This window comes from Symsagittifera roscoffensis, chromosome 2, assembly GCF_963678635.1.
Source record: "Symsagittifera roscoffensis chromosome 2, txSymRosc1.1, whole genome shotgun sequence".
Taxonomy (NCBI): Eukaryota; Metazoa; Xenacoelomorpha; order Acoela; family Convolutidae; genus Symsagittifera; species Symsagittifera roscoffensis.
Genome location: NC_087063.1, coordinates 74,740,378 through 75,028,735, shown reverse-complemented (window position 1 = coordinate 75,028,735; position 288,358 = coordinate 74,740,378). Strand labels below are relative to the sequence as shown.

At 37.4% G+C, this 288,358-nt stretch overlaps 10 protein-coding genes across 12 annotated transcripts; 4 read left to right on the top strand and 6 right to left on the bottom strand.

Moving 5' to 3' along the window:
* Positions 1-62,482: 62,482 nt before the first annotated feature.
* On the top strand, positions 62,483-71,507 carry LOC134839907 (ankyrin repeat domain-containing protein 27-like). The gene is made up of 4 exons (XM_063855535.1): positions 62,483-62,691; positions 65,078-65,245; positions 68,041-68,169; positions 70,753-71,507. Exons 1-4 carry the CDS (start codon positions 62,580-62,582, stop codon positions 71,388-71,390), a joined length of 1,047 nt encoding a protein of 348 aa, XP_063711605.1. The 5' UTR covers positions 62,483-62,579; the 3' UTR covers positions 71,391-71,507.
* A 2,863-nt stretch (positions 71,508-74,370) lies between these two features.
* On the top strand, positions 74,371-76,273 carry LOC134840509 (tubulin alpha chain-like). Its single transcript, XM_063856357.1, has one exon. It carries the CDS (start codon positions 74,617-74,619, stop codon positions 75,970-75,972), a length of 1,356 nt encoding a protein of 451 aa, XP_063712427.1. The 5' UTR covers positions 74,371-74,616; the 3' UTR covers positions 75,973-76,273.
* Positions 76,274-83,599: 7,326 nt separating this feature from the next.
* Positions 83,600-85,661, bottom strand: LOC134839173 (protein fem-1 homolog B-like). Its single transcript, XM_063854634.1, has one exon. It carries the CDS (start codon positions 85,534-85,536, stop codon positions 83,773-83,775), a length of 1,764 nt encoding a protein of 587 aa, XP_063710704.1. The 5' UTR covers positions 85,537-85,661; the 3' UTR covers positions 83,600-83,772.
* Positions 85,662-89,782: 4,121 nt separating this feature from the next.
* Positions 89,783-113,754, bottom strand: LOC134839971 (uncharacterized). The gene is made up of 18 exons (XM_063855600.1): positions 113,409-113,754; positions 110,944-111,097; positions 110,187-110,338; positions 109,473-109,711; positions 104,690-104,724; positions 104,435-104,586; positions 103,722-103,960; positions 100,419-100,461; positions 98,010-98,163; positions 97,409-97,560; positions 96,664-96,914; positions 95,759-95,918; positions 92,510-92,654; positions 91,977-92,152; positions 91,651-91,761; positions 90,926-91,162; positions 90,488-90,620; positions 89,783-90,332 (listed from the first exon to the last, which is right to left on the bottom strand). The coding sequence occupies exons 1-18, from the start codon at positions 113,506-113,508 to the stop codon at positions 89,783-89,785; spliced, it is 3,183 nt and encodes a 1,060-aa protein (XP_063711670.1). The 5' UTR covers positions 113,509-113,754.
* Positions 113,755-119,728: 5,974 nt separating this feature from the next.
* On the top strand, positions 119,729-196,048 carry LOC134840508 (transient receptor potential cation channel subfamily A member 1-like). 2 transcript variants are annotated; one of them, XM_063856355.1, is made up of 30 exons: positions 119,729-120,040; positions 136,055-136,276; positions 136,720-136,885; positions 137,701-137,876; positions 138,201-138,308; positions 141,902-142,010; positions 144,563-144,660; positions 145,102-145,292; positions 145,615-145,663; positions 145,845-146,042; positions 149,614-149,864; positions 150,310-150,477; positions 151,164-151,278; positions 151,577-151,691; positions 154,308-154,444; positions 154,829-154,888; positions 155,005-155,106; positions 155,413-155,483; positions 155,799-155,973; positions 156,265-156,360; positions 178,212-178,314; positions 179,411-179,552; positions 190,266-190,388; positions 190,859-190,981; positions 191,216-191,306; positions 191,402-191,470; positions 193,260-193,373; positions 193,941-194,038; positions 194,250-194,403; positions 195,774-196,048. In XM_063856355.1, the coding sequence occupies exons 1-30, from the start codon at positions 119,966-119,968 to the stop codon at positions 195,873-195,875; spliced, it is 3,801 nt and encodes a 1,266-aa protein (XP_063712425.1). In that variant the 5' UTR covers positions 119,729-119,965; the 3' UTR covers positions 195,876-196,048. The 2 variants fall into 2 exon arrangements, with proteins under 2 accessions (XP_063712425.1, XP_063712426.1); XM_063856356.1 differs by lacking the exons at positions 119,729-120,040; positions 136,055-136,276; positions 136,720-136,885; ... (1 more) ...; positions 138,201-138,308; positions 141,902-142,010 and adding an exon at positions 143,975-144,297.
* A 2,444-nt stretch (positions 196,049-198,492) lies between these two features.
* LOC134839364 (uncharacterized) lies at positions 198,493-199,984 on the bottom strand. The gene has a single exon (XM_063854889.1). The coding sequence runs from the start codon at positions 199,862-199,864 to the stop codon at positions 198,560-198,562; it is 1,305 nt and encodes a 434-aa protein (XP_063710959.1). The 5' UTR covers positions 199,865-199,984; the 3' UTR covers positions 198,493-198,559.
* A 521-nt stretch (positions 199,985-200,505) lies between these two features.
* On the bottom strand, positions 200,506-236,745 carry LOC134839655 (neuronal calcium sensor 1-like). Of its 2 annotated transcripts, none has more exons than XM_063855278.1 (9): positions 236,567-236,745; positions 214,312-214,611; positions 214,183-214,212; positions 211,605-211,732; positions 211,282-211,351; positions 211,092-211,162; positions 209,075-209,182; positions 207,416-207,526; positions 200,506-200,745 (listed from the first exon to the last, which is right to left on the bottom strand). In XM_063855278.1, exons 1-9 carry the CDS (start codon positions 236,610-236,612, stop codon positions 200,623-200,625), a joined length of 987 nt encoding a protein of 328 aa, XP_063711348.1. In that variant the 5' UTR covers positions 236,613-236,745; the 3' UTR covers positions 200,506-200,622. The 2 variants fall into 2 exon arrangements, with proteins under 2 accessions (XP_063711348.1, XP_063711347.1); XM_063855277.1 differs by lacking the exon at positions 236,567-236,745 and adding an exon at positions 224,054-224,557.
* A 2,139-nt stretch (positions 236,746-238,884) lies between these two features.
* On the bottom strand, positions 238,885-240,993 carry LOC134840507 (hepatocyte nuclear factor 4-gamma-like). Its single transcript, XM_063856354.1, has one exon. The coding sequence runs from the start codon at positions 240,735-240,737 to the stop codon at positions 239,016-239,018; it is 1,722 nt and encodes a 573-aa protein (XP_063712424.1). The 5' UTR covers positions 240,738-240,993; the 3' UTR covers positions 238,885-239,015.
* A 4,328-nt stretch (positions 240,994-245,321) lies between these two features.
* On the top strand, positions 245,322-247,559 carry LOC134839970 (sodium-dependent glucose transporter 1A-like). Its single transcript, XM_063855599.1, has 2 exons — positions 245,322-245,695; positions 245,934-247,559. The coding sequence occupies exons 1-2, from the start codon at positions 245,579-245,581 to the stop codon at positions 247,557-247,559; spliced, it is 1,743 nt and encodes a 580-aa protein (XP_063711669.1). The 5' UTR covers positions 245,322-245,578.
* Positions 247,560-251,623: 4,064 nt separating this feature from the next.
* Positions 251,624-265,479, bottom strand: LOC134840505 (vacuolar protein sorting-associated protein 33B-like). Its single transcript, XM_063856349.1, has 5 exons — positions 265,458-265,479; positions 261,522-261,753; positions 260,922-261,329; positions 260,440-260,742; positions 251,624-252,606 (listed from the first exon to the last, which is right to left on the bottom strand). The coding sequence occupies exons 2-5, from the start codon at positions 261,747-261,749 to the stop codon at positions 251,767-251,769; spliced, it is 1,779 nt and encodes a 592-aa protein (XP_063712419.1). The 5' UTR covers positions 261,750-261,753; positions 265,458-265,479; the 3' UTR covers positions 251,624-251,766.
* Positions 265,480-288,358: the final 22,879 nt, after the last annotated feature.

Below are 288,358 nucleotides of genomic sequence, written 5' to 3'. Positions count from 1 at the left end.
TTAGGTAATTAAAAAGTAATTCCACCAGAGAAAATAACGTCATTACACTTTAACTTTTATAGAACAGTAAAAGTTGTGGAATTTTTCCACCACAGAAGTTGACGTCATTAATCAATACATTCTAGAATCTTCTAATTTTTAGATCTTCAGATGAAATCCTTGAATTTTATAAGAAGTCATTACACATTAACTTCTAGATTTTTCTCAATCTTCTCAATTCTAGAAATTTAACTAAAATCACTAAAATTTAACCATTCAGAATTCCAGAACTAACCCTATGTTGATAAGGTTAATGAAAAAAATTTGTGGATTTTAGTTATTTTGCTAGTTTTTTACATCTAAACAAAGATACGCAACCAAAGTTGTAAATAATAGGAAAAGATTTCAATGAATTGCTCTCCTTTTGAAAAACCTTAGTCAACAAAAAATTCTTATTTTACAAAATCCTTCATAAACAATTCAAGTCAACCAAGTGTTGAAAAATTTTTAGAGTTCAATTTTTTATAAGAAATTCAGCAAAATCTACAGTTGAAAAAAATATACATTTAATTTCATTCGAAAATCTCCTACAGTTCAGTTCATTTAGCCAACATGAGAAGAATTTTTAGAAGAAACGGAAATCTATCTCAAACTTTGAAACCAATCATAATAGAACGGGCGAGTTACTGCATCCAGTTTGAAATTGGTACCGAAACTGTCAACATTCTCAAATTTAAAAAAAATCTCCCAGGCTAGTGAGCAAATTATCATGGATCTTTCAGAATGGAGAGAACTCGAGAGTAAAAGAATTAGAGATCTTTAATCAAATTAAAGAATTAGTCAAACTAAATGTTGATTCTTTTACCAAATTGAAAAAAAACCAATTATGTGCCTTGAAACAAATGAGGTATTCAGCCCCATGATATTCTGATTTGGTTGTAGTAACTTGGTTAAATTCAAGATTTTCAACAGGTAACGTTTGTGCGACTTCAATTTTATGTAGGAAGCCCCTAGCCTTCCCGGCCTCCCGGCCTCCCTAGCCTTCCCTAGCCTTCCCTGCCTCCCCCAAATATGAATAGTTTTCATTTGCTTACAATTGAACATTTACTACAAATGACTATTTTTGAAAAAATGATTGAATTTTACATCTTCTACAGAGATCCGAAGAAGTGTTTCAGTCCCTTAAGAATTTCCCTACATGATTGGCCAAAAATTGAAACAATTCGTGATAGAAGGTACAAGAAAGAAACACTGAAGGTTCAACAGGATAAAACATGGTGTGGCACATGAAGAAGAAAGTGACAAGGAACTCGAAAATTAACTCAATTTTTGTCTTTCTACATCATTTTTCTTTTTTCCCGTTTAACTGTAAATTGTTTTTTTTTCATTTGAATAAAGTGTTCCTGGACCAAAGCTTAGTTTTTAAAGATTTATCAGTGTAAACTTTTAAGAGCACATTTGAAGACAATTGATTATTTTATCACAAAGCTTACATAATCACTATGCACAAAACCATGACAATCAATAAAGCAATCAATTATCTTGAACAAATCAGATTCATATTTTGAGATTTGAATTTTTCGATTTCTATCCAGAAACGCTGAACAAAGAGTTTGTGTGGAAGCCAGTTTCTGGTTGGAACATAAATAATGTCCCTTGAATTTTTTCCAAATTAGTCGTTTCTTTGCAATCTAGGCATCTTTTCGGCTCCTTTCCATCGTAAGTTATGTTGAACTGCTCGACTAAGCTGATTGAACATTTCTCCGCTTGATGTAACAAAACTTGAATAGAATCTGTGTTTGAACAAAGTGTAAAGACAGTCAATTTCTTGTTATATGTATACATATTTATCTAGTCTCTGAAAAATTTTGCTAAGAGATATTCCTAATAAAACCAAATGGAACTTACAACTCACCAAAGAACATAAAAAGTTGTGCGTAGAGACACAATAATCAAATGTTACAATGTATTTTTCGTGAAAATCACTGGAAACGGAAATAAATAGCGACTTTTTTACAATAATCTGAATGAAAGCTGGGAAGAGCTTGACACATAGTAGCCATTGGGAAGAATGATTTTTGCTGAGAATTGCGGATTTATATAGGATAAGTAACGCCTACGCGATTTTGGAATATGGAAATTTCGTACAAAACATTCCATATTTGGCATTACTTCCATCTATAGAAATCAAGTTGAGTCATACTTCTTACTTCCATTTTCATTTAATCTCAAAATCATTTTTCTCATTTCTCTTCATCTGATCAGTTTGTTCTTCAAAAATGTACTCAAGAAAAGACACTAGTTCCAATTATAATGAATTCTCAAAAAATCAAACAAGAATTCGGAGATTTGCTTGGCTCCAAAAATTCCTACAATGGGCTTTTTTTTTTTGAGCCCTGCTTTCAACTATTAAAAATTAACGATTGGGACAATTTGAAAATTTGCAACAAGTCTATCTTAGTGAAAAAGAAGGTGAAGCATTATCGGCAATCCGGAATACTGTTATTCACGATGCTGAAAACATTGGACTCGTACCTATATATGAAGCCAAATCTGGCAAAGAATCAACAATGGATCAGGAGCTGGAGATCTGTAATAGAGTATATGAAATAGCAACATACAACATAAGGAGGGTGTGTGTCACAATCAAGAAGTAAAATGTGAACACGCCACCCTATATTCAGATTCGACTCTTCGCTGCAAAAGAGAACGAAGCAATGAAACAAGTTGCCTATGTCAACTATACTTTGAACGAATTCAAAGAACTCTCCCAAATTTTGGGAGTCTTTATGTTTGTTGATAATTGTAAGCCCCAGTAATGCTTTGAGATGTTTTTTATGTGTAAATTAATTGAAATTTTGTTGGTTCAAAACTATCTCTTGTCACTGAAGTGTACATTTAGAGCTGGGATATCTGAGGAGAAGTCAGACAAAACAAAAAAATTTAATCAAAGTTGACATAAAACTCTATCCAATTATCGATAGATTTTCCAGTATTTGCTTAAGAGATTACAGAAAAATTTATTTAATTACTGCTTTTATCAAATGTTACGTAAAATTTGTCTTATTTGTACAAAATTACAAACAAAATGTATAGTTAGTTGTAACATTATCATTATTTTTCGAATTTCTGAATTTCGTTGGTTGTTTTCAATTGCCTTATTTTGAGGATTTGATTGGCTACATCAATTTACTTAAAACTAATCAGTCTCAAAATTTTATGTTGATAACGAAATAAGTAAAAATGGTACAGCAATTCATATTTTTTCAAAATTCTTTGTAAATTTATAAGAAATATGTTTCTATCAAAAGCGTTTTCAATGTCTGAAATGAACGTTTATCAGATTTTAAGGTTGAACTACTACAAAAAACTACAAGAGTGGTGGGCAGAAGACGTTGATGGAGATTGTATTAGTTTTAACTTGTATAGAAGGACAGAAAATTTAATAATTCTGCTAAGAAGATGGAGAGGAGATGTCAGAAAAGAAGAGTACTGCCAGATTTTTTAATAATGTTTTTATTTAGAAGAACTAGCTCAAACTGACTGGTCGATCAGTAAAAAAACAAAAGAATGGAAAAGGCTATGAAACAAATATTGAAGTAAGGAACATCATTTCGATTACTGTTTTGAACTTGATACAAATGCAAAATCTAGATTTGTCACATTATCTTTTAATCGACTATCCAAATTTAAAAAACTTCCGGTTGTTTATTTTACAATATACCAGAAAGAAAAGATTAAAAACGTATACTTTGGTAATTTCTCTTTTCACTGATTTGAAATAGAACAAATCAAAAAATTTTTGATTGATATTTCAAAATTTGAATTGAGCATCAAAAAAACAATATAAACCAGACAAGAAACCTCATTTATCTCACTTTGGTGTCAATTGTATATGTTAGTTATGTTAGAACAATTCAAATAAATTGGTGCTTGGGAAGTTTCATAAACATAGTCTGGTTCTGATCTACAAAGTATTTTAAAATCTGTGAATACTTCATTTTGACTGGTTATTACCACAAACACTACCTGTGAAGAAATCCTTGATATCTACAAACGATATAAAATTGTTGAAAAACCCATGAGCAGTAGAACACAGTTTTGATTGGTTGACATAAAATTTAATAAAAATTCCATGACCATTGAAGCTCGATTCTGATTGGTTGATATCAGAAAAGATAAAAATTTCCTTATAATGAATGCTCGATTCTGATTGGTTGATAGCAAAACTTTTGAAACTCCATGGTTAGATTGGATGATTTTTATTTCAGCTAGGTTAAATAGCATATCTATTCTGACTTTCTTTCACATTGAAAACAATTGTTTAAGAATTTTGCTGTTTTTATTCACTTTTATTCATTTTTTGAGGCTATTCAACATTTCTTTTCTGAAAGTTTGGGACATTCTAAATCTCCCATTTTTTCTTTTTCTTTTTATTGAGATGCCGCCATTGAATAGAAACGAAAGAATTGGATGTCTTCAATGTGGAAGAGAATACACAAGGAAAGATGCGTCAAGACATCGAAAGCACTGTGACGTTTTAAAGTGTTCCTATTGTAACTTTTATACATATAGCAGCGAGAAACTTACTAATCATATCAAGAAGAAGCATTGTCAACATAATGTTAAATTATGTGCTCAGCAGCCTCAAAACACACTCCAGAAGGTAAAATTGATATATTTTTAATAAAAAAATAGTAGAAAATAATTTGAATAATGGTCTTTCACTGAATCTGAAAAGTCTATACACTAAATTTGAAAAACTTCTAGCAAAAAATGTACAGTTTTATCATCGCTATTCTTGTTTTGTCATATTCAAAGGTTCTGATTGATGATAAAACCAGCAACAGTCGAGTTCAAATTGTTTTGAAACTTTCAATGGAAATCGATCCGAAAATCTTTAATCTACAGTAAAAACTCCATTGGTTGCCAGCTTGCGGGGATTTTGTTGCAATAAATTGGTAACAAAAGTGAATCCCATACGCTAATGAGTGCTTAAGTGTTTGTTGAATTGCTATAAAAAACTGGATATTTATAAAACATCGATTAATTGAAAGGTTTTACCTAGTGAGCATTTTAAAGTTTTCCTTGCTTAGTGCTTGTAAAAGTAATCATAGAGCAGTGCGTAGCAGATATTGGGGATTGATTTACTAAATATTATGGTTTTTTTTTGCTTTTTTCAACGATTCAGAAAAGATATTGATAACTGACCTGGAAAATGTATGTTTCGCTAACTTTTGAAAATTTCAAGACAATAATATACAGCAAAAATTTAATTCAAAACAGAAATTCAGAATTGAAACAGCAACATACAGTTATAGGACGAGAAAATAAATTGAAGTTTTTTTGAAAAGGATTTATGGTATTAATTCTGCTTCGGATTAATGAACGTTCGTTGAAAGGATAAAGTAGTCCTGGACCAAAGCTTAGTTTTTAAAGATTTATCAGTGTAAACTTTAAAGAGCACATTTGAAGACAATTGATTAATTTATCACAAAGCTTACATAATCACTATGCACAAAACCATGACAATCAATAAAGCAATCAATTATCTTGAACAAATCAGATTCATATTTTGAGATTTGAATTTTTCGATTTCTATCCAGAAACGCTGAACAAAGAGTTTGTGTGGAAGCCAGTTTCTGGTTGGAACATAAATAAGGTCCCTTGAATTTTTTCCAAATTAGTCGTTTCTTTGCAATCTAGGCATCTTTTCGGCTCCTTTCCATCGTAAGTTATGTTGAACTGCTCGACTAAGCTGATTGAACATTTCTCCGCTTGATGTAACAAAACTTGAATAGAATCTGTGTTTGAACAAAGTGTAAAGACAGTCAATTTCTTGTTAAATGTATACATATTTATCTAGTCTCTGAAAACTTTTGCTAAGAGATATTCCTATTAAAACCAAATGGAACTTACAACTCACCAAAGAACATAAAAAGTTGTGCGTAGAGACACAATAATCAAATGTTACAATGTATTTTTCGTGAAAATCACTGGAAACGGAAATAAATAGCGACTTTTTTACAATAATCTGAATGAAAGCTGGGAAGAGCTTGACACATAGTAGCCATTGGGAAGAATGATTTTTGCTGAGAATTGCGGATTTATATAGGATAAGTAACGCCTACGCGATTTTGGAATATGGAAATTTCGTACAAAACATTCCATATTTGGCATTACTTCCATCTATAGAAATCAAGTTGAGTCATACTTCTTACTTCCATTTTCATTTAATCTCAAAATCATTTTTCTCATTTCTCTTCATCTGATCAGTTTGTTCTTCAAAAATGTACTCAAGAAAAGACACTAGTTCCAATTATAATGAATTCTCAAAAAATCAAACAAGAATTCGGAGATTTGCTTGGCTCCAAAAATTCCTACAATGGGCTTTTTTTTTTTGAGCCCTGCTTTCAACTATTAAAAATTAACGATTGGGACAATTTGAAAATTTGCAACAAGTCTATCTTAGTGAAAAAGAAGGTGAAGCATTATCGGCAATCCGGAATACTGTTATTCACGATGCTGAAAACATTGGACTCGTACCTATATATGAAGCCAAATCTGGCAAAGAATCAACAATGGATCAGGAGCTGGAGATCTGTAATAGAGTATATGAAATAGCAACATACAACATAAGGAGGGTGTGTGTCACAATCAAGAAGTAAAATGTGAACACGCCACCCTATATTCAGGTTCGACTCTTCGCTGCAAAAGAGAATGAAGCAATGAAACAAGTTGCCTATGTCAACTATACTTTGAACGAATTCAAAGAACTCTCCCAATTTTTGGGAGTCTTTCAGGACAATAATATACAGCAAAAATTTAATTCAAAACAGAAATTCAGAATTGAAACAGCATAGCAACATACAGTTATAGGACGAGAAAATAAATTGAAGTTTTTTTGAAAAGGATTTATGGTATTAATTCTGCTTCGGATTAATGAACGTTCGTTGAAAGGATGCATTTTTCCTTCTAAAACTCAAAGTGTAAAGACAGTCAATTTCTTGTTATATGTATACAAATTTATCTAGTCTCGGAAAACTTTTGCTAAGAGATATTCCTATTAAAACCAAATGGAACCTACAACTCACCAAAGAACATAAAGAGTTGTGCGTAGAGACACATTAATCAAATGTTACAATGTATTGTTCGTGAAAATCACTGGAAACGGAAATAAATAGCGACTTTTTTACAATAATCTGAATGAAAGCTGGGAAGAGCTTGACACATAGTAGCCATTGGGAAGAATGATTTTTGCTGAGAATTGCGGATTTATATAGGATAAGTAACGCCTACGCGATTTTGGAATATGGAAATTTCGTACAAAACATTCCATATTTGGCATTACTTCCATATATAGAAATCATGTTGAGTCATAATTCTTACTTCCATTTTCATTTAATCTCACATACAACATAAGGAGGGTGTGTGTCACGATCAAGAAGTAAAATGTGAACAAGCCAACCTACATTCAGATTCGACTCTTCGCTGCAAAAGAGAATGAAGCAATGAAACAAGTTGCCTATGTCAACTATACTTTGAACGAATTCAAAGAACTCTCCCAAATTTTGGGAGTCTTTCAAGACAATAATATACAACAAAAATTCAATTCAAAACAGAAATTCAGAATTGAAACAGCAACATACAGTTATAGGACGAGAAAGTAAATTGACGTTTTTTTGAAAAGGATTTATGGTATTAATTCTGCTTCGGGTTAATGAACGTTCGTTGAAAGGATGCATTTTTCCTTCTAAAACTCAACTTTCATATGAAACTTTATTCAAATTGGATTAAGTTCGAAGATAGTAGATGAAGCAGAAACTGAGAAAATATCAAAGTGAGATAGAAACTCAATTTAATTCATTAGGAGTTAAGAGATTTTTTTTAAATTTAGCTTATATATTACATCTTGAGAAAAAATCCAACATAAAAGTGTAATGTTTGGAAAATTTTTTATCATTTGATATACTAGGTTAACTTATATGAAAATTCAGATTTTTTGAAAATAATTTGTTGTGAAGTAAACCCAGCTCCAACATGTTTTGGAAGATGATACTTGAAGCATAAATCAAAAATTTGCTTTCAAGATCTGCATTTCATTATTTTGGATGAAAAAATTTGATGTAGAAAGACTTTTAGAGAAAATAATATGGAGCCTGCTAAAAAATTCTAGTTAAACTAATACTTTAGCAGAACCAGATGTATTATATCCTAATTCTATGCATTTTAACAAAAAAAATTTCAATTAGACACACAGTAAAAATTTAGTTCTGTTTAGCTTCAATTTTTTTCAATTAAAAAATTACGTTGAATTATAGAGTTTTTGCTTAAAAAGTTTCGCAAAATTATTCAATTGTTACAGTCTGCACATTGATTTTTTTTCCTTAATCGATATTTTTGAGAACAGATCTTTAGATGTTATAAATGTTGCAGAAAAATGGAACTAAGTTCACTTGCGTATTTCTACTTCCGAAGGTTTTGCAGATTATAAACAACAAAACTGCTCTTAATGTATTCTAAGAAATCAACGTAAAAACACACCTTTATATTCTCAAATTATTCATGTGCTTTCTAATGCTTAAAACAGCACAGATTGTTTCTCATTTCGACTTTTTTATGTAAATTTTCGACAAAAATCAAGAACAAAAAGCAATTTACAAACTATTTTGCAAGAAAAGTGATAGTTATTGATTCCAAAAGTTGGATTTTTGCTGAAATAGTTTGCTGTAGCAACTAAAGAAGGGACACTAAAGGAAAACAAGTACCAACCATTTGGAAATAATTAGACGAAATCAGTTCTAATTTTATCTCTGCCAACAAATTGTTCGTTCAATTGATACTATTTTCTCGTAAATTCCTCAGTTCTGACTAAACTTTCTTGCAAAGTGAGTTCATGAGCGAAAGCATGCAAAAAGCAGAAAGCAAGAAAAAGTCTACGGCATCGAAAATTTCTACGGAAAAACCATGAAAATTGTGTTGTAGAAGCAACAGAGAGATAATCTTCGGTTTTCAAGAAGAATTTGTTGATTATCATACAATCTAATATACTGTTAAGAGAAATGTACCCCATTTTTAATCATTCTTAGCAGTAAAATGTTCAATTTTTATCAATGATCTGAAACTTATTATTATTAACAATGTTAAAAACGTCTCAGAAAGTGTAACTTTTAAACAAGTTTGGGTTATTTTTTGAGAAAAAACTGAGGAAGTGCTGGATCATGGAGTTTGATCTAGAAATTTCAATGAATATTGCTCTTATTGTTCATTTGAAATGAGATTCTAAGGTGAATTCTCCTTGAATTGAACTCAAATTTAGTTAATTACACAAATGAAATGTTAAAACTGGAAAACTTTGGATAGATTTGATTAATTTTTACTTTCTCGAAAATTACGATTAATTAACTTATTTTCCCGAGAAATCGGAAGTATCAATATTGATTCAGCTAATATGAACTATATATGTTTACAGTATTTTATAATCCACCTTTCAGTTAAAAGTAGGGTGAATTTTATCGTTTTTCTTTATTTTGAGAGAAAATTGTGAAAAAATCGATATTTCTATTCAAAATTTTTTATCAGTGTCTCAACATGATGCCAATTGAAATACAATTTGAGCCTAATTTTAAACTCTAAACGTATTTACTTTTTATTCAATTAGATCAGAAGCAACAAAAAACTAGTCAAAACTTTGAGATTTCTGCAGTTCTTTCCAAAAATTTGCAATTTATTCCAAAAAATTTGAAATTTTTGCAATTTTTTCCCAAAAACTTGACATTTTCGAAATGTTTTCCAAAAATTTGACTTTTCTTCGAAGTTTCAGTAGGTTTCACATTAAATTCAGGTAGATAGAAAGTAATATTATCCAATAGTATAGATCGAACTGCAACAAATCTCATCGTGTTATAAAGTTTTTATGAAAAATTTTCAATTTTTATGACAAACACTTCAAGTTTTTGCCCAAAAACTCTTAGCATTTACTTACCATGTACCATAAAACTAAAAACATAACCTTAATTGTACAACCTACACGTAATTAACCAGTAATAATTAACAATTAGATAATGCGCGCCGAGATTTTCGCGACAAAACTTGACACTTCTACACAAAAACCAAAAAAACATTTCTTACATTTATCTTACCATCACACTGAAACCTTACCCTTCCCTATCTTAATACATTGTAGACTCTATACCCAAGGTTATTACATAGTTTTGAGACCGCATGTTATATTCCATATCTTACAACATGGGGGTCTCCCACCACCCTACCCCCCCCCACTCTTGCTCACTCTTCTACTACTCGCCTCATCGTGTCTTGCTACCACGATAAGAGGCTTCGTTTCTCTCTCCTTTTTGTCCGACTGAATTTTGTCTCCTAAATCCGGTTGTGTAATTTTCTAGTTTTCGGTCAAAATGGCCGTTTTTAACATTTCTCAGAAAAAGTCTAGCTGAAATCGAAACTTTGAATTTTGAATATTAGAACATTCTGGGCCTCCTTTTCATTAAAATTATGTTGCTAACGCCTCTAACGTTGTTTCTTGCGTGCATCGGCGGGCTCGACTGTGCCAATCCGGGGGATTGCCATATATTCCCCGGACAGTCCCCTCAATGTCCCCATTGAACGCGTTACTCGGGTTATCTTCAAGTGGTGGTCTAGTGTTGTATAACCTACTTATAAATCGAATCAGAAATTGAAATTTAACCACGTCAATTCAACTCACCGCGTGTCATAAATGGCATTGTACTACAGTCCACCGCCTTCTAACATTTTTGCAATATGCACCATGACGTGTGTCCTAGATAAAATTTCTTTTCCGACTACTTCCGTCATTTCACGATAAAATTAACTCTCGTTCTTGCTGATTTGGAAACGTTTGGTACGTGGCATGGCTACCCACCCGTTAAAACTAACTTATAATTGTTTGCAAAGTACAATAAATCGTTTATGCTGTTAACCTCAATAAAAAAACTAAGAAACTATGTGGCTAGGAAAGGTAATGAGGTACTCACCCTCCTCGAGCGAGCGTACCCAAGCCCTACCAGGTCACCACAAAGTGAAGATGTGTCCTACAGAGGTTAAAAACTTCAGCCAGGTTTAAATAGGTTAATATACTCACCTAAACCTACATAAATGAAAAATATTATAATATAAATTTTCCATTGCAATTCAACAATTGTAAGAACTCTTAGCAGTTTCAAAATCTGGTCTGACCAGACATCAACAAAACAAAAAGTTTAAGAGTTTCATTAATCAATCTTTGTTGATTTGGTCAAGTTTTCACGAACTACAACAATTGAGTTTTTTTTACTTCTCTCCACTCCTGCTCCGTGTCTTGCCTTCAGTTCTTACTCCATCGCTTCTTGTTCCTGCTCGCCCATTTCGCTGTCTTCCAGCGCATTCTGTACCATGTCAACAAAGTTGCGGGCCGTGCCTTAATTTTCTTGTTCCAGTAACTCTGTTTGCAACAGGGCTGTAGATCTACGTTCACCTTCTGCTCCCGATTCCTACAGAAGCTATTGTGCAAGCACAGGCTCACATTCAGTTCCAGGTCAGCTTGCAAGACCTCCTTTTTCTCGTTTTCAGTGGTACAAGTCATTGGAGCTACCCGTTTCACTGATGTGGTTACGGCGTTCCTGTGTGTCAGGAATGCTCTCATAGAGGCTCCCGGTCCTATTTTCAGCTGGGAGTAATGATAGGTTTTGGGACATATGACGCTTCGCGCGTTCATACAACCATTCCGTCATCACCGCACGAAACCAAGGCATCAATCTCTATCTTGCCCATATCCTTTCGATGGCCTTGGGTATCCTCGGGACTTTGCAGGTAGTCATGAACAGACCCAGTTGTTTCTTTCTAACATCTCCTGCTCGCTCGTTCCTGCATTAACCTCATGCCATTTCACCGCTAACATGGCACTGATCACCAAGATCGACACATTCTGGGCCTGATCAGGCAACCCCAATGAAAGTAGATCTTCACTATCTCAAACCAATACTAGGTTTGCTCTCTTGGGATACCAAAACGTCTGCGCCAGGAAGTCACACGGTTACTCCCCATGAGTCAGCAGTATGTTCCTTCAGGTTCGATAAACCGATGCTAATTCAGCAGGGGCTCTTTTTCCATCGTCATCTGATGAATTTCATCCTTCTCGTCTATTGTGGGGAAATCGTTCGCCATCATTCCACTCGCTTTCTTCTTCTGAAAATTACTGACGTTTCCGTCGCCCAATTTCACAAAGTTTTCTCCCACTATCTCTTTTAGTCGATCCCTAGACCTCTCCGGGACTGCCCAAAGGATTTTCGTCAATAGTTCATGGGATGTTTCAGACATCCTCGATACTCGCACGCGCTTAGGCATCGAAAAGAGCTGGTCAATCAACCGATGCTGCATTCTAACATCCACAACCACCAGGTGCGTCGGGTATTTGCTGTTACAGTATGGTTCTGCACTGGATCCCACCAGGTATTTCGAGCCCACTGTCTTGCTGTATCCCTCGCTATGCTTCAGGTTCATTTCATTCTCTTGAGCCTCTCGCCATCTTCCAATTTTCTGCTCAGTTTGCAATGACCATGGAAACAGTTCCACGCTCTCGAGATGCTCCAGTGATTCTATGGAGCTTGTCATACTATAGAGTCCCAAAGCAGTTACTAAATTCACCTCAGTAACCCCGTGGCAGTCGGCAACTAATTCCATTTCGATCCTGTTCGACATGCTTAGCCTCCCAAATAGCCTCGCTAACAGGCAATGTTGTTCGGCCAGAGTTTGCAAGCAGTGATCCGTTCCGCACACGTGCCCTTCCAGTCCACAATTGGCAGCCAGGCAGGTGCCGGTTCCCATCCGATCATTCGGGAGGTTTCCGTGCGATGGTTCCGTGGGTGACTTCTCACTTTGCTCCTTCCCTTTGAAGGCCAGCAAGTGCTGAATCACTGCTAAGTCATGCAGGTTCTCATCTTCGCTCTCTTCTAGCTCAACATCAGCGGTGAGGTCCCATATCAGACACGCGTTCGGATTTGGGCACCACGAAAGTTTTCTGGGTTCTCATATCGTCATTAGGCTGGTCTTCAGTGGGCCGCCCCACGAACCACACTCAAAGCTTACTTGCCCTTCCAACTTGGGAACCGATGGTTCGACCCTTCGTTCCTTCAGAATTATTCCCAAATGTAGCTGTTCAGACGATATCATTCCCAATTCTTGCACTCTCTCCACCCAGAAATCGAAGATTACCGTTTGCTCAAACTCAAAGTGCGAGTCCCTCGCTTCTTCGTTGACGAATGGATGATAGTTCCTTACCGTCACACCTGACACATACTGGAAGGACTTCTACATCCCTAACGTCGCATCTTCTTTCAGGCTCCTGACATTTCCAGCAATTCTCTAGTGACTGTCAATTCCTTGTTGAAGCACGTCGTGACTTACTCTCATCTCCGGTAGCTATCGAGTTTATTCAGCTCATTCGCCGGGATTCGTAATAGCATATCTTGGTAGAATTCCAACAAGATCTCTCCGCGCTTCGCTCCCCTTTGTCTGATAGCCTTCACACATTCCTCTAACACTGGAGTGGGGATTAGATCCACCACGAACTTCACAAAGCAAAGCGCATCTTTCCGTTTCGCCCATGCTATCGCGGAGTCGTCCCTAAGAATCAGCACTTTCAGAGCTCCCATCAGTTCTAACTGTTGATCCCTCGCCTTGAATTCGATGGTGGCTTCATACTCCTGTCTTTTTATCCCGACAAGACACCACACAAGCCTCACTTGTCGATATGCCCTGACACGTGGGCTATTGATATACGCCGTTACTGACGAAGATGTTCGCATTGTCTCGTCGAAAAACTTCTGGGGGGCCGTCCTCCAAGAAATCTTGTTCAGCAGCTCTAGACCATTAATATCTTCATTCACTTGCGATGACATAACGGTGTCATAATCCTTTCTTTTATTGTTCGAACCCACCGTTAACTCCTTCAGGTATTCATGCACGGCTCGCTTGTTATGCCATGCCATCAAATGCCCTCTCGCGGAATTTCTCGCCTTAGCGTTTCCACATGGCCACCAGCAGGATTGCCCATATGAACTGATTCGCGCACCGTGATGAGGCTGTACTCAACCACGTCGAGCTGTCCCTCCAGTTTCATCCTCGCTATATTAGTGCACCATTAACTCCTTCAGGTATTCATGCACGGCTCGCTTGTCATGCCATGCCATCAAATGTCCTCTCGCGGAACTTCTCGCCTCAGCGTTTCCACATGGCCACCAGCAGGATTGCCCATATGAACTGATTCGGGCACAGTGATGCGGCTGTACTCGACCACGTCGAGCTGTCCCTCCAGTTTCATCCTCGCAATATTAGTGCGAGATGGCGTGTAGTCTTCCAGTCCACCGGATCCACACTGACTGATAACCTGCATTTCCAGTCTGGTGTCAGCAAGGGTCCTCTCGGTCTTCCTCGCTTTTCAGGCTGTGGATATCAGTCCTGCCATTAATATCGGTGGCACCTGATTCTCCTTTTCTCTGTCGCCGTGCGTGACACCAGCCCCTTGTCCGTATTGATTCGGCCGGGGCACTTTTGCTAGCGACATAGCTACTGCGGCAGTTTTCGATTTTTCAACCTCGGGGTTCATCGTTTTGTCATTTACTATGCTCTTGAGCTTTCTGAACATGGACTTGTACTTCGTCAGCCCCTTCTTGGTTCTTTAAACAGGCTCGTCCCGCTCAACCGGACTCTCCTCAGCGCGTTCTTTAGTGACTGACTCGGATAGACCGTCAGTTTTAGTGGGCTCCATCATTTTTCCAATACTTCACGCATGATGGGCTGATTCAATCCCACTCTCATCACGGATTGAGTGCCGTATTTCCGGATCACGTTCTAGGTGCCCTCCATTAAAGTTACCCGCGCCCACACTTCTCTAGTTTTCCTCTCAAGCTCGCTCTGAAACCGTTCCAGTTCCTCTTCTGGCACGTAACGTGCTCAGGAATGCAACTCTCATTGATTCATCAACCTTCCGCCTTCGAGGAGATTCGCAGAGCAGCTTGGACGCTTCTCTTCTCTGATGTGCCTCTATTAGGGACATTGACTCCACGGGAGACAAGCATGCTGGGGGTTCTTTGGTGGGGGGCGACATAAATGCGATGGCGTCATCATCATTAGTGTCTCATTCGCTCCACCATCTTCCGCTTCACTTAAGTCATACTCCAAGAGATCTCTCTCCAGGGCTCCCAGGTCGATTTCGCTCACCTTGTCACGTTTGCCCTCCATGGAGTCATCCTCTCCTTGGCTCCCTTATTTTGCGCTGTCATCTTTCCCCTCGTCATCTGGCTTGGGTCCCGACCCAGAGGGGCCTTGGCGCATATCAACTCCTGAGTTCGGCCGAGCCGGTATCTTCATGTCTCTAATTTATTTGGATTCATTCTCATAGCTCCCTCCCTGTGAGGTACCGAACCCTCTTCTATCTCTATCTCATGTTATTCAAAATTGCAACAACCTCTGTCGGCTTTGTGCTTTGAAAAAACTTCTGCATTCCACCGACTCAACGCTGCTCTAAGGTATTCTAGTTCCTCATCTGATGTTTTGCATTTCAGGTGTTCAATCTCAGGTAGGACTGGTTTGTTTGGCGCTAACTCTGTGTCAGTCTCTCAGGGAAATTCGAGCAACTAGACAGCCCATCGATTTCATAGAAAATACTAATTGAAAAGACTTCAATTCATTTATTCGCTTCAATATACATTCTTGGTTGGCATGTGATGGACACTCAGTTATTTTGAATCTCTTCAAGTTCTGCAAACTCTGATACTCTGTGTTTAGAGGCAATGCATATCCAAGCTTCTTTCCACGTTGCATCGTCACCGATGTTGCCTGTGTTTTCAACAAGACACTCACACATAGTCCGTTCTGAGTGAGAAAGAAGCTTCTTCCTTTATTAGCTGAGCTCTTACTGTTTGGGTTGGGGGCCAGAAATACGTGTCTTTGGTTACTAAGTTCATTCAAATTCCTCATTCTAAACGTCGCCACTACAGCTGGATTCGGTTTGAACCTAACTTTTCGATCTCGGAGAATTGGCACCTTTGCTTGATTTATCAAGATCTTATTAACAGTTTTCTTTTCATACTTCCTCACCGGGTCATGGATTCGAATCAACCCGTCGTTGAAGTCGAGCGTGACGTCAAAGTTGTGCAGGAAGTCGCGTCCTAGAATGACCTGGTCGGATTCATCCACTAGAAAGCTCATCCAGAGATGCCTTCCACCCAATTGCAGCGAGATGATGGGAGTCCTTCCGGCCACATAGATTGCGCCCTGATTGGCCGCAGCCAGTCTGGTATTAGTCGGTATCATGTCCAACCCATTGAAGCCCACGCCGGTCCAGGAGCTTATGGGCATGACCATCACACCACCACTGTAGTCCCTTAACGGAGAGTTTTCTGCCCTGCACGTTCAGTACATGTGCTGCTAGATCGTCTTCGCAGCCTATGTGGACTGCATCCTGCTCAAGCATAGCATTGTGCCAATTCGTCGTACCTTGACCTCCTCTTGACCAATGTAGATCCGGCCTACTTGGTCACTTGCATTCGTCGCGTGAGTTTTCGTGTAGATGTTTGTGCCATCGACATTCATCAGAATGGGCCATAGACATCTATATAATGTCCGTCTACTTTCATCAGTCTCGGTCCATCTGTTCTGATTAACGCTCTCACAGCCCTAGAATCCAACTTTTCCCCTCAAGGATTCTGCATAGATATCCAGGTGTACCACGGTGATTTCCGACGGTTCACTCAAGTTCTTCTCCACCTGATGACCCGCGACCTATATGATTGACATTATCTTGCTCCCCTCTCTCGTCATACCGAAGGTCTTCCCTGAGATGACGTTCAGCTTCAAACCCCGTTCCTTGGGTTCCTGGTCTAGGGTATCCAGTTTCTCGCGCAACTCAGTTTTTTCCAGTTCGGACCTCACCCAGTGTTCAACTTCTTTCGTAGCTAACTCTTGTTGAACCTTCTGTAGTGCGGTACGAGCCGCCAGGCCATAATCTAGCTCGAGAGCACTAGCTGGTGAAGCCTCCACGTTCGAGGCAATCGCGTCATCCGGTAATGTCTTCACCTTCGTAGTTGCGAATGTGCCTTGCGTCACTTCTTTCTTCCGCGACTCAGCTTCGTTCATTAGGCGTGCTCGACTAACCTTTACTACTGAAAACGCCTCTTCGTGGCGAGGATGCTTTGCCTCCGCTAAGGTATGCCAAAACTGAATGATGTCCGATATGAAATGTTCTTCCAGATTGCAAGAGAAACATCTTGGTCCATATTTCCTTATGAGCCCTCTCACATATTCTTCGTGTTCCTCGTCAGTTGCGTCAACGTCGTCAAGAACGTATCAATAACGTAACCAATCGCTTTCCTGTTTTGTTTATAAGTGAACACGCTGAGACGTGATGGTCCAGCGAAACACAATTAGCGCATGACCTCCTTTTGTTCATATCATCACGAGGTTTTTACCAACCAGAACTTATGCTGGTGTTCATTCCGCTGTAGTTGCCGTAATTGTCGTACTGATTCTGAGTCCTTGGCTTTATGAGCAGATATTCACGCGATTTCATGCGCAAATTATCGGGCGTGGGAACGGAGTCCGCTGACAAGGTAAAGTGGGTGGCCAACATGGTTTTCAGTTCATCACTCTTTACTGCGTCCATGAACTTCGAGGCTATGGCTAAATTCCTTCCTGAGATTCTCTCGTCAGGATTACTTCTCCTTTTGAGCAGTTCGAGGTCATGCAAGTACTTGTCAATGGACTCATCATCTCTTTGGCGCCTCTTTTCAATATCCACCATCGCCTGATGCCCCTGCACACCCGAGCTGAAACCATTCAGCAGGATGTCAAAGATTTTGTGATATTCTCTCGTTTATTTGTCCTTATCGCCATCACTCTGTTTAGGGCCGTGCCTTCTAAGTTTCTCGGCAATGCGCTGCATTCCATATTCTTCGAGAGGTTTTACAAAGTTTCAAAGTGTAACTTCATCACCTCTATCCAAGTACCAATGCAGCCATCTGACTCATCTTTGTACGACTTCGGTTTCTTGAGTGACCTTTGTGACCTTTCTCCTGTCTCAGTAGATTTTGAGAGTTTAGTAATAAAGGTCTCACGAGACCTGTTTAATGGTTCAAACATTGAAGCGTAAAACGTAAAACCATGCGATACCGTGGTTAAACCTGTAACCGATCTGACATGCGGCACTGTGGGCAAACGTGCCCCCAATGGGTAATTTTCTCGGTTGCTGCTGCTCAAGAGTTCAAGAAGCTTCTGCATCATGAGATCAGCCTCGATCTCTCGACTCATTCTGCTATCTCTTTCTTCAGAATCCTTGGTAGCTCAAGCCAAACTCTCCGCAAGGCACTGATCGGAGTTTTGAATCCACCGGGCCTGGTCGCTTTTCTCTTGAGATTTTGCTTCTACCAGCTCATCTCTTAACCTCTCATGGCTCTTTTAAACCCTTTCCTCCACTCGCTCAACTTTTTGTTGTCATATCTTGCCGCAATTCTTCATGGCCTGTGATTACATTGGCAAACATGCCTCTCACGTCACTTGCCGTGCCCAACACTGGGGTCAGACCTAGAGACGATGACGTTAATTGAGGTTGCAGCCTAGTGCTCAATGACGCACCACCTTTCTGCGTGCCCATCGACATCATTAATCTATCGGAAGTCGAGGACGTTCCTATCGTTATCACATTTGGAATCGGTCATGATATTGAATTAGACATCGCTTTCGAGTTTTTGTCTTGTTTCGGCTAGGAGTGAAATCCGTGTCCGATTGCACTAGTCCCAGATGGCCAAAGCCAGAAGTTAGTCTCTTGGCTTCGAGCGATGTCATACGTTCATTATACAACGTTCTGGCTTTCTGGCTTTCGAACAATTCTTTCTGGCTTTCGAACTCGATTTTTCTTCCCTGGTACTTAAGCTTGACATCATCGCGTTCTTGTTCTGCTTGGTTAGAGAGGGTTGTTCCTTTCTCCAACTACAGCTCTCGGTCTCCGATCTGCACGTCCTTTTGAACAACAGTTTTTCTCCTGTATTGGCCTCGGAATGCTACGAGGTCTACTGAGCTTCTTTGATTCTCTCCCGCTCAGAGTCGTCGCCGGACCCTTCTAGGTCATCATGATGGTGGCGGTCGGGTCAGATCAACGTTTGTTCCCCCTCAGAAGGGATCAGTTGGTGTCACGTAAACTGTCCTGGCCTCAGCATTTCGCCCTTCACCACTATCTAGATTCTTCTTGCTTCTTAGTTTCGCTCACCAAAAGATCACTACGACCTTCACTCGTTGCCCCACTAGCAAAAACGTCGGAGATGCTGCTAACCGAAGAGTGGCTGCGCCGTGACTTAAATCTCCGCGTGCTTCCCGTGATCCGCCTGGGAATCTTAGTCGATTCTCCTAACGAGTCCCTCCTCACTATATTTTGCAATTAGTGAGGTTTATTTATATATATATTTAAAAAAATTTACAACAGTGCTTAAGTTCCACAAAATAAAGAAAACTCACACGTGTCTATGTACTCAATTTTTTCGATATCAAAAACAACTTTTTTGTCTCTTAGAGATTCTATAAATGACTCATCTAAGATTACCACACAGGGTTTGCCCAGGGTTCAGTTATTATCAACTCCGCTCGCACAACTAGTGTATATTAGTATCGCAAAAATCCGTAAGATATAGTAAGTGACACACATAACACAATTAACAATAAAATAACAACAAATCCTATAGCTGACAGCGTTCTCTCGTATCAGTATCATTTTACCGTTGCAGATGTATCAAATCACTCTCTCGTTTAAAATCAAACAATTCTTTGTAAAATAGCTGTGGTAGCTTTAATAATGGACAAAATGAAACCTCTTAAAGAAAAAGACCTCCTACAATTGGAACCTTCCAATCGAACGAAATCCAGGACACTGTCGTCTCAAGTGAGTGTCTGTTTGCTACTGCAAAGTGAGTGTCTTCTATGTGTCCTGCGATTGCCCGAGCTGTCCTACTAAGTAGCTCAAGGCAACCTCTGATCGAAAGTATTCAGAATCTAAGCAAAAGCTCTCCCACACTCGGACAGTTCCAAGTGCACGAGTTTAGGGAACAATTTTTCTTCTCAAGTGAGTTTGTGTAGCCTAATACAATCACCGAGGTCTTCTTCTATATGTCCGCGGATTGTCCGAGCCTTCCTACTAAGTAGCTCCAGGCAACCACACAACCAAAATAATAATAGAAAAATTTGCTCGGGTACTTCTGATAAACCCGATCTAGAATTCAAATTTGATTGAGAATATCCGGGTCAATTGATCTATTCACTCCCAATACACACAACCCGTAGGTATTGACCTCCTATTTCAATTTCGATGAAGTGCCTAAATTATCTAAACCGGATCGGAGGGACCCTTTGATTTTTTTTAATCTGTGGAGGGTTATTATGGGGCTTAGTACATTCCAGAGGGTTCTTTCGGAGAGTACCTTAGGCACCCAAGCTACTTCAGAGGGTTCTCCAATATTCACTAAGGAGGGTTACTTAAGGGCTTAGCGGGCTCTGGAGTGTTACTACGAAGGATACCCTAAGATTTCCGAATTTTCAACTTTTTGCCTCGAAGGAGTCTCCCACCAGTGTCAAAATGAATCACTGAATTTACTCTGGGGTTTGTTTGAACTACTTTGGAGGCTCCCCAAAAACATTTTCACTAAGGAGGGTTGTTAAGGGCGTTAACATCCTCCGGAGGGTTACTTCTGAAGGTTCCCCAAAAATCAAAAAAACAAGTGTTTTCGCCGCGGTAAAGCCTCCGATTGCGGTCTAAGTTACTTAAAACAAGGTTTGTTGAACCGGTCAACCTACCTTGAGGGATAAAAGTGGGGTTTTATAAAAATTTCCGTCGCTCGGAAGGTTCCCTAAAGTTTGGACCCTCAAATTGATAAATTCTAAGAAAGTTATTTTTTCTGAAACTATTCTAACCAAAAAACGGCAAAACACAGAAAAGGTTCAAAAAAGTGATAAAAAACGTCGGCTTATGGTACCACGTTTTTTCCGATTGATTTACTAGTCTTTGAGAAATCAGCAAAAACGCGTTTGCTAAATTGGCCTTTTTTCAAAAGTTATATACGTTCTCAGAGACTTTTTTCACAATTCTTGCTGAAAATGCTTTAAAATACTTGATACGAGCGCAGTAGCCCTGCAAGAAACCGGACCAAAATTGGTTAAGAAACAAAAATTTAGCCAAAGACTATCGGATTTGGACCCTCCGATTCCTTCCTTTTCCGATTTTTAAGTCTTTTGACGAATTTCGTTAAAAAATTATAAAAAAAACTTCATCAAAAAAAATTATTTTTGCCATATTCCTAAGTCTTTTTCCGCGCGGATTTTTTCATATAGGTGGTTTGAACTACGTAGTTGCTCGCTGCGCAGAAGCTTCAGGTTGTTCGTAAAAACTATGGTATCCAAAAATCTGGGGTTGAGCTTGTGGACGAAAATCATGGTGTTTTCGGGTCTAAATGGGAGATAGGTAATATATAATAAAAGTATTAACCCGTTATTAATCGTTAACAAATTTTGTTATACCTTCCTTTACACCAAAATACCCAAATTAAGACCCTTAACTGGGAAGTACGCAATCGAAATGTAGGGTACAATCGGACCGAGCCCCACCACGTAAGCTTATTGAAATAGTACCCGAACGATACTAAAATTGTGCTAACGATACCCAACAGTCGTTGTGCATTTTGTCCCTTTTGTGTCTGCAATACATCTGTCAGTTTGCAATTCTACCCTCTGGTCACCGGCAAAATTACCATTAACGTGCTTAAATACTCAAACAACACTCGAGGGAGGGTACCTAACTAACAACCAAAACACTCGATCTTTCGATCAGTAATGATATAAATCAATCTGAAACAATAACAAATAAGAAATTCAGATCACATCTTTTCCGGAATTAATACATGAACTGTCATTTTTTGTTTTTTTTACTGTTTTTGGTAATTTTTGGATTTCTGACTGTTTTTTTTTGTAATTTTTCGTTTTCAATTAAAATATGTTTTTGCTTTTTTTTGGTTATACACTGTTTTTGTTTAATCTCATGCTTTTTTAAAATTATTTCTGGTCCCAGGGCTCCAGAATGAGCGGGCTCATGACCTCCTTCCTAACCCTCCGACCCCCGGAATTTTTGGTCTAAACTAGGTCAAAAAGCTACATTGTACCAGGTGGAGGGTTCGCAGCTTCCGCCTAGTACAATGTAGGACATTAACGCCTTTGGCTCGGGCACACGCCCGGAGCGGAGGGTTCGTCGCTGAAACGTTTGCTGATCGTGATGGTATATTGCCGTTAACAAGCTCACCCAGGAGCGCCATAAAAACGACTATGTAAAACCCATACATTACACAATGACGGAGCGTAGAAAAACTACTTATCGATTGGGTGTCGTCAATTACTTTAATTCTTTTCGTTTTAAACCTTCTAGACCTAGCCAGTTGTTTTTCTGGTCTGTTAAGGGCTTAGTAGAAAGTTACATTTTTTAAGGCCATCAGCCAAACGACTTTTGATCAGCTTTCGTTTACATGCAAAAATAACCACATAGCTGGGTCTCGGATCCCCAGACTACGTGATTACTATTAAAAACACGGCTAGAAAACCATAATTTACTAAGTTTTTAGTGACAGCTATATAGTAAATCTATTAGATATTGATTGACTCTTTCCTCGACTCTAACTACTCATGCTCTGAAATACTAAACAAAATTGGGGTTAAATAAATCGTTCAGGGCTTAATAGTAGCTTAAATATGTACTCAAAGTCTCTCACAGTCTCTGGGCACCGGGCCTCTAATTCCTTGTTCTCCCGGAGATAAAGTTGCTATCTCTCCGACTTCGTGGCACTGGAGGGTTCGGATACGTTCAGGATGTTCCAACGAACCTTCCTTCCGTTCAATCTTCTTTAAATAAGCGCTCTATCGTGTCTTGCTACCACGATAAGAGGCTTCGTTTCTCTCTTGTTTTCTTCCTTCTGATTTGTGTCTCGTAAATCCGGTTGTGTGTTTTTTTTTCTATATTTTGGTCAAAATGAACTTTTTTAAAATTTCTCAGAAATGTTCTAGCTCGAATCGAAACTTTGAATTTTGTATTCTAGAACATTCTGAGACTTCTTTACATCAGATTTCCGGTGCTAATGCCGTTAACGTTTTTTTTCTGCGTGCATCGGCGGGTTTGACTGAAGCAATCCGGCTGATTGGCACATGATTTATTCATAAATTTTTAACGGTGTATTTATATAGCGTTGGTATGGCCCTATCTAACCTGTGTACAGACCGTCGCATGAAGTAAAAGCCCATTTTAAATGATCACTTTTCCTAAAATGTTTGGTAAAAAACAAAAACTGAGAGAATAAAAGACTAATTTTGTTTTTTAATTATGTTCTCTAGTGAAGTATAATTGACCGAAAATGTAATCTGATTGATTCCGATTGTTTGAATAAAAGCTTTTAAAATTTTTTGTACCCAAGGGTTTTTTGTAACAAACCATTGGGTACATCAATTTTAGCCTAATTGTTGTGATAAACTTAAGAAAAAATTCTGTTATGTTTGATGTTTGTGCCTGTTTGTGGAGCGCCCTCTGAGAGATTTTAGAGATAGGTCTGTCAAGTGGCTCTCTGCGTGGAAGTGGGAAACTGGAACTGATTTGAAGAATCTGGTGGTGCACGGCGGGACCTACTGAGCTCGGGTCAGATTGTTCCTTGTTTTTGATTTTGGGTTAATGGGTTAATCCAGTCCCCTAAAGTCCAGTCAAAGTTTTTCTTTCACCTTTACGCTGCGTCAAGATGAGGAAAAACAACAAAAAAAGTACTAGCAAAGATTGCATAAAACTTACAGGACTGATAAATTAGATTGGATGTGATTGTTGTTCTAGTTGGTATCATATAAGTTGTGTTACTTTTTCTCTTAGTGACTCTAAGAAAACCCAGTGGCTTCAATGTCCTTTATCCTTTGAAGTAAAATTTGTTAATGAAGCAACAATAGGTAATTATTTAGTGCTAGACAATTATGTTAATACAGCCATCTGAATTGTCAAGTACTCAAGAGAGTACCAAAAGACTCGCCTGTTCCCTTGACGGAAAGCATGTCGGACAAAATAAATGACATCTTCTAAAATAAAGAAGATGTTAGAAAATGGCTAATTTTTAAACGTGTTTCTTGTTAATTTTGGAGCAAGCGAAACGAAGTGGACGCAAACAGACCACAAGCATGATAAGAAACGAGCAAATGACGTGTCACTTCCAAACTCCATCCCCAAGCTTCAAGCCCGCCTCTGAGTGAACTTGAGCATAGAATAAGTTAAAAAATAGAAAGCTCGATGAAGCAAATAATAAGTAATAAGCTCGAAGAAGGGAGGGACAAGGCTGCTTTTTTTTCAACAATTAACGATCAAAAGATTTTGTCTAAGCATCCTCAGCGAGCCAAAATTGAGCCTCCAAATCCAAAAAACTTAGATAGTTTTTTCTTAACTGATTTCAACCTATACAAAGTGATATTGTCCTTACCGAACGGATCAGCAGCAGGTCTCGATAAAATAGTTCCGCAAAACTTTGAAGATCTTGTTAGTTAATCGAATGGCAGTGCGGGACTTAATTTTCTTAAATTGCTCACTAATCTGATAAACCTCATTGGAAATGGCAAAATATCCGAACCCCTAAGATCTTTCTTTTTTGGCGCAAAGCTCATCGCCTTTATAACGATAGACGGAGTGTTGAGACCGATTGCCATAGGCAACTCGTTGAGACGTATTGAGTCTAAATGTGCTGGAAACAAGGCCCTCTCTGAGCGACAAATTTTTTTCGGAGATGTACAGGTAGGATGCGGTACCTAAAGATGAGCAGAAATAGCTGCACACTCGTTTCGAAACCTAATTCAACGCAACGATAAATCAAAATTTACTGTTTTTTTTTAACTATTTTTATGAATGCCTTTAACTCTCGATTGAAGTAGAGAAACAATGCTGAATCAGGTTTTTTCAAATCGCCACGAATTGTATAATTACAAACGTTGTGCGTATGGTAAACCTAGTTATTTTTTAACGAAAGCTCTATTATAATGTCAGAAGACGGAATTCAGCAAGGTGATCCTAAAGACCCACCCCTTTTTGCGGAAACATTTCAGACACTAGTCAAACAGATGGAGTCAAAAATATACATCTGGCATTTAGCCGGCGACTATAAAGTAGTACTCCGCGGCCTTAAAAACATTCTGAAATTGGAAAAAATTTACGGCCTGAGCTTGAACACTGATCATTGCGAACTTTGTTTTTTTGGGACCGACTACGATTACACAGTTAAGTTCGATTTTAACACAATTTCGAAAAATATACTCCATAATAAGAAAAAGAAAGGAATAACTCTTCATTTTAGGATCTCCAATCGACGAACTTCGACGAAAAGAGTTGCTCGACGAAAAAATTAAGGAGCTGCAAAAAATCTCGGATTTCATTGACAAACTAGACGCCCATTATTGTTTTTACCTGCCGAATAATTGCTTTAGCATGCCAAAACTCCTATAGTTACGTACGAGCCCTTGGTTTTTGCAAAATGATTTTCTGGAACGCTACGACAATTTTCTAAAAAACGCCTTATGAAGGGTCACTGATGTGAAAATTGATGATAACCAGTTTTTACAAGCAGTTCTCCCGGCAGCCAAAGGTGGCTTCGGCGTTTCTTCCGCTCGTCTACCAGCTATACCCGCAGTCTTAGCCTCCTCAGTAGAAGCAAAAAATGCCTTAAGCAAAATTTTTGGTTTGGAGCATGTGGATGGAACCTATGATGATGCGCATAAACGGTGGTTTGAACTTGGCAAAATTGAAATGGCTCCGGAAAACGAAATCCAAAAAAATGGACAGAGCCAAATTTTGACAGCAAAATTGCAGACTTGATTTTACGACTCGAACCAACGGACGCAAAAAGATTCAACGCGTTCCAAGATAGGTTTGGCTCCCAATGGTTGAACAACATCCTGTGCAGAAATTTAAGGTTAAAACTGTCAAACCAACAGCTCAGAAATAGGACTTCGATTAGGCTCAAAAATTTGGGAACGGCATAAATACGTGTGCGGTAAAGACGTTACTGAAAATGGTTGGCATGGTTTTTCTTGCCTCTAAAGTGCAGGAAGATTCTCCAGACATTCAAACCTGAATACCCTTATAAAGCAGATATTATATTCTACTCCTTTTTCATCTGATTTAGAACCACGACACCTCTACAGGACCAATCAGAAGCGACCAGACGGTTTGGCGCTCGTTCCATGGGCTGTTGGTAAGCAGCTCTTGTGGGATGCAACGGTAGTAGACTCCTTAGCTTCTTTAGGATTAGTGCAGGGTCTGAAATTTTTTATTCCTAACAATTATATTAGTATATTATATTTCCCCCTGTCGAGTTGCGTGTTCTTATTGAAAAAACATAACCCATATCGATTTTAATTGCAAGGATATCAACACTCGTAATCTTCTTTTATCATAATCACTGTAACATTCGCCCGGAAGTACATATCGACGGAAAATAGAATTAAGCTATAAAACGACTGGCCAGCGTCTAAACAAAGCTCTACATGCTTTTCACCGTCTCTGCCAAAGCCAGTTATTTTGGTGGTCTTTCTATCATCGGGTCGACAAAAACGTTACTGCTTTCGGCTGAGTCAAAACACTCAAATTAGCTTGTTTAGATGCAAAATTAGTGAGCTCATTGCTGGGTCTCAGTATACCCAGACCACGAGGTCACTCCTAAAAACAGGGCTACTACTATTTGTTATTTTATTATTTTTTTTGTTCAGTAGATAAAAACCATCATCTCCATCGAAGATGGATCAACCCTTGCCCTTAACTACTAGCTTCTCATCGTCAGAAAATGAATTCAGATGTTAAATAAACTCAATTCAGGACATAATCGAGAAGCTAAAAGTTTGCATAAAATGGTTTAAGTTCAAGTCCCGAGACCCCTCCGGATTCCTGAATCCGGGGAAATAACACCCTTGTGTCATCTCCGGAAGGCTGGTTTCCACCATTCACCGTTGTTGTGAATGGCCTTGCAACGATTGTAGCGACACAACCGTTGCAACTCGGAGCGGTCTCTGCTAACACTCTGTCGTAGTTTCGTTTTTCTCTCAATTATCGTAGTTGTTTTTGCAACGTATCTCGTTGTTCTGTTTTTATTCTCGATTTCTTACAAAATGGCCGTTTTTGACGTTTCTCAGGGGTGTGACATCACAACTCGATTTTTTAAAATTTAAGAATTTCCGAATCCTCCAGCCTTTACGATTTGTCTAATCGTCTGAATAACACTGTTAATCCTCTAAAACTGCTAATTCAGAAGGTTAGCTGCTAGCCCTTCGTAGCTGTCTTTTTGTCAATTCTGGTCGAATGTCACATACTCCCCGGATAGCTCGGTCAATGTCCCCATTGAATCTCGTAGTCTTTCTAAAAATTGTACAGTGCCATCGAACAGAATTTACAAAATGCAATAAATCAATTTTATCCACGTCATGTTGACTCACTGCAGAATATAAATGGCATCATACTACATCGCTGTAGCCTTCCAAATTCTTTCATTTATCTGCACTTTCGAGGATATAACTTAAGATAAAACATTTTTTCTGACTTCCAATGTCAATGCCCTGATTTAAAACTTTTTCTCCTAGGTTTTAACAGGTGTTAGTTTGCAGGACAGTCCTGCCAACCAACAAGCTAAAATTATCCTACTATGCTCCTTTCCTTCGGAAATTTTAGTTGTTATTGGTCCTGAATATTAAAATTAAGGAGCTCTGTGGTTAGAAAGAACAATGAAACAATCTCCTTCTTCAAGAGATTACCCAAACCTTTCATGTCACCACAAAGTGATCAATTGTCCTAGTTGATTAAAAACAATCATGCAGGCTGGAATATTTAAATATACTCTTCACTCAAGCCTCTCTAAATAAATAGTAAGATTCTCTACAGCCACTAACTTAAATCATAATGCAAATTTATAAATGCAACAAATTCTTTAATGTTCAAAACTCAACTAAATGTTTTCTTTCAGTTTCAATTACAACTTGGTTGCTTAGTTTCTCACTTGAGTTTTTTGCCACACATATAAAACAATTCTGAGTTTTATCTTCTTCTCTTTCGTCACTTCTTTGTTTTTTCTTTTTTGTCGTTTAGAAGTTCTAAAACTTCTAAATTCTTCTAATTTCGTTTCTTTTTGCATCTTGTTCTTCGGCCACTTGTCAATGCTCCATCTCCTCCTCCTGCGACATTGACTCTGCACTTTCAGTCTCTGTGTCTTGCAACACATCGGTAGCTATTCTGACGCTGTTGGAAGCATTCCTCCAACACTTCTGCTCTTCTACCCTCTGTTTACAACAAGGTAGGGGGTCAACGTTAGATTCTCGGTTCCTGCAGAAGCTGTTGTGGAGACACAACGTCGCATTTCTCTCCAAATCTTCCTTCAACATCTTTTCTTTCTCCCTTTCATCACGTTCACTCATCCTGGAGATTCTCTTTACGGCGGTGGTCACTGCATTCCGATGAGTTACAAAAGCTCGCTTGAAAGCTCCTGCTCCAATGTCCAGCTGATACGTACTGTACACTCTGCCGTGCTTCGACATATGCTTCTTGGCATATTCGTACAAACATGCAGTCATGTTGGCTCTAAGCCATGGCATCGGTCGTCTTCTTGCCCATATCTTTTTCACTTCCCTCGTCCCTTGAACATTGTCTCAAAAAGATCTAAATCTGTTAGACAATCCAACTTCTGCAATTGTTCTCTCGTTGGTACCTCCTGTCTATTGTTCTCCTTCACATGAGCTTCCAGCCATCGTATCGCCATCATAAATCCCACTATCACTATCGTTATGGACCGTGATGAGTCTGGTAAACCCATGGAGAGCAGCTCTCAGTGTCCCAGATCAACACCAGATTACTACGCCCGGGGTACCACCATCTTTGCAGCAAGCAATTGCAAGGAAACTCGTCATGTGTTAACATGATGCTTCTCCAATTCCGCTTTCCCGAAGCTTCCGGTAGTGGTTCCACTTCCATCATCACTCGGTGGACTTCATCATTCTCATCTACTGTGTTGAAATCCGTAACGGTTGATCATCTGTGTGTTTGTCTTTCAAAGTCACTGAAGTTCCCACTGACGTATCCCATGAACTTCTTTCCCAGCATCGGTTCTAACTCGTCCTTAGTTCTCTCTGGAACTGCTGAGAACATTTTGCGCAGTAACTCATAAGACTTCTCCGATATTCTCACTAGTCTTACACACTTTGGCACTGAGAATGCCTGATCCACGATCGTTCTCGTACTTTTTACATCCACGGCTACGAAATGCACTGGGTATCTGCTCTTGCACATTGGAGCTAATATCGATCCCACCAAATATCGCGCTCCCGATGGTCTGCGATAAGTTTCACTGTGTCGGATGTTCATTTCCGCCTCGATCGCTTCCCTCCATTTTCCTATGTGCTTTTGCTCAGTCTGCAAAACTCCTGGGAACACTTCTACACTGATGGCCGTGACCATCTCATGTTTCTGTTCTAGATTCAATAGTGACTCTAAAGAACCAAACATGCTGTAGAATCCTAGTGCAGTCACTAGATTCACCTCGGTTCCTCCATGGCAATCTGCGATCAGCTCCGTTTTCGTTTTCGCTTTCATCGCAATGTTCCCAAACAATATTGTCAACTGCTTGTGTTGTTTCTCCAGGTTTTCACGCAATCTAGGCCTGCACAAGCGTGACCTTCCAGTCCACAGACTTCTGCAAGACAGCTACCAGGTTTAACCCAGTCCTCTGGTTCCCAGCCAGGCAACTCTACTTTGTCTTATCCGTTGCTCATAGAGGCTGTTGTCATTACGTTATAGATGATATTAAGATCACGCAGATTACAGTCTGAATTTAGTTCCTTCTTTACATCTTGTGTTGCATATAGTATCGAATCAGCATTGAGACTAGGACACCATGAGGGTCTCATCAGTTCCCATACCACCATCAAGCTCGTTCTCAGTAATTCATCTGAGAATCCCAATCCAAACTTTACTCGTTTGTCGGATTCTGGCACAGAAGATGTTTTCCTCCAAGACTAGTCCCAGCCTGGCCTGCCAATTAGCAGCGCTTCTTATCGTCGCAATTCTAGATGTCCAGAATCTTAGCAACACTGCTTGCTCGTAATCAAAGAAGTAATCGCATATGTCTTCATTTAGGAATGGATTAAACGCTATCCCTATGATTCCTGACACGTAACTGTAGGACTTCCTCCTGATCGGTCAACAGTATTCACTGGATTTCGGCATTGCTCCCATAGATTCCTTCGTGAGCCTCAGTTCTTTGTTTGAGAATCTCCTTATTTCTTCTATTTTCCCCATGGGTTCTAGTTCCACAGGTTCTTTCATGTTCACTCGCATTGGTTTGCTCTGATATACATCCAGCAGTGCTAGCAAGAGTAAGGCTTTCGCTCGTTCATCGCCTTCTCCCAGCATCTTGACACAGGTGTTCAAGGCTGGCACTGAAATTTGCTCTATCATGAACCGGATGAAACAGAGAGCGTCTCTCCGCTTCGCGCACGCTACTGCTGCTCCTTCTTGGGTTATCAGATCTCTCATGCTCGTCATCAGGAATACCTTGTCTTCCTTTGATCTTTTCCTTTCCTCTGAATCATATTCCCGCGAGTCAGTCCGATCATGTACCAGGCGAACCGCAGCTGTAATTCAGTTCTCACGTAAGGTACTGCAATCAGAGCGTGTATCTTCGGCGTGGTCCTCATTTCTTCCTCGAAGTACCGTTACACTACTGCTTTCCATGGAAAGCTCACCAACTGCTCAATCGTCTCTGCCTGCATCTCAGACGATGCTAGAGTCCCATATGCCTTCTGCTTGAGGGTGGTGCTTTGCATCATGGTCTCCAGATAACCTTCCATAGCACTTTTGTCTTCCAGAGCCATTAAGTGTCCTCTGGCCGAGTTTCTGTGCTTCAACATCTCCATGTATCCCTCGGCGGGTTTCTCTATTGACACAGTCTCCGACAGTGTCATTTGGTTTTATTCCACTGGGACTAGTTGTCCTACGACACTTTCCTTTCCGCGGTTCATGGGAGACTGTTTGAAGTCTTTCATGGTACTCTCCCCACATTGGCTGAGTATTTCTATTTCCAATGTTGCTCCAGTCAGAGTGCGGTCACTCCGTTTGGATTTATAACCTGTTGATTTTATCCCTGCCATGAGAATGGGTGGCACCATCGCTACATCAGTCAACATTCTGTCTGTGCCAGGCAATCGATCATCAGCTTGTTCCAAATCCATAGCTTCGTCGACTCGTTTTCTTTTCGCTGAGTTGACAGCTTTTATCGAGATTTCAGAATCCAGCTTAGTTTTTCCCGCTTTCCTCAATACCACTTTGCTGCCCAGCTTCATCTTCATTTCATTGATCTTATCGATCACCAATTTCGATCGCATCGTTCCTTTCCTGGTTCTCGACAGATATACCACTTCTCCCTTATCTTCTTGCGTCATCTTGATAGGAGAGTTTGCTTCACTTTCGTCAGTGGCTGAGTCGATCAACAACTCACTCAATCTCCCTTCACACTCGTCGAGCTTGTCAAGAAGTTCCCGCATTAGTGTTCGGTTGAGATCTACTTTCAAAATGGACTAGGTTTCGTAGCTCTGAACTACTGTCCAGACTTCTTCCATAAAGGCTCAGTCCAATCTACATCCCGTCCTATTTTCATGGTCTCGGTGATGCGCCTCCCACTCTTCCTCGGGTAACGTTCCCAAGAAGGTTACTCTGGCAGCGCCTCTATCCTTCTTCTCCTTGGTGATTCCATAAAGAGTCTTTGTTCTCTGTCTTTAGAATTGCCCGGAGAGCTGCTCTCCGGCAAACCCCGGTTCATTTCCACAAAAGCCGACGGAGGTTCCAGTGTCGAAGTACCTTCGTTTGCTGGTTCAGTCGTTTCCAACGCGTCTGCGTTGTTTTCAAAGTCACTGAGGAAATTGAAATCTAGGCTGGATATTCCTCCTGTCGAAGCCTTATCGTCCTCTTTCTCAGCTTGATCGGGATCCTGTTGCATAGGTTCTTCCGATTGACGGCTTCCTCCCTGCCCATGATCTCCTTCTGATCTGTCTTTCCAATTTGAGGGCCCTTGCTCTTCAGTTCCGGCCCCTTCCAGAAATTTCGGTATGATTAGCCTGCCGGCTGACTGATCTTCCTCCTCTCCATAGACTATTTTGATCTCCTCATAGCCGAAGGGTGCTAGGAAGGTTATCGTCCGTAGCGTTCCTCCCAATGTTAACTCTGGTTTCACACCCGTCAAAATCAGAGAGGCCTCAGGTAATTCAGCTCTGCTTCTCATCCTCATAGGCGCCAAATTCAATTCTGCCCATTCCTTGTCAAACGCTCCAGGCTTCGGAGTCGCAGCATTGCTTATTCGCCTTCTCTTCGCTTGATCCGTGTAAGCAAATCGCGTGTACTGTAACACTGCTTCATTCCTGCCCACAAAACACGGATCCGTCGTTTCCGCGAATTTTGCTACCCTCCTTTCATTGGTCTCAAACACTCTCAGCCTAGGAGTTTGCAGAGGGAATTCAGGGATTTCCTCTTGCAGCTTCTTGTAATCACCCCAGCCTTTCGTCTCTTCTCTCACTTTATGGTATGCTGTAGTGAGACGAGAAATTTTTGTTATCTCACCATTTGTCTTATCATAGGGCCTTAGATTCCAGAGCTTCGGAAGTACTTCAATGTGCCCTCTCTCCACTTCTCTCATACGATCACGAAAGTGATAGTCGAAGTTGACGACCGTCATTTCTGGCTCCGATACCTTTCCAAACAACAGATCTTCGCTCATGTGTTCTCGCAATACGTGCTGCTCACACCAGTTCAGCACACTCCCGTCCAATGCTGATATGAGGTTCAGGTGCAGCACCGACCTCCTGTATGCTTCCACCTTAACATCAGGGAACGCAAACGTGACTGCTGGTCCATAGATTACCGTCACAAACTCCAGGGCTCCTCTGATCAACACTAAGGGATCGGTCCTCATAGCCAAGTTTAGATCCGTTAGCAGGGGCATGACCCTGACATGTCGTCTCACGTCTTCCTCCCTCTCAATCGTCTCATCCTCTCCTGTTCCAAAGCGATTCTGCTGCAGGAGATACTGGATAAGAGTATGTCTCAAATATCTTATCTTGTTCCAAGAATCCGTGCCTTTCTTCACGTCGAATTTCCTCACGTTCTCTCTCATCTGCTCTGGATAGCGCGTCAAATTCTTCAGCCCTCCCAAGTTTCCATGCGTTATTGCAATCAACGTTAGAAGTCCATCAAATCGCAGGTTTTGAATACCTTCGGCGAGCAGCACAACCAGTCCTTTTACGAAATTTTCTGCTCCGAATGTCACGAACAAGGCTAGTATTTCCACGATTGATACTTCCACTAATGCTTGGAGGAATTTTTTAAATCAAATGTCGAGAGAGTTTTGGGTAGACTTTCGCCAAGAAGGACGCGGTCCATCCTGCTCCCAGCCCTTCCAGCATGCTATGAGTCCGTTCAAAGCCTTCTTACCCCTTCACCTTCTGAGTCCAGAAGGTTTCCAGGGTAACTTGGCACACTCTGTTTACAAATTCGGCTGCCTTTTCCTCAGCATTTTCGGCCAGGTGCACTTCCTTCACTAGGTAGGCATGGATCTTCCAGATCATCACTGGGCCTTGCTCAAAAGCATCCGCACCCAATGCCACTACTCGAGGAGTTAGGTGTAGCCACAGGTTAGCCTCTGGTCTGGTTCTCAAAACCATCGCTTCCAAGTGAGCTCTGGTATCCTTGGAGTTCTTTCTTCACTCTCTTTCCTCCTTTATGTCCATTCCTCGGAACCATAAATCATTCGACATCGCCACAATTACTCGATGGTCGTCGTTTTTTCCTGGCTTCAACTTGAGCTGTCGACTGAAGTTGGACAGTTCCAGCCCCAGCACTTCGTCCAACACTAGCATGTGTAGTGAATGGTCCTTGAATCCTCTCATCGCATTCGAGATATCCGACCACACCGCAGGTAGCTCAGCCCTGAGTGGTCTCAGATTCTCCATTTCTATCTCGCGATTTGGGGCCGATATGATCACATCATATTTCCCTTCCGAGAGCAAAGCCACAATCGCATACACGAACTTTAGTCTATCCGGGACACGTGCATACCCCGGAGACAGCGCGAATACGGCTCTCGGTGTTATCTTGGTGAAGGAACCTTCTTTCAGGGTATACACTGCTTCACCCATTGGCTCGAGGATATCTTTTATCGCTGGCCATACAGCGGCTTCGGCTGTCGTAGGCTCTCTGAGTCTGCTCAGGAAACCTCTGCTATGTAGATGGTCATTGATGCCAGCGAACTCAATTGTGAACACCTTTCCACTCCGATCGCCATCGACACCGATTGTCTTAGGTCCAGGTCGACCGCTGCCAACATTATTACATCAGGCCAAAACAGAGACTTGGAGGTATGTACGAAGTCTGAGTTCGCGACTATCATGATCATAGCCTTCCTCATTTCTGCCTTGTCATTTGCAGCAAAAATGGTCTCATCTTTCTTTATCGCCTGCAACCCACCGTATCTCTGAACATCACCTTCCTGATTCACTTGTTTCTGGTACGCTCTTTCTTTCACATGGCCTGGGGGTGCTTTCATCTGCCTGAACATTTTCACATGTTGTTCAATTGGCGCCCTCGTTATCAGGAATCTTACAGGTCTCTCTTATCAATTTCCTTCATCGTGATTCAGTTTCACGTCTTTTAACGGTCTTGCATTCACTGGACCCATTGTATTGTTCGAGGGCAGTCCCTCTAGGTCGCAAACCTCCAGGCAGTTGTAGAGCTGAAGTTTATGCCAGCAGCTATCAACCAGTCCACTCCTGTTATCGAGTACAGTCCGCTGACAGATAACCTCGCTCCATTCAGTATCCTCATGGCATCTGCTGTAAAACTCACCGTCTGAAGATTCAGTTTCATCAGATCATCCTTATATATGTGCCAGGGAGAAGGTATGGGCCTCGACCACATCAAAGAGCTCCTGTTTGGGCGTCGCTTCTCTCGACTGGTGCTCGTCGTCTCTGATCTCGTATCCGATCTAGAGGTGCTGGTGGCTTTCGCTGTCGAGTTGACAGGCCCTAGTCTTCGTCTAGGATTGATGGTTCTTCTCATGGGCGCTTCCCCCAATCTATCTTGAACGTCCGTTCTTTGCCCGGGTTCGCTAGAGCTTTGCGGCCTATAGATAGTCACGGCTGGGACCGCTCCCAGACGTGTTTCTAAGTTAGGAGGCACAAATGTTGAAATTGCTGGTTTATTTGATGTCTCTTCCTTCTTCAGCACTCCCGTGTCAAAGAGTTATACTTCCATTTCATCTAGTCGCTCTTGGAAGACTCTGTTCAACCAAGCTTGTCCCTCGATGCTGTCAAAGTGGATGCCGTCAGTAGTCAGTCTGGCCTGATCCATAGCTCTCTGCTCATGCTCAATATCCATAAGGATCATCCTTCCGGCATTCCGACTTGCAAGATTCCTCAGGATGTTGTTCCACCTGATTACTCCTTCATTATGTCTCCTCCCTGCCGCTGTCAACATCTTCGTGCTCATTGGTGCAGTGCAGACGTTCAGTACCGCGCAGATGAACTTCTGCCAGACAGTAGTAAATAGGCACACCATCATCGATTCCCATAGTGCTTCTTCCTCATCTGAGCTTCTCGAGATGTTGTTTGTCCCTACTAGGATCATTACGTGAGGGATCCTCCCTGGGTTCATCAGCTCTACCACCCGAAATAACTGGGCTATCGTTGCGCCTCCAAAAGCCATCACCGTGGTGATCCAGGAAGTCCTCAAATTTTGGAGCACTCTGACCAAGCTGTCTCCCAGTATCAGATGTAATGTCCCAAGTGGCGGTTGCTGCAGGTTTATTGCTGGGTTCTCGGATCCGTATCCGGAACTCCTGTGAAGTTATACTTCAACTGATTGTTCTTCTGTACATCAACCACTCGGGACACTTTCTTCGAGGGCATCCCTCGGATTTTCCTGTCTGAGATCTTAGAGCTCCTTGTTTGTAACGTTGCGTCGCTAACTCCCTCCTTGGTCATCGCGTCTTGGGAGAGTTGTACTCTGCCCGTGTCGTCGATTGTTCCATAGGGTGCAGTCACCCCGACCCTGGCGCATTCCTGTTGGACACTAGTCGTCCAGCTGTCTCTATCAGCTTCCTCATCGTCTGTTCCATGACTGGGTCACCTAAGGTATCACTCGGGTCCGGGATTGTCACTCGACCAGTTGCAGCCGGGAGTCGCCTTTCTGTAGTCTGACTCATTTCTCGAGTCATCAAGAGTTCCATCGGGGACTGCCCAGGAGGAACATCCCTTGTAGGTATCACTTTTTCTACGGCTGCCGTTAACGACAGACGCTCCGATCGCTGCTTGTTTTCTCGCCTCAAGCGCTCTATCTCTTCATCCTGCTTCTTGTTGCAGTCTTCAAACAACTTCCTCCACATATCCCTATCTTCTTCTATAGTGAGCATAGTCTTGGTCATCTCGTCCAGCTCCTTTCTAGTCGTCTCCAGCTCGTCTTTCATCCCATCTAGATCTTGCATGGTTTCGTTCGTTTGAACCTCCTCTTCTACTCTCGCCCTCTTTGGTGGCACAGCTACTCTCAGTGGTGAACTAGACGAGGCAGCCTCGTTGTTCATTTCCTGATGTATTTTTCTCAGTCCAGGCTTAGGCTTGGTGGGCAAGGGCATCTCACCTGGTTGGTAGGTCCTCGAACTTCCCAATCCAGGCTCGTTCGCCAAGTCACTCCCTGAGAGAGCCCCGTTTCTCCACCTCATCACTCTCATGTTCGGGCGGTCTAGCACTCCCCTTTCTCCGTATGCTGTCATCAATAGGACTTCCGTGGGGCGGTCCCCATGGTTGTCGTGCCCCAAGATGTTTATCAAGGCGGTCAGCAACATGACTACCTCTGGGTCCTCCAGAGCGAAGTCTCGAACCATTAGCCGACGATAGATCGCATCTCCCATAGGTCCTACATATGCCTCTGCCAGGTCCATCAATTCATCCAAGTTGAAATTGTCCATTCTTTTTCGGGTTTGATTTGACTATTGATTCAACAATTTGAACTCAAGTGAGTGATTAAATGATCAATCAGGATCTAGAAAAGAGGTCACGAATATCATATTTGTCATTTTTACACTAGTTTTCTATTAAATTTTTTTAAAAACAGTCAGATCAAAAGATTTTGATCTTAAAATGTACTAAAATCAATCAGTTTCTAAAATTTTGGAATTCGACCTAAGATTGGACAGTCCAAACTTTGGATCTATTCCTAAGATCGTCATTCAGTTGTTTGTGGTCACTAACTCCTTCTTACCCTTATGTCTTAATAACATAACACATAACTTAACATAACACATATCACACATTTAGTATGACGTCTTCCTGCATGCAACCTAAACTCAGCCTATGCTTAAATAATATTTCTTATGTAAGTATACTTGTATATTAGTATCAGAAAAGATTACGTGTATCAGCGCGTACAGTTCCCGTGGATGCAGTCGTCCTCTGTTTGTCTCGTACACTGGAAGTGAAAGCTCCTTCACTTCCCTTTCCACGAGGAAGTCCCTCAATCTCGTCAAGGACAAGACTAGATTTTCCGGGTCCATGTGCCGCTTCTCCGTCGCCCTCGTCACCAAGAAGCATAAGTACTTTCCCGGTATCAAAGACGCCGCTGGAGGCAAGGCTGCTACTCCCCCTACTCCTGGTCTTTTCTTCCATAGGAATTCTATGTTTTTATATTCCCTCTTAAAATCTGCTGCTAACGCTGTCTTAAAACTCATGTCTGCTGTGATCGCTATCGCACATGTTCTATTTGTGAGTATAAAATCGCTATCTGTTAGAATTATGCTACTTGAATATTCATTTGATAAGTTAAAATATGACTGAATTACCCTCCCTATGTCCGGTTTCTTAGGGTACTCGCCTGTTTCTGCTTCTAAATCCCCTGTTTCGCTTGCTCTTCTTAAATTTTTTATTAATAAATTTTCAGTGTGGGTAAGTCCTACCCCCACTCCCCGGACAAAAATATCCATCGACGTCCCCGTCCATCGCATACCGGATATCAAGTCGAGGTTGGAAGCCGGAATGAGTAGTCGCCCCTCCTGGGCAGCCCAGAAAGGATCTTCTGGTTCGGTTTTGCTGTATTTCATGCTTTCACGATCTACATCTTGAATCGTGACACTGGTCTCCTTTGGGTCCGACGTCATTTCGTTCAACCACTCCAAGACACGCAGATTCGTCAATTCTTGTTCGTAGGATTACTGTTGCTCGTCGTCGAATTCTATCTCGGGTTTCGACCGGTCCTCGATCCATTCCTCGTCGTGATCATCGACTATGACAATGTCCTGTGACACAGTTATATCTTCTAGACCTACTACTTCTTCCCCTATCTTCTTTAGATCTGTCCTGTCCACTACAAAATCTTCGCCGTAAGGGTTATATTTCTTCTTGGATCTTGTCCTGTCATTCTGTCGAGTCTGTATCGTGAACGGAAGATCCGGTTCCAAGTTCTTGGGAACCTCCCTTTGTTCAGGGTCTTGCCAGTCCTCTTCTGCGTAGGGTAAAGTTTCATCGTCTGCTTCAATCACCTCATTTGGATCCAGGTCCAGTGGTGTACTTGTTCCTTCCTCTACGACTTCGTTTCCATCGTTCTTTTCCCTGGTGCCCTTCTCGTTAGATAATCCCCCTCTTCCATGTCTGTAGGTATACACCAGTCTTCTGTCGATGGATTGTGTGGCTTAATGTTTTCGTAATGAGCGGCTCGGCCAGTACTCAGTCTATAAAAGGGTCCCTCCTGGTACACCTTTGTAATCATGAAGGGTCCCCTCCACTTTTGTAGGAGCTTTTTCGTTCCTTTCGGTGGTATGACGTTCTGAAAAACCCATACGTAGTCCCCTACCGAATAAGCTTTTGCACCAGCTGCTTTCTTGTCAAATCTTTTCCTCTGCCTTGCCTGTGCTTGCTGAGTATTTCGTCCACACAAGTCGTTCAACTCTTGCTGACGTCTAATCACATCCCTCACGTAGACCTGTGGAGACGTTTTCTTTCCCTCATACTCTAGGTAGAAAAAGGTCAAGGGCCAAGATTTCTCGTGTCCGGCTAGCATCATGTATGGACTAACTCCGGTGGTGGAGTGTTGCGGGCTATTATAAGCTCTCATCACCTGTGGAAGGTATCTGTCCCAATCGGTCATGTACCTGGAACAATATACTCTCAGCATCGACACTAGCGTTCGATTCTGCCTTTCCACTAAGCCACTCGTCTGGGGATGGTATGTCGTGGAGTGAGCTTGAGCAACCTGTGAGCGTCTCATAAGCTCTTTCGTGAGTTCTCCTACGAAAGCTGTTCCGTTATCCGACCGATTGAAACGTCATCGGACAACCATGTCTCGCTATCAACGTATTGATCAGGTGGTCGCACGTCTCTTCCGCTGAGGCAATTATGCAGGGCACGGCCTCTGCATACTTCGTGAAGTGATCTATCATGACCAAGACTTGATTATAACCACTGTTTGTCATGCATATCTTCTGGTGATCTATCTGCACTAGCTCGTTGAATTCAGAAGACTCGATCGATTGTAAAGGAAATCGCAATTTTCTTGGATCCTTGACCTGTTGGCATGACAGACACGCTGTTACCCACTTCTCACATGCTTTTTTCATTCCAGGCCACTCAAAGCGCTTCAGGATCTTCTGATATACTTTGTCGATCCCCTGGTGGCCCATCTGATCATGCGACCTGAACAAAAGTTCTGTCTGATAGAGTTGCGGCAACACTATCGCGTTATACTTGTACAGGGCTTTGTCTTCTTCTCTTCTCTTGCAAGCCACGATCCCGTCCTTGCTCAGATATAACCTTCCCTCTTTCTGCATAAAGTACTGTCTCAGAATGCGATAACTGTCTTCCTCCAGATCGCCTTGTTCGCAGCTCCATTTTCAATCCACTTTTTCAGGTTGCTTGTCATGCGATCATTTCTCTGCGCTCTTAGTAGGTCCGAGAGTTTGTATCTTGCCTTCAAGTACGTCTTCATGACCCTCATATGACTATTCAGCTCATTGGGCTGATGAGTGTCTTCTTCCATCTTCACGCACCAAATCTTTGCCAACAGCTGTGTTTCCTGTTCGAACTGCTGAAGATCAGTCCTGACTACCTCTTTTTGTGGCAACAGACTTATCGAACGTTTTGATACCGCTATTGCTTCCAGATCATCCGCTGCGTTATCAAAGACTCTTTCACCTGATATGAGGTAGCGATCACTGTCAGGGTCTTGATATACCTCCCTGTCCAGATTCCTTGCTCGATTCTCCACTAGCAGTGTGTGGATCGCTAGCTCTGACAGTTCCGATCCTGAGCTCGAGTTCCTGTGTGAGTAGGTGTCGATTCCTGAGTTCTGGGAGTTGCCATCCATTGAAGAGTCTGCGATAGAGCACGTCCCCTCGTCCAGATCAGTTCTGTGCCTTCTTCGCATCCATATGAACTCCCCGGACAAAACTTTTTTCTCCAGGTCCTGTTTCTCCTCAGGAACTTTTTCATCTACATCAGACTCCCCGGACAAACTTCCTTGTCTCGGTTGTTGATCTTGAACTCGCCGGTTCTTCTCACCGTTCGTCTCCCCGGACAAACAATCTTGCACCAGGTTTCGTTCAACCTTTTCACCTTCTTTATCCTGGTCCACAAAGGTAACGGTTTTCTTTTGCGTATCGGTCCCCTGTTCTTTCCGACCGTATGAAGTACTGGTTAAAACCTCCTGGGGCCTTGAAGATACTAGTTGCTGAACTATTGTCCTACAATCCCTCTCGTTTTCTTTGTGTTGTTGTTTGGACGGCATGATCTTCACCTTCTCACTGACTGTCAGTGATGCCACTGCTGCTGCCCACTCGGGGTCATATCTGGTCACTTCTCTCTCTAACAATCCACCCAGCATCCGCATTACTTGCGGTGTGACCTGCACCGTTTTATCCAATAATGAGAGGCTGTTAATGTTCAAGCAAGAGAGTTCCTGCTGGACCAAGTTCGAGCGCAGCAACAGGTTCAAGGGCACCGGGTCCTTCTTGGATAGAAGTTTTAGCTCGGCTGCTTTCTCTACAGATAACTCAGGATGTCCTGGTTTTGGATGTCCTGACTTATCCAACCATCTCGTCAAGGGAAGCGCTTCATAAGTTTCGTTACCCAGAAACGAGAATCCTTCCTTGATTTCTGCCTGATTGGCTTGTTTCTGTTCTAACCTTTCTTAGAACTTGGTTTTCTTGCTGAGGCTGTCAGCATTCTGGTGTTTGTCACGCATCCTGTGCTCGATTATCATGTGGTATACATCTAATTTTACTGTCCACCTACCAATATAACTCTGATCCATCGAGTATGTCTTCAACCAGGATAACGCCCTGTTGTCCACGCGTAACTTAAAGGGAGCGCTCCCCAAGTATGCGCGGTACTTTTCCACAAATGTGACTACTGCAAACATTTTTGCTTTTGGTGCACCATATTTCATCTCAGTGTCACTTAACACCTTACTGCCATATGCAACGGGACGGAGAACGGTTCTCCCATTCCATTCCTGCTCCTGATGCAGTATTCCCGAGATGGCTACTACTGATGCGTCTGTGTCAAGAACATACATGCCCTTTTCAGTAGGCATGCCTAGCACTGGCGCTTCGCACAGTTACCGCTTTATGTTCTGAAAGGCCGTTTGAGCTTCATCGCTCCATTTGAACTTCTTTCCTTTGTTGCGCATCAGCTTCTGCATCGGATACACCTTGTCTGCGTATCCTTTTATGAATCTATATCCTTTTAGATAATCCCCCTTGTCTGCATATCCTTTTAGATAATCCCCCTCTTCCATGTCTGTAGGTATACACCAGTCTTCTGTCGATGGATTGTGTGGCTTAATGTTTTCGTAACGAGCGGCTCGGCCAGTACTCAGTCTATAAAAGCGTCCCTCCTGGTGCACCTTCGTAATCATGAAGGGTCCCCTCCACTTCTTTAGGAGCTTTTTCGTTCCTTTCGGTGGTATGACGTTCTGAAAAACCCATACGTAGTCCCCTACCGAATAAGCTTTTGCACCAGCTGCTTTCTTGTCAAATCTTTTCCTCTGCCTTGCCTGTGCTTGCTGAGTATTTCGTCTACACAAGTCGTTCAACTCTTGCTGATGTCTAATCACATCCCTCACGTAGACCTGTGGAGACGTTTTCTTTCCCTCATGTTCTAGGTAGAAAAAGGTCAAGGATCAAGATTTCTCGTGTCCGGCTAGCATCATGTATGGACTAACTCCGGTGGTGGAGTGTTGCGTGCTATTATAAGCTCCCATCACCTGTGGAAGGTATCTGTCCCAATCGGTCATGTACCTGGAAAAATATACTCTCAGCATCGACACTAGCGTTCGATTCTGCCTTTCCACTAAGCCACTTGTCTGGGGATGGTATGTCGTGGAGTGAGCTTGAGCAACCTGTGAGCGTCTCATAAGCTCTTTCGTGAGTTCTCCTACGAAAGCTGTTCCGTTATCCGACCGATTGAAACGTCATCGGACAACCATGTCTCGCTATCCACGTATTGATCAGGTGGTCGCACGTCTCTTCCGCTGAGGCAGTTATGCAGGGCACGGCCTCTGCATACTTCGTGAAGTGATCTATCATGACCAAGACTTGATTATAACCACTGTTTGTCATGCATATCTTCTGGTGATCTATCTGCACCAGCTCGTTGAATTCAGAAGACTCGATCGATTGTAAAGGAAATCGCAATTTTCTTGGATCCTTGACCTGTTGGCATGACAGACACGCTGTTACCCACTTCTCACATGCTTTTTTCATTCCAGGCCACTCAAAGCGCTTCAGGATCTTCTGATATACTTTGTCGATCCCCTGGTGGCCCATCTGATCATGCGACCTGAACAAAAGTTCTGTCTGATAGAGTTGCCGCAACACTATCGCGTTATACTTGTAAAGGGCTTTGTCTTCTTCTCTTCTCTTGCAAGCCACGATCCCGTCCTTGCTCAGATATAACCGTCCCTCTTTCTGCATATAGTACTGTCTCAGAATGTGATAACTGTCTTCCTCCAGATCGCCTTGTCCGGAGCTCCATTTTCAATCCACCTTTTCAGGTTGCTTGTCATCATTTCTCTGCGCTCTTAGTAGGTCCGAGAGTTTGTATCTTGCCTTCAAGTACGTCTTCATGACCCTCATATGACTATTCAGCTCATTGGGCTGATGAGTGTCTTCTTCCATCTTCACGCACCAAATCTTTGCCAACAGCTGTGTTTCCTGTTCGAACGGCTGAAGATCAGTCCTGACTACCTATTTTTGTGGCAACAGACTTATCGAACGTTTTGATACCACTATTGCTTCCAGATCATCCGCTGCGTTATCAAAGACTCTTTCACCTGGTATGAGGTAGCGATCACTGTCAGGGTCTTGATATACCTCCTTGTCCAGATTCCTTGCTCGATTCTCCACTAGCAGTGTGTGGATCGCTAGCTCTGACAGTTCCGATCCTGAGCTCGAGTTCCTGTGTGAGTAGGTGTCGATTCCTGAGTTCTGGGAGTTGCCATCCATTGAAGAGTCTGCGATAGAGCACGTCCCCTCGTCCAGATCAGTTCTGTGCCTTCTTCGCATCCATATGAACTCCCCGGACAAAACTTTTTTCTCCAGGTCCTGTTTCTCCTCAGGAACTTTTTCATCTACATCAGACTCCCCGGACAAACTTCCTTGTCTCGGTTGTTGATCTTGAACTCGCCGGTTCTTCTCACCGTTCGTCTCCCCGGACAAACAATCTTGCACCAGGTTTCGTTCAACCTTTTCACCTTCTTTATCCTGGTCCACAAAGGTAACGGTTTTCTTTTGCGTATCGTTCCCCTGTTCTTTCCGACCGTATGAAGTACTGGTTAAAACCTCCTGGGGCATTGAAGATCCTAGTTGCTGAACTATTGTCCTACAATCCCTATCGTTTTCTTTGTGTTGTTGTTTGGACGGCATGATCTTCACCTGTCAGTGATGCCACTGCTGCTGCCCACTCGGGGTCATATCTGGTCACTTCTCTCTCTAACAATCCACCCAGCATCCGCATTACTTGCGGTGTGACCTGCACCGTTTTATCCAATAATGAGAGGCTGTTAATGTTCAAGCAAGAGAGTTCCTGCTGGACCAGGTTCGAGCGCAGCAACAGGTTCAAGGGCACCGGGTCCTTCTTGGATAGAAGTTTTAGCTCGGCTGCTTTCTCTACAGATAACTCAGGATGTCCTGGTTTTGGATGTCCAGACTTATCCAACCATCTCGTCAAGGGAAGCGCTTCATAAGTTTCGTTACCCAGAAACGAGAATCCTTCCTTGATTTCTGCCTGATTGGCTTGTTTCTGTTCTAACCTTTCTTAGAACTTGGTTTTCTTGCTGAGGCTGTCAGCATTCTGGTGTTTGTCTCGCATCCTGTGCTCGATTATCATGTGGTATACATCTAATTTTACTATCCACCTACCAATATAACTCTGATCCATCGAGTATGTCTTCAACCAGGATAACGCCCTGTTGTCCACGCGTAACTTAAAGGGAGCGCTCCCCAAGTATGCGCGGTACTTTTCCCCAAATGTGACTACTGCAAACATTTTTGCTTTTGGTGCACCATATTTCATCTCAGTGTCACTTAACACCTTACTGTCATATGCAATGGGACGGAGAACGGTTCTTCCATTCCATTCCTGCTCCTGATGCAGTATTCCCGAGATGGCTACTACTGATGCGTCTGTGTCAAGAACATACATGCCCTTTTCAATAGGCATGCCTAGCACTGGCGCTTCGCGCAGTTACCGCTTTATGTTCTGAAAGGCCGTTTGAGCTTCATCGCTCCATTTGAACTTCTTTCCTTTGTTGCGCATCAGCTTCTGCATCGGATACACCTTGTCTGCGTATCCTTTTATGAACTCACTGTAATAGTTGGCAAACCCTAGGAAGCTCATGAGCTGTGTGTCCGTTCTGGGAGCCTTCCATGTCAACACAGCTTCTACTTCTTCCGGGTCCGGCATCACACCATGCCTGTCCACCATTCTTCCTAGGTACTGATCGAATCCCTAAGGATTTCACATTTCAATGGTTTGCATTTCAAGCCTGCTCTTTTCATGCATCCAAATACCTCATCGAGCCGATCAATGTGGTCTTCCAGGGTCGGTGTTGCTATGACTACGTCATCCACGTAACACATCACACGACGAGATTCCCGTACTTCTTTGTCACTCTGGTCAAAGCCTAAGCCATCAGTCTTTGAAAAGTGGCCGTTGCGTTGCACAAGCCGAAGGGCATCCTCTTCCACTGGTACATCCCCAATTCACACGCGAAACTGGTCTTTTCTCTATCCTTCTTACGCAAAGGGACCTGCCAGAAGGCAGAACCCAAGTCCAATGTGGTGAAGAACTTGGCATCACCAAGTTTAGAGAGGCTCTCGTCTATTCGCGGTATCGGGTACGCATCTTTTATTGTCACCGCGTTCAAGCAGTGAAAGTCGCAACAAGACCTGAGCTGCCCCCTTTATTTTTCGCCATTACTACCCCGCAAGCCCATGGCGACTTCGAGGGTTCTATCATGTCGTATTCGAGCAACATTTCTATTTCCGCTCGGCACGCTTCCGATTTATGCAGCGTCATTCGTCTTGCGCCTTCCCTGTGAAGAACGGCGCCTTCCTCAATTTCGATTTCGTGTTTGACGAAGTTACAGCAACTGATATCCGCCTTATGTTTTGAAAATACATCCGCGTTCCGATTTAAAACCTCCCTCAGTAATTCGAAATCTCCCTCGCCTATTTTCCTTTTTAAGTGTTCTATCTCTGGCAAAACCGGTTTGTCAGATTCTAGTTCATATGACGAGGGGCGTTCCGGAAAACTCGAGCAGCTCGATAAGCCGTCGTCTGTTTCAGACTCCATTGAAAACAATTTATGATTAGATTTTATTTCATTAATCCTTATTAAAACTTTATCTTTATTGGCATGATAAGGACAGTCTTTCACAGTATGTTTCTTCAAGTTTTTAGTTTTTTGTCTCTTCATAGTCGGTCCTCATCGGCAAAGCGTAACCAAGTTTCTTTCCACGCTGGATTGAAACCGTGGTGTCCAGTGTGTTCAATAACACACTGACACACAGTCCGTTTCGAATTACCGAGAAGCTCCGGCCTAAAATTACGGAACTTTGACTATTTGGGTTCGGTACCAAACAAACCTGTTTACTATCACTTAACGGAATTAAATTTCTCATTCTAAAAACTGCTACTACTGCTTGTCCCGGCTGTAATTTCACTTTTCTATCTAAAAAAATTGGTACCTTATTTTCGTCTGTTATTATTCTATTAATTGGTTTCTTTACATACTTCTGATCCGGGTTCATAATCCTTATTAAACCGTTGTTCAAGTAAATCATCACGTCGAAGTTCCTGACAAAATCTCTGCCCAAGATGAATTGGTCGGAGTCATCCAGATTCTCTACTACTAGGAAGCTCATCCAAAGATCCGGTCCTCCCATGTGGATGACCGTTATTGGCGTTCTTCCGGCTACGTAAATCGCTCCTCGATTGGCTGCCGCTAGTCGGAGATTCGTCGGAATTAGGTCTTTCCTCGTGAAGCCCATTCTTTCCCAAGTTTTTATCGGCATCACGCTTACTACCGCTACTGTGTCCAGGAGCCCTGTGACTCCGATTTTCTTTCCGTTGGTGTTGAGCAGATGTGCAGTCACATCTACTTCGTATCCAATGTGAACCGCGTCTTGCTCCATCATGGCGTCATGGCCTATCCTGCGGACTTTGAGCTCCTCCTCACCCAAATAGATTTGCCCTATCTGGTCACTGTCTGTTGTCACATATGTCCTAGTGTAGATGCTAATTCCATCCACGTTCAGCATCACTTGATACGGTCCATAGACTTCCACGTAGCGCCCGTGAAGCTTCTTTATGCGAGGGCCACCTGTTGGTAGTAGTGCTCGTGCAGCTCTTGACTCAGTGCGTGGCTCCACCTGCCTCAGATAATCTGCATATGTGTCCAAATGCATCAAAGTGAACTCTGATGGCTCACTCAGATTTCTGATTATCTGGTGTCCCGCTACCGAGATTATTGACTGTATTTTGCTTCCTTGTGGCACCATACCGAACCTCTGCCAGGAGATCACATCAAGTTTCATGCTCAAACTACTTGGTGCTTTTGTTTCTTCGACTTCCGTTGCCTCGAAGGTATTCAGCTTCTCCTGTAGTTTCTCATTTTCCAATTCGAGCTTCACTTTTTGCTCGATCTCTTTCGTTACCAGTTCTTGCTGCACTCTATTTAGATAGAGCATCCCTCGCGGCTGCCCTTTAATCAATCTTGAAGTCGTCCGCCGCAGTCACCGGTTCCGGTTCACATGTCTCTTCTGTTACCGCTTGCATTTTCTTCGTTGCCAGCTCTTGCGGTTTTTCTTTTCTGCGCGCCTCCGCCTCACTCAATAGGCAAGCCTTGCTGGCTTTCACACCCGATAAAGCTTCCTCATGCCTTGGATGCTTGATGTCTGCTACAGCATCCCAGAATTGCGGACAATCCGATTTAAAATGACCTTCCAAAGTGCAAAAGAAACACCTCGGGCCGAATTTTGCAATTACTCCTCTCATGAAATCTTCATGATTGACCTCTGACGCATCTTCGTCCTCGAGGCTAAAGCCTATTGCTTTCATGCCGTGTTTGTAAGTTGGGTATGCTGACACATGATGGTCCGTTGAACTGCAATTGGCACAAGAGCGTCTCTTGTCCATATCATCCCTCGGTTTGTACCAGTTTTTCCCTTGGTTTGCTGGTCCGTTGTTAAAAATGCCATAATTGTTTTTGTAATATCCAGATCTCGATGGAGGCTTCAATAAAAGATATTCTATTGACTTGAGCCTCAACTCCTCTGTTGTTGGCGCATTGGTTGATAGTGGTGTGTAATGTGTTGCTAACATTGTTCGAAGTTCATCATTCTTCACACCATCGATGAATTTTGAGGCTAACTGCCAGGTTCATCCCCTGTTTGACTCGTCCGGTTGGCTGCGCCTTCTCAGCATCTCCAAATCGTCTAGAAACTTGTCTATCGTCTCATCTTCTCGTTGCTTCCGTTTCTCGAAGCGCATCATTGCCTGGTGCCCTGAACCCTTGATCCAAAACGGTATGACACGATTTCGAAGAATTTCTCAGCTGTGTCCCGCTGGTAATGCTTTTTGGCCATCACAGTTTAGGGCTGTTTCAGACTCCATTGAAAACAATTTATGATTAGATTTTATTTCATTAATCCTTATTAAAATTTTATCTTTATTGGCATGATAAGGACAGTCTTTCACAGTATGTTTCTTCAAGTTTTTAGTTTTTTGTCTCTTCATAGTCGGTCCTCATCGGCAAAGCGTAACCAAGTTTCTTTCCACGCTGGATTGAAACCGTGGTGTCCAGTGTGTTCAATAACACACTGACACACAGTCCGTTTCGAATTACCGAGAAGCTCCGGCCTAAAATTACGGAACTTTGACTATTTGGGTTCGGTACCAAACAAACCTGTTTACTATCACTTAACGGAATTAAATTTCTCATTCTAAAAACTGCTACTACTGCTTGTCCCGGCTGTAATTTCACTTTTCTATCTAAAAAAATTGGTACCTTATTTTCGTCTGTTATTATTCTATTAATTGGTTTCTTTACATACTTCCGATCCGGGTTCCTAATCCTTATTAAACCGTTGTTCAAGTAAATCATCACGTCGAAGTTCCTGACAAAATCTCTGCCCAAGATGAATTGGTCGGAGTCATCCAGATTCTCTACTACTAGGAAGCTCATTCAAAGATCCGGTCCTCCCATGTGGATGACCGTTATTGGCGTTCTTCCGGCTACGTAAATCGCTCCTCGATTGGCTGCCGCTAGTCGGAGATTCGTCGGAATTAGGTCTTTCCTCGTGAAGCCCATTCTTTCCCAAGTTTTTATCGGCATCACGCTTACTACCGCTACTGTGTCCAGGAGCCCTGTGACTCCGATTTTCTTTCCGTTGGTGTTGAGCAGATGTGCAGTCACATCTACTTCGTATCCAATGTGAACCGCGTCTTGCTCCATCATGGCGTCATGGCCTATCCTGCGGACTTTGAGCTCCTCCTCACCCAAATAGATTTGCCCTATCTGGTCACTGTCTAATGTCACATATGTCCTAGTGTAGATGCTAATTCCATCCACGTTCAGCATCACTTGATACGGTCCATAGACTTCCACGTAGCGACCGTGAAGCTTCTTTATGCGAGGGCCACCTGTTGGTAGTAGTGCTCGTGCAGCTCTTGACTCAGTGCGTGGCTCCACCTGCCTCAGATAATCTGCATATGTGTCCAAATGCATCAAAGTGAACTCTGATGGCTCACTCAGATTTCTGATTATCTGGTGTCCCGCTACCGAGATTATTGACTGTATTTTGCTTCCTTGTGGCACCATACCGAACCTCTGCCAGGAGATCACATCAAGTTTCATGCTCAAACTACTTGGTGCTTTTGTTTCTTCGACTTCCGTTGCCTCGAAGGTATTCAGCTTCTCCTGTAGTTTCTCATTTTCCAATTCGAGCTTCACTTTTTGCTCGATCTCTTTCGTTACCAGTTCCTGCTGCACTCTATTTAGATAGAGCATCCCTCGCGGCTGCCCTTTAATCAATCTTGAAGTCGTCCGCCGCAGTCACCGGTTCCGGTTCACATGTCTCTTCTGTTACCGCTTGCATTTTCTTCGTTGCCAGCTCTTGCGGTTTTTCTTTTCTGCGCGCCTCCGCCTCACTCAATAGGCAAGCCTTGCTGGCTTTCACACCCGATAAAGCTTCCTCATGCCTTGGATGCTTGATGTCTGCTACAGCATCCCAGAATTGCGGACAATCCGATTTAAAATGACCTTCCAAAGTGCAAAAGAAACACCTCGGGCCGAATTTTGCAATTACTCCTCTCATGAAATCTTCATGATTGACCTCTGACGCATCTTCGTCCTCGAGGCTAAAGCCTATTGCTTTCATGCCGTGTTTGTAAGTTGGGTATGCTGACACATGATGGTCCGTTGAACTGCAATTGGCACAAGAGCGTCTCTTGTCCATATCATCCCTCGGTTTGTACCAGTTTTTCCCTTGGTTTGCTGGTCCGTTGTTAAAATTGCCATAATTGTTTTTGTAATATCCAGATCTCGATGGAGGCTTCAATAAAAGATATTCTATTGACTTGAGCCTCAACTCCTCTGTTGTTGGCGCATTGGTTGATAGTGGTGTGTAATGTGTTGCTAACATTGTTCGAAGTTCATCATTCTTCACACCATCGATGAATTTTGAGGCTAACTGCCAGGTTCATCCCCTGTTTGACTCGTCCGGTTGGCTGCGCCTTCTCAGCATCTCCAAATCGTCTAGAAACTTGTCTATCGTCTCATCTTCTCGTTGCTTCCGTTTCTCGAAGCGCATCATTGCCTGGTGCCCTGAACCCTTGATCCAAAACGGTATGACACGATTTCGAAGAATTTCTCAGCTGTGTCCCGCTGGTAATGCTTTTTGGCCATCACAGTTTAGGGCTGTCCCTTCCAAGTTACTGGTGAGCGCACTGCACTCTTGCCTTTCTGACAGGTCTTCATCCTCAAAATGCACTTTCATCATCTCTATCCAGGTATCAATGCAGCCGTCAGATTCGTCTTTATAGCATCTTGGTTTCTTAAAAACTCTTCTGGACTTTTCACTGCGTCCATTGGTTGTGGATAATCTCGTCAGGAATGTCTCCAAAGACCTTTTTAGAGGTTCAAAGGCTGTGGCCATTGCTGTAGCATCTCTTGAATGCCCCGCCTGAGTATCCTCGCCCCCTGATAAGGGTTCAGAATTTGGAACTTCCCTTCCGTCCGATTCCCTTCCGTCCGACCAAGTGAATCGGATTGACCAAACGAATCGGATTGTTTTCTTCCTTGGCTCGCATGACTCATCCCTGGGCTTGCATGACTCCTGTTCCTGGAACCACCTCTCCCAGTCGCATGGGTGCCTTGGGTCGGTCGTTCGTTCGATGTCTGTCTATTGCCAATTGAACTTCCTCTGATGTTTGGGCCCATGTTCTATTATCCCCTGTGGCATAGCCTGCTGAACTGCCCCTGCCTCTAGTGGATCCATATGTCCTCCTCCTTTGTTGGTCATCAAAGTTCACCCTCGGCTCCCTACTGGGACCTCCCGAGTTCGGTTCCTCTTCTCTTGGTCCACTCCTGCTGCCTAGTAGCCCGTCCAACTTGTCCACGATAGCCTGAGTTCGCCTCTCCATCATCGCACCTATCTTTGTGTCAAGAGTCCCAAGAGTCTGCTCTTGTTGAGTTCTTAACTTCTCCATGTCGTCTCTTAACCGTAACTCCCTTTGTTCCGCTTCTCTTGTCATTCGCGACAATTTTTTCGCCAAGTGTTCATCCGTTCTTTCCTTCAAGCGTTTTTCGCTTCTACCAACTTCATGTCTATTGCGGTTTATTCCTTCCCGCAGACTTTCTCTTTCAACGTGGACTGCTCTCTCTAGTTCACTCATTCTTATGGACATCTGTTCATTTTGCTCTCCCATACTGCCCACTATATTGTTCAAGGCTTCTTCAATTGATGCTCCGTTTTCTACTAATGACGTCACAAGTGGCGGCGTCACCCTGTCAATCCCAGGTAGCTTGGTGCTGGTCGAGATTCGGGCTTTGATTCTCTGCCTCGACGTCTTTTCATTATCCACCTCTGGATCGGCCGATGCGTTGCTTAGCCCTGTGCTTCTATTCTCCCCAAGTCGCATGTCCGAGTTCTTCATACTCACAAAGTCTCTTGACTGGCCTGATGTGTTTGTGGTTTTGCTTTTTGTCCTCACTACACCAAATTGGTCCATGGTACCAGTCCCTCTGTCGATGTATGCTTCATTCTCCTGAGTCGAACTATTGAGGCTGACTTGAGATCCAAAGTCAGCTTGCTCTTCATCGTCCTCTTCTTCTTCCTGGGATTCACCTTCATCGCCTGTACCCACTCCCATGGTGAATGGAAAGATGTTTCCAAAAGTTTTCTTCACTCTTTCTGAAAACGATGAGGATGTTGCCTGTTTCTCCGTCACGCCTGCCATCATGGTGTTGTCTGTGGGAAATTTTCTAGTTGCCACAATTTCAGTAGAGATGTCAGACAGTTCCGACATCTCCTCTCGGTCCCGTGTCCCGGTGGAAGTGGCAAAATCTTGGCCTTGTTCTACCGGAGTAGATTCACTCGCCAGCCTTCTGTTTCCTCTCCCCTCCGGTCCATGTATTTCCTGATTCTCATCCATGGCCTGGTCCGGATGGACCTCCACTTCTAGCATTGCTTTTCGCTCTTCTGAGGACTTTTGACTCCTGGTCTCAACCATTTTGCCTGAAACCGTCTCCCCATTGTCGGTCCGGATTCGTGTGATCCTTTCCACAAAAGGGTCGGTCATTGCTCTTCTCTGTTTCTCAGGTATGAATTTCCTGGAGCTATCACCTAGTTTAGGTATCCTTGAGTTGTCTAGACTCATATTCAATTTACTAACTTCTTACTACCTATACACTCAATTCGATTGCTAGTAACCTTTTGATCTGACTACTGATAATAATAACACAACACAATAAATTCCAAAAGTATCTATTAAATAGTGACCACGAATCCTTGTGTGTTATCACGGTATAGCGTATATACAATTTATTCACAATAATCGATTATTAGTTGTAAGATGTGAAGCTAGCACAGTATGATGATATCAGTCTATTTAAAAGATAGTGTTCTCACTACCCAATCAAGCACAAATATTATTGATTTAAAACCAGAAATAACCAAATAAGAATATTTGTATGAAAAACGTATGTGTTTTGTACTTTTAGTTGGTGGCAGTACAATAGTCGAACTTGTATATAAAGAAAGAGCTTTCCCTGCTTGGTGCTGCACCAAACAGACAAAGCCTGAAGGCAGTAGTTTTCTCAAGTGGGCGTCTATTGCACCCACCGAGTCCTGTGTTACCTATCTGCCTTCGGACTGCCCGAGCTAGACCTACTAAAATCCTCAGGGCAATTTTTTCTCAAAAATGTTTTGAATTTCAGTCCACACTAATGAGTTACACACTCTTGATCAATTTAGACTTAGTGTCGCGAATGTCCGAGTTTAGACCTGCTTTGTTTTGATTCTGTCTTTTACAAAAGGCAAGTTACCAGTGCAGTCACTGGTTCCCAGCCTATCTCTTAATAACCTAATACCTTTAACTAATTTTTATTCTGTTGTCTTCTTAAGTTTTGACAAAATAATACCCCTCCGGATTGACAAAAATCAGACCCCTCCGGATTGGCAAAATTTGGAACTCCTCCGGATTGGCAAAATTGGGAACCCTCCGGATTGACAACAATCGGACCCCTCCGATATGGTAAAATTGCGACCCCTCCGGATTGGGACCCCTCCTGTTTTGTAAAAATTTAGACCCCTCCGGATTGGGACCCCTCCGTATTTGTAAAAATTTAGACCCCTCCGGATTGGGACCCCTCCGGTTTTGTAAAGATAGCTTCTCAGAGGCTTTCTAAATTTTCAACCGATACCCCTCTGGATACGTTCTCCGATTCTATTATGCTGTTTTAATCAACTAGGAAGGGCGTGTCGTCCTTCCCAAGACCCTTCCGGATTGAAGTTAAGCCTCTTATTCGACTATTCACCCTAACGGTGAAGGGTCTTATCGCTAGCCTAATTTCAGCTCGACTAAAGTTTTCTGGCGCCTTTAGCCTCACCTTTTCTTCTAGAACAGCTTAAAATTGCCTTATTTGACCGTCACTACCTTTTGATAGGGGTGTAAGGGCTTTCCAAAATTTTTTTATAAAACGTGAAGGGTCTACCTTCCCGAATTGGTGAGTTTGCTAAAAACAACCCTAAAAAAATTTCACCCCCTATTTTTTTGAATAATTGATTATTTTATTAGTAAGCTCAGCTAATTTCTGATCTAATGGTACCAAGATCAACTGGATCGGTCCAGTAGTTCCAAAGTTATTAATCAAAACGTCTTTTTTCTAAAGTCAAAAAATTTCTCTCTTATAGGTTCCGCCTAACTTTTTCCGCAATTCAGTTCTTTTCGACCTAAAAATTACTGATCCGAGCTCAGAAGGCCTATACTCTTCTAGTTCACTGCAAAAAGAAACCCGATCTAAAACGCTCTAGCTGAAAAAATTTGCGAAAAACTATGCTATTTGGAACTCTCCGGATTGATGAATCCACTAAATCAAACACGTTAAGTTCGATTTTAACACGGAAGGTTATCGGCATACGGGTTTTAAAAACTGTCGATTCACTCGTGGACGTTGTCCGAACAACTATTTTTACTGTCCTAACTCAAAAATTTCATAAAATTTTTTTATTTTATAGTGTTCTGTTTTTCCAAAAATCACGAAAATTCGATTTTTGGTACCAAAATAGTTCCAACCACTTCTGAACTAAACTCAACCGGTTATATCTAATAAACTAGCACAGTTACGATGTAACTCACTAATTTAGCTCTTTTTTTCCGTTTCAAAAAATATCGATATCTCAAAAATCGCGATTTGTGGGGGGATCAAAATATCGCTAATTTGACCTTAAAAACCGGTCTGCTTATCGTGTTTTTCACTGAAAAACGAAATAGGAGTATTAATATAGGCTGTATAAGTAATAATACTAGTAATACTATACCCCTCCGGGTTTGTTCAATATCCGAATTAAGGAGCTTCACTCGAAAATTCGCAGTTCGTTGAAGGGTCACTACAGTGCAGCACTGTCAAGCCCCCCACAGATTACTATCTTTTTTTTATACCAAAAGGGATACAAAACTTGTTAACGATACCCAACAATACTAGTAATACTACTAGTAATACTATACCCCTCCGGGTTTGTTCAATATCCGAATTAAGGAGCTTAACTCGAAAATTCGCAGTTCGTTGAAGGGTCACTACAGTGCAGCACTGTCAAGCCCCCCACAGATTACTATCTTTTTTTTATACCAAAAGGGATACAAAACTTGTTAACGATACCCAACAATACTAGTAATACTACTAGTAATACTATACCCCTCCGGGTTTGTTCAATATCCGAATTAAGGAGCTTAACTCGAAAATTCGCAGTTCGGTGAAGGGTCACTACAGTGCAGCACTGTCAAGCCCCCCACAGATTACTATCTTTTTTTTTATACCAAAAGGGATACAAAACTTGTTAACGATACCCAACAGTCGACTGTTGTTGTCGTTGAGCCCCCTCTTGTCACTCCTTGTACTGCTTGCCGGATCAGTCTTCTTCACTAATCCCGAGACCCCTCCGGATTGAGCGCAAATCAGCAGACCCTTCCGGATTGAGCGCAAATTAGGATTAACGTGCTTAAAATACTCAAATAACCCTACAGATCCTGATTGATATAATTGCCTGTATTAACAATATATCTATCAACAACAAACGGGAGGGTCGCATCACATCTTGTCTGGGGGGATGATTTCTACTGATTTTTTTTTACTTTTTTTACTGTTTTTGGTTTTTTCGGTTATTTTTTATGTTTTTCGTTTTTCTTGGGTACTATACTACTTTTTGTTTGGTTTCTTATATATCTCTAAGTGTTTTTTGTCACAAGCCTCTCAGGAGCGAGGGGACGGCCGATCCCCCCACCCTTCCTGGAACGTGAACTTTTGGTCTTAACTAGGTTAAAAAGCTATTCACGGTAATCCGGAAGGCTTCCGCGTTGCGAACTACCCTTCCACCCAGGCGGTTAGGGCCTATTAAGAGCGTTACTATGAGCATCTTTTCGGTGCGGAGTGCTCGTTAACGGTTCTGCCGGTCATGATGTTAAAAAAGAATAACACCCAGGAGCGCCATAAAAACATCTATGTAACATTCGGCCGGATGTACATATCGACGGAAAACAGAGCTAGGCCAGCGTCTAAACAAAGCTCTACATGCTTTTCACCGTCTCTGCCAAAGCCAGTTCTTTTGGTGGTCTTTCTAACATCGGGTCGACAAAAACGTTACTGCTTTCGGCTTCGGTCAAAACACTCAAATTAACTTGTTTACATGCAAAATTAGTGAGCTCATGGCTGGGTCTCAGTATACCCAGACCACGAGGTCACTCCTAAAAACAGGGCTACTACTATTTGTTATATTATGATTTTTTTTGTTCAATAGATAAAAATCATCATCTCCATCGAAGATGGATCAACCCTTTCCCTTAACTACTAGCTTCTCATCGTCAGAAAATGAATTCAGATGTTAAATAAACTCAATTCAAGACATAATCGGGAAGCTAAAAGTTTGCATGAAATGGTTTAAGTTCAAGTCTCGAGACCCCTCCGGATTCCTGAATCCGGGGAAATAACACCCTTGTTTCCTCTCCGGAAGGCTGGTTTCCACCATTCACCGTTGTTGTGAATGGCCTTGCAACGATTGTAGCGACACAATCGTTGCAACTCGGAGCGATCTCTGCTAACACTCTGTCGTAGTTTCGTTTTTCTCTCAATTATCGTAGTTGTTTTTGCAACGTATCTCGTTGTTCTGTTTTTATTCTGGATTTCTTACAAAATGGCCGTTTTTGACGTTTCTCAGGGGTGTGACGTCACAATTCGAATTTTTAAAATTTAAGAATTTCCGAATCCTTCAGCCTTTACGATTTGTCTAATCGTCTGAATAACACTGTTAATCCTCTAAAACTGCTAATTCGGAAGGTTAGCTGCTAGCCCTTCGTAACTGTCTTTTTGTCAATTCTGGTCGAATGTCACACACTTCCATATCTGAAAATTTCAAGGATTGTGACATTCGACCAGAATGGACCAAATTGCAAATTCAGCAGATTTGGAATTTTAGCAGCGAACCTTCCGAATTGACGGTTTCAAACGATTAACAACGTTATTGGGACGATTAGTGAAGGTCGGGATATTCTGGTATTTTGAAATTTGCGACGACGATAACAACGAGAAAATTGAGAATCAGAATCGGAGAAAAGCAGAAGTAGCAGAGACCGTTCCGAGTTGCAACTATTGTGTCGCTACAATAGTTGCAAGGCCGTTGCGAACAACGGTGAAGGGTGGAAAACCAGCCTTCCGGAAGGAGAATAAGAGTCTTATTTCCCCGGATTCAAGAATCCGGAGGGGTCTCGGGACTGGAACTGTTAGTGTTTTATATAAACTTTTAGCTTCCCTATTATGTCCTGAGTTGAATTTAATTAACATCTGAATTCATTCTGCTAAGATGAGAAGCTAGGAGTTGGGGGAAAGGGTTGATCCATCTTCGATGGAGATGATGATTTTTATCTACTGAACAAAAACAATAATAATTCAATAAATAGTAGTAGCCCTGATTTTAGGAGTGACCTCGTGGTCTGGGGATACTGAGACCCAGCCATGAGCTCACTATTTCTGCATGTAATTAAGTTAATTTGAGTGTTTTGACCGAAGCCGAAAGCAGTAACGTTTTTGTCGACCCGATGTTAGAAAGACCACCGAAAGTACTGGCTTGATAGAGACGGTTAAAAGCATGTAAAGCTCTGTTTAGACGTTAGCCAGTCGTCTTAGGACTTAGTTTTATTTTCCGTCGATATGTATCTTCCGGGCGAATGTTACAGATTTTGACTGGAATACGTGATGAAGGGACTCCTGACTGTAACCTCGGTTACTATGATAGTTTTGAACCCCTGATTACCAATTTTTTTTAAATCTTAGGGAACTAAAGCAGTTGTCTATTAGATTTTTTTTCACAGTTAACTGGTATTTTTGTCTCGCAATGAATGCGAAGCTCCACTTTGCCTTTCTACAGACTAATATCTACATAAAAGTTCAAATAAAGTGCAATCTTTCAGATGGCTTGATCTGGAGGAAAATTATGATTAGTCTCGAGATCTTGGCAAAAGCCGTCAGCCTAAAGGCGGCCACAGATGAGTTAACCCTGACGGAGACGATCAGTAAAGCCGTACTGCTACCTAAGCCGAACTTTCTTGGTCTGCGTTACGACGACCATTCCTACTGCCTTCCCCGGGGTTCATCGGCTACAGATGGCGATGATGTAAATAAAACTGTGAAGCGAAGCACGCCGAGTGTTTCCGATCATTCTTATTCAGAACAGAATTCGAATGTTTCGTTGGATAATTTTTCGTCTTGCTTAGTTTCTTCTCTTAACGATGTGCCCGTGCTTATCGCTGGACGACGTATCGCATGTGGCGACATTCTGATGTTCTGCAAAAAATTTGGCAATTACTGGAAGGAGTTTTTTGGATCGCAAAGCAATCTGCTCCAAACTGAACCCCAAAAGATCAAGTTACCTAAAGGGTTTTTATTAAACGACGATGAACATGCCACAAATGTCGAACAAGATGTGCAATTGGCGGCAAGATCGACAAGCCCGAATGCAGTGATTTACGCTCACCTTGTTGACAATAGTCTGCAAATGTATTTGATTGCCAAGAGAAAAATTAAAAACCATGAGCCAATAACGGTCGCCATGTATAAAGAAAAGTCTATGGAATTGACAAAACCTCAAGTTTCAAACGAAATAAACGACGAAAGCACGATTTCTTCCAGCGCTGATAGCACGCCCAAAAAGTCAACGCCGAAGTCGCGCAAGAGAAAACTCACTTCTAGTTCCGATCAGCGGGCTGACAAGGTTCAATCAGTGTCTCCTGATTCAACCACTAAAGTTTACGGAAACATCAATTGGAACTTGAACAGAATTGATTCGGAACAAGAATTCAAGCCAGAAGTTAAAGAATGCAACCTTGAATCTGGGTCACCAAAAACCAAAAAAAGACGAACATCTATTAAAGAAAAAACTGTGGGAACCTCGAGCAAACCGTCCGCCAAATTGTCACGAGAGGAAAAGAAGATGCAGCATTACATGAAGATGATAGAAAAGATGGAACGGAAAGAGAAGCGAAAAGAAGTTACAGTGAAAGTTGAAGACGAAAATGTTGTTTCATCAACAACAGAAGTTAATGAATGCAATATAGAAACCCAATTTAGTGCAAATAGTTCCAGCGAGGATGACAAATTATTTCATGGAAACGAAACGTCTGTTGTGGTTTCCTCAGTTTCTGAGTTTGTAAATTCCAATGACGGAGTCAAGTTGGAAGATGACAATGAAGCAACATTGAACATCGAGTTTAAGGATCTGCATTTCAAAAAACGAAGAAGTAAAGATTTTTCAATATCAAGTACGGATAACGATGAAAAACCTGTAAAAACGCCAATCGATTTGCAAAAAGACCTCAAAATGACCGAATTTGAAATTGAACAAGGAACCAATGAAATTAAAATGGAAGCAGAGATAGCTGTTAATCAAGTTACCTCGAACGAGATGGATAATTGTGTTGGAAGTGAAATATCTTCGGCATCAGAAACAGTCGTAAAAACAGAGCCCAAACTTGAATTGAAGACCGAAGAAAGTAGCGAGGAATCCGATTCGGATAGCGACAGTAGTAGTTCTTCGAGTTCCGATTCCAGTGAAGAATCAGATGTTGAAACGAATCCGACAACTAAACTTGAAAAGAGTGGTTCGAGCCCAGAAATAAAATCCTTACCAGATAGCAAAACAAATGAACCACAATTGCAAACATCGAAAGAGAATAGAAAAGCAGGCGTAAAGGGGAAAGGCAGAATAACCAACCGACGAAGAGGAAATGCTTGTAAGGGAGCGAATCTAAGAAACATGAAAGTGAAAAGTAGTGGTAAATCCAGCTCGGATCTTGTGCTTGCTAAATATCATCACAGATACGCTGCTGCTCCGAAATCGAAGTACTTGACCAGAGGCAATCTGGTTAAGGAAACTAAAGAGGTTGAGGAGACAATAATTCCTCAATTAAACAAGGTCAAAGAAATCGATCCCAAAATTGAAGAAAAACCAGTGACTGGTGCGTTGAAGTGTATCAAAATGAAGAAAATGTTTCTAAATGAATGGATCAACGAACAAGCACAAGAGAAAGTGGAAACAGCTGCTGCACATGTAGCGAATGACGAAAATGCGAACAATCTTAGGAAAACTAAATCATGTGGTGATGATCAACTGATTACTAAACATGAAGAAATTGTGATCAACGATACTCCAGTGAAGACATCTATCAAAGATTCCTACATAACATCAGCTAAGAAAAGATGGCTTCAAAAGGCTATAAAATCAACAGAGAAGACCGAGTCGATCGCAATAGACCAGCCTTCTAAACCAGCAAACCATATTAAAGTTAGAGCTCATAAAATATCAGAAAGCTATGAAGTAACAGAGAACAACAACATCTCAGACTCATTTGATAACGTCTTTTTTGAGCCTCCTGTTTCGATGAAGAAGAAAATGTCACTTTCCGAGTATAAAAAGCGACGCCATAATGACACTGAAGAGTTTGATAGAGTCGAAGATTTTCGTGATATTAGAACGCCAACTCGAACGCCTTTTATCGAAACCAAAACCCCAGAAGCAAAAGTACAAGAAGATAGCAATGATAAGGTCCTTCTCATGCCGCTTGAAGCAATAAAAAACAAAAACAATGTTAAACCAGGTCACAGAGAACCGCAATCTTTACAGGAGCGAAAGAAAATAATCCATGAAAATCTTAAACGAGAATTAGAAAAGCTGAAGTTCCGGAATACAGGAGTAGACGGAATCGAAAATCTGAGACGAGAACTAGCAGAAGAGCAAGAATCAGTGGGAAAAAGTGGGAGTTGCAGTGACCTCGAAAGAAGTCCAATTATAGCAGGAGTGATGAGAGCCTACAAGGCATCAACTCCGAAACATTATTCATCGAACATTGAAAATCACCACATAGCAGAACTGAACCAACTAGTTGAATCATTTACAGAGAATTCAAATGCAGATCAGGTTGATCTAGAAACATTGAATGTAGAGGTTTCAGAGAAAGAAAGTAAATTCGACGAATTGGATAGTTTGATTCCAGACGAGAATTTAGAAGGAAGTTTGAACGAATCGGCATTTGTAGACGCGACTCAGATAGCCTCTTTGACTGTAAAAAAGAAAAGGAAGAAACGTCACCGCGTAGAGTCGCCACCCCCTCCCCCACCACCACCGATGCCCGCTCCGCAGATGAACTCGAACCCTATTCCAAATGACGGAACTCCGAGAACTGGGTTACCGGATGCTAACTCGATTGTTACGCGGTTCCATCCTGCGCATCAACAGTTAACAGAACAAGTGTTGGCAACTCCAGCAGGTCATCCTGGTCAATTGCCTTGCTCGGGTGCAGTCTTATTACCCAATGGAAGTTGCGCGGTTACCCCTGCAGGCCAGTTTGCAATGCAACAACAGCCGACTACTAGTAATGCAATGTTGCAACAGCAGTCTTTACTACCCATTCCAGTGATTATACACAGCGGAACCTTACCAGCCCAGCCTACATTCATTTTTCAGCAAATTCACGAAAATAAACCGTAATTTCGAGAAGTGAAAAATAAGCTCTGATTTTTGAGTGAAACTTCTGATGTAATATGTGAACTGTTAAATAAAAAAACTGATTTATAAATCAAAACTTTATTTCTGCCTTCTGTTGAGTTCAAAACAAGTATTTAATTTGTGCAAAAGTAAAAGTGAAAATTTGAAAGGAAATATTAAGATTAATCTAGGAGACCGAGGGTAACATTGAATTATTTGCCGTTTTAGTACTGTTCATATTCATCTGATGATATTTGATTTGTAGTAGTTGTACTGCTCTTTAACCTCTGACTTGACGATGAATGGTCGAAAGAAGATATTAAAAGGAAATGAATGGTTTAAGTTTTAGTCAAAAGCGGTTATCCATATTTGATGTTTTTATTTTTATTCTATTTAAACTTAGTACACCTGTGTAGTAGATGAAGTAGTATAAAGCCTATAAAATTATTTCGTTCCTTATAAATTGTGTTCAAATATACTGATATTACTGATAATTAAATAAACCAGTAGTAATAATTCGGTACGAATCTTAATCAATTTGCAATTACACCCTTACCTAATATGTGCAGACTATAAATTATACGGTCTCCGCCTTAACCCAAAAACGATAAAATTTCAGAGGATTTATTCAGTTTTTGTTCAGTTTTTGTTTATTTGTTTGTTTCTTCAATTGTTGATTTAAAGGAACTGCTGTTATTGTATATGTACTACTGTCTTCTTTTGCAAGCCAATGGCACAAATTGTTTGAGATTTTATTATGATAGTTTAGAACAAATTTTTATTTACGCCATTTCTTTTCACACCTTGAAACCTTGTCGGAAAGTTAAGTAGAGTTCAATTAAGAGTTGAGTACAAAAATGGTTCGTTGGCCCAACTAAACTATAACAAGTAGCGCTACAAAAATGCCTGAAAAGTAAAAATAAAAGTTTTGCTTTTTCAACTGGTGAATTCTAGTAGCATTTTTATTGTGAAATTAAATTGAAAAAAAAAAATGTTCTAATCTACAAATTTTTTCTTGGCCTCATTATTTTTTGTGTTCCCGGCGCTTTTTTGCTTTGAATTAAATTTTATTTCAGATGACTTCAAAAATGACAAATCGGACTATAGATGATCAATAGCAATTTAGCGCCGCTGTTTCAACAGAATCGGACTAGACTGGTTAATTAACTAATTAGAGATGACAGCTTCCACTTCTGATGCACAGACACCACAGCCTAGTGCGTCCACATCAGGAGTGCAGCAGCAGTCGATTAGGAACCCATTCATTCCTTCCGACCGACTCTTTCTAGGTACTCTTTACCTCTCCACAAGTGTCTGTCTGTGTAATCCAATCTTAAAGAGCAAATTCGTTACCAACTGCCAAGTTTTTTTATATGCTTAGTTTGAAACATACGCTGATAATCAACAAACCGCCATAACTTGGAGTGGAAATTGCATCAGAATTACGTAACAATTGCATAACAACAATGACATTCTGTTGTTATGCTGCACAATATTAGTTTTTGGCTTGTTGACCCTTCGGCTTGTTGGACTACCACCAAAAAATAGATTATGCTACAGTGCTGATTTAAATTAACCAGACCAAACTAATTTAAACACTTTTTTCTCAAATTGGGGATAAAATTAGACAAAAAATGAAGAGAGCAAAAGTTGCTTATAATTTCATTAGAATTATTATGATGCAGTTCACTTTTCGAAATTGGCAACCAAAATTTTACCCCAAAATTGGGTGCTTGTGACTTTTTTAAATATGTTTAGTTAATCAAGAGGCGCTGAAACTACCACATACCGAACTAATATCGAGAGAAGCCTCTTATACAGCCCAACGAAGTGCTAGAAGGATAAATTTTCCAAAAATCCGTACAAAACGTTCGGAGATTTTGCTCGTAAAGAGCTTTGTTGAGATGTATAAGAGGATTCTTTTGAACCCAATTGTTCGTCAATTAATGTGGGACTTTCAGCGTAATTGTTGAAAGCTAAAAGAGCCAAAATGATCCATTCTTGGGTAAAATATTGGTTGTGAATTTTGAAATTGAATTGCACCATAATAGTTCTGTTGAAATTCTAAGCAAGCTTTATTATCTTCTCTTTTTGTCGTACCTCAACCCAAGTTTCAAATGTTCGTTTTGTCTGGATAATTTAAATCAGCACTGTATCATTTTTCAAATTCCTATGTGATTTTTTTTCGTACCTCGAACGTAAAATGCAGCATTTCAATGACGAATTTTTGGATTGCATCTCTCACTCTTCGTTGTGTAATTTTGAAAAAGGTACAACATTGGGCCAAATTAAACGCAAATTTAGGTTTTTAATGTAAAAATGCTTTTTTTAAAGGAGCGTTAGGTTATTATGCACTAAATGGTCCAAAGTAAATATTTTTATATCTTGAGCTGAAATTTCTGCAATTGAATCTGATTGGCTAGTTTTAGCGAATCAATTTCAAGCAACGCGGCTTTTCAATTGACATTTCTAGGAGATTAGCCGAAGGTACCGAAAATGTGGAAATACGTCAAATGATCAAATTAATCTCACGTGAAACTTTGCCCAGACAAGGAAGTACAGTGAAGTATTCTTAAACGGAACAAAAGATCCATATGTATGGTCATTTTGTCGAATACTTTTGTCTGCTTGAAATTTTTAAAATGATTGAAATATCGGACCAGGTTGTGGATTTGACTGGATAAAAAGCCAATCAGATTCACCACAATAATTTCAGATCAAGACGTAGCAATAGTGAATTTGGGCCGTTTAATGCATAAGACTCCAATTTTGGACATTTTTTACTTAGTAGCTTAGCAAAATTTTAGTATCGATAATTGGGGCAGTACAACAGTGCCGAAAACTGATGATTTTCGGCACTGTTGAACTATAATTTTATTTTCGGCACTCTTGTACTTCGGCACTGTTGAACGCCCATCTAAGGGCAGCACAGCAGTGCCGAAGTACAAGAGTGCCGAAAATAATTTTATTGTTCAACAGTGCCGAAAATCATCAATTTTCGGCACTGTTGAACACTTTTTCATTTTCGGCACTGTTCTACTTCGGCACTGTTGAACGCCCCCCGATAATTATGATCTGAACTGCCCTCTCTGAAAGTCTCAAATTTTGATTTGAAGCCCTCTCCTGTTTATGCCGGGTCTGAAAATGCCAGTTTTTACCCCCTTATAATGGTTTTATTCAACGCTGTGAAGCTATCAGACCACCAATTTGAAGAAAGTTGTTACACTGAACATCGCATAATCAATTTTTTCTACTCGTTGATTCAAAAAAATGTTCACTCCCATAGAAAACCTATTACAATAGTGACAACTGGCATTTTCAGACCCCGAATAAACTGGTAAGTGCAAATCAAGTATTGAGACTTTCAGAGAGAGGAGAGAGAGTAGTTTAGATCCTTTGCTCTCGGTCGATCGAAATATTTGATAAAATTTGACGTAAAAATTTTCCATTGAGAAATATTGAGATTTTTAGAGAGAGTAGTTTAGATCCTTTGCTCTCGGTCGATTGAAGTTTTTGCTAAAATTCGACAAACATTTTCAAAATTTTTTTGAAATGAGACTTTTTGGAGAGTAAAAATCTGAGTTTTTGTTCAATTTTGTCCATTGGTGTATACAAAAGGCGTCTGGTTGAATGAGGTGGATCCATCTAACTTACCTCTGCTTTTCCTCTTTCTAGACTTCTGCGGCACTGGTGAATCGGCAGACATATGTTCTCCTCTGCTAGCTCAACTGACCATCAAAGAAATGCCTTCTTGCGTGTTTCCGTCATCGCCTTGTGCAGATATTCCCGAGTTCGGAAGCTATCCTCAACATCAAGCGCAGATTGGGATGGACTACCAAAATAGTTAGTTTTTATTTGTACATCCTTTTACAGCACGGTTGATATGAAGAAAGATAATTAGTGACGCTGTTCATTTTAATGCTTTTGCCCTTTTTGACCCATCCGACCAGGTAGCGGGAATGCACTTAGTATTCGGATGGTGTTTCATTTTTACAGATAGCGATCAGCGTAGTGCATTATTACGAACCTTCTTTTTTTTCTAACCTAAATCGCAAATAAAAGTGTTTATTAAAAGTGTTCGCTTATTTGAAATTTCACTGTAGCATTGAAAATTGCATAGCATCTGTTCTCTGCTTTATTTTTGGCTAGTATTTGGTAGCTATTAAGCGTCCGTGGCTGAGTTGTTAGTGTGTGAGACTAAATCTCTTGATCGCAGGTTTGAATCTCAGACGTAGCCGAATTTTCACTAATTCGAGGCTTATTTCTAATTTTTCCTATTGCAGAGCTGCTTTTTGTCGTGTCTCGATAGTGTTTGTGAAGCGAAGCATCGCCTCTGTGTCAAAATCAGCTACGAATTTTGACGATTTCCCAATTTAACTCCACTGTTTTTCTACATAAATTTAGATATTAATACCTCACACTCGTGTAGTTCAAAACAAAAATAACTTTCAGTATTAAAAGTTCATCACTTCATTTTAAGGAATAAATTTTGAATAAAAATTTGGCAATTTTAAAAAAAATCTGTTTTTGAAAAAAATGTCGGATTAGTCCGTGCTTCTTGCACAGCAATCAAGTATTCTTTTTTGCTGAACTTTTTTAATCTATTCAGGATAATATACTGCATGATCATTTATTAAAAACAGCAATTGAGATCTGGAACTTTTATTATCTGTCATGTTCCTCGTGTTGAATCAAGTCTTACAGCTAGTGAGGTGAACTTCTGAGGAGCTGTGTATCATAACCGATTTTGTAGAATCGATAACAAGGTTTTTCACGGACCTTGTTTTGAAAATATGAAGCTGCAAAAATAAATCACTGGCAAGCAAAAACCGGTGTTTTCTGAAGTTCTTACGGAACCAATCAAAACAAACCATCGGTTCTCCAAAATTGACATAAGGCAAGCAAGCTGTAGAATATGAATGGTATTGGACTTTTAGACTATGTACGACTTATACCTTTTCTAAAATTTGAGTGTTTTGAATTATTTTGCACGTTATAGTTATTTCAGTTTTTTTTTATTTTTCTTTTTTAGTTCATGTTATTCCAATTAATTAGGCGGATTTTCCAGCTTTGCATGTAAACAGCTTGCTTCTAAATCAACCGTTGCAATTGCCACATTATAGCCGGTCTCATTTTGCAGTTGTAAACTTAAAAAAATAAACAAGGGGTTGTGTGATTCCTAAACATAAAACTTAGATGCGGGCGGTTCTTAAAAATAGTTCTGCTGATATCGGTTGTGACTGTCTCAGAGATTTGTCCGCTATGCTGATTTCGTCGTGGGTTCATATTGTTGATGCTGGTTGTTTGTTGATGCTGATGTGTCTACTGATCTTGCTTATAGTTTTTATGGGTTGATATGTTGCTGCTGCTGTTAGTTGTTGCTGAAATTTCATGCGTCTGCTGATCTTGCTAAAAGTTGTTGTTGGTTAATGGTTTTTGGGTGAACAACATGTTTAACAGAATCACTTGGTATCTTAGCTCATAATGAATTCAAATTTCTCAAGCGTCTGCGGCACTCTTATTTTAGAGGTAACGAATACGCCTGTGACGGCGAAGGTCCTTGGTTCAAACTTGACCAGGACTGGTGTTTTTTCAAGCGAGAAATATTCCGTTTCAAATTGTCGGCTTATAATTTGTCCGCTTATTTTCGGTCGGCTTAGTTGTCACATCTAAGGATGTTTTTGCCGTATGCAGTTATCATTGTTGTTGTTTTTTATGTTTCCATTTACTCCTGCTATTGGTAATTCTACTAGCCTTGACTTCGTATATTTTATTTTATTTTATTTTTCGCTTTAAAATGTTTCGGCCCAGATGGTTTGGGCCTATTTTTCATCGTCTATCTAAGCTAATACTGGTTTGTTCGCAGGAACCCTATTTTGTAAGCTTCACTCCGGATCGTACAAAACGTTCGAAATCTCTGAATACATTTTTTAGTTCTAAGGTTTTCATGCAACAATTTTATTTTCGCTTGATACATGATTTTGAATTTTCATTAAACGCAGGCGAATATATTTCTTCATATGTTTTTTAACTAGAAAATTGTTCCAGACAACATTTCGAAGATTTTAATTGTGGTTTTTTTTGGAAGTTTTCTGTTTTCTTTGGACTTGGTGGCTCTCTTTTCCTGTGTGGTAGCTTGCAATGCTATTTTTTTGGTCTATGTGTCCGAAGTTCTGCGTGATGTTGTCCAGGTTTTTTGCCGTATCGTTTTTTTATAGTTAGAATGTGCAATTAGGTGCGAAGCATGTGTTTCTTGCGTTTTGTCCTGAAGTATTGTCCTGATGGCTTCTGTTTGATTTTTGTACGTTGCGTGCTGTGTGATTGGTTATTGAACTCAATGTATCCTGGAATCTTGAGTTTCCTGCGGCGATTCCAAATGCGTTGTTGTGTTTGAATCCGGTCTCGAATTGGGTCTAAGTCAACTGTTGCAATCTGCATGTTACACACGCAATAACTACTGTGATTTAAAAAGTGTTCTGTCAATTTCTGCTCGAAAAATCAATCAAAGCGGAAATAACATCCATTATTGAAAAGAGGCTGAATTATTCCACAGATTTTTCTTGTTTGACTATATTAAGCACTTTCCTTTCTTTCATCAATCTGAAACGATCCTGTTGAACTGTTGTGTTTGCGTTTAGATCATGGCAAGCAAGCGAAGAAAAAGTTCCGAGTGGGTAGGCTAGAAGGACTCAAAGCAGCTCACATTTGGTGTCAAGACTACAAAGGACGTCTTCTACGCAAAGCTGTACAGAACGAAGACATAGCAGGTAGTCAGTTGTACAAATTGAGATTTTTTACATAGTTTTAATTTTTTTAAAAAATATTTGTGTTATTTGACGTGTGTTTAATCAAATGATGTTTTAAATATTTCATAACAGTCATTGATTGTTAAATATTTCTAGCCTGGACAACTTAATGTATACTTCTCTCGATACTGTTTGAGCGAATTTTCATTTTTTTTAAAACAAATTACTGTAGACTCCATGTGGTAATAAAATTGTTCTGTTAAATAACGTAGATTTGATCAATAATTTGAAAATATATCACTTGAGAAAAAACTTTTGGAAAAGTTCTGGTTGTTTTTTTGTAAAACATTCATAGAACAATTAGAAAAAGAAATAGAAAAACAATTTCTTGACAACCTGCCTGCAGTCTTAAATTAATTTTGAAAGGAGAAGTGACACGGTTCACATCTAAGACGTATCGCCCTCGTGTTCTTTCTTAAAGGTGTTTATGCAAAATGTTGAGAGCGAAACGTGCGAAATAAGGTGCTAAAATCAACAGGGGCAAAGGTAATGTAGACATTAAATAGTATCCAGAATTTGTTTATATTCAATTAATGGTTGGGCTCATTTTACCTGTTTTTTGTCCCGCAATCTGGTTTTCAAAATAAGAAAGATTATGTTAGGGGGTCAGTTGAGATAATTACACTTCCGATTAGCAAGCCTTACCGATTCGGAGTTTTCAGATGTATTCTTTTTGGTTCACATATAGGTTAACAGCTAATTGGGTTCGAATGCGGGGACGAAATTTTTTTTGAAAAAACAGGCCAAAAAAGGCGTTTTTAGGCACTTGTTGAAAAAATTTGACCAAAAAATTGCATTTTTTGGCGCGCGCTCCAACTCAAAATTAGTATATTTAGTAGCTTTTAGAAAAATTTACGATCCGTCAGCGAAAATTGGATATCTCAAGGTAGTGCAAAGGGGGTACCCTTTGAGTCGGCAAAGGGTCGAATCCCTGAAGGGGTACATTCCCCGCCCCCTAAATCCGCTGGTGATTAGGATCCAAGAAAATTGATGAAATTATTGATATTTGATTCAACTAATTTTCGTTCACGATTTAAGATTTTTCACTTTTTTGGTTTTCGATTTATTCTCTATTCAGAAGAAATTAATGATCGGTATGAAGTAATGAAAAGTAACTTTTGAATATTGTTGTTCCGATCATTGAAAATGGGGAAGAATTTTGTATTCGGGTGTGTTTTATTTTTTTTCCTTTTTGTTTTCCACGCAAAATCAGCTACCATAAATAATCATCAAACAGGATTGAGTGATGTTTCATATTAAAGCCCTTTTGGTCATGATTTGAACCACATTTATAAATTTCCAAAAATTTATCCCCGTGTCGAGAAAAACCGGCTTGAAATTTTTTGTCTTACTTCGAGCGATTAAAGCAAGCGAGCAGTCCTTTTTTGTTTTCCTCGCAAAATCAGGTACAACAAATAATAATTGGACTGGGTTGAGTAATAAATTATATTAAAGCCCTTTCAGTCTTGATTCGAACGACATAAAAAATTTTGAAAAAGTTTTCTTGGTGATTTTTTGTCTAATTTTGAGCATGTGAGCAAGCTTACAAGTGCTATATTTTGGCATATGTTCTTGTTTTGCAAAAGGTGCGAAGCTCCGCTCGCCTCTGTGTAAAATATAGATCTTGCAGTTCTGAGTCAATTTGCGTAAAGAAGTATTGAATCGCCTGTCAATTGTCAAGAATGGAAAAACCCGCAAGGTTTGAATAGTTGCAACTATATTTGCCGTTGGAACACTATGAAAGAAAGAAGGAATTTATTTCTCACGAGTTAAAGTAAATTCAACATGTATTTACACAGAATTATTTTTAATTTAATCCCGAGAGGACAGCAAACGTGCCCCTTTACGGTCTCAAAATGCTGCCGCAAGTTAGCATAATAATACATTTTTTAATCATCAAGGTTTATAACAATTAAGCACATCATAAACAGAAACAAAAAAAAACAAAAGTTAGGATTTCAAAATATGTCTCTTAATTGAACATTTCTCACAATTGGTGGATTAGTGAATCAACCTCGATTGAGTAAAAAGAAATAGGAAACCAATGCGGAAGGAAATGTTCCATTTGATTTCGATAATTTTGCTTTTGATCGGGTTAAAATTAGTTTTTTTAATTAAATTTGGGTCCGAAAACTCGCTAGTCGTAGGCACCTTAATCCGTTTTTGATAAATTTCTTGAATTTGTTCAATTTTACATTGCTGCTTCTGCTAACTGTGACATGTTCTTATGTACTGCTTGTACAGCAATCTTCTGTTCTTGTTTCTAATTTAACCCCAAGCGCTATCGCTTATTCTAGTGGATGAGGTGGGTTAATCAGACTTCAAGATAGATAAACGTCCCTTTGCGAAAGTCCTTTTTCTCAAATTGATACCATTTCTCGAAATGCGCTAAATCCCAGGTACTGTTAGGAAAATGTAATTATGAAAATTTAGTTTATGGCTTTAATCAAGTTATATAACATGATTTATAGTCGTTCTCCAATCAAAGTTCTGGTATAATAAAGTGTTTGTGAAGCTGAAATCTTAAGTCTTTTTTTTCTTCAGGTATTCAGGACCTGATAAACGAAGGTGTGCATGTAGACAACTGTGATGAAAAGCAGAGAACGGCCTTACATTTAGCTTGTGTGAAAGGCAACAATACAATAGTGTCATTTCTCCTCAGCCATGGTGCTAACCCCAACTGCAAAGATGTTAACCTCAATACACCTCTAATGCTAGCTTGCCTATCCAGAAATATTCCTACAATCACACTGCTGCTGAAGAAAGGAGCGAACCCTAATTTATGTGACTCGAAGGGCAACAACGCTCTAAATATAGCCCAAAACAGACTTACCCATTTGCAGCAATGCCAAGTTGCTTGTGAGTATTTGCGTGACGAATTGATGCACATTATTACAATGATTCGAGAGTTCATCCATCGAAGTGAACAAATTCAAAATTCCAGTAATTCTCAAGTATCGAGAGTGCATGATCTAAGTGCAGCTCCTTCACGTGGAAATAATGAACCAAGGTCAACTAATTCCTCCTCCTTAGAAGAGTTGCATATTGAAACTCTAATTAGCAAACTGTCTTTTTCGTCGGACAGTAAATCTTCAGATGAAAGCCAGAATATAACGAGGCAAGTTGCAGATGAATTTCAGGAGCTGTTGGTGAAATTCAGTTCACATGTTAAGGTGTCCTAATTTGTAAATTTCTGTTTTCTAGTTAATTTAATTAGTAAGGGGTGGGAATTAAGTGTTTTCGAGTTTGTACAAGGGATAATTAAAACAATTCCAATAAGTTTGCAAATTGCAATTAGTTACAACCATATGAAAATTACAATTTTTGGCGTCGACTGCAGACAGATGCGTTTACTTATGATTGGATTTGAACGTGTGTTATCCCTTGTGTAATAAAAGACATCTATAAATTGTATTCTGATATCTAGGTAGACTCTTGTTAGTTGTCAGGTTGTTTGTAGAAATCTATTTTAATTCAATTGTTTCTAAACCATCTTTTCATTTTTAACTTTCAATGAACGTGGTGAAAACAGTTGTTTAAGTCGCGTCGATGTTTTTGGATCTACGTAACAATCCCCGTCGTTTGCATTTTCCAAAGCTGAATTTTTAATAACATAAAAGAATCGTAATCGTGATAGAAAATTAAATGTGGCAAGTAAAATTACTGCATTCATTTTCAAAAAAAAATACTGAAAACAGATGTAGTACAAATTATTGAAATGCAAAATTGAAACGTGGCCCCCAGAGGGGGGGGGGGGGCTGCGGTTCTTCCATAGGTCCTAAAGAGAGGGGTGATTGTTAAGTAGTTACATTTTTTTCAGGATAAAAGTCGCGTTCAATTTTGATCTTTTACAGTTTGACTTTTGACTTCTCTTCAGCTCAAAGTAATTTGCTAAAAAAAAGGCAATTCCGCTCTTCATTTTTGAAAGCAGAGATGGCGCGATAAGAGCTGAAAGCCTTTCAGTTTCGAAAGTGAATTTAATTTCTTAGATTTCGCGGCACTTTGAACAGGCTGGATAGCCTTCAGTGTCCGCCCAAGCTGGCGCTCTTCAAATGTTAAGCTATGTTTTATGCATTTGTGTAGCGCATATAGCTTGAAAACAATTTTATTTTTATTTCCCAGCGGAGTAATAAAATTACCTATTGACCCAGTTTTCTCGAACTGAGTCAATTTTATGACATAAGTTCCGAGCATAAAAGATTCTCGCGATTCCATTTTGTCTGCTTAAGTAACCTGCAATAGTTATATATTTTTTGAGTTTAATCAATTGTTAAATAATCCAATTTTATCTTTACTTTTATGAAACAGCTTGATACATTTTTTGGTTACTTAGAAAAAAAAGTGAGCCGTTGAATCTTGTTTGGTTCCTGTTAAAATAAAGGTTCAAATAATTTCTCAGATATTTAACTCTGTAGCAGGCTAATTCATATCCAGTTTTTGATTCCAAATTATCTTGACTAAAACCGATTTCAAGTTGAAATTTTTCATCGTTTTATGCTATTAATTATGAAAGGGAATGCGGACTCGAAATAAGATGACTTGTGCAATAATGATTGGATCTACTTAATAATTGCCTCCCCCTTTTAAGAAAGGGGGGCAATTGTAAAGTAGATTAAAATAACGCATTTTCGACCAATCAGAATGCAGCAAAATTCTAATTCTCAATAGAAAGCTCAGTGCTAATTTACTGCTTTCATTAATAGGGGTGGCAATTCTTAAGTAGATACCAAGGGGGGGGGGGCAATTGTTAAGTAGATCCTAATGAGTTAAGTTGAATATAAATATTCGATTTGATTTCATATTTTAAAAAAGCCACGATTGCAATGTACGGCTTTTTCAGACCTCTTGGAAGCAATAAATGTTAGATTGCCAAGCAAATTATTTTCTTGAAGCTAATGATTTGTCTTATCAATATTAAAAACAGTTTTTTGTTCTTTATTTTGGCATCTTGTCTGACTGTTTCATTAATTTGCTTTTTTTTTTTAGTTTGAGCTGGGAAATATCAGTATTTCTGTAAACATCGTAAGTAATATTTATCAGACACATTTTAAAATTAATGACTAGTTTTCTTGAATATCCCACGTTTCGCCCCTCTTAAATCTAGTGGCATTTTGCCCGTCTTAAATCTAAAGGCACATTTCACTCCTCACGCATTGCGCCCCTAATATTTTCACATTTCGTCTTCACATGTTTCGCACGTAACTTATTACACAGTTAATTGACCGCCGCTTTCCTAATGTACAATTCGAGGGAGGAAATGTGCCAGTAATTTAATGACGAGCGAATTTAATAACTCTGTACGGGTGCAAAAACTGGGGCCTAGGAAATTAGACGACAAGCAAATTAGACGACCGTAAAGAAACGAAATTTACGGACAACCAGGATTTACTCAGACAAAAGTTAATTCAAGTCTGTACACAAAATTCACGCAAGTTGCATGCAAATTGTCTAAATTGGACACCCAATATTTTCTTAGCCAAAAGATAATTCAAGTGTGTAAATAAGTTTCACGCAATTTGCACGCAAGTTATTGTCTTCCGTTATTTTCTGATCGTCTAATTTCCTGTCGTCTAAGTTCCTAAACCCCGCAAAAACTATTGCAGTGTTTTAAGCGAGTTAATGTATCCAAAAAGAGCGCTCTCCGGTAGCCGAGTATGTTAGCTAATGTTAAGTGGGTTAATTTTTAGTAATCGAGAGATACTAATGTTCGTATTCATGTTCCTTTCGCTATGCTATGTTTTACCCTTTTTTCAGTCGTATTTTTTTGTTTAGCTATGTCAGACTTGTAAATTGACATTTTTGCCCCAATCAGCCCTTAATGCTTTTATTGAATTTTTACTTTGGTTGCTCAAAAAGTTAAATAGTTTTGAGTGGATAAGTTAGTTTAAAGGATTACCTTTTCATATATAGTTTAGGATAATTTCAAGTTCTATAAATTCTGTAAAATTCAGTCAGTTTGCCTCTTTCCAGAAATGTTCATCTTCGACAGTACATCAAAATTGACCTATTCAGGGAAGTATTTCAAAACTGTTCTTTTTTTTGATGAAAGCACTTCTAATCAAGTATCTGAAGGTCGTCTGAAAGATGAAATTAAATTAAACCGGTCAATTGTAAGCTGAATGAAATCTTTTTAATTAAATTTTGTCTTCTGAGTGAGCGGTAGTCGACAGTTTTCATTGTTGAAGTTTGGACTGCATTATTCATCAAAGCAGAAAGCAGATTAACTCTAAGCCCAAATTTATAGTATCTTTAGTCCCTTAAATAGCTTTTATTGTGTTTTTTTATCATCAGAGTCACAAATTTTTTGTTCTGTTTTTCAGATCTTTCTGTCAGAGTCGTGCAGACTTTCTTTCTACCAACTAATCTATCTTTGTCATCAACCTGTTCTTTCTTTAACCAACCTTCATCATGCGTGAATGTATCTCTATCCATGTCGGCCAAGCTGGAGTTCAAATGGGAAATGCTTGTTGGGAGTTGTACTGTCTGGAACACGGAATCCAACCAGATGGACAGATGCCAAGCGACAAGACAGTCGGAGGAGGCGATGATTCCTTCAACACCTTTTTCAGCGAGACAGGTGCTGGGAAACATGTCCCAAGAGCTGTTTTTGTGGACTTGGAACCAACAGTTGTTGACGAGGTTCGGACTGGAACCTACAGGCAACTGTTTCATCCAGAGCAATTGATTACTGGAAAAGAGGATGCGGCTAACAACTATGCGAGAGGTCACTACACTGTCGGCAAAGAGATGATTGATATCGTTCTAGACCGACTACGAAAGCTTGCTGACAACTGCACTGGGCTTCAAGGCTTTCTCGTCTTCCACTCGTTCGGAGGAGGTACGGGATCTGGGTTCACTTCCCTGCTGATGGAACGTTTATCAGTGGATTACGGAAAGAAGTCTAAGCTGGAGTTCGCGGTTTATCCAGCCCCTCAGATCGCATCTGCTGTCGTAGAACCCTATAACTCAATTTTGACAACGCATACTACTCTGGAACACTCCGACTGCGCGTTCATGGTTGACAACGAGGCCATCTACGATATTTGCCGAAGAAACTTGGACGTAGACCGACCTACGTACACCAACTTGAACCGATTGATTGGCCAAATTGTCTCTTCGATTACCGCTTCGCTCAGATTTGACGGTGCTTTGAACGTCGACTTGACCGAGTTTCAGACGAACCTGGTGCCCTACCCTCGAATCCACTTTCCATTGGCAACGTATGCCCCTGTGATCTCAGCTGAGAAGGCTTACCACGAGCAATTGACGGTATCTGAGATAACCAACTCTTGCTTCGAACCAGCGAACCAGATGGTAAAATGCGACCCTCGGCACGGAAAGTACATGGCTTGCTGTCTGCTCTTCCGAGGAGATGTTGTGCCGAAGGACGTCAATGCCGCGATTGCGACAATCAAGACTAAGAGGTCCATCCAGTTTGTCGACTGGTGTCCTACTGGATTCAAGGTTGGCATCAACTACCAGCCCCCGACTGTTGTTCCCGGAGGTGACTTGGCCAAGGTGCAGAGAGCGGTTTGCATGTTGAGCAACACCACCGCCATCGCCGAGGCGTGGGCTCGACTGGACCACAAGTTTGACCTGATGTATGCGAAGAGAGCGTTCGTCCACTGGTACGTCGGTGAGGGAATGGAGGAAGGGGAGTTTTCTGAGGCCAGGGAGGATCTGGCTGCTCTGGAGAAGGACTACGAAGAAGTCGGAGTGGATTCGGTCGAAGAGGGTGGAGAGGAAGACGGTGAAGAGTTCTAAAAAAATAGGACTACAAAGGAACCAAGTAGATGATTTGCGGCGGAATATAACTAATCCATGAATTGTCGAAAGTTCTGTATTTGAACTGCTAGTTAAAGTAAACAAATGTGTCAAAATTGAAAATGACTTCTACCTTTTGAAATGATTACTGATATGCGGCTAAGATTACTATAATTATGCATGTCTATGATTGATTTGGATCTGATTTGATTTGGATTTTGTAACTGTTGGGCTTTTAAGTTGCTGCAATGTAAGAAGCTGTGCTTTTGATACTGTGCAATACAAAGAAACTAAAATATTATGTGCGTTTTTGCTTTTAAGTTGAAAGGAAGGTACTGATTTGCAAAAAAGGAAAGAGTAGAATAACCGATAATCAAACTTAATTAGCGTGTCTATAAGATGTATGATTTTTGCACTTTAAGCATCTTTCGAATGGTGAAAAAACGAATTGCGGAAGTACCTAGGAGTTTGAACCTAGAAGTCTGGTAAAATGGCTTTTCATTTAACTCTGTGAAAGCATGAACAAATTAGCATGAGCGAATATTACCATCTGAAAGTAGAGCAGCCGTGGCCGAGTGGTTTAGGCTCACGTCACACAACCTGACTCTTAGGCACGCGTCGCCTAGGCACATTTCATCTCCCTCCCCCGAGGTTAGTCCTGCACTGAGCAGGACCGGTGGCTAATAAAACATCTGAAAGCAGACTTTGCTCGAAAGTAAAGAGAAGATCATGTAAACTTGAGCTAAGCAAGTTTATGGTAAGATCTGAACAAAACCTAGAACCCGGATTGACCAAGAATGCTACTCATTCAATTTTTATGTATGTAAAAATGCTTACCATACACACTTGTTGCGACTCAAGTACTACAAAAAATTGAAGATAACAAATGCAAAATCCTTTTTTTGGATCACGGAAAAATGCTTATCAAACAATTTCCAAATTTAAAAAATCACTAATCAATGTTAATGCAATTTTCTGTAGGTATGGAATCGCATTTTTTCATACATGATTTTGGAGGGGCAACTGGTGCTGTCGCCTTAAATACGTGCGATGTTTCATTCATCGTTATCGGGGTACAAACTGCAGGAGTCGGCGTTGCGGTCTATAGAACTGGTTGAAGTAAATATGATGACCTGCAGGAGGCGCTGTCGAAAAATGGGCGCTGTGATTTAAACTCATAAGACTCACTCGCTCGCCTTTCTTGCTTTTGACACAAAAGCTAAAAAAAACATTCTCAACACGGAATACTTTTTGGATTTTTTTGATTTTCGTTCGAATCACTACTGAAAAAACTTCAATTTGATATTTCAATCAGCTTTTTCTGATGATTGTTTGTGGCAAGTTATTTTGCCTGGAACACAAACGGAAAAAAAACCAAAACACATCCAAATACAAAGTTCTTCCCATTTTCAATTGTCGGAACAATAAACTATACTGGAGATATGGGTTGCCTTTTTCTAGACCGATCAAAAAGTTGAAGTAACACGAGGCCTTTTAACAAACTCATACTACAGAAAGTTCTTAAACTGAGACGCTTAATCATTTAAGTACGAACAGAAAACATTTTGTTAATGCCTATTCGTTAGCAAATATGCTGAAATAGGCGATAATTTTGCAAGAAATTTTGCAATCAGTAATATAAATTGAGCGAATTTATTAGGGGTTCTACTGTATGACATGTATTCCATGAAGCGTCACTCGTACGATCTATCGACGCGTTTTTACCTGTTTGAAAACCAATTCAAACCATGACGGTGTTTTTCAAGGGCTATAACTCAAATGCACTTCATACTAGATACAGTGGAAGGGATCTTGTTAACTTTAACTACTCCCATCCCCTTTCCAAGGGGATATTTGTTACAAGGTACAAAACTCAGATAAGCTTAACTATTCAAACCTTCTAAATATGGGATGGTGGATTCGTTCCAAGGCACTATAGGAAAATGCGAGGGGAGATAGCGAACAAGATCCCAGTTCAAATTGTGTGTCGCTTACTGGATTATAGCAAAGGTACTAACGTGGCGGAGTGAAATTGTAAATTGACCCACAGCTATTGTACGGGAATGTAACAGATTTTGATGGGGCAACTGGTGATACCGCCTTAAATACGTGCGATGTTTCATTCATCGTTAACGGGCTACAAACTGCAGTTGCAGGTTCGGTTTATAGAACTGGTTGAATTAAGTGGGATGACCTGCAGGGGACGCTGTCGAAAAATATCCAGTAGGAGGAAGTAAATTCAAATACGTTGACGGAAATTTTTCGAATTTAACAGACATGGTGGGATAAACATTAATCCACTGGTTTGCAACCAAAAACCGATGGGGTTATATCTCATTTTTATTTTTATTTGACCCATTTTCGCCGAATTTCTGCTGAGTATTAGGGCCGGCAGCAATCTGCGTACGGGATTTAGGAGTAATTGGCATGCCTCAAGCCCCATGCATCATTGTTGAAGACAAACCACCTAATTGGGCGTTACATGCAGGAACGACATCCACCAGGTCGTAATACTGAACTGGATCTAATCCAGAAGTGTATGCGGTCGGTTCGGTTACGGTAAATGCTATATTCAAGTTTGGCGCATTTTCCACCAAAGTTTCTGTGCGTTTTTCTGCTGTTTCTCTATGAGAGCTTGCCAAGATCTCATGCATCAATGTTGAAGACAAACCACCTAATTGGGCGTTACATGCAGGAACGACATCCACCAGGGCGTAATACTGAACTGTATCTAATCCAGAAGTGTATGCGGTCGGTTCGGTTACGGTAAATGCTATATTCAAGTTTGGCGCATTTTTCACCAAAGTTTCTGTGCGTTTTTCTGCTTGGCAACAATGACGCCAAGACTATGAAGCAAGACACCATAGTCGGAGTCTTCTCCCTCGACTTCTTCTGTTCTCAACATAGCTACGTTAATTCTTTTTCCGTTGCCTGGAAGTGATTGAGACTCGTTTACTCTGATCTGTTACCCTAGATCGATGTCAACCTTAAGCTTTTTCGGAAATTTTCAATGAAGCCCTTTCCCCGCTCGCCATAAAACGGAGCTTGCTTGTTTCTCAGATCGTATATCATTCTTAGCTTTCTGTCTTACTTCATCGTGTCGTTTCGTCATCAGGTCAAGCCACTGTTCCAATTTATCACAAATCTTATCTCTATTAGTAGCTTTTTCGACCATTTGACTAATCTGATCATTCATTAAAGAAAAGCCTTGTTCAGGAAATTATTCGCATTTTTGATGCAGTTTTCAAGAATAACCTTACGTTTTTTTTATATTCTATGGCTTTTTGAATGTATTTATGAATATTGAAGAGCTTAATTCCCAATTTACGCCGAGACTCAAAAAGCTTCTGTACCTTGCAGTTTAAATCCTGGTTCATTATAGCAAACTTATAAATACACTTTTCATTTCAAGAGAGGGACAGTTTAAATCTTAATTCAATGCAAAAAAAAACAAAAAGACATGAACGCACTGTAACACGAATGCAACAATCAATACGACCTTTACAAGACCAAACTGCCCAGCTAAACACCTATATGTTTCCGCTAGATGCTTCTGCAATTTGACCAAAATGAGTTTATTGCTTGAAAATCGCGCGTTGCTTTTTATGCATTTTCTCCCCCCCCCCCCCCCCTTAGCTCTTGCCGTACCCGCGAAGGATCGGGAATGTTTTACTTCTAATTTATCGGGCTGGTGTAAAGGTAAGTACTTTTGTCGTAACCGCTTGTCCTTAGCTTTACGTTTTGATATCAAATAATTGACTATACTGGTGGTTAGAATACCTGAGTTATTTACTTTCTCAAGTATTTCCTCAGTTCCCGTGCGTTGACAGTTCACAATGGCACTAATTTTACCTCGGTAATTTTTCACGGTGGCTGCAAATTTATCTTCGGACAAACACTTTAAGTTATTGCAGCGATGCCTTCTAACTGAATTAATAATGACGCCGTGCCAAATCACGATGTTCGAGTGATTGTATAAAAGTAACTTAAAACTTATAATAGTGTTGTACAGCCCTACGGAGGCCGACAGCGTTTGGATTAAAACCTAGTTTAGTTATGGTTAGATAAGTATCAGCAAATTAATCAGCGAGTGACGCGGGTAACTTTTTTAGCGCGTGATACACAGAAATTTCAACGAAAATAAAAATCACTCTTGGTTTTACACCAAATAACGGACGCTGCGGATTTATATATTTCAAGAATTTCTTCTACTTATCTTAAGGGGCGTTGTATAAATTAATTCGAAGTCCTTTTAACGACTCTGAGGTCACTGGAGCTTAATCTAATTTTTATGACCGTTTTTTTCTATAATTGATATAGGTCAGACTGAAGTTTTCAAGCGTTCCGTTCGAGGGCGTTACTTTTTCTAAAAAAAAGTCCATTTTCAGCTCATTTTTTAATTGATTTTTGACGTTTTTTGGGGGTAACAAATTTGTTTCAAAATATAGGCCCAAAATCTTACAAAAAGTCATAACACTTGCTATTATATAGGGGTCCAAGTTTTTGGCCAATCCTTTTCAGCAAACATTTGAGTCACTTGCTTTTTGAGTTAGGGTATTTTATCGAAAAAAGTGTCTAGTACCCGTTGCCGTGTTTTGCCATTGTGCACTTTAGTCTTTATAAACAGCCTCAATATTTAGCACTCATAAATCAGCAACAAAGTTCTAGAAATGAAATAAATTTCAAGCTTTGAGTTTCAAATTCATTGTCTAATTTCTCGACTTTTTCGACAAGATAGAAAAAGTGGGTTGGGTTTTTCTTACGGTTTTTAGCGTTTTGAGACAATCAGCCGATACTCAATTTCTGAGCATCTGGTCACTTGCGCTGCTCGCCGCTATTTGTGCATTCCATCCTCTGTCGAAGCACTGGTCACAGTGACACTCCAGTGTTCTTACCCCTCACTCGATATCCGTTGACTAAGCTGCAAATTCTTCGATTACTGCTTAAAAGTGATATTTAGTGGCTCTTCAGTGGGGAATTGACGCGCGGTCTCCAATGTGACTGGCTGAGATGCTATTACTACACAGCCAAGCAATGTTTGCCTCCAATTACTGCTTTAACTTTGTCAAACTGCTTCAATTTTGATAAGTGCTGCTTGAATTCTGCCAAATTGCTCCAAATGTTTCTAGAAAATGGCCCAACCGCGTACATCATATGCCGATATACCAATCTCTTCTAAAGGACGTGCAGGAATTTCCCGGTTACTAGCACTAAAAATGTGCTGATGAAATACTTCAGATGCTTTAAACTGTATTTTGAAAAAACGGACAATCGAATAGTTTTTGGCAGAATTGGCTTTTTATTAGGCTCAAAACAGCATAATTTTTTTATGTTCATGTTTTTCAATCATAAAAAAGACACGTTGAATCAACACCAATTTTAAGCGTGTGATCAAGTCCACAATTTTAGTAAAACACGGTTTTGTGAGACAAAAACCTGTCAATCAAGGTTGGCCAAAGCCGTTTTATGAACTAAATTGATGAGTTTTACTTAAAAAACAAAAAGGATTTTAGCGGGGGGTTTCGAACCGAGTTAGGAAGGTGCGGAAGTGTTTGAGGTCAATAATGTAAGTTTTTTGAGGTCAATAAGTAGTTGACTGCTTTATAGTTCATTTTTTGTGCTGTAAAAACAAGGTACTAAAAAACTATACAAGGGGGATAGTTAACAAGATCCCAGTTCAAGTTGTGTGTAGTTTGCTGGATTATTACCCTTGCCATAAGCTAGGTGTTGCAATCGGGTACTAGAATTTTCCCCCTTAAACAACTTTATTCACAAGATTTCGCAGAAGTTTCACCTTGCTTCATGTTATATCCAAAATCAATCAACCACTCAGCGATTCGATTTATAGGCTTGTGATTCTAGTCCGGCCGGGACCTCTTTGTTGAAGCTAGAAATTCACTGCTTTTTTGGTCTCGTCCGTTTGTTTGTTTTTCTGGTTTAGTTTGGTTCAGCTTTCTTCTACATTCCTGAATGTCATTTTCGAAAACTCATTGATGGAGGCAATTGAGATTCCATTTTTTATGCGGACTTTTAGTTTTATTTTTTGATTCATTTTCAATAAAAAAAATTCTTGTGCCGTTTATTTACGCAAGCAAAGCTTGTGTTATAGTATGATTATCTTTTTTTCCAAGCCAAGTCGAAAATATTGTTGCGATAAAAAAGTGTTCATTTTGATCAATAACTAGCTGTAAAGTATAGCCAATGTCAGGGATATTAAAACAGACTATTATTGTTCCGACTTTCGTAACAAAATTAACGGAATATTTGTGCTCGGGTGTTTTTTTTTTCTTCAGACAAATTTCGACTTTTTAACTAGCCATTTTTGACGAAATTTTTTATATCATTCAAAAAGTATTGTTAACCTGAGCTTAAGGCAAGCTTATTTGACATAATTGATTTGTTGCTAGGAGCGAAATTTATCACTTTGTACTTAATATGGCGTGTGGCGGGATGATTTTCACAAAAAATCTCAAATTAAAAAAAAAAGTCGTTTTATTTTTGTTACATTTTTTCATGTTATTACTGCTTCATACACTACTCTATAAATCGAGGCATGTTAGTTGGTAATTTTTTTTCAAATTGACTGGTACTGCTAATGCGTCATAATTAGCGTGCGTCACTTCAGAAATTCAGTTTTTCCCCAGTAGCGTTATCGGTCATGTTTTTGATTGTGTATGCGTAGTGCAACTTTGCCTCTGTGTCAATTTTTCTTCACATAACAGACTTTTTATAAGCTCGCTTGAATTACAAATCCATTCGAATCCATATTTGTGTTTTATGTTTAATTTAAATTTACCAACTCAGGTTCGGTTTATTTTCATTTTGTTTGCGTTTTTTGTTCGCTAGGCTTAATGTATTTTTTAAGCATTATTGTTGTTTTTACGATTCGCAGAGGACCTATGAAAAGCTATCCAGCCTGTCCAAGTCCGTTTCTCTTATTTCTCTACATTCCAGACCGAGTTTATTTGTTAAGCGAAGCTCTTTTTATGCGACTTAAGGTCGTTTTTTTTGCGTCTAGAACGTTTACGTGTTCCAATTTTGCATCCGAAATTGGCAAAGGCTGAGGTAGACCTGAAGCTAGAAGTCAATTGAGCGCTGGTCATCACTAAATATCTTTGCTATGGCAGGGGATCGATTACACGATCTGACGAAGAACAAAGTGAACGCCTTAACACTATGCTAAGTGCCTCTTAATTTTTTTGTTTCATACTTAATCGGCTTAGTGGCACCATATTGCATTGTTAGATGAGCTAAACAAATTTTTGCATCGTTGAATGAGCTAAGCAGATGAGCTAAACAAGTCCGGGTGAGTCTTCTGTTTTATATCTTTGAAGTTTCTATGAAAACATTTTTTTATTTTTTGGCTCAACGGGTGTGTGCGCAAAAATTGTCGGTTTTAATACCGCTTTGTTTTGATGCAAATTGTAACTTTCAATTTTCTTATTTGTCATATTTTTCAATGAACTTTATTCAAGGTAAAGATATGGAAACGTTGGTAGATCTAGCTTTTCTCGACGTTTTTAAACCTTATTTTCGACTTTCGTCTCAATTTTTAGCTGCTAGTTTGTCATGCTATGTTTGTGTTGTATCGCAGGGGGTGCGAAACTTTGCTTCGCCTCCGTGTATTTTTTTATTTTTACGGCTTTATTACAATTTTTTTATAACTAGTCAAGTTCCGAGATTATTGCATTTTTTTCTCATTATTAGAATTTAATTTGTGTTTATATTTTTAATAGTTGGCGCTGTTAAAAATTTTCTGGAAGTAGTTGTGAAAAGTTTTTTGTTCATTATTGTTCTGCTTCATTCCTCGTGATTTCCTACTAATGCAGCTGGTTCCCCGCCCAGTATTTTGTATATAGCCGCTCTTTGCTTAGAAGTGCACAATTTTTCGAAACTGTCCGAAAACTGCTTGAGAGCAGCTTCATGTGAGTCTGTTTTCGAGGCATTCACGACCAATTGGATCGCAGTTTGACTTGGGTAATCGGCTATTCGTTTTCCCATTCGGACTTTGTAGCTTGATGGATCCAAAATAAGGCGCAACAAAGACTCTCGGAAAGGCTCGGCCGTTTTTAAGAGACTGAATATTTCTTCGACAACTATCGGAACGCTTTGAATATCTTGATTACACTGATCGCTGCTCAAGAACGCCAGTACGAAACGACACACAGAAGTAAGAAGCGCTTCGAAACTTTTTTCCGTTATATTCATTTCACCATAGCTGTTTTCTGTTTGGTACACGTAAAATTTGACTAAATCTCGACAGGCGTTCAGAGATGTCAAAATTTCGTTGATTGTGAATTTTTTAACAGTACCGCAAAAGGTTGCATGGTCGTCCACTAGATCTTTTACATACGAGCATGTCGTATTGTTGATTTCTGGAATCAGAATGTCAATTGCATAGATATAGATATCGGAGAACCTTGAGCTATCATTAACATGACGCAGATAGTTTCGCAAGGCATGAATTGTGAATTTGTTATTCAGTCCTAGAATCCGTTTCAGCATTAGAAAAACTTGTAGTTGAACAAAATCGTGATTCAAATCTTGGAAAGCTTTTTCCATTTCAGAGATGTTTTCGAACTCGCTTTGTTCTCCAAATTCGAAAAGAGGCGTTTCGATCGTTTTGGGAATTTCTAGATTCACTCTTAGCTCCGAAGCCCGTTTTAGAAGAGCTAGTGCTTCTTCGGAAAAAGTCTTCTTCAGAAGTTTGGAACAAGCAACAAGATCGAGAAATTCGATCTTATCTGCTCCTGTAACAAACTTGGACTGTTCGGACTCGGCTACGTAATTTTGCATGATATAATCAATTACGCAATCCGAACCGTTCATGGCTGCATAATTCAATAAATTCTCGCCTGACTCCGTTTTGTAGCATAAAATTTCCGGGTTTTGTTTCAGCAGGAAGTCGATTACATCGCTCGATTTGTTGGTTACGCAATAATATGCAGCCGAATATTCTTTTACGTCATAGAAACTATGGAAGTCGGCTCCGTATTCGACCAATAGTTTCACGACATCCGCATGCTCATTTTCACAGGCAACCATTAAGGGAGAAACATTTCCTTTTTTGGCAAGATCAATTGAAGCCCCAGATTCGATGAGAAATTGTACCATGTCTAGGTTCCCAGTTTTGCACGCCGAAATGAGTGCCGTTTCTCCGACGTTCAAATTTGTCGAACAGTTGATTTCCGCTCCATTTTTAATAAGATGGGCAACCACGCTTAGATATCCCATTGCTGTCGCAACATAAAGAGGCGTGACATTTTTCATCTCCAAGTCCTCTAGTTCAAAATCAGCATTGTCACCGATCGGAAAATTAAACTCATCTGTCAAGGTTTTGACAACCGAGAGGTTTCCGGTTCCGCAAGCATGATGTAACAAACCTCGTTGACCAATTGAAAAGTTTTCTGGTTTCCAGTCCGAATGCGATCCTTGGTAACGTGTTATGTAATCTCTGGAGGTCTTGTTTTGCCGATTTTTCACTGAATCGAAGAGTTGCAGCAGCGATTTGTCGGCTGCGCCTGTCTTAGTTTTCTTGATCCAAGAGTTGAAGTTGGTGAACATTTTTGTGTGTTATTCAATGTTATTAAGAGCTAAGTGAAAAATTGAATCTGATTTACCTGTTAAACGTGCACGTTGGTAAATTTTATGTTTAATCAATAATGCAACTTGATTTATATGTTAACCGATATTCGTAAATTATCAAAGATCTATAAACCGCTGTGAAAAGAGAGTAAGCTTAAGCTATCTTTAATATCGGTTACACTTCAAACGATGAAGGCTTTGATATCTTTCCTTCTGAACGAATTTAGTACATTTTGAGATGGGTCCTATTTGGAGTAATTCTAGATACAATACACCGTCTTTTTGTCGCACTATCTATTTTCGATCGAATAGGCTCGTGCAACTACTTAGTCCAATATTGATCCTACCTATAATTGTTCCGACTTTCGTAACGAAAGTAACGGAATATTTGTGCGCGGGGTGGGTTTTTTTCTTCGGACAAATTTCGACTTTTTAATTAGCCTTTTTTGACGGATTTTCTTATGTCATTCAAAAAGTATTGTTGTCCTAAGCTTGTTTGGAAAATTTTTTCACCTGTGATCGTTTTTCGTAAAGTTATGGGGTTTAAATATTGCCATTTTGTCCGTAACGCGCGATATATTTCGCACTATTAACGCGTAAGCGGAGTCTTAATCCTTTTTAGAAATGGTTCCAAATTGGTTCAAGGAAGCTTATATGCTACAATTGATTTGTAAATAGAAGCGAAATTTATCACTTTGTATTTAATATGGCGTGTGGGGGGATGTTTATTGCAGAAAATCTCAATGCAGAAAAGAGCAGTTTTGTTACTTTTATTTTCTAGGTCTTACAAAATCCTAAACATTTGTAAAACGGTTCATTTTTGAGATCAACTTAAACAAATCTTTCTAAAAACGGTGTGTTTTGTAAAAGTTAGTTATGGAATATGATTTATGACTATTATAAAATTATATTCAGTACAAAAGATAAAAAGCGCGAAGCGACAAAAGTAAACGAAACTCCGAACGGGTCTCAAAATGTACTTCAAAAGTTTATGAAAATATTTTGCGTGTGGGGGGATGTTTATTGCAGAAAATCTCAATGCAGAAAAGAGCAGTTTTGTTACTTTTATTTTCTAGGTCTTACAAAATCCTAAACATTTGTAAAACGGTTCATTTTTGAGATCAACTTAATCAAATCTTTCTAAAAACGGTGTGTTTTGTAAAAGTTAGTTATGGAATATGATTTATGACTATTATAAAATTATATTCAGTACAAAAGATAAAAAGCGCGAAGCGACAAAAGTAAACGAAACTCCGAACGGGTCTCAAAATGTACTTCAAAAGTTTATGAAAATATTTTGCGAGGTATCAGCTGCAGGATGTGACACAAATAGTTGCTTTATGCAATTAGGGCAAAACTTTCAGATCAAAAGAATGTTAACGTGGAAAATTTGAAACAAATTGCAGCAATAGTCAACGTTCAAATGTAGTAGAATTGTTGGGGTAATTGTCTGGTAAAAAAGGCGTTGAACTGAGCTTCTTAATAGGTCAGCTGGTAGCTATATGTAGATCTGCTGTAAAGATTGAAAAGTTCAAATTTTGTAACAAGGCGCATTGCCGGAAAATTAATTTAAGCTCAAGAGTTTTGGTTTAAGGTCGCCGGTTGACCTGCCCTATGCTGGCGAGCTCACAGCACGTTGGCGCGACTGCGGCCGTGAGTATTGCCAGTTAACTTTTTTTTTGCAATTTCTCTATGATTGCGAGTTGTCTTTGTAGCGAGTTGTTGGGCGCAGATGCGGAATGGGCGCAGATCATTGTTGTAACAATAGTTTAAAGCTCTGATTATAGTTGTTCTGAATTTTTCAAAATAAAAGAAGCACAATGTTTTACCCGAAAAAAGATATTTTTTCTTCTTCATAGTAAGTAAGAAAAGGTTAAGCGAGAGAAAACTGGTATACCGTATGTTTATCGCAAGTAATTGCTTTTGGCTTTATTTCATGTTGTCAATAATACAAGCCCAAATCAATGTACATTAGAAGAAAAAAAAACGCTTTTGTCGGCAGTTTTTCTACTTTTGTAATGTTAACTCCTACCAAAACTGTCATGTTTCAACTTTCCAATCTGCTGTAGCTGCAAAAGGTTATAAAAAAATCTACTTTAGCCCAAATTCATGGTAAACATTTTAATAAACTGCTGGTTTCAAAGCGAAATTCTGAGTGCCTCAGCTATCACCCAAGGTTTGAAAGTTTGTTTTTGGTAAGAACAAAAAAAAAGAAAAAATTCGAATTCAAAAAAACAATAAGCTTTTTACAGTTTTTTAGAAACATTTCTCAACCGTATGATGGTTTCAAAAATTAAAAAAAATCAGTTGATTACCCAAGCACCAAATTAAAGCAAGGTTTATTTCGCTACTGAGGAAACTTTCATTGATTCAAATTAGCAGTATAATTCAATTGAAACCAACTTGTCCATAAATTACAAAAAAAAATTAATTTCAAACGATTTGCGTTTTAAATTATTACGCAGCCTTGAAAGACTACTTTTAGCAGTTTTTACTCTTTTGTGAGATAATAAAAAAAACATTTAAGGGAGTCATTTATTAATTTGCTCATCAACAACCCGTTTCTTTGATTTCTTTTGAGTAAGATCACATATGTCAGCAGCTATCCAAATCTCTGCCAGCACCCTTACTCCAATTATGAAAACTAATAGCTTATTTTTACCTCCTTGGATTTTGTTCTGATTTCATCTTAAAAAAACTGTAGTAATACACCTAATTTAGACTAAAACAGGAAAGCTTTTTGCAAGCTCTCCGTTTTTTCTTTTTTTTTCCTTATTTTGTTTTTTTTCAGGAAGAAAGAGTAAATTAAAATGAAAAACTAAAAGCGAGAACGTTTTCAAACTTTCTTTAGCTATCGCTTCAAATAGAATAAAATTGAGACTTTAGTCTCTCATCGAATTATTTATAAAAATGGTGTCATTTACTCTGATGAACTAAAAAAAATCACATTTTATTATAATTTATCATAATTTATTTTTTAGTGGCAATGTTTTGAAATTGTTTAAGGAATTCGATTCACGACCAATAGCGTTTTGATATGATACCCGGCTTGAGCGTCTTCGAGCTTTCTTTGAAGTAGTCAAAATTCAGAACAAAACATACGTAGCACATAATTTTTCCATATTTTGCTAAGTAATCAGCTCAAAATTTGTAGCCGGTTGCTCTCCTATTACTAAAGAATGATCCCATGGCACTGACTTGAGAAAACTATTTCAAAAATACAAAATTTAAAAAAAACTGTCAAAATAGCTTGAGTGATATCTCGAGTTAGAGTTTTTTGAGCCGTGATTCCATAAACAAATAATAATTTTTTTAGTGTAGAGAAAAAGTTCTTTTGAAAATTCTCAGAGCAGAGAAACTGCGGTTCGAAATTTTTGGTTTTAGTCATATCGAACAAATGAAATGAGCTAGTAGATGTGATAACAAAGCAATCTTTTGTTTTGTGCTCGGTCAGTAAACCGATGTATCAGCAACTTGCAAACGGGCAGACTAGATCAGTAAACGGAAGTTGAAATTTTCTGGTCAGCAAATCGAAAATTAAGAAAAAGTTGTTCAGTAAACCGAAAATGTATTTTTCAAAGAGCGAACGTTTTCAAACTAACAAAGGTTACGATTGGTTGACCATTAAATTTGCTAAGAGGTATGCGCAACATAGATTTAAATTAATTTCTTGAGCGAAAGATTGATATATTGCAGTCAATAATGGTTAAAAATATTTCCATTTAATTCGTTGAACCGTTTTTTATGCCAGTTCGTATTTAATATGAAAATAATACGTCAATCAGTTATGTAATTGTTTCATAATTCGATTTACTGATAAGGTAATTTAATGATACAGCCCTTTTATTTTAATCTAAAAAATTTAGTTTTAATCCAGAAAAACTAGCATTTGAAGTTTCGTATATCACTTCGCGCAAATCTTCTTTGTAAAAAATCTAAAACTAATCTGTTAAAAATATATGAAGTAAAAAAAAATCGTAATTTGTTTTGTTTTTGTTATTAATTTCAAGACAAGTGTAGTCTACTTTGCCTAATATTCGATTGTTCTAAATTTTCGTTTTGTTCGAAATTTGTTTTTTAGATTTTTTAAATGTTTGTTGTCTCGTTCTTTCTGTGATTCTTGCACAGCATCCGGTTACTATTTTTAAATTATGGACATAAATACATCTGTAAGATCTGCTATTGGTCATTTTGGAAGCAACAGCCAACATTCTTCAAAAAAATGTCAAAATAGAATTTTATTCAGTTGAGAAACATCGTCAATTCCAAATTCAGAATCTGCATCTGAAGTAATTAAGTTCCGGTTTAAAACAGTCGGTCGAATCGATTCATGATTAGATCTGATTCTGTCCAACGAGTTTGATCTCTTTCTTAATTGGTTAGAGAGTTCATTTTTGCTACGTAGCCCATTTCGAAAAGAACCATTCCGTGATAACATTTGTTGATTTTTCCCACTACTTTCAGGATTCGATTTTCTACCCCTTGAGATCGAATTTTCCGCAGAATCATTTGAATCTTTTTGACCTAAAAGTTTCCCGGACGAGGGTCCCAACGCAAAATCCGATAAGTTTGTCGAGTCGTGGGTTGTATTTGATAACTGAGCTAGTTTTCCTTTAGGCGGTTTCGACGTTGTCGGTTTAGTTGTATGTCGGCTTACTGAGACACTTGTTTTTTCTCGTGAGTTGGTAGCTGATGCCGAGTTTACAGCCGAAACAGTGAATGATGTTTCGAATTGGGGCTGAGCAGCAAGTTGGGATGCCATTTCAGGCAGACCTCTAAAATCAAAACAAATAAGCGAAGTTAGCGACCAGAATTTTTGTGAAAATATTCAATTTTCTAATTTGCCAGAAGTTTCAAATTTGCCAAAAATTTTCTATTTTTCGTTATCAACTCAGTTTCAAAATTTATATACTCTGGTTTTTTCATTTACCTGTTATTTCTAGCCGGATATTTCACCCGTCGCTCCGGATTTCGTTGCAGTGGAGCAACTGAGGCTGCGTCACTCTGGCCGAATATCGTGAGCACCTCATCTAGCCGATCATCGTTCCCACCGTACCTCTCAACTAAACCAATATCTTCAGTTTTTCAGTTCACGTTGAGAAAAAAGAAATTCACGTCCAAATTAAAAGTTTCGACCACCCACTCTCGGAATGTGGTCATAACCAAAAGTGATTTATTTACAGAATTGATAACCAATTATTGCTACAGTGGGAAATTTATGCGCCCTGTTACTTGAACAGCGGCAAGTCACTCTTGTTAATCATGGAGACTTGAATTTTTTCAAATTTGAAAAAATCTTGCCGAAATTGGATCGACTCAGAAAAATGCGCACGTTCATTCTTTTTTTTCCTGCCGGAGAAGTGTTTACCTTTGATGCGGGATCCAGTCGGCGCCGTTTGTACTATTTTACTTCTAATTGTCTGCTTATTGGCAGTCTTAGTGGTCAATTGGGACAAGTTTGACTGATTATCGGACTGTTCGACTCTTATTGGCTCAGCACAAAGTGGACAGCGATCTGATTGGTGCAGAAGGTGGCCATCGATGCATGATTGGTGGAATTTATGTCGGCATGGAAGACGGCGTATCGCTTGGCCGATTCGATATACTAAACAAATATGCAATTCGCTCTCGAAAGATCAAACTACTTTTTTTCCTACAATTGCAAAAAAAATTTAAAATAGATTAGATCGATTTTTTTTGGTTCGGCTGCTAAAAACGTATACGTAAATTAGGTTTTGGAGGAAATGGACTTTTTAGTTTTAGTTAATTGGCTTGCTCACCCTAAAATTTTTCTAGGCGCCTTTGGAGCCAACTTATACTAATTTTGAGTCCGCCGAGAAAACGCGATTTTTTGGTCAAAAAAGTGCCAAAAAACAAAAACCGCCTTTTTTTCTTTAATTTGTTTTTTTTCCTTTTTTCTTTTCCTAAATAAGGTTTTTTTAGTGATTTGGGAGAGCTCCGAAAATCAATTTGTTCGACCTAAAAAAATGTCGACAAAATTTTCAGATTTTTTTTTAAAATCCGCCCTTCCCCTCGAGAAAAACCTACATCTGCCCCTGTGTGGGATATTAAAAACTCTTTTCAAAATTTCACCTTGTAGACATAGATTGCACTGCATTCCTGGCTTAAGCAGGTGTACGTGTTGTTTTCTGATGGTCATCGAAGGCAGCAGAGAAATCGTATGTTCCGACAGGGTGGAACCTTCTATAACGCATAAAACAAACGTGAAACAAATAATAGTACAACTCTGCAAAGACATTTTGGAGTTATCATTTTAGATGAGTGTCAAGAAAAAATATATTTCTGCCAGAAAAACGTAGGAGTCGTGAAATTGATTTTTAAAACGCAATGGTTTTTGGCTGAGTTTTTGTTCTGCTTTTTGTTTTCTATATTGAGAAAAGTGCTAAATTTTTTCTTACCATATTGGTTCGCGTTTGGCTGTCTCGCCGGTTCGTCCAACTGCAACAGGAGATCGTAATCATTCTCTGATAGTTCTCTGTTTTGCAGTCCAGAATCAACTAGGAGTTGAGTGACAGTAGATGATACTCCGGCCGAAATCCCATTTAGCAGAAAACCACGGTCCACTGGATGCCATCTAGATTAAACAAATATCTTATTCCTTTTCAAAAAATCACCTACGTTTTATCCTAAAAGTAAGCGGAAATGTAAGACCCCACTTTAGAACGAACCAATAAAAACAGCTCAAAAAGTTGTATCTTGTACTTAAATCATCAGATTAGTAAGTTTCAAGGCGCTCAGAGATTTAAAAAGACAATTTGGACCCCCCATCTTTAGCTTTGACCTAAACTATAGACCTATAGACTCAAACTGAACAAAAAAGAGAACCAGGTTCGAGGGGTTCGACTTTACTTTTCATAAGCTCAAACAAAAATGGCTCCCAGAAATGAAAAGTTTTCAATGGCATACTAATCCTTCTTCTGGTGGTTCTGACCTTTCGTTGACCTTGTGTCTCATTTCAAAGTGATGATGGGTGTGTACATTGGAGGCGAAGCAGTTGCCACACAAGTGAAAGTCAGAGGAACATATTCTGCACTTGTAGCATTTGCCCTCTATTGGAGTCACGCCACAGTTCCTACCTAAAAGTGTGTGAAAATATAATTCATCAATCATATAAAAAAAGGTTTTTCATGGCACTAAGGCTATCTGAGAACTTGAGGCAAACCTCGACATCAGTACATTCTGTTCTACCCAAAAAGCAACCGGGGGCCAGTTGAAGCTGGAGGTACCTGTATCATATTTTTAGAATATTTTTTACTGGTGAGGGGTTGAATGCGTAATATATTAGCCGCTTATGTATATGGCATGCCTACGAACCATTCTTTTAATCTGAATTTAATATCAATAGGGCAGAGTAATTTTCTAGAAAAATGGAAAATCTTCCGAACACGTTAAAAGATTCGAAAAATGGTGAAGTCTCAAATGGCAATGGTCAATTCGGGCGTATCTGCGTCTGCAGGGAAAAACCTCAACCAGCTGTCACTTTGATTATGAGCTTGATTTTAGATTTATTGGGGAAATTTTTGAGATAACTAAAAAAAATTCCAAACACGGTCACAAAAAAGAACAAAATTGGTTTTTTTCAACGGCCATAATCTTTTGCTACAAAAATAGTACAGAGCGGGTTAAGCAGAGAATAATCCCATAACCTTAAATTTCGATTGGACTATTATTATGAGAATTGGTAGAGCAGTTCTCGAGAAAAGTGAAAAACGTTTCAAAAAAGTTAAACCTGGAAGTTTGACTTATTGGAAGGCCATAATTTTTTTCTTAAAAATTCTAGGGCGCAGACGCTTATGCAAGAAAAATTTTTGCATTCCGCAAATAATTGCTTGGATTCAATTTTTAATATCAGATATAGCAGAATTGTTTTTGAAAAAAGTGAAAAAAAATTCAAAAAACAGTCAAGAAAACAAAAATTTGTTTTTTCCGAACATTATGTGTAATGAAAAAAATGGGCGTAACTTCTTATGCAAGTGAGTTTCACACAACCAAATTTTTTTGATTGAACTAAAAGGTCAGAGTTTTTTGATAGCCATAACTTTTAATTTGAACAATTTTGAGCGCAGCTGCTATACATAAAAATTTTCCACAACCCTTTCGATCTTTTGAGCCCAAAATCTCAGATAAAAAAAAATTGTTTCAAATTTTACCCCACAGACTTTTTCGAAGGCTGTGGAAAGTGGGGTCAGGTGAAAAGAGACTGAAAGATTGTTTTGGCACACAGAGGAGTGGGTGATCTTCTCTTTGGTGACATCTTTTTTGGAAATCGAAGATTTAGGTTTTTTTCAGAGAAACTAAAATTTTTGGAAAAATGAAATCTCACTCACTTTCATAATACCTTTTTTATCCAACAGGAATTGTTCGATTTGCTTGCAAAAAATACTATCAAAGTAGCATGGTGGCCACTTGCTTAAAAATCGGCTTTTGAATCTTGAACTTGTATTACTAAAAAGCTCAGAATATTAATTTCAAGGTCATTTTCGCTGTTTGGGTGGTACATAATGTGGTACATAATGTTCTGATTTTGACAAAATCAATCAGGAAACTCAAAATTACAAAGATAATTTCCGAAATGATTTTTTTAAGCGAAATAGGTATGAATCTTTTAAAATGAAAAAAACATTAATTAATAAAATTAACCTGTAGAAAAATTACAATGCTGATTGATTATTTTTTGCAACTTCGTCTGAAACGTGTAATTTAGATTAAACAATGAAACAATGCAGACCAACTTTTCTCGACACTGAGAGGACTTTTCTGGAGTCCGAATCGAAGCCCAAAAGTTTTTGATGAGGTACTAAGCCATAGTACCTACCAAGTTTGAAGCAGTTACTATCAGCCAGAAAAAAACAACCCATGTTTTAGTTTTTTCCGTAATTTGAAACGCGGACAGTTAACGTGGTCAATATATTTCAGTTTATTGTTCCCATTTCCTAGAACATTAAAACAAAATAAAAATAATTTGTGCAGATAAAAATGTTGCAGATAAAAATCTTGATAATAAAGTCAAGAGCATTCACAGACAAATTGAAATAAACTTGCGAGAGTTCTGAAAAACTTTGTAGCTTGCTTTCAGGAACGTCGAATCCCATATAAAAGCCAGTTTCTTGTAACTAATAGCAATTCAAAATAAAATAAAATTTTGAATACAAAATCAATGTTTGATTCCCCAAAATTTGTGGAAACAATCGAAAATTGTGAGAAATGAGGGTGAATGACAAGCAAACGTTATAGATATTGAATTAATAACCAGCAAAACAAACAACTAAAGTCTTTTTTTTGCGAAATCGAACGAAAATAGAACTAACTACTGCAAAAAACTGATTCAATTTATTTCCTTCTAATTGGGTGCATTGCTTGTGTGCTTAGCGTTCTTTCATAATGGCCTATTAAGTTACTGTCTGAATCAAAACCGCCGAAAAAATTTATAGAGCAAGGCTTATCGTCTTCAGAAATTTTTCCTTAAAGACCTGCTAGGCAAAAGTGAGTGATAAAGATTTGCATTTTTCAACAAAGAAATTTTCAGAAAACAAAACAATGATGTTGAAAACTTGTACTTGTTGTTCTCAGCAGCTTTTAATCCAATGATCGAGGAACAGATAATCTACAGCAATACTACGAATTTTTCTAATGCTAATAATGTTCAATTTATTTTGAATTGAGTGTCTTTCGGCTGTACAGGTAATTGTGGCTGAAAATCGTGTTCATCGAATTTTGTTCTGCTTTATCGAATTTCGTTCTGCTCATTTTAAGTTAGTGAAGCATGAGTGGTTTTGCATAAATCTTCAAAAATTTGCAAAATAGTTTCTTTAATTATTACAAAAAGAACTCATTTTCTGAGTAGGTTTAAAAACCTCTTCCAATTAGCTCGATTCTATTAGAGAATGATATTAAGTTAGAAGATACGCCAAAGACACAGTTTTTGTGCACGAATTTTTCAAGTAATCTCTTACAATCTGCGACGCTTGACGGCAAAAGATTGAAAAGAAAAAAAAAGATTTTCAAAAATTAGCAAAAAACTATCTAACTGAAGTTGCGAAAAATCTACCAATTTCTCCAAATAATTTCTACTGGGCTGAAACTTTCCGTTACCAATTATCAAAAACAAAGTAATTTTTGAAAATTTTCAAACAAAATGTTTTTTCTAAATCATTAATGCCTTCAAATTAAAGACTCCTACAAGATATGTTGACATGTGTGGTTGTGTTTCTGACTGCTCCTCTGGTTCCTCCTAGGTCTGTCTGTGCATTGTGCAGTTCCTCCAGCAGACTCCTCAGAGTGCCGAAGGGGGCCCGACAGAGGGGACACTCGAGACAGTCGCCACTCCCAGAACTGCTCTTCTGAAATAGTCAGACGATGCAACTTAATTAGATTCATAATTTAATTCCAAAATAGGTCCACATTTCTCAAATTATTATTATTTATAAATAATCATCCTAAAGGAACTCAGTCTGGGAGAACGTCGTTAGATAAAGTTTTAATAGGGCTGGTGGTGTAGTACCATCGTTATATTTTTTTACGATACTCAATTTTGAAAATTATCGAATTACACGAAGATTGCTATTCTTTTAACTTCCTCATAAAATTGTCTTCATGCAATTTATGAATTTTGTAATTTTCATGTTTACTCAGTTGTAAAAAAAATGACATCAGGACAGATAAAATTGGAGTTAGTCTCAAAAATTAAATTACTACTAATCAAATTCCTTTTCTACGAAAGAGCAGCAATAGCCACTTCAGGCTGTGTGCGTCAAATAAACTCAACATTGATAAAAAATCTACTTTGTTGTTTTATGCGCCTTGGTGAATGCGCTTTAGTTTTATGTGAAAAAAAGCGCGCCGATCACATTTACAACTCTAAGAAGGTGCCTCTGTACTAGAAAAAAATAAGCTTCCTGGGAATTCTAACTGACGAGCCTTAACTAAAAAGTTCTTTTTTATTATTTTTCTGAGACGTTTCATTGAAGTCCTCTAAAAATTGACCTTTTAACATGTTTCACAGTATTTAACATGTTTCAGTAAAAGGGAACTTCAACAAACTCTTATAGCGGTTGAATTTCTCGAGTTTAAAGCACTTCAACTGACCTGGTATGATGCCCATGACTTCATGCACTTGATGTGTATGTTCTGACCACAGCCTATCTTGCAATAGGTCACGGGTTCATGTCTGTTCATCATATTATTCACTCCAGCTGGAGATGACTCACTCTTAGTGCTGTTTTTGTTGTTGTTGTTGTTGTTGTTGGTGTTGTTTGTATCCCCGTGGGTGAGAAACTCCTCCTGGCAGATGGGACAGGTGTCATCTTCTGTTATTTGTCTCTGCACCAGACGGGAGTCTATGAAAAATATGAGTCATTCGATGATGAAGTGTTTCAGTTTTTGTATGTTGGTATAAGACTGAGTCTGTCAAATCTTGTCAATTTAATCGAAAACTTGAGCAAACGTAGTTAACGCGTATGCTTTTGACTGCTCTTTTTTAAAACTAAATTCAGTCAATTTTTATTGTTCAGATTATTTGAAAATTAGGGAGAAACTTTTTATTCGGGTGTGTTTTACTTTTTGTCTGTTTCTTTTTCTTTTTTTTTGTTTTCCACGCAAAATCAGGTACAAAAATAATCATCGGAAATGGTTGAGACTATCAAGATTAGGGTCAGCCCCGAAGAAGTGAAAAAAAAAAAAATCATAATAAATTGTTTGCAAGTTCGGTCTCTACATAATCAAATGAAGAAATAAGGAATCTTTTTACAAAAAAAAACAATGTAGAGAGTGCGCCATAAGACTAATAACTATAGCCTGTTTGCAAGCGTCTGAGATTTAAAAAAAGACGTACCATTTGCACCACTGGGATCGTCAGTTGAGTTTGGATCTTGAACCTGTTTTGATTGATCTCTCCTAGCAGTCCTGGCTCTGCAGTAGTGTCCATTAATCACGGCCTGCAGTTCCCTCTCCACTAGTCCTAGTTGAAATCCGACAGGGTCAGTCCTGAAATTAAAAAAAAAACTCAAAACCACCCCATTCGCAACTCTGGTTGCCAAATTTTTCCAAAGGGTGCCTGTTGAACATTTGAATTTTGGGCTCTTTTTCCTTCCGAATTTTGTTGTGAATTTTGTTGCGAAAAAGAGCCGAATTTTGTTGCGTTTGTCTCGATGGTAAGATAACCATCATAGAATCGGTTGCTTGATTTAACCTTTTTAGTAGTTTTAACAAGCAGTTTAAACAGCAAAAAATAATCGAAGTTTCTCAGAAAGCATTAGTTAAGAGGTTAATAGTTGACCCTTACTGGACTTCGTACAAAATTTTTATTTGTGCAAATTTCTGCGATAGAATCTGTGTAAAAAATTCATCGAAAATACCTTTCTACCAGTCTTGTGAGAAAAAAATAATATGAATGAGAGTGGAAAAAAAAAGAAAAAAACTCTTCGTTATCTCACCTGGGCACTTTAAACTTCTTGAGTAGTACCCAGTAGACGTGTCTGCAGCACTTTTCCTTCTTGAATGTCTTGCACGAGCAGTGGTGGGGGTCTCCCAATAACACTTTGCATCTCTCCTTTGCTTCAGTGTCCATCAACACAAAGCCAAATGGACCTGAAAGTTAGGTTAGAAAATGGGGAAAATTGGTGGCGCTTTTCCATTACAGCCACCCTGAAGCCTTCAAAAAGTAGGTAAAATAAGAGTGTAATTTGTGGGGCAGGGGGTTCCAGGATTACATAGCCAGGGGAAAACCTTGAACTTCCTGTTGCATAGCCAGGGGAAAACCTTAACTTCCTGAAGATTACAGGGCAACCCTTGACATCTAGGAACCCTGGCAGGAAGTCTTAGCAAAAAAATCCTTTTGAAAACCAGACCCGGACACGTGCTAGATATCCTTCCCGGAAATCCAGGAAAGGTTCATTGATTTTTTAGTCGCTGCAAAATTATTTTTAGGCTCAAAAAATATTTTCAAAAAAAAAATTGCATGCAAAAATGTATTTTTTTTGGCGTATTACATCGTCCAGGCTCAGACTTGTTTCTATTGTTGTTGTTGTTTTCGACTGGTAAAATAAGACTAAATTTGACAGAAGAAAAATGTTTTTTTTTAAAGCATAAGCCTTTTACTTCCACTGAGAAGTGAAATTTGATATCTTCAATCACTGATATTCGCAGCTTTGAGAACACGCAATGATTTTAATTACTTGTCTAAGGCTAGTTAAGTTCACAAAATGCAGTTTTTATGAACTTTCTGCAGATATAGATTTACTAATGAAATCTTTACATGTCAAAATCATGTTAATTAAATATTTTTTATATCTTCCTCAGACATTTGTCTCAGATCATACAATTTTTGCGATCAAATCAAATTACGGTCAAAAATTAAACTTCTGGACAAAATAGTCAGAAGTTTGTTCATAATTCATTTGGTTCTTTGTTTTGTTGTTTGGATTTTGTTCAAACTTTAATTGAGACTGCATATAGCCTTTTGTGACTGAGCGCATTTGTCGAAAACAAAATTTCGGCGCTTCTCTTCTCCAACCTACTGACTTTATACAAGTGATTTTATCAAGACTTGTCATCTGAACTAATTAAGCCACGCAAACATTTTTGGTCTTGATATTCAACCATGTAAAACTCGTCGGTACATTGTGAAATTGATTCTTATATGAGGTTTTTTTTTGGGTGGGGGTGGTGAAAAAAAAGCCTTCAAAAATGTCGACCTCGAGTTTTTGGGCCTGATTCACGGGCTGACCAAGGGGCTCTTTTCCAAATCCGCTTCGATATTTTTTGAAACCCAATTTATGAAAATTAAACGTTAGTTAAATATTTGAGTTTGGTCGAATTATCAAAATATACATTCTGTTAAATATAAAAAATTATCTTAATCGAAATGAACTCAAAATGAGCTAACAAGCTTTTCTAGTTTAATCCCTTGTAAGGAAGGAGTGACCTGAATGGAAGCATAATTTAGGGAAACACTTAAAAGAAGAAAATGTCTTTTAGAAGAAGATAAACAAAGAATTTCATTATTTCCACTTCACATAAGCATCAGTTTTATCGTGAAATTCTGGGTTTTATAAAGTTAAGTATGGCTCTTTTTCCTTCCCCCCCCCCACCTCACACAAACATGAATTTTATAGTCTAACGAGTGGTTTTACAAGGTTAATTTTGTTATGGCCTAATCAGTCTGCATGTCAATTTTCATGACAATCGGACAAAGCGAACAATAATTTCAAATTGAAAAGTTTGCAGGTGGGGGGAAAAGGAAAAAAGCCTTAAGTATGATTACCAATTACGTTTGTCGTGAAGTAATTAGTCCGGATGCCAATTTTTGTAGCAGTTAGAAAATATGGTGAACAAAATTTCTTTAGCAAAATTTTACAGGTGGAGGGAGGGGGTTTGGGAGGAAAGAGCCGGCCGTTGGAATGAACCCTATAGTGATTTGTTGGAACTTCAAATCCTTTCAGTCTCAAATTCAATGACAAAAAAAGTTTTTTTTACGTCTAAGACCAATTTTCAACGCTTAAAGAATACCTAAGAAACTTCAAAAACTGATGGTATAGCAATGAGCTCAAGGCCGCCGATAATGCCACCTAACTGGTATCAACTATAAATTGACAGCCTACTAACCGGTATTCACACATTTCGCCCCCACACATTTCGCCCCTAAAATGTACATTAAGAAAGTGGCGGTTAATTAACTGCAATTAGTTAGGGGTGAAACGTGCGAGTACGAAATGTGTGAAATTATTAGGGGCGAAATGTGTGAGGGGCGAAATGTGCCACTAGATTCAAAAGGGGCGAAATGTGTGTGGGGCGAAACGTGGGGCTTTCGTGCTAACATACATGTGTGAGACATTCGTGCTAACCTGTGGGGTGCATGAGTAATATTCTGGTGTTGAGTGCCTGGTCCTGGTGCCAACTGACAGCGTCACTCACACTTCTTTGATACTCTGCCACACGCGCCATATTAACTTATGTTAATAACTAATGACAAGTTAATAACTTATGCTTATAAATGATGATAGGTATTGATAATGAAACTTGAATATGACATAATAGTTAGGGATCAGTTTGAATAAGATCCGATTTATCTGCCGGCACAAGTAATAAACTGTGGAATTTGAATGAAACCTTATAGAGATTTAGCGCATCATGCGTGCTGTAGTTTTTTTCAAGCAAGATGGTATGATTTTTTATTTACACAGTCACATATTATTTGTACTATAAAAGCGACGTTTCACCTGTGTCACAGAAAAACAGCCATTGAAAAAAGCAATCATTTTGAAAATGTAGTTAAAAAGCAGGCACGTGCGTGCATGTTTAAAACCATAAAATCAAAATGTGCAATTATGTGCCATGCGTCAAAAAAAATCACTGCTTGCCTCATTTCACCTACCCACCCCAACGTTTCAATTGCAATTTTGAAAAACTGTTTCGAAATTTTCACAAATCAAAGAAACCTGGGCAATTTTTCGTTTCTTGCCTGCAAAATTTTAAAAGCTTTTTGTCAATTTTTCCGATTCTTATTAAAATAGGCATGCAGACTATCTAGGCTATCAAATACATGTTTGGTCAATATAGATTTGGTATTAAACCAGGGGCGGATCTAGGATTTTCTTGAGGGGGGGCAGATTTTCAAAAAAAATTTGAAAATTTTGACGACCTTTTTGTTTATAGGTCGGCCAAATTGATTTTCGGAGCTTAAAAAAATTGCGTTTTTTAGGCGCGCGCTCCCCCTCAAAGTTAGTATATATTGGCGCCAAAGGCGCCTTTAGAAAAATTGAAGGGTCCGTCACCAAAAATGGATTTCTTAAAAAGTACCAAAGGGGGACCTTTTGGGTCGGCATGGGGTCGAATCCCTGAGGGGGAGGACGTCAACCTAAATCCGCCCCTGTATTATACTCACCCGGCTCTTTTGTCTTTCCCATATTACATAATCATCAACTTTATGGTGTAAGAAGTGTTTTACAAGGTGGTTAATCACGAAGACCAAATATGCTTATTAGGACTCACCTAATCCGCCACGTTTGACTAGCTTTAGCTATATATTCTGTCGACTGACTTGTCATTTTTTGTTGAAAACAAATTTCTGAAACACAAAAAAAAATCATTTTCAAAAAAACTCGGCGGTAATAATTTTTTGCCTCAGTTGCTTTCGAAATAGAAATTTGAAATGGTAACTATAAAAATGTAATTAAAAACAAAATCAGAACAATTTTTGGGACAGTTGTACGTTGTCGAATAAATTTGGCTTAATCAATTTTGTTAGTTTTTCTTTTTCTCCCACTTCTCAAAACTATGGCGTTTTTGGGTTAACGAGGGCTTTTATAAAAGAAAGTACGAATTCAAGTTTGTCATTGCCTGATGAGTGCACGTGCCATTTTTTGTAAAAATTGGGCAACTTGAGCAAAAAGCTATTGATATTTATTTGCAGGTGTGGAGATAGGATGAGAGCTTCAATTTAAATACATTTAGTTCTCATAAATTTTGAATTATTTTTTCTCGGGTATAGTTTTTCTCATAGTTTTTAGGCATTCCTTACGAATTCATGAATCGTTTTACATTATGAAAAATTTTGATCTGAATGGTAACTTTGTATGGGAGTCATGCCTTTGGTTAAGTTTTTCCGTTTTTATTACTCTTGCAATATGCAAGGCAATTGCTATTGGGTACTAGACTTTTTTCGGTAAAACAAACTTTGTTCACAGGACTCATCTCCCGGAGCCTGGACTCACTCATATACTTCTTTTTTTTATGAAATCAATTTCAATCAGCCATCTGGCGCATCTGGCGAAAAGGTAGCACATCTGCTTGAGACGGCATAGGTTTGTAAGTCGAGTTCGGCCGGGACCTGTTGTTTGGCAAATTTGAGTTTTTTCGGACTACCGTCCGTCTGTTTATTTTTGTCGGCTTAGCTCCCTTAGCCCAATTTTTTTGAAATGTCAGCTTTTTTTAAAATTGCTGTAACGCCCATGTTTGGAAAAAAAGCTTGGGTGCTCGATTCCAGACTGGAATTGTTATTTTGCGAACTGAAATTTTTCGGTTAATTAGGGTTTTTGTCGGTTTGTTATTTTTGCCGACTTAATTTTGCAGAAGAATGTTTTGAAAAATTTGGCCTCTATCTAGCATTTTGAAAATTCTTTGTAAAGTTTCTAATTGTGAGCGTAATTTTGCATAATTGTGTTCCGGATAGTTTGCGTTTTTGTTGCAACGTTTCTATGCAAGTTTCTATGATAAAAACTATTTTAAAAGTTTTTTTCTTCAATTTTTGATATTTCGTTTCAATGGATTTTAATCACAGTCAATCCTTTTTGTATCGCAAATGGTGCAAAGCTCAGCTTCGCCTCTGTGTCAGTTTTTGAAGTTTGAGTTTTTTTTTTTATTTTAACACAGAGTTGATTGTTTTTTTCTTATTTTAACACAGAATTGATTGCTTTTTTTGCTGTTTTGTTCTGCAATTAATTGTTTTTGGCGATTGTGGAGAAATTAAACTGAGCTCAAAAGTGATTTGCGTTTAGCCGAATGATTAATAAATTGCGATAGCAAGTGTCTTATAATCGTGAGCTATATATTTTTGTCTGTATCCGTCTTTGTTTACCAGTAGTTTTGTATTCCGGGCATGTTTGCATTGCATGCGTTCAGTGATGTCAATAGCTGATCCTTTGTCGTGAATTGCCGCCTTAAACGACTTTAAAAAAATTATCCCTTTAGCTACTTCACTACTGACATCAGGACAGATAAAATTGGAGTTAGTCTCAAAAACTAAATTACTACTAATCAAATTCCTTTTCTACGAAAGAGCAAAAATAGCCACTTCAGGCTGTGTGCGTCAAATAAACTCAACATTTATAAAAAATCTACTTTGATGTTTTATGCGCCTTGGTGAATGTGCTTTAGTTTTATGTGAAAAAAAGCGCGCCGATCACTTTTACAACTCTAAGAAGGTGCCTCTGCACTAGAAAAAAATAAGCTTCCTGAGACTTTTTACTGAAGAGCTCTAACAAAAAAGTTCTTTTTTTTAAATTATTTTTGTGAGAAATTTCATTGAAGTCCTTTAAAAATTGGCCTTTTTAACATGTTTCACAGTATTTAACATGTTTCAGTATAAGAGAACTTCAACAAACTCTTATAGCGGTTGAATTTCTCGAGTTTAAAGCACTTCAACTGACCTGGTATGATGCCCATGACTTCATGCACTTGATGTGTATGTTCTGACCACAGCCTATCTTGCAATAGGTCACGGGTTCATGCCTGTTCATCATATTATTCGCTCCAGCTGGAGATGACTCACTCTTACTGCTGTTGTTGTTGTTGTTGTTGTTGTTTGTATCCCCGTGGGTGAGAAACTCCTCCTGGCATATTGGACAGGTGTCATCTTCTGTTATTTGTCTCTGCACCAGACGGGAGTCTATGAAAAAATGAGTCATTCGATGATGAAGTGTTACAGTTTTTGTATGTTGGTATAAAACTGGGTCTGTCAAACTCTTGTCAATTTAATCGAAAACTTGAGCAAATGTTGTGCGTGCGTACGCTTTTGACGGCTCTTTTTTAAAACTAAATTCAGTCAATTTTTATTGTTCAGATTATTTGAAAATTAGGGAGGAATTTTTTATTCGAGTGTGTTTTACTTTTTTCTTTTTCTTTCTTTTTTTTCTTTTTGTTTTGCACGCAAAATCAGATAGAAAAATAATCATCGGAAATGGTTGAGGCTATCTCGATTAGGGTCAGCCCCGAAGAAGTGAAAAAAAATAAAAATCATAATAAGTTGCAATAAATCAAATAAAGAAATAAGGAATCTTTTTACTAAAAGAACAATGGACAGAGTTTGACATAAGACTAATAACTATAGCTTGTTTGCAGGCGTCTGATAAAAAAGACTTACCATTTGCACCACTGGCATCGTCAGTTAAGTTTGGATCTTGAACCAGTTTTGTCTGATCTCTCCTAGCAGTCTTGGCTCTGCAGTAGTGTCCATTGATCACAGCCTGCAGTTCCCTCTCCACTAGCCCTAGTTGAAACGCGACAGGGTCAGTCCTGAAATAAAAAAAGTAAGAGTTTTAATGAACCCAAAAACGTGCCGAGGGGTCGGGAACTACCCCATTCACAACTTTGGTTGCCGATTTTTTTTAAAGGGTACCTCTTGAACATTTGAATTTTGTTGCGTTTGTCTTGCTGGTAAGATAACCATCATAGAATCAGTTGCGTGATTTAACCTTCTTAGTAGTTATAACAAGCAGTTTAAACAGCAAAAATTAGTCGAAGTTTCTCAGAAAGCAATAGTGAAGAGGTTAATAGCTGACCATTACTGGACGTTGTACAAAATTTTTATTTGTGCAAATTTCTGCGATAGAACTTGTGTGAAAATTCATCAAAAATACCTTTCTACCAGTCTTGTGAGAAAAAAATAATTATGAGGGTGGAAAAAAAGAAAAAAGCTCTTCATTATCTCACCTGGGTACTTTAAATTTCTTGAGCAGTACCCAGAAGACGTGTCTGCAGCATTTTTCCTTTTTGAATGTCTTGCACGAGCAGTGGTGTGGTTCTCCCAATAACACTTTGCATCTCTCCTTTGCTTCAGTGTCCATCAACACAAAGCCAAATGGACCTGGAAGTTAGGTTAAAAAGTGGTGAAAAATTGGTGGCGCTTTTCCATTAGAGTCACTCCGAAGCCTTCAAAAATTAAGTAAAAGTAAGTGTATAATTTGTGGGGTAGGGGGTTCCCGGGTTATATAGCCACCGTAAACTCTTGAACTTCCTGCCAGGAACTTAAAGAGTACAGGACAACCCTGGACTTCATGGCAGGAACCATCCAGGAACCCTGGCAGAAATCATCCAGGAACCCTGGCAGGAACCATCCAGGAACCCTGCCAGGAAGTCTTAGCAAAAAATTTCTTTTGAAAACCAGACCCGTACACGTGCTAGATATCCCTCCAGGAAATCCAGGAATGTTCATTAATTTTTCAGTCGCTGCAAAATTATTTTTAGGCTCACAAAAAAAAAACATTTTCAAAAAAAAGTTTTCATGCAAAAATGTATTTTTTTGGCGTATTACATAGCCCAGGCTCTGAGCAAAGAACCAACCATGAAAAATAAGTGTTTTACGTAGAATCATAACTTGTTTTTTTTTGTTGTTGTTGTTTTCGACTGGTAAAATAAGACTAAATTTGACAAAAAGAAAAATGTTTTTTTTTAAGCATAAGCTTTTTACTTCCACTGAGAAGTGAAATTTGATATCTTCAATCACTGATATTCGCAGCTTTGAGAACACACAATGATTTTAATTACTTGTCTAAGGCTAGTTAAGTTCACAAAATGCCGTTTTAATGAACTTTCTGCAGATATAGATTTACTAATGAAATCTTTACATGTCAAAATCATGTTAATTAAATATTTTTTATATCTTCCTCAGACATTTATTTGTCTCAGATCATACAATTTTTGCGATCAAATCAAATTACGGTCAAAAATTAAACTTCTGGACAAAATAGTCAGAAGTTTATTCATAATTCATTTGGTTCTTTGTTTTGTTGTTTGGAATTTGTTCAAACTTTAATTGAGACTGCATATAGCCTTTTGTGACTGAGCGCATTTGTCGAAAACAAAATTTTGGCGCTTCTCTTCTCCAACCTACTGACTTTATACAAGTGATTTTATCAAGACTTGTCATCTGAACTAATTAAGCCACGCAAACATTTTTGGTCTTGATATTCAACCATGTAAAACGCGTCGGGACACTGTGAAATTGATGCTTATATGAGGTTTTTTTTTGGGTGGGGGGTGGAGGAAAAAAAGCCTTCAAAAATGTCGCCCTAAAGTTTTTGGGCCTGATTCAGGGGCTCTTTTCCAGTTCCGCTTTGATATTTTTTGATTTTTTGAAACTCAATTTTTAAATTTGGTCGAATTATCAAAATATACATTCTGTTAAATATAAAAATTTCTCTTAATCGAAAGGAACTCAAAATGAGCTAACAAGCTTTTCTAGTTTGAGCCCTTGTAATAACACGTGAAACAAACATAAAACTCGGTATTTTGAAAGGGTAAAACTGGAAAAGAGCCATTTAACTGGAAAAGAGCCATTTAACTGGAAAAGAGCCATCAGAAAGCAATAGTTAAGAGGTTAAGAGTTGACCATTACTGGACGTTGCACAAAATTTTTTTCTGTGCAAGTTTCTCTAATAGAATCTGTGTAAAAAATTCATCGAAAATACTTTTCTACCAGTCTTGTGAGAAAAAAAATAATTATGAGGGCTGGAAAAAAAAGAAAAAAGCTCTTCATTATCTCACCTGGGAACTTTAAACTTCTTGAGTAGTACCCAGTAGACGTGTCTGCAGCACTTTTCCTTCTTGAATGTCTTGCACGACCTTTTTGTTTATAGGTCGGCCAAATTGATTTTCGGAGCTTAAAAAAACAGGTCTAAAAAGCGGTTTTTGGGCACTTTTTGAAAAATTTTCATTAAAAAAATTGCGTTTTTTAGGCGCGCGCTCCCCCTCAAAGTTAGTATATATTGGCGCCAAAGGCGCCTTTAGAAAAATTGAAGGGTCCGTCACCAAAAATGGATTTCTTAAAAAGTACCAAAGGGGGACCTTTTGGGTCGGCATGGGGTCGAATCCCTGAGGGGGAGGACGTCAACCTAAATCCGCCCCTGTATTATACTCACCCGGCTCTTTTGTCTTTCCCATATTACATAATCATCAACTTTATGGTGTAAGAAGTGTTTTACAAGGTGGTTAATCACGAAGACCAAATATGCTTATTAGGACTCACCTAATCCGCCACGTTTGACTAGCTTTAGCTATATATTCTGTCGACTGACTTGTCATTTTTTGTTGAAAACAAATTTCTGAAACACAAAAAAAAATCATTTTCAAAAAAACTCGGCGGTAATAATTTTTTGCCTCAGTTGCTTTCGAAATAGAAATTTGAAATGGTAACTATAAAAATGTAATTAAAAACAAAATCAGAACAATTTTTGGGACAGTTGTACGTTGTCGAATAAATTTGGCTTAATCAATTTTGTTAGTTTTTCTTTTTCTCCCACTTCTCAAAACTATGGCGTTTTTGGGTTAACGAGGGCTTTTATAAAAGAAAGTACGAATTCAAGTTTGTCATTGCCTGATGAGTGCACGTGCCATTTTTTGTAAAAATTGGGCAACTTGAGCAAAAAGCTATTGATATTTATTTGCAGGTGTGGAGATAGGATGAGAGCTTCAATTTAAATACATTTAGTTCTCATAAATTTTGAATTATTTTTTCTCGGGTATAGTTTTTCTCATAGTTTTTAGGCATTCCTTACGAATTCATGAATCGTTTTACATTATGAAAAATTTTGATCTGAATGGTAACTTTGTATGGGAGTCATGCCTTTGGTTAAGTTTTTCCGTTTTTATTACTCTTGCAATATGCAAGGCAATTGCTATTGGGTACTAGACTTTTTTCGGTAAAACAAACTTTGTTCACAGGACTCATCTCCCGGAGCCTGGACTCACTCATATACTTCTTTTTTTTATGAAATCAATTTCAATCAGCCATCTGGCGCATCTGGCGAAAAGGTAGCACATCTGCTTGAGACGGCATAGGTTTGTAAGTCGAGTTCGGCCGGGACCTGTTGTTTGGCAAATTTGAGTTTTTTCGGACTACCGTCCGTCTGTTTATTTTTGTCGGCTTAGCTCCCTTAGCCCAATTTTTTTGAAATGTCAGCTTTTTTTAAAATTGCTGTAACGCCCATGTTTGGAAAAAAAGCTTGGGTGCTCGATTCCAGACTGGAATTGTTATTTTGCGAACTGAAATTTTTCGGTTAATTAGGGTTTTTGTCGGTTTGTTATTTTTGCCGACTTAATTTTGCAGAAGAATGTTTTGAAAAATTTGGCCTCTATCTAGCATTTTGAAAATTCTTTGTAAAGTTTCTAATTGTGAGCGTAATTTTGCATAATTGTGTTCCGGATAGTTTGCGTTTTTGTTGCAACGTTTCTATGCAAGTTTCTATGATAAAAACTATTTTAAAAGTTTTTTTCTTCAATTTTTGATATTTCGTTTCAATGGATTTTAATCACAGTCAATCCTTTTTGTATCGCAAATGGTGCAAAGCTCAGCTTCGCCTCTGTGTCAGTTTTTGAAGTTTGAGTTTTTTTTTTATTTTAACACAGAGTTGATTGTTTTTTTCTTATTTTAACACAGAATTGATTGCTTTTTTTGCTGTTTTGTTCTGCAATTAATTGTTTTTGGCGATTGTGGAGAAATTAAACTGAGCTCAAAAGTGATTTGCGTTTAGCCGAATGATTAAAAAATTGCGATAGCAAGTGTCTTATAATCGTGAGCTATATATTTTTGTCTGTATCCGTCTTTGTTTACCAGTAGTTTTGTATTCCGGGCATGTTTGCATTGCATGCGTTCAGTGATGTCAATAGCTGATCCTTTGTCGTGAATTGCCGCCTTAAACGACTTTAAAAAAATTATCCCTTTAGCTACTTCACTACTGACATCAGGACAGATAAAATTGGAGTTAGTCTCAAAAACTAAATTACTACTAATCAAATTCCTTTTCTACGAAAGAGCAAAAATAGCCACTTCAGGCTGTGTGCGTCAAATAAACTCAACATTTATAAAAAATCTACTTTGATGTTTTATGCGCCTTGGTGAATGTGCTTTAGTTTTATGTGAAAAAAAGCGCGCCGATCACTTTTACAACTCTAAGAAGGTGCCTCTGCACTAGAAAAAAATAAGCTTCCTGAGACTTTTTACTGAAGAGCTCTAACAAAAAAGTTCTTTTTTTTAAATTATTTTTGTGAGAAATTTCATTGAAGTCCTTTAAAAATTGGCCTTTTTAACATGTTTCACAGTATTTAACATGTTTCAGTATAAGAGAACTTCAACAAACTCTTATAGCGGTTGAATTTCTCGAGTTTAAAGCACTTCAACTGACCTGGTATGATGCCCATGACTTCATGCACTTGATGTGTATGTTCTGACCACAGCCTATCTTGCAATAGGTCACGGGTTCATGCCTGTTCATCATATTATTCGCTCCAGCTGGAGATGACTCACTCTTACTGCTGTTGTTGTTGTTGTTGTTGTTGTTTGTATCCCCGTGGGTGAGAAACTCCTCCTGGCATATTGGACAGGTGTCATCTTCTGTTATTTGTCTCTGCACCAGACGGGAGTCTATGAAAAAATGAGTCATTCGATGATGAAGTGTTACAGTTTTTGTATGTTGGTATAAAACTGGGTCTGTCAAACTCTTGTCAATTTAATCGAAAACTTGAGCAAATGTTGTGCGTGCGTATGCTTTTGACTGCTCTTTTTTAAAACTAAATTCAGTCAATTTTTATTGTTCAGATTATTTGAAAATTAGGGAGGAATTTTTTATTCGAGTGTGTTTTACTTTTTTCTTTTTCTTTCTTTTTTTTCTTTTTGTTTTGCACGCAAAATCAGATAGAAAAATAATCATCGGAAATGGTTGAGGCTATCTCGAATAGGGTCAGCCCCGAAGAAGTGAAAAAAAAATAAAAATCATAATAAGTTGCAATAAATCAAATAAAGAAATAAGGAATCTTTTTACTAAAAGAACAATGGACAGAGTTTGACATAAGACTAATAACTATAGCTTGTTTGCAGGCGTCTGATAAAAAAGACTTACCATTTGCACCACTGGCATCGTCAGTTAAGTTTGGATCTTGAACCAGTTTTGTCTGATCTCTCCTAGCAGTCTTGGCTCTGCAGTAGTGTCCATTGATCATAGCCTGCAGTTCCCTCTCCACTAGCCCTAGTTGAAACGTGACAGGGTCAGTCCTGAAATAAAAAAAGTAAGAGTTTTAATGAACCCAAAAACGTGCCGAGGGGTCGGGAACTACCCCATTCACAACCTTGGTTGCCGATTTTTTTTAAAGGGTACCTCTTGAACATTTGAATTTTGTTGCGTTTGTCCTGATTTAACCGGCTCTTTTCCAGTCCCCCCCTTTCAAATTAAATTTTGAAAAGCTTATTTAACGTTGTCATAATGCAATGAAGTTTGGCGTGATGAACAAATCGACAACTGTGAACAGATTTGTTCTTCTTACTTTACAGCGTAACATCACGCATTTAGCTGTAATAACACGTGAAATCGTTTGTCTTGCTGGTAAGATAACCATCATAGAATCGGTTGCGTGATTTAACCTTCTTAGTAGTTATAACAAGCAGTTTAAACAGCAAAAATTAGTCGAAGTTTCTCAGAAAGCAATAGTGAAGAGGTTAATAGCTGACCATTACTGGACGTTGTACAAAATTTTTATTTGTGCAAATTTCTGCGATAGAACCTGTGTGAAAATTCATCGAAAATACCTTTCTACCAGTCTTGTGAGAAAAAAATAATTATGAGGGTGGAAAAAAAAGAAAAAAGCTCTTCATTATCTCACCTGGGTACTTTAAATTTCTTGAGCAGTACCCAGAAGACGTGTCTGCAGCATTTTTCCTTTTTAAATGTCTTGCACGAGCAGTGGTGTGGTTCTCCCAATAACACTTTGCATCTCTCCTTTGCTTCAGTGTCCATCAACACAAAGCCAAATGGACCTGGAAGTTAGGTTAAAAAGTGGTGAAAAATTGGTGGCGCTTTTCCATTAGAGTCACTCCGAAGCCTTCAAAAATTAGGTAAAAGTAAGTGTATAATTTGTGGGGTAGGGGGTTCCCGGGTTATATAGCCACCGTAAACTCTTGAACTTCCTGCCAGGAACTTAAAGAGTACAGGACAACCCTGGACTTCATGGCAGGAACCATCCAGGAACCCTGGCAGAAATCATCCAGGAACCATCCAGGAACCCTGCCAGGAAGTCTTAGCAAAAAATTTCTTTTGAAAACCAGACCCGTACACGTGCTAGATATCCCTCCAGGAAATCCAGGAATGTTCATTAATTTTTCAGTCGCTGCAAAGTTATTTTTAGGCTCACAAAAAAAAACATTTTCAAAAAAAAGTTTTCATGCAAAAATGTATTTTTTTGGCGTATTACATAGCCCAGGCTCTGAGCAAAGAACCAACCATGAAAAATAAATGTTTTACGTAGAATCATAACTTGTTTTTTTTGTTGTTGTTGTTTTCGACTGGTAAAATAAGACTAAATTTGACAAAAGAAAAATGTTTTTTTTTAAGCATAAGCTTTTTACTTCCACTGAGAAGTGAAATTTGATATCTTCAATCACTGATATTCGCAGCTTTGAGAACACACAATGATTTTAAATACTTGTCTAAGGCTAGTTAAGTTCACAAAATGCCGTTTTATTGAACTTTCTGCAGATATAGATTTACTAATGAAATCTTTACATGTCAAAATCATGTTAATTAAATATTTTTTATATCTTCCTCAGACATTTATTTGTCTCAGATCATACAATTTTTGCGATCAAATCAAATTGCGGTCAAAAATTAAACTTCTGGACAAAATAGTCAGAAGTTTGTTCATAATTCATTTGGTTCTTTGTTTTGTTGTTTGGAATTTGTTCAAACTTTAATTGAGACTGCATATAGCCTTTTGTGACTGAGCGCATTTGTCGAAAACAAAATTTCGGCGCTTCTCTTCTCCAACCTACTGACTTTATACAAGTGATTTTATCAAGACTTGTCATCTGAACTAATAAAGCCACGCAAACATTTTTGGTCTTGATATTCAACCATGTAAAACGCGTCGGGACACTGTGAAATTGATGCTTATATGAGGTTTTTTTTTGGGTGGGGGTGGTGAAAAAAAAGCCTTCAAAAATGTCGACCTCGAGTTTTTGGGCCTGATTCACGGGCTGACCAAGTGGTTTTTTTCCCATTTCCGGTTTGATATTTTTTGAAACTCAATTTATGAAAATTAAACGTTTGTTAAATATTTGAATTTGGTCGAATTATCAAAAATATACATTCTGTTAAATATAAAAAATTATCTTAATCGAAATGAACTCAAAATGAGCTAACAAGCTTTTCTAGTTTAATCCCTTGTAAGGAAGGAGTGACCTGAATGGAAGCATAATTTAGGGAAACACTTAAAAGAAGAAAATGTCTTTTAGAAGAAGATAAACAAAGAATTTCATTATTTCCACTTCACATAAGCATCAGTTTTATCGTGAAATTCTGAGTTTTATAAAGTTAAGTATGATTACCAAATACGTTTGTCGTGAACTTATTAGTCCGGATGCCAATTTTTGTAACAGTTAGAAAATATGGGGAACAAAATTTTTTTTGCAAAATTTTACAGGTGGAGGGAGGGGGTTTGGGAGGAAAAGAGCCGGCCATTGGAATGAACCTTATAGTGATTTGTTGGAACTTCAAATTCTTTCAGTCACAAATTCAATGACAAAAAAAGTTTTTTTTACGTCTAAGACCAATTTTCAACGCTTAAAGATACCTAAGAAACTTCAAAAACTGATGGTATAACAAGGAGCTCAAGGCCGCCGATAATGCCACCTAACTGGTATCAACTATAAATTGACAGCCTGCTAACCGGTATTCACACATTTCGCCCCTAAAATGTACATTAAGAAAGTGGCGGTTAATTAACTGTGAAATAAGTTAGGGGCGAAACGAGCGAGGACGAAGTGTGAGAAATTATAAGGGGGCGAAATGTGTGAGGGGCGAAATGTGCCACTTGATTTAAGAGGGGCGAAATGTGTGTGGGGCGAAATTTGCCACTAGATTTAAGAGGGGCGAAACGTGCGAGGACGAAGTGTGAGAAATTATAAGGGGGCGAAATGTGTGAGGGGCGAAATGTGTGAGGGGCGAAATGTGCCACTAGATTTAAGAGGGGCGAAATGTGTGTGGGGCGAAATGTGTGTGGGGCGAAATTTGCCACTAGATTTAACAGGGGCGAAATGTGTGAGGGGCGAAATGTGGGACATTTATGCTAACCTGTGGGGTGCATGAGTAATATTCTGGTGTTGAGTGCCTGGTCCTGGTGCCAACTGACAGCGTCACTCGCACTTCTTTGATACTCTGCCACACGCGCCATAATAACTTATGTTAATAACTAATGACAAGTTAATAACTAATGGTTATAAATGATGATAGGCATTGATAATGAAAACTTGAATATGACATACTAGTTAGGGATCAGTTTGAATAAGATCCGATTTATCTGCCGGCACAAGTAATAAACTGTGGAATTTGAATGAAACCTTATAGAGATTTAGCGCATCATGCGTGCTGTATTTTTTTTCAAGCAAGATGGTATGATTTTTATTGACACAGTCACATATTATTTGTACTATAAAAGCGACGTTTCACCTGTGTCACAGAAAAACAGCCATTGAAAAAAGCAATCATTTTGAAAATGTAGTTAAAAAGCAGGCACGTGCGTGCATGTTTAAAACCATAAAATCAAAATGTGCAATTATGTGCCATACGTCAAAAAAAATCACTGCTTGCCTCATTTCACCTACCCACCCCAACGTTTCAATTTCAATTTTGAAAAACTGTTTCAAAATTTTCACAAATCAAAGAAACCTGGGCAATTTTTCGTTTCTTGCCTGCAAAATTTTAAAAGCATTTTGTCAATTTTTCCGATTCTTATTAAAATAGGCATGCAGACTATCTAGGCTATCAAATACATGTTTGGTCAATATAGATTTGGTATTAAACCAGGGGCGGATCTAGGATTTTCTCGAGGGGGGGGGGCAGATTTTCAAAACAATTTCGAAAATTTTGACGGCCTTTTTGTTTATAGGTCGGCCAAATTGATTTTCGGAGCTTGAAAAAACAGGTCAAAAAAGCCGTTTTTGGGCACTTTTTGAAAAATTTTCATTAAAAAAATCGCGTTTTTTAGGCGCGCGCTCCCCCTCAAAGTTAGTATATATTGGCGCCAAAGGCGCTTTTAGAAAAATTTAAGGGTCCGTCACCAAAAATGGATTTCTTAAAAAGTACCAAAGGGGGACCTTTTGGGTCGGCATGGGGTCAAATCCCTGAGGGGGAGGACGTCCCCCTAATTCCGCCCCTGTATTATACTCACCCGGCTCTTTTGTCTTTCCCATATTACATAATCATCAACTTTATGGTGTAAGAAGTGTTTTACAAAGTGGTTAATCACGAAGACCAAATATGCTTATTAGGAATCACCTAATCCGCCACGTTTGACTAGCTTTAGCTATATATTCTGTCGACTGACTTGTCATTTTTTGTTGAAAACAAATTTCTGAAACACAAAAAAAATCATTTTCAAAAAAACTCGGCGGTAATAATTTTTTGCCTCAGTTACTTTCGAAATAGAAATTTGAAATGGTAACTATAAAAATGTAATTAAAAACAAAATCAGAACAATTTTTGGGACAGTTGTACGTTGTCGAATAAATTTGGCGTAATCAATTTTGTTAGTTTTTCTTTTTCTCCCACTTCTCAAAACCATGGCGTTTTTGGGTTAACGATGGCTTTTATAAAAGAAAGTACGAATTCAAGTTTGTCATTGCCTGATGAGTGCACGTGCCATTTTTTGTAAAAATTGGGCAACTTGAGCAAAAAGCTATTGATATTTATTTGCAGGTGTGGAGATAGGATGAGAGCTTCAATTTAAATACATTTAGTTCTCATAAATTTTGAATTATTTTTTCTCGGGTATAGTTTTTCTCATAGTTTTTAGGCATTCCTTACGAATTCATGAATCGTTTTACATTATGAAAAATTTTGATCTAAATTGTAACTTTGTATGGTAGTCATGCCTTTGGTTGAGTTTTTCCGTTTTTATTACTCTTGCAATATGCAAGGCAATTGCTATTGGGTACTAGACTTTTTTCGGTAAAACAAACTTTGTTCACAGGACTCATCTCCCGGAGCCTGGACTCACTCATATACTTCTTTTTTTTATGAAATCAATTTCAATCAGCCATCTGGCGCATCTGGCGAAAAGGTAGCACATCTGCTTGAGACGGCATAGGTTTGAAAGTCGAGTTCGGCCGGGACCTGTTGTTTGGCAAATTTGAGTTTTTTCGGACTACCGTCCGTCTGTTTATTTTTGTCGGCTTAGCTCCCTTAGCCCAATTTTTTTGAAATGTCAGCTTTTTTTTAAATTGCTGTAACGCCCATGTTTGGAAAAAAGCTTGGGTGCTCGATTCCAGACTGGAATTGTTATTTTGCGAACTGAAATTTTTCGGTTAATTAGGGTTTTTGTCGGTTTGTTATTTTTGCCGACTTAATTTTGCAGTAGAATGTTTTGAAAAATTTGGCCTCTATCTAGCATTTTGCAAATTCCTTGTAAAGTTTCTAATAGTGAGCGTAATTTTGCATAATTGTGTTCCGGATAGTTTGCGTTTTTGTTGCAACGTTTCTATGCAAGTTTCTATGATAAAAACTATTTTAAAAGTTTTTTTCTTCAATTTTTGATATTTCGTTTCAATGGATTTTAAACACAGTCAATCCTTTTTGTATCGCAAATGGTGCGAAGCTCAGCTTCGCCTCTGTGTCAGTTTTTGAAGTTTGAATTTTTTTTCTTATTTTAACACAGAGTTGATTGTTTTTTTCTTATTTTAACACAGAATTGATTTTTTTTTTGCTGTTTTGTTTTGCAATTAATTGTTTTTGGCGATTGTGGAGAAATTAAACTGAGCTCAAAAGTGATTTGCGTTTAGCCGAATTATTAATAAATTGCGATAGCAAGTGTCTTATAATCGTGAGCTATATATTTTTGTCTGTATCCATCTTTGTTTACCAGTAGTTGTGTATTCCTGGTCATGTTTGCATTGCATGCGTTCAGTGATGTCAATAGCTGATCCTTTGTCGTGAATTGCCGCCTTAAACGACTTTAAAAAATTTATCCCTTTAGCTATCCTGTTGTTTCAATCACTTTAAGGGTGTGGGAAAAAACTATGGCATTTGAGTGTGCTTTTTTTCTTCCCGATTTTAATGAGCTCGAAAAAGTTTCTAGGACTTTAAAAGTAGTATTGTACTAGATTATTTTGTTATTGCGATTCGGGTTTTTACACCCTCCAAAACGTTTTCTCAGTGTCAAGAAAAATTGATCTAATTTTTTTCACCTGCCACTATTTTTTTTAAATACAATCATTACTACTAAAAATTTTTTTCTGTTATCATTGTAAACAAACCATGCTGTACTACTTGCACAGCAAACGAATCCACATGTTTCAGTGTTCTGTTAGTTTGAATGCATTAAAACTACTGTTTACACTTTTTTTTGAACTAAGAAGTTACATTTTGGATTTCTCAATTGCTACTGCCAATATTTTTCTGTTAGGTTTAGCCACCTAAGTGTACAGTAGCGGATTTAGGAGTGGGCGGGGGAGGGGTGGCGGACGCCCCTATTAGGGATTTGAACCCCTGCCGACCCAAAGGGTCCCCCCTTTGAACTATTTTGAGATATCAATTTTTGGCTGCCTGACCTTAATTTTTCTAAGAGCGCCTGTGGCGCCAATCTATACTAAATTTGAGGGGGGAGCGCGCTCCGAAAAAATGCGATTTGTTGGTCAAAATTTTCCAAAAAAATGCCAAAAAAACCCGTTTTTTGGTTTTTTTTTAAATTTGCCTGCGGCACAAAAAAATGTTTTTTAAATTACGGATTTAATACTGGTTTGGGAGAGCTCAGAAAATCAATTTTGTCGACCTAAATAAAGTCAACAAAAACTTCAAAATTTTTTTGGAAAATCCGCCCCACCCCCCTCGAGAAAATCCTAGATCCGCGCCTGAGTGTGTACCTGTTTTTTTCTAATATTGAATGAGAATTATATGGTTTTTTAATTGATTCCTGTTTTTTTTCTGGCTTTCTAATAGAGTGATTTGATAACTGTGATTTGTCAATTTGTATTCAAGACATATTTGTCTTTTTTTACTGATAGTTTTTGGCAAGAAAATTGATGGCGTCTAAATAAAGCAGAAACATTGTCCTCGAGTTACTCAAATTAAAAAGTCTCTTCTACTTTGGTTCAGAATGGACCTTAGATTGCCGGAAAAAACTCTGCTTAAATTTTGAAATGATAATTGAAGAATTTCTTGGAGCATCTCAAAAGAGACAAAATTAATTACAATGATCCGGTATTTCCAAGTGACGGTCATCGATTACCAAAATAGATTTGTTTGTCATCTGTTTAAATCTCTTATAGCTCCCGTAACTGACAACCGGGGTTGAATCGACATTTGGTTATCTTATGGCTAGAGCATTGCAAAAAATTTAAGCTAGCTGCAATGGTTTGGCTGTTTGCCTGGTTTAATTGATGACTGACTGTTTTCATCATACTTTCAACTAAATGTTGAGCTTCTGAACTTCCTGCATTGAACTCCTGACTATTCTCGTAGTTATTTGAAATAAAAATTCCCCACATGCGAAAAAAGTGTTCGAGTACTTATATGATCTCTATTTCGTTCAGGTCCAGTGCAGGGTTGTTTTCGAGCTTGTTTTGAATATCGTTGCCGACAAGAAATGTCAGATGCTGGCCATTTTATGAAGTTCTCCAATTAAAAAAATTTACCACCCAGTGAAATAAATAATGAGAGAGTGAGTGCAAACTGTATACAGTTTTAATAGAGCTGTGCTACTTTGAAATGTGTCTAAGCATTCAATTAAAAACGCCCGAACAGTATTTCAATCCAACAAAATGATAGCGGCAACCTAACTGATGCATCATGTTCTAGATTTTTTTTCGGATCACACTTTGATTGCATACCTTGTTCATGCAACTTGTTGACTGGCATCGGATCTTTTGACATGCGCATTTTTAGTACAAGGGTTCTTTTGGTTTGGCATATTTTCCCATGGGATATTTTTTTATCGTTTGTTTTTTCCTGACGCCGAATTACCTAATTTTATTGGAATGTAAATTTTGATTTAGAAAGAAACACAAACAAAAAAATTGTTTAAGCCCTCAAAGAAAACTTAATTAAACGGGTTTGCTTTTGTATAATTTCACGCCTTCTTGAATTGCAAGTGTTGCTAAGTTCCACTTTACCTCACTGTAAAAAGATTCCGTTGTTTTTCATGCTCAGTTGCTTGACAATTTTTGTTTGGGTTGTCGCAAAGACTGCTAGATTATTCTTTCGTATATGGCTTTCAATTGGACATCTGGAACATTTGAGAGCATCTGAATATCGTCGTACACAATTAAAAACGTCACGAACAATAACTTTATGATGTGGATCCTGCTAAGCGCAGAGGAGCTCTATCAGTAGGCCTTAACAGTCCGTCGAGGATAGTCCATTTGTATTATCTCCCCAAATGCCAGACTGTGTTATTTTTGTTGACCTAAGCTCTTTTTTTGCCTCTAGAAATTTCATGTGGTACCACTATTGCAGCCGAAATTGGTCAGGTTGTGGTAGACCTGAAGCTAGCGGTCAAGTGAGAGCTCATCCTCGCACACTATCGTTGCCATGGCATGGAATCGATTACACGATTTCAAAGTGAACGCCTTACCACTATGCTAAGTGCCTCTTTGAATTAAAAATCTATCAGATATGTCTGGAGAAAAAATGTAGCTGTCATAAATAATCCTTTTTTTTTTTACCTTTTTTGAAATTCAAACACCAAAAATTATAAATTACGTGCTAAAAAATAAATTATGAATTACGTGCTAAAACATGTGAAGCTAATTAATTTGGCCATAGCCGTACTTATTTCATTAATTTCGAAGATACCACGCCCATTTTTTCCGTTTCCTGAAACATCGCAAAAGATTGATAGAAAATTTTGATATGATTGGTACACTTTTGAGAGATAATTTGTGGGCGGCCTGATTTTCCACCATCCCTTACCTGTCAGAATAGATCTCAATTTCCTTCTCTTACCTTAACTGATTAACTACTTATTCAGATCAGCAAGAATCAGTTGTGATTTCTGGTTCCGCAATAGTGGTGATTTTATTTGTTCCGCTTTGTTTTTGGTGCACAATAAAGCCGTACAGAAAATGCCTGGTGGAATTCCAATGGCCAGTAATTGCTTCTTGTTTTTTTTTGAAACTGAAGTCCCCCATGGCTCAAAATCCGCGGGGTTAAAACACCCATTGATCATATTATGATTCCTTGCATTGACAAAAATCTAAATTAAGACAAAAACTAAAAGCTTATACCTTGTAGAAATACACTGCGACAAAAGCGGGCAAATACTATTTCAAAAGTAATTAATTCAATTTTTTTGACAATTGAAGCCCCAAACTCGTTTTATGTTCATTTATTCTTAACAAAACTGTGAATTGAAAGACAAATTTTATGCGAGGCTGGAATCTTAGAAATTATTTATAACTCCAAGCATTAATTTTGATAGTCAATTTTGATCATATTCGAGCAAAAAATGAAAATCGAATCAACCAGTATTTGAAAAGCAATTAGTTTCAGATTACCAAAGAAGCTGGTTAGTTTTATGTGTTGGTTTGATTGACGCAGTTTGTTTGATCTGTTTTTATTGGAACAATTCCATTCCCTTCTCTCCCGTTCCCAGCGGTCACTTTTTTCTTTCTTGTTTTCCTTATTTATTTTTTATAATGAAAGCAGTTGGAAAAGCGCTGATTGCTTTCAAGATGGAGAACAGATCCGGATCCGTTTTCGGGCCTACACAGGTAAAATCATTGATATCAGATTTTGGAACCAAAGTCTTCGATGTTTCATTACAAAAAAAATAGAAATTAAAATTTTTTGGGTTTACTTTTTGGGTAATTTGATTATTCACCTTTTCAGTCATCAAATCCAACATTTAGTCATCCAAAAACTCAAAAATTATCAAATAGTCATGACACTCAGTTAGTAATGCAAATCGCACAAACACTTGTCACTTACCTTGAAACTAAAACTGGAAAAAAATTTATAAAAAAAACCTTAGAAATTTTTGCGGACATTTGATCAAATCGCCTGCATAGTTGCGTTGAAAATTTTTGGTTGTGCAGTCTAGCAGAAAATTGCTGGCCGCACAAAATTGCAACATACTCGGGTTGACCCATCAAAGTCAAATAATTGCGAAAGTTCATTCAGAGTAACATTCACTCGCCCACATAATTATATGATAACTATAAAACTGGCAATTTTTCGCTGTGTGAAATGTGTGACAAGCATTTTGTCAAGACTATGAAATTATGCAATTTTTAACTAACGTTTTTTGACGCTCGAAACTTAAAAAAAAATTCTCCTATTGTGGGTTTTTGTAAAGTTATGGGGGTTTTAAGATTGTCAAATTGGGATAAATAACGCACGATACATTTCATGCAACTAGCTGGTAAGCAGAGGTTTAATTTGTTCTCGAATTTGTTTCAAATTGAATTCAGACATGCTAATTGTTTCAAAGAAAGTAGGGAAAATATTTGCTCGGAGTAGTTTTTTTATTCAGACCAACTTTCAAAAAATTTTCCTTTCGGTGGAGCCATTTCTGGATCTTTGTGATCACATTAGTTGATAACTCACCTTTTTGCTAATCTGATTTCACGAGCGCTGTGAAACGAGTTGAAAGCTAAATTTTGATGCTGGGTATCGCGCATTACTTACGCATGGCGAATTATTCGCTTCCATAAAATCGATAAAGAATGAAATGAGGCAAGCTAAATAGTCTGATTATTTTCATAGACGACTGAAGTTTTAATACTTGAAATTTGATATTGTCAGCGGAAAATGCATATTTTTTCAATATTTAATCAACCAACATTTATACGAGACCAGTTAATTGGCAGTCGGAACATTCATTTTTGATGCGCCTAGATAAGAACTGTTTTTTATTGGTCTGTTCAATTTTTTTCAAAATGCAAAATGTAGGATTGTGTTTTTACAAGGCAAGAAGGGGTCATGATTTTGAAAAAACCCAAAAACTTTTGTTGAAAATCTGGTGATTTTATCAAGCTGAAATTTACTCAATAAACGTTAAAAAGGCAGTCGGAACATTCAAAGCGGTGCCCTGATACGAGCAGTCTTTTTCAGTTTGATTCACGATTTATTCCCTTTCAAGTAACGAGACTTATGCTTTGTTGTGATTTACCTCATGTTTTGCAATTACTGCAAAACATATTAGTTTAATTAACTGGTCACTCTGATATGACCTTCATTGGCCATTCTCTCCGGCGGAGATAATGATCTCTCATTGTTTTAATGTTTTAACTTACCGACTAATTCATCTTAATTCCATATTCTTTTTAATAGTTTTAATTTAGAATTAGCTACAACAAAGTAACATTTTATCATGGCGCAGTCAACTAATGAATCTAACGTGAGAGGAATACCTCTTTTTTGGCAAAACCATACGGTAGACCCCCCCATTCCATGGGAAGACTGGAGTGATCTGTTTCAATTAGCTATAATTGCTAAGGAAAACATAGACATAGAAAACCTACTCAATCCGTTGGAGAGACAACACCCACTACCTCCAAATTTGGAAAAATCGACGGACGGTGAAACAAATGCTCAAAGACGCTCGAGAATGGAGAGAAATACTCAAGAACAAAGACGTTACGACGAAGAAGAAACAGCTTCGATAAAAACTGAAACCAAGAAATTTAACGGAATGCGAATAGAAGAAGCGGGCAAAAAATTACGTTCAGTCTTATATCTAGCACTGGGAAACGAAGGAAAAAGGATCTTCGGACAAAAATTCACCAAGGTGAAAGTTTTACAAATTTCTTTTAAAGAATTCTGGGAGTTCCTAGCGATCGCTTTCGTAAGAAAGACAAATGTCACATTTGAACGACATAAACTGTTAAATAGAAAACAACGCGACAGAGAATCCCTCGAACAATTTTGGGATGCTTTAGCTGAAATGGCAAAAAAGTGCGACATAACCGCAGGAGAAGAAGAGTGGATAAGAGATATTTTCATAAATAATATGAAAAACTACGACATCCAAAGGAAATTGTTAACAGAAACCCTCCCTCCACGCGAAGCACTAAATGTAGCACTCATAGACGAAAAAGGAATTCTAAATCACTTGAAGTTAACTAACAATTTTAAATCCAACAGATCATCCGTACACAAACCAAACAACCATTTTAACGTCAAAAGAGAACCAACCCTTAACATCGAAAGAAGTAACAACTGTATGAAGTGTGGCGGATCATTTTCAAAAGGACACTTAGCAGTTTGCCCAGCAAAGGACACGACTTGTACTACTTGTAAATTCAAAGGGCATTTCACCAGATTTTGTAGATCTCGTCGTAAAAATGTAAACATTGTAAATACTCAAATTGTAGATAAAACAGATTTTAATCCGTCGGATATTCCGGATGTATATACTGACCACACGGATAGAGAATGTTGTGGCGTCATAAACGCATGGTCGGAATCTGGACAAAGCGAAAACGACGATTACTCTGTACTAAATGTGACTACGATTTTTGATAACGATGGAAAAGAATTGAAGAAATTACTGAACATTGGACTCGGAAAAGAAAACCAAGTAATTTTAAACATTCAAGTGGATTCAGCTAGCCCGATGAGCTTCCTCAAGAAAAACTTACTACACGAATTAAAGTTACGCGACCCTTACTTGAAAATTTATCCGGTGGATAAGACAACTAGAGACCTCTACTGTGGATTCACAGATAATGCCATAAACATCACTGGAAAGGTGAAGCTCCCGATATTTTCAAATGTTTGGTCAGAAAATGACTGTCAATTCTTCCTAACCGAAGGACACGAGAGAAATATCTTAGGAAACGACAACCTTCCAAAAGTGGGGATAGAAGTCTCTCAGAAACACTTCCCACATTTCCAGACTAACAAACAGTGTAAGTCAATAAATTCCATCTCTCAAACAAACCAAGATAGGGAAATTCTAAATATATCAAAATCATTCAAAAATTTATTCCTTCGGATCGGAAAAATTAAAAATCAGATGAAAATCACCCATTTTCACGAACCCTTAAAACCAATACAACTAAAGGGAAGACGAGTCCCCCTTCACTTACTGGACGCTGTAAAGACAGAACTCAATAGAATAAAAGCAGAGGGACATATTAAAAAATTAGAAAATTGCGATGAAGACAGATTTATTAGCCCAATAGTCATTACTTGTAAAAAAGACAAATCCCTCAAGTTAGCCTTAGATTCCAAGTTCATAAACAAACAGATTTACAAGAACAAATATCAAATACCAAACATTCACGAATTGGTAGACAATGTCGCGGCACAAATTACTAATGATTCCGTTGGAGAAGTGTGGTTTACTAACTTAGACTTAAAAAATGCGTACAGTCAATTAGCACTGGATAAATTTACTAGCAACCAATGTAACTTCAGTATCGTGGGCGGTGATATTACGGGTACCTACCGATTCTTAACTGGTTTTTACGGCCTAGGGGATATGCCTAACGAATTTCAAAGAGTAATGGACTCTACATTAGGTTCAATCCCATTTACTAACTGTTACTTAGACGACATTTTAATCTCTTCCAAAGGAACATTCTTAGACCACAAGAATATTGTGTTAAAAATTTTATCTACGCTCGACGAATATAACTTCGCTGTAAAATGGTCAAAATGTAAATTCTTTCAAAAAGAAATAGAATAGTTGGGATTCAAAATCTCTAAATCAGGAATTACCCCGTTATTCGACAAATCGAAAGCCATAAAAGATTTACCTATTCCGAAGAATTTGAAAGAACTACGATCATTTTTTGGTTCTACAAATCAATACACTAAATTCGTCCCAAATTTAGCATCCTTAGGAAGCCCACTCCGACCGCTCCTAACGTAAAATCAATATTCCAATGGAATGACGACCATACCAAAGCTTTTGAAAAAATTAAAGAAGAAATCGTAAACCTAACGGAGAATACCCATTTCGACGTAAAACACAAAACTAGAGGAAAAACTGACGCGTCACATAATGGACTCGGAGCTTCGCTCGAACAACTCCACGGGAACGATTGGAAAACAATCTCATTTGCTTCACGCTTTTTAAACCCACACGAGTCTAAATATTCTACGAACGAGCTCGAACTACTAGGGGTTGTATGGGCTGTCGAACATTATAAGAACTACCTTTACGGATCAGATTTCGAAGTAATTACCAATCACAAAGCTTTATTATCTGCCCTATCACCAAACCACGTAAACAAAACATACCACAGTAGACTAACAAGATGGGTAGACAGATTATTTCCTTTTAATTTCACATTCAAACATATGGCAGGAAAAGACATGGGTTTCACTGACCTTATTTCTAGAATTCCATCCGGAAAAACCCTTCCAATATCACATTACGACGAAGAATTCGTAGTAGCAAATATTAACAAGATTAATAAATCATTAAATCCGTCGGAGAAGATAAGAACTACCTGCTCAGCCATTGGTTCTAATCTGGAAAATTCCGATTACGCTTTATTACGTAATTACCTAATAGCAGCAGTACTAAAGCTTATTAACTCGTCTTTTCCAATTTGTTCAATTAATCACAAAAGAACAGAATTTTGTACCTCAAATTGCATTTCAACGGATTATTCTAATACAAATACATTAATTATTTCCATTTCTAACTCCGCATTTTTTATTTTTTAATCTTTAATCATAGTTTTATTAATTCACCTGTAGATAAAAAAAATTGTAGATACTGTTAATATGAATCATAAGAATATTATAATTAATCCCACCACTTCCGGCATTTCTGTAGATTTAGATTTCTAGCTCTTACCAGATCATGCTAATCTCGTTAAAAAATACCGTGAAAATTTGAAGTTGCCGGATCGACCCTTGGATTTAAATATTTTAATTAACGCCAAATTAGTAGCTCTCTTGACTGAAGACGATCCCATGTTAAGTCCAATTGTTTAAGCACTTCAAAATAAGGTGGAGAAGATTAATGCAGATTCTCCTTATTTCAAACATTTCACCCGCGACCTACACGAATCCGACGGATTACTCTACATGGACGGCAAACTCGTTATTCCATTTACTTTACGAAACGCGATGATGAAGACCCTTCACGAAACACATCCAGGTCAATTCGGAATGAAATATTTGGCCCAATATATCTGGTGGCCCCATATTAATAGACAAATTTACTTTCACGGAATAAATTGCTCAGAGTGTACATCGGCGGGTAAGAATTTGAAAAATGTTATCCCTAATTCACAAATTAGTGAACTTCCTCCATTATCGGAACCAAACGAAGAACTTAATTTAGATTTCGCTGGTCCTTTGGATTCTTATTGGGGGGCAAATAAATACATTTTACTTTGCATTGACAGATTTTCTAAATTTCCATCGGCAAAAATTACATCGTCTACTTCTTCAAAAACAGTTATAGAGTTTTTACAAGACTACATATTCTTACACGGAATACCTTATTCTATAAGGGTAGATTATGCTACTTGCTTTACAAGCCAAGACTTTAAATTATTCTGCGATTCCAACAACATCAAATTAATCTTTTGTACAGTAGGCGACCATCGTTCCAACGGATTAGTCGAAAAATTAGTACACACTGTGAAAGTCAAACTACTGGCTATTTCAAAAGAACATCATAAATGTACACTGCAAAATGCCGTTTCAAAAATCATCTGGAATTTACGCTCTACCTATCAATCAAAAATTAAATGTTCACCCTTCGAGATTCACTATAACAGAAAACCAAATACTATTTGGAAACAATTAGCTTCTGGTAAACCCTCCTTTGGAAATTTAGACAAAGGGAAATCAATACTGTCTAAGGAACGAGCTAAGGATTGGAACGCGGATGATAGACTAGAGGACGGCTACAAGGACGATTTGATAGCCAAGAAGAACCAAAACTCGACTGAAAAAGGCTACAACACAGACTATGCTTCATCCTCGAAAATCACCTCCAATAGACTACCAATCAAAAATCCATTCAAAGGTAAAATCCTTCGGAAATCTAACGGTAACATAAACCGAGACTGTTTCTATAAGGAACTAAATAAAAGAATTATAAATTCATCCACTTCGACAGTAGAGTTATCCGACGGAAAAATAATACAAAAATCCGGCATTGCGATTCCGATTTCTACCTCAAATAAAATCAGACCTTTTAAAGGAAACATTTCATTCCCGTATTTTCCTAATGCTAATGTTGAAGTAGGTCAGAAACAGGAAGGCCCAACACGCAAACCAAGATCAAAAAAGCCAACCAAAAAAGTTACCAGACAGTTGGATTCGACCCTATCCGACAATTTAACTAGGACACGCATATCAGGGTCATCACACAAATCTACAAGAAGACAAACACGCCACTCAAAGAAGTCTTCAGCTCCTCCAGGTTACCTTGCTTCTGATGAATCTATGCTAATTCCTTCGGATATTTTGGATAGTAGCGAATGGGAATGGATAGCGGGCGGTTTCCCTTGTAGAGACGTAGCCAGAGAACGCTGTATTTCAGACTCAAGTATACCTCACCTCTCAATCGAAAATAATTCTAATTCCGCTGTAACAAATCCTGAAATAAAATCTGAGATTTTAGAAAACGACATTGACCCTAACAGAGAACAACCTATGGACCAATCTTACGAGTGCCCAATAAGCATAATACCCGCTTGCCGAACACCTAGTACTGCGGAACAGAGAACCGTGAACCAGGGAGGGGACAAAGACACCATCGAACAACAGGACCTGCAAGACGAGTGTAATCCAACGGATAACAACTCAGTTACAGATTTCCCGGTGTACGAGATAAGCGACTCAACTGACGAGTGCACTGTACCTCCCAATCCTACTATCATATCCGGTAAAATTCCTCCTACCATCCGCCGTTCTAGTAGAAATGTCGGCCCACCAAAATTTTATGGCAAACGTTATTTTATTGATGCCGTAGAGAACGTTCAAGAAGCCTCCGGTTCGGCGGCCGATCCTATCGTGATTGAAATTGAGGAATCACACGAGACCAACAACAAGACGACTCCGGCGGAGTTAATTGTCCTAGACTCAAGTCCAACATCTTCAGACCAAATGTCAACCTCATCAACTGACGAATCGCTGAGGATGGAATTAGAAAATTTTGGAGATCATTCTGATCTAGACAGCGAATTTTTTAATAACGAACTTGAAAACTTTCTAAATGATTATAAAACTTCGTAAACATTTTGCTTTACCCTAATTTTGTTATATTGGCATATCAAGGAGCACATATTACCCTATAAACCGGTGCTAATCTTCAGGTGTCAAAATGTTCTTCAGTAAACTTGAGTACTCTATCAAAAATCCTTCAGTAAAGGAAAACATCATCTGGTGCTCTTATAATTTCTCTAAGCCGACTTCCCTATAGTTTGTGTATCGCAAATCAATGATCCACCCATAAAACTTGGCGACAACTTCTTCGCATTCTAACTTCTTAACCCAGCCCTTATCCGTCGGAATCCGGATAATCATTTCTCACAGTTATAGTTGTTGAATTTAATCCCATAGAGGCGCTTCAGTTAGTGTCAGTTCCTTATTTACGGCGCTTAATTTTTTTCTTTTCCTCGTCCTTAAAGGGGGAGAAAGGAGTCAGACTTAGTTAGTCATTGTGCTTTATTTTATTCGTAATTTAAAATTTTTTTCCTGCTTAGGGGAATGTTGTGATTTACATCATGTTTTGCAATTACTGCAAAACATATTAGTTTAATTAACTGGTCACTCTGATATGACCTTCAGTGGCCATTCTCTCCGGCGGAGAAAATGATCTCTCATTGTTTTAATGTTTTAACTTACAGACTAATTCATCTTAATTCCATATTCTTTTTAATAGTTTTAATTTAGAATTAGCTACAACAAAGTAACATTTTATCAAGCTTGAAATGCTTTTGTTTTACAGTTTATTTACTTTAAAGTAACGAGATGTATTCAATCGAGCTGCTCTCGAACCTCTATCAAATTTCTAAATCAGAAATTTTAAAACAAAGCTCTTGTCAACATTTTGTAAGCCAAACTTTTGTCGACTCAATACAGTTTCCGAGCTCTCTTGAAGCTCTCCAAGACTGCACAGCCCGAGGTAGATTATTTTTTAATTTGAAACTAAAATTCTGTTTTTGAGTACATGAAAAGTTTTGACCGAAAACATGATTTTTGGTTACCATTTCTTGATTCTTTCCTCCCTCAAGTTAAAATATACCGTAAGTACCAGTGGAAAAAGTCACCAAAAAGTTGTTCGACGGATTTGCAAAATTTTCAAAGGATTTGCGACCAAAGATTTGCGACCATGTTCGAAGGTTTTGCGACCATATTGACTTTCCAAGCTCTCCCAAAGCACTTAAAATAAATTTGTTTTTTTTTGCGCCGCGGGCAAAACTTTGAAAAAACTGGCCAAAAAGGCGTTTTTAGGCTTTTTCTATAAACGGCATTTTTAGGCTTTTACATTTTTCACTAATGTAAAAGTTTGTACATAGCTCCCTTTTCAAAATTAGTACATATTGGCGACGAAAGAGGCCTTTATAAAATTTTTAGGGTCCGTCACCAAAAATGGATATCTCAAAATAGTTCAAAGGTTCAGCAGGGTGTCGAATCCCTGAGGGGAAGGGGAATGTCAATTTCCTAAATCCGCCCCTGGACTCTGGTGAGAGTGTCAAATTCTGATGGAGGGGGCTCAGAGGTGTTACTGGAGATGGTGCAAATAAAAAAACTTGAAGAAAAAGTTCAAAGGGAACGTATAATGCAAACCATTATACACTCGTAATTTAGTACAAGTACCTTTAATCTAAGAATTGCAGCAATTTTTCTCGACAAAAATAACTCTTCCAGGTCCAATTACTTGGAATCTCAGGGTTCAAGTGTTGTATCATATTCAAACGGCTTAGAAACATTGGCCTTGATTCGAATTCCAAAAACAATTCAAAAAAATGTTTTGTTGTTGAAAAAAAATGATTTGATTGATATATTGTGTCCATAACTTAATTCTAACGCACTTCATCGGAAAAAAAACCGTAAGCATTTAGCAACTGTTGCTGGGGAATACAATTTTTGTGAAATAAACAATGCCCATTCTATTGCTTACTTAAAATTAGAAAAACAAAAAAGAGTTCCTCACAGACCGCGAAAGTTATCAATGAGGATTTAATAATCAATTAAAATGAAAGAATTAGATAGAATTTTTTAGATGATTTAGATGATTTTTTCTGGAATCAACTGTCGGATCAATAAATTTTTTTCTGGCATCAGCTGGCAGCATCTCCGGATCAATTGAGCAATCTCCTCTCAGTAATTACCAATTGAGCTATCTCCTCCTCAAGCAAAAGCGGTAAGACGCTACAAACATGTCAGCATCTCCGGATCAATTGAGCAATCTCCTCTCAGTAATTACCAATTGAGCTATCTCCTCCTCAAGCAAAAGCGGTAAGACGCTACAAACATGTCAGCAAACGCACGTAGATTATTGATGTGTTTATGACACGCAATCAATTAACTGGTTAGAACTTGTATTTTTCTCGATGTGTGGCTGCAAAAATACAAGTTGATGTAAAAGTGTGGCTGCGTTCGCAAAAATTGACCTTGAAGAAACATGTTCGACTGATCAATTAGCTTGTGGGCTGAAAACTGGCGTTGAAGGTGCAATTCATGCGCTCTCTGACGTTTTTGATGACAACAAGGAAGATGGCTGTGGCATGCTGTTGATGGATGCATCAAATGCTTTCAACTCGCTCAATCGTGAAACAGCGTTGTGGAATACTCGAATATTGTGGCCTAGATGTTCTAGATTTCTCTTCAAAACTTACAGAGGCTTCGTGTCGCTTTTCTTTGCTGGCGCCAATGAAGTGATATACAGTAGCGAAGGAACCACACAGGGAGACCCACTGGCAATGTTCTTCTATGGTGTGTCACTTCTTCCCCTGATTCGGAAGTTAAAGGATCCGAACAATGTGTTACAAAGTTGGTATGCTGATGATTCTGCGGCCATAGCAAAACTCAAGAAATTGGAGATATGGCTTAAAAACTTGATTGAGGAAGGTCCCGCCTTCGGTTACTTTCCAGAGCCTTCCAAAAGTTTTCTGGTTGTCGATAAACAATATGCTGAAGAAGCGCATCACATATTTGACAAGTACTCGATTACTATGGTGGAAGTGAAGAGGTTTTTGGGCGGTTTAATTGGAGACGGACATGAGAAGGACATCTACATGAAAAACTAAAAATTTGAATGGGTAGACAAAATTGAGAAACTTTCTTTTGTGGCAAAAACAGAACCACAATGTGCTGTACCAGGACTGACTAAGTCCTTACAAGCGGAATGGAATTTTTCCCATCGTAATTTGGGTGGTTCTAGTCAGCTTTTTCAACCGCTAGAGAACCTTCTGATGGAGAAATTCTACCTGCGATACTTGGAACGTCGTCGATTTCATCAATGGAGAGACGTCTCTTTTGTTTGCCAGCAAGAAAAGGTGGTTTTGGTGTGTCTAACCCAACCAGTTTCGCCGATGAGTCTTACAACACGTCACGGGAAGAAGTTACGGTTCTTTATGATGCTATTGTTGATCAGCACGGTTTTCCACGAAGACCACAAAAAGCAAATGTCTCGATCGCGGAAAAAGCATCATCGAAGAATGGAAGAAAAACATGAAGAGTTGTTGGGGGAGTTATTGAATGAGCTACCAGCAGACCAAGTTCGCGCAGTAAAAAGAATCAATGAAGGAAGCTTGTCTGCCTGGCTGACAGCGTTAACGATTGCTGCAGAAAACTTTGATCTTTCGGAAGTGGAGTTTCGGGATGCATTGAGTGTCCGGTATAACAAAAACTTGATTGCTTCGCCAACTTTGTGTGATGGTTGCCAGTCACCATTCACCCTACGGCATGCGTTAGTGCGCAAAAAAGGTGGTCTCCTAACTTTACGGCACAATGAGATTAGGGATGCGACTTAGCTTCTTTAGTGTGGAAGGATGTACAGAGAGAGCTTGTTATTTGAGAATACAACCCGCAAGATGAGACACCCGCATTAATTGCAGATTTGTTTTGTCGGTGAGTTTATGTTAGACAGGGAGGAGCGTCTTTTGATATTCGTGTCTCTGACACCGACGCCGTCTCCTATCAGAACAGAAGACCCATAAGTGTTTTGAACACAGCAGAAGTTGAGAAAAAGACAAAATATTCAGACGCGTGTCAGGAAATACATATGTCTTTCACTACTCTTGTCGTGTCTGTTGATGGGATGCTTGCTCCAGAATTTGCAAGTTTCCTTCGGAGAATAGGAGAAGCATTATCTACCAAGTGGGAGAAACTCTATAGTAAAACTATGAACTGGGTGAGGTGCCGGCTGTCTTTTGCCGTGCTCCGTGCTTCCAGTGTGTGCTTCTGAGGCACAAAGACCAAGTGGAAGTGGAGGAGTCTTGGCTCAGACCATGATTTCTTACCCTAGAGAAATATGTACGGATGTTCTACAATGAAGAGAAATTGGCTAGCTATGTGCAGACTCTGCTTGTAATGTAAAACATGGACCTAAACGAAACAAAATGTTGTAAAAATGAACCAAATAGATAATTGACTGATTTTATTTGTTGAAAAAAAAATAATCTTCAGAGACATTTATCGAAATATCAGTTTTTTGTTTATTATTTTAGAGGACTACTTGGGACACCGTTTAAGATGGGTATCATTTAGTTCCTGTGGTAGTAGGTTTTTCTTCACATTTTTTTTGTTTTTTTTAGTAAGATCTTCTACATAGTCAATAGAACAAATCTTGCTTTTTCCAAGTGCTTCAAACAACTAAACAAAATGCTTTGACCGCCCCCACCCACTCAACTCTGGTTCCCAATGGTTCCCTTTTCAGTATAATTTTACGATCCATTTCTGGAGAGCATCAAACATTTTTTAAAGGCGCCTTTGGTGCCAATTTAACTAGTTTTGAGGGGAAAGCGCGCGCCAAAAAAAGCGCAATTTGTTCAAAACGTCATTTTTAGCGTTGTTTCAAAAGTTTGCCTGAAGCGCAGAAAATTTTTGAAAAATAGAGTCCTAATACTTGAAAAAAAAATCAAATCGATTAATCAAAAAAAAGGTCGACAAAACTTTTTCGAAAAACCACACCCCCTCTGAAAAAATTTCTGCGCACGCCACTGATCGTTATGTATTTTTTCATATTTTCTACGTAACAACTCATCAGTAATCGAGTTTTTCTTCGAAGCGTTGTTGGATTCAAGTTTAAAACTATTTTGATCAGCTTTTGTGATTTGAGTAATTTTGTGATGCATGTAAATTTTATCAACACAAGATCTAAGGTTGTTTGATTGTTTGACTTTTTTTACATGTAATTCTATGGTTCGGATGTCATACAGAAATTACGCAATTCCGTCTTTTCAATCATATCCGAACTTTTTTGTTACGATTGTTTCATCTATGATCCAGTCAACACAAAAAACAGAATTATCTGGAGTGCTCACGTTCTTTTAAACTATATATGTCAAAAATAAGTTTTTTTTTCATTTTTGCAATGTGAATTTTGTAATCCGCAGATAAAAATATATATATTTTTTAAATAATTATGTTCGAGAAAGTAAAATGTTTTTTACAGTTTCAAGAGAGTTTCTTGAGAGTATTTTGGCAAAAAAAAACAAGAAGTTTTTTGAAAATACAAAAATAAATTGAAATTAGTCGTTCATATTTTTGTTAGTTTTTCTATTAATTCGATTGATTTTATTGTGGTCGGAACATTTTATACCCTTAATTTAGTTTTGGGATAAAAGTAAACTGTGTGTACTCCAGCCATAAACATGTTAATAATACAGCGTCTGGCCCTATGATTTTTTATGAATGGAAAATTCTGAGAAGCCTCGTCCACTAGTGAAAAAAAGCACTTAATTGATTGGTCTATGCTTATTTCAGATGCGTGTTGCTAAATTGCTGACCTTTGCAAAAAAATTTGTGAAAGTGTACTGCGAGTGTTCAAATTTTGCATTGCTCTGAAAGCTGCTAGATATCGGTCGAAACAAAAATCAATATAATTATAGTTTTGCTGGCTTTTTTAGTGTGCTGGCTTTATATTATGCTGGCTTTTTTAATTCAAAAAAATTTTAAAACCACTTTGATACAATAATAGTTTTCTAATGAAACACAGTTGCCGCTTTCAAATTTCAAGGCAAAGTTTTAGATTGAATCATTAAGTTGCAGGTGTTGTGAAGTAAAATCTGTAAAAGTTTTCAAGATTTCTGAAAACAGGTCAAACAATCGCTTGAGGTCATTCACTTCCATGAATTGAATTGTTAAAATCGCTAGGTTTTTATCTATCGTCAAAACCGAAAAACGTTACAAGCGGTGATGCAACGAAAAGCTATACTAAATCTGTACTGGCCCCAAAATCAAAAAGCTCTAATAAACCTCGAGGAGAGTCGTAGATATAGTAAGAAGGCAAGTTGTAAGAACGATAGATAGTTCCCAAAAGGAAACTTAGCGAAACTACTACCGCTACTTATGCAGCCGGGTTAAGAAAAGCAGCTCGACTATGCTGGAACAATACCATAGAAGGAAGAAAATACTTAAAGTCGTAGATAAAATTGCTCTGTTTTCCTACGGTGAAAAACACTAAATCAACCGGTAGTAAATTGGCTTAAAAATTGTGCAAGTATACATTAACACTCACGGGTTCTCAGAATCTATAAAAACATATCAACTCTCAGCTTTGAATGGGGAAATATTTGAAGCATTTTCGTGACAAAAGCAAGATTGAGCAAACATTTTACCCGATGGGGATTCACAGAGATGTTGAGTTTCTCGAAATGACCATAAATACAAAGAAAAAAAAGGTTTGGAGTTATGCTACTCGTTGAAGACAAAAAGTTGCTAAAAATTGGCCTCAGCTGGATAATTGGAGACTTCACATAGAATAAACAGAAAACAAAACAAAGATCAAGTTTCGAAGCACTTTTTACACAGACATCAAAAAATAACATAAATTAATCAAGGATTTTAAGCTAGTTCTGATTCATCAGAGAGAGAAGATTAGAGTGGTCAGCGCTAACAGCCTCGCAAAATGATCAAAGAATAGAAAAATTGCGAGAGAACGTCAAAATTGCCAGAAAGAGAAAGAAAAACAGATATACGAGCCGTTTTTCAAACAACAACTGTCACCAGTAAGGAACAAAAATTGAGCTTAAGTACTCGAAGTTTTGCTTACGGCAAATGCGAGATGGATTGCGGGAAGAAGAGACGCAGCCAAAAATTACACCCGTAAAGTTGTAAGCTTTATAGAATAAAACACCGAAATTAAAGAGAGTGAGGCGGGGAAAACAAAAAAAAAATACTCTACTTAGGCCGGGAAACAGCCTAAGGGCAACAGCCCAAGTGGAATCGGAAACAGAACATAAAATAAAAAAACTTTAATACAAACGACTGGGGAATCCTTATAATGAAAAAAGACATAACTCAAGCTAAAACAAGCATAATAGAGAAAACTTTTGAGTAAAATTATTCAAATTTATACGCTCATCTGAGGGCATAACTTTTAGGTGCCCCAAGTCTCGGAATTTTTATAATGAAGTCTCGGTACTGAGTGAACGAACCAAAATGCTGCTTACATCTGCGTTTCAGACTGGAAAATTGCATTGGCTTTGCACTCGCCAAAGGTCCCAACTTTTTTCTTGAAAAGCAAACTAACAGAGTGGCGACCATCTTGTTGGGTTGAGATTGGATCGTCAAAGAGATTCGCAACAACTTTTTCTCCCTTCGATCGAGAGCATCGTTTTAAAGGCAGGTCCTCAAGTAACTAAAGCGGACCAAAATCCAGATTGAACTCCTGTCTGTTACTGTTCTAGTTACTTATAATTTTGATGAGAAAGACAAATATAACTGTAAAAAAAGATTATTTTCTTTTTTAGCTGAGTGTGGGAGATGAATTTAAAAATTATTTTGAGAAAATACCGTTTTTTTTCTCTCCCATAAACTGAGTTGGTGAGGAGCCTATACGGCTGATCCAAGTTTAGCTTCCATTTGTGTCCAGAGACACTTTATCGTCTGTCACCATTTTTGTTTCTAGTTTTTAGATGTTGCTATTCCAAGTTGCATAATTTGTGTTCCACCAAGTCGGTGCCAATTTAATTCAACCTATACGCAAACTTTTCTAGAAAACTAATAACGCATAAGCGAAATATAATCTGTTTAAGAAATTGTTCCAAAGTGGTTCAAGAAAGCTTATATGCCATAATTGATGGTTAAAAGGAGCAAAATCTATCACTTTGTACTGATTATGACGTGTGGGTGGATGTTTTCACAAACAAAAATCATTTTTTTTTTAATTTTTAATTTTTTTTCAAATGTTATTACTGCTCCATAGACCTTAAAAGGCAGTCGGAACATTTAGGCCGTCGCCCTGATACGAGCAGTTTTGTTCTTATATTGCAGCTCTTATGTCAAATCGGATACTTTTTCATACAAGAAAAGTTAATTAAGAACAGATACTGGAAAAGTTTCAATAAAAAAATTTTATAAACATGCTCAAGTTGCAAAAAACATGAAACTCAAGGATTGCTTATAGTTTACGTAACCTATCTTACCCCAAAAAAGCATTTTTCAGCTATTTTATCTCACTTTTCTTCAGTCTTAAAAGCAAACTCACGATTCTCCTCTCATTTAATTTTTCGCTCAACACTTCGAAAGTTTGCCCAGGACTGTTTCTGCATTTTTGAGGGTTTATAAACTTAATTTCTCCAAGATTAGAATAGATTTTCAAGTTTTTGAATAACTTTTGTCGGTTATTACAGGTGGGTGTTTTTGATAATTTGGCGGCTGCGCCTTCCATCAGTGGCAGAGTTTCGAATGAAGTCTACCAGCAACGGAAAAAGAGTGGCGTTTCTCTGTCCTCCAAAGTGGGTTATGCCAAGAGTGTGGGAGCGGCCAGTAGTTCACGTGACACCAGGAGATCGAAACAGACAAATAAGGAAATGAGTGTGAAGAATACGAAAGATTTCAAGGCTGCAGTCCAGGTTAGACAAAAATATATTGATTAACTTATGAATATGTTAACGGGCATTGCTCTGTAACCCAATTGGGTTCGTTAATTGTCCCCTCACTGTTTCTGGTGCTTCATGTTTAAATTCTCGTTATATGCATATTGACCATTAACAATGAGAAATAAATTCTTTCTTTCTTAATATGTACAGGTAGCCGGTAACGGATTAAAATGGTACGCTCTATTATCTCAATAACTTGGCCTTTTTGCCACAAAAAATGCTGGGCTTACAAGTGCCCAAAATTGCCAGCTAGAGAAGTTTTCTTTGAATTTCGCCAGCTGAGCAGGAAGTATAGACAAAAAAGATCTTCGGTATTTTCGGTCAGTTGACAGTTCGTCTGGTTCATATGACAGCTGTTTTTTTTACTTCGGCTAGTTTCTACATATAACCAAATTGAATTAGTGTAAAATTTTTAGGCCATTGAGAACGATGACCATTTGGAGCTGCAGAACCTGCTGGTTGATAACTGTGACTTGGTCAACTATCAGTTGATTGAAGCAAAAGGAAGTCCTTTTTTGGTCCATAAGGCCGCTGCACTGGACAGACCCCAGTGCTATGATGTGCTTGTTCAACATGGAGCAAGTAAGTTTAATTCTAAAGTTCCCTCCTCCATCACTCCCACCCCCAACCCTCTCTCGGTAATTCCAACCAGCCTGCCTCGCCCATATGTCTGCCAACGTCGCCCCAGGAAAAGCTCGAAAAGTTTTTTCGGCTGCCCTACAAACGCAAAATAGATGAGAATCAGAATTTTTTTGTTGATAATCGTACACACGTGGGAATCCATGAGCCGCGCCTATTTGACAGGTACATTTGCTATCTCTCTTGGGTGGCATCAAAGCACCAAAAGCAGCATTCGCTTTTCAAATAGAAAAATATTTTTGTTCTTACCTTATCTTTTTTGCCGCTTTTAATTTTTGAAATGTTCAAAAAGTTTTGTCGACCTTTTTTTATAGGTCGACCAAATTGATTTTCTGAGCACCCTCAAAACACTGTACAGACTCTAACTTGACCAAATTTAAAAAAAAAAAGGCCAAAAAAGGCATTTTTAGGCACTTTTTAAAAAATTTTGACCAAAAAAAATTGCGTTTTTCTGGCGTGCGCTCTCCCATCAAAATTAGTATTGATAGGCGCCAAAGGCGCCTTTAGAAAAATTTAGGCCAAAAACGGATTTCTCAAAATAGTTCAAAGGGGGGACCCGTTGGGTCCCTGAGAGAAAGCGTCCGCCGCCCTCCCCCCCTAAATCCGCTACTGACCTAGTTGTCACTTTGATAGTCTTCTTAATTCAATCTAGTTAGTCGTCATTTTCCATAAATATTGCAAGTTGTTTTTGTCGCGAGTTGTCGTGTTACGATTTTCTAGCTGCGACACAGTTCTAGCTATTCTTTCTTCTGTTCTAGCGGAGACCGTGTGTGGTTCTGATGGCAACACTGTTATTCACCATGCAGTGTTAAATGACAGTGTCTCTTTTCTCCAACACATTCTTAACTTCTTCCCCCTCGTGAACAAACCCAACTGCTCCAACATGTGTGCAATCCACATTGCTGCTAAACTGAACCAAGTTGAGGTCATGAAGGTGAGTCATCCGAGTTTGGCCATTTTTCATCTTGAAATTTAGCGAAGAACTTTTTGAAAAAATCATTTTAGAGAATTTGAAATGCTCGTAGAGTCATTGATAAAACTAAACCTACAAAATAATTAGTATGAAATGCGCCTTCAAAACCTATGGGTTTCACCACTTACACATACGTTTTTTGTAAACTATCAAAAAGTTTTTTTTCTGCTCGAAACTAAATCAGAAGGTATCACAAGGGCCCATATCGACATTTATTTTGAGTAGCAGTTTAACTCAGCATTTTAAATTTTTCTATTTAATTGCAGAAATCTATCACAATTGTAGGTGTTGCTAACTTGTCCTCGGATAGACGTGGTTGCGAAAGGAGACAGAGGCAGGACTGCACTGCACTATGCTGCAGAGATCGATGCCGTAGAGATAGCCACGCTGCTGGTGAGATAAAAAAATATATAAAAAGATGTTCAAAATTGAAAAAAAAAAACATTCAGATAAGGATTGAAAAGCACTTTGAAGAAAATCTAATTTTTAATGTTTTTTTTTGAATTTTTTGGAATTTTTGCCTCAAAAAATGTTGTTTTGTTACGTAACCAGTTTCTCAAATGACGCGTCTATAAGCTTGTATTGATTTTTTCTAATCTTTTAGTACGCCGAAAGTTGAATAGGATGAATTTTGTTGCCGGTTTTTGCTTTTTAAGCTCTAATTGTGCGACGGTTTGAATTTTAAAAATGAATTCTAGAGCAAAAAAACGTAAAAGTAAAAAAGTTAAACACGTAAAAGTAAAAATGTTTTAAGTAAAAAACTACACATTTTTGAGGAAACAATTGTTGCCACTTTTTCGGGAAAGCCTATGTAGTGGTACCACTAATCAAAGATCATCAATCGAGATTCAAAAAGATACACAAAAAGGAAATGTCTACGAAAATATTTAATTTAATTTTTGAAAAAGGGGAGGAGGTTTGTAATCAAAAATCAGGTACCATCGGACTGCTTTGTCGGAATGGTTTGAGTGATGGATCACATCAAAGCCGTTTCAATGGTGATTCGAACAACATTAAACAATTTCCCAGAATTTTTCTCAGTGTCGAGAAAAATCCGTTTGAAATTTTTGATTTTTGGTTTAATTTCGAGCGAATAAGTAAGCGTGAGCAGTTTATTTTTTTTAATCAAAAGCAGATAACAAAAATAATTATCAGAATGGATGGAGTGATATAACATATGCAAATTTTTTCAGCTTTTATTGAACGAAGTTAATAACTTTTTCTAAGAAAAAAATTCCAGGAAATAAAGCGAGCAAACAGGTTTATTATAGAAGGAAAAGCATTGCACCTTTAACTTAACTCTTGATGAGATTTTTTTGAAGTTTTCTGGCACCGTTATGGGAATGAAAAACTTCATAAATCCAAAACTGATTGTTCAGAAATTCAAAAAAAAGTTTCATGTTTTTGGTTTCCTCAATTTTTTTTACAAAAACTGTTGCCCCATTTGCCAACTTTACTGTGACTGTCAAGTGTGATCCAGGCTTTCGTCAGATCTTTTGATCGCGCCACGCACAATCAAAAAGACACTATTTCTAAGTTTGAAAACATAGAAAAAATATCTACTGTATTTTCAAGAATATAGTCGGAACATTCTGTGCTACTTGCACAGCTACCGACCATCCTAGTTATATTTTAATTTCGGTGTTGGAGAAGCGCCCAAATAAACTTCAAAAATTATGTTTTAACCGACAAAAGTTTTACTGTTCATTGCATAATTAAATGATTTTAGATTTACTTGTTCGCTTACTTGCTCCAAATTGACTACAGGGTGTTTTAAAAACACGTATTTCTTGAATTATCTCTCATATGTGACATATAGTTTATTGAACCTATTTTTTTGCAAAAGGCAGCAAAAGGCAGCAAATTGCCAAAATCTGTTGTTTTCTCACATTATGTTGTATTGTTTCTAGTTAACACATTTTTTCGTTGCCTATTTAGTTTTCACTGCATTTTGTGCTTAGCAGTCTAATATCATCTAATATGAACTCAACTCAAGTTTGTTTGAAGTTTGAATTATTTAGTGTGCACATATAACTAACAAGCATCAGTCATAAGATACTCCAGGGATCGAGCTCATGGGCCCCAAAGGCCCTCGAGGAGACGTCCCATAAGATAGACTTTTACAAAATAAGTTGAGGAGAAAGAAAAGGCAAGATTTAGATCATTTGCCAAATATCAGGTGAAGGAGTTCAAAATGATCTGGGACAAAATTACGTTTATTTTTTGAGATCAATTGAGATTTTAACATATTTTTCAAAATCTCTGGAAAAAGACTATTGGCCGAAAAAAAATTGTAAAACTTGAGCACTTTAATGTTAACCGATTGTAATAAGCAGTTAGATCTAACAGATTTTGAACGTAACATTCTCAAGCTACGGGCATGTGTTTGTCTACAGGTATTTAGTTGATTAAAGTTCAAAATCTGTAATTGCAATTCACCAAGTATTTGATAAAAATATTCTTTAAAAGCAGTATCTAGAAACACGTCAAAAACAGTATGAATATTATAATCTGAAAAATTTTCCGTAATGTGATCAAGTTTGCGCTTAAAGAAAACAGCTCTGAGAATTCGCTTTTGCTTTAAAAGAATTTTGTTTAATTTTGTCTTGGACGCACATCCAAAAAGTAAGATGCTGTATGATTTTAACAGTTTTGCATAAACTTGATAAAACCTAAGAAGAAATGACCTAGAAAAAACCTCCCTTGCTTTATAAAGAATTTCATTAAATTTAGCTAGCTTTTTACAAACATGATCTATGTGTTGCTCAAAACCGAGCTTATTATCTACCACAACCTCAAGATACTTGAAGGAGTTCACAGCATTAAGTTTCTGATTTACCAAAAATATTTCAGATTCTTTTGAACTCCTTCCGAAATTGGATACTTGCATTTTATCAATTATGATGTTTAGTCTATTATTTGTGCACCAATTTGCAATCAATTTAAGTTCCCGATAAAAATTTTCATCAATCGAATTGTTTTTGCACGTAGTAGCAATCGTTGTATTATCTGCAAACAGCCAAATTGAGCTTTTCGTTACTCTCTTAGGCATGTCGTTAATATAGAGACAAAACAGCAGTGGACCTAAGACAGATCCTTGGGGAACTCCGAACTTAATACTCTTTAAATGAGAGTTTTTTCCACAAAAAGAACATACTGTTTACGATTGGTTAAATAAGACTGCAGAAAAGTGTTTATTATACCGCGGAACCCATAGAGATCTAATTTGGTTAGTAAAACAGAGTGATCAATTGTGTCAAAAGCTTTTTTAAGATCTACAGAACCCGCTAATCCTGATTTTTTACCCTCTATACAGTGACGCATTATTTCGATTTCAGAAGTTATTGCATGCACACAAAAATATCTGTGCCGGAACCCAAACTGTTCAGACACTAAAAGCTTGCATTTTGATATAAATCTAATCATGCGAAAGTGTATTATTTTTTCAAATTTTTTTAAAGAGAACTTAGTTTTATTTGATTTTTGAAATCCCAAATGAGCCTTGTATCAACTTGCCCAGCCTTAGCTGCGGTGAATACCGAGACGCTCCGAACAATGCGTGAGCAGAAACATTCAAATATAATGAAAAAAAAATCACCAGAGATCGCAAAGTTTAGCTTCCTTGGAAGGAAGAGATTGTTAAGTAGATCCCTACTTTTTTCAAGGAAATGGATTAACGCTTTCAGTAAGCAAGTTTTGTTATGATGAAACCCGCAGGAAGAACAGTTTTCCCATAAAATATATCATGATCTTTATCAAACTTTTTTTCAAAAAAAGATTCTTTCAACCCAGTTTATTTGACCATTCAAACGATCGACATATTTTGATGTTGTAATCTGCTGAAAAATTGTGGCTAAATAATCTAGAGTGGGACAACAATTTTATAACGTAACATGCGTAATTGATGACAGCTTGTGCTGCAGGATATGTAATGGCCAAACTACCTCTCTTATTTTTTTCCTCTCTAATGATTTTTTTCTGTGTAGATGAATAATGGGGCGTACCCATGCATCGCCTGCTCCTCTGGATACAGTTCTGTTCATGTGGCAGTCCTCAACGGGGCCAGGGACACCCTCAACGCCATCATACAACACTGCAAATATCTCATCTATCTAACTTTTTCTTTCTTTTTTTTGCTCCGGAGGGATACGGTGTATGATGTTTTATTCCGGCAGGGTTTCATTAACCCAAAGAAATCTCAGAGAGGTCAAGTGATACCCTCCTTGTGATACTTGTCATCCTTCGCATTCCAAAAAAGTCAAAAAGTTGATTCAGTAATAAAACATTTTTTCTCAGGTTTATTTTGGTTTTCAGACTAAATTAGACAAAAATGATTAAGAGTCTGACCTTAGTTTTGCGACAACTTTAAGTTAAACCAGCAAAATCTCCACAGAATTGAGCAAAAGTTTTGAGCAAAATTTTGTACACAAGACAAACCTCCAAAAGAGCAACAGATAGCTAAGTTTACTCGCGTAGAGTTTTGACCGCAATTTTTTTTTTCATAACGGGAACATTTAAATTTTCTCCCGCGGGGATAAAAAGTATCATTATACTAAATTCCCGCCAATGTTTTATCCCTTATTATTCCGACTTTCGGTAAAAAAAATTTTGAGCTCACTGTGGTTTTTTTATTCAGTCAATTTTCGCCGCTCGAAATAATAGTTTTCAACAAAATTGTATACACCATTGAAGGTATCGACTTTCTGAGCTCAAATTGAAAAAGATATTTTAGCTCCGATAATTTTTCGTAAAGTTCTGAGGATTTGAAAATTGACAAATTGGCCATGTTCTGGACTAAATTATGCGCGCTCTGAAGAGTTTGCTGATAATGTTGAGAGCGTAACGCGAATTATTTGCCTTTGGCAAATTATCCCGCACAACAAAATTGTTCCAAAATGAATTGAGGCTAGCTACGGTCCTATTATAATCGATATACGTCAATTTTATTGTTACTAAAACTCGAACAAGACTGCTCGTATCAAGGCGAAGCCCTGAATGTTCCGACTGCCTTTTGAGGTTTCAGGAGCAGTAATTACCAAAAAATATATGATGTAATAAGATGAAAAAAAAAATTCTGAATTTTGAAATTCATCCCACTACACGCCATATTAAGTACGAAAGGATAGATTTCGCTCCTTGTAGCAAATCAATTATGGCATATAAGCTTCTTTCAACCAATTTTGAACGATTTCTAAGACGGATTAAATCTCCACTTACGCTTTAATCGCGCGAAATTTATCGCGCGTTAATTATCCCAAATTGGCCAAAATGGCAATGTGTAAACCCCCACAACTTTGCGGAAAAACGATCACAGGTGAAATATCTTTTCAAATTTAAGCTCAGGACAACAATAGCTTTCGAATGATATTAAAAATGTTTGTCAAATATGGCTAGTTAAAAAGTCGAAATTTGTTTGAAGAAAAAAAAACCCACCCCGAGCAAAAATATTCCGTTACTTTCGTATCGAAAGTCGGAACAAAAAATTTTAACCAAACAATTACTAAATTTAATTTAAATCAATTGCAAATAAGTTAAAGCTTTTTGTTCCCCCTTTCGTAACGAATGTAACGGAATATTTGTGCTCGGGGTGGTTTTTTTTTCTATAGACACATTTCGCCTTTTTAACCAGCCATTTTTGACGGACTTTTTTTCATATCATTCGAAAGCTAAATGTTGTTCTGAGCTTAAATTTGAAAAAATAATTCACCTGTGATCTTTTTTGCAAAGTTATGGGGGTTTAAAGATTGCCATTTTGTCCGATTTGGGACTGTTAACTCACGGTATGTTTCGAGCTATTAACGCGTAAGCGGAGATTTAATCCGTCTTAGAAATTGTTCCAAATTAGTTCAAGCAAGCTTATATGCCCTAATTGATTTGTTAATAGGAGCAAAATCCATCACTTTTCACTTAATATGGCTTGTGGGGGGATGTTTTTACAAAAGTTCTCAATTTCTTAAAATCTTATTTTATTTTATTAAATTTAAATTTTTCATGTTATTACTGCTCCATATACCTTAAAAGGCAGTCGGAACATTCAAGGCTTCGCCCTGATACGAGCAGTCTTGTTAAGCTTCATTTTCGAATCAGATTAAATCAATCTTAATTTGATTCTAATCACTTTCTTAAAGTATTTGCTACATTAACTGTATGAAATTGATTGCAAAGTGAAAAAAAACCACATTACTTAGCCTACATATTATATACGTTATTTTGTTTCTATTTAGCATTGTACTTTAAAGAATTTTGAAGTCTACCAATAAATATAGGGCAGAAACATTAATGCTGGCCTACAAGTTAATATTTAAGGTACATGGCGGAGAGAAAAGTGTTCATTTTTGGTGATCTCATTAAAATTTAATAGTCTCTTGAATGTCAAATTAAGGTATAATTTTAGCATATTCGACTCATAAAAGTTTGAGCAAGAGCTTAGCAATTTGCATAAAATGAACTCTCGCAGTTCAGTTAGAAGCGACTGTTTCTTAAAAAATTAAAGCCGAAGAAACTCGCGTTGAAAAAAACCTCAACTCGACACCCAAAAATATATCGAAAAAATTGAAAAATCTTTATACATGCAACATGTTCTCTCCAATTTGAATTAATTTCCATTGAGTTTTGTAATATTTTGTACTTCGTTGCACTCCCTCTAGGCAGTAACTTCGGTTACACGAAGGAGAAGGTGATGAACTTCTGTGACAAGAACCTCTCCACTCCTCTGCACGTCGCAGTCAGCAACGGAGACGTCGAGGTGAGTCATCGTCAAATTTATTGTTTTATTTATCGTTTGGCCTTAACTTTGTTGCTCTGAACGAAGAGACAACAACCAACAAATTGCGGACAGGTTTGAATTGTTAACCAACCAAAAATTAAGCTGAACCAACACCTCAAACGTCTAACTGTGGTATCCAATTTTCGAAGTCAAAAAAAGTAAATCTAATAACATTTTTTGTTTTTCTTCCCAATTTCTAGTTTCGGTTGAAAATCCCTAATTTTATCTTAGTACAATAATTATCAACAATTGTTTGTTAGTACATTAAAAAATTGTTTTACTTTTTTGCAGCAATTTTGCTCTTTTCTACAAACTGTTTTGTTCATTAGCTTTGCAGTGCAGTTTATTTGAACAAGTTCGTTTGTTTCAATCAAAACAATAGTCCTCAATGTTTGAGGAAAAGTGAGTGTTTTGGTTTAGTCGGTGAAGATCTGTCTGGAGTTCGGGTCCAAACTGTGCGGTCGGATGGAGGACGACTCCACTTCGGTCCACTTGGCAGCCGCACTCGGCCACGACAAGATCCTCACCCAGATTATCCAGGCCACAAACAAGGAGGAGTTGGAGAGTGTGTTCTCGGCACAGGACTTCCAGGGCATGACTCCACTGCACAGGTTTATACTGGACTGTAAAATCTCGTCTAAGATGCATGAAATGTGAACAAAATCTGAATTAGTTTTCGCATAAGAAAGTTACTGAAAAAGAACTAAAAACGTATTTTACTTGCATCAAGAAAAACTTCAAATTGTCAGCCCCTTCCCCCTCAGGTATGCTAATACCTTCAATTATAACATTAGGAGATTTGTGTACTCAGAGGAAATATTAACTTATAAGCTTTAAGTTTCTCTGTTTTGTTGATCAAAAAAAATCATAGAAAAATTAGAAGCAAGCTGAAAATTATGTTAAAAATTTCAAGAGTTTGTGTTCTTCTTTTAGCGCTGCAATGTTCAATCAGATTGATGCGGTCAAAATTCTAGTCGAAAATGTGAGTCAAATTTTCGATTGTTTGATAATTTTTCTTTGTAGTTGTGTTTCTATTTTAAAGTTGTATCGCTTTTTGATGACAACTGAAATTTGGTCCTCAATTGGACAATTGAAAAGTTAAAAATCTCTAATTTTGACCGATTTTGACCAAATGAATTTTGCAGAATGTTTTCTGTTTGTAGGGTTGTCCGTTGAACATGCAGGACTCGCAAGGGAACTCTGCGCTGATGCAGGCCATCATCAGAGGCAGCGAGGAAGTGGTGGAGTACCTGAAGGAGGTCAGTGACCTCACTCTGAGGGACACTCAGGGCAGGAACATGATACACTTGGCCATGCTGCACTCCACCAAGAGCAACAACAACATATTCGCATTCATAAAGGTACATCGGTCCATTTTTCACCCATTTGAACCCACTTATCTATAACTGAACGTACTCCATGCGAAGTGCAATGTGTACCTCAGATTTGAGAACAATCTGACATAATAATACCTGGCATATTTTAAAGAGAACAAGACTGCTCGTGTCAGTAGTTTTTTTGAAATGTTCCCCTCACGCGCTATGTAAAGTTTAAAGTGATACTTTGTGCGCATAATAGAGGTTCAATTATAGACAACGTAGTTTGCTTAAATATTTTGAGCCTGGTTCATTTGAGACTTTCGTGGTATAGAACGAAACATAGTGTGTATAAGTTATCACAAATTGGTCGAAATGACAATTTGTTTGACCAAAAATGCTTGCAGGAAAAATATCTTCTTAACTTTTAGGTTATTGTAAATTATTTACTTTTGCGGAAAGGTTATTCATAAAAAAGTACGAAATTCGTATATGCTTTACTCGGTATATGCTTTTTATTACCGTAGAGATTTGTCACAATTCTACCATAGGCAAGGAAAAAATAACAAGGTCCATCCGCACAGAAGTTTTAAGTATAAAAAACGATTAAAATGGAAAACAGTTCTCTAAAATGTAATTTCAATCCATTATTTTTGCAATATTCGACCATTAAATTGCAAGACTGCTCGTATCAGGGCGAGGCCGTGAATGTTCCGACTGCCATTTAAGGTCTATGGAGCAGTAATAACATGAAAAATTAAATGTAAAAAAGTAAAAGGATTTTTTTTAACTTGAGGTTTTTTAAAAAATTATCCCTCCGCACGTCATATAAAGAACAATAGTTTTCGCACATAGTAACAAACCAATTATGTCAAATAAGCTTCATTCAACCAATTCGGAACGTTTTTTAAGACAGATTAAAACTACGCTTACGCGTTATTAGCTCGAAATATATCGCGCGTTAATTGTCCCAAATTGGCCAAAATTGCAATCTTTTAACCTCCATAACTTTACAAAAAATGATCACAAGTAAAAAATTTTTTTCAAATTTAAGCTCCGGACAACAATACCTTTTGAATGATATTTAAAAAATTCTGTCAAAAGTGGCTAGTTAAAAAGTCGAAATTTGTCTGAAGAAAAAAAAACCCACCTCGAGCACAAATATTCCATTACTTTTGTTATTCAAGTCGGAACAAATATATAGTAAATGTTATCATTACTTCAATAAAAACACTCTCCATTAAAATCAATCAAAAGTGATTATGATTGATTTAGAATCCATTAGATTGGTTATAAACGATTGAAATCTCTATACTTTTTGCAAAATTATTTGCAAAACTTAAAAAACTTCTGCTATACTTCTGCAAAATCTAAGCCCAATCAAGTTTTATGTAAAATGCGCGCCTAACCCTACCCCATCTCTTATCCGTTCACGTGTTCAAAAAAGCTACTACTATATGGTTATAAGCGAGGGTGGTGGGATCAAAGGGAGGATGTAAACGAGGGGGGGTGATTTTAAACATGGGTAAGGGTGTAAAACGTGGGGGGGGGGGGGAGGAGAGGGTGTCATTTGCAGGAAAAGTTTATGAAAATTTCGTTTTGTCTAATTTTACTAACCGGAAAGCAACTGTTAACTTTAGAAAGGACTGCAATGTGAGTCTAAATTTTTTCTAAAAAATTACAAAAAATTAATAATAATAAGCTTCATTTATTAGACAGTAATTAAATAATAATCCATTACTGATCAATTTTTTTCTTAATTTTAAAATTTTTATGAGACTGAAAATGATACCCTATATAATTGGTTATTAAAGTTGTTTTCATTTTCCGGGAGGCCCTATATAATCGGTTATTAAAGTTATTTTCATTTTCTGGGAAAAATTTTTTCAGGCTCTAATATGATTTTTCGCGGTTTGACTGTTGATTTTTTTTTCAAGATCCTATCATTTATTTTTAAAAAAGACGCAAACTCCACTATAAAACAGTGAAAAGTTAAAAGTCACAAAAAACGTGATTGGCTTCCAATCTCGAGGACGGAAATTCATTATCAGATTACTTCAGCAAAAAATTTTTTACATATTGATCCAAATTTCTCAAATTGGGTTAATTTAATCACAGAAGTGTCAATGATAAGTTGTTTTAGAGAATATTAAAGAGAGTTAAATTCATATATTTTTTCCGGAAAATCAAAAACTGAGGAAATGTTTTCAAAAGATTAAGTCAGTATTTTTGTTAACTTGCGTTCATGACTCTTTTGCAACTGTCTGGTAGCTACGTTTATCCTTGGAACTCCAGTTCGGGCATAACTAAACTCAGCAAATCAATTTTTTTTGGACTGTAACAAAAACCCCATCAAATCTAGTTGAAAAATTGAAAGATCTCTGAAAACAAACTTTAAGCAACGATCATCGCTTGAATCCAAAACAGTATCAAATCGTTCATAGCAGATTATCTAGTAGCAAAAAGAAATTTTTAAACAAGGATAGCCGGTTACTGTACAAGTAATACAGAATGTTCCGACTATAGTCTTAAAAAAGCACAATTTCTTTGAAAATTAATGTTTTTTGGCGTGGTGTGATAAAAGGAGCTTGACAAAAACTAGATATTAGACATATTCGACAGTCGTAGTAAAGTAAGCAAACTAAGAAACATTTTTTGTGGAAAAATTATTTCTGTTTAATTTTGCATTTTTTTCAATTTTTGAAAATTTTGGCTCCAAAAACGCGCTAAAATACTCAAAGTAAACTAACGTTACTTACGTTTTTATCTATTATAGCTTTTAAGCAATTACATTAAGAATGCTTGCTCGCTTTATTAGCTCGAAATAAGACGAAAAATCAGAAATATCAAACCGGTTTTTCTCGACATTGGGAAAAAATTTTCAAAAAATTTTAAATGTGGTTCGAATCATGACTGTAAGACCTTTAGCTTGATGTATCGCTCAACCGATTCCGATGATTATTTGTGGTTCCTGATTTTGCGTGGAAATAAAAAAAACTAAAACAGACCCGATTACAAAGTTCCTCCCCATTTTCAATGATTGGAACAATAAAATTAGCATAAATTTTCAATAATTGGAACAATAAAATTAGCATAAATTTTGGCCCGAAAACTCCAAAAATTCCAAGCCGGAACTTGGCACTTAAAAACCTGTATACTTTTTTCCTTTTTTTGAAGTAAATTTGGATATTTGCTATCACTTTTGGAGTTTTTGCAGGTCCGATATAAATGTCAGCTCTTTATTTGGTAACAAAGAAAAGTTTTCAGCTCATGGCACAGATTGTTGTCAACGCAATTATTTAACGAAAAATATTTAAAGGTAAAAAAATTCTAAAGCGTTTTTTTTAGTCGTCTTTGAGTCGCGAAAACCCATCCAACGCCATAGTTTGTTTCAATTTTCATTTAAGACCATTTATCCGAGGGAAAGGACCACCATACGAGCTGTACAGCTCATCACGGCGAACCGCTGTTGTGCCCCTGCTGGTTATTTTTCTGGGTTGGGTAATGTTGCCTCACCCTCAAGCAACCAGCACGGATCATGATGGACCTCGAAGATCACTTCAATCAGTTCATGGGATACTGTGAACAAAAAAAACGACAATAAAAATTGTTTTAGAACTCGATGGAGGAGTGCAATTACGACCGCGAGATATCGGCCATAGCGCGCAAGGATGGAAAAGAGGTTAAAAAAGGAGGAGCTTGGACGATGTTGGAGGAGAAGGACAATTTTGGATGTACTGCCATCCACTATGCAGTGCTGGGAGGGAGACTGAAGTCTTTAGGGTGGCTGTTGAATCTGCAGTGTCCGGAGGCCATGGTGCAGTCGAAGAGCAACTTGAATGAGTTTCCACTGCACTACGCTGCACGGTCAGATTGCAGCTACCAACATTTTTTATACGCCGCACGGTCAGATTGCAGCAAACAAAAACTAAAAAAAAAAAAAACGTTTTACTGAACACCAACAGATCAAAGGAATAATCAAATCGCTCTCTTTTGTCCTGGTCATCATCTATATTATAATTTCTATTAACAATGGTTTGTTTTACCTTTGACGAATTAAACGATGAAATTAAATTAGGCAGCTTCTGATTCAGAGGGCTTAACATTCCGTGGAAAATTCGATTGCACGGCAATGGGACCTACTTAGAATGAATTAGAGGATGAATATTTGGAGTCCATGTTCAACCTCCCAAAGCAAATAAAAATAACACCGCTTAAAACAGCATAAAACTGATGTTTTTGCAATGTACCGAAAAAATTAAGAGAGAAAAATATTAGAAAAAAAAATAATTCTAAGCAGCTGAATCTTTAGACTGGGTCGCTACAATGCATGTGTGAATCTGTTAGCTACTCGTGCGGGTATGTTGATGTTGAACTCGAGGAACCACAGAGACCGGACTCCAGTGATGCTGGCAGCGGCCAACGGATACTCCAAAGTGGTCAAACTACTCATCTCAAGAGGGGCCCTACTCGTACACAAGTCAGTTCAAACTTCATTCTTTCTGAACAAATCTGAATTGTTTTATAACTTGTTGCCTTGATCCATGATCTTGGTCTGAAAAAATGTATATTTTAACTCGTGTTTTTATCCATGTATATCCATGTATATTCTAACTCGTAAAGAAACTGCGGTTTTTCAAGGAGACTTTTTTTATGAACTCCTTATATGAAACTGAAGGACTAGCCTTTTTCTTGTATGGAGATCAATCCGATGAAAATCACTTCTTTATTGAAAAATAGCTCAAAATTTTATTTTTCAAACTTTTAATGAAATACAGCGTGTCAACATTTCATTGGGCGTTTATTCCAATTTTAAGCTTTTTGTTTAATTGAGTGTTTTTTTTCTCAAAAATTGAGTCGAACAATTGAAAAACTCAAAAATTACACCGAAAATTTGAAGTCTTACTCAAGGTAGACTTATGACTCAGGGTCGCTTAGTTTTTGTTCACATTCCTATCATGACCAAAGAATCCGCAATCAATTTGATAAGCCGATTACACAGATTTTACTGATTTGAAATTTTGTCTCATGATTTTAGTAACTACTCGTAAAAATTCGTGCTTTGTATTTCTCAATTGCTTGATCTTGTTATGGATTATGACGGTTAAAAAAAGTTGCCCGGGAATTGATAAGCTCACTTTCATATCATTTTGTTCCCTTTTTCAGTGACCTACAAGGATACACTGCACTACACTATGCAGCAGTGGGTGGATACACTCACACTATGCATGTGCTGTTGGGAACCAAGAAGACACTCGTAGATATGGCAGACAAGGAACAGGTGGGGGGGGGGGGGTATGAGAGGGGAACATTGCTTTTTTCAGAAAAATTTTTGTAATAGATTTTGACCACAAGAAATAACCAGAATAGCTAGCCAGAATATTCCAAATCAACATATAAATGAAGCAAAGTCAATTTAAGAGAAACCCATGGAAACAGTTGCGCAGTAATAATTCAAGCCAAAAAAATTCAAAATTCATGTTTCACTAAGACATGAGCATTATTTTCCTGATCTTGCTATTAAAAAAATGTTTTTGGGCAATTTTTTAGCTTCATGATTTGTTTTCGCTGAATTTTAGAACACAGCCCTGCATGTGAGTGCGGACAAGAACCAGCCTAAGTCAATTGAACTGCTGCTGACCTTGAAGTGTGCACTGACCTTGAACGAGTACGGACAGAGTGCCCTGGATCAAGGTAGGTTACATCACTCCAAGATAGATTACTCACTTTACTTAAATTAACCAAATTGTGGACACATATAGTTGAAATTGAGGATATAGTAATATCGAAACTGTCTAAGAGGATGATGCTGATGCGGATGAAAAAATATGTATGCTGAACAAAATGTTTCGAAAACTGGGTTTAACTAGCAAAACTTGAAGTTGTTTAGTTATTTTCTGGTTAAAATTTTTCATTAAGACTGAAGTGTATTTCTTAAATGTCACAACTTTAAGAAAATGCCTTTGGGGTAACTCAAGATATGTGAACATTTTTCCAAAAGCGAACGCTCATGTTACAATGCTAGTTTTATGTTTAAAAGAAACGGCGATTTTATGTTAAATAAGGTGCATAATTTTGTAAAGTGTAAACCGAATTTATGTTAAATTGTTGCATAAAAAATGCAAGCTATATTTGCATTTTCAAAGTTATAGTTCAAAAAGTGCATGAAGTTGATACGGCTTCATTTTATAAGGGCTGCTAAACTTTGGCATGTAATCATAGATTGAACCCAAGCCAGACATGTATAAAAACTGAACCCCAGACAAAACAAACCGCCCTAAACTTTATCTGATGATGCAGAAAAAGTTACTTTATGACAATGAGGCTGAAATATTTTCTAATAAACACTCATCAAAGAAAATAAGGATTCTCTGTTGCTGTGCAAGAACCACAGAATGATGCGATCACATTAATAAAAAGAATTACATGAAATAAAAACCACATTTATTATTCCTAGAAAAATTCTTACAATTTTTTCTCATAAACTACGAAGAATTTTTTTGTTCCGACCATTGAAAATGGGGAGGAACTTTGTATTTGGGTGTGTTTTTGTTTTTTTTTCACGCAAAAACAAGTACCACAAAATAAGGCTACTCGGTTGATGTGCAATAAACACAGAATGATGCGATCATATTAATAAAAAGAATTACATAAAATAAAAACAGTTCTTATTCCTAAAATTCCAAAATTTTTTCTTCGTTATGTACGAAGAATTTTTTGTTGTTCCGACCATTGAAAATGGTGAGGAACTTTGTATTCGGGTGTGTTTTAGCTTTTTCTTTTTTTTTCTTTTTGTTTTCCACGCAAAATCAGGTACCACAAATAATTATCAGACTGAGTTGAGTAATAAAGTTTGGCATGTAACTGGAATGTTGAAATATCTTAAATTTCTTTACTTTTTTTGTTTTTTTAGCCATTTTTCTAAAACGTATTTGGTCCAGTTGGCTTTTTTTTACTCTGACTGTCGAGTTTTTCTAAATTGAAGTTTTACGTCAGGTCCCTTTATACTAATTTGAAAAAAAAGTTACGGTCTACGCATGGTCCAAGACTATGGTTTTGTGCTATTTGCACAGTAACCGGCTATCCTTCTTTTAAATTCATTTTTTTTGCTATCGAAGCGCTAAGCGAGGCCTCAGAAAAAATTTCCCCTGGAGTAAATTAGTTTTCTCACAACTTAACTGTTAACTGTTTAATGCAAATTTTTCTTTGTAAAGCCTTCTCGCATGCTTTAATTGCTCGAAATTAAACTAAATCTAAAAAGTTTTAAACCTGGCTTTCTCTACACTTGGAAAAAGAAATGGTTAATGGCGTGGCGTTCAAATTGCAAATAGTTTTATAAATCACTCAAACGATTCCGTTGATTAATTGAGTTACCTGATTGTGCTTGGGAAACCAAAAGAAAATTAAAAAAAGTTTAGACACATCCAAAGATAATATCCCTGCGATCAATGGTTGGATAAATTTTTGTTACGTGTTGTCGGGCACTTTATGGTTCAAGAGTCATGGATTGCATTTTTTCCGGATCCAATTAAGATTTTCATGGAGTCAATTTTTCTCATCATTGAAAAAAAGCTAATTATGTACGGTAAAATTGTAATGCAATAAATACTAGAACAGTTAATCGTGTGTTTAAAAAAATTCAAAATTTAAAGTTTTGTTTTCATAAAGCGCATCTCAAATTCTACGTTTTCACCAAAAGCATCCCAAACTGTAAAAAAAAAACACTTTTGTAACATTTTTCAGTAAAGAAACTTTTTTTGAATATTTTCAAAAAAAAATTGTGCAGCGCATGATAAGCCTTTTGGCATACAAATTGTGTATGGTTTTGTTGTGCAAATAAAATTTAGCATCTCTGTTTTGATATAGTTCTAATTCTATATGGCAACTTAGAAGCATGATTTTTACTCTCTTTATTGGTGGCGGATGTTTCATAGACAATCCGTTATATGGCAGAGTTGTGAAAACATAAACCACCCACTCTAGATGTGGGGTAAGCAACATATAGGGCCGGTTCTTTTTTTCAGAGATTACTTACAGTTTTTAGTCTAATTTAAACAACTTGTAAACTCTTAGTCTCACTCCCTGAGGTCTTGGGTACAGATCTACATTGTTAAAAATGCACAAAAACATAAAAAGAGTTACCAAGACAACAAGTTTGCATTAACTTCTTACACGCTTGCGCTAACGCTCTAATTTGCAAAGCTATAGAAGAAGGTTTTAAATTAATCTAGGAGGTTCAAAGTTGCAAACTCAAAAAAATGTGTTGAGCTGTTTTATATAAATTAAACCAGATTTGATATGCCTTAATAGCGCTGGACGGTAAAAGACAATCAGCAGTGGAGGCGTTCTTCAATCACGAGAGATGGTTGGAAGTTTTCTCCTTCTTCGGGCCAGAACATGACTCACCCTTCAAAAAGGTCATACAGAATATGCCCGAAATGGCACAGGTAAATGTCAACAACCTTGATTTGGAAACGGTTGGGTAAAGAGAGAACAGTATCATCATCATCAGCGAAATCAAATAAGAGGAAATTTACAAGCTAAAATATTGGCTTTCATAGAATTAAAAAGAAACGGTTATATGTTTCCTGTCGAATGAAGGATACTAGGAAGATTATATTTTTTGTCGTTTCAATTCATTCAATATGTTTTGTTTTTCATTTAAGTTCATTCATTATGTTTTTTTTTCATTTAAATTTAGTGAATATGTTTTTTGTTCGTTCAAATTCATTCATTCTATTTTTTGTTTAAATCAGTTTTTTTTTCGTTTCAAATAATTTTTATATTTTTTTGTCATTTAAATTCATTCATTATGTTTTTTTTTGTTTCAGGCGTTAATGGACAAGTCAATTGAGACTTCGAACGTCAACCCAAATTGTCCTGACTATTGGGTAAGTTTTAAAAGTCAGAAAAGGAAGACTGCTCGTATGAGAGTTAATACCTGGTGGACGTTTTGAACTCGTTTCATTTATTTGTTGTATCATATCTAAGCTGACCTTTGACCTAGGTTCGGTTCAACTTCAACTTCCTGGTGCAGAGGTACTGCGGGGACACTTTCACCGAGGAAGAGATTGAACAGATTCCAGAAGAGCCATTCGCCATTCTGGAGGTCAGATGATCATTCATGAGTTGTTGCTATTGATACAGTTGATTATAAAGAAAGTTGATTATAGAGGTTCAAGAAAAGGCGCTTCCGATAAGTCTTGAACGGGCGAAACTAATTTGGTAAATGTCTTCCTCGAGAAAGTGGGCAGCGCGCGACAAATTACAGTTTTTGATGATACAAATTTGATACATCGATACTCAACTGCTATATGAATTACCTTAAAATGGAAAGAAAAGCTACATAACAAAAAAACTTGGTTTTTGTAAAAGTGAATAATGGGAGAACATTAATTATCCGTTTGTTTTGTAGATGATGGGCGAGCATGGACAAGAGGCACTGTTGGTACACCCCCTTTGCTCTTCGTACATGGAGGCCAAGTGGTAAGCAAACAGAACATAACACAATATTCTCAATTAGAAAAAAAACGAAAAAAAAAAAAAACTGAAGTTTAAAACACTCTCCATTATGTTCAAAGTTCGGTTTAAGTAAGTTCGGAAAATTTCTGAAAATTGTTATATTAATTCTATGCAGTTTGCGAGATGCTAGGAAGGTTTTTAGGTATTTGCAAAATGGTCAACAGGCCCAGCCCTTAAACAAAGCATATGGTATTACTCTTATGATAATCTTACACTTTTCGAAGTAGCCTGACTTTTCTCTTATCGGCTAACTGAACTATCTGCAATTTCAACCCTTAGGAAGAGGTATGGACAGAAGATGATAGTGTTTGTGGTCATACTCTACAGTCTGTTCTTGGGCTCCATTTCCTCTGTCGCCATTGACAAGATCAGACGGGTAGGAGTACCAAACAACATACTGCTCAAAGGGACGAACAATCCAAAGTACCAGGCACTTATGGACTCGTATCTGAACGTGAGTACGGCGAGCAAGGAATATCCAAAATAGGTGGTTGTTTAAATGAATAAGTGGCATTTAATCAAACAGAAAAAAACACACTTCAGTCGTTGGAACCTGTTTTTAAACCTTTTGTCTAACCATACTTGATAACTCTTAGAAAACTATATGACAGTTAAATTATAAGAAACTGCCCTATAACTAGATTTTGTACCGAGAACCAGAAAGTGACATTTTCTGCTTTTGTTCACGAGTTTTTTCTGAAAATGTTTTTTTTTATTTTTAACCGTTTCTGCCTGATGTTTTCAGGACATGAGTTGGTGGGTTCTGGGATGTCTCTACTTCAGCACCTGTGGCGCCATCTTTGACCTAGTCTCCATGTTCATGCTCTATTTATCCATCAGGGTCAGAAACCTTCTTTATTTTTATCAACTTTTAAATTTTTCAAAGCAAAATTTCAATGCAGTTTTTGAACAATTGTTTTCGAAATTGAGTTCGACCTCTGTGATATCCCCTAAAACTATGTGAAACTAAACTGAAATTAAAAGTAAATTAGTTGATTAGTTACAATGCTTATTTACTAGAAGAATGATTCAAATTAATGCTTGACTATAATATTTCAACAATCTAAAAGAGAGTAAATCAAGTAAGCAACATGCTATAGATAGTGAGTTATAACCGATGGTCTTAACTCATAGAGTAATTTCGGATAGGGTACACCGTCTGCTCGTCACGCTATCTTATTTTCGGCCGGATAGATTCGTGCAACTTCTTAGTCTAATACCGATCCTAATCTTACTCTTATACTATTCTAGTCTCAGGTTGTTTAACTAGTCTCTGCTAGGCTCAATAGATCTAGGGTATACTGGTTTATTGCGGCTGCTGAAGTTCTCTTGGAGAGGCAACTAATTTCTAAGTTAAATTCAAATCTCTCTGGAGCTGAAATTACAAGTAATTTTAGCACTTACAAATAAGTGGGTTGTTAGTTAGATGGATCATGATTGGTTAATATTAAATACTTTACAGTGGTAAAATATCTAATTTATCCAATCATAAAATGTAGTTTAGATCAGGTTCCACCCATCCGGGTTTTACAGAGTTTTTTAGAATAGTTTTTCTGCAATTCAAAGGATGGATGATAGACGTTGGTATTTGGCGAACATCATATTTCTTTTGGGTTCTTCTGTTAAAGAAGTTCCATGATCAATCGTTGTGTCTTCTTATGACAACGACTGGGTTTTCTCAACAAACTCAAATCTGATTTCAGAATGATTTGCTATGACAGGTTCTTCTGTTTCATGTAGAGAACTTCTTTTGTATTCAACCTAGTCTGGGAATGGCGTGGAGATTGTGCATGTAGGGGATGCCTGGTTACTCGGATCTGTACTTATACTTGAACATCGAGGTGGTCATTGGTCTAGTTCAATGAAGTCCTTTTCTGCGAAGTCAAGTCGTACTCTAAATCCTTTGAGTTGTGATTGTGGACGGCATATTGATTGTGGTTGGCCATTCTTTTTCGAGTGTAGTGGGGTCCTTCTGTCTTTGGATGTTCGTCTTTGATGTTGTATGCTAATCTATATACTGCAAGGTGTAATTTACATTTTATAAAGTTTCCATTAGTTTGGTGTTTTAATTATGATTTTGGTTAGTTGTTTTCACAAAAGCTTTTTGTTTTAGTTCGGTTATTTTGAAGAGTTACTCACCCTTGAGTACCTCTTATTAAAAATAGGAGTGTGGTCACAAAGCGTGGATGTAGCGCGGTGGGTTAGGCCGGCTATAGAGCATGCTCAGGACGTCCTCTCTGGTGGGTTAGGCCAGGAGTGGGAGTATGATTTCGTGCGGTTTTTGTGAGAGGTCCTGTTATGTGATAACGTTTTATGTTGGGTTTATTGTGGTTTTTCTTATGTTTCGTTGGTTGTCCTTTTTTCAAAAATCAAATTGTTTTTGGTATGGGTTTGTCTTTTGACTTTTTTGTGTTTTATTATTTCTTTCTTAGACTTTATAATAGTCTTCAAAAGAATAAATTATCCAGTTTCAAACTGGGTTAATCCGGTTTGAGTTCCGTTGGTTTCCTTTTCTTAGTCATGCTGTTATTCTATAATTTGTGGTGTTTAGTAAGCTGCATTGGTTAGTTTTGTTTAGTATATAATTCCTTTCCAACCGGGTTAAAGGAAAGTTTGAAACGTGTTATCGTGTGTTAGAGTTGTTGAGTGTGAAAGCTTGAAACTGAAATTCATTATTTAAACAATTCTTCGTGGGCGAGCTGTGCGAGTTTGGATAGAATTCTTGTGCGAGTGAATGAAAATATCAAAAGGTTAGTACTGCATTTTCGTTTTATCAATTTACTACATAGAATTTCAATTTTACTGCTAGTTTTTTGGGGAAAAATTAAGTTACAAATTTTCATCATTATTAGAATTACTGCTGTTAGGGAAATAATTTATAAATTAATTTACTACATTGGTATGATTTTTATTGAATTTATCAGTGCAAAATATTAATAGAGTTTTGAATGAAGAAGTTTTCTATTTTTTATTTTTCTTTTGTGTAATTTGTAGGTGATCGTGGGATGAAGACTAAAAATCTAAATAAGACATGGATAAGAATGGTTTGTATTTATTTCAAATTTATTAGTGAAGAATATGATAAATTATACTTACCTGTTAGTCGTCGGGGAAAAAACCGTGGGGGAAGATGTCGTGTATTATGTCGGAATTTGTTAGTAATTTTGCTAGTATGCGAATGATGTTTTTAGTTTGAAGCAGTGGCCAAAGCAATTGAAGTGCTTTAATAGTTTTTAGTTCTTCAGTGCCAACTGCAAACTCATAAGGTGTGTTTTGGATGAGATTATATAATTTGTGATTGTATTTAGTGTTGTGAATGAATTCTAATATCGGGATTTCTATAGGTTGGACAAATTCATGTGGGATAAGGAAGGGTCTGGATTCTTCTGCGTTGAAGGTCTTCGTGATGGGACAAAAAATATACATTTGGGTTATGGGATCATAATTGCGAAGAATACCGTGAAGGTTAGTATCTTTGATGCAATATGTGAAGTTAAGAAAAAATGGTGATGTGTATTTAGAGTTAATAAATTGAAAACGGTGGTGTGGTTGTCTTGATGGAGTGTGTAGATCAAAATGATTTTGTATGAATCGATAATATGTATATGTGTGGGTTTGTTTAGTGCGTAACATAATGTCGTGTGAGCAGTGCAAATCGCGTTCATGTGGTGCAAGGAAATTAAAGGTTAGTGAAAATAATTGAAATCTTTCTTTAAAACTTTCGTAAGCTTGTGTGTCGGTTAGTGCTTCAGAAATGACGTGGTCGAATTTGCGATCAAATATATTGAGTGTAAATACATATGGTGTTTTGATGAAAAATTTTTCTGTGATTTGTGGGTTAGCGAAACGATCATCATCTAAAAATTGGTCTTGGTTAGCTCGGATGATGTTGTGATCGTAATATTCTAGCGTATATTCGTTTGCTCGGGGTGCAGTGTATGTTTTTAGTGACTTTTTGTATCCTATATAAGTAAATTGTCTATGTGTTAGTGGTGTGGTGAGTCGATATAGCATATCTTTATTTCTTTCTATAACGATGTGAGTATTAGTTAAAGGTAGGCAAAGGGGGTTAGTAAAATGATAATATGATGTCCAATGAAGTGTAGGCATTAAAACTTGTTCATCTACAAAACTACGTGTGTCGTTAGTGTTGTTAGGAGTGTTCAAAGTATATTGTGGAAATGAAGGTAGGGTGATTGCTAAAAAATCTTTCGTGTTAGTGTGATTTGGATGATTAATATATTCACGGGCTGTTCCTGGTTTTGTTGGAAATGGATGGTTTGGGAATTTTCTTTTGAAAGTGCGATAAGCTCTTTTAGTGCTATTTGATGATTCGGTGGATGTGGATGATGGTGCTAATGATGCGGTATAAGCTGAAGAGGGTGTAGGGGTAGGTGGGTTTGATTACTCTATTTTGGATGAAATCTGATTTATAGTGGGGTTTTCAAGGTGGAAGGGTTGTTGTTGTAGGGTGATAAAATTATCTAGTTCCTGGGAGATTTGGGGAGTATCTGGAGAATTGGATGATCGGTCTGAATGAAATGAAGAGTAGGTTGGGGTGACTTGTGAAGCATAAGAGGGTGTAGAAATGGATGGGAGTGGGTTATTTGGTGGGATTGGTTGAAAAGGGGGTTTTGAAAAAACTGAGGAGTTGTTTTGAAAATTATTGGATGGAGATGGTTCAGAGTCTGCAAATTCATCAGGGGTTTCAATATTTGGGTTATTGAGTTGTGAAATGGAGTATAAAACTGAGATATGTGAATTAGTGTCTGAATTCATGCCTGATGTTACATTATTGGTTGGGAAATCGGGTGGCGGGAAAGCAAAAAGTGGAATTATTGTAATTGGAGTGTTGAGGTTGGTTGGGTGGGAATTTGAGCGGTGTAGGGGTCCAAGTTGTCGGCTCATCGTGGGCTAAAAAAATTATTATTTTGAGACTGAAAAGCGGTGGTATGGGGTTGTTCTATAATTTGTTCATATGTATTTTCATCTAGTGAATGATGTGTCATTATATGTTGAATGGGACTTTGTGATATGGTTGGTCTAAAATTTGGATTATGTGTTATTGCTAGATTTCGAAAATTTCGTGGGGCTAGGGATAATGGATGGTTATGTGGTAGGGGTGGTAATTGTGGTGCTGTGGGCGTTATTTCTACATTGTTATGTTCTTCGTCATATGTGTTTTGTCTTGTTGCTATTTTTGTGTTGTATTCTTTTATTTGTGCGTCTAAAAGAATTTTGTTTATTGATGATGAAAAAATTCCAAAAAATCCTGCAAATAGTATGCGTGCTACACTTGCTTGTCTATTTACTTGTGTGTGTATAGCGCATGTATTATAGATTCCTTTTAAAAGTGAAAAAAAGAAATCCTATAAAGTTAAACATTGCGTATAAAATAGTTAATTTTTCTAAGATGTAATAGGGCCATCCTAGAAAATCAAGAATTTCATTTTTGAGTGTAACAAAGCAAAAAATATTTATAGGTGAGATATCTTGTGGTCGGTATTTTTCACCGTTTAGATATATATAATCTTTAATGTCTTTAAAATATCCGCTATAGTCTTGCGTATAGATGTCTGCAAATCCTGCGGTTTCGGCAAGTTTGCGTAAGTTTTGGTCAATTGATTGTCTTTGTATTGTGTCCATTTGTGTTAATAATTCTTGGAATTGTTGTGTTCTAATGTGATGTTGAATATCTGATTTTGAGTATATTCCTATTGATTGTAAGTCCATATTTGGGTTTCGAGCGATAGCGCGAATGCTTTCTGGTGAAAATTTTTTGAGTGATTGCATTAATGTGGGATATGGGGTGAGAAGGTAATATTTATCTTCATCAGGGTTTAGTTGTACTACATTGTGGCTATTTTCTGATCCACATGGGACTGCGGTATCCCAGAAATAGGTTCTTCTTGAAAGTGTGTCAACGAAATGTACTTTATTCTTATAAAAGATAGTGATTCTTTTATAGCATCGTTTGTCTTCAAAAACGTATAGTGGTGATACTTTTTTGGTACAAGTATAAAACCATAAAATGTTTCCTTCATAGTCTAAAAAATTGGATCTATTTCCTGATAGTAAATATCCTGCGTTGGGTATTTTTAATACCGCTAGTGCAAGTGATTGTAATATTTGTGTTCTTTCTAATTCGCATAGTTGGTGTAGTGTTTCTAATTCAGAGAGTGACATTTCTTGAAAAATTTGGCTAATCGTGTAGTCTAGTTTCATATCTAAGTGAATATCATAGTGGATATTACCGAAATATGTACTATTCATTAGTGATAGTTCTTGTAAACGTGTGCTTTGATCGTCTTGGGGCTTTAAATGTCCACCAGGTTGACCTGTATTTTTTTGAAAATGAACTGGTATGTATGATGTTCCTTCATTTGGAGGATGACTTGTGGCGTATGGGTCGACTTTTGTTTTTCCAGTGGTCATGTCGAATCCTTTTTCGTATTCAACTAGTATTTCGGAGTATTGTGTTTTGTGAAGTGGGTTTCTGTATTTACATGCAAGTTCTGTTTCTTGATATATTTGAAAACGTGTTAATTTATTTTCTATATTATGAATGTTTCTAAAATTAGAACTTATTTTTCGTAATGGATTTACTTGTTCATATGGTATTGATTGTATAAAATATTTTTCGTGAAATTTTATCATACGAGCGTGTATTTTTGCTACTTGAAATGTTGTACATGTGTCTTCGGGGAACCAAACAATTGTTGCTTGTGTTCGTGTTGTAGGGTCACAATAGCCTTGGTCATTTTTACAAGGTAATCTAATTCCTTGATAGATCATTGTGTTGTCTGATAAATCTCGTGTGAGTTGAATTTTTTCGAGTTGTATTTTCCAATCGAAAAACATTATTTCTTGGTATCCTTTATTTTTTGTGTCTGCTTTGCAGTTTGATGGGTTATTTATACCAATGTGTGGTATCCAGTGTTTATCGTGTATGTCATAAGTTAATCTTCCGTGTGCGCCGTTGTATGGGTATTTTTCATCTAGTTTTATATGTCCTTGATATCTTTCAAGTTCTGCTTGATGTACAGAATCTGCAAAAACTTGGAAATATACTAATTTTCTATCTGTGTTTCTATTTCTTGTGATATTTAGTCTGAGTAACTCGTTTGTACAATCTTCGGGATTGAGATGTAAAAGTCGTTCGATATTACTCTGGTAGAAAGATTCGTGGTCAAGTCGGTTTTTATTTCCATTTGAAACTTGTGAACAATGTACTTTCTTTTCAGAAAATGTTGCTGTGAATTTATATCCTGTGACTGTTGTTGCTCGGGCTTTTGAATAAAGTGTCGCTATTACTTTTGTAGTTTCTATAGCTTGTGGTTCTGTTTCGCATTGTGATACTTGATTTATTGCATACTTGTGTAGTGTTTTTTGTTCATTTTCTTCACAATCGTAATGCGTTACTAATAAATCTTGGGGTCCTGTGCGGGGGGAAGGGTTTATATTCTGATTGGAGATTACTAGAAAAAAGAGTTGGAGAAAAATTAATATTTTTAGAATATACATGTGTATGATAATCCTGAGTATGGGTTATAAAATGTGATGTAACCAATTGTCTTTTTGGTATATCTGTCGTATTTGTATATTACTTCAGTTGTTATAAATGGTGGTGGTAGTGATTGAGCTGTTATATTTGGTGGGTTTAATGGGTAGGGATGTTTAGTTTAACCGTGATTTCAAATTTTAATTGTAGACTATTTTGTTGGAGTATTTGGATGTTATGATCACGAATGTCTTCGTGGATGTCTTGTCGATATTGTAGTCTATTAAGTGCCCAGTTGTGGAGTCGGTTACTTTCTGGGTGTTGTCCAAATAATGGTGGAGGTGCTGTGAATGTATTCCAGTCTAGTCTTAAAGGAATATTTGTTGATGATTGTTCTCGATATCTAGCGTCGAGGTTATTTGGGAAATTTAAGTTAAAAGGCGGTGGTGAAATCTGGCATATTGATGGTGTTGATGGTAGTGATAATGTTTCTGGTAGTGATGAGGATGTTGTTGTATCCGTAGAAATATCTATTGGATCATTGATTAAATTTGGTTCACCTTGTGTGAATGAATGTGTTGTCCAATATGGTAGTCGTGATGTTTGGTTTGTGGGGTTAAAAGGATTTTCACGAATTTGTTCAGATGTTGGTGTTGAACCTAAGTAATCTGAGGGTAGGCTTGAGGTGCTACGTTGTGAAAGAAGCGTAGGGGTTTCTGGTAATATACCAATGGGGTTTTCTGGAGTACTTTGTGATGGGGATTGAGGTATATCAAAATGAACTCGGGGAGTTTGTAAGTTTCTGTTTCGTCGAGGATGTATAATTTGTCTATCTATTTCGACTGTATTTTGGTTTTGACTAGGATTTCGTATTCTACTTAATTCTTGTGGTAGTGTTGGGTATAAGTTATATGTTGGTTCGCTTAGAGGTGCTTGTCGTTGAACTGGTTCTAGTGGTTCAGATAAGCGAGCGTGTCGTTCTTCAAAGGTATATGGGTTATCTTGAAAGGAAATTCGTGTGGATGTTTGGGGGTTTTGGGTAGTTAAAGGTGTTGTTGGGTTATCTTGGGATGATGTCGGTGAAGACTGACTTTGTGACTGTTGGGTAGCAATTTTTGATAGCTTTTTTGGTCTATTCTTTTAGTGAAAAAGTTTATGTTTATTATAGTATTCTTCTAAAAAAAGAATTAGGAGAATTGTTGCTAGGGCGAATGTGATGATTGCTTTTTTTATACATTTGCATATTGTCAAGATGAGGGATGAGAGAAATGTTATAAAAATTACAAATAGTAAAAAAATATCGGTTCTACTAAAAATGGTTCGTATCATTTAGATAAGTTTTTGTATCATAAGAAGAGAATATAACGAAGTATCGGGAAGCGGGGACGCCAACGGCAGAGTCAATATACGCGATAGACTACAGTAGGAGACTCGAGTTGTTTGAGACTGCGTGCAAGGTATTCGCCATACCAACGGAAGTCAGACATCTCTGGAGCCGTTTGAGGTATTTCCCATGGTTTCGGGCGACGCTGACGTCCTGGTTGTACATGACAACGAAAGATCACATGAGAAAACATCAAAAGGAGTATCGACAGTTCCAGGCCGAGATTGGGCCGGAAGCTTTCAAGAGACCCCTGTTAACCCATCGTAATGCAATCACGACAGGATGGAAGAGAGTGGGTAAGATGTCTAGAGACAATACCAAGGCGAGGGAATCGATACTAGAGGAGGACCTGGCGAAGAACGTGAGCTTGAGCCTGCACAACTCCTTTTGTTTGAACCGGGAATCTAGGGTGAAGGCACTACCCAACCAAGCAAAGAGGTTGCAAGAGCAAAGAGAATGGATGCGATCCTACGAGCAGCTGAAGGCTTGGGAGGAGATTGTGATTAGCTCCGATGATGAAGAGGAACTGTTGAGACAGTTTGCCGTATCTAGTACTTCAGGGTGCAGTACCTCCAAGGCGAAGAGTGCGAGATGAGCAGGTGGCTCGAATGGATCTTGAGTCTTGAGAGGGAAAGGGGGGCTTGAGCGTGGATCCGGGTGAAACCTGGATTCACGAAAAAGAAGTTTTAACAAAGCAAATATTGTTATTAATATACTATATTTATTATATAAATCAAAATGCTGCATGACAATTTCCTGATTGAATAGGACAAAAGAAATTTTAAATGATTGGCTTGGAAAGCAAGAATTCAAGGGTGCAGGTGTGTGCAGATTTTGATTGCTGTTTAGCGATAGTGTGAAAATATTACATGGCTTTGAATTTTGGGGTGTAGATAAGCTTAAGTCTGCTGCAAACTTCTGTAAATGACCACTGGCACTGTATCTTGAGTAACACTCGGTTTTCTGGGACTCACTGGCAGAAGACAGCACGCGATGAGGACATCGATCTCGAGTCCGGGGAGTATGTGCCAGTCGGTCATATTCGGAAGTTTGACCTTGAGAGAAGCAAAAAACACTTGATTTTGGAGTGAAATTTAATTTTTCAAAATTTCGAATGGAACCTGTCATGCACGATTTTCTCGCGATAACTGAAAATCAGAAAAGAGAAGTCAGAACAATCGAGTAACAATCGCGGGAAAGTTGCTAAATAAAACGGTGGGAAATTGCTATTCGCAATTTCTGTCACAATAGAACAAGAGTAGAGCTGTCCCATCTGAAACAGAGACAAGCGTATTCCCGAGAACTGGATTGTCATTACTCGATTGGATTATTATTTGAACTGGACTAGAGTGAACCTTCGGTGGAAAGGTGGACAGCTTGAGTGTCCCAATGGTTCACGAGAAACTATATCCTAGAGTTAAAACTTGTCCTTGTCATTGAAACTGATAAACATTAAAAGTCATTTAGTTACATTATTTAATTCTCGAGTTGATTACCGACTGAAGTACTTCCCTTTCTTGAGCGTGCTACGATGTGAGTACCTAATTTAAATTTCTAGAGTGTGTTTTATAATTGTTATGTTGAGGTAAGGCGAGTTTTAGGTTGATCCATCTGAAATGGATCAAAGTTCCACTGTCTAATAAAAAGTAACTTAACGGATTGTTCCAACCCGGTTTTTAACGGCGTTCATGTATTTTGGGTATCTAGAGACCTAAGTATGGGGACGTTTCTAATTCTAGAGTGGGGGGATATTTTAGTAGTAGCCTTTAAGCTGTAACGGGTCGTAGTCTCATGTCACAAACGAACCGAACTGGCTCCGACCGTTCTTGAGGTAGAAAAACACAAGAGATGGTGTCCCTGACCCTTGAGCCAGTGGTTATAGGGCCTATTTTTCTTAAGCCTCATGTGTGACTGCAGTAGACGAATGTTACATGGGTTGAGTTTTGTGAAAAATTGTTGGGGGCAAATTTTATGGTGATCGGGAGGTCTTCTTTTTCTTTATTTTTATTTGTCAAATGATCTGGGGTATTTTTGAGATTTTTATACTTAAGGCTAATTAAAATGGTCGTTCTTTTACTTTAGGCTAATTTAACATATTTGTTTGGGGGGTATTTGAGGTCTGAGTTGGGGAAATATTGTTGATATTTGGTTTATTAGATAAGGGAGGGTTATGATATTATGGTGATATTTATTTTAGTTGTCAAGTTGGAATGGTTTGCTTATTCTTGACCTGGAGGTTGCAAAGTAATAGTTATAGATATGCCTGGAGTTTTAATATCGTTCGTCTAGTTGGTTTGTGTTATAGTTAGAGAAGGTGACGGATTGGATGAATCCTATTGGCTAATTATGAACTAGAGTCGCTGCGTGTTTGTCAGCATGTTATTTTGAAAAATGAAAGTTCAGAATATTTCAGAGGTGCAAAGATTATGAAATATAAAATTAAAGCTGTTGAAATTCGACTTTCTTTAATATTTTAGATTGTGGGATGAATGTTTTATAGTTTTTACGTGGTTGATTTCTAAGTCGTGATGACTCTCTATGTTCTGATTTGTCGATTTGTTCTTGGGGTATTATTTTTTCTGTCAATTTTCTATTTTTTCTTTCTTTTTGAGGTATATTTTGATCTAGCTTTTTTGTATTGTTTTTTGTTGTGGTTGATTTTTTATTTTGATTTTCGAGATGAATGTCATTTTGTTCCTTTGTTTTATTCTCTGTATGTGGGTTATTTTGAATAACTTTTAAACCTGTGAAAGAATATAATTGAGTTAGTTCGCGTAGTGCGTATTCTTTTGGATAATAAGGTAATAGATTGTTTCGATGTTGAACAAATTCTTTTTTGTCTGAGTCGGTGATTTTATATGTGACATCAGTGGGTTTGGCAATTATTTGGTATGGTCCTTTACGAAGGGGTTGTAATTTTTTAGAAATTCCTTTTTGAGTGTTAAAATTGGGTATTAAAACAAATGTTCCAATTTTTAAACCGGAGGCTGGTGTAAAGCGTGAATTTATTTGTTCATTAATGTTTTGCCTTTGTAACAACTTTTTTGTTACTTTTTGGTAAATTTCATTGTGTTTTTTATCTCTGTTTAAAATCCATTCGGTGTGTGTACCGGAGGCTAATTTAAGAATTTGTGGGTGATGAAAATGATCTTCATCGTGTGTGTGTAAAGGTAGGTTATAACAAATTGAGTCTTTATTCGGTTGGCAATGACTTTGTGCATTTTTATGAGAGTTTGCTGTAAACATAATTGGTTTGCGTGGCTTTTGATTAAAAACCATTTCATATGGTGACATTCCGAGAGTTGTCGTGATTTGTGAATTATATGCTAAGGGAAATAGTTTTACATCTGCTGACCATTCGGTGTATTTTGTATCATTTCCATTGATGATACATCTAAGATATTCTTGTAGTGAACGGTTCATACCTTCGACTAAGCCGTATGTCCAAGGTGCGTGAGATGTACGTGGTTTGTGTTTGATGTTATATAAATGACATAGTGTGATGATTTCATTATTTATGAATTCCGGACCGTTGTCTGTAACTAAAATTTCTGGTAGTCCGAATTTGGCTATCCAGTGTTCATAAAGTGTTGTGTAAGCGTAATAAGCGTTACAATGTGGTACTGGGTTAAGTGCTACATAATGTGTAAATGCGTCAACAATTACCATAATGTAGGGGTTTCTTTCGGATGATGGTGAAATTGGTTCTTTTGTATCAAATGAAATACGGTGATTAAAGTACAAACTTTGTCCTTTAAAGTCTTGTTTTTGTGCTATTTGTTTTTGATTTGGGTAAGGTTTATTTAGCTGACATACTATACAATCATTGCATAGTACTTTTGTCCAAATTGGTGCATTTGGAAAATAAAAGTTTTGTATGAAATTTGAATATGTTTTCTCTGATCCAGAGTGTCCTTTAATGTTTTGTGTATGTGAAATATTAAAAGCTATGAGAATCATACTTAAAGGGAGACAGGGAACTGTAGATTCATTTAATTGGTATTCTAGAAGGTCTGTGTTTTCATTAATTGTTGTATTATTAAATTTTCGAAAATATCGGAGGAGTGTTTTATTTCCTAACATTGTTGTATCTGCCTTTACGGGTTTAGTTTTATATTTGTGCCATGATTTTAGTTGTCGAATTATTGGGTCAAGATTTTGATATTGTATCAAGGTATTAATTGTAATTTTATCTGTTGGGGGGAAAAAATGTTTTCTATTTCTGATTTAGATAAAGGAATTGTATCAAGTGGGTCATGGAGGTCAAAAACTTGATTTATTGTGTATTTTGAATCGTTTGTTTGCGGTCCTGATAAATTTATTTTATCAGTTAGATTTTCTTTTTCAATTAATAAAAAAAGTCTTTTTTATGCGGGTGTTGTTTTATTCTTTTTTGTTGGATGTTATTTTTTATCCATTGTGAATATGGAATTGGTTTAAAAGTTGATGTTCCAAGTAGATCAACTTCGTAGTGGTTATTTTGGCAATCTAAATAAAGTGGGAAGTGTTGTAGATTATTTATTTGTGATTGTTCAACGTCAGTTTTTACTGCATATTTGCATTCTAGTCGGGGTGATGTTTCGTTTTCTGGAAGGTAAAATTTTATATTTTTGGGTATTTCAACTGTAGTTTTACGTGTAAGTAATTCAGGTGGTGTATTTCGACTTAAAGTGTCTGGTAATGCAAGATTCTTTACTGCTGTCCAAACTATATGTAAGTTTGGGAATTTCATCAAAATTAATTGAAATCTATAAACTCGGTGATTTGGATTAGATTTTTGTGTAAAGAGAAAAATGATTGGTTTGTGATCTGTGAATAGAACTGTTGGATGTTTTGATCCAAGTATCAGAAATTCATACTCTGTTAGTGTATATATTATGGCTGTACATTCTCTCATTAGAGTTGAGAGTCGTAGCTCTGCTTGAGTAAATAATCGAGAATTTGCTGATATAAGATTCATTTTGTTTGTGCCATTGTGTAATTGTAATAATGCTGCGCCGATGCCAAAATTTGAAGCATCGCACATTGCATAGAATGGTTGATTTGGATCTGGAATTGTATTCGAAATTTGTTCAGTTAAGAGTTTTTTAATTTCTTCAAATCGTGCTTGATGTTCTGTGTTCCATTCAAAATTATTTTGTTGTCTAAGTATATTATAGAATGGTCTTAGGTATAATTGCATTTTATAGACATATTTGCTTAAAAAATTTAACATTCCAAGGAATTCTTGGATTTTCTTTTTGTTTGTTGGTGGTTGGAGCTTCTGAATAGCATCAATGCGTGATTTTAATGGAGTGAGTGTTTTTCTTTCTATATTGTGTCCTAAGAATTTAACTCGTGTTAAAAAGAAGTGTGACTTGTCGGGAGCGGCCTTCAGATTTTAGTTCTGAAGTATTTTGTGATAGTGTTTTAAAACATTAAACATTTATTCTTTTGTCTGTGATTGCATAAAAACATCGTCTAAATATGTGATTGCGTTTTTCTTGAGTATTAGTGGTCTAAAAATTTTACTCATAAAAGCTGAAAATGCTGCTGGTCCTATGGATATTCCATAGAATAGGCGGTTGAATTCATATTGCTGATTTCCGATAACAAATTGTGTTAAGCGTCGCGATTGTTCATCTAGTGGCATTTGATTATATGCACTATTCATATCTGCGGTTGTAAAGTATTTTCCGTTTATTTTTGTCAAAATAACTTGTATTGGTTCAAGAGGCCAATTGCATTTTGATTCGTCTATTAGTGAATTAAGATATCTAGCGTCTAGAACTATTTTTAATGATTCTCCTTTTGCTAGGATGATAACACGGTTGATAAATGTGTTACCTTTTGGTTGTTCTTCTTTGTTTACCGATGATATAATTTTGTATTGTTCTAAAATATCGAGTAATCTGTTCACTTTATCGTGTAAATGAATTGGTACTTCACTTGCTCTTTATTTTTGAAAACTACGTCAGGTTTTAATGGGAGATGTAGTGATGAACTGATTTTGCCAACATCAAATTTGGATGTTGCATAGACTGATGAATATTTTATTAGCTGTTTGGCTAACTTATCAAATTCGTCTTGTGTTATTTGTGAATGTTGGAAGTTAAACATTGTTAAAAATTTCTGTTGATTCTCTGTATAGTTGTTTATGTTGAATGTAGGTTTGAAATATGGGGTTTTTGTGAAATAATCTGTATTTCATTTTTCATTACTTATTATAATATTTATGGATAATTCTTCATTAAGAATTGTGGATTGACAAATATCTAATAACTGAAGTATATTATTTACGCGGTATGCTTTTTCGTGTACTGGTGATATCGTAGCGTTGGTTTCGCAATATCCCAAAAGTCCTAAAGGTAATGTTACTTGATAGGGTGTATTATTGTATACATGTAACGAAATAATATCTGAATTCGAGTTTTTCAAATATTTTATGGATGAAATTGTGATTTTGAAAAATTTATGGATAGGTTTGAATTCAAAGTCTGACATATAGAGTTGTTGTTTATTTTGTTTTTTATCATATTGGTGAACTTGTTTTATTGAAAAATTATATATGTTTCCTGATAGTGGTTTCAGGTGTTTTCTTTGTTGGTTATATATTGGATAAAATTTTGGTGGTTGTTTATTTAATCTTTGGAAAAATGTTAGGGATGTGTCTTTTGTTTTTGTGTATTTATCCTTGATTAGTATTTTACTATTCAAAATGTTGATTGTCGGTATATATTTAGAGATAAATGGTACTCCAATGATATTGTGTTTAATATCAGTGATATGGAATATTTGTTTAAATGGTTTGTTTAAAATTTTATTTTGCTCTATTGTTCTTGTGGGGAGAAGAAATAATTGGATTTTTCCATAGTTTACCAATGTTGATCCATGTGCTGTTGCTAGTTTACTGGAGGTTTCAAGAGGTGTTAGTTTTGGGTGTAATGTTTTTATTTCATTCCATGTGGGAATGTTTATTATGTTTGATTCTGCTACTGAATCAATTAAAAAATCAATTTCAAGATCTGGTGGTTGAAATTCTTTGTTTCTTGGACTTTCTAAAAGAAATGGTATTGTCCAAATTTTTTCTTTGGGTTGTTCTTTTTGTATATTTTGATAGATGTGATTTGTATTCAAGCATTTTGTTTTGTCATTTTCATTGGATTGACTTGTAGTGTTGATGTCGTTAGTTTCTTGTGCCGTTTGTGTAGAATGGATGGGTTCAATATAATAATTGTGAAGGAGTTCTAACTGATTTTCATATATATGTGATGAAAAAGTTGTTCATGGAGATATTTATCTATCATATTTATGGAGATAGTGTTTTCTGTATCACTTTCTGAATCTGATGATTCACAGTTTATTTGATTTAGTTGCAGTTCGTTATTTCATGTGTCATCAATACCTGGAGGGTCTGATTTTGTTACTGGATTTGATTGTACTTGATTAATATGTCTTTGATGTTTAGGTGTACTATTTCTGTGGCGATTGTTAGAATTATTATAATGGTTATTATTCCTGTGTGGTGATTGGGAATAATTTCTATAACGATTATTATAACTTGAATGTCGATTTTGTGAATTATTTCGTGATCTGTTTTGATAATTATTGTTTGGTCTGTTATAGTTTGATCTGTTATATGAGTTATTCCTTGATCGATTGTTCGGGTAATTCTGGTTTCGGTTGTTTGAATAACTTCTATTTCGATTATTGGAGTAGTTTCTATTTCTATTGTATGATGAGTTTCGTGATTGATTGTTTGGATAGTAATTATTCCTTGATTGGGAATTAGATCTAGAAACAAATTGTGTTGTATTCGAATTTGATCTGGAGTAGTTATTTCGACTATTTGGTCTATTGTAATGATTTTGTGACGAATTTTGTGTATTTCTTCGTTCTGGTGATCTTCCTCTATAACTTGAGTTTCATGGTGATTGGGTTTTCGTGTAATTGGTATTGTTCGGAAGTGGTTTTCCTGAACTGTTGTTGCTGTATACATTTTTGTTTGGTAGATTTTGATCTTTCTTCATGTATTGATAGAATGATTTATTTGGTTCTTTATGTTTTTGAGGTTTGTTTTGATTGTCCTGTTGTTTTTGTCTACATTCAGAAATACTATGTCCGTATCGTCGGCAATAATTACACCATTTTTTGAAAGATGGTTTGCCTTTAAAGTTTGGGTGTTTTTCATAAATATTGAGTATTTCAGTGATTTTTTCAACGAGGTCTGTATCTGATTCTTGTATATTGTTGATATTTGTGGTATTTGTTTCAATTCGGTTAATAAATATATTGTAATTTCAGATTTTCTGTTTCTTCAAGTTTCATTGTGATTTCCGCTTGCTCTAGTTTGTCGACTAGTTTTCTAAAATCTAAATCGGGCTCTCGAATTGAGGAGGGATGGGATGCTCTCTTTTTTATTGCTATTTTCCTTAATTGAGGTGTTAAGGTCATCATTAAGATTGCTGTCATTTTTGTGTTTTTATAGTCGTGTGTATTTAATGAATATGTTTTTCGAACTAGTGTTTCGATACGTACTGCTAATTGTTTGATGGTTTCATTTGGTAATCTGCGAATTTCATTACATAAAACTCTTTGTTGTTGTTTGTTTCTTTCGGAGTCAAACATTTTTGAAAATTCTAGTGTAAATCTTTTCCAATTTGATTTTATTTCTAAGGCAATACTGAAAACCATTTTTGGGCTGCGCCGTCTAAGGTTGTCTGTATCAACGCTGTGCGTCGATGTATCCAATTTTGATGTAGTGGCGTATTAATTGGTTCAGGTCCTATATTTAAAATTAAATTTGCTGTTACTGCATTTAAATAATCTTCTACAGAATATTCAGGGTCTGTTCCTGTGAATACCATTAATGGTTTGTTTGATGTTATTGATGATCCACCCATAAGGTATGGATTCATTGTCATTTGTAATGATTCTGCGGCATTTGGCATTTGTGAAAAATTTGAAAGTTGATTTTTTGTTATTTCGTGTTGTTGAAGGCAATATGGAAGTGGTATTTCATTTTGCATTTGTGTTGGTTGATACGAGTGTGTAATCATTGGGTTTTGTGGCTGAATTGGGTGAAAAGATTGTGTATTAATTGGGTTTTGCATTTGTATTGGTTGTTGATTTTGTGTATCTGTTGGGTTGAAGAAAAAATTCTATGATATGTATACGGTTTCTGCACTCCTTGTCCACGATATTCTTGAGTGTATGGTGCAAATATATCTGGTTGTAAATAATCATCATCAGAGGATAAATAATCCGTTTGATGAGATGCTTGCTTTTTATTTTTATTCTGTTGAAAGAATGGGTAATTTTCACTACGATCCTGTGGAGGATGTGAATTAGGTTGAAAATTTACTGAATTGGTTGTTATCCCAATATCGAGATCTTATCTGATTATTATGATTTTTTCGTGGGGGATAGTTTGTTTTTGATGAATGTGCGTAATTATAATTGTGTTCCGCAAAAGTGTTTCTTGTGAACGTTCTGCGTGTTTTTGACGGTGTTGTCATGGGTCTATATGTTTGATAATCCATTTGTGAATATTTTGGAGCAACCGAAGGTTTAACGGTTGACTGTAAGGTTACTTGTGCTAGTGAAGTATTTGTATTTCTTGGTGTTGTTAAATTTGGACGTATTGGTGAAATACTTTGTTGTGTAGTTGTTGTTTGGACAATTTCTTCATTTATGAAGTGTGATGGTGTTTGAATATCTTGTTGAGTGAGGTTCCTAGTTCCATTAAGGTTTTCATTGTGTATGACGGTCGAATTTAAACTGTTATTTCGCGTATCGGGTAAAAATGTATTGTAGTTTAATGGTGTTGCATCAATGGATAATGGTATTACCCTTACATAATCTCTTACATAAGATATTGTACTTATTGCCTGACTTGAGATTGATTGTGGGATATTTATGAATGCATAATGACACCATTCGGGGTCCCAAACGTAGTCTGATTGTTCTGTGATGGCGGTATCATCGTTTGAATTTTGGGGTCTAAAATTTTTTCTTGCTTGTGAAATTAAATCTATATTATGTGTGAAATAATCTATTATAAACCATGCCAAAATTTTTTGTAAGTCATGTTTTGTATGTTGTGAAACATCATCTTTAGTGAAATTTTCTTTAATTATATGTAGAAAAGTTGAAAATAGTGTGATTTCATGTCGTACCTTTATATGTTTGGATGTCTCATTCGGTGAGATATGCGGGATTGGGTTTTCGTTTTCTAATATTGAAATATAACTATATATTATTGCAAAAACTTCATTAGTAAATATGGAGTTTGCTCTTTGTGAGTTATGATATTGTATGCTTTTTATATATTCTGAGAATACTTTTGAAAATTCTAAATCAAGATCGTCTGTTTGAATTACATATTTGCGGTTCTTCGGGTTTGGTGAGCTGAATTCTATGGTGTAGATTCCGTATTGTTGTGTTAAGTTACATATATCTTTCAGATAGTGATCAATAATCTGTCTTTTTATTTTTACATCTGGGAACTCTGTTTTACATGGGCTAATTCCGGGTTCAAACAAATTTAGGAGAAAGTTCTTACAAAGATCATGCTGTCCTCTATTATCGGGTGCATCTACTAAGAAGGGGTAGATATCGTCATCGTCTGGACTATCTTCACTTGGAGTGTGTGTTTGGCTCATTTTTTCGTTTAATGACTGTTAATAAGTAATTATCGATGTGTCTAATTGGTTGATTCCAATTATACAAGTGTACTGGTTTGTGTTTATATTGCTTTTTTATTCTTCTTTTTCCTCTTTTTGATGAATTTGAAGTTGTTTCTGAGTCGGAAAAATATAATTGATCGTGAATAGGGCAATTTTTATCAATGGATTCTTTTAATTTATAAACTCGTCTAAATTGCTGACTTCTGATTCTGAGAATGCGTTTCTATTTTTGGAAAATCTTTTTCGTGTTATTTGTCTTTGTTTAGTTATTATTTTCCTTTTTAGTGTTTGTCGTTTTGTTCTGATATATCCAACTGTTTGTGTGTGAGGTGTGATTACAAGGTCGTATTTTTTGTTATCTATTTCACAGTTGTGCAAAACGATTGTTTGTTTGTTTCCTAGATTTTTAAATGACTTAAGGTTTAGGATGACGGATGCAAAAAGTTGTTAGATGATTTCTATTTTCTTAAATTGTCAGTCCTTACGATTTTTTGGTTAGCTTAACCTGGGTCTATTTGTTCAGGGTTGGAGAGAAAAGTATATCGATTCCGAAGAATGATTTTTTACTTTCTCGTGGCTAGTATAAGCTAAGGTGTTAACTTACTTAATCTTACTTAGGGGTAGTGATTGTGTTCAAGGGTTGGAGAATAGTAAATCGATCCACAAGGTTCAGGTATAATTAGAACGCGAGTAGTTCGTTAGATACTATTTTAAACTTACTAAGTCTACGATTTATCCTGGGTCTGGTAAGAGGAGGGTTCAAGTGAAGGATGAATAACCGAAGTTCTTCACTGTTTATCCTAATTTGAATGATTAGTTTTGTTCAAAAATTTCTATTAGTCTTGGGTTTTTGAAAGGGTTGGATAGTGAATCGACGTTTGAGGTCGTTAGACACTAGCTAAGTGGGTGGGGGAGAACAAAATTGTTCTTTTTGATCCAAGGATAAGCCTTGATGATCAAGTTTTGTAAATTTAATTAAATAGAAAATTAATTAAGATCCAAGGATAAGCCTTGATGATCTGATTTTCAGATTAAGTGAATTTAAGTTTAAAATGGTTTAAATTTATTTAAGAAAAGATTTAGTGTTTTAATGATATTAGTGAGCTTATGATTGCTGTTATGTTTTAGGTGATGAAGCTGGGACAGCTGATGATTTTATGATTACTAACAGTTTATTGTCATGCTACTAATTTTTATTTTGATTTTCAATAAATATTTTCCAAACATGTTTTATAGAATACTGCAGAATTTTAGGAAAACGATCTGAGATCTTTTTATCAATCGTTATTGTATATTAATATTTTGTTTAGCGCCTGAAATGATCATGAAGATTGACTTCAAGATTTAAGTTTGCAAATGAAAATCTAAATTCATTGCTACTAAGATTCTAAATATAAAAGTTTGTGTTGGCTTTTGCCGTACTATCATATAACTATTTGGTAAGTTTCTACTTTGTCGTATGTCGTCTCTGGTTCGAGGTCTTCTTCCAATTCCGGGTAGTTCTCTTATCGTTCGGAATATTGGCTTCGATCTATTGAGTCGTAGAGACATTTCGATTAAATTATCGTCGTGTAACATTTTAAAAATGTTTTGTCTAAATTCTAATCTATTTTTGGTTAATTCTAAGCTATTAAGGTCTTGTTCGAGACTTATGGTCGCACCAGATGAGTTATAACCGATGGTCTTAACTCATAGAGTAATTTCGGATAGGGTACACCGTCTGCTCGTCACGCTATCTTATTTTCGGCCGGATAGATTCGTGCAACTTCTTAGTCTAATACCGATCCTAATCTTACTCTTATACTATTCTAGTCTCAGGTTGTTTAACTAGTCTCTGCTAGGCTCAATAGATCTAGGGTATACTGGTTTATTGCGGCTGCTGAAGTTCTCTTGGAGAGGCAACTAATTTCTAAGTTAAATTCAAATCTCTCTTAAATTCAAATCTCTCTGAGTAATATCAGCACTTACAAATAAGTGGGTTGTTAGTTAGATGGATCATGATTGGTTAATATTAAATACTTTACAGTGGTAAAATATCTAATTTATCCAATCATAAAATGTAGTTTAGATCAGGTTCCAATAGACAAGATTGGCAGGTGTTTGCCAAATTGTCAGTTGCACAATTCCAGGCCAGCAATAACATAGGGAATTAACTTTACTAATCTATTGTTGTGGGTATTAGTGCTCCTCTGTGTTCCCCCTCCAGAAAAAATTTTGAACCTCAAGTCAATTTTGAAAACTGTAAAAGTTAAAATCAGTTGACCTTGACTTCTCCTGATTGAACACCGCAAACTTAAGCCGCTTCAAAGGTGATCTGCTGTGAGGCGACGGTCTTGAATCGGCAGAAAAAGGTATTTAGTCTGGAGGTACTCGCACAGTCTGAAGCTCTGTCTTTTTCTGACTTACTGAAACACTCTCGACTGAATGTTTAAATGGACTGCCAAAAATTGTGTCTGCTTTTTACTCCTTCGCGAAAAGCGAGAAGAAGAGTTCGAGACCTGCAAATTATTAGCACCCTCCTTGTTCGTCCTCTTATGTAAGTCTTTGCATGAGCCAGCTTGAAGGCTGATGCTTGAAAGTAGCTCTTCGGATATGTTTGGATTCGTCTCAACACTTGACTTTGGCATCTAGTTTGGCGAGTAAATTATATCCTCAATACCTGAGTTTTTCCATGTCGTGGTGCTTTGAACTCCCTGCTCCACGAGATAAAATAGCCCCGGTAACTTGCTTCACCTGTCTCCACCCTGAACTGAGTTTGTTGGCGAGGATAGTGTCGGATTCATTTCCGAATATTGCACTCAGAAAATGAGTAGTTCTCAGAATTTCCAATGAGTACTCGGGTTCCCAATTTTTTACTGTCTTACGACATCCATTTTTGACTGCGCGACCCTCATGTTGTTTTAAAGGCAACTTTGGCCTCAATATACATGTGATTTTTGAAGAAAAGTTGCGCCAAAACATCACATTTTTGGTCAAAAATTTATGGTAAAAAAACTTTTGATCAGATAGGTCATCGGTATTGCCAGCAGATTGGAACAGTTTAACTGTTTAATTGCTTTTCATTTCGTGTCCTTACTTGAATGGTCTCAAATATGTATTCATTTTCTTAGACATATTTGATGTATTTTATCTTTGTACAGAAGTACCAGATTTCTGAAGAGAAAAGAGGCATCCAGAGCAGCAGCAACAAAGGCCCAGTTGGAGTGATGGGCGGAGTCGGCTGTGTGGCAAAAACGAGACTAGGCATCAATCGACGTTCTTACTTCCCGGGTTGACCTCCATACACCGAAAATGCTTATCATACAATTCCATACATCAAGTGTGTGGGAAAATGCTTGTCATACAATTTTCATACAATTTCTAAAAATGGTTGAAAACTGGTATAAACTCTTTTTTGTGGCTGTTTGATTCTAATAAAACAATCTGGTGATAAAAAACTGAGGTTTTCGTTTTTTGAAAAAAATGCTTATCATACAATTCCCATATATGGAAATTGTATGACTGGCATTTTTTTGATGGCGACACAAAAAATTTTTCAAGTAATTTTGAAAATTTGGCCCATAATTTGTCCCAAAATTTTGAAAATTTGGCCCAAAATACCATTTGAAAAATTTAATATAATCATCATTAAAAAGTTTTGCCAAAAAATAAAAGTTTGTTACTTTTGTTATATCAATTGTGAAAGACAGCCTAAGTCAGGTCGTTTTCTATGCATTGTAGTTGCAAGACCGTCCAACCTTTGGTGTTTTGAGTAACCAAGGTCTATGTCACTTGTGTTCGGTTGCAATTACAACCGAAAATTTTTCAGAAACTAAATTTAGAAAGAAAAAATCAAAATTTTTGGTTTATGGCAAAACACCTATCATACAATTTTCATATATGGAAAAATGCTTATCATAGAGTTTTCATACAATTTTCTGTACGTATGGAATTGTATGAAATTGTATGACAAGAAGTTTCTCATATATGGAAATTGTATGATAAGAAGTTTTGGTCAACCCGGGTTTCTTCCTATTTACGTATATATGGTGCAAACTGCGGTAGCCGATATTTTTTTGCCTAATATAGTATCTTTACTATTTCATGTTTAAAACTTACCAGTATGGGAACAGTTGTTTTCTGAAATTCTTCATTTCAGAATTGACTATTTGGGGATTTCTTGAAACTTTTTTTGGTAATTTAAAGAACGCCATTTTTAGGCGGCCCCTCAATTTTGGAACATCATTGTTTTGCGAATATCTGACTCGGTTAACTCTTATCCAAGAAATGGTCTAATTGGAAGCCCGTTTTTTGTCTTATTGCAATTGTAAAGCCTCAAGTTCGATTGATGTCTGACTAGTGCTGTCTGCGTGTCTGACTGTCTACTTGGGACTCACTCTTTTGATTCCTCATGGCGACTACAATGTGATTGCATCTGACTTTTACATCCTCGGAGTGGTCTCTTTTCTGGCTTGGTTCCAAGTATTGGACGTTTTGCAGCCGTAAGTTAAATTCAATTAAACAGGTTAATGATTTGGGTCTTTTTTACTTATTCCGTCCAAAACTCAATTCTTTAAATACGGAAACATAAAACCAAATGCTCACATCTGATGGTTGAAACTAATTGCAACGGTAGCGCATACTTCGAGCAACTAGCGCGCACTTAGCAAAAGGTGCGCATTTTGAATATTTTGGGTGGAATTAGTAAGAAGAAAAATTCAAGTTACATTTTAGTTGAAAATTTTAGTTTAAAGCTTTATCACAAAAACCTCATTTTTCATGAAAACAAAAGTCTAGGGTTTCGGCAAAGCACAAAAAGTTGAAGTTAACTGGCCTGGAAAAAATTTGTTACAAAACTCCTCAACGACCACCCCTGCCCCATCTTTGCAAAAAAATTCCTGCGCGCGCTACTATAATTGATTTTTACATTATCGCGTTTTTTTTTTCTCAAAAGTCAACGGAAATTTACCAACTATACAAGCTCCTTCCGCGCCTCAGATCTCAATCATACAAAGTTGAAAAAATGAGATTAACTGTTGTGATTCAGTATTTTTAGTATGGTATAACCTTGACCTCTATCATTTAATTACGTACCAGTCAATGTTAACTCTACGAAGTCCAGTGGACTTCGGATCACTAGTTGCTTTTTTTAGACTACAGTCAGATTTAATTCAACCAATACTTTTATTCTCTTTTAACCTTAGTTAGATACATTAGTTACCAGTGGTACATCTTAACTCTTTATTATGGCGCAGTCAACAACTGATTCGAACCTGAGGGGAATACCCGCCTTTTGGCCGAACCACACGGTAGAACCTCCCACCCAATGGGCGTCCAGGAGTCAGAAACTGACCAACAGAGGAAAGCCAGGGAGGTCAGGAACAAAGAAACAATGCGAGTCTACGAACACGCTGAAGAGAATAGACTAGCAGAAGAAAAACGGAAATTCGGAGGAATGAGGAGATATGAGGCCGATAAAAAAGTAAGGTCAATCCTATACTTGGCCTTAGGAGCGGAAGGCAAAAGAGTTTTCGCCCAGAAACATCCAAGGGTAAAAGTCCTAGGAATCTCATTCAAGGAATTTTATGAAATGCTAGAATTGGCTTTTATCAAATTAACCAACATAACATTTGAACGATATAAATTATTGAGCAGGAAACAAAAGGATAGAGAATCCTATGAACAATTTTGGGGCGCGTTATCAGATTTAGCAAAATCATGTGAAATTGGAATTAATGCAGAACAGGAGTGGATCAGAGAGACGTATTTATTTTTAACATGAAAAACTGCGACTTACAATGTAGACTACTTGGACATAGAAGGAACCAAGCTTGAACATAGAAAGATCAAATACTTGTATGAAATGCGGTAATGCGTTTACCAAGGGTAATCTGAATGTGTGTCCGGCGAAAGAAATTGTGTGTAATATTTGTAAATATAAAGGACATTTCGGAAGACTTTGTAAATCGAAAGGAAGAAAACCCGCCGTAAATATTGTAGATGAAGCTGTAAATAGTCAGATTTGTTCATTTTCCCCAGAAGACTTTCAGGTGAGAAGCGAAGAAAATTTTTGCGGAGTGATTAACGCTTGGACCGAAGAGGGGATAAGTGATAACGATGACTATTCCGTTCTCAACATTAAAACAATCTACGATACCAATGGTTTGGAAACCAAGAAACTTGTCAACATCGGTTTGGGAGACGATGCAATAGTCAACTTGAACATTCCAGTGGATTCGGCAAGCCCAGTGAGCTTCCTGAAACAAAATGTACTTCACGAATTGAAATTGAGAAACCCACAGTTGAAGATACAGCCAGTTGAGAAGAAAACGAGGGAACTATATTGCGGATTCACCAACGACACATTCAACATCATCGGGAAAGTGGTAGTGAGATTACAATCCAATGGATGGATCGCGGACGAAACCCCATTTTTTATCACTTCTGGACATGAGAGGAACATCCTGGGAAACGACAATCTCCCGAGAATTGGAAGAGAGATAGCCCAACGACAGCCTCTACTACCTGTCAACAACATACCACGCCCAGAGTTGTGTAAGTTAAATAACTATTCAGACACGACCCTTAATCTGTATAATAAGTACAAAGGGTTATTTAACAGAGTGGAAAAATACCATTGGACAGAAAAGTTACTCATTTCTACTCCCCATTCAAACCTATCCAAAGCAAAGGTAGAATAGTTCCCCTACATCTACTCAATAACGTAAAAACGGAACTAAATAGAACGGAACAAGAGGGGCATATCATAAAGTTAAACAAATGCGATGCAGATTGTTTTATAAGTCCAATAGTGATTACAAAAAAAAAAGACGGTAGCATCAAGTTGGCATTAGATTCGAAACTATTAAATAATCAGATATTCAAGAACAAGTACCAGATGCCAAACATACATGAACTGATCGATAATATTGCACTCCAACTGTCAAGCAAAAAGTCAGGGGAAGTTTGGTTTAGTAACCTAGATCTAAAGAACGCGTACAGCCAACTACAATTATGCACAGACACTAGCAAACAGTGTATTTTAGTATCGTGGGGGGCGAAACCACTAGAACCCATAGATTTTTAACTGGATTTTACGGATTGGGCGATATGCCAAACGAATTCCAGAGGGTGATGGATTCCTTATTGAAAGACATTCCTTTTACCAATTGTTATATCGACGACATTTTAATAGCTTCGAAAGGTTCATTAAATGAACACAAAGCGATACTAACAAACATTTTAAACATTTTGGACAACAAGAATATGGCGGTAAAATGGGAGAAATGTGCATTCTTCCAAAAAGAAATAGAGTGGCTAGGTTTCAAGATATCAAACTCGGGCGTGAAACCATTGGTGGGAAAGTCAGATTCGATTAAAAACCTACCAAACCCCAAAAATATATCTGAATTTAGGTCTTTCTTTGGGTCGATCAATCAGTATATGAAATTCGTCCCGAATTTGTCTGCTCTAAGTTCTCCCCTACGACCACCACATCAGTCTACCAATGGAATGACGAACATACTAAAGCGTTTGAAGAATTAAAACAACAGATAGTGAACATAACAGAGAATAATCATTTCGACATAAAAAGGATGTCAAGACTAAAGACAGACGCTTCTCATAACGGCTTAGGAGCTACCCTAGAACAATGGGATGGAGAAAATTGGGTAAAAATAGCATTCGCCTCCCGATTTTTAAACAACCACGAAAGTAAATATTCGACAAACGAACTTGAATTGTTGGGAGTAGTCTGGGCTACAGAACATTTTAAAAATTTCTTGTATGGTGCTGAATTTGAAATTGTGACGGACCATAAGGCATTATTACTAGCATTAAATGCAAACCATGGCAACAAAACTATGCATAGCAGATTAACCCGTTGGGTAAATCGACTTTTACCATTTAATTTCAAGATCAAGCACATTCCGGGAAAAGAAAAGGGATTTACAGATTTATTGTCGAGACTACTTTCAGGAAAAGCACTCCCAACATCACAGTATGATAGCGAATTTGTAGTGGCTACAGTACAAAAGATTGTAGAAAACCTCTCTGTAAATAACTATTGTAAAAAGAATAATTGTACAAAGAACGAAGTGTATAATCCATTGGATATAAATACGATCAGTAACTTGGATTGTAATAATCCAATGGGCGGAAAGAAAGATTTATCGCAAAGCATCCAACGGTCGTTCTTCTCGAATATTCTGAATTACGTAAACGACACTATCAGAATTTGTAATTCCAATCACTCGCGTTCAGAGTCTTGCACAAGCGGTAGTGTTCCATTAAATTTATCAAAATTTGACTTCAATTACTTTCACTTATCAAACTTTTTTGTTCTTTCTTGCCCAATCAGTATTATTAATCAATCAGTCATTAAATTCAGATAAAAAAAACAGTTACAAGAATTTATTACATCGGTCAACTTGTTCAAAATTTCCCGCAGGGCAGAAAACAAAGGAATCTTCTTGAATTTTAATAACGATATAATGTCAGACCTACACAAGAAATTACTGGCCAGTACAAGGGAGATCTCAGATTGCCTGACAATCCGTTATCACTCTCAGATCATTGTTCAAATAAGCTTATTAAACTCATGACGGACGAAGATAAAATCCTCAAGGAGGTAAAGATGGCGGTACAGGAAGGCAAACCATTGGACAAATTCGCAGCCTACTTAAAGAACTTCCAGAGGGACATTCACGTGAAAGAAGGACTGTTATTCAACGATAAAAAACTGATAGTGCCGGCTGCATTAAGATCACCATTCCTGTCACTCCTTCACGAGACTCACCCTGGGCAGTTCGGGATGAAAGCCCTGGCAGAAAACATCTGGTGGCCACACCTATACAGAGAGATCTACCATCAAGGAAAGAATTGCACTCAGTCTATAATGGCCGGTAAGAACATAAAAGTGTTACTAGGGACGAACAAGACTGAGAAATTACCGATTCTGACCGAACCAATTGAAGAAGTAGATTTAGACTTTGCTGGCCCATTGGACAAGAGTTGGGGTAACTCAAAATACCTTTTGTTATGCTTTGATCGCTTTTCAAAGTTTCCGTCTGCAAAGGTAGTAAACAATACCTCGACTTCTTCAATTTTAAGCTTCATGACAGATTACTGCCATCTTCACGGATTTCCAAAGTCCATTAGAACTGACCATGGGTCATGTTTTACTTCTTTTGATTTTAGAAACTTCTGCGAGAAGAACAACATTAATTTAATCCTATTTACGGTCGGTGATCATAGATCCAATGGAGTAGTAGAAAGACTCATTTACACTGTCAAAGCTAAGCTACTGGCAATGTCCAAAACCATCCTTAAATACGGCTATTGAGAAAAACATTTGGAACATACGCTCGACGAAACAATCATCCATTGGATGCTCTCCTTTCTCAAAACATTTTAATAGATCTCCCAATACGTTGTGGAAATCTTTGGTCTCTCATGCAATTAGTTTAGATAAGGGGAAATCAATCCTAACGAAGGACAGAGCACAAGACTGGGGTGCTGACGACGCGTTCGAAGATGGCTATTTGGAAGACAAAGCAATAGATGAAAGAGGGTATGAGAGCAACCCTGCTGACAAAGTACATAGAAATCTCCAGCGAGCCCCACTGTCAAAGCCTTTCAGCCAAGGAGGTAACTGGTTTAGGAAAACAGTTAACAGGAGGGAAGGCGAACCGTATTTTAAACCACTGGGGAGTAAACCTCTGTCAGACACGAAACATACGGTCCTATTAGACAACGGACATGTGATAAGAAAATCTGACTTAGCTTTTAACAAAATCCAATCGGCAGCACCTAAGACATTCTCGGCAAGACCGAATTCGCTAATTAATAGTAATGATTTAGCAGGCAAGCGAAAAAGAAACTCCCCTTCCAAGAGACGAGACTCAAATATAGGAGGCCCTTCGACGAGTTACACACCAACGGGTGGAAATACTGGCAAAAAGAGGAGAACATTCATCACGAGCTCGAAAGGTTCAAAATTCGACATTAATAACCTAGATTCTTCGTTAGAGTTAGACCTTTGGGATAAAGTCATTGATGACTACTTGGGTACGGAAGCGGAAACTGTATGTAATACACCGACTGTTAACCTTCACAGTGATTTAGATCAGCCAAGGAGTACCGTAAAAAGCCAGACAAATACTCAGACAACGTTCACTATACCAACGGGCTTAAGTGACGACCCAATTCGAGTGGATAGCTCTCCGGAGAAGACAGTGGAGACACCAAAGACCCCGATATCCTCAAAACTTTGTGCAAGAAAAAACCCAGGCCCCCCGAAATTCTACGGTGATAGGCGGTTTATCGACCAAGTGACACTCGGAACGGAGACCATTAGTGCAGTAGACTCCGATGAAGAACCGCTAATTACGTTTTCCGGCGCAAAGGGTCCACAACATAATTCAACGTACTGTATCTTACACCCATTGATGAGATCCCACGTCATACGACCTTGGTTGCTGAAACCACACAAGATCAACTCTCAACACCCTCCTCTCAGGCGACAAGGACCGCATGGGTATCGCCACCATTGGTAGAAGTTACCAGTAATACCCAGGATGATGACGGCAGTGACATATCCTCGGGCATTGACACCGATGTAAGAAGAGAGGCAGATAACTTCCATGCTAGATACAACACTACGGTCCTAAACTCTGAGAACTGTTGAACTATGGTAACATGATTTGTTACGTATTTGCTTTAGCTTTTATCCATTGGATAACCCAAAACTTTTTTTTAACCTAGTTAGTGAGTTAGTTAGTTTGCTTTAATTGTACAAATGCTAGATAACCCCAGTTGTACATATCATTTGGTACATTCGGTGTTGATATCTGTGTAAACCTGTAAGTAGCCTGTATATATTACCATATAATCACCTCCATTGTAATTTGTACTCTCTGTAAAAATCCATTGGTGCTAAACGTGGTTACTTTTTGTTTCTTCTTTGGCCCTAGTAGAGCGAGGGGAGATGGAGTATATGTGTGATATTGGCTACATCGATGAGCGGGCAGATATTAATTTTTGTGCAGTGGGGAATGTTGTGATTCAGTATTTTTAGTATGGTATAACCTTGACCTCTATCATCTAATTACGGACCAGTCAATGTTAACTCTACGAAGTCCAGTGGACTTCGGATCACTAGTTGCTCTTTTTAGACTACAGTCAGATTTAATTCAACCAATACTTTTATTCTCTTTTAACCTTAGTTAGATACAATAGTTACCAGTGGTACATCTTAACTCTTTATTATTAACCTAGACTGTTAAACAACGAACCTAAGTCAGAATGAAAGATAACTTATAAACTAAGAAAATTTGGTTTAATCCCTAACTCACCGTGATATCCTGGGCTTGTTTGCCGTGAAAAGCCTGTCAGTGTAATGCATCTGGTGGCCACATAGTGAAAACTTGGTGGCCGCCGATGGGTAGTTTACCCTTGTCTTCTTGCGCAAGTTTACCCTTGTCTGCTTGCTGTCGAGATGTTCAAGTGCACGGTGAAAAATGCATTAAATGTGTCCAAGCAGGTAGCAAATTAAAACCTCTGAGCAGGTTTCAATTTGCTACCTGCTTGGACACATTTAATGCATTTTTCACCGTGCACTTGAACATCTCGACGAATATGCGGCCACCAGATGTATTATTTAGCCAGCGTAAGTTTTTAAGCTACGGTTTGTAGTGATTTTCTAGCATAAGGTGTCTTCTTTTTATCCTTCGTCGATGGCTTTTGTAAGTTTTAGGGTTAATTCTTTTTTTTTGTGAAAGAGAACATGACTCTTGTGCCGAAGATTTCCGGCATATAAAGTGGGAAAAGTTTATAGTTTACTGATTTAGGGCTTTGTGAATGACCCATGGTTGTTTCGAAGTTCTGTCTGCGAGTGGCGGATTTTTTTTGATTTGATCGGACATTGTGTATTTTATAGCAAAACTTGATGAGAAATTAAAGGTTTTGCTTCTCCAATCAGAGTGAATAGTTTCAAATCGTCCGACTCTACTTGTTGATTCAATTCTCTGGCCGTGAAAATCTAGGCTTTAGTTTTCCAAAACCTGAACAGTGACTCGGTGAAACTCGGTGAAATTTTTTAAATGTTTTACGGGTTTTGTCGATTTTTGTTTACATAAATAAATGACGATTCCTTTTTTTACCCGGTAAATGTTCTACAGTAAAATTGTATGGTAAAAATTTATAAGCCCACCAGATAAGACTAAGACAAGAAGGTGCTGTTTTGGCGTGTTTATCGTCTCTTAGAGCCCATATTAGAGCTTCATGATCTGTATGGATTGAAAATTATTGGCCAAGTAGATAATTCTTAAAATGATCCAATGCTCAAACAAATTCCCACAATTCAAATTTGTTCGTTATGTAAAAGGCGACGTTCAAACATCTACTAGCAAATGCTAATGTCTTCCAATTGCCCCCATGGTGTTGTTTTTTATTGAAGCTCCTAAGCCTAGGTATGAATCATCACAGTTCAAAATTGTTTCCAGTTTGTTCTACCGTGCTACGAATTTTTTTCTTAATTTTTTTTTCAAAAACAAAATTAACTGGTTTGCTTTTAGCCAGTTCAATTGTTCATTCTTCTGCAAAAATTCAAGGAAGGGTTTAGATAAGGAAGCTAAGTTTGGTATGAATTTGTCACTCTGATTGATTGAACCTATCAGCATTTTCAGATCCCTTATACAAATGGTTATTCTAGCTTTTGAATCGCGTCAGATTTGTGAATCAAGAGGGTAACTCCCTTAGCATAGATTTTAAATCCAAATTTCTCTATATTAGTGTTAAAAACTGGCATTTATCATATTTTATGGCTAAAGTGGGCTTGTCTTTTACACTATAGAACCCTGTTTTAAATCTATATGAGCGCGTTACAACTCCTCCCATTATTTTACAATTGCATTGATTGCTCGCTGATTTTTATAAAGTTAATTTACTGTACGTCTTATTTTTTGAAAATCTATCGGTGAAAAGTCAGAATTTATTTTTTCGTCAGGGCTGATTTTTTGCTATCATATCAATCAATCAGACAAGTTAGGCATTTGATACTGAAAACAAAATATTTGGGAGCTATTGTGATTGATCTGTCTCTTTTTGTGTAACGCGATTGGTGATATGAAACGCTCTCAAGCCCATCTAGATAGTTTTTCTTTATAACCTTTACAAAAAAGGTCAAAACATTGTTTTATTTGTAGAAGTTAGTGTATTTGAATCCGTTTTCTTTTGACATGAATCGGTTGTTCTTCAAAAAGATGTTTATTAAAAATTATTCGATCTATCAGTTCTAGATACTAAAATTTTGTTTTAGATATTTGTTCCATACTTACAATTTGAACTCACTTTGTTGAATTGTTTTACGAGTTTCAACTGCACAGATATCCGACTGGACCTTGACCTCAAGTTTATTGTTTTGCTGCTAGTTGTAGTTGCGAAAACATGATTCCTAGATATGGCAAGTTATCGTTTACTAGCCAAACTCTTTCTGTCTTTTCATTAATTTACAATTTCTGATTTCTCGTGTCCTATCCTTTTGATAGGATTCTCGCCACAACCTTTTCGATGATTATGATAGTGCTTCCTAATCCTTGGTAAGTCATCATAATAAACTCGTCCACGGCTTCAATTTTCAAGAACCTACTTCATATCTGGAATTCAAAGAATACTTTTTTTCATAAAAGATTCAGGACTGGCTTTTGGGATTTCTTTTCTGAATGGGTTAAAATTTTCAATTGTCACGCTCAATGTTTTCTTCTGCTCGTTTCCGTCGTGTGTAAAAGCTGTTCTGATTTTTTTTCTCAGCGATCTCTAGTAAAACTCACTTCGTTGTCACCATCCGCAGTTAAAACTGAAAAGTCGTCCAGGTGTGCTTCGATTTCGAAAATGCCTTGAGGGTTGTTCCGTTGGGATTGCTGGTCCGGAACATTCGGATTGGCTTCTATCACATTTATTTGGTTCCTAGCTGAACTTTCACAATACTTGGCAAAGTGTCCCTGACAGCCACAATTATTACAACTTGTGTCTCTCACTGGGCATGTGGTAGGATGCACTGTATTAAAACGCGTACCACACTTTTGGTGTTTTGAGTTTTCTGCAATGTTGAGTGTAGGTTTGCTTTTATTCTTGATATGGTTTTGGCACAATCACTAACCGAATTTTTCATTTTTTTAAAAGAAATTTCGTGAATCTTTGTCCCTTTTTCAGGCCAACACGTGTTCCGGGTTTAAGTACTCAATGCACAGTTTCTTCTGAGTTTCCGCGCTTTTCATGTTTGAAAGGAAAAATCTCTTACTAATTTCACTTCCTGACCTCCCATTTTATATACAATTTTTGCTAGTTCGAATAAAATTTTGTTAAACTTTTCAGAGATTTGTGATCTTCTTGCCTACACCCGAATAACTTGTACGGTTCGTATGTTAAATTTGTGGTTTAGTAAAAAATAGTCTTTAGAATTTCCCAGAAATTTGCAAAATTCATGTCTAAGATCCGTTAACCTGGACTTTTATGAGCGAAACAATCTCTCCTTTTTTTTAACCTAGGGCCAGGTGTTATTGTGATTCCTACTTTTTGTTATTGTGTCCCAACTGTAAGCCATTGTTTTTTGTGCTGACTTTGTACTTCCTTGTGCACAAGAATGGTTTGCTTATTTCTCTCTTTTCTAGAGGCCCAATGGTTTTGGTCCTTGGTCGCTTGCGGTGGTTCTGGAATTGGATAGATTTTTCTGTTTCTGACCGATGAATGGATAACTTTTGTCATAACAACTGAATCCTCTGCAATAATTGTTAGTTCAAACTTTTTGGAATTTTTTTGAAATTTTTGGAAATCTTTTTCTACAAATCTTGATGATTTTGTTTGACGATTTATTCCAAAAAATTGTAGTCCACAACATTCCGACTAAAATCGGAAAACAAGATTAACCTAGACATCTAAACAACAAATTTAAGACAGAAGGGACGATAACTTTCAAACAAAGGATAGTTTGAAAGAAGTTTGGGTTTAAAAGGGGTAATTTCCCAACTACACTGACAATAGTTTAAAGTACAATGTTAAAATTGAATTAAGAGTTACAGTAAAATTAGGAACAGTGACTGAAATCTTTCAGATCCAAAAGTCGTTGCGCTTCTGGCAGGTATGTCAAAGTGACTTCAAAACATAAATGAGATTCAAAATTAATTTCATACAGTTCACAGATGTGATTTTCCTTCTAGCTTTACGTCAGTTGGGATCTACGTGGTGATGTACAACGAGATCCTGGTGACCACCTGCAAACTCATTCTCATCTTCTTTGCCCTCCTGATCGGATTTGCAGTCGGATTTCTCGTGTTTTTCGGGTATAGTTATCACTAAAACTAACTCTATATTAATTCTCAGTTCTCTTGCACTGTCGGTTAAACTAAGAATCGCACTCTTTTTAGTATTCCGGTATTGTTTCCAGCCTATTGAAAAATACAACCAAAATGGATGTACTTCTTAAGTAAGTATCAGCAGCAGAAATATTTAGCACGAATGGCAAATTGCTACATGAGTAGCGTAATGTTCCTATCAAAGGTATCTCAGCTCATTGAAAAGTTTGAACACTAATGGCAGCAAAATGAATATAACGAGTAATAGTTTTGTTTTAAGAGGAGATTCCTTTATTTATTTTGTTCGATATAAAAGTTCATAATAGGAGACGATGTGTCATTTAGCGTTATGAAGACACTTATGCAGGTCGTGTTGGTAATTTTTTTTGTTTTTTTTTCAGGAAAAGTTTTAAAAGTTATTAACGCCAAATTTCTAATATGTTTATTCACTGCTGCAGAGGTTTGGAGTACACTTCAGTGGAGGAGCTGCAGAACTTCTCGTTCGCCTCCTTCCCCTCCGCCCTGGCCAAAGTGTTCTCCATGATGCTAGGCGAGATCGACATGACTGTCACTTTCATCAGGTAAGAGGCCATCATCTGATAATTTCCATGGGTCAGTCATGTGAAACAGAAATAGATGAGAAAAAAAGCATATACATGTGAAAAAACAATAAAAACACAAGAAAAAAAATTATAATTAAATATTTCGATGATGATCTTGATTCGATTGCAAAGCACTCTGAGCATAAATCGTTTAGAAATTACCAAGTTTAGATACCATTTCAAAAGAAAATATTTGAAATTGAGTTTTTTTAGAAACTACGAGGCGGGAATTCTGACCTGGTGTGACCTCTGTTTCGTGGTCTCATTCATCCTCCTAGTCTGCATACTCTTCATCAATCTCACGGTAATTATTCTAACTAATTAGCTTAACTTGTTATAATTTCATAATTACCTGATGATCATTAAGGGCGGTAACTTTCAATTATATTCTGTCTCTAGATTGGTCTGGCGGTGGGAGATATTGCACAACTGAAAACACACTCCAAGGTCAAGGGCCTTCAGATGACGGTGAGTCATCATTCACTGGGACATCAAATGAAGACATCAAAAAGAAATTTTTTTTCGTTCTGTTCTTTCAACTACGTGCTAAAATTTCATTAATCATGCAAGCCAGGGGCGAATTTAGAGAGGGAGGGGCGATGCGTGGGATAAGGGGACAGCAAGGATTGCGAGGGAATTGATCTCTTTTTCAACCAAAGGGTCTCCCTTTGGTAATATTATTGTACGACCTTGATTTTTGTTCAACGAAGATCATTAAATTTGGGCAAAAGGGGAGAAGGCCAGCGGCGCAAAAAGTTTTTAAAATCAAAAATTTCCTTCGTTGTGTTTTGGGAGAGTATTTCGAGGCCAAACTGTGTGTTCATAAGACGAATGTTTGGTTCAGTGAGTCAAAATAGGACGTTTTTAAACATATCAAAATTTCTTAGCGGAACCCGCTTGCCAAATTGTTGCTTATATGTAACGAATACTTGTAACGTATACATTTTACTTTGCACATTTTTTGAGTTGCCGATCAATTTAAGTGCGGCAATCAAAAATTAAACAGCGATCGTTTACAATATTAAGTGAAACTTTAGGATTTTGAGCGAAAAAATTTAGCAATTTAGACGTTTTGGCGCCAAAGTAATTGTTTAATTTGCAGTTACAGACATTTTGACGTCAAAATTGGAGTGATTTTCTTTGATAATTAGCGTCAGTAAATTCCCGCTCTTTAGAAAATGCGTGTAAATTAATCTGAAATTTTCCAGCCTTTTTCGGCACTGTTGTACTTCGGCACTGTTGAACGCCCCCGTACAAAATAATAGATTTCGCTCCTTGTAACAAATCAATTATGGCAAATAAGCTTCTTTCAACCAATTCGGAACGATTTCTAAGACGGATTAACTCTCCGCTTACGCGTTAATAGCGCGAAATATATCGCGCGTTAATTGTCCCAAATTGGTCAAAATGGTCAAAATGGCACTCTTTAAACCCTCATAACTTTCCGAAAAATGATCACAGGTTGAATATCTTTTCAAATGTAAGCTCAAGACAACAATACTTTTCGAATGATATAAAAAGAGTCCGTCAAAAATGGCTAGTTAAAAAGTCGAAATCTGTCTGAAGAAAAAAAACCCACCCCGAGCACAAATATTCCGTTACTTTCGTATCAAAAGTCGGAACAATAAATTCGTTTACGAATCAGGCAACTTCCAGAAACTATGTATTGTTCCGACTTTCGATACGAAAGTAACGGAATATTTGTGCTCGGGGTGGGTTTTTTTCTTCAGACAAATTTCGACTTTTTAACTAGCCATTTTTGACGGAATCTTTTTATATCATTCGAAAAGTGTTGTTGTCCTGAGCTCAAATTTGAAAAGATATTTCACCTGTGATCATTTTTCGTAGAGTTACGGGGGTTTAAAGATTGCCATTTTGGCCAATTCGGGACAATTAACGCGCGATATATTTCGCGCTATTAACGCGTAAGCGGAGAGTTAATCCGTCTTAGAAATCGTTCCAAATTGGTTAAAAGAAGCTTATTTGCCATAATTGATTTGTTACAAGGAGCGAAATCTATCCTTTTGTACTACAATGGCGTGTGGGGGGATGATTTTCATAAAAATTTCAAATATTAGAAAAAAAATTTTTTCTTTTTGTTTTATTTCAATGAATTTTTTTAATGTTATTACTGCTCCATAAACCTCAAAAGGCAGTCGGAACATTCAGGGCTTCGCCCTGATACGAGCAGTCTTGTTATATATGCACAATTTTGGTAGCGCCGAATCTCTCATTTTAGTTCCCTTTTTCGGTGTAGGTGTCGCTGTTCATGCAGCTGGAGGCACATATGAAGAGGTGGGGGTTGGAGAAGTTCACTTTCATCCCAATGAGTCATACCGTCTACCTGAACGACATCATCTGCAGCGGATCAGTGAGTGATCAGTTATTACAACAGAAACTAACTACCACAAACATAACATCAATGAAGAAGAAAAGCTTTTAGAAAATTTCAAGGGGTATTTCTGAAATAGAAAACCATTTAGAAAAGTTTAAGGATTGGCCAGGCTTTTCATCCGTAATGATTTGTACGATTTCATCGGTAACGCCGCTTTCAAAATTGAGAAAAGTTAAAGCATTTGCCAGCCAGAATTGGCTGTCCTAAAAATAACTCAGAGAAGAATGCATAGAAAACTTTGTCAACCAGAATTGGTGGTTAGGGTAGTCGATAACAAACGGTACCGAAAACTAATAGCGCAGAATGGTGCAAAATGAATGGAATTTAATAGACAACTTCGTCCCTATGGAACTTAGCAAGCAAAAATTTAGAAATTCTGTAAATCGAAAAAAAAAAACGAAAAAAGTTTGATTTAAAAAAAAAATTCTTGTTTTTTTTGCAAAAAAACTGGTCGGAACTTTCTGAGCTGATTTTACAGTAATCAAATACACATGCACTACTGTTCTGTATTGAATACTTGATAAATTTTTCTGTTTTTGTCAGAAGCGCAAGATGTTGGAGTCGTTGAAAGGGACGGATGAGGCAGAGAACATGAAACTACTCAAACAAATTCACTACGAGAATGAGAAAAACCACTGCAGGTGAGCTGACATTTTTGAAAGAAAGCAGCTAAAACAAAATACTACAGAAGAAAACATTGAATTTAAGAAATGAAGATCATCGGTAATGCTTTCAAATTAAAGTTTTTAGAGCAAGCCCAAACTTAATTGTAAGTTAAACTCATTTTTCTCTGTATATTTTTTATAGATTGTTGAACCCTTAATTATTGAACTATGAAGTTTTTTTTTTCAGAATCAAGTCCCTGAATGAGTCGATGCGGAAGGCGGAGGAATTGCTGGGACTGGTGGTGTCCCACTTGGAGGTCCAGAGTCCCTATGATAACCAGGACGAGGGACACCAGCTCCTCTGCACGGGAGCAGGCGGCAACCCAGCGGCCATGATGCAGGTATACTCGCGGACAAAGTCCCCATAGAACGGAATCCCCAACAGGAAAAAAACTCCAGCCCTCCCATGGGACAAAACACCCATTGTTTCCCCCGCTAAGACTCAACGTCGACCACGACTTTTGAAATACGACAACACGAATAAAGCATGTTTCAAACGCGATATAAGTTTTACTACAAAAATTAATCAAGAAAAAATATGCATGCAAAGCATACAAAACAATTTCTGTCTTAGCTAGCTTATTGCTTAGATATGTTTTGAGCAAAAAACCGGGTATGTTATAATTTTGCGCTTATTATTGCTTCTCGACATTGAATGTTGAATCAAAAATCATAAATTGAGAATTTTAGCCGAGAACATGCAGTATTTATAGTAAGAAATTGTAGTCAAAGTTTTAGCCAGCTGATTATTCGATATAAAAACCGGGATAGTTTGTTGCTATGCACGTAGCACAGAAAGTTCCGACCACAAAAATGTTCTGTGCGTTCAGCTATGAGCAGATCTGAACAAAGAGGTAGAAAATAAAAAACGGTTTTTATCAAAAATTTAATTGAAAAACAAAAAAAAACAAAAAAATTTCGTAAATTTTTTTAAATTTTTTTTGAAGTGCTGAAGGAAGCTTGATTAAAACTAAGCTTTCAAAAAAAGCAAGAGTAAAACGGTTTTTACGTCTTTTTGCCTAATATATTATATTTGCGTAAATAGGTATTTACGTCTTACTTGCGTATTATAAGCCTCCTCGCTCGCTCTGTTCGCTCGAAATTGCTTTCCTGGTTCGAAACCAAAAATATAACCCGATTTCTCTCTACACTGCTGACGTTTAATTTTTTTAAAAAAAGTTTTAAATAGAACCTAATTATTTGAATCCGATTGCAAGGGCTTTACTATGATATATAATTTTTGACCAAAACTTCCAATAATAATCATAATAATCATATTAGTTAAACTAAACCCGCAAGGCGGGGATTAGTTGCTCTTAGTCATTGATAACAAAGTTAGTAAAATAAACTTTAAAACCATTACTCATGATAAATCGAGTTTTTAAATGTTTTTACTTTGTCAACCAATAACAGGTTCAAATTCTTTCACAGATTAAAGGTTCTTGAAAAGGATCATATCCAGGCCAATTGTTCGATCTCGCGACGGTTTGGAATTTCTGAAACACGGTAAAAAAAATTTCACAAAGTTTGCTCCGTGTTATCATTGGCATTCTCAAAAACATTGTTTATTCGCTTATTTGTAGTACTTGATTTTGCGTGGAAAACAAAAAGTAGAAAAACTAAAACACACCCGAATGAAAAGTGGTCGGAAAAAAAATAAATTTAATAAATAACAAAGGTTTCAATAACTAATAGATCGTCACTTTTTCAGGTCATGAACACCTGTGAGGATGGGAAGGACGGAGAAAGGGAGGGGGAGGACCAGGGAAACGTCAAAGTCAGTTTCCAGAACATGGACAACGGCAACACCTGAATAAAAAACAGCTCAGCCCTGAAACGAAGTTAAACGAGATTTATGAACTGTCGAGATATTTACTCTAGCTTCTATGATGACTGAGATTAGTTTTCGTTTGAATCTATATCAATCAACTTATTCCAAAAATGTAGTCTTTTGCGTGTTTTATCATTTTCTCCCTGAATAGTCAAATTTACCCTTCAGATGTTTTTATGGACGACCAGTTAGGGTGACGTTGATTTTACAACTGATTTTACAGGGCACGTTGATTTTACAACTGATCGACCAACTAGTTACTTGAGTTATATTTGGCATAACTGATCTTACGTGAGTTAGTGCAGAACTTCTTGCAACATTCTGTCGTCACAATTAAAAAAGTAGATAGTTATGGTCTGCACGTAGCAGATAATGCTCAGCCACAGCTATGCAAAAAAGCAGAAATAACTATTTTAAGTTTAAGTTTTCGGCACTCTTGAGTTGTTTATAAAATTCCAATGAACCGGAATGTGGTGTGATAACGTTCACTCATGATTTCCGCCAAAGTCAGAAAGGAACAAGACTCAAGTGAAAAAAAACTTCTAGTTGATGTGCTAATAGAAAAAAAAATTCCAACCAAAATTGTTTTTTGCCAAAAAGAATCAGCAAAAACGAGGGAAATTCAAAATTCGAGTTTTTCAAAATCATCAGCAAAAAATACAAAATAGTGCTTTTTAAGGTGTGTATGGAGGAGCAAAAACTAATTATCCTCAAAGCTTTATCAAGAAATTGTGTTTTGATGTCCCAGATGGAGCCACTTGCCGACGCCCGTGAAGAATTAAGTCAGTTAATCAACTATTCGCTGTTTATTTTTTGTTCAATTTTTGCAGAACAACTTTTCAACAATTTCCATCCCCTGCAGGTTATTTTACAACTGATTTTACAGGGCACGTTGATTTTACAACTGATCGACCAACTAGTTACCTGAGTTTTATTTGGCATAACTGATCTTACGTGAGTTAGTGCAGAACTTCTTGCAACATTCTGTGGAAACAATTAAAAAAGTAGATAGTTATGGTCTGCACGTAGCAGATAATGCTCAGCCACAGCTATGCAAAAAAGCAAAAATAACTACTTTAAGTTTAAGTTTTCGGCACTCTTGGAGTTTTTGCTGCGGTAATTTTTAAGATTTTCTAAAAATAGGAATAAAAATAATAGTCTGCTACTGTTTTGATTTCATTTGATTGATATTTTTTGGCTCCAAATGTATACCAAAAATGCACGTACGACTAAGCAACACTGCTTGGATCAAAAAGGAAACACATATGAAATCAAGATTTTAAAAAAATCCACCTTGCAGGAGTAAATCAAAACACTACGAGTAGGAGAAATGCAGGGGAAGTTGCAAGAGTAAATAAAAATTTTGTGTTAAAATAGCAACTGCAATAAAAATTGCGTTTAAAACAATTCTAAGATGAGGAAACAACTCAGAATTTTTTTGATACGGATCATTTTTCGTTTGAAATAAAAACAGATCCTGGCCAGATTCGAATCCACGACCTTTACCGTTCCATGCGTATTGGTTTCCTCCAGACAAAGTGAGCGGGAGACGCTAAGAAATTTAAATTAGATGTTAACCTATATATTAAATGATTTAAGTGATACTGATTCCAATTTGATGCAATTTGCTATTTGCAAGCGTAATGACAAGAACTTTATTTGCTTATTTTACTCTCTCCAAATTAGACTGAACAGCAAAATTTTCAAAACAATTTTTCTTGACTGTGCGAACACTTAACGTGATCTTTTTAAGGTAATTCAAACCACGACTGGAAAGGCTTAGATATGATATATCACTCGACACTTTTTTTTATTTGTTTTTGTGATATCTAATTTTGATGATTGTTTGTGACACTTTTGTTTCACACTGGAGATAAAAAAATAAAACACACTGGAGGACAAATTTCTCCTCCAATTGCAGCGGTCGAAACAAACACAGCTATTTTTTGTTGTAATAATTATTGCGAATTTTTGCATTTAGCAAATTTCAAACTTTGGACTTTTTTGAGATATCCAATATTGGGCTGACTGACCTCAAAGTGCCTTCGGCGCCAGTCTATAATAATTTGGATTGGGGAGCGCGCGCCAAAAAAATGCGATTTTTTGGTCGAAAATTTCCACAATGTTCCTAAAAACGCTTCTGTTGGCCTTTTTCAAAAATCCACCACTGCTCCGAACTTTGGAAAAAATGAACACTTAGTAGCCTGAATAGCGTAATAAACTAAATAAATAGTTTCAAGCACGATTTAATTTTTCTACTCTAAATAATGATGCTGCGAGTATGACATTTCTCAAAGACTGGAGTTGAAAAGCACCTTATACCACTCAAAAACAATTCTATTGCTTTTTTTATTGCAGCCCGAACTCAGCAAGAGACGATATTTAATCTGAAGAATTTTTTTTGAAAATTGAAATCTTGAGGCCGTAATATTTTATTACACTTGTATGTTCAATTCTGGTTTTATATGAAGATTAAATGAATGTTGCTTTTTAATAATCTTTTAAACGCTGAACCGACTTCAAAAAAATCTACATAATTTTTCTGTGTCAGCTTCAATACCTAAACACCTTTTCTTAATACTTTATTATTCAAATTAAAGAAATTAAATCTAGATAGATTTTTTTTGTATAGAGCGAATTAATCTTGAACTGATTTCTTTTTTAATCTAAGAAGCAACTGCAGAAAAACACATGAAGTTCGGGTATTCTGGCATTGCCAATGTCACTTTGTTAGTCCTATAAGGCTCAAACGAAGACTTCGGTCTGAACTTTGAACTCGTTCTGCCCTTGATAATCTCTGGAACTGGTTTCCTTTCATCTTCATCGTCCACATTTTGGACTCCGACTGTTTTGGTCCAATCAAAAGTGGCTCCCGGACTCCATTTAAGAGCCACAGAAGAGTCTAAAGATTTCGAAACTGATCCAGAACCGTCTGATTTTGACGGCTTAGATCTAAACGGCGACTCGAAATGAGGCCAATCGCTTTCCATTAGTTGTTGATTTCTCGGTTTTCCGAACAGATGTCGATCGACGTACGAAGGCGCCACGCTTCGGTACAGCGACCGTCGGCATCCGGAAACGACTGTTGGCCTCGGCATTCCGAGAGTTCCGGGATTCGCCTCTCGTTCTTCGTATGACTTCAGCGTTCGCGCTGTTTGGACTCTTCGGTCGGTCAAAACTTGGCTCGAGTGAGGAGCGATGTCAACCTTTTTATGCGGCGAATGTCGAATGTTCGATTTGTTGCTTTTTGAAAGGTCAAGTGCGAAAGACTCTGACAACGGCCATGACCTTTGGCGTTCCGAAACAGTGCTTAGAGTTTTCCAGTTTTTCTGAAGTTCCAGCAAAAAATAACTATCGTCTTCGACTGCTAAACTGATTCCAGCGTAGTACGCCAGAAATTCCTCTTCGGAAATTTTTCCATCGCCTTTTCCATTTTGGTCTGATTCAAAATCAGAAATGAATTGATCGATACAATCTTCTTTTGACATTTGGCCAGTAGCGAATTTCTCATTGGTTGAAAAATTGTACTTTTTCAGTAGATCAGATTTGTCGATGAACCCAGAATGATCGTAATCGATTTTCGAGAACAGTTTTTCGACTTCTTTTTTTCTGTTAAGCGGTAAAAACTGGGCGATGATTTTCTCATTGAACTCTTTGATTGAAATAAACCCACTCAAATCTTGATCTAATTCTACGAAAAGTTGTTTGATATCTTTTGAGGTCAGTTTTTCCAGGTATAGAGACTGAATTCCAGAAATGAATTCTTTTTCGTCTATTTTCCCGTCACCTGATTTATCTAGTTTGTGAAATAATGAAGCTAATTCTTTGAATCCTCTGGCACCAAATTTAGCCAAACAGAGCCATTGGAATTTTTCAACTAGGTTTAGAGAGTCGGGTTTCTTGTAAATTTGACTCATTTGGCTGCGGATTTTCTGGTCCAGTGCATGCTTTTTACGAGAAGTAAGAGCCATTTTGAATAATTTTTCGAGCGAGAAAAAATAAAAAAACTACGTTGATGCAGTAGTTGAACGGTTTCAAGCTCAAAATAGCACGTGCTTTGATTACTCAAACAGCTTCATTGAAAAATTATAAATATCTGTTTTTGAATTTTTATATGCACAACAAAAACAAGAAAAATAATGAGAGAACGTAATGAAGCTTTAAAAAGTCAGCAGGGAAATGGAGATAATGGATTTAAAGATTTGGCTCTTTTTCCTTCCCCCCCACCTCACACGAGCTTCAATATATTAGTGTAACGAGTGGTTTTACGAGGTTGAGTATGAAGACCAAATATGTTTGTCGCGGCTTTATTAGTCTGTATGTTAAGTTTCATAACAATCGGACAATGTCGTCAACAAATTTACATGTAAAAAAATTGCAGGTGGGGGGGGGGAAAAGGAAAAAGAGCCGAAGATTTTATTGAAAAGCGTCAAAAACATTTAAAACTATAGTTTGTCTCTTCTGCCGCAACCCCCCCCCCCCTAACAGTCGTTTTTTTTTCCTGCATTTTTGTACGTTATTAAATTTTAATAACAATGACAGGTGAGTTCATCAAACAAATACGAACACAGATTTTATCTTTATGTGCAAATTAGTAAAATTAATGGTTATACTCTGTAAAATTGATTTTTAATTTCGAGGGCAAAAGGGCAGAAGAGCTAAAGATTTCTGAGTATATCTGTCTGTATATTTATCTACCAAGGAGCGCGTGTTTTCATTCTGATGATGACTAAACGACGACAGTGAGGACGGATATCTGCTGCATGATGGACTCATCTCTCAGACAGATGTCCTTGAACCCCCTCAAGGTCACAAAGCCCTCACGCTTAGTCTCGGAGGCCATGATGAATTTCTAAATCATATATGGTTAATGGGGGTACCAAAGGGTCTTTCTCAAAGGATCAGACAAAAGAACATTTTTCAAATGATCGGTTCGACGCCAATATATACTGATTTTGAGGGGGAGCACGCGCCAAAAAAGACCTTGTTATTAGTCAACGTTGAACAAAGGCCGATAAAATGTTTCAAAAACCACCTCCAACCGTCATGAAATTACTGCGAACGCCATGCTCTATGTCACCGATTTGGCAAACAATCTGGCATTAACTCAGTTCTAATTGATTTTTCACCAGTTGCAACAAGAGTTGATAAAACGATGGCTGTTAAATACTGAATTGACTGTATTCTAGTTCGCATAAATAAGAGAGTGAACTAGAGGTCAACGCATAACAGCTAGACAGTTCTAGGCTGATTGACAGGCTTAATTATAGTGTGAGAACTCTCAGAGATAAGTAGATAAAGAAATAGCAACTAGGATGATTGACAACTGAATATTGTAGCCCCTGACATTTCCGTATGGATGTAAAATTTAAATACATAGTAATTTAAATTTAATATAATAATTAATAACATTCCACCTGCCGCCTCAACTAACACAATACAACAAACTTGAGTTTTAGGCTTATGGCCATCCCTCTCCCTGGAAAACGAGTTTTAAATGAGTTTTAAATAAGGTTCACTTTCCTTCTCCCCCTGGATGTTTTCCTTTTTGTTCAGCCCCTTGGATATTTTCGATCATGACTCCTCCCATTTTATCTACTGGCTTTCTTCTTCTGGTACTCCTTCTGGTTCCCGAGCTTTCACTTTGACTGCCAGATTCGACATCTTCTTCTTGGCCACTACTCATAAGGCACTCTCTCGCAACTAACGCCGGTCGGTCTTGGCTCCCCTTTCCTCGTTTCTCTTGACCCCCTTTTCCTCGCTTCGCTTTCGTCACTCTAGATTTTGCTTTTGCTCCCGTTCCATGTTCTGCTTCTGCTGTACTGCCGCTTGGGCCTTGTCCCGCCGCAATCGCTCTTCGTGTCTCGCTAACACTTCTATTGGTAATCGTGCGGAGATAATATTTAGTGGCTGGTAATCTTCACTATCCGAACTGTCAGACTGGAAGGTGGCTACCGATACTTTTTGCATAGCCTTTGGCCTCTTTGATTTCGGGCTCTCGACTCCCCTTTCTTTGCGCTCGATAACATCTCCTTGAGCGTAGCCGGCTTCCGTTTCTTGGGAAGTATGGGTTTTGGCTTTTCTGCCACTGCACTTTTTCTAAGAACAGATCCGTTTTTTAGCTTGATAGTATGTTCGGATTCAAAGATAGCATTAGATTTTAAGAGTTTATACCGATTTAGGGTCTTGCTGGTTGTACACTGATACAGGTCGCGTGCGACTCCACTACCTTGGATGTTAGGGCCAGTGTCTTTACTCCCTTGGATTTTCGGGGCAACTCCCGATACCTCCCCTGGACACGTGTCCATTTGCTGGTCGCTATCAAGCATGATAGGGGCCCTTTTTAAAGCTGGAGCGTATGTCAGATCGGACCTTTCCTCCCAATTCGAGTGCTGAGGGAATGAAATTTTACTCATCTCAGGATCATTTTCGTCTAAACACAAACATTTTTGTTTTAAGACGTTCTTCCAATTCAAATTTTTCAAACTTGGTTTTTTCGTAAGATTGCGTAAAACGGTGTTAGCCTCCCGGCCGTGGTGGGCTTCAAAAGGTGTTAATTTAGTAGTTGCATTTTTGGAAAATCGTAGCGCGCCTAGCGCTTTATCGACCATAGATTCTACAGACTTATGCTCTTTTTCAGTCGCATAGGTTAGGACAAAATTCTTCAAACTCCCTATTGTCCTTTCAACGGACCCCGTGCCTCGATGATCGTTCACTGGTGAGTACATTAGCTCGATGCCTTCGCTGTTACAGAAGCTTTTAAACTTATTAGATGTAAAACATGATCCCTGATCAACGTGTATTTTCCGGGGTACTCCATGTTGAGTTATGTATTTATCGAGAAATTTTAAGACTTTATCTGACGTGTTAGTGGTAGTAACCATTGCTGATGGCCACCTTGAGAAACGGTCCGTAGCAACCAAGACATATTTCTTACTCTCGTTCAAGTAGTTTATTGGCCCCCAGAAATCCAATTGTATACATTCATTGGGTTCCCTTGGTTCAGGGACCTTCCCCATGTCTCCCTTGGGTAATAACGATTTTAGATTCTTACCCGCTTCCGTGCATTGCTGACAGTACGTGGCCTTTGCTGCCAAACTACGGTACATGTAGGGATACCAGACGTCACGCGCTGCTTCATACATGTTCCTTTTACCGTGATGGTAATAATGTATCCGCGACTCAATTGGGACTTGTAATGGCAAAGGAATGACCAGCCGTCCATCTACTAGCCACACACAATCGTCCCGCAATGACAAATCGTTTGCGTATTGGGCCCAGTACTTCCCAATCTTCAGGAGTTCTTCTTTCAAGTTAATCTTCTTCTCCAACGCTTCTTTTACTCGTACTAAGTTCACATCCGCCGGTATGTTTGAGGCAATAAATTCTAAATTAAATAATTCTGGTAACGCTTGGGATTTCTTGATAACCTTGCAATCCCGGGGAATTATAGACATAACTTGCTGATTTGGGTTAACGGTCGGAAAAAGCTCGCCCGGGAATTTCGAAGGTATAGAAAGTACTGTATTAATTTTTGAATCCCGTGTATTTTTAGTAATGGCAACAATTTCAGGGTTAATGACAGTTATTTCATCGCTACTCAATAAGTTTTCATCTTGTCTAAGCGGAGAGTTGATTTGAGAGTGTAGTCTATTCGGAGGGTTAGTTTGGGAATCGATTTCAATATTTTCAATTTCAAATACTGGGAAAGAACAATTCGAATCACTATCCATTTTGTTTGAATTATTTGATATAGGCCAATTTAACCGTCTTCCAAGGGAACAATATATAGAACACACTGAATGTCCCTTGGATTTCTTTGATTTACGCGTTATGCAAATTGATCGTTTCCTATTGGTCGGTGTCTTCACGTATGACTTTCCGCCCTCAACCGTCGCTGTTTGTAAGCATGTTTTCCGTTCTCGCTTCTGATTAGATGAAAACTGTCTAGACTGTTTAGAACCAGTTCCTTTAATATCCTGATGATTTCGTTCACCAAGGGATTTTAAATCATCTGTGAAACCAAGGGTTTTTCTAATTGGAACGATTTTTGCCACGGTGAACAAATTATCATATTGACTTATCGGTTTAGGGGGTTCGCTAGGATGCCTTGACAAGTAATCTGCTAATCCGATCTTGGCGCCCGGTTTGTGTTCTATTATAAAGTCAAAAGGAATCAGTCTGTCTAGCCAACGTGTCAGTCGTGAAAAGAGAGTTTTGTTTTTCTTGTTATTCCCGTTAAGTAATGAAATCAGGGCCTTATGATCCGTGATAACTGTAAAAGATCTTCCTAAAATGTAGTTTCTGAAATATTCGGCCCCCCGTACCACCGCCAGCATTTCAAGCTCGTTAGTGGAATATTTCTTTCCGGCTGGGTTTAAGAATCGTGATGCAAAAGAGATAGGGCGCCACCCTTCTGTACCCAATTGCTCTAAAACCGCTCCAAGACCATTATGGCTTGCATCGCAGACAACTCTAATGTCTTTATGAATATCAAAATGTTTTAATTCAACTATGTTTGCGACCCCCAATTTAATGTTTTGAAAGGCATTTTCACATTCCGCGGTCCAGTTATATTCATTTCTCTTGCTGAGAAGTGGCCTTAATGGAGCTGACATCTCCGCTATCGCTGGTAAATATTTATGCAAGCTGTGAATTAAGCCTATAAATGATTTTAATTGAGTGACTGTTTTAGGAGCGTTTAATGCGTCTATCGGCGATGTTTTGCGTTTAAGCGGCGTAACCCCCGTTTCGGTTATACGATGGCCGAGCCACTCGCATTCTCTTTTCGCAAACTCGCATTTTGGTAATTTCAGTGATATGTTTTCGCGATTTAGTTTCCTGAGGATCTTTTCAACCAAGGAGATGTGTTCTACTTCCGTTCCCTTGGTTGTAACCAAAATATCATCAATAAACGCGTTCGCTTGTGGGAATTTGTTCAAAATTGAGTCTATTACTCGTTGAAACTCTGCCGGCATGGAAGTTGGCCCGTATAACCCTGTCCGGAATCGGTATGTTCCCGTTGACCGTCCGCCCACCAGAGAAAAGTTACAGTGCACGCTTGTTTCTTCACTAAGTGGTAGTTGCCCATACGCGTACGTTAGATCCATCGTAGTAAAATACACCTCCCCTTGTTTTTTCTCGGAAATGAGTTGTCCTATTGTATCTACAAGTTCTTCTATATTTGTTATTTGGTATTTGTTTTTATGAACTTGTTTATTAAGCTCTCGAGATTCCAATGTTTTCTTCACGGACCCGTCTTTTTTTACGGTGATGACGATCGGAGAAACAAAATATCGATCCGAACAATCTTTCAACTTTTCTATATGTCCCTGGGTTAATAGCTTATCAATTTCCTTGTCCACCTTTTCTTGGAGCGTTACCGGCACTCTCCGTCCTTTCTGCTGCACTGGTACAAGATTTTTGAAAAATTCCGCTTGAACCTTGTAGTTCCTAATTTTTCCAACTCTAGTAAAAAGTTTTGGGAATAGCTTACTGAAGTATAATTGCCATGGGTCCATCTGCTCATCCTCCGATTCGTTGTGCGCTTCCTCACATGAATTGTCTTCCGTCCCCTGGATGTTCACTACTTCCCTCCTTGGATCTGCTTGCATCAACTGGAGTCCGAGTTTTCCCATCAAATCACGTCCCACGATGGATGGTCTGGTCCCCCCAATGACTCGGACTTCTGCTTTCGTCTTCCAGCCGTTTGATGCTAACTCGAGTTCCATTCTGCCCAACATCTTGATCCGATTGTTGCTGTAATCCCGGAATTCGTCATCGTCAGCGTCATCTTGTTTTAAGTTAATTCCCACTCTTCCCACTGTTCTCCTCAAATCGTCTAATGTTAAGATGGATATCGGCGATCCACTGTCGATCCTGATGTTCATCGGGTGTCCATTGATATATATTTTGAGTTTAGGTCCGGCAACTTTCAATAATGTTTCTTTCTTCCGTCTGATTGCCATAACCATGTAGTCGTCGGAACTTTCTGATGACCAGCTGTGGTGTTCTCGTTTAAAGAAACTTACTGAATTCGTTGCAACTTGGGGCCCCACGTCATCCGAGGGGGTATCTTCTTCCTCGAATAGCTCATCCCCTTAGATTAGTCCAACCGGTTGCCCCCCCCCCTTGACTGTCGTTTTCCCCGGCAAGTCCTCTCAAAATGCCCGACCTTTTTGCAAAAGTTGCATGTGACGGCTCTTGCTGGGCATCGTTGTCGGTGTTCTGGTGTGAAGTTCGGTTGATCGCAATTGTAACATCTTCGTTCTTGCATTCGTTCTTGTGTTCGACCTCCTCCACGATTTGAGTATTGGCCCCGTCCCCTTGGCATTCCTCGTCCCCTGGATCCACGAATATTGCTGATTGGTTCCGTTTTGATCTGCAGGGAACCCCCTGGCGATGGATAAGCCGCTCTCGTGGAACCGGATGCGACGCCCTTGTAAGTCTTTGCGTACTTGTCTCCTCTTTCATACGACATCGCGATTCTCAATGCTTCCTCCGGGGTCTTAGTTTCCCGACACAGCCCGTTCTGCGCGTCCCTGTTGCTCAGATTGAATATAAATATGTTCCTCACCATTTTCCGCTCCTATGTGCCCAAATTGCATCTTGCCGCCATTCCGCTAAGTTCTGCATAGAACGATTCTAAGCTTTCCCCCTCCTTTTGTTTCCTCGATAACATCTGGTACATCTCGTACGTTTCATTTCACTCTTTCTGGAAAAGAGCTACACAGGTATTCAAAAAACGTGGGTATCGTATTGTTTCCATATTTAAATGTGGATTCTGATTATGCAAGGCTCTCTGTCCCTCGTGTCCCAGGCATAGGTACAGATTCGATATCAGTGTACGTTCACCTTCTTCCCTTGGTTTGCCACCAATGTCACCCAGGTCATTAATCTGTGCTTCAGTCAATGTCGATGCAAAGTAAAATTCCGACGAGACTAGTCCATGTTTCGCCACCATTGCCCAATGAATTCGTTGTTTCCAGTGTTCCCATAAGAGTTGTGGTTCCGCCTGATTCGGAGGCCAGAATGCCACAATTCCAAGGGGGTTTTCCCCCCTAAATCCACTGGCTGCGCCATAACAAGAGTTGATAAAACGATGGCTGTTAAATACTGAATTGACTGTATTCTAGTTCGCATAAATAAGAGAGTGAACTAGAGGTCAACGCATAACAGCTAGACAGTTCTAGGCTGATTGACAGGCAGGTACCAAACTCACATTTAATTATAGTGTGAGAACTCTCAGAGATAAGTAGATAAAGAAATAGCAACTAGGATGATTGACAACTGAATATTGTAGCCCCTGACAGTTGAAATGGGTAGAAAATTGAATCCCGATGGCAACAATTTGGCATCAACTATAAAATAAAGGATTTCTTATTGAGCTTCTAGCTTAGCTATGTATTGGGTTTCTAATTGGGTTTCTCTCATGTTTTTGTGAAATTTGCTTTGTTGCTTAAATTTGCAGTTCACAGTAATTGTTAATGCAGAATTGAAAGAATGTTCGATTAAAAACTTACCCTGTAGAGGTGTCCGAGATGGTCTGCGATGAGGTTCTCAGTGTCCAGAGCCTCGGTGGTCCTGCTACTACTCGACATACTGTAGAGCGCCCGGAGCACCAATAACAGTTCCTGAAAAAACAAAAATCATTGCGTACGTGCTATTGCAAGATTAAAGAGCAACAATAGAGTCCTCAATTTTTGCTGGAAACGCCCGGTTGGCAAGTTTTTAGACGGTTGCGGTTGTGCCAAAATACAACCTTGTGCAAAATCCGGTAACTAAACAGCTAAAACACATCATTCCAAAGCTTGAACTTTTGCAAATTTTTGCCGATTTAAAAAAAACGCTTTCTAATAGGAGTTCAACTGTGCGACTGCTGGTTCCACTTCACGCGCGAAAATTGCCGAGCTTCAAATGGTTCTACTATAACAACAAGGAAAAAGGCAAGCATTAGTTTAAAATCATTCGTAACACTGGCCCTTGTACCAGAACTAGATTTTGCAATCGACGTCCCTGCTAATAAAGTATTAGATTATTCTAACTAGTTTGTACAAGCTATGTACATTAAAACTAAAAGAAATTCCTTGAATTAAAATGTCTGTTCTAAAACTAACACAAACAGTGAGTGATCAACCGATGGTCGAATCATGCGGTAAGTTTACTGGTATCTAATCAATCCCGAAGGTCAAAAGAATAGAATACTAAAACAAATCACATAAACTGCTTTATGCAGTGAAAACTGCAAGGAAGGAGACATTGCCTGTATTAAGTTTGCTACGAACTAAAACTTGGTGCACCTTATCTTTTTTAGGGACTAAAGGGTCGAACCAAAGGGTCTACTTCTTTTGGAATATTTTTGGACACATTTTTTTCTGCCCAACTACAAAAGTGTTCCAAAAGCGACCATGATTTATACATTAACTTTGAGACAAAAGGGCATCCACTCTAACTTTGCATGTAAAAAAATTGAAAGCATAAATACCCATTTTGTATAAATTTTGCATTTTGAAACAATTGCGAGATATCGATTTTTCATTATTGTACTGATGCATCAACTGTGTTAACTTATTACTAACCTAGTGTCAAAACACATGTTATCAAAAAGACGTAAAGGTGCCGCAAAGGTGGCATCAATTTGCGACTTCGCTTGAAAAAAGATTAGTCGTACTATTACACTGCGATCGCAAAAACTCGCTAGTAGAAAAAAAACTAGTGTAAAAACTCGCAAGTGTAAAATTCCTACACACGCGGCTTGACATAGTTTAAAGAAGCAACGAACAACCTTAAATGGCGTTCAGAATTGACTATAGACTTAGTTTTTATTTACAGTAATCTCAAGCCATGGCGTCAAAACTGCAGGCCGATCTTGATTTTGAGAAAATTAACTATTTTTTCTCTGGTTTGCCTGAGATGATTCCACTGTTTCTATAGCTTCTGTTCTTGAAGGAGTGCAGCCTGTATTTAGACAACCGCGTATTCATAGTCGTCAGTATTTAGACAAATACTGTATGAACCAATCAGAATCGAGATAAGACATAAATAGTCCAAAATAAATAATAATTATTTATTAACTTCTTCCTTGTCTTGATTCTGATTGGTTAAAACAGTATTTGTCTAAATACTGACGTGTCTGAATACGCGGTTGTCTGAATACTGCTATGCAACCGTTCTTGAAGTACCTGTTCGTTGATGGTTCCGTCCTGGTCTATGTCGTACAGTTTGAAAATCCACTCCAACTTCTCCTCTGCCCCCCTCCTCGTCAGCACAGACAACACATGGATGAACTCCTGCAGAAAGATCAAAGTGCAAAAACGAAGTATTTATTATCATTATTTAAGATCATTACAAGTATTGGTACATATGTGGTAGTGGGGTCCCAAGAAACTAACCGGGTCCCCAATGTAAATAGAGTACCTCAAAATTGTTCAATTTAGTGCTATAATATCAACACGAAAGCAAAGCGGAGCCTCGCAACACTTGCGACGCAAAAAACCACATTGCGCTACGAAATAGTGAATGAAAAAAGACACAAGTCAAAAAATAATTACAAAAAATTATATTGGAAAAATTACTCGAAAAAACAACTTGACAGAAGTTGAAAAAATACAGCCACAAAAACTTCCTATTTCCATCGGATGAAGTTCAGAAACAGCCCTTAAAAACCTAAATTATTTACCGAGCGGCAACAAAGGCGACAAAAATTGGATCGAAACAAAACTTTTGTCAGAACCGAAAACAAAACAGTTGTCATAGAAAGTTTTACGCCCCGTCCAAACTGAAACACATAATCCCATACGGATACTATTCGCCCTCAAAATTACGCAAAATAAGTTAACTAAGTCGATAAACTATAAACTGAAACTGTTTGAATATTTAAAAAAAAAACGGGAAAAAATGAAAAAAAAAATCTAAATCAGACATGGTAAAATTACAAATTTGTCAAGTTTCATTTATAGTAAAAACTGTTGAAACTAAAACAAAACCCATGCTTTGAAAATGTGAACCAATCAAAAAACCCTGCCAGATTTTAAAAATATTCATTTAAGAAAAACGGAAAATGAACCGACAGAAACTAGGACAAAAACCACGAACTCAAAAGAAAGTTGAGACCTTTTTTGAAAAGATTATTACAACCAGAAACTTGAAACGATAATTACAACATGAAATTAAAATTTGAAGTCAAAAGATCCTCTAGAAGTGCGACAAAGTTGTTTACAGGAATAAAGTCTAGTACCCGATTGCAAAACCCTTGCTTATCGCAGGGGATTTTAAAGTATGGAATATGTTCGCGCATATGATGCAGGTTATCTACGCTGCTGACGCTTTTTCAGGGATTCGACCCCCTGCCGACCCAAAAGGTTCCCCTTTGTACAATTTTGAGATACCCATTTTTGGCTGACGTACCCTAAATTTTTTCTAAAGGCGCCTTTGGCGCCAACATATACTAATTTTGAAGGGGAAGGGCGCGCCATAAAAACGCAATTTTTTGTAGTCAAAATTTTCGAAAAACCCATTTTTTGGCCTGTTTTTACAAAGTTTCTCCTGCGGCGCAGAAAAATAGGTCACAATAGGGTAATTTGAATTTTGTGTGAGAGATTGGATTGGATTGTTTTGCTATTCAGACACAAATTCAGCGCTGAGTGGATGAAATTGAGAATTTGTTTTTCGTTTGTGCAGTATATAGATGGTTGTTTAATTTTCTTTGGTAGAAAGATATAAGCTGCGATTAAATCACTTCGAAAAAATAATTTTGAGGGAGAGTGTGCAACGAAAAACGCAATTTTTTGGCCAAAACTTTCCAAAAATGCCCCAAAATTGCCCTATTGGCCAGTTTTTTTTTCTTCCGCGAAGCAGAAAAGTGTGTAATAATAAGGCCTTTGTGATGATTTAAGAGGGCTCGAAAAATCAATTTGGTGGACCTAAAAAAAACTCACTCAAAATGTTCGAAAATTTTTGAAACTTTCTCTAATTGATTCGTAATTTATTACCATTTTATGTCGTGCCATGTGACTTGAAAATATTATATTATTAGACAAAGCTTAACATTTTGGTATTTTCGGCCAATAATTTTATCTGCTGGAAGTTTTAACTGAATTGCTTGATCATGCTGGTTAAATTTGATTGGCTAATAATAGCTCAAGATATAAAAATACCGATTTGGGGCCGTTTTGTGCATAAGACCCAATTTCAACCGACCTCGAAGATGACCTCTCCGTCGTTGTCGTGGTCGAGAGTGGCAAACACGAGCTGTGAGAACTCGGCTGAGTCTGAAACATCACACGAGATAAGTGAAACTTCTATTGAAGTTCTGGTCGGATATTAGCTTCTGACTCTTATGCAATTAGAACAAGTTAGCAAGCAACCCCGACGCATAAAAATCACTTGCCTCCAATCTGAAAAATTTGTCCAAATATTTCCTGCAGAGCTTCTTCCGTCAGCACACCATTTGAACACGACTAAAAAAAATTACATGAAATATACCTTTTTCATAATTTGGGCAAAAAAATGTGGGCAAAAAAAATCTAAGATATCGAGTCAAGTGTAGAAAACTGTTGAGAGTACATTTGAGTTTAACACGCAAGTGCGAGCAATTATTTGAGAAAAATAGCAAGGTGAGTTGAGGCCAGATTTCAGATCAATTTTCTTTCGAGTTTCTCCTGACAATTTCAGACAACCACAGTGTAGAGGGATAACTAAGATGATGAGTACCTGTTTGAAGCCCCTGTAGAGTGTCTTCATTTCATCCCTGGTGAACTCGGGGTGTTTTTTCAGCAGATGACTGAGACTGGGGGGTCTGCTGCGGGTGAACTGCATCTCCAACTCATCAAACTCCTCGCCTAGGGGGTGCACAAAAACACTATCCCTCGTTTCTTTTTTGTTATTACTTCTCCGTTTTAGGCGAATGGATTAACCACTAAATTAAACAAGACTGCTCGTATCAGGGCGAAGCCCTGAATGTTCCGACTGCCTTTTAAGGTTTATGGAGCAGTAATAACATTAAAAAATTGAATGTATAAAACAAAATGAAATTTTTTTTTCTAAAATTTGAATTTTTTATGAAATTCATCCCCCCACACGCCATATAAAGTACAAAAATATAGATTTCGCTCCTTGTATTGAATCGATTATGGCAAATAAGCTTCTTTCAACCAATTTTGAATGATTTCTAAGACGGATTAAATCTCCGCTTACGCGTTAATAGCGCGAAATATATCGCGCGTTAATTGTCCCTAATTGGTCAAAATGGCAACCTTTAAACCCTCATAACTTTACGAAAAATGATCACAGGTGAAATATCTTTTCAAATATAAGCTCAGGACAACAATACCTTTTGAATGATATAAAAAAATTCCGTCAAAAATGGCTAGTTAAAAAGTCGAAATTTGTCTGAAAAAAAAACCCACCCCGAGTACAAATATTCCGTTACTTTCGTATCGAAAGTCGGAAAAATTAGCTTATAATATAATAATAAATTGTTTCCAAACAATATCTAGTTGTTCCGACTTTCGATACGAAAGTAACGGAATATTTGTGCTCGGGGTGGGTTTTTTTTTTCTTCAGACAAAATTCGACTTTTTAACTAGCCATTTTTGACGGAACTTTTTTTATATCATTCAAAAGGTATTGTTGTCCTGAGCTTAAATTTGAAAAGATATTTCACCTGTGATCATTTTTCGTAAAGTTATGAGGGTTTAAAGATTGCCATTTTGGCCATTTTGACCAATTTGGGACAATTAACGCGCGATATAATTCGCGCTATTAACGAGTAAGCGGAGATTTAATCCGTCTTTTCAAACGTTCCAAATTGGTTGAACGAAGCTTATTTGCCATAATTAATTTGTTACACGGAACGAAATCTATCTTCTTGTACTTTATATGGCGTGTGGGGGGATAGTTTTCATAAAAAATTTCAAATTTTAGAAAAAAAAATTCATTTGATTTTATTTCATTTCATTTTTTTAATGTTATTACTGCTGCTCAATAAACCTTAAAAGGCAGTCAGAACATTCAGGGCTTCGCCCTGATACGAGCAATCTTGTTACAGATTTATTCCTAAAAACTTACAAATACAAATTGGAATCGTTTGGGAGAAAACCATTAAGCCAGCACGGCCTGTTTTCAGGTGTCTCGTTACTTCTTAATTATAACTTCTTAATTATAACTTCTCAATTATAAATTCTCAATTATAACTAATCCATCCTGCTGTCGGCAATGAAACAATAAACCTTAGCTGTTTGCGACAAGGCGAACGAACACTCCCCCGTCATTTATTAGCCAACCAGAAAGGTGGGATATTTGTTTCAGTATTTCTAGTTACCATACTTTCTCCTTTCGCACTACGCTTGTTGAAGAGTTCGCCTTTTGCTGCTATAAAAACGAAAGTAGTTTTTTGCCGACCAAAAGCTCAACATTTTCCACCGACGCGTTTGGCGTCAGTACTCACTAACTTTACGAAGAAGAACCGAGCAAATAATAACTTTTATTCCAGAGCATTAAAGAGGTGCCCCAAAAAGCTATCATTCTAAGAAAAAAATTTTAAAATAGAGCTTTTGAAAGAACCGTTTCCGTGTAAAACTCCTGCTTTGGGCCCGATCGTTTCCTCAAGAGCTCAACAAAAACAAACTAACTGGAAGGGAAGCCTCTCATTAAGTTGTAATAGTAACAGGGGCGGATTTAGGGGGGGGGGGGGGCGGTGGGGCGGACGCCTTTTTTAGGGATTTGACCCCCTGCCGACCCAAAGGGTCCCCCTCTGTACTATTTTGAGATATCCATATTTGGTGAACGGACCCTAAAATTTTTATAAAGGCGCCTTTGGCGCCAATATATACTAACTCTGAGGGGGGAGCGCGCCAAAAAAACGCAAAATTTCGGTCAACATTTTCCAAAAAGTGCCTAAAAACGCCTTTTTTGGCCTGTTTTTCTAATTTTTGCCTGCGGCGCACAAAGTTTTACCAGAACAGGGTCTTTTTAGTGCTATGAGAGAGCTCGGAAATTCACTTTGCTCGACCTAAAAAAAGGTCGACAAATATTTCGAAATTTTTTTGAAAATCCGCTCCCCTCGAGAAAATCCTAGATCCGCCCCTGAATAGTAAGTATTACTTTTAGGATGTCCCGCTTGGGTGCTTTATTCGGATTTTAGCATAGACTTTCGGACCACGAGTGATTTTCATTATTATTAGTATTATTATTATTATTCTCGCAGAATAAATTTGTTATTAAATGAACTTAGAACAAACTTTTGAAATTAACTCAACTTTGCAATTAAATTAAAGTATTGGGCACTTACATAATTTAAAGGTACTGCTGCTAGATTGATCTGAAACAAAGAAACAAATAGGCTGCTATTTTTCCAGTAATAATTTTGTAAGACAAATCGTAACTAATTAGAAATTGAAGAATGTCCAATTACACTTACCATATCCGGCTGAAATCAGCTTGTTGAACCAAAATCGGGCAAAATCCATCGGTGAATTCCTTAGGGACGGATAATTGGTTGTTTTCCTCAAATTAGTTCCTGGCTCATCTTCGTCACCCGAAATGTCGTCGAAAACGTCATCGTCGCCCAATTTTGACTTTTTAGGACATTTCGGGGTTTCTGATGAGTGTTTTTTGACGTTGGTTAATTCTTTAGGCGGACCAGAAGCTGAAGTTTTCATCGCTCTGATTTGGTTCATGCTTCCCTTTTTGTGAGTGTTCTTGCGAGAGCCTTTTCCGCCTTAAAATGAATGGAGTATTTATTTATTCAACAGGAAATTTGATCCTTTAATTTGCAACACACATCATTGAAAAGTTAACATCTATGGACATTTTTCGAGTAAACAGCACAACTATGATGCATATGCTGTTTTTTTCTCTCCGCTTCACCTGCGAGAAAAAATTTACTAATTAACGTCGATAGCGGAAATATATTTAAATTTTCCAAAAAAGTAAGCTGCCGAAAGTATTTTACGGTTTACTCTGGAAAAATTCATTAAGACTCTTTCATTGAACAATAACTCATTTGTAAAATCGATTATTTGTTACTATTTTGCTTCCTGTGTCAGTGTTTGTTCGTAAAAGGGATACAAACACAACCTACATTTTATAAAGCCATTTGGAAATAATTTATTCTCCGACAAAAAAAAAACAATAAAAAAATGAACGTTAAAAATTATCCTCCAGGTAAATTATGAAAAATATTGAACAAATTGAAAAAGCGTTCTATAGCAAATTATGCTTCAACTTTTAGCACTATTGCGCCCACATATCTCAGGAAAGAGCAGAAATCCAGGCGAAGGTGAAAACGCGACCAAAATTTCACAGTCGATTTCAAGTTTTTTAGGAAAGTAGCAGATTTCTCAAGTATGCATCCGAAAATTTTTAAAAAAAAATAGTTATAACTCAATTCATCTGTTTAAAACATACAGTTGCAACTTCTTAGTCTTGCTACTGTATGATTCATTGATGGGAAATAAATTATTCACTGAAGCAGAAGAAAAAATGAAAAATATATATGACTAGAGTTTAGCTGTTTAGGATCAATACATGCTTTAAGAGAGCAAAAAATGGTTATGGGTGACTTTTTACGCAAAGCCGAATGTTTGGAATACAATCCATGATCATCACCCCAAGCACAGTAAGAATAGCAGCACCAAAACCACACTACGAGTTTTGTTATCTGGAGGTGCTATAATATGCGGAGAAGATGACTAGAAAAACTGCAAAATCAAAAAATTTGCCGAAAATGAAAAAAGTTTCAAATTGTTCGTACATTTTTTCAAGTTTTTAATTCCAAAAAGGCCCTAAAAAACTCAAAAACTAACTTTACTCAACTACAATGGCTTGAATTAGTCTATTTTAAGCTTATATGCTATTGAAAATGCCTATTGAAAGCCTGCTGTTTGCTTTAATTGCTCGAACTTAGACAAAAAAATTATAAATTTCAAACCGGTTTTTCTCGATACTGGGAAAATTTTTGGAACTTCTAAAATGTTTTTTTTTTCGAATATTTATCTATATATACTTATTCCGCTTTCCGCTCCTTCCATTATATCAGCGTTTTCTTCTCCGACATGTCTGCTTGGTTTGTTTTCCATTAGAGCTACCCAACAAACTCTAGCTCCTCCGTACTACAAAAAGTCGTGTGAAGCTTTTCGTGCGGTGTGCTATTTGAAATTTTGATGATGCTATTGATACTTTGCTGACGGGTTATTTTTCAAGGAGTGTTGCAAAGCAAATGTAAGCGAGAGTATAAATGCATATATTGGCGTAAGAGAATAAAATGAATGCAAAAAAAAACAAGCGAATAAGATCAGTTGGCCGAGTGGTCTAGAGCAACCCATAGAAACTAAGGAGGCCGGTTTGGCAGGGGTTGGATCTCCCCATACTCCAACCTCTCAATATGTAAATCCGAGGGGATATATCCCCACTGCAGCGTTTTTAACCGTTTTTTTTTGCTCTATTTCGGATATGCTCTATTTGATTAAGGCTGACCGTCAAAACGAGCACCTTGTCTCAAAGACAAATGCTGGCGATTTGAAGCTTGCTTTGATTTATTCAGACGTTTATGTTACCAAAAAAAAGTATGTTTAAAAATGTTACATTAAGGATTTGCAGAGTTACTTTTCCGAGAAAAGGCTCGTTAATTCATTTACCACTTTACTCTCGTCGACTATACTTTTTCACAGGGACTTTCACATGACGTCACCAGTCACTCTTAATCCGGATCTTGGACGCGGAAACAAAGACCAATTATAGTTTAGAACTGAGGACTAGTGATCTTGATGATAGCACGGTGACATCTACAGTGAAGTTGACAGAGACGAACGTCGCCGAGTACCCGCCTTCTTCGTGTGCCAAAAGCGCAGTTCGGGTTTCTATTCAGGAAATTGTCCTACCGACTACATTTTGAAAGACCCGTTGAGTTGTAAAACGAATGACGTAGGAGAATCTTTTACATTTGCTATTCTCACCGCGCCGGGTACCCTAGATGTGACGTAAGCACATCAACAGGGTTTGCTTCTTTGATCAGCATCGTGAGTGCCGTTGTTCAGTCTCGTGAATACACTTGTTCAGACTCTTGAGCATAATTGATTCTACTTGTGATTGAAGCTGTTGGGACTCGAGAGTGCAGTTGTTCAGACTTGTGAGAGCAACATTTCCGGCGCCGAAAATTTTCAAAATTGTCAAAAACTGTAAGACTCGTCTAGTTTTAATAAACCATTCTTTGCATTTAAAAAACAAACAAAATGTTAAGGTGTTTTTGTGTATCCCAAAGCAAGGTCATAATAGTAATTTTATTCTAGATACCACATAATTTTGGTAAATTTGAACGCATTAAAATTTCATACAATCGGAACATCTAAAAGGTACTAGATCATTTTGTTCCGATAATATTTTTACTCAAACCCTCGAACCCTAAATTTTTTAACAAATTTTCGCTAATTATAGCTTTTAGATCGTAGATATTACCCAAAAAGAAGAAAATTGTTCAGAACTATGGCATAAATTACCCCTTTTTGTTCTTAATCCGATTCCAAAATAAAGTTTTTTCCGCCAAGTTGTTGAAACTCAACAAAAATACTGATTCCCCACTTTGTTGGCTAACTAAAATCAAAGTTGCCATCTCCGACGCATCTTTTTAGTTCGCGTTTTGACTTTGTGTTTTTGCAGTAATATTAAGTGGTCAAGTACGGTGATATCATATAGGTTAAGTTGAGTTTGTTCATCCTCAGATTACCTCCGCGTGGTTGTTGGAGTTCAGTCGACCTAGTTAGTTCCGATCCCTAGTAAAAATACCGTCGCGAAATGAAGACTCTAAGCATCTGTTGTTCATACTCGGAGCCAGTTCTCTAAATCACGCGCTTCGAAAATTATTCACATTATCTTAAGGTGTGTGAGAAAGACTTGTTTTGCCAAAACCGATTTGAGCTTTAGTTTAACGCCAGGGATAACAATAACCGTAGTTTGAGTATTGGCCAACTTGAGAGGCTTCTTCTGAGATACAAGGAAAACATAACCAGTATTGTATAATGGCGCCGCAATGGTACTGAGAATATAGAAAAAGAATTGAATAAAAGGTTCCAAACCACCGCGCATCAACCAACCAGATGTTAATTTGAATGCTGGTGACTTAGTTTGGGTCATGGAACCTGAGGGTCCACGTGGACATTTTCCACTCGCACTTATCGTTTATCTGCAATACGGCAAGGAGGAAGGCACGTGATTCGCCTACATCAAGAGCATTACGAGCAAACCGACCTGCTCGACCGTAAAATCGCTCCAGTTCTTCCTTGTTTGCGAGCAGAGGATGTTGCAGCGCAAATGTAATCAAAAGTATAAATACTTATAATGACGTAAAAGAATAAAATGAACAAAATAAAGACACGCGCATAAGACCAGTTGTCCGAGTGGTCTAGAACAACACTTGAAACTAAGGAGGGCGGTTTGGCGGGGGTTGAATCGATCCCCCTATACTTCGACCTTTATACATGTAAACCCGAGGGTTCATAAACCCACTTCAGCTTTTTTAACTGTTTTTTTTCTCTTTTTTGGTTCAGCCTTGATTAGGGCTGACCGTCAAAAAGAGCACCTTGTCTCAAGGACAAATACTGGCCATTTGACAGCTTGCTTTGATTTATTCAGACGTTTATGTTACCAAAAAAAAGTATGTTTAAAAATGTTACATTAAGGATTTGCAGAATTACTTTGCCGAGAAAAGGCTCGTTAATTCATTTACCACTTTACTCTCGTCGATTATTGTTTTTAACAGGGACGTTCACATGACGTACAGTCACCAGTCACTCTTAATCCGGATCTTGGACACGGAAACAAAGACCAATTATAGTTTAGAACTGAGGACTAATGATCTTGATAGCACGGTGACATCTACAGTGAAGTTGACAGAGACGAACGTCGCCGAGTACCCGCCTTCTTCGTGTGCCAAAATCGCAGTTCGGGTTTCTATTCAGGAAATTGTCCTACCGACTACATTTTGAAAGACCCGTTGAGTTGTAAAACGAATGACGTAGGAGAATCTTTTACATTTGCTATTCTCACCGCGCCGGGTACCCTAGATGTGACGTAAGCTCATCAACAGGGTTTGCTTCTTTGATCAGCATCGTGAGTGCCGTTGTTCAGTCTCGTGAATACACTTGTTCAGACTCTTGAGCATAATTGATTCTACTTGTGATTGAAGCTGTTGGGACTCGAGAGTGCAGTTGTTCAGACTTGTGAGAGCAACATTTCCGGCGCCGAAAATTTTCAAAATTGTCAAAAACTGTAAGACTCGTCTAGTTTTAATAAACCATTCTTTGCATTTAAAAAACAAACAAAATGTTAAGGTGTTTTTGTGTATCCCAAAGCAAGGTCATAATAGTAATTTTATTCTAGATACCACATAATTTTGGTAAATTTGAACGCATTAAAATTTCATACAATCGGAACATCTAAAAGGTACTAGATCATTTTGTTCCGATAATATTTTTACTCAAACCCTCGAACCCTAAATTTTTTAACAAATTTTCGCTAATTATAGCTTTTAGATCGTAAATATCACCCAAAAAGAAGAAAATTCTTCAGAACTATGACAAAAATTACCCCTTTTTTGTTCTTAATCCGATTCCAATATAAAGTTTTTTCCGCCAAGTTGTTAAAACTCAACAAAAATAACTGATTCCCCACTTTGTTGGTTAACTAAAATCAAAGTTGCCATCTCCGACGCATCTTTTTAGTTCGCGTTTTGACTTTGTGTTTTTTTTGCAGTTATATTAAGTGGTCAAGTACGGTGATATCATATAGGTTAAGTTGAGTTTGTTCATCCTCAGGTTACCTCCGCGTGGTTGTTGGACTTCAGTCGACCTAGTTAGTTCCGATCCCTAGTGAAAATACCGTCGCGAATAAAGACTCTAAGCATCTGTTGTTCATACTCGGACCCAGTTCTCTAAATCACGCGCTTCGAAAATTATTCACATTATCTTAAGGTGTGTGAGAAAGACTTGTTTCGCCAAAACCGATTTGAGCTTTAGTTTAACGCCAGGGATAACAATAACCGTAGTTTGAGTATTGGCCAACTTGAGAGGCTTCTTCTGAGATACAAGGAAAACATAACCAGTATTGTATAATGTCGCCGCAATGGTACTGAGAATATAGAAAAAGCATTGAATAAAAGGTTCCAAACCACCGCGCATCAACCAACCAGATGTTAATTTGAATGGTGGTGACTTAGTTTGGGTCATGGAACCCGAGGGTCCACGTGGACATTATCCACTCGCACTTATCGTTTATCTGCAATACGGCAAGGAGGAATGCACGTGATTCGCCTACATCAAGAGCATTACGAGCAAACCGACCTGCCCGACCGTAAAATCGCTCCAGTTCTTCCTTGTTTGCGAGCAGAGGATGTTGCAGCGCAAATGTAATCATAAGGTATAATTACTTATAATGACGTAAAAGAATAAAATGAACCAAATAAAGACACGCGCATAAGACCAGTTGTCCGAGTGGTCTAGAACAACACTTGAAACTAAGGAGGGCGGTTTGGCGGGGGTTGAATCGATCCCCCTATACTTCGACCTTTATACATGTAAATCCGAGGGTTCATAAACCCACTTCAGCTTTTTTAACTGTTTTTTTCTCTTTTTTGGTTCAGCCTTGATTAAGGCTGACCGTCAAAAAGAGCACCTTGTCTCAAGGACAAATACTGGCCATTTGACAGCTTGCTTTGAGTTATTTAGACGTTTATGCCCAATGTTATGGATGATAAATAATGTTTAAAAATGTTACATAATGGATTTGCGGAGTTTTTTAGCCGAGAAAAAGCTCGTCAATGCAATTGTTTGAAATCCGATAATTTTTTTTATTTGTGGCAATTATCGCTCACAAGGATCGAATTTCAAACATTCGGTTTTGCTCAAAAAAAACAAATTTCTATCCAGGGTTTTTTTTGTTGCACCCTCAGAAACAAATTTCTAACCATATGTTTTCTGCAGAAGGTGTATCTTCTACTTTAACGAAACTGTCATTTCTCAGAGCTTTGTAAACAAGCTACATGAGGGAGCAAAAAATTGTTTTTACTTTTTTGTTTTGACGGTAAGGAAAGTCAAAACAATGCAGTTTTGACTTTCCTTTCTGATGTTGTTGGCCAACCTGAACAGTTAGCCGGTCAAATATACATGCTGTGTCCACTGCATAGTTGTTCCGAATTTGGCTGTTTCGGAGTGTGAGAGATATCATTGGAGTTTGGGAGTCCACTAGTTATCGTCGTTGTCCAGGAAATTACTTTAAAAAGTTTTACTTCATTAGCATGTATTACCTATTATCTATTGTCTTAATTGCGACCGGCCCAATTTGGAGTAACTAGGCCATTGTGAAGATACTTTTGATTGTGCGTTTTGCTATCGTAAGCCTTGGCAAATTTTGGTTGACAGGCAGGGGCGGATTTAGGGGGGGGCGGACGCCCCCCCCCCTCAGGGATTCGACCCCCTGCCGACCCAAAGGGTCCCCCCTTTGATACTTTTTCAGAGATCCTTTTTTGGCCGACCGACCCTAAAATTTTTCTAAAGGCGCCTTTGGCGCCAATATATACTAACTTTGAGGGGGAGCGCGCGCCAAAAAAAACGCGATTTTTTTGTCAAAATTTTTCAAAAATTGCCCAAAAACGGCTTTTTTGACAGTTTTTTCAAAAAAATTTGCCTGCGGCGCAGAAAATTTAGCCAAAGTAGGGGCAAAACAGTGCTTTGGGAGAGCTCGAAAAATCATTTTGGTCGACCCAAAAAAAAAAAAGGTCGTCAAAATTTTGGAAAATTTTTTGAAAATCCGCCCCCCCCCTCGAGAAAATCCTAGATCCGCCCCTGTTGACAGGCGTCGATGTTGGATTGCAAATAATTTTGTGATATTCATGACGTTGTCTTTGTTGACCACCTAGCCGAAACTATTTGCACAAACTGCATTTGTGAATACGACAGCATTTGAATTTCAAAAAAATGTCAATTGTAAGGTTCTACATTTTATCCCGTTACGCTTTATCACCATGTCTTATAACAACATGTCAAGGAACTCTTTGGCAATTTCACTCCATGACTATTTAACTTTTTTGTTTATAATTCTTCACACCAAAATTAATCTTCAAAATAGGGAGCACTTAAAATCCCTAATTATTGCATACCGAAGTAATTAATCTGAAACTAAAGTCATAAACTCTCAAAATTTAAGTTTCCTAATCAGTTTTAAAAACTTGGTAATTGTAAGTAGTATCCTTTGCATATTATTTCGTTGAAAAGTAAGCCAATATGCTTTGAATTTGGCCAGGAGTTTGGGTCCAAGCAAAATCAATACAAGAAGGGAGTCTGCACGCTACTATTAATTTACAAGTGTCGCGTGTCGCGCAACACCAGTAACAGAAACTCAAATACACAAGTGGCAAGCACATTCATAAAATTTCGATGCCATAAAGACCGTGAGACACTTTGGGTTTGCGAAACAGTGACAACAACTGTTACGACATCTGTTTTGCCAATTTATGACATTTTAACCAGTCATGTTGCCATGCCTGATAAGAAAATCCTGGTAATATTGTTGGATTGATCCCCCAAAACATTAATGAAAACTTGTCTACTCTGTCCCGGAAACCCATAGTCTTGAAATCTTCGATTGTCAATACTGTGATTGTTTCGATAGTGAAAAGTGGCTCAAAAGGAATATAATTTTTGGCGGCCTTGAAAAAAGAAAAGATCTGGAAAATTCATCATCCTGGGTAGCAGAGGAGAACCTAAAAATAACGCTCAAAATACTTTGTCAATCATATCCAATTTAACATTACTTATTTTGCCTCCGGTTGTATCTATCTCTTTCTTTCGAACAACACAGAAAAATCTATGATCGCTTCTTAGATGCGCTGAAGAAATTCAAGCGGTTTTTGAACAAGCCTCTTTTCAGCCATTCGGAAAGAACTTCCCTAATACGCTTGTCTAAAGTTTTCATGAGAAGTTACCTGAATTTAGTCAAAAACTTCTTATCAGAGCAATCATGAACTGACACTTTCGTGAGAAAAAATTCCTACTTCGGCAGTAAAAACGCACAGACATTGAAAAAATGTGTGATATTAAAAAAAAACATTCAAGATTTTGTGACCGAACAGGTTTGAAACCCGAAAAAAGAGAACAAATCTTGTACATCGGAAGACTTAACTTTAAGCAAGTAAAACTATTTTTTGGAAATTTTTATCTTCCTCTCGGAAACCAAAAATTTCAAATATTCAAAAATTTTCTGCAAAAAATTTTGAAAAAAAATTTTGTTTATGTTTTTTTTTTAGTTTTTCTGGTGATTTTTCTTCAAAAATTTTTGTCCGATTTGCCTATATTACTATGAATGTCTAAATCGCCTAAATCATGTTTTTACGTCAGATCCTTTTATTACACCAAGCAGAAAAAACTACCTTGCTTTGGAAAAAAAACTTTCTAAACCGTAGTTTTCTAAAGACTATGGTTGGAACATTCTCTGCAACTTGCACAGTAACCGGCTATCTTTGTTAAATATTGCATTTTGTGCCAAAACTCCAAAAAAAACTGAACAAATCGACCGGGCTTAAGGCTCACGAATAAAAAAATTACGCCAGTTTTGGCCAAAGTAATTTTAATTAGTTAGAGGGCCTTTGAACTTCATTCAGAGTTAACTCACTTTTTGTTTAAATCATAATAATTAGAAAGATTGACAAAGTCTTTTCTGCGCAAACCTTACGCGCATTTAGTAAATCACATCTTTTTTGCTTTAAATGGCAAAAATTTGTGTCGCCTTATTCTTTGATAATAGTTTTTTTTTCTGTTTTGGATTATTAGGGCTTTAATTAGAGAAATAGCCTTAATTTATAGTAGTTTTGGGTCGCTTAGGCATTGAATTATTTTTGAGTTAACTTGTATGATGTTAGGTTGCTTGGAGTTACAAAGGTGCGAACCGTCAATTTGGTGTAGCCAGTGAAAATAAAAATGCGATGTTTGTCGAGCTTGGAATTTTTTCCAATAAAGCTCATTGAATGAAGTGGTCTAGCTGACTAGCTTACAAACTGGCACAATGTCATGACTTGTTTTTTTTTAAAATCAGAATGTTGTTTTTTTATATCAGAATTCTACATGGTTTATTGATTAAAGTAAATTAGGTATGAAAACTCTATTCAAACTTCTTACCAGAACTGCTTTTATATGGAGAGTTTGCAGTGACAGTAGAAGCCATTGGAAGTCAGTGAAAGAAAAAAATTACAGCAAGCAAATAGCCTGATAAACCAATATTAAATAAGGTTAACTTGAGTTTTCTATTTGAAAAATGAACAAAAAAACTAGAGGTAATTCAAGGAAAGTAACTTCAGTTATAAAACTTCACTAAAATCAACTCTTTTGTCAATGCTAATTGCGTATTGCTTTGAAACTCGCTTGATATTTAGCGTAATCGAAACACCAATCACGACACAAACATGATTTATAAAAACTAATAAGTCTATTTAGGACTGTTATTGCAGTAAAACCTTCGCTGTTTGCTTAGCACGGTGACGGTAAGGACTTTTTGGGGGGATTAAAAGAGAAATGGGTCAAAATAAGCAGTTGTGAACTGTTTGTGACCTAATGAACCGAATTAGGGGATCTTATTTTTGTCAGGATAAATATTTGTCCCCGCACCCAAATATTGGGAGTTGAGTTGATTGACTTGCCCGAATGGCTTAAAGCGTGCTACAAGTCTAATTCAGTTAATATTATTTTATTGGAAAAGTCGAGCGTTAGTAGGAAACTTACATATCTCTCAAAGTTCTTCATAAAGTTGTCAAGAAATCAATGAAACTTAGCGGTAGTTTTGGAACAAGAAACGGTTTCAAAGAACAGAAAGTCACGTTATCCCGGGTCGAGATCCCGCTCAAAAACCGCTCAAGATATGGGCGGTTTGAGCGGTTTTCCAGTAAGATTTGAGCGGTTTGGGCGGTTTTTTTGGAAAAACCGCTCAAACCGCTCAAATCTTGCTTAAAAAACCGCTCATTTTGAAGCATGATTTTGAGCGTAATTGTCTAAAAAAACCGCTCAAACCGCTCAAATCTTGCTTAAAATTAGGTGAAAAATCTAAGGGATTCAACTAAGAATTCCGAATGTACTACTATGATAGACTGGTGCCTTGAAAATAGCCAGGTCTCTTGAGAATGTGACACCTGAAGTCTCGAATTGTTTGAAAATTATGAGTTCGCCTGTTCTGAAACAGGTCCAAATTTTCGGATCTCTAACTATATCCCCCCTCGGGTACCTAGCAACGAATATCCCCCTATAAAAAAATGTATCAACAGTTAAGCATATCAGAATTTTAACCCTAGTAACGAATATCCTCCCTTTTTGCAAAAGGGGGAATATAGTTAAAGAGATCTATATTCTCAAGCTAATTATGTTTCACCACTTCAAACATTGATTTACACCGCTTCACCATTTATGTCACCATCTCCAGCTGAAAATTTTGAAAAAAAAGCCCAATTGAATTTTGATAACAAATAAGTTAAAAAACTATATGCAATTTATCTGATTATTTTTTTGGACTGGAATACTTTGCCTCACCTTCAAGCAACGAGCACGGATCATGGTGGGTGTGATACCGGATAGAACCTCGTAGGTTTAATAATGAAAACGATGTCGGTTTCAAAGAGTTTAATTTAATATCGAAACCATCTTTTCTCTATAGCCTGAGTTCTGTGGCTAACTGTGCGCTGATGCTACAGTAGAGAGAACTGAGTCTCTTATTTTGAACAAAGGTCACACACGTTTGACCTTGACAGAAATAATAACAATATCATAGTTATAGATAACAATATGAACATGATATCAAGGCTACGGTACTATTACTGCAATTGCAGTTGCAGTTGCTGTACCACATTCCCCGGTCGACAATTAATTTTTATAATATGTTATAAAACTTAATAATATATATGAGTTTTAGTACTCAGTTTAATAAGTTTGGGATCAAAAGTTTCTATTGATTGAAATTTTTTCATCTTCCGTCTTTCTCATCATGTTCTTCGCCAAATTGGAGTGGAACCCGCCACTCCGCATTCCAGGACCGATTGATGTCCTATGCTTCGCTCCCGAGTTTTCTTCTGAATAAATGCTTTTCCAGGAGGCCAAATTTCGATTCCCCTGAATTTTTCGTGTCGGGTTTAAATGTTGCCAATTTGATATGATATGCTTCTAACACGGCCTTGTTGAGATCCATGATGTCGTCTTGCGAGAAGATAAGCTTTACCGAATTTTTGATCGGGTCGCCGTATCTGCTAGGACCTTTCGTTGCTTTCCTACTCCGTCGCACGGACGTTTCTCCCTCCCCCGACTCGTCTGAAAATCCGGGCGGATTAATATAATCAATGTCGTCCACCGTAGTGTCTCTGGATGTTAGTATTTCTTCCGCCGCTCGCTGCACTCCCCTTTCTAGCACTTGAGAGGCCCCCTGAGTCGATTGCTTCTTATCTTTGTTTCCCCCATTCCACTTTATTTTCATTGACTTAGTTAGGGGTCCCGCATTGTTGGGTTTGACTCTTTTTACCGCAAGGTTCAAACCCCCGCCCGCCTCCGTGTCTTTGGACGTGACCACTGTCTGATTATCTTGGAATTTCTTTTTCGCTTCATCTGGGTCCGGCACTTGCTGCTGTGGCAGTAATTCATCTTCTGACCAACATTCCTCGTTTTCTTCCTGGTCCTCGACTTTTCCTTGTGACTTCCTTTGTAGTTTTTTTCGGTTCTTCCCCTGTCGGAGACCGACGCTGAGCCGCTGCGTCTTGCACATTGACCTTAGCTTTGGCAATATCGCTTTTCCGGCAGACTGCCTCCGCAGCTGTTTTAACTATGGACGGTGTTTCTGAGGTCACTTTTCCCCTTAAGGGGTTTGTTAGTGCCTTGCCACTTCTGCGCCCTTCATCCTTTTGTAACAGTATGGTGGACCACTGGTTCTGACTTACAATGTCTTCTGGCTCGTCTTCAATGAACCCGCGCTCCCAAGAATATAACAACCCTTTGCGTAGCTCCGGATCTATGGTGCTTGTTTCATCAACAATGCGCCTGATATCATTGGCAGATGTGTCCCTTCTAGTCTGATTCCACCTGGCATTTGCCTCTAGCAGTTCTTTTAGTGCTCGTGCTCTGACCCGATCCTTTGCTGATTCCACATGTTGTGTGAATAGGGAACTTACGTCTCGGTTGTTCTGACCCTTACGGACAATTTTCAATCCTTCTCTTGATTGGTCAATTCGCCGTTTGAGTTGCGAGGCAGTAAGCGCTGATCTTTCCAGGTGTTCGTTATCTAAACGATCAGAATTTTTTGAAAATTTATCGCTTAGAATTTTATATTCAGTTTTTGGTGGTCGACCAAAATGAGCCTCGAACGGCGAACGTTGTATGGTTTTTTGTTTGCTTCATGTGAGACCTCGAATTATAGTACAAAGACAAAGTTTTATCGACGTCACATTTTCGTCCAATAGCATAAACCCCAATCTTCTCTTGATGGTTTGAATCGTTCGTTCAACCAATCCGCAACCGCGATGGTCCCCTACGGACAAAACTTTTGTACTATGTTGTTTTGTGAAAATCATTTCCGCATTGTTTTACCCTTAAACCCAGAAAATTAGTCTGTTCTTATTGATTCGGGTATTACATGCGTGTCGATGTAAGATGGAAGAAATTTTGTTGACGATTTTCCCCTGTTGATTTTGTTATTTTTACCGAAGGAAATTTCGAATACCTATCTATTGCTACCAGCAAGTATATCTTTTTTCCTTTATGATCTTCCAGAGGGCCTGCATAGTCCAGTTGCACCTCTTGACTTGGCTGCGTTAGCAGCGGAGGAGGTTTGCTAGCGTTTTTTGGTATGATGTAATTAGCACTCTTACCGTAGCGAGTGCAACTTCTACATTCCTCTGCCAAATTGACAATGTCTTTGTGCATGTGTGGCCACCACAGGTACTTCGAAACATCTAGCATCGCTTCCTGACCTGGGTGACCACGGTGAATCCTCTTCAAGACTGCTTGCCGCAACTGCCCTGGGACAGCCAGCCTGTTATCCACCAGAATGCAGTCATCCACCACGGACAGTTGGTGCCAGAGTGGATTCGTATATGGCCCCATGAGTTCGAAACTATGGCGATTGTTTCTCTCAATCACTCGGAGAAGCCTGTTCATCCATGGATCCTCAGCGATTACCTCCGCCAGAAGACTTCTATCGAACAATTTTGTGAGATTATCCAGGCTTTCTCCCTTGTTTCGCTCCGCTTGACGAAATTCGTCTCTCCTAGAGTTGTGATTGGCTCTTCTCCCCCCGATCACACTGACTTCTGGGCTTTCTGACTGGCTTTCCGCAGTTCAATCCACTTCAACTATCGGCATTTTGTATCCTTTGGAGCTAATGTCAACTTCTTCGTCCTGTTGCGCTCAGTTTCGCATCTCTGTTTGTGCTTCTATCTCTAGCATACTTCTCGGGTTATCCTTTCTTTCTGACCCCATGAGGTCCCAGAATGAAATTAGCTTTGTCAAAGCAACTAGAGGACTGGCAGATGACGTTCCTGTCTCTTAAGTAGGTTTGATGTACCTATCCACCGCTCGCCACTCAATCTGTGGTATGTCTGAATCCGAACTGTCAGAGTCCTGTCTACTGCACGCTCCTCTTTTCACCATTCTGGTTCGTGAAAATGTTGTCTCTGTCACCTGTTCTGTCAATTCTTCCCCTTCTTCGTCTTGTCTATTAATGATCTTCACCGCTTTCTTCGATTTTCCTGGCCCCAACTGATTTTTGTCTATTTTCCCTGCTTTTTCCGACTGAATTTTTGAATTGTTTTTGCAACTTTTGATATCTAAATTTATGACTGACTGTTTAGTACGAGAAATCTTGTTTAGTGTGTTTTGTTCGTTTTGTTCTTTTTGAGGACGTGTGTTTTGACCGTTTTCGTTCTGGTCGAGCTTTGTCTGGTTTTGAACAAATTGGTTGCTATAGCAACCGTGGGATGAGTCGTCTTTACAGTGGCTAAAATTGTTTCTAATTCCAGAATGTTCTACAATATTTACATTAACTTTCCGGTCTGTATCATTTAGCCGACTGTTTAAACAGTCGAGTGCCTTATGAAAGTCCTCAATTGATGTAACAACAAATCTTTCATCTATTTCCGATTCAGGCCATGGGTCGCCATTTGGTTCCCTTGAAAGGTAATCAACGATACCCATATCCTTGCCAGGTATATGAATAACCTTAAATTGATAAGGAAATAATCTATCTACCCACCTAGTAAGTCTAGATTGATAAGTTTGTTCGATCTATTTTCCCTCAACGCGGATGTTAAAGCTTTATGGTCTGCTGCTATAACAAATTATTTACCCAATAAGAAAAGTTTAAACCGATCAACCGCCCAAACAACTGCAAGCAGTTCGAGCTCGTTTGTGGAGTATTCTTTTCTTGTGTATTTAAATACCGCGAGGCGAATGCTGTCGGTACCCATTCATTCTGCTCTGAATTCTGTTCAAGGGTTGCCCCGAGACCACTATGGCTTGCATCACACTTTACCCGGGTTTCTCTTGAAGGATTGTAATAATAAATCATAGCAATGTTAGCAACCGCCTTTTTAATATCCTCAAATGCTAAAGAATGTTGACTGTCCCATTCGAATTTTTTCACCGGTAATTGAATATTTTTCATCTTCTTTTTTTTCGTTTTCTTCTCTTAACAAGGGTCGAAGTTTATCAGTTAAATTAGCTACAGTCGGAATAAACTTAGATAGATGGTTAATACTACCCATGAAAGATCTAAGTTGTTTCAAAGACTTAGGTGGTTGCAGGTTTGATTTTGCTTCTGTTTTTGTAATTTTAGGTATGATACCCTCTGGTGATAATTTATGACCTAACCAATTTACTGATGACTGAAAAAACTCTTATTTTGACAGCTTTAACGCAAGGTTTTCATCATCTAATTTTTGTAAAACATCTAGAACCAATTGTTCGTGGTCCTTTTTTTCCACCTTCGAGACGATTAGAATATTATCTAGGAAAAAAAAGGTGTTTTTAGCATGATTTAATGTTCTGTCCATTGCCTTTTGGAATTCAGCGGGCATGTTTGCCAACCCGTAAAAGCCTGTCAAAAAACGATATGTTCCTGTTGCCTGTCCCCCAAAAATGTTAAAATTGCATTGTTTGGCTGTTTCCGCAGTTAATCTAATTTGACTATAGGCATACTTTAGATCAAGCACTGTGAAATATAGTGTACCCGCTGCCTTTGCAGTTATTACTTGGCTTACACTATCAATCAGTTCATCGACGTTTGGCATCTGATATTTATTTTTGTACAATTGTCTATTGATAGGTTTTGCGTCCAGTGCCAATATAATTGAATTGTCTTTTTTAACTGTGATGACATTTGGAGCAATGAAACAATCGCTTGTACATTTATCCAATTTTTTGATATGCCCTTCCGATAACAATTTTTCTAGTTCTGTTTGTACTTTATCTTGAATATGTATAGGTATTCGCCTACCTTTTTCTTGTATCGGGCATAACGGATATTTAAATTTTGTGCTCACAGTATGGTTTTTCGACTCCCCCTGACGATCAAAAAGACTTTTGAATTGGTCATAAAACTTTTGTTTCCAACCTTCTGATTGCTCGCACAGTAGCACGTCAAACCTGGATTTTCGTGATGGTGCTGATCTCTGAGTGGTATGGATCCCCAATTTCCTTGAAGGTCCAATCATAGAATACATCGCGTACGTCCATCCGTAACTAACAGCGGTGCTCCCTGCACTTCCCATCCAGCTGAATGTAGATTCTCTTTCAGTGCCCCAAGTATTAGTATTGGACTTTTATTGTAGTCTACAAACTGTGCAGACAGGTTAAGTTTTTCCGCTGGAATAAATTTCGAATTCGGAGATCCCTCCAAAATTTGTTTAGTTGATGTCCAATTCAAAAATGACACCGGGCTACCCGTGTCTATAGTCGTATTCACGATATGATTATCAATTTTCACCAAGGCCTTTAATGCTTATATTTGGTGAGATTGTGGATTCCGGCGTACCTCAATCTTCTCGACTTTCTGTGATTTCTCATGTGGCTTTTTTTGACCACCCATTCCTCCGGTTGTTTATGTACTGCTCGACCGCTACAATTGATTGTAAATCACTTTCAATCGACATTATTTCGAACTATTCACAGGAATCAAAATTTTGTATTAAGTTACTCTTCTTCTGAACTCGAATTTTTGTTCACAATCTCGTTTACTTGCTGGGATCGGCACATCTTCGCGAAATGATTTGGTTTGTTACAATTCTTACACGATTTACCCATTGCCGGACAACTCTTCAAGTGTCCTTCCCCAAAGTTTCTTCCTCATCTCGTGCATTGTTTCTTATCCCCCTTGGATCTTGTAGTATTCCGATTCTCGTAATTTGTTCTCTTGTTCTGATCTCGACCTTGACGTCTAGGGTTATACCCCCTGTTTCCAATTGCCATGATTGGTTCTTGTTTTATTTTAGTTTGCGCGTTTGAGAATAGTCCAGTACTAGTGGTACTTATTGAGGACCTTTAAATGCTTGCGTAAATTGATTACTTTGTTCGAATTTGATTGCTCGCTTTTATACTTCTTCTGGTCTGAATGTTTCAAAAGTTAGAGTGTCTTGAAGTATAGCATTCCTCATCCGGGATATAAAAAAAATCTCTAACTAGCTCTTTTTTCAATACTCCCAGCTCCACTTTTGCTGCTGGCGCAGTCAACACCGAGTGAAAAGATTTGAGAGTTTCATTCGTTTCCTGAGATCGTGTAAGCAATTTGTATCGCTCGTAAGTAATGCTTTTCGTTTTTTCAAAGGAGATTTTTGCCAACCTCACTATCTCTCGGAACCCGAGTTTAGATATTTCCGTGTGAGGATTTTTTTGTACGAACTTCTTCTTACCTTCTGTGCCCAAAGCTAGAAATAGTCTAGATGTTAATCGTTTTCCAACTCCGTGGTAGAATAAGTTGTGTCCCACTTTCGGTCCCCGCGCCACGTTCTTCGTTCTCTAAGAGGACTCTTTCCCGTGCTAATCTGTCACGAGCTTCTCTCTTTATTACTGCCTGCGCATCTTCATTATTAAGCTGCATTTCCGGTTGTGGCAGTGATTCTTCCAGTACTACTCTTGGTTCTTTTAGTAATACTTCTGGATCCACGTTCTCCTTGACAGTAACAACTAATAGGAATTGATCAAACCAGATTTCAAAATGCCATGGTGGGTCCGAGTTTGATGAAACCCAGAATACCGGAATTCCCATGTCTGTCCTGTTGTCTTGAGACAGAAATCCTGCTGGCTGCGCCATGTGATACAAGATAGAACCTCGTAGGTTTAATAATGAAAACGATGTTGGTTTCAATGAGTTTAATTTAATATCGAAACCATCTTTTCTCTATAGCCTGAGTTCTGTGGCTAACTGTGCGCTGATGCTACAGTAGAGAGAACTAAGTCTCTTATTTTGAACAAAGGTCACACACATTTGACCTTGACAGAATTAATAACAATATCAAAGTTATAGATAACAATATGAACTTGATATCAAGGCTACAGTACTGTTACTGCAAATGCAGTTGCTGTACCACAGTGGGCCTCGAACATCCTACCTTTCGATTGAGAGGAGGAGACAAACCCACTTCCCCACCGCTCCCCAGTTTAAATGTGAGAGGAAAGGGGGTGGCTGGTGAGTTGCTAACTATTATTTATCTTAATAAATGGTTGTCATTGCTGAGCATTCAACCAAAAAATACTACCCGTATCGAGATTGGCAATTGATGTTTCGACCGACTCGACCAAAAACTGGTATGTTTCAAATGTCTCGACTAAAGCTCGATATCTTTTGACCGTCTCGACCCAATCTTGATATGCTTCGACTATGTTCGACCGAGGAAAAACAGTTCGACGGAGAAAAAGAAAATTTGAAATTTTGAACTTAGTTAGCTGATCGGCAAGGGGAACGGCCTGGTGCTAGACTTCAAATCGATTATTGCAAAAATAAGAATTGCATGCCAAAAAACGAAAAGAACATTCACAAATGAATTTATCACAGAGGCGAAGCGGAATTTTGCACCACTTGTGATAAATAAAAATATGAGAAGTCGCGAAAAAATAACTAATTAAAAAAAACTAGGTTTGCCAAAATTTTCGTTTGTCTCAAAAAACGAAAAAAGAGGGAAACCTACGAAGTGGCAACAAAGCCGACAATCTTTGAGCAGACACCAGCTGAATCGAAAAAGTATGAAAAAAAGGTCTGCACAATTTTTTTTACCGGAGAACAAGTTTAATTCCCGATTACAAGACACTTGCTGTCGCAATTTGATAACATAAGAAAAACTGTGAATAGAACATAAGATGATGTAATATGTGCAATGCGACTTAACGGCAAAAAGTTTATAAAAGTTGATTAAAATGGATGAAAACTGAATGAAACAAATTTTGCCTTACAAATAATATTAGTAGATTTTTTTCGGGTATTTCATACTTTCATAGACATGGACAATAATTAACAAAAAAGTTTAATAATTGAAAAAACTCTGTGTTGCTGCCTAGTTGAAGCAATTATACGAATGAGTAAAAATCCTCTCCCTTAACGCAATATAGGGGATGTCATGTTTCTTTGGTTTAAGGCTGGATTTTTCAGTTAATCAGAATCGTGCATTCTACACGCAGCGCTGAATTATTTCATTCCAACTTAAATGTTGGGGAGGAAGATCTAAACTTGGTCAAGTTAGGAGCGAGGATGTTATCTTGATCGAAATTATTAAATGCTTATAGACACACAGTTTTATCACTATGCCCTCGGTCGACAAAAATCACCAATGACAACAAAACAGCTGTACAAAATAAAGTTGCGCCTCAAACGTTTTTCTCAGATTATCCCTATAACAAAACTGATACAAAGAACTTCTTAACTTCTTATTCTTTCAAAAGTCAAATCAAAATTGTCAAAAGAAGTATAGATAAAAAGTAGCTGTAATATCATCAGATAAAATATTTTCGAAAAATTTTAAAGTTTTTTTAAATTCAATTGTTTTCTTTTCAATCAAAATCGAACTTGAAAATTCAAATAAAACAAAAAAAAACATTTCAGCAATTTAAAAAAATTGTATGCTCCTATAAAAATAGAGCGTTATCTAAAACAATAATTACAAGTTACTAAAAAGGAACCAAACTCCAATATTAACAAGGAAAACCTCTATAAAAAGCTAGTACAAGCTCATACATGGTGTGAAACGTTCTGATAAGTCTTCAACCCAATTCAGTAATTCTTTATTCCAATACAATATTCGGTATCCCATCGAATAGAATTGGTAAAATTAGCGTTTTCTGTCAAAATAAGATCGATAAATCGTCTTTTGACCGAAAAGGTGGTAAAAGCAGAGCTTTGATTTCGTTTCTTTTTTCACTAAATCATGTATTACAAATGAGCGCCACACTGTGTCGATTATTGTATAATACGGAACTTTTTTTACTTTTTTGTCTTAATTTCTTTTAATACATTGGTGAGGAAGATTTTTGGCGTAGATAAATTTCCATTCAATACAACTACCGTAATTAAATAGAGACGAAGCTGAGCTTCGCACCACTTGCAATAAAAACCACTAAAGTCGAAAAAATCGAAAATTTTGAGCTAGATCCATCGATAAGGCTAGTTTTGAAACAATAACGAGCCAAGACAATAGAATGTGAAACTAGCATCGAAAGAAAAGTTATCATGCTGTAACAAAGCCGGAAATACCTTAGCAGAAAGTCTTTAGGCCGAAAATTTTGCGCAATAAGCGGCCATTAAACTGGTATAATATAAACCGAAATTTATCAAGCCGAAAAAAAACAAAAAAGCCGAAAAAGTTGTTGGAAAACTATAATTTCTCTTAAAATTTTTAGCAGGTTGTGCGATCCAGAGTAAAACAAAAAAATAATAATTATCTTGAAACCACTCGAAATTAAACCACTAAGCCAGTATAAAAGAAGCCGGAACATTTACGCCAGAAAAGGTTTGAAAAAAGAACAAACAAAGTTTTAACAAATCGGGTTGAAAAAATCACAACCAACACAAAAAGTAAATTCTGAAAATGACGGATATTTAAAATAACACACTCAACCATGCTCAAAATTGGCAACCGCGAGAAGTAGGATTTTCGAAGAGGACGACGATGTGGAAGAGTCCAGATGTGAATCTGTGGACAAAGTTGTTTGCGGGAAAAAAGTCTGGTACCCGATTGCAATGCCCTTGCTATGGCAAGGGCAACGAAAGATTGGCTCGAGAAAAATATCACATAGAAGCTCTTCCAGTGATAATATGGAATCTTAAAAAACATCAAAAAATCTAACCTATCTTTTCTTTTTGACGACACATAATTGATATTTATCTTTTTCGAAAGCTCTTGAAAGTATATATTTTTTGTTTTTAAGCTTATTTTTTGCAAGAATAAATTTGATCTGAATTAACTGTAGTTTTTACAGTGATCGGCGTCAGCTTTATTATGGATTTAGTAACTTGTTTTTGAATCTTATACTCAAACCCATCCCTTTTCAAATTTCAAAATCATAACTATAATTGGAGGCTTCTGTGCTCCTTGTATTATTTCGTTATGAGTTTTTGAATAAATTTACAGCTCAAACATTTTCCTAAAAATTCTGGGTATTAGATCAGCTTCCAAGTTAAAAGTTAGATGCAAATGTAGGTCCTTTGTCAAAAATAGCATTTAGACAGTTACCAAGCGGCATTTAGCAAACTCAAGCAAAAAAATAGTTAGCCTTCTTCTAAACAAAGCGAAAGAGAAACGTGCAATTAAATTTAGAAATGAGGCACAGACAATATTACCAACCGGAATTTAGTTAATTAGACAAATCAGTCACAGACAATTTGACCAATTTTCCTCCGACTAAACTTGAAAAAAAATCATCAGAATAGATTTCAACTCCCGGTTTGATTTTAACTCTCCGAATATATTTTAACTCTAGATAACCGGCTCTAAGTTTTGTATAGACGCCTACCCTCTGTTGCAAAGGTTCCTACACGTTGGCGCAGCTGCAGCGGTCACAATTAACTATTGAAAAAAAAATGTATAATTTTTGGTGTTAGGTTATTTGCTACTCGGAGTTCAATTTTGGGCGAAATGTCAGCGGCTGAATTTTCTGTACATTTTCGGCGGAAACCTTCGAATTCCAAGCCAGCGAAATGTCCGGGCACGTACAGAAATATGCCTTGAAAGAAATTCAACTTCAAAAAGTTGCAGATACTGAAAAAATTAGTTTGAGCAGAGTGCGGAAGCTTTGAGACCTATTAGATTGCCTCAATTTTTGTAAGAATGATTTTTCGAACCCCCTGCATTTTGGATTATTTCGCCGAGTATCGTAGATATGCGCAAAAAATGGGGCATTTAGTCCAACAAAATAAAAAAACTGACAACTTTCGATCCTCAAAATCTGTAAGAAAATCGCTCTCAGGTTAAAAACCTTTTCGCATTTGAGCTCAGAAGGTCGTTATCATCAAGAGGATAAAAAAGCGTCCCTCAGTAACTAAAATTTCGATAAAATTTGTTTTACAGTGCCAAAAATTAAATTTATAAATTTGAATGAAAAAAGTTGACTGATTTTATGACACTACGCTCGTAAGCTCGCTTGTGTGAAAATTTAGAATATACCTGAATGTTCAAACAGACTTACTTGCAACTCTTTCACTCGTCTGGCTGGATAACTTATTACTGACCATTTCAAGGACAATAAAATTGCTTCAAAATTAACGAAATTACTTCAAATCGCTTGAAAACGCCTATACGGACATAAATTTCAAACAAATTTTGCTAGTATATGTTCTGGAAATACTTATTCCTTGTAATATGGTACAGTTTCAATGGTATATCTTCAATTCTAAGAAGGTATACCCTACCCAAAACCAATAAAAACTACCATGATTTTCGAATTGAGGGCAGGTCAAATTGAACCTAATTCTAACCGTCCGGAAATTGTCTGGAAATAATCTCTATGTGTATCGCCGGTTTGTTTGGACTTATATAGAGCCCAAATTTTAGTGCAAAGTCTGAGCGAAATGAAATAATAGACACAAGTAACAAGTAAACGTGAAATGACGTCGTATTAGCTTCATTTAGACTATATTGTTTGAATCGTCAAGGCTTTATACTAAGGTTGGTATGAGACAGATCTGTGGAGAGCTTAAACAGTCAAAAAGAGGAATCGTTTCCATGAATTATAACAACAATATCAGCGGGGAAAATTTAAATTGAAGGGAAATTAGAAGCAGAGGCGAAGCTGAGTTTCGCACCACTTGGGATACAAAACGAAAAAAAAAGAAAAAATGTCGAAAAAACTAGATCTATAAAAATGAACAATGCTAGTTTTGAAACAAAAACATATATGCCAAGTCAATAGAATATGAAATAAGCATCGGAAGATAATGTAACCGGAAGGAACACAGCCGAAAATAGTCAGAAACCCTTTAAGCCGAAAAATCAACAAGACTTAAGACTTATGAAAAGTTAATAAGTCCACCTCCCCGCACCGGAGTTCCATGGATAATAATCGATTATATTGAATTTTCGTGGTCTGTCTCAATAAATTTCGATAATAATTGATTATAATCGATTAAAAATGAATTATAATGAAACTATTTTTCTAATCAATAAAATCTGATTATAATCGATTATTTTTGAAAGAAAATGAAACTTGTTTTCGAGGCAAAATAATCCATTTTTAATCGATTATAATTCGAAGGGTTATTCTTGAAATTTACAATTTTGTTCAAAATTATCTCATTTCCTGTTTAGTGCGTTTGCTACGAATTACGTTTCATAAAATGTTACATTTCAGAACAAAAATTATATTTTTTTTGTCTCTACTTTTTTTAATTCATCGCAGTTTAACTAAAACTTCATTTCACTGTTTTTTCAACCAAAACCCTAATAAAACTAAAATTTCAGGGGTTTGAATTAGATTTTCATAGCTTCCCCCACCGGAGTTCCATAGATAATAATTATAAGTTTTTTAACCCAGTTTTTTTATCCCCCCTCCCCCCCCCCCCCCAGTTTACTGCCCCCACCCCTCCCCCCCCCCCCCCCAGTTTACCAGTCCTCCATTTACCCTCCCCCAGTTTACCCGAATTTATTTACCCAACCCCTCCCCCCCAGCTTCTCTTCACCCCCCAGTTCTGAAGCCCCCCTCACCCTCAAAACACAAACACGCACAGACAAAATATTTTGCTCGTTTAAAGATGCAATATGAGCCGAAATAATATAGGACAAAACGTATTAAGCCGAAAAAAAGGAAAAACGGAAAAACCGAAAATAAATTATTGTCATGAAAATTTTGAACTATTATTTCTATTAAAATATTTGGCATTTTGAGCGATCCACAGGTGACCAAAAAAAAATTGGTTTACGTTGAAACGACTCGAAATCAGGTCACTAAGCCGAGAAAAAACAGGCCTAAATCATTTGGGCAGAGTTAAAATTTTAAGCGAAAAAAAATGTATACAAAGTCATGATTAGTAAAATTACAAACAGCAGAGGTAAATCAGAACTGTAAAAGCAACTATATCGTACAAAAACTTTTTTAAATGATTCTAGCATTCAGATTCGAACCCAGGACCTTTGACGTCCCAGTCGCATTCGTTACTTCCAGACCAAAGGTACCGGAGACCAGGGGCGGATCTAGGATTTTCTCGAGGGGGGGGGGGGCGGATTTTTAAAAAATTTTCGAAAAATTTGACGACCTTTTTTTTAGGTCGATCAGATTGATTTTCCGAGCTCTCCCAAAGCAGTAAAAAGACCCTGTTTCGGCCAAATTTTCTGCTCCGCAGGCACCTTTTGAAAAAAACAGGTCACAAAAAAGCCGTTTTTGGGCACTTTTTGGAAAATTTTGACAAAAAAAACGCGTTTATTAGGCGCGCGCAAAAATGATTATTAAAAAATCAATTCTGAACTCGTGACAACTTAAAACATCGTGATTCATATCTCGAAAAAAATAAGTTCCAGATAAATTATATATTAATGAAATATCAAAACAGAACCGAAATTGGAAAATTCGCAGAAATCAGAATTATCAAGTTAGCATTGATGTTGGAAGTTTCAACCTAAATACAGGAACCGCGTGTTTTTATTCAGTTGAATTTGACATTGTTGTTGTTGTTGTTTTGATGCTGCGATGAGTTAATGTGAGCTGCATTCCCATTGGCCAATCCCACTTCATGTGGCAGTGATGGGAACTGGTTAGGCCAAAGGTGTGCTGCAGAGAAATTGTGTCCGATTGTCTGCTGGTGACCTGGCTCCAGAACTGGCATCTGTCGAGGAGCCGATCCAGGGAACTGGTTCGGTTGTTGAGGCAGAGCTTCCGGCGGAGCGTTCCGAGTTGTCTCTATGTAGTTCGCGAGGTAGTCAAAATTTTTCATATTCCAAGGAATCGGATTCCCTTCATTGGCAGTGTTTAAAGAAAAGTACGAGTTCTCAAAGTTGTTCAAATTCGGAAACGGTTCTGCCATTTCTTCGTTCGGCGCGAAGAACGCGCTTTCAGTTTTGGGATTAGTTCCAGACACTAGCGAAACCGTAGGAGTCCCTATGTTGTACGTGCATTCTTCTTGCAGAAGCATCTCATTTAACAACTTGTCAATTCTAACCGAACCGCACATGATTGAATTTTTGAGCTGGTCTTTCATTTTGTAGGCCAATTTTGACAGTGGCGCTTGGAGAGCTAAGATCTCAGCGAATCGCGTAGTGGAATTACCGTCAAGGAATCTTTCAGAAATAGACCTCTCAAGTTGCTCGTAAAGGTCTCTTCGCACAGTTTTGATTCTTTGCGAGTCTTTCAGATTTCGAGCAAGAGGTTCGAAGAAAATGATGGCTTTTATTAGGACAAATTCAGTAGTTTCTAGTCTCATTTCTCGCATTGGTTCAACTATATCCGTCATTATAGCCGAAACTATAGAGATCATATCGGGATATAATAGACCAGTGTTAGTCGTCAGAATGTAGTTATTACCAAGTACTAAACTATTTACTTTACTATACAGTGACCGCTTAGCGACGCCAAGAATCAGTTGTTCACCAGCGCTTGCTCTTAGAAGCGAAACTTGGTCGTCCAAATTTCCGAGCATGAAAACAGGTAATGTTTTCGCCCACTCAACGAGAGCTTTCAATTGTTGATTCATAGATTCGCAGAGCTCAGTTAACGAACTTAAGGGTTTCAAAGTTGATTCGGCCACGAGAGGAATGAACGGACTCTTTTCCGAGTTCAAAAGCTCCGCGACCGTTATTCCAACTGGAGGTTGTTGCATATGAACCCTCGGCAACTCATTCACTCCTGGAAGCGGGGTTGGGGGAGGAGGTATCGGGAACCCGTCGTTGCTACCCTCCAAATTCCGACCCTGGCTCGAAATCCGATCCCGTTCATTTTGGACTGCCTCTTTTTTCATACCGAACTGATAACATTTTCTCAATCTACAAAATCGACACTGATTTCGCTTGTCTTTGTCTATAGTGCAATTTCTTTGCCATCGACAAACGTAGCTGTTGGACTTTCGGATGCTTCGCCTAAAGAACCCCTTGCAACCATCGCAACTCGAGGCGCCGTAATGTTTCCCAGTACTCTTATCCCCACAAATCAGACAAGCAGAGGAATGCTGTTGCTTGAAATGCACTAATTGACAGGCGTTCGAATCGATTCCGTCCATAGGCAGTATTTCCGGGTCATGTAAATTATCTTCGACGGATGAAATCGCTGGATTTTTGGCCAGAGGGCTTTGGACTAGGGGCTCTGATTGCGTGACAGGCGGGTTTATTGATGACAAATATTCAAATTTTTGACGATCTCCATATTGGTCAGACATGCTTAGCTGATTAGCCAAAATTGACAGTTTTCTAATTTTCTGATCAAAAGTCACAAAAGAGTTCAGGTCAAGAGGTCGAGGGTCTGAAGAATCCCGGTCTGATTTTTCAATTCAGTTGCTAAACTCGGTTGAAAGTTCAAAAGGTATTTCGAAAGCTTACAACTTCAAAGTCTCAAATTTGAGCAAATGTGATATTGCATCGATAAATTTGAATTCTTTGTGTAGCTTCTACGGATGGTTAGAAAGTTTGAGGTTGGCGTGCGTAAATGTGAAACTAAGCCTATGATCAGAGTATTTAAATTTCAGATTTCGGTCAATATTTGTTTCCTATCGGGGTTATGAAAAGATACATACTTCATAAATAGTCAAAATTCCAGTGAGCTAAACGTTAAGAGATGACATTGAATCTGATATACAAAGTTTCTAGTTCTCAAATTTCAACAATCTTACCCAAACTGTTTCATATTTAACCTTTAAATGCCATAACTTGTCACGCTGGATTTTAATATTAATTTAGTCAACTTAATAGTAAATAGTAATATTATCTTACAAGGATTCACAAGGTGATTTCTGCAGAGGCGAGTACATGTCAAGTTACTTAATCAGACTAGAAGAGATGACAAATTCGGGAGCAAATGGAAGAAAAACAACAGTGCAAAACAAGCGGCGAAGTTATGTGAGTAGATGGATAACTTTGGAAAGGGGGGAGCGGGAGTGAGGAAGTGTTGGTAAATGTCCAAGCCATTCACACGAATTAAGCATCGTCCCCACCCAAAGGTCCAACACATCGCGGTTATTTTTTGCAAGCTGATTGAGCTTTAACTTTTGTAGAGACGACAATTCACAAGATGGCATTCAATCAATTTTGTTCGAACTCTTTGCAGATACTTACTTGGATTTTTTGAACTTTGTTCACAAAAAGCGCTAAAAAATTTCGTTAAGTAATTTTACTGGAGTAGAGCTGAAATTTTTCTAGACAACCAAAAAATAAGCTTATTGTAAGCCAAGTATATTCACTCTAAATTAGACTAAATCTAAAAATTTAAACTACTTTTTAAAAATGGAGACAAATTTTTGGAATCACAACTGAATATGATATGATAAATTAATATGATATTTAATATGATAATCATTAGACCAATTTCAAGGATTAATATGATATAACACTCGACCAATTCCAATGATAATTCGTTCTGCCTGATTTTTGCCTGAAAACAGAAAAATTAGCCAGTTGCTGTGCAAGTAGCTCATTGTTTGAGACTGGCATGTATCAACACTGAGAAATATTTTTGGAAATTTTCATGTCGTTCGAATTACGACTAAGAAGGCTTTAATATGATATATCACTCAACCCATTCTGTTGATCGTTTTTAGGCCTGATTGAGCGATTAAAAAACACTAAAGAAAAAAACAAGAGTAGCCGGTTGCTGTGTACTAAAAGCTCCGACTACGTTAATGAAAAATTGGGTAGTTAATTGCTTGCTATGATGAGAGGAACTAGACGAAATCTTAGAAGCTAAAACCTTAAAACAATACTTATGTAGGCATAAAGTACAGCAGTTTCATAAGGAAAAAGACAAAAAACTGTACAGTTTATTGCATGTTATGATGAAAGGTAAAGGTGAGAAAACGGAACCGAATGAACCGAACCGAAATAACCAAAAACCGAGCCGAACAGAAAGTTTTGAAAGGAACCGAACCGAACCGAACAAAGTTTTGAAAGGAACCGAACCGAAATATTTGGAAAAAAAATACAAAACAATTTTCGAGAATTGGGAAGGTCACAAGAATTTTTCTGGGTATTCCTGGGGCAGCAATTCTGGGTATTCCTGTTCTGAGCAATTCATTCTTTTGCTCTTAAGTTTTCTTTAAAACAAAAACGAAAGACCGAACCGAACCAAAATTAGCCAAAAACCGAACCCAAAATCTTTTTGAGCGAACCGCTCATTCCTAATGAGAGGAAGTACACGAATTATAGTAGACGAAACTTTACAAAATAACTTCATTAGGCATAAGGTACAACATTTGCATTCGAACACTGCGCAGAGGTGGAGCTGCGCTTCGCAAATACTTCCGAGAACACGACCAAAAGCCTTTCTATCAAGTGAAATCAGAAAAAGTAGAAATTAGCCTCGAATTAGCAAAAACTCGGCTACCTGTAGGATTCGAATCTGCTACCTACTGCAATCAGGAGACTTTGAGTCTCAGCACTATCCACTCAGCCACGCAAGCTTAACAACCGAGACAAACACTAGTCACGAATAAAGCAGCTAGATAAATCAATCAACTGCCAATGTCATTCAGCAAAAATGGCACCAAATACAAATTGACTCAAATTTGCAAGTAATAATTTGGAATGTAACAAACTGAAGGCATCCACAATAATTTTATATGAAACAAATCGCAAGGCATAAAGCCACATTATGTATAAACTATGCATTTCAAAAAGTTGCGGGATATGTTAAGCTAGAAAAATTCTGAAATCGAGTTTTTACACAGAGGCGAAGCTGAGCTTCGCATCACTTGTGATACTAAACAAAAAATCAAAAAGGTCGAAAAAATTAGATCTATTAAAATTGGGATACAAAACGAAAAAAAAAATGTCAAAAAAACTAGATCTATGAAAATGAACAAAGCTAGTTTTGAAACAAAAACATATATGCCAAGTCAATAGAATATGAAATAAGCATCGGAAGATAATGTAACCGGAAGGAACAAAGCCGAAAATACCTTGTCAGAAACCCGTAAAGCCAAAAAAACAACACGACTCCCGACATCTGAAAAGTTAATACGACCACCTCAACATCAAGGATTTGTTCGTCAAAGAAGCAATATGAAGACATTAAGCCAAAGACTAAGAAGATGTTAAGTCCCCCTCAACCTCAAAACACAGACACGCACACGCAAAACTTTTTTCGCTTGTTGAAAGACGCAATATTACGTCAATAAGCCGATATAATAAAAGCCGCAAACTATCAGGCCAAAGAAGGAAGTCAAAAAAGCCGGGAAAAAAATGTTATCATGAAAAACTTAACTATATTTCTATTAAGAAATTTAGCATTTTGCGCAATCCAGAGGTGAGCATTTAAAAAATATTTCAGTTGAAACGACTCGATATTAAGTCACTACGCCGATAAAAAATAGGCCGAAATCAATTGGGCAGAACGGAGTTTTTTAACGAAAAAAATATATATATATACGAAGTCAGTTTTAGTAAAAGCAACTATAATGTAAAAAACTTTTCACAAAAATCTACAATATGGCAAATAAGCCGACAAAACATAAGCATATAATAATAAGTCGACCATTTTTTTTGAAACAGACTATTTCCTGGTGTCCCAGGCGTATTGGGTGTGCCAGAGACGCTTAGAAATTTGAATTCATTATGAACCAAGAGCCCAATTGATTCAAGTGATTCTGTTAAACAAGTTGTTAACCCGAAAAAAAGTATATATTCCAGTTTGATAACGCTTGCTAATCGCAAGCGTAATTATTGTTATGTTGTTTGAAACAAATCACTTTTTTCGGTTCATTTGATGAATTAAGAATGCATCAACTGTGTTAACTTATTATTATTCGAATGTTAAAGCACATGCCATTAAAAATCTGCAAAAGTGCTTCCAAAGTGCAATATTTGCGAACTAAGCTGGAAAAAAAGAAGGATCGTACTAATACACTCGCTTCGCAAGTGTAAATAGCAAAACAAAAAATGTACTGATTTTTGCTCATATATTTTTCTCATATATTCATATATATATATATAAAACTGTTCTGATTTTTTTTTCATAGACATGTTCTGGTTTCTCAGGAAATAATATATGAAGCTTCAAAAGCTAGTTTTCCTGGAGTAAAACTGAGTTAAAACGCCTTCACACTCGCTTTATTCGCACAAAATTTGACTGAATAGAAAAAACATACAACTAGATTTTCTCGGCAATGGGCATTTTCAAAATGCTTAAATTTCAATGGAGCTACAGTTTTAAAAGCTATATTACGAGACATGCGTGATTTTGCGTTGTTAGAAAATTAGAACAAGCCTGAATACGAAGTTTCGCCCCACTTTCAATGATCGAAACAATGATCACAGAAAAATCTTTAAAATCAAGCTTAACTTTTGAGCTATGCTATAATTCGAACCAGGTGACAATTTTTATTAACTGAACAAAGAGAGCAGAAAAACATTCAGCAGATGAAAGCATAATTTCTTTCGATTATCTTGATTAACCGCAACTTTTCAAAAAAACTTTTTCAGTTGCTTAAGTTACTTTTTGCAGTTCGAGCAAGTTTATTTTTTATTTATTGTACACCGGTTTAGACGTTTATGGGGGGTGTTTTCAAATTTACTCTGACTCATGAATTAAATTTTTTTTACTAATTTTTATTATTGCTACAAAAATACGTGAATTGAAGCGAATACGCGACGCAATGTTTTATGAACACGAGTACGAGTACCTGTATCAAGATGAAACTTAAGAAGGAGTGCCAAACGTAACGTAACGTTACCAACTATGGTATTTGTGTACTAGCTCAAATTAAATAATCAATATATTTATTTTTTGGTCTGACTGGATTTGAGCAATAAAATTTGGAGCCGAAAACCAACACCACTACTCGTGTACTATAGTATACCATCACTGAAAACAGCTCGAAAACTAATGATCAAATGGTTGTTCATGCTTTAACGTTATATTTGTTAAAAGCAACTATTTTAATAGCAAAACTTAACCAACTGAAAAATAATTCAAAAATCAGAGAAAAAACGTTGACTGGCTCTGATACAATCATTCATAGAGTTAAACACCTATTGCAGCAAAATTATTATTCACATAACTGATTGAAACATGCTCGATACTAGTGAAGAAAATTTTGAGAGAATAGATGGCGAGGATAGTTCGGATGGAGCAGAGCAAAACAATCAAGACATTTTTGAAAACACCACCAGGAAGAATCTGCCAGCTGTAAGTTTCTGTGCCCTCATATCGAAGAGAAAACAAGAAACTAATTTATGAATAGTTTTTTTTCTACACACCTTAAAAAGCAAGACAATAATCACTTTTTACTTAAAATAATTTACCTCAATTTTAATTGATACAAAACAGAACTAAACTGCGCTTTGTCTTTGAAAACTTTATACTTTTTGAGGTTGTGTAACTCTTGAAATTTCTTGAAATAAATCAAACCAATTTATTGTTTCAGGAAAAGATTCCGAACGCAAAAGAATCGCGTCCAGGCCAGAGCACAAAACTACTTCGCTACAAAGAAGACGACGACAACGACCCAAGTGCGGTTCTACAACAGCAGAACAGCCAATTGAGTACCAGTCTCGCCGAGCGCACATGGAAACACCCCAAGTTCTCGAAAGTAACCCATACAATCATTCTTTACTGTGTTATGCTTGGCATGGGATCCATGCATACTGTTGTTGGTCCTACACTCTTGGATCTAGCATTCAAGTTAGACGCTACTGTCGGCGAAATCTCTATTATTTATACTTTCCAGGGTTTTGGTTTCATGGTCGGAACCATTGTCGGAGGTCTTTTAATAGATTATATCCCTAAGATGGTCTTTCTAATTGTGGTCACAATTCTGACTTCCTTGGTCACCATTTCGATTCCACATTGGCCTACAGTTTGGGCCATGTGTATATGCTTCTTCCTTCGAGGCACCAGTATCCGTGCACTGGAAATCGGCTGCAACGTCACCCTGCTTGACCTTTGGGGCGTCAAGAGTTCGCGACCTATGCAGGGTCTTCATTTCTTCATGGCTATTGGCTGTGCAATAGGACCACTTATCGTCCAGCCATTTTTGGGCGAGGCCGTGGAAACCCCAATTAACCCAGACTCGGTCGCTTCAAACACAACAACTTTGTTGCCTAGTAACGCCTCGGCTTTCACAACAATGGCTCCTCTAAACGACATCTCGCGATTTAAAAGACATGCCCCGAACACGCAATTCGTCAACGATCTACAATCTTCTGAAATTGAGCTTGCTTACATGGTTATTGGGATTTACCTGTTTTCAATTGCAGTCCTTGCCTTGATTGCGTTCCTTGCGTCTCCAAAGCCACCATCAATGGCACAGCAAGAAGAGCAGGAAACCGAGTGCCTGGAAATGAGCAACAAAATGAAACGAAAGGACTTGTACTTCAAAATAAAATTCATTATCATTGGAACCTTCATTCTATTTTTGTACTTCGGATCAATTCTTTCTTTTGACAGTTACCTTACAACCTTCTGTGTCGAATCTAAACTCAGAATGTCGCAATCAAGAGGAGCTCTTTTGAGCACCGTTTTCTGGAGCGCGTTTATCATCGCAAGACTAATTGCATGTTTCTACGCAGGAGCTATTAGCGACCTTAAAATAATTATCGTCGACTTGGTGGGAATTGTTCTAAGTGCACTGCCAATGAGTTTCTTTGTCGAATACCATGAATGGGTTATATGGCTGAGCATAATCGTGTATGGCTTTTTCATGGCCTCCCTGGGACCCGCTGCCATTTCGTATACTAACATGTACATAGACGTCTCGGGTAAAATCGCAGCAATTTACATGCTCGGAGCCGCAGTCGGTGAAACAGTCGCCCCATTCGTAATCGGGAAACTATTCGAATTAGAACCAATGGTTCTAATGTATACAGTCACAATTATAAGTGTAATGTTGATACCACTGACTGTTTTGTGTGTGAAAATAGCGCACAAAAGAGGAAAGAAATTGAACCCCGTACCAAGTCCGAGTCCAGTCGCTGCTCCAATGATTAAACGGAAAAGTTTGATACCTTCAGAAACTAAAAGCCATGATGGAAACGACAGCTATATGAAATAATAATTCAAATCATTGATTAAAAATTAAAATGATTGTAATAAAAACTTAGTTTGTTTGTTTTGACATCAAAGACCAAAATGGACGAAGACTTCGACTTCATCGCAAAAACTATTTGTATGTTAAATCTGCAGATCGCAGAAAAGCTATCAATAGTTTCGTATATATTTTCCTACATCAAAGATTCAGTTAATTTGTTCGGCGAAGCGGTCTATTGCGACTCAATGTGTTTTGGGTTATAAACTTCATGTGATATACTCTACTTATTGGAGACAAATTTGGTAAGGCTGAGCTATTCTAGAATCTAGAGTTCAAGCAGAGAATTCTAATACTTCAAGATCGAAGTAGAGCTGAAAACCTCTGTACACCCTTTTACTTTTTTTAGAGTCAACTAGTCCGGAAGTTAATTATTTAGATTCACCAGAACGCATATATCCAGCGCTCTTTAACCTATGAATTACTTGAAAGATCTCACCTTACAAATTGCAGCGCACGTGCGATTTGAACCAGTAATCATATGATTGATGGGCACCATCACTACCGGAGCGCCAATGTCACAAGCATATTAGTTATAGACGCTTCGCTGTTGCTATGAATTTTGTGAATTGGTCATTAAAAATGGTCCTTAAATTTAACTGTTAGTTGTAACTGAATACTCAATCTGATTTGGGAGAGGGAATCCAGAAATCGATGTGATAATCTCAAATCGAACGCCTTCGTACTGTGCTAATTTTCTTGGAAAACTTGAAACACTTAAGCCTACCTTTCCTCATTTAAAATAAAAGCGACCAGGAGATTCAAAAATTTTCAGCCTACTGCAAATGCATACAAACGTTTGAGGGGTGGGAAGTAGGTGCATTCACTTTGCGAAATTTCGACACTAAATCATTGCTAAACAAGTGTAGCCGGTTTATGTGCAGGTAGCACAGAAAGTTCCGACAACATCAATGCTGAAAATGGAAAAAAATTTCTTGTATAAGTGACAATGAACGTCATTTAGGTCGTATTTTTTTCCGTTTTTTTTTTCAGGGAAAAGTTCTAAGAATAGTTCACGCTCAAATTTGCCTTTTCCCGGCTTCAATTTGGATTTTTGAAGTATTCAATTCCTTCGTCTAAGAGAAGGCAAACTCAACTATTGAACAGCAGAAGTTTAAAGGTCACAAAAATGCATTTAAATGCTTTTAAATTTTAGCTTTTCCAGCTGAATTTAAAAAATTATTTCTTGATCCTGTTTTCTCAAATTGGGGCTAATTTCATCAAAAAAACTACTAATCATAAATTATTGAATTTTGAAAAGCTATAGCAGCATAATTTTTTCAAAAATTACGTCAGTATTTTTCAAAAACTTTAGCAGCATAAGTTTTTCAAAAATTACGTCAGTATTTTTCGTCTGTTTCTTTACATTCACTGACACTTGTCCAAACATAAGTTTTTTCGCTGTTTTTGTTTCAATTTGTGTCATATTCTGTGCAAGGTGGGATGAGAGATTTTCATTGAGACAAGTTGCGTAATGAAGGAGGGAACCCTTTTTCACTTATGGTGGCAAAGGGTCGCCCTTTGATACTATTTTACGACATCTATTTTTTAGATAGCCAATCCAAATTTTCTCGTAAGATTATCTAACTGCTAAAACTTTAGTAAACTTATGCGTTCACATTTTCAAAAATTACGTCAATCATTACCTCTACAAAATTTGCCGAAGGGTGCAGAAAATGAGGTAAGGTGAAAAGAGACTAGGGGAATGTGCAGGCAGACAGGAAAGTGGGGAGGCCTTCATAGTAAAAAATTTATATCCCATCCATTTTCATAATACATGTTTTTATCTAATAGACAAAGCTCCTAAATTACTAGTTCAGAAGTAACTCGCCGAAGTATCAAAAAATTACGCCTTTTTAAAACGAGTTGATAATATTTAATTTAAATTGTGATTATGACCTAAAATTTTTTCCACTAGAACTAATTGGCTAGTGCCCAGCTAATCCTGGAGGTACCTATTTGATAATTTTTGCGAAGTACTAATGCGGAAGCTAATTGGTAACTTGGTACGTGTCAAAAATTTATGCAGCTTATGCAGTGTAGGTCCCTAAAATCTGTCTTTTTTCGATTGAAATGTAAATCTCAGAATTGTCAATGACGTTTTGGATAATAAATATGTTTGAATGACAAAAGTTGGATATTTCCCAAACTCAAAAGTGCCTCTACCAAATTATGGATATGCTGCTCGTGCAAAGCAGATTCTGAAACCTTCTTTCTTTCAATTAGAGCTTGAATTTTGAACTTGCCAAAGTAGATTCAGATAAAGGCGAGAAAGTTTCCGAAAACTGTAAAAACTTCAAAAATTTAATATTTACGAAGTCCATATTCGAATACAAAAGTAGAACACATTTTTAAACAAGGAAAAATTTGTTGTTTTTTTGATTAGACCCTTGTTGTTCTTTCGATCAGACCCTAAGTTTCAGAATTGGCAGGGACGTTTTCGAGAAAAAAGAAAAAGTTTTCAACTGTCAAAATTTATGATACAGCTTTTTCCTAACAACATTTTTCTACAAAATAAGAGTACTCGCTTACACAGGGAAGATCCAAATGACACCTTTTTTTGATTGAACTCCTAAAATCAGATTTGGCAGGGTAGCTTTTGAGAAAATTTAAAACAGATGCGAAACGGTTGTTTGCATCACTAGTGAAATAACGGAACACACCATTGTAAGCAAGCGAATAGAAAATGGGACGAAATAACAAAATCGAAAAATTTAGAAAATGAAAATATTTACAGAAAACCAGTAAAAAAACACAGACACCTGTATCAAATTAACTTTGAGTAATTACCTAGCAGCCACCAACCTGACAATAATTGGGTAGAAGCCCATTCAGCCGAAAGAAAACGCCATAATAAACTGCTGTCAAAAAAATGTTCAGCAAATAAGTTTTAAAAATCAACCCACCTGCAACACAAACTACTTGACTTCTTCAAAAATTAATCCTTTTGCCTTTACAGCGACCTACAATAAGGCAGATGAGATGATAAAACATAATAAGACTGAGGCAAATAGGCTGACAAAACAAAAGCATATAAATGAAAAAAGTTTCAATTTTACACATACTGAAAAAAACAAGGTACGGACTCGAACCCCAAACCTTAGGGTACAAGGTCAACCGCATTACTCTTAGGCCAAATGGGAAGGCTTATCTAAATTGCTAATGTTAACTGAAAAAGCAACTTTTCGATTTCTTACAGATTTGTAGAAAAAGCTGTCTACCGGAATTAAAAAAGTATAGTTTCCGATTAGAGTGCAAGTGCAAAAAAAATCCAAAGAATGGGTCTAGAATTCAATCGATTGAATTTTTCAAGGACGTAGAGAGTGGAACAAGGTAAACCTGCAGATTATGCAAACTGATCTTGCTAGTGGTGCCATTTTTGTAAAAACTGGAAAAAAATTCATCAAAGCGTCTGAAAAAACCATTCCCACCTATACAAAGTTTCATAATACCAGTTTTATCAAACAGGAATGAAACCTTGTTTGAGAGTAAGAGGTGAAAAAATACGCGTTAATTCCTCATTTGACGACAGCAGCTCCGAATTGAAAATCAATTTGAAAAGCGAGGTTCAAAATCAGACTCCCGACACTCACTACGAACAGTCCTTACAAACAATAAAATTTAATTTTTGAAAAATGTTGATAAAACAATTCTTGTCACACCCGCGACTCTTTAGAACCTTAGACAAATTTTATTAAAAAAAACACTCACAGTTAGTTGATAGAAAATCGTTTCTAATACCAACAAAAAGTGTGAAGGAGCGATTTCCGCAACTGCCAGTAAAAAACGGTGAAAATCTAAAACCTGATCAAAATACTACTAATTCGATGAGTAGCAAAACTAGCACATGACAGCAAAAAAAAACTTTTAATCGGCATGACTTTGTAACCAATACTGTTCTACAAAAAATTTCACGCAGCGAGAAGTAAGATACTTTTCTCATTTTTACTGGTCTTACCTTGCTGTCAAGTTTGTTAACTTGTTTTTAATGCTTGAAATCCGCTTTGTTATTTACAAAACAATCTGTCGAATTTTGATTTTAAAATAATCAAGGATTGCAGTTCATTATACAATTTGTATCTAAATTTACAGATAAATTAACATAAAATTTTATCTAAACTTTACAGGCAAAATACTTATCAAAAAATTACATTTCATTTAACACGAGCGAGTTTCAGATTTTTTCAATCATCGGTGATAAGAATCGCTTAGAGTTTATCATTCCACTAGTCGTTATCAAAATATTGACGTTGAACTTGACTGCGAACAACCTCATAATTGCGCATTCTAAGTAAGTCAGTCCTCCAACCAAACAAACTATGATAGATTTCACTTTCTTTTCGCTTCTATGTGCTTGCGAAGGTGTTTTACGTACGTTGAAACTTCCTCCGTAAAGCCTTGTCAACTCTTCGAATCTATTTGTGCAGATAAACTCGAGTACTTTGTATATTAGCGGGCAAAATGCTCCGTTTGTTGCATAGTAAGGATTATCAAACTTCGGGCCTTCGTTAACTGTATTAGCATTCGCTAAACATGCCAGTTTTTTAGCCCATGTTGCAAAAGTTGGCAGTTTTTTTGAAAACGGGTCTGAATTGCACACAATGAGGCCCGTTTGTTCTAAATGATTAAATGTAATTAAGTGCTCGTAGCCGTAAGAATGCAGAAAACGGGTCTTAATTAGTTTTAAATCATTGGAGGACAGACCTCCAGCTACCACTGAAAACAGACTGATGTTTCTAATTGCTGTTTCAATCGGCACTTGTTGACAGAAAATACTTTCCAAGTGACCTAGATCGCTTCGATCATAAGAACAGCTCGCGATTACAGACTGCTCTAACTGTAGTTGTTTCACCCTGGTATGTTTGCCTGCCGCTATTACCATGTCAACTGCAGAAAGTAGATTTTTGAGGATGTTGGACTCGTTTTGAAACTTTCTGAGGTCGTTGGCCACGAAGTTTTTCAAGTCGCTGATTCCTTTCAGACCTGATTTCGACTCTTTGATTTCATCTAATTCCTGAAATACGCTTCAGAGTTATAAATGTGAACTCTATCAACATTATACGAGCCATGCACAAATAAATCAATACTTCTTTTATCCGAAATTCAGATGAGAGTGCAGCCGCTGACATTATGCAACTCCAAAATGGTACAAACACGCCATTCCGGAAATCGCCCCCAAACAATATTACGTTTCAAGCAACCAAAACTCTTGCGTCCTTTTTTGGTGCGCGCTCTACACCAAAAAATAGCGTACTTTGGCGCTAACGACTACTTAAACTTAAATAGTTGGCGATCCGAAGACTTTAAAGGCGAAGAAATCGAAAGACAAGCTTCGCATCACGTACGATACAAAATTGCATGAATATGGCTGAGAAACATTCAAACAATTTTAAATATTAAACGAACTAGCATGGCCGTCTCCAATAATTAATCGATTCGCCGAAACTATTTGTTCTTATCAAGCAATGAAGCTTCAAACAATCTCAAGTAAAGCCATCGGTTCGAAAACTTTCAATTTCAAAGAACGAATCGGTCCGCGAAAAGTTGCAGTTATTTCAGACTAAAGGTTCGCGAGAAGTTCAAACTTTTCTAAGCCAGCTATTGCAGCTAGGAAATTTTGAAACATTCCAAGTTATTTCATGGATCGAATCCGTTCGCAAAAAGTTGAAGCTTTCTATGCAAGCTACTCAAGCAAGTAAACTTTGAAAAATTTCAGGTTGTTTCATAGAGAGAATCATTTGGCAAAAAGTTAATCAAGTTTTGAAAATGAAAAAAATCGAATCTGGATCTATCACTATCACAATGAATCAGTCTACCTTTGAAACACAAACAAGCCAGTCAAAAAGAATATGAACAATTCCCATTGGAATAAAACTTACCAATCTCTAACACGGCCGAAAAAACCTTAGCAGAAACCCTCTAAGCCGAAAAAAAATCGTTAAGAGTTATAAAAAGTTAAGACCCCCTCACCCTCAAAACACAAACAATAAATCTATTTGGCAATCCAAACGAAACAATTTGAGGTCACAGAGCCGATTTAATATAGTGCGGAAACTATTAGGCAGAAAAAAAGGAAAAGAAAACCAACAAAGCCGAAAAAAAATTTAAAAATAATTTAAGGGGAAAATATTAATTCCCCATCGCCATTACAATACACACACGCACTAACAAACTTTTTTGGCTCGTCGAAAGAAGCGAAATGCGGCCATTAAGCCGATATAATATAGCCCGAAACCTATCACGGAGGAAAAAAATTAAATAAGCCGAAAAAAAATGTTATGAAAAACGTAACTGTAATATCTATTAAGATTTTAACAATTTGTGCAATCTAGTGAGCACAAAAATTATATTTGTCTTGATACGACTCAAACAAAGTTATTTAGGGAAAAATTCTAGTACCCGAGTGCAATACCGTAGCTTATAGCATGGGTAATGAAGGGAACCAGATATCGAAAAAATGGGTTTTTATATTGGAGCCATCCAACCGATGAAACTTTGAAAAAGAAATTTACGAGAAATATTTTTCAGAGACTGAATCGGTTCGCGAAAAGAGCTCTATGCAAGCTACTCAATAAATGAAGTTTTGAAAAATTTCAAATTATTTCATAGCGCAAATCAGTTTGGTAGAAGCTAGTGTTTTTTAGGCATGGAGGTGGCTGTTTTTTGTTGATTTCATTCAGACTAAAGTGAATCAATCTGCAAACGCAAAATTTTGGATAAAAAATGGGCAGGTACTGTCAAGCCTGAAACTGAATCTAGTTCATCTTGTTGAAAAACTCTAAATTATTGAAAATTCTTGCCTAAGCGCCTCTAAAATATTGAGCTCAAGGGTTGCTCTGAATGATTCTGAAACCTTCTGCTCAAAGTCTTCTTGAACGTTGTGCTCGATAGAAAAGTTAAAACGTTGCGTCCATAGCGCATTAAGACATTTGTTTAATATATACTAGCGGGAACTTCGTTTTTCTAAGCATGCTGTTCAGGCGATGGAACTGAGTCATTTTAAGTTTTCATTGAGCAAACCGATTGGCGAAAGGTTTATGTTTTTCTAGGCAAGCTATTACAGCTTTGAAAGTGAAATTTTCAAGTTACTTCATAGATCAAATCGGTTCGCGAAATGTTATAGTTTTTAACAAAAAGCTATTCAAGCTAAAACAAAAACTTCAAAATATTCCTTACTTTTTCATAGACCGTATCCTTTTACGAAAAGCTCAAGTTTTTCTAAGAAAGCTACTAAAGCTCTATAAATTCGAATTATTTCATGTTTTTTCAAAAGGCAAATCAGTTTGCAATAAATTTGGCCTATGAATTTAAGACTTTCCACAAAACGATTCGGTCTATGAAGTACCTTGAAATATTTAAAAGCTTTTCTCAGCACGCTATTCATGCGATGAAACTTCAAAATAAGTCAAGTTGTTTCATAGATCTAATCGACTGGCGAGAAGTATCAGGTTTTATATTTAGGCAATAAACTTTTGATTTATTCCATGTTTTTGCAGAGCAAATCGATTGGCGAAAAGTGTGTTTTTTAAGCACGATCTGCAAGCGATGAAACTTAGAAATAGCGCAAATCGGTTCATAGCGCAAATCGATTTGCAAAAAGCTAGTTTTTCAAGCAAGGAGGTCGCTATTTGTAGTTGGTTCGTTTCAGAATGAAATCAATCTGAAATGGCAAAAATTCGGAAAAATGGACAGGTGTTGACAAGCCTTGAAAATGAACTGAGCTTATTTTGTCAAAAAACTTGCATCTTTGTCAGAAATAATTAGAACATTCCAGACTTTAAAAAGTTTGAAAGTTAGAGAATATTCTAGGACTTCTCTGAAACGTAATGACTAAGGAATTTGATAAACATTGCATTTGACAAAACTAAAACAATGCGTTCAGTTAAACATTGCGTCCATAGCACATTCCGACTTTCATTTAATAAATAAGATAAGATGACAGTTAAATTGACGCTTTAGATTCTTTAAACTTTTCGCCATCCGAATTGCTTCATAAAAAAACTTGAAGTATTTCAAAATTTTATAGCTGGAATAACTTGGTTAAAAAAATAAATTTTCGCTTTTTGGCATGAAATACTTCATTAAATGCAATATTTCTAAGTTTCATGGCTTGCTTTGAAAACTCCAAATTTTAGCGTACCTATTCGGTCTGAAATAACTTGAACTAGCGTTTAACACACCTTCGGTAATTCGAGTTTTTAACAAATTTTTAAAAACCGCAGACAATGAAAATAAGATCGGCATCCTTTGAGTGTACTTTGACAGCGCCCAATTACAGGAATGGTAATTTCAAATTTTGTAAAAAAAAAATTTTACTGCTTGGAAAAACCATAAAATTCTGTTAATTTCTTTGAACATTTTTAAATGACATCAACAAACGCCACATCTCAGGAATAATAAGCAAATGAGCATTCGCATTGGCATGCAAAATTTGTAACTTCTGAGAGTACTCTCACAGTACCCAACTACAGCGTTGGGAATTTCAGATTTTGAGAAACTTCAAACTTAAACTGTCTAAGAAAACTTTTTGAAAAACCATAAAAAACGTCATATCTCAAAAACACAAAGAATTGAGCAGCCATAATTGAAGGCAAGTTTCGCAACCTCTGACAGCCCGCAACTACAGGGTTAGGAATTTCGAAAATTAAAAAAAATTAAATTTAAGTTTTCTGTAAAATTTTTGAAAAAAAAAACACAAAAAACGTCAACTTGTGAAACTACAAAGATTTGAGCAGTCAATTTTTGGAGCAAAAATTTTCAACCCCAGAGAGTACTTCGACAGCCTCGAACTACCGGGTTGGGAGCTTCAAAATTTGAAAAGAAAATTAAATATGTGTTTTTTGATTTTGTTTTGAAAAATCACAAAAAACGTCATCGCCATATCTCGAAAACTACAAGAATTTGTACCGCCAGATTTAGAGGCCAAATTAGCAACTCCTGGAAGAGCAATGGAAGCACCTACCTCAATATAAAGATGTGAACTTCAAATTTTGTAAAATTATTTATAACTGAGTTCTTTGAACAACTAAAAAAAGAGACATAACAAACGTCACATCTCGTAAACTAAGCGCATTTGAGCCGTCATATTTGGACGCAAGATTTGCAAATTGCAGCTCGTGAGAGAACCTTTGCAGTACGAAACTATGAGGTAGAGAATTTCAAATTTTCTGAATATTTCAAAATTTAAGTTTTCTGAAAAATTAAAAAGAAATCATAAAACACGTCATATCTCGAAAACTACAAGGATTTGAGCAGCCATATTCAGTGGGAAAGTTCGCAAAACCTGGGAGTACCTTGACGAAGCCTCACTATAGAGATGGAAGCTTCAAATTTTGTGAATTTTTTTATTTAAGTTCTTTGAAAAAATTCTAAAAAACGTCATATCTCGAAAACTATAAGGATCTGAGCAGTCATATTCAGAGACAGGATTCGCAGCCACTGAAGGCACCCGCAGAGTTTCCAACTACACGATAGAGATCTGCAAAATTTTTGAATATTTTTAAATCTAAGTTTTTTGAAAATTTTTGAAAAAAAATCATAAAAAACGTGATATCTCGAAAACTACAAGGATTTGAGAAGCGAGATTTCGAGGCAAGACTCGCAATCCCTGAGAATACCCTGACGGCACCCAATTACAGGGTTGAGAAGATCAAATTTTGTGAAATTTTTCAAATTCAAGTTTGCTAATTTCAAAATTGATGAAAGAATCCTTGACATCAAACTGGAAAATCGAAAAAAAAAAAATTCTTAACCATTTCAATGTACGATATAGCTTAAACGTGAAAAAATTCTTTCGTTAAACATGCAAAAATAAAACGTTGAAAAAACTTGAATATGGCGAGATAGTGAAGCCCGCATTTAAATATATAATAGATAGATTAATTCAAAACTAAACTTCATAACTCGAATATCTTGAAATGTTCAACTTTCTTAGCTTAAACAGCTGCTTGAAAAAAAAACTAAAACTTTTCGTACCAATTTCAAAACTTCATCGCTTGAATAGCCTACTAAGAAAAATTTTTGCCAACTTTTTGCCAACCGATTCGCTTCAGGAAATAATTTGAAAAGTTTCTTAGCTTTAATAGCTTGCTTAACAAAAATTGGATTTTTTTCTCGAACCGATTAGCTCTACGAAACAACTTGCAATAATTCAAATTTTCATCACTTGAATGGCTTCAATAGAAAATCTTTAGCTTTCTACCAGCCGATTGCTTCATGAAAGAACTTGAATTATTTACCCTCGAGATAAGCAAGGGTATTGCAATCGGGTACAAGACTTTTTTCCCGTAAATAAATTTGTTCACAGGACTCACCTCCTGGATACACTTGCAAAATTGACCTTAAAACTTAAATTCTTAATCAACAGCCAGTCAGGTCATAGCATACATTGCAAAATCTAGACTCAATTGCCAGTTTTTTACTACTGTAACATGACAATAACTTTCCAAGATACTGAAAAACTAAGCTTAGGATAGTCCAAAAGGAAAATTTTGCAAAGATGGTTTGTAGCTTGAAGTATGTGTCCAATTCAATAGCGATATCATCGAGAGCCTGGAAACATCTAGTACTCGCTTGCAACACTCTTGCTAATCGCAAGGGTAAATATAAAAATGAACTCTGATTTTGTAAATTTTCCGAATTATTTAATTAACAAAAAAAAACAGCCCATCTAGTCTACTTTGATGAATCTTTCTGTAATTTTATATTTTCGGCCCAATGAAACCATTTTCAGCATAAATATACAACAGAATTGAAAAAAGAAACAAAATAAACAAATACCGATTTATCCAGTATCGGAAACAAAACGAAAAAAATTAAGCAAATACCAATATATTCAGGTTGTATTGATGATTTAACAGACGACAGACAAGACACAAAGCTGACTGCATTTTAGGGCGTAAGAAATAAACCAAACGAAAACAAGAAAGCCGCTAAGTCCATCTCGCCCTCAAAATACACGGACACATTTAACTTTTTTTGCTCGTCATTGGAAACAATATGAGGCCACTAAGACAATATAATATTTGCCGAAACCTATTAAGCCGAAAAATGAAAACAAAAAAGCCGAAAAAATTTCAAAAAGACACTAAGTCACCCTCGCCCTCAAAACACACACGCACATAAAAAAAAATTTCACTCAACGAAGGACCTAATATGAGGCCATTTAGCTGATTTAGTATCAGCCCAAACCTATCAAACGGAAAAAAAAACAAAAAAATGGGTGTCATCAAAAAATAAATAATTTCTTTTGTGTTTAAGCATTTTGCGCAATCTCGAGGTGCGCATAGAAATTACCTTTCCATTGAGACGACTCAAAAATAGGACACGAAGCCGACGAAAAATAAGCATAAATCATTTGGGTAGAAAAAAAATTTTAAGTGATAAAAAAAACAAAAAAATAGCAAATCGAAGATTTCAAATGAGTAATGAACGCAAGTAAGCATCAAACACCACTGACTTTCTAGAAAAAATCTCAACTTTCGAATTTAAAAAAAAATAGATTTAAGCTCTTTGAATTTCTAGAACAATTTATGATCGGCGCTTTTTCGATAATATGAACTCAACTAGAGAAAACTCGATCAATAGGTAACGTTTTTATTCCGCTGGAAATCTAAAATTTAAATTCCACTTTCGAAACCGTTCAAGTTTTTTGCGCCATTTCCACGTTCGTATTTGGAGAGTGCTTTTACGTCACTTTCAGCAGGTGAATTTCAATTTAACTCAAAAAGTGCATATATACTTAAGTGCATTCATAAATGCATCAACATGTATGAATGCACATCTGTAGTAATCAGAGACTAGAAAAAACAAAAAAAAATTTGCGAGACCTATATAAGAGTCTTCACTACGTTCATTACAAATAAAAAACAAAAAATACGAGTCAAGCTTAGTTAAATTATAAACAGAAGAAAAAATCAAAAAAATTCTACGATGTTGCAACTAATCCGACAAAACAAAAGCAGACAAATAATAGGCCAAAAATTTTTTGAAACGGAATATTTTCAGTTTGAAACGGATTATCTTCATATGAACAGAACCTCAACTTACCATTGCTGATTTTGATTATTCTGCCAACAAAAATATTTACAGGAAAAAATGTCTAGTACACGATTGCAATACACTTGCTTATCGCAAACGTAATCATATAAATCCGCATGCACGCAGCTTCCAAATCAGCTTTCAAACACCCTTCTACTGATCAATTAATCGTAATTAACTTTACCGTTAAGATTTTGATGATGGCATTTGGAATGTTTAAAGAAAACTGAACCTTCAAAACCTAGCCAACAGACAGTTGGAAAATAGTCATGAACCCAAGCAAACAAAAATAGTTTACGATTGACACTTTTTAAATAAAACTAACCCAATTTAAGAAAACTGGATCACTAGATAATTTTTTTTATTTTGCTGTGAAATTTACAAATTCAAAACCAAAAGTCGATCACATTTTTCGTGAACTTTTACATTTAACAAAGGAAATGAACTTAACTTCAAAAGAAACTTGAAGTCGAACCACAAAAAAAATCGAAATTGAGTGTGAACAAGTTTTTAGACTTTTCCCTATAAAAAAATCACCAAGACCTATATGAGTATTCACTACGTTCGTGACTCTTAATAAAAAGAGTGCTGCGGGAAATAAGCTGACAAAGAATAAGCTGACAGAAGTTGTCCGGAAAAGCAGAATATTTCCAGTTTGCAAAAAAAAACAGGCCCCGGCATGATTCAAACTCCAGGCCCTCGTATCTTCAAGCATAAGTTTGAACCTCTAAGCGCTGAATGGTTCATTAAGTGAAAAGGATAAGCGTCCCCCAATCATATATCCGTAACCGATTTAATCGATATCTACCTGTAGCTTGGCTCTGACAAACTCCGAAACTTGAGCGAAATGTAGATCTTTAGCTTGGGCGAACACTTCAATTTCAGGTCCCAGTGTGAGAATTGTTGGCGCTGCAGACGTCGTAACGCCATCTCCTTTTTCTTTTGAAGGTTCCACTGCTGGTGGCGTGAACTCCATGTAGCAACAGTTAATTCCAAAGTGGTCGTCTAAGGCTCCTTGGAATGTCAAAGGCGATAAAAGTGGTGAAATTAGGTCTTCTCCGCGGTCCATAAGTAAAACGATATCCGTATCTGAGTCTCCATCATCATGTGCCTAAAAACTGAATACTTTTTTCGTCGCAATGATCTCGACTTATTTCACTTTGACAGCGAGCCAAAGTAAAACAGAGCACATGAACATAAATCAGCCATTTTAAACAGAGCACATGAACTTTTTCTCCTAATAGCTATTACATCTCTTAAAATTTGATAAGAATAATTGTATTATCGTACTAGTTTATCTTGAGTCAATTGCGCCTCCATAAGATCAGAGAGAAGTTTAGAGAGACTTCCCATTGCATACACGGTATGAGGCACACCGAAGAAGCCCTGAACAGTCCACAATGCAGAAGACAACAAAGACACACCACTGTAGTCTTTATCCAGTAGAAACTCTTTATACAATGAGGGCATTTCAAGTGACACCAGGTCGACATCGAGCGGCAAAAATTCTAGAGGTAGTTCAGTACAAGAAACGATGTCAAATAGTCCCTCCATTTCAATTAGGTTTCGAAATGATTCGGTCATTTTTGGGACTATTAGAAGGTGAAGCCCAACAACTCGCTTGCGAGCATCGACTATTTCTACGAATTGTTTGAATTCTTTCAATATTGCTGTTTCCGGTCGAACGAGAAATAGGACCTGCAACAAAAACACGGAAGACTTGTAGAAACTAGCAAAGATGTTTCCAGTTATTTTGAAACAAGCACCAAACCAATATTGTTTAAGAAATTGTTCACAAAATGGATATCAAAATTTTAAATAACACTAACGCTCACTAAAGTTCGATTGTATCAATAATACACCAAAATAATCCACCAAAACAATACTCACATGAAGGTTTTCCTCGACAAAATCCACTGTTGCGCAGTAATCTTCTAGCTTATAAATTTTGGAAATTCCACATGACTTCAAAAAACCAGCTCCACACATGCGGTCCAGAGGTCGCATTAAAGTGGTCTGTATGACTAAATGCTTTTCACCTGATCCAACTGCTCTGATGCATTCCGTGATCTTCTTCTGGCAGAGCAATTTTAAATTACTCACATCAAAAGCCACCATTACTTTCGAAAAAAATCTTTTATTTAACTACTTTCAACTGACTTATACAGAGTAAACGACAGGCTGACAGTTGCGGTTGCAAATTTACTGAAAAAAGAGGCTGATAAAAGTTAGTATAAATTATACAAAGCTTTCAGCGATAATTACTCCACCGAAAAAGTTAAACTGCCTGACGATTAGTATTTTTTTTTCTTTTCTTTCTTCTTTTTTTTGTAATCAGAAGGTCAAAAGTATCATATGTAATATTCAGCCCAGGACGCATCATGGAAGCAATCCCTTCTCGCCCGCTGCGCCGCGTTCCAATCCATGCGATTGTGCCGGTGGTATATGCCCTCCGTGTTCTTCTTGTAGCTTGTGATCACCACACTCCTGACCGGTTGCTCTCTCCAAGTCGGGGGTACCTCCACTCGAGCTGGACTCCTCCCAAATTAAAATTCCTCCCAAAATTGCGTGTTTCGTGTTTCTCAAGGTCAAACTTCCAAATATGACCGACTGACACAATAGTAACCGAAGTTACAGTCAGGAGTCCCTTCATCACGTATTCCAGTCAAAATCCTTGAAATTTTCTAGATATGGAAGTGATAATGATAAAAGAAGATGACAAGTGTTGATGTCCTTTTCAATTAAATTCGATACGGGTTACGTTTCTGCAATAAACACACTCGTATCTAGAATCCCCAAAATGTGGATTTTAACGATACCCGTTTGACCAACTCGAGAACACCCCCGTCCTCTCTTGTTGCTCTGACCGTGCTGGTTGTTTCCTTAACCTGTCCTGCAGCTGATCAACAGCACCACTTTCCCACTTGGCTGGTCACCTGTTCCAGTCAAGTCTCCTAATGGTCCAGCTAAGTCCCTGTGAACCACTTTCCCACTCGACTGGCCACCTGTTCCAGTCAAGTCTCCTAATGGTCCAGCTAAGTTGCAAGCTATCTGAAAACCCTTCACAACGCCCCACACTCGGGCACCCTTCAGATTGCTGAAATGATCGAAACGATTGGTCTTATAAAAAAAACAGTATGGGTATACTGTTTAATTAATATAAAGGCTTAAAATGCCTAGAGAATCTCCCTGCACTTTTGAGGCAAGAAAGACCATGCCAACCATCCTCGGTAACGTCTTTTCCGCACACGCTTTTATGCCATTCGCATATTCGAAGTCCTACCGCAATTCTGAGATTTTGATTCAAACGTTTTAACCTTAATTTTTGCACGGGTTGACGGATTTGTGCACGGATTTCCAAATCTATCGTGGAACGCGTTGAATCTTTTTACGTCCGTTGGTTCGATTCGTAAAATCGAGTCTGCAATTTCGCTGTCAAAAGTTGGCTCTGTCCAATTTTTTTTGGATTTCATTTTCCGGAACAATTTCAATTTTTCCAAACTCAAACCACTATTTAAGCGCATCATCATAGGTTTCATCCATATGCTCCAAACCAAGGATTTCGCTCAAGGCATTTTACTGCTGAGGCTAAGAAAGCGGTTAAAGCGAGTAGACGAGCGGAACAAACGCCCAATCCACCTTTGGCTGCCGGAAGAACTGCTGGTAAAAACTGGTTATCATCCGTTTTCACATTAGTGACCTTGCATAACGAATTTCTTAGTAATTTGTCGTAGCGTTCCAAAAAATCATTTTGCAAAAATTAGGACTTGTACGCAAAAAATCTAGGAGTTTTGGCATGCTAAAGCAATTTTTCAGGAGATTTTTTTGAGCTCCTCAATTTTTTCGTCGAGCATTTCTTTTCGGTGAAGTTCGCCGATTGGAGATCCTAAAATGAGGAGTTCTTCTTTTTGTTTTTATTTTAATTTTTGAAATTGTGTTAAAAATGAACTATACTGTGTACTCGTAATCGGTCCCAAAAAACAAAGTTCGCACTTCTCAGTGTTCAAACTCAGGCCGTAAATTTGTTCCGATTTCAGAATGTTTTTAAGGTCCCGGATCAATACCTTAGTCGTCGGCTAAATTTCCATCATCTAAATACCAGATGAGAATTTCCGACTCCAACTGTTTGACTAGTGTCAGAATTGTTTTTCGCAAAAAATAGTGGTGCTTCAGGATCACCTTGCTGAGCTCCGTCTTCTGACATTATGACAGAGCTTCCGTAAAAAAGGCAACTAGGTTTACTATACGCGCAATGGGTGTAATTATACGGTTCGGGGCGATTTGAATAAACATGATTCAGCATTGTTTCTCTATTTAGCGAGCTAAAGGCATTCTTAAAATCTAGTTTTAAACGAACAGTGCTTTTTGGATCGTCGTCGCGTTCATTTAGGTTTCGAAAAGAGTGTGCAGCTATTTCTGCTCCTCGTTTGGTACCGCATCCTACCTCTACGTTTCCGAAAAAATTTTATCACTCGGAGAGGGCCTTGCTTCCAGTGCATTTAGACGCGAGACGTCTCAGCGTGTTGCCTATGGCAATCAGTCTCAGCCCTTTGTCTATCTTTATGAGGGCGATAAGCTTTGCGCCCAAAAAGAAAGTTCTTAGGGTTTCGGGTTTTTTACTATCTTCGTTGAGGTTTATCAGCTTAGTAAGCGATTTCAGAAAAATAAGTCCTGCACCGCCATTCGACTTACTAACAAGATCTTTAAAAGTTTGAGGAACTGTTTTATCAAGACCTGCGGCTGATCCGTTCGGAAAGGAGATTAATGCTTTGTATAGGTCGAAATCGGTTTCGAAAAAACTATCTAAATTTTCTGGATTTGGAGCTGCAAATTTGGCTCGCTGAGAGTGCTTAGACAACAATTTTTGATAGTTATCAGTTGAAAAATGAGCAGTTTTGTTATCCGAAGCAGCAAGCCTTATTCCTCCCTTTACATTTTCTTCATCGAGCTTACTACTTATTAGCTTTATTCTCTGTTCGAGGTCACTCAGAGGCGGGCTTGAAACTCGGGGATGGGGTTTTGGAATTGACACGTGATTTGCTCGGATTTTTTGATTTGTCAGAGAGCTCATGCTTGTGGTCTGTTTGCGTCCACTTCTTTTCGGTTGCTCCAAATAAAACAAGAACGACATTTAAAAAAATTAGCCATTTTGTAACATCTTCTAGATTGTAGACGATGTCCTTTATTTTTTCCGACAGACTTTCCGCCAAGGGAACACGCGAGTCTTCTGGTACTCTCTTGAGCACTCGGACATTTGAGATGGCTGTATTAACATAATTGTCTAGCACTAAACCATTACCTTTTGTTGCTTTAATAACAGGTTTTACATCAACATATAAAGGACACTGAAACCATTGGGTTTTCTTAGAGTCGCTAAGCGAAATATTCACACAACTGATATGATACCAACTCGAACAACAATCACATCCAATCCAATTTATCAGTCCTAAAGGTTTTAAGCAATCTTTGCCTGTACACTCTTTTCTGTTTTTCCTCATCTTGAGGCAGCATAAAGGTTAAAAAAAATTTTGACTGGACTTTAGGGGACTAAACTAACCAATGATAAGTGGTTATTGGGAATTTTATAAATCTGCAAATAAAAAAAATACAAAACAATTAAATTAATTTAAAGTTTAAAATCGAACTACAAAATCAAAAACAAGGAACATTCTCATCCGAGCTCAGTAGGACCAGCGTGCACCACCAGACTCTTCAAGCCAGTTCCAGTTTCCCACCTCCCCACAGAAAGTCACTCGACAGACTTGTCTCTAAAACCTCTCAGAGGGCGCTCCACAAACAGGCACAAACATCAAACATAACAAATCTATTTAATAAGTTTATCACAACAAAATGAAGTGTTCTTTCTTCTTCAATACGAACACGTACATACCAAAAACTTAACTCCTTTAACTTAACATTTGATGTGAAGAAATTCCAGCTCTTGTCACTGTAGCTACTCAATCAAAACTTTTTACCCCAAAAGCATACCTTGACTGCTTGGATGGCTGTAAATTTGCGTTACTATTAAAAGGTCAATAAAGAAAAAAAATCGAAACTTCGTAGCATTCGCTCGGTAAATTAATAAATTTATTAATTTAATGTGATATGCTTCATGATTGAGCCTTTGTGTAGAGCGCGCATTTAGGGATGTTGAGACAGGTCTACGTTGAATTTTATAATAAAAAAGAGTCAAAATTGTTTCACTGCCCAAACCCTTTCCACAAAATTCGGGCCCGCGCCAGACAGTTCTCGAGCACAGAATAAAGGTAAGCAGCAGCGAGCTCGATTGGTAAAATATTCATCGAGGAACAAAGCTGCCCGCTTCAGATAACAAAATAGCAACCTTTGCGACACTTAACTAAGAGAAATTGGTAAATAAGCGCCCAAAAAAGCCGATTTAAGAACCCTTGACCCGGAAAACGTTGATAGTGTTTTATTTTGTGGCTGAGATTGAGGTGTACAGAGCAATTATGTTCTTTCCCAATGAGTCGGAAGCCCTTCCCGACAAAATTGGTCCCCAAGTTTTTGACGACCTGATTTTTCAATCAAACGGCAATTCGGGGTTCAATTTTTTGAAAAAGCTCAACAAGCTCCTCAGTCCTATAAGAAAAAGTAAAGTACCTGAATTGCTGGGACCTTTTCTAAGGAACAAAGTCTGTCGTCCTTTTTAAAATAGACGGAGGTGCGCGATCCATTGTCATCGGCAACAATTTCAAACGCATCGCGTCTAAATGAGCAGAAAGCAAGGCTTTTAACGAGCGAAGAATAATTTGCGGAATTTTCAGGTGAAAGGTATGCCATTTGTTCGGAGTGTCACAGTCGAACCTACCGATGCAAATGGAAAAAGACGTTAAAGACGTTAACAGTTAACTTGTTATGAAAAAGAGGGCCAAAATATTCTATAAAAAATTTTCAAAGTTTCAATTGGAGCTAGGATAATTCTCAGAAACAAAAAAAAGGTCATTTTGTCCTAAAAACACAATAAGAACAGACAACCGGATTGATGAGACAAAAAACAGTCGAAAAAACAACAAGGGAAAAACGAAGCCTCTCATCGTGATAGCACGACACGATAAGCGCTTAACTGAAAGAGATCAGACCGAAGGAGGGTCCATTGGGACATCCGGAGGGGATCCGTACTTTCCCGTGCCACGAAAATGGGAAGATAACGACGTTATCTCCGTGGGAACACGAAATTGGAGGCCAGTGCCCAGAGACTATTAGAGACTTTAGAGACATTTCTTTATCTACTGTAATGCCCTGAACGATTTAACTAACTCCATTATTGTTCAATATTTCAGAGCATGAGTAGTTAGAAAAGAGGAAAGAGTCAATCTATCTCCAATGGATTTAGTCTATAACTGTCAGCAAAAGCAGAGCAAATTATGGTTTTCTAGTCGTGCTTTTGATAGTAATAATGTAGTCTGGGGATCCGAGACCCAGCTATGTGGTTGTTTTCGCATGTAGACGGAAGCTGATCAAAAGTCGTTTGGCTGATGGCCTGAAAACCGTAGCTTTTTACTTAGCCCTTAACAGACCCGAAGAATATCTGGCTAGATCTAGACCGTTAAAAACGAGAATAATTAAGAAAAATGACGTCAGCCAGTCGTCAGTAAGTACTTTTTCTACGCTCCGTCACTGTGTAATGTATGGGCGAATGTTACAAAGTGGTACTAAATGAGGAGCTCAAATTGCTGCACAACACTTTTAGAAACATGATAGCGCGTGATGGCAACGCAAAACGCTCAGTTTTAGACGAAACTGGATCACGCTTTTCGAATTTTCCGGAGTTGTACAAAACTACTCCTTGTGCCTAAATAAAACGGAGTTAATTTTTTCACGGATATTTCATCATAATGTCGGAGGACAGAACACAAGGAGGTGACCTCGAGGCTTCACCGCTGTTAGCTGAAACAAAACAAACGCTGTTAATAAGGCTTGAATCCATTTCGTTTTTAGATGATGGAAATATAGCCCACAATTATTAGAGTGCTACGAGACGTTAACAAACATACTGAAAAAGGAAAAAAATATCGCTTCAGCCTTAAACCGAAAAAAAAAATAGATTTTTTTTAGACGGTCCACAAATAGCCAGTACAATATAATTATAGGTCTGTTTTAAAAGTATATCCAACAATAAAAATCAAATCCAAGGATGAGTTTGTAATCGTGGGTTCTCCGATAGGCGAAGCTTCTCCCTAAATACAAAAAGCTGGGATGGAGCAAATTCAAAAATTATTGATAAACTGGATGCATATTAATGATTTTGTCTCTCCTAAAATTTATTTTAGCATGCCGAAACTGCTATATTTGTTACGAACAACTTCTGGTTTTTTGCATGGCGATTTTTTGGAAAGATACGCTCGAAAATTAAGATAATTTTTATATAAGGTAGCAAAGGTTAATTTGAATGAAATCCAGTTGTTGCAAACAGTTTTTCCGAAAGCCAAATCCGGCTTGGGTGTTTCGTCCATTCGCCTACTAGTTTTACCCGCATTTGTTCTCTTTACCCTCAGTAGTAGCGAAAAATACTCTCTGTGAAATTTTCATTTTGGAGTAGAAGGATGAAACATAGAACGATGCATAAAAACTTTGGGTTGATAAGCAAAATGCGAAGTAGCTCCCGAAAATTGAATCCAAAAAAAATTGTTCGAGGCACCTTTGCGATAACGAAGTTGAATAAAAAAAATTTGGAAACTGTTACCTAGTGATGTAAAATGGCTCAATTCTTACCAGGATAAGTTCGTATCGCACTGTTTGAGTGTCATTACCTGTAAACAATCTAAGGTTTAAGTTGTATTAGAATTGCAATTGGATTCCGCTCAAGTTCAAAAAATTGTGAATAAACACATAGATGCTTTTGCGGTTAAGGTGTAACCGAAGATGGGCTGTAAGACCTATCTTGTCTGAAAACTGCAAGGAAATCCTCTGGCCATTCAAATTTGTATGCCCCGATAAAGCAAATTTTCGCCTCCACTCATGTTCTTTCTGTTTTACAGCCAGGACAACTCCACAGGACAGATCAAAAACTGACATACGGCTTCACCCTTGTCTCATATGCTGCTGGCAAGCAGTTTCTGTGAGATGTAACGGTAGCTGACTCCCTAACTTGTAGTAAATAAAGCGCAGGATTGGTTTGTAGTCACAAAACGGCGGCAGCTGAAACAAAAGATAGCAAATCTGACTAGTGAAGAGACTTATTAATGATGGATATAATTTTCAACCAATTGTATTTAAAGTTCAAGGTGCCGCCGACGCTAGCACTGTGATTTTTTTAAATGAGCTCTGTAAGAGTATGAGCACGTCTATTGAGGAACCCAGAGCAGGAAATTTTTCTTCAGCAGAAAATCTTCCTCGCATACAGGTTGCGAACGCTGCTTGTGTGCTCGGCACTATTAAATAAATATGTTGGATTGGTTTTCAATCATTCAATCATTTCTGAATAAATTCAATTCACAACTTAATTCAAAAAAATTTAAGTCATCAAATCAAAATAAATTGGTTTCGAATGGTGCTTGTTTTTCGTTGCTTGTTCACAGTTGTCATCCTGTGTTTTTATCTTCAAACATCTCATATTCTTCGAAATATTATGCAAATGGTGTCGAAATTCTAATATCATAGGTCAGTTATGCGCGATGAAAGCCCCAGTTAACAGCGTGTGAATTTTTAGAATGCCATTCCTATTGTGTAACCGTCCTCAACGCCGAGGAATCGCCATTTGGATCTTGTGCCTCTGATGCAAATGTTGGTTGCTCTTAGTATAGCGAATGAAATTCTACATCTCACCCAGCACATGACATGACTATATGGGCGGTCCCATTTTGATGCCGGACCATCTGCTAGTCGTTTGAGGAAAAACGTGAACTCTGGTGCCAAAACACCATCTATTGAAGTGACAAGTGGAGTGAAAGACATATGCTTTTCTTCACAAGCCGGTCCATACTTATTTTTCTTTTCAATCTCTGCAGTTTTCAGTACATTCATGGGATTGCGGTTTTGGTAAGACGGAGCGTCAGTGTCTGTAACACGGATGTCGAACGACGCAGCCGACTGTCTATCCCAAACCCCACGAGCTGAAAGATCTGCAATTAGTGCCGGGGTTCCATTTTCTATATTTGGTTCTTTTACGACAGGTTCTCTTTTCACATCTTTCCACAAAATTGAAGCAAGATCGCCCACTGCGTCTCTTATTTCGTTGTGTCGTAGTGTTACCAGTCCGCCCTTCTTGCAAGAAAGTGCACGCTGTAAGTCAAAATCTTGTTGACATCCATCGCATCTCGAGAAAGAACGTTTGAGTGGTTTTCTGTACCTGACACATAGAGCGTCTCTGAACTCTGTGGCTGACAAATCAAAATTATCTTTCAACAAGGGCAGCGAAGTTAGCCACAAGGAACAGTTGTTGTCGATTATTCTCCGGATCGCTCGTTTCTGATCTGCTGGTAAAACTGCAAGCAATTCATCGAGTTTATCTTTGTCCACAGCATTTTGTTTCTCCTCGTGATTTTTTCTTGCTTCTCTCATCTTTGTTTTGTGTAGAGTTTGTTCGAAATCATCTTGGTGAAGGATCGAACTCACGAGACAGTCGGTTGCTTCACGTGAAGTGGAAAATGCTAGTTCGGCACCTTCTGTTGGATTTCGTACACCTAGTCCCCCTCTTTTGACAGGAAGTGAATACAAAACACGATCTGAGTGTGTGACACTAGAAGTTCCTAGTAAGCTTGGCAAAAATTTTTCCTCCAGCATCTTCTCGAGAGGAGCAAACAGCTGCGACGTATCTTTGACTACTCTCTGGACAAAATTCCATTCGCATTGCAGTGATCTTGTTAATCCAACTAAAGCAGCTTGAGGTTCTTTTTCTGCCACTTTGGACAACTCGCTAAGACAATCCAACCATTCTTGGACCTTTTTTGTAGTGAAACGAGTTTTGCCTTCATCAGAGCCAATAAATCCGCCCAAATATCTTCTACCTTCAACTATTCTGATGCCGAACCTGTCAAACAATTGATGAGCTTTTTCAACAAAATTCGGGTGAACAACCAAATAACTTTTGCTTGGCTCGGGGTAATAGCCATACTTCGGACCTTTTTCTGTCAAAGATGACAACCATTCAACCAGGTTTTCTAGTGCGCCAAGAGCTCCCGAATCATCTGCATACCATGTTTGTAAATACTTATCTCGGTCTTTGAGTGATTCAATCAATGGCATCAATGAAACCCCATAGAATAACATCGCAAGTGGATCACCCTGTGTAGTGCCTTCACTACTGAAAAGAAGTTCTGTCGTTCCTGCAACGATTAGCGGCGCATACCCTCTATATGTGTTGAAAAGAAATCGTGAGCACCTTGGCCAAAGTATTCTAGCATTCCATAGAGCAGTTTCCCTGTTCAATGCATTGAATGCATTTGAGGCATCCATCAATAGAAGACCATGTCCGTCCTCTTTGGTGCTATTAAACAACTCCTCCACTGCGTGTACAGCTCCTTCTATTCCTGCTTTCACACCACAAGCTAGTTGTTGAGATCCACAGGTTTCTTCGAGATCTTTTTTGGTCGCTTCGGCCATACATTTACACATTACTCTTCGCAAACACTCACCTATGCCAATGGGTCTAACTCCGGGGCACTTGTCCAAAGCAATCAGACGACCTGACATCAATGCTCGTATTTGGTTCCATGGAATAATTTCGTTAGCTATCTTTGTGATCAGCGCCGCCACTTCGTCTCTTAAAGCCGAACTGTGTCCTCCAAATCGAAGAAATGCGTCTTTCCAGTGTTCCGAATCTGTTCCTGAGGGTCCGGCTCCACCGTGCATTGACCTCGCAATTTTTTCTATATAAGAAGAAGTGATGGTTACTGTTTCTAACTCAGGCAAGCTGTCTACTTGTATTCTTGCTTCTTCTTTTGACTTTTTTGCTACGGGATGTTTCTCTTTCAGAATGTCAATGACTAATTTTCTTGTTTTTGTTGTGGAATCAATATCTTCGTCATTTGGATGGAGCAGACCTCCGCCAGATCTGCTTGTCAGCCAACGCATGGCAGACCGAACTTTCCCTTCCATCATCATTCGTGCAAAAACCACTGCGGTGTGCTCGTCTTCAGATCTAATTTTTTCATAGGTTTCCTCGGTTGTTTTTGTGAACATCGTTTGGCTTCTTGTAGTAGAATATTGAACTTACTATTTTCTCAGTCTTCAAGTCGTCTTCCTATCAAAGCTCTCACATCACGTGTGGTTTTTATCATTGGGTCCCGCTGTAAGATTAATCGGCTGAATACAAGTAGTCGTTCTGAACATTCGTTTTGGTTCAATCGGCAGACTTCTTTCGTTAAAAGATCAACGTATTTACGGCCAATGTTTCCCCCCGGGACTAAATACAGTTTGCCTTGGAGGTTCACACTCACAGTCCATCTGTTCCCCCATCCAGTTTCTTGAACTTCCTTAGATATGTCGAGAGACCCTCCAAAGGCGTCAAGCAAACAGTTTGTGACGTTTTCTGTAATGGGTACGACAGGATAATGGTCTTGCTCACTGAGGGTCATAACACGAAGCTGTTGAGTCGCCCCAGTATGTTGTTCTTCATTTTCTATTTTGTCTACGGATTCGTTGTATGAATCCTCTTGTTCATCGTCACTATTTCTCTGCGACGCTGAAACGGTGTCCTCTTTTTGATTTTCTTCCGAGTGATCACGAAAACCAAAGTAAGACGGCGGTCTTATCGCTCTGTCGCTTCTCCTCATCATTTCGTGTCGGGGTTGGCAAACTCCTCAATAGTTGCAATAGTTGCAATAGTTACAATAGTTGCAATAGTTGCGATAGTTGCTATTGTTGCAATAGTTGCAAAAGTTGCAATAGTTGCAATTGTTGCAATTGTTGCAATAGTTGCAATTGTTGTAATAGTTGCAATAGTTGCAATAGTTGCAATAGTTGCAATAGATGTCAATGTTGTTGTGGTTGTTTTTGTTTTTTTTCCTTTTCTTTTCTTGTTTAACAAGACACGTGCTAAATTTAACCTTCCACAGATTCAAAAAAAAAATCTATTTTATTTATAGAGCCAAGGGAACAAAAGCACAGCTTAGTATAAGTATCTGATGACCCGTAGCCTCATATAATGTAACTTTTTCAAATTCATTATATTCTGTGCAGGTGTTTGATTTCTCCATCTGGTTGTCTTGATTCCCAACCATCCGACTGTCACTTCTTCTATCCACGTTATGCTTTGCTCTTTCTTATCTAAATTTTTTTTAGGACTTGACTGCAATATGTGATGGAAAGACTCCTGACTGCAACCTCTGTTACAATGATAATTCAAACCTTTTCTCCTTTCCAATACTAGGGCTAGCACACTGTCATTTTTATGTTACTATTTTACCATTCTTTTTGTACAGTAGAGGATCGACCCTTTCCTTATCTCCTTGCTCCTCCTAACCTGAAGGCCAAATTAGTTGTTAATAAATTAAATTCGGGACATCTGAGGAACCTGAAAGTAAATAAAAAATTTCTCCAGTTCAACGAGAGATCCTTTCTGAAACAAAAAAACAGAAGGACGTTATTTGCTAACAAGAACGAGACGGTACATAAAATTAAATATACGAAAGTTACGATTTGCAATCGATCGATTATGGAAGAAAAAGAAATTTTCCGAATAGTGACATGTCACAGTTACAGTCTTTACTTTTCTTATTTCAGTGTTTGGGAAGGCTGCGAACAAGAAAAAAACCTTTCCTGGTGTTGAAGTAGACGGCCCTTTCACACAGACTGAGATTTTAGACGAGTCTATCGTTGGACTTTGAAAAACTGCTTTTCCTTATTTTCAGCTCTCTGGACTTATCTGGATTTTAATTAAACTAACAATTTCAGGATATGAAAATCTAGGAGGGAGAAAAAATCTAATCATCTCTGCTGAATTGGGTACTTTTCTCTTTCTGATTAAAAACAATCGTAATATGATAATAACAGAGTAGCCGTAACTTTAGGAGTTGTCTCGTTGTCAGGCATACCAAGACCCAGCCTCGAGCTCATTGTTTTTCAATTGTAACTAGGTTTTTTCCATAATTCGGCCGATAGTCTTTGAACGGTAACACCTTCATTAAATCAATTTTACGAAAAGCCATTTTCAAATGGTTCTGATAGTGACGATTCAAATCATGTAACGCTCAATCTTGACGCTATAGAATTTATTTTAACTTTCCGTCGTTGTATACTTATGAAAAACATATTTTTTATTGCGCTCCTGGTTTCATTCATAACATCTTGATCGGAGATCGTATTATCAAAAGGTTTACACCAAGGCCCATAATCGGCAGTCGGAAGGGTGATCCGAAACTCAGCAGACATTATGGACTCCCTAATTGTTCCGACTTTCGAAGAAAAACGGAAGATTTATGCTCGCGGTGGTTTTTTTATTCAGTGAATTTTCGTCGATCGAAATAATAGTTTTCAGCAAAATTTTTTATACCCCACTCAAGATATCGACCTTCTGAGTTCAAATTTGAAAAAATATTTTACCTCCAATTTTTTTGTGAAGTTCCGGGGTTTACAATTTGCCTAATTGGCCAGGTTATGGACTAAATTCTGCGCGCTTTGAAGAGTTTGTTATGATGCTGAGAGCATAACGCGAATTATTCATGTGTGGCGAATTACCTAGCACAACATAATTGTTCTAAAGTGAATTGCGGCTAGCTAGTTGGTCGTAGTAATTTCAATTACTTAAATTTCACACTTTGATAATGCTCAATATTTGTCGGTTTTCAATAATTTTTTCCAAAACTATTCCATATGATTCAAGGGAGAGTCGGAACATTCAGGGCTTTGCCCTGATGTACGAGCAGTCTTGTTGAACTGTTTAACTTAGTTGAGACGAAAAATTTCTGTATCGTGAAGGGAAGGGGCATCGGGCTTCCGGTCCTTCCTTGAGCGGTATGGGATCACACATAACTAAGGATATTAAATAAACAAGCAAATATCAGTATATTATCAAGATAAAACCAAAAAACAAAAACATAAGTGACAAAAAAAAATCGAAAAAAGAACAGAAAAAGATAAAAATTAGTAGATAATAATTCCCATATGAGATGTCTCTTTTTAAACAATTTTGTATCCGTTTGAGGACATAAGCTATGATATCAGTTAAAAACTGCCCGTCACGATGAGCAAAACGCCACCACTCAAACTGCCGTCGGCAAATGATGGAACATCAATGATTGGAAAAGCTCAACTGCCAATGTACCTGGTAAACTAATCGTACAATGCGGATTTCCCAAGCAATCGGTGGAGGCATATCGTCAGAACTGATTTGCCCAGAAAAACCGAGAACAACCCACCCGAGCAACTCGCGTGGTCGAGATGTTCCAAAGACATCCATGACTTATCGGACTGAGACCTGCGACTGTTCGGGGTGCACTCAAGACACGACAGCAAGAGTGACCGCGTTTAAACCCCTGAACTGACCGCTAGTTACGTTCTCGACAAAACTGTCGAGAAGTAAAGAAACAAGCGAAAAAAAAGTTTTAAAAAAATTTAATTGGAGACTTTTTTAACTGTAAAATGAAATAGGTAGAAGTAAATTGGAGTAAGAAAATTCCAAAAATGGAAACTGTGTAGGTGTTTCTTCTCCTATATAATTCTTAAAATCCCTGCAGAAATCAAGGTTCCAGATGGCTGCTGTCATGTTTCTTTTTTACCAGCTTTGAACAAACAATAATGAAGAAACGCTTTTTTTGTTTTCAGTAGTTTTTACCGAAAAACTTCAACCCAAGATTATAAGGTATGTGCCAACAGTTCTTACAGATTTTGGAAAATTTTAAAAATCTAACATGTTCATCCCTCGGCCAAAGTTAACCATTGGGTAAACATCTTTTTACATAACAATACTTCGAAGGTCTTTACACTCTGTATAATTACAGATTTCTTACGAGTGTTACTTCATCTGATTGGAAAATCTTTGCAAAAACAACGAAACTATAGAGCAAAAATGTCGTAGGACATGATTTCTTTTCTAACAAGAAACAATCTTCAAATTTTTGGCTCATCAATTTTACAAAGAGTTTATAGGAAACATTACTGAAAATATGCTCTTGATTTATTGAAAAAACCTGATAGTTTTTATTGATTGATAAGAATTTGCAAAAATTGATCGCCTCAGATTTCCATGAAAAAAACCTGGAAATCTCAAATGTTTAAATAGTACTCATTTAATTCAGTACAGAAAGAACAATTATTTAATATTTTTAAGCAATTTCGAAGTTCAGTTCATTTTTGTCGAAAAATTTAACTTTTCCAGCGTTTTAGGTTTTTCGAAATAATGAAAGAAGCTACTCAAGTTTTCCATCAAGTTGCCAAAAATGTTTTATTTTTCAGCAAATTGCAAAAATTTCGCAATTTTTTTCCAAAATCTAAAAAAAGTCAATTTCTCAACATGTTGCAAAAATCAGTCATTTTTCCTAAAAGAATGTAGATAATGATTCGTTCTTTCAAATCGGAGCGAAATTTAATTCAAATAGTTTAAGTAAACCCAGATTTTGCAGAAGAATTTTTGATTTTTTTGTACTATCTCATTATCAATTCAAAGGAGCGTTGAGCAGCAAGCAGAAGTTCTCGATTGATCTGAATGCTGATCTTAGCAGTATTGCAGTTGATTCTCTTGGTGGGTCGCTCACTGGAGGCCTTGGATCAGAAAATTCTTCATTATAGTCGCTGTATATTGGGTTGATAGCAGATTCCTCAATCTGCCAATAAAAGTCGTCGACTGGTTGAGCAACAAAATGTGAATAAGCAATTCCGGTGTAGACAATCTCAATATGCTTAATTACCTGTTTCATAATCTGAATTGTTCCAGGTTGGATTTCAGTTATGATGGTGATGTTCGTTGAAGGCCCTTCTCATGATATCAACCATGTGCCAAACTTGAATTGGGACAATCATTGAAGCTAAAAAACCCGAAGACTGACTCAAAATCTTGGTGCTTGCCATTTTGGTTGAGAACATGACCGAGTAATAAGAACGATATAAGAGAAGAGAAAATCATTTGGAAAATAATGTGAAGAAAAAGGCTGAGAATTTAGAAAAAAAACTAGAAAATTGATTGATAAAGAACTGAGAGAAGAAGTAATTGACGGTTGTAAGTTTGAAAAAAAAAAGAATTTTGCTAACGAGTTAGAAATAGCTGCAGTTCAATTGCGTTGGTTTAGCAAATGAAAGCAGTTTTTTTATATGGAATGTAGTCGTGTATAATCAGAGCTGATTTACACTTAATTTAGAAAAAGTAGTATCCAAAAAAAGTAAAGTTCCATTTTAGATTTTTTTTACCTAATGCTGTTTCCAATAACACAAAAAAGCTCATGGATGTTAATTCTTCGGATTTTGAAGATTTTAATATTCCAAATAAAAAAATCAAAACAAAAACAATTGCTGAACCTGACTATACGATGTTTGATGAATTTTTTAAAAGTTTGCCGTCATAAGTAACAAAACAAATTAATGTAGTTAGCATTTGTACAAATTTTCTTATACAACCAGCTGTATTTTTTTTTTATAAAATCCATGAAAAACTTCTGATTTTGCTCAAAATACTCAATTTTTCAAAATAATTTTTGATTGGGGAAAAGTGTTCAATTTGTTCAGACTTTTAATGCAAATCTATCAAACTTTGATTCCGAACTTATTTATAAATTATTTCGAACTTTGAAATTTTTTGAAAGAGTAAAACTGAAAAATTTTTGATAAGATTTTTGACAAATTTAGCTATCGGCTAAAGATAAAAAGCGTCGTCGATAAAATTTAAGACTTTTTTTGAATAATTTCAAACATTTTAAAAATTTTAAATAATTTTTTTTGTCAGTTGTCCTTCAGTTGTAAATTTAAAGCTTTGATACGCAATAGGAGGATCTTTGTTAGATTAAATTTCCGATTAAATAGGTTTTATTTAGAAGAAAAAATCTATTTTGAACAAAGTAAATGGATAAAAACTGTAGGAATGAAGGAAAATGTAGGAAAAATCTCTAAATTTTTTCCGTAATTAGTATATCAAGGAAAATCATTAAACTTTCAAAAAAATACTAGCAGAACTCTTTTCAAAATGAGAAGGGACTCACTTTTTTACTAAACAATTCTGTTTGAATGATTTTGAATATGATTGTTAGTCTTCTTTTAGCGACAGCAGACAAAAATATCATTTTGATTTCCTTCGGACAAAGTGAACAAAAATTTCAAATCAAAAAATTTGCAGGTGGGGATGGGAAGGAAAAGGAGCCCATTTCCGTCAAGTACTAAACAATTGTTGACTTCTTCGTCCTGTGAAAAAAACCTAGTTTTTTTATCTCTCAAACTCAACCGAAGAACTATGTGGCAAAACAAGGGAAGCCCAACGATAATTTAGCATACTTGAACGAAACTAAGGAGGAGGAAAGGGAAGATGGGAAAATTTTGCGCAGGATAATAGAGCTCGCAAATATTTCTTGATAAATACCATCTTGAAAAATAGGAGCATAAGGCAATTAATTTTCAAATTTTGAAGTTAAATACCAAATTAATCAACGAGAAGCTTGAGAAAACATCAACAAGCTCGATTCTGCACCAAAAATTGGAATGACTCTGGAATTTGTTTTCCGAAACAAAGTACGATACTACTATGCTATCGAAAACAAAACTCCTAGTGAGAAATCGCATTGCCGAGTACGAAACTGACTAAAAAACAGTTCAACGGAAATAAGAGCAGTTTGATTTTGTAGAGCAATGTACCCAAGAACTCCAGAACACAACATAGATAGTCAAGTTAAACTGAATGCTACTATTTTGCTATACTTCTCAAACCATCACAATCGGGTATCGGTACTCTGTCTGTTTTGAACCTTCACCACGAAATAGGCAAATTAACTATCTATTATCGCAACAAGAGAATTAATCGTACAAAACTCATCCTGGTCTTTACCGTGCTCTTTCATCTCAATTGTCCTGGATAGTTATCTTGATGCATACATCTCATTTATTTAATTTGGCCAGGATCCGCAGACTTTTTGCGGAGTTGCCAATAACTAATTAAATTTCAATCAAAGAATTAGTTGATTGCAAGAGAATTATGTACGATTTTGGTATTCAACATTCAAAACGGAGAATATGTTGGAGAACAAGGAAGCAAATCGTTGGAATTAATGAGAAAACAGTCAAATCGCTAAAACTCAAGAATCATAACATCCATACTAGCGGTGTGGATACCTTTTTTTGAAGTGCCTCCGATGCCCCAGCTGTGATTACTTTTTCCACGAATCAGATAACCTCAACGAATATCGAATCAGATAAAAAGATAGCGTGGGACATATCTATCCTAAAAATGCATGCACACCTCGAGATACGAAATTCGAGAAAATCGATGTATTCAATATTTGCTACAACAAACGGCAGAAATGTTTAGTTGGGTGAACATGTTTAATTTTGAACCAATTTGCGTTTGCACGGATAAAGTTGAAAGGAATAGAAGCCGCAAATTAGATTCAATACATGTTCTTAATTCTTTTGCAGTATTTTCAATTTTGCTTTCTGATTCAATTTTCATTTGTAGAAATCGTTTAAATTTTTTTTGTTAATTTTAAGTTCTAGCTGAAAAACGCAAGCAGCAAATGCGAGTCAAACTTGATGAGAATGAAAACGTTATCATTGATCAAGTCAAGAACAGCTTTGATAAAGTGAATGATGGATCTTGGACTAAAAGGATAAAGTTTTTTGTTTATGAAGTCGAATGTGTTGAAGTTGGAGTGGAAGATGAGATTTGTACACTTTTCCTGAGATTTCAAAAACCAAATGATTGAGTTTCAATTAACAGTTGATTGACTTTAAAACAACCTTTAAAGAGCAATGTCTATACCCACTTACCCCAATATTCATAACACTCAAGTACCGTACCATTAAGCACAATGTAAGCTCATTTCATTGTTACTTTTGGTTAGAGCTGTTGTCGATAAAGTTCATACTCATAACTTGTCACATCTGTGCAAGACAAAAGTCGTAATCGACGCTAGTCAACATATTCTTTGTAAATGTGTCAGAAAATGCATACCAGTTTTTTCAAAAGATGGGAATTCGACTCTGAAACTGAATAATTCAAAGCTAGAATAAAAACAGAACTAGAAATTTTGAGAACATGGATACGCCAATTCTGCGAATCAATACTGCACTCAAGAACAATCACAATATAAAGTCTCTCAAAACAACTCCATCTACTAATTCCTTATTTGAGAAAGAAAAAAAGGGAAATACTTTTTCAGTGTATCTAATGTGATTTGATAGTTACCGACGAAATTCAAAAGGTAGGACGTAGGACGGAAAGAAATTGGAGAACACAAAAAACTAATCTGAATAAATTGATGTTTTAATTAAACGACAACGAAAGCTGATTTAAAAAAATTTACTCTCTTCCAGATTCTTTTTCTGGGTTTTGGACTTCAAAACACAGAAAACTCTCGGATTGTTCAATATATTCATAAGAAACAAGTTTGATCCGTCTGTTGGAGACGCTTGACGAGAAGAAGACCAGAATCCTCTGTCTGGAGTTATTGAGAGAATAGAGTTTCTGGGTACTATCTCGTACGATAATCAAATCATGCTCAGATCCAGAAAGACAATAATCAATCTCGGCGATGAGAAGACACACTAATCAATATATGAGAAGTTTTTCAAGTGATGGAACGTTGTTAAAAAAGTGTTAATGAAGTAGGGTGTTGAAATCAACCATTACATACCGAAACAATAATTGTAGATTTTTTCGTTCCTCAAAAATGCGAACTCAGAACGTTGGAGCTATACTACATTTTTTCATAAGTTTTGCTATAAAAACAAAGTCGAAAAGCTGGAGATGGATGCAGACAAAAGAGAAAGAAATTGAACGATTGTATATTATCTGAGAGGAAAACTTAATGAACACGAGGCTTAAGATGATTAAAAAATCTGAAAAAAATGGGTGCAACAGTCTGCAAATGAGAGTAGTGAAAACGATTTTAAAAAAATTCACAAAACTGCAGAAATAGTTTCATATCCGATGCAAAAGAGTTTTTTCCTACATAGAAGCTGCCCTGTTTATAAAAACAAAATAACTCAAAGCATATTTTCGCTGACTGATATCTTAAGTCCATGCAGCAAATTTTTTGCCGTTACAATAGTCAGACTGTTAATTTCGAGTTCAGTATCAAAGGACTCATTGAAAAAAATTTCAGAATTTCGGGTGGACCAAAGTTTAATACAGACAAATTTTGACGAAGCTATAATTTTGAGCCGGGGATTCGGACCGACCACCCATTCGTGACCTATAAGCCAACTAAAGAGAAGTCAGGTACTTTACCCAAAAAGGAAAAATTTCAATGATGGAATAGATACTAAACCATTTAATTTGTATATTTGAGGTGCAAACTGCAGTAAAATTTGAAACGATGTAGGGATTTATACATTTTCTTGTAATTCAATTTTTTCCTGAAAAGTGTAGTTTTTCCTCCGATGCTGTTCGGCAATATTGGGCACAGAGCAGTTTTTGAAACTTATCATCTAACCATCTCAAGCCTCGTAACTTAAAACTTGAAAAAACCTAGAACATATCTTAACTCATTGAAAACCTAGTCCCTATCTTAATATATAGACTGTTAATACGGATGTTATATTCCCTTTCTTAATACATTGGGGGCCTACACCTTACATCAGCTTCATTATATACTATTAACAGAGCTCATCATCATGATGGGTTAGGAACCAGACAGTCTTAGAGACACGAAATATTTGTACCTGGCTGCGGGATTTAGCTGTCTCCTCAACGGGCAAGACATCGCTCGGAACGATAGCCGGATCCTAACCAGCAACGTTACCCAGAAGAGTTCGCCCTTCCACATAAAGCCAGTACGGGGACACTCAGCCTCCTTAATTCACCTTATCTTTTTATCCCCTCATCTGCTGGGACCTCTTACCAGCCCCTAACAAAAAATCTCGTAAAGTCAGCGCCAGTAGATGTCTAGGCAACGACTCAGATATACATAGGGACTGTACACAATGAAGACTGTACATTCTGGCATGAAAAGAAACCTGTATAAACCTTAGCCATTAAATGGCCATCACTTGAAATTAATCTTACCAAGTATCAAATCCCTCACGTGTAACAAGCTGCCTAGCCACTCTAGAGCTTTTAAAATCACCTGTTTTTAAAACCACCAGCCTTAATTATACATAATGGGATCTACTTTGCTAAAAACAGTTTAGTAGCTACAATACAAGGCAAATTTGGGAAATCCCAGTTTTCTCAGAGTTGAAAAACATCATTATCAACAAAACTTGTTGAACAGTCTCCTATTTTTGATCCAATTAACCCAGAAATATGAACCCCAAAAACCTCTATTCGAAAATCTGTGAGACAATCGCTGATTACGTTAGTTTTGTGACTTCCAAGAATCGTCAGAATGGGGCAATCGCAGTGCAAAAAGAACTAGTGACACTCAAGGTTTATGCGTCCGTGCTTTTCAAGGTTTGCGTTTGCTTCTCTAATTACAAGGCAATGCGTCGTGTTACATCGGTAGATACGTCTTCATTCGATAAACCGGAGGTGACACATTGGAAGCATGTCAACCGTCACATCGCAATGGAAAAAAGTACAAATGCAAGAAGTACAATAGCCCAAAATCTCAGACCTGTGTTCAATGGGGGAGGGGGGGGGGGCGGTAGATCCCATTATTGCGGAAACGACCACAAAGGACACAGGAGGCGTTAAGGCAACTACTCAGACGTAGACGACGATAGGGAAAAAGCGTACTGTTTTGAGACGAACAGAGCAACAGGGTGACACCGTGGAAACTCAAGTCCTCCGAAGAAAGGGACAAATAACGGAGGTATTGCGAGTATCTCAAACAGAGAAGACTGGTAGAAGAAGAGTTAGAGGTAATACAGCGGCAATCTAGAGCTGTCGCCAATCAAAGAGGAGAGAAACTAGCAATGGATGTGGAAGTCACTCCAAGATCCGTGAAACTAGCACATCTAGATAGGATGGCTAGGGAGCAGATTGATCAGGGCATGCTTCTAATCCAGTGCCTTAGTTGGGGCCTTCGTCATTCCAATCAACCCCAGGTTACCGTTCCTATGCTTTCTGGTGTAGAAGCACTGGAACAAAGGTTGGTGAGTGAAGAAACCTGGCGAGATGGACCGCTCGCTGATTGAGATTCCGCCTGGAACCCCCGCTTCTCTCTGTCTTAATGATAAGCAACACGCTTCGCTCCGTCACGCCAGAAATGTAGTCCGTTTCATTGAATCATGGTCATCAAGAGAATTTTAACGTTTCAAAGATTGGTCATTAAGGTCTGCAAAAAAAATGAAATTTTGCCAACAACGGTGAACGAACTTCCGGCTGGATAACTTTTGCTTTAAAAAAAAAACAAATTTATTTTAAGTTTTTTTTTCTATTTCAAAATGACATAAAAATGAATGTAGCTAATAGTGTAATCATTCTGAGAAAACCATTCTGAGAAGAAAACTTGGATATCAGAAGGTTTGAAAGTACACATTTTGGTATCAAATCAAACCTTTACAGTCTCAAGTTCTTCAATACGAAGCAAACATTTTGAGCAAACAGTGACTGAGTTTTCAGAATTATATGAAGTTAGCTGAAATCATGAATCAAAAAAATTCAATTTTAACGCTTGAAAAAAGGACTACAGACTTTAGAAAATATTGGTAATTTGCCAACTAATGAATCATGAGACTAAAGCAATGTGCCGATATTTCGGTGGTTGAAAATACCTTATGTGCCTTAAAACAATTCTAATGGAAAAAATAGAAAAAACAAAAGCATTGTAGTTTTGAATTGATTTGACATTTTTAAATCATTTTTCTCATTTTTAACATAAGCCAGCGTCTACAAAAAGCATAAATTATAAGCAATTCAGATGCAAGATTGAAGACATGATGGGTTAACAAAGGGGATTAAAATCGTTTATATTTTAACCTATTTTGTGCAAAACATTTGAATTAGAAATTGGATTAAAATAATCAACTAAAATCGATTATAATTGATAATCTTTGTACTGAAAAAAGATGGGTTAAAGATTGATTATAACTTGACAACAAGGACGTTCTCCGTGATCTTCCTTTGTTCTTTAGACAAACCGAATTGTGCGCCTATCTAGTTCACAGTTTGCTTTTGTTTGAACAACCCGCATCCAATTTCAAGCGTTAAAACTCAATTATATTATGATGTTGGTACCAGTTTTACCAAAATTGAGAAAAAATTGATTTTAATCAGTTATCAATCAATTAAAATCTCTTTTTGAAATTGAATTATATTTTATTTTAATCGATTATAATCGTTTATTGATCTATCTAGTTTTGATAAAATTATAATCAATTATAATCGATTTTAATCCCTATCGTTTGCCCATTTTGTCTTAGACCTAGCATCCAAATTGCTTATATTTTATGCTTTTTGTAGATGTTCTCTTATGTGAAAAATGAGAGAAAGGTTTTAAGCGTTATCAAATCAATTCATTTTTTATTTCATTTCTCCATTGAAGTTGGACCATGATGCACATCTTAAGTCTTTTTATCCGTCAAAATGTATGCACATTGCTTTAGTTTCTTGATTTACTCGCAGCACTTATTTTTCAAATACCGCGGAAACCTTTCAACTAATACGAATATATGAAATTTTGTGTTCAGATGTACCAAAGTGCGACAATGTATCTCGTTTCTAGAAATTTTATTATTGAGAGAAAAGTTTTAACCCATGTGATATAAGAAAATTGTACTTTTGGTGTTACAAAGTTGTGACAAACAAGAGATTATAATCGATTATAATCGATTACAATTGATTTAAAGTGGTTTTTGTATGAACTGTAATCAATTATAATCTATTTTAATAGATTATAACCTCTTGGAAAATATCACAATTATAATCGATTATAAATCCTTTAAACACACTAATAAACACGATTTATAAATCCATTATAAATCTTGGTAATTATAATCAGTTATAATTGTCAAAAATCATCGTAATAAGCCGTTATAATCAATTGCTTGCGCCTAAACTTGGATTCGGGAAGCTCAAAAACAACGAACTTCAAAACATGGCAGAATTCACCTTCATGCTAGCTGGAAGTTAAAATGAGTACAAATGCAAAGCCTAAGGAAAATTGTTAAGCTCGTAAAACGGACCGTATAGCAGTCAGGAAAAAATCCCCAAGTCTACCAGCTTAGTTTACCCCTCGGAAAAGTCCATGTCTGATTTTATCAGTGCTTTCAGAATCAATCATCCTGCGTTTTCGATGAAAAATACTTTTTTTGCTATAGAAAAAATAGTTTTTGCTATCAATGAAGTTATGTGCAGTGAAAAGCTTTGTTACAGAAAAGCATGTTTAAGTTTTTTTTCAGTGGCTTTCTTGGTTGCTGGGTACTTTTGCAGTTTCACATCAAGTTTAATGGCTGAGGCAGTTTCGGCCAAATTTTGCCAGAAGTCAGTTTTAAGGATATTGAAGTAACAAAGAAAAGAAACTCATGGAAAGCAGCAAATACGTTCGGACATACAAGCTTATTTCCAAACATAAACGGGATCACGTCTTCGGAAAACGTAAAAATATATATTTAACATTTTTCTTTCTAGGAATCTGCCTTAATTGATAACTCCACCCCGCCTCTTTTTTTAAAAAGAACAGTTTTTGCATCTGAAAAAATCTGCCGATTTTAACTTTTAATTGAGTTTTGTCATGATCGAAGTATTTGCTGCTTTTTTCGACAACACTCTTTTGTTTCATCTTATTTTCTTCTTGTTTAGTGTGACAATAATTCATCTGGAAGCTTCTTAGGAACCCATTTGCCAAAATTATCAGAGGAACTAGTTTCTGGTCGGCTGCTTGTGGCTGAGATTGAGGAGTCAGGTTTCAGCTGAGAGGTGAAGTCGGACTTTTTAACGTCTGCTGATGTTGTACGCGAACTTTAAAGACACGAAAAACCCAGGTAGAGTTCTAAATCTTCATGAAATAATGAATTACTTAGTTAGAAAAATTAAATATGACTTCAAAATAAGAGCAGCTGAATTTAACAATTAACAGAGTAGCGACCACGTAAAACTTCCTTTAAAATTGTGTTTTAATCTCCAAATTTTTGCAAACTGTGGACAAAATAGAAACTTAAGATGAATGAAGTTACGCTGGATCAAACAAGTAATGGTGTTCCTTATAAGTTTTCTGAAAAAAAAAATGAAAAAAAACTTTGGTAGATCCTCTCATCGTTTCGCTCAGCGTGTCAGTGTGTTACGTTTCTGTTGAAGTTCGTTTCGTTTGACGCAGGGGCGGATCTAGGATTTTCTTCTCGAGGGGGGGGGGGGGGGGGTTTGAAATATTTTCGAAAATTTTGACGACCTTTTTTTAGGTCAACCAAATTGATTTTCGAGCTCTCCTAGAGCACTAAAAACACCTTGATTTGGCCAAATTTTCTGCGCCGCACGCAAATTTTTGAAAAAACAAGTCAAAAAAGCCGTTTTTGGGAATTTTTTGGAAAATTTTGACAAAAAAATCGCGTTTTTTTTTGGCGCGCGCTCCCCCTCAAAGTTAGTATATATTGGCTCCAAAGGCGCCTTAAGAAAAATTCTAGAGTCGGTCGGCCAAAATTGGATTTCTTAAAAAGTACCTTTGGGTCGGCAGGGGATCAAATCCCTGAGAAGGTTTTTCGCAGGTTACGAACAATGAGTGAGAAATGTCTTAATATGATACTAAACGCACTCTATTAAATTTTTTGGGTCTTTCCGGTCCCCCTCCCCTATTATGAGAAATGAAACCGAAAAGTTTTACAAAAAAACTAGATTGAGATCACCATGAATTTTGTGGCTGATATTCAGAGAGCTTCGAATCAATTTCGGAAACTCCACTAACACGGGTTGAAGTCACAGTGAAAGTCAGTACTTCTCCAGAAAATTATTAGTGAAATGTCAGTTCTATGTCAGATTCTGGCAAGTGGCAATTCATCTCTGATCAGAGATAAATCAGAGAAAAAACCGCAGTACTGTAACGGTACTGAATCAGTGTTGTTACAGTACTGTTTTTATTCTACTAGTTTTCTGATCAGAATAAAATAAGAGTTCTTGTTCTTAAACTTCTCTAATCATACTAAAATCAGAAATTGTGTTTTTTTTTTAGTTCTATGGCCAGACAAAAAATCAGAGATATTTTTCAGTTTTTTTTTTATGATCAGAAATCGAATCAGAAAAAATCATAACAGCAACAATCTCAAAAAATACAAAAATCCGCGTCGTGATTTTAAGAAAATTATTTGGTTTGGCTGATTTCAAAAACATTTTCGGCCTTCTTTTTGAAGATTTTAACTAAAATTTTCTGAAAAAAATGAAAGGTTTTAACAAACTCTCGGTTTTAAAACTCATTTGAAAACAATTAAGAATTAGGCTCAATAACATTTAAAAAAGCCAAATGAAACTATAAAGTGGAATTGCAAAATGAAATTGATGTTACGCTGTGGGATGATGCACCAATTTTTTTTAAATGTTTTTTTTTCCAAATTTTTACCACAAACTGCCGAGTTTCCAGGCAAATTCAGTTGCTCAAGCCTTTCAATTACCAACGCTTAACCAATTTCTTTTTTTTCGCAAAAAAGAACTGAGTCTCTAGCTTGTTTTCAGCTGATGTTTAGCTGCGTGGGATGCACCAAATTAAAAAAATAAATGTTCTTCTGAAATTGCAGTGTTTCCTGGAAAAATCCGCGCCAAATTGGTGCATCCCACCAATTAAAGTGGGATGCACCAAATTGGCGCTGATTTTTCCAGGAAACACTGCAATTGCTGACCAATTTATGTTTTTGCAGAAACAAACTGCGTTTTTAGGTTGTTTCTAGCACAATTGCTATACTTTTGTCTATTTTAATGAGTTTTTCTCTTTTGTAACGACACGTAACAAAACTTTGAAAATGAATAGAAATTTCGTTAAAAAGTTTAGTTATGTTCCAGAATGAAAACAGAATAAAACAGCATTGTAACAGTAGTGTTACAGTTCTACAACAGTACTGGCCAATTTTTTCCTGTTCAATCTCTTGATCAGGTGAAAAAGAGAGTAAAATTCTGACTTTACACTGATACAGGACTGAATTTTGTTTTACAACTGTTGTTCTACTAGAACAGTACTTAACATCTGTAACTTCAACCCGGAAATGCCAATTGAATGACAATTCAGAATACATTTGGTCTAATTATAGTAAAATTTACGTACAGAAAACGGGAAAATTAATGAGAAAAATCTTGACAGCAGCTGAAATAAATGAAACTGCTTTTTTTTTGGCATTACACATAATAACATCTTTCATTTTTTAGTGATATCATTTCAGTTTTATAACTTTCTACTAGAAAGGCTATAGCAGCAAAGGCCAGCATTTCCCTTATATACTTATAACAATCACCCGATTCCTTTTTTTCCCCTATCTTGCAGCAGATTGGTTGGATGAGTAACACTTAAGAACTTATCAAAACCAACAAAAATCAAGCAAGCAGATGGTGGCGAACAATGAGTGAGAAATGTCTTAATATGATACTAAACGCACTCTATTAAATTTTTTGGGTCTTTCCGGTCCCCCTCCCCTATTATGAGAAATGAAACCGAAAAGTTTTACAAAAAAACTAGATTGAGATCACCATGAATTTTGTGGCTGATATTCAGAGAGCTTCGAATCAATTTCGGAAACTCCACTAACACGGGTTGAAGTCACAGTGAAAGTCAGTACTT

Excerpts from the sequence above, each read along its gene's own strand:
- LOC134839907 (XM_063855535.1), top strand. The coding sequence starts at position 62,580 with ATGACAGCTTCCACTTCTGATGCACAGACACCACAGCCTAGTGCGTCC. Across the intron at positions 62,692-65,077 it reads TTCCGACCGACTCTTTCTAG|ACTTCTGCGGCACTGGTGAA; the intron begins GTACTCTTTACC and ends TCCTCTTTCTAG. Across the intron at positions 68,170-70,752 it reads ACAGAACGAAGACATAGCAG|GTATTCAGGACCTGATAAAC; the intron begins GTAGTCAGTTGT and ends TTTTTTCTTCAG.
- LOC134840509 (XM_063856357.1), top strand. The coding sequence starts at position 74,617 with ATGCGTGAATGTATCTCTATCCATGTCGGCCAAGCTGGAGTTCAAATG.
- LOC134839173 (XM_063854634.1), bottom strand. The coding sequence starts at position 85,536 with ATGTTCACCAACTTCAACTCTTGGATCAAGAAAACTAAGACAGGCGCA.
- LOC134839971 (XM_063855600.1), bottom strand. The coding sequence starts at position 113,508 with ATGGCGCGTGTGGCAGAGTATCAAAGAAGTGCGAGTGACGCTGTCAGT. Across the intron at positions 103,961-104,434 it reads CGATGCCAGTGGTGCAAATG|ACTCCCGTCTGGTGCAGAGA; the intron begins GTAAGTCTTTTT and ends ATTTTTTCATAG. Across the intron at positions 92,655-95,758 it reads CACACATGTCAACATATCTT|GTAGGAACTGTGGCGTGACT; the intron begins GTAGGAGTCTTT and ends ACACACTTTTAG.
- LOC134840508 (XM_063856355.1), top strand. The coding sequence starts at position 119,966 with ATGAAAGCAGTTGGAAAAGCGCTGATTGCTTTCAAGATGGAGAACAGA. Across the intron at positions 179,553-190,265 it reads GTATTGGACGTTTTGCAGCC|CTTTACGTCAGTTGGGATCT; the intron begins GTAAGTTAAATT and ends TTTTCCTTCTAG. Across the intron at positions 190,389-190,858 it reads GGATTTCTCGTGTTTTTCGG|AGGTTTGGAGTACACTTCAG; the intron begins GTATAGTTATCA and ends TCACTGCTGCAG.
- LOC134839364 (XM_063854889.1), bottom strand. The coding sequence starts at position 199,864 with ATGGCTCTTACTTCTCGTAAAAAGCATGCACTGGACCAGAAAATCCGC.
- LOC134839655 (XM_063855278.1), bottom strand. The coding sequence starts at position 236,612 with ATGGTCAGTAATAAGTTATCCAGCCAGACGAGTGAAAGAGTTGCAA. Across the intron at positions 211,352-211,604 it reads TCTACAGGGGCTTCAAACAG|TCGTGTTCAAATGGTGTGCT; the intron begins GTACTCATCATC and ends AATTTTTTTTAG. Across the intron at positions 200,746-207,415 it reads ATCTCGGACACCTCTACAGG|AAATTCATCATGGCCTCCGA; the intron begins GTAAGTTTTTAA and ends TATATGATTTAG.
- LOC134840507 (XM_063856354.1), bottom strand. The coding sequence starts at position 240,737 with ATGTCTGACCAATATGGAGATCGTCAAAAATTTGAATATTTGTCATCA.
- LOC134839970 (XM_063855599.1), top strand. The coding sequence starts at position 245,579 with ATGCTCGATACTAGTGAAGAAAATTTTGAGAGAATAGATGGCGAGGAT. Across the intron at positions 245,696-245,933 it reads CCAGGAAGAATCTGCCAGCT|GAAAAGATTCCGAACGCAAA; the intron begins GTAAGTTTCTGT and ends TTATTGTTTCAG.
- LOC134840505 (XM_063856349.1), bottom strand. The coding sequence starts at position 261,749 with ATGGTGGCTTTTGATGTGAGTAATTTAAAATTGCTCTGCCAGAAGAAG. Across the intron at positions 261,330-261,521 it reads TTGTCGAGGAAAACCTTCAT|GTCCTATTTCTCGTTCGACC; the intron begins GTGAGTATTGTT and ends TTTTTGTTGCAG. Across the intron at positions 252,607-260,439 it reads TTGTCAGAGCCAAGCTACAG|GAATTAGATGAAATCAAAGA; the intron begins GTAGATATCGAT and ends AGCGTATTTCAG.